We start from the raw sequence: 288358 nt of genomic DNA, 5'->3' as shown, positions 1-288358 counted from the left end.
TCTTCTGCAGCACAAAGATCTCAGCTTAATCTTCCTTATATTTTGTGAGACTTATGTGAGTCTTACCCAGGACTTCAGGCACTGAGATGCTGGGACGTGGTGGAACAGTCCATATGCAGACAGAACAGAAACTGAAGTAAAAAATTTAATTCCTTTAAAGGTCTCTGGTCAGAATTTAGGGAGTAATTCTCCTTTTGAGAAACCCAGGAGATGAACTTGCTCTTCCTCTGCAAAGCTTGATCTACCTATACCCACTGGGCTCAGGTTGTGCTGTGACTTCTCAGAGCACCACGTGCTCATGCCTGGGTTGGGCTGGCTTAGGAGAGATCCCAGCCAAGTTAAAAAGGATTTATTCTCCTGTTCTCCAGGGGGATTTGTCATCTTTGTGCAGTGTTAAGGACAATGTGTCATATTGGGCTCACCAGGGGGATTAATGCTCTAAAGCAGAGGAATATAGGCACCCAGCTCTGAGCCTGGGATTCAGAAGTCTTAATTAGGGGTCTCTTGCACAGTGATTTGGGAAAGTTCAGTGCCTGATAATGGGATTCACATGTACCAGTACCCTGAGTGCAGCATTGAGGTAGGGAGCTGGAAAAGGATGTGTTTGTGTGGGTACCTCAGGTCCTTTCTGGGATCTGACCCTGAATGCTGAAGCTTCATGTGTTTACAGTTGGACTGAGTTTTTGAAATAAATCAAACCAAATTTTTTTTTTTGTTTGACACTGCTATTAAAGTAGAAAGCTGAACACCTAACTGCTCAAGAGGCCCAGAGCTAAACTGGAGCCACAATTCCCTTGTTTCTATTCTAGTTTTGAATGCCCTTCATCAACTAATCACTGCCTGGCACAGCATTAAATTTAATCACTGAACTCCAAAACATTGTAATGTGTCTACCTACTCCATGGTTCCATTTGGATGGAAATTTTCTATCTCGTTTAAAGACTATTAAAGCCCTGCCTTTCTTGCTCAGAACAAAAGGGTATTGTTGGATTTGTTTTTCGTTAGGTTCGTATTCAACAAAAGATGATTATTCTGTCTGCTCAGTGCTGAGATCCCTGTGAACATGTAGACATCCTCTCTACTTGCTTTTCTTTCCCCTGGCTGACTACAAAATAGAAACATTTCCTTCTCACAGAAGCGCACGGTTGAAATGCACAAAAGCAGATGTTATTCATCAAAATTTTCAAGGTTTTCCTAACATAGGTATTAATTAAAAAGTTGATGTGAGGCATAATTGAATAAAGAAGCAGCGTTGCAGGGCACAGCAGGAGCAGCAATGAAATTAATACACATTTATGATTAAGAATTCATCTTTCATGAAACAAAAACTGTTGTTACAGTAAAAACCTTTTGACCTTTAAAGAGTGATGTGGCAAACTCACAAACATGGAGTTGTTTGTTTGGTCCCTATTATTGCCATCACACTGTAACCTAGGGAGAAAAGCTTTTTGGATCCTCCTGTGGGCAAGAGAGCAGGATTCTTGCTTTTGGAGAGCTCACAGCCCATTCACAGTGGGTTGACTTTTAAAAGACCCTTTTATTGAGTGACGCAAGGTGCAAATTATGACTCACTCTGCATAGGTTAGGTTTGTGGAAAATCAACCTAGATTCATCTCCTGAGCACCTACACAGCTGCTTAATCCATTTATTATCTCTGGGGTCCCATTAACCCTTTGAAAGGGGAAAAGTGATCTGCAGCACAACCCAGCCAAACTGATGTTCTTATCCAGTCAGTGGAAGCTTTTCTCTTATCAGATCTAGTGAGGGACAGATTTTCTTCTCCCTGGCCAAGATTAGATCACAGAGTGGCTCAGCAGTCAGAGTTTGAACATTTCCTCCCCTTCCAACAGCCCTCACAAAAAATCCATCACTGCTGGTGTTTGCTGATATGTGACACTGTTTTCCAGGCCTCACCCAGATGAACCAGATGCTCTTCAGTGTCTGAGTCCCCTAATGATCTCGCAGTGATACTGTAAGTAATTGTTATTCATTATAAACAGCGTTTTAAGCAGAAGTGTGCTGCTAGTCCAGCATGTTTTGTTAGCTGAAACATCTCCTTGTCTTTCCTAGTTGTATCACAACCTATTTTCCCTGTAGATTTGAGGGTTTGGGAGCAGTTTTGCTGTGTTTGCAGGGCCTTTCAAAGGACAGAACCACCTCTTCACCTTCTCCACCCATCTCCTCCCCCGTCTTCCCTCCTTTCAAAGGGAGAACACCAGGAAGTTTGGAGATTCAGATGTGGTTCCTAAACCTCTGTCAATGAGGAAGGTCTCCTAAGCTGCTGGAAATGGTGTGCAGCCACTGGTTCCTGTATTTCAACTCTCCTTCCTCTCAGGAAACCCAGAGTCCAAGGGAAGGAAAACCCCAAATGACCCTTGTACAGGTCATTGCAAATAGTGGTGGTTGCTTAAAAAGGGTGTTACCTTGTGTGTGTGGCTTCATTTCTCCACCTATCCCTCTTGTGCACATTTTACAAATAGTGGCAGCTGTTACAGGCTGGCATTATGGGATGGACACTGAGAAATGAAGTGTCTCTTTCTTTGACCCCTTGTTTTCAGTCCTAACTCGGCACAATTTTCCTTTCCTGGTAATAAGGCTAGGCTAGAGGAGGAACTGTACCTCCTCTTGTTACTGTGATTAAACACTGCAAAAAGCTTTTCTCCAATGTTGAATCAAATGCTGAAATTAATTTACTTCCTCTCTGTTCATAAATACTGTGTGTCAGCCCTCTGCAAGCCACCATTTGCTAACCTACTCCCAGAGATTCCTGCAGAGAGGAAGTGGCAAAATTGCATGTAAGATTATTTACAGAAAACTAATGTGAAAAATGAACATTGGCCAGATACCTGTCTGTGTCTTTACTCAGGGAACACTTATTACCCTCTGACTTTCATGGTCAATCACAACTAAACATAAAATGTGAGTTTCACAGCCCATGTAGAAGATTGGAATTGAGTATAAAGATACATATGCTGTTGTTTTTAAGCCCATAATAAAACTTACTGAATACTCATGAATAATAGATGCATTTAAAGGAAATTACGATCTGCTCCTGTTTAATCTTTGAAAGAAAAAAACCCAACAAATTAGCTTATAAATTCTCTAATGGTTTATTCTTTAGGCCAGAACAATGGAGGCTTGGTATGAAATTCACTGGAATCAATAAAAAGACCCTCATTTTATGCCCCAAATTTGTAACCCACACAGAAGTCTGTTATGGCAGCTGCCACCTTTACTAACACACCAGGGTTCAGCCCAGGTTCCTCCAGGGCTACAGCAGTAATGGCTCTAAATCTGGCTGGACCAGCCTGATATTCCCTGTGGATCAGGCACAGAGCTGGACCTGTAACATGTGCTCACCTGTGCCTTACATCAGTGAGTCTGCTATGTGCAGCTCTTGTAACTGGAACCCAGAAACGAGCGGTGCTTTCAGCCGTGCCACCACTGAAACGTGATCCAAGGCTCAGGCAGGTTCCAGCTGGGCTCTCACCCCTTGCTCATGAACGTACATTTATGTTCTCAGAACCTCAGAGCTCCTTCTGCACGGGCAAAAATTGTAAAAACAACATGAACAACGTTCTCTGTGTACAGCGGAGTTATTTAAAGGGCCTGAGGGTTTGAACATAAGCAGACACTGTGTTCACGTACAATATGAGCAGGACTTCTGGGTTTTGGCATTTGAAATGACAATTAAAAATACAGCAGGCATGTTTCAGCAACTTTATGGGTTGCCATAAACATCCAGAAAAGGATTCACTGTAAGGATTGTTTTCTTTTTTTTGTGTTCTACCTGAGTTTTCAGTGTGATGTGTTGTGACACAGCACAAAACTAAAGGGCAGAAGGTGTCTCCTGCATTGGAAACTGCTGTACATCAAAAAATGCTTCTTTGAGAGAGTCAAAGTTTACAGACTGTTTGGCTTTGTTCAGGTAATTGTTTTAGCTTCCTGCTCAGGAGTTTTCTATAAAACCTTGAAGAAAAAAAGCCCCAGAGAGGTCTGGGAGGTGAAAAATGCTTTTCTTCCTCAGCAAGGAAACAAACACAATGGACTCAAAATCGGTCCCTGGCACAATTCTGGGTACCATGCCACTACCTGAATTTTCTTAGAAATATTTACCACAGGAATGACATTTCTGCATAGTCAGGCAGCTCTTCCCACTGTAGGTGCCTGACAATTGCCAAGGACTGGGAATTGTACACTGTACCCCGTCCCTGTAAGGAACCCAGTGTTTATAAAAATATAAGGCACCCCTTGTTGTGTTTTAGGCATTAAGGTGAGAAGAAGAACCTGAATCTCAAGTTAAGCATTTAATTACAAGGCCTTTCTTCCTCAGTAATTTTTTGCCTGCCACTTGTAAACCTTTGGCAAAAAGAATTCCCCAGCTTCTTTGGCTTGTAAACCTGAATGTCTTATTAATCAACACCTAGATCTCCAAAATGCTTTGAGATGTTGTGACATTGAGTGGCATGTCCCCTGGGATGGTCAGCTCTTTCCAAGCCTTAAAATGGGAGATAAAGTACAGTTTGTTGTTAGATAGTTCTGAAATCCATCCTTTCTCTTTGGGACACTTTAGCAATGTTTCACTTTGTGCTTGTATTGAAACCTCACAGCCATCCCCTGACCACCTAAAGGTGCTCAGCCAAAATAAATCCCCTGCAGCTTCCCTGGGTTTTTCTCAGTCCCCTCCTCACCATGGGAGTTGCGTGGCTCCTCTTTACTGAGTGCCAGTGTTGGGATTGTTTTTCAGGACTAAGTGAGAAGTAGGTTCCTGCCCTGAGTTAAGCAACACTCCATGTTAGTGATCCAGTGTCTCAATCAAGGCAGGAAGAAGTAAGGAAACTGCTTTATCCTCCTGAGTGCTCAAGGCAATCCCCAGGGACTGGGAATGGGACATCTGTCAGAAAAGAGGGAGATAGAAGATATCTTAGGGCTACATTTGTTTCCTGTGACTGTGCCTTTGGTTTGTTTTGTCCCTTTCCTCTCTCCCTTACCACAATTCAGGGCTGTGCATGAGCTCTTTTCTCCCCTTTACCTTCATTTATTTCCTGTACTGAGGCAATAATTTTGCAATCTGAGGGATTCAGAGCCAATCCCATTCTCCCTTTCTACCTTGCTGTCTCTTTTTCCTGATCCTGCCACAGCTGCAATGCCATGCTCAAAGGTCCTTTTTGTTTGGTCGATTTTTCTTTGCATTCCTTCCCTTTCCCTTGCATTCCTGCTCAGTGTAGCCCTAGCATCTCTTTTCCCTCATGTGGAGCATCAGGCACATCCCCCAGGCCTCCTGCTGAAATCTTTCCCTCCCTGAAACATGACGTTGTGCTGGATCTCACCCCTCATGCAGGTGCTCAGCATAGAACAAACCTCAAGTCTTGTTAAGAGCTGTTTCAGGGGGTGAAGTGGGCATGAGATAAGGTACAATTTTAACACTCACCCTTTATCCAGGGCAAATTGGATGTTAATTGTAGTGACACTGCTGGGGTGGACAGTCTTTGTAGCTCTGAGTGTTATGCAACAGCAGCTGTGTGACTTCTTCATCTGTACAATCAACCTGAAACTGTCTCAATTAAATCACCCTTGTAATTGCTGCTACCATGAAAAAAGGGAAAAGCAGCTACAAGAGGGCTCCAAAATCCTGTCTCTGACTCCTGTACCTTGGTGAACATTGGCAGTAGCTTCTCTGGTGATGGAGACCAGGAGCTCACCTGAACATGGAAGAGTTGAATAATCCCTTTCACCTGTTGCCTTTGCTTGTCCTTTGCCCAAGCCAGTCACAACCAACAAAACTTCAGCTGCTTGGCCAAGTGTGTCACAAGCCACTGCACCTTAGTCTTGGCAAATTTATCTTGCTGTTCCAAAAATTCCTCACACTCCTTGGCATTTATTCCTGTGGGTATTTGTAGACTGTTATGACTGCCCTTACTTGTTGTTTAACCATTTAGCTGTGTCCTCATAAATCATTCCCCCCTCAGCTCTTTAGCTGGGCTCCCTGCCTGTGCTGCTAAGTGTGAAAACTCCAGGCTGAGCCCCCCTTTCCACATTTGCTCCCCACAGGATTCTATTGGTGGCACAAAGTCATTGCTCAAGCCATGATTTCATTCCTGGCTTGTTGTACGATCTCTTGCTGACCAAAGGATCTCTGGTTCTCTGCAGCAATTCTCTGGTTTTATTTCCCAGGTCCTCCCACATTCTCCTAAGACTTGTTCCACCTCTTCCCCTGAGTTAAAAACCCCAGTTCAGGCTCCTTGCCCCTTCTCCCCAAGAGCACAACTTCTAGGAGTAGCAGAAGCAGGGAGTTTGCCTGTATATTCCTTCATCCCTCAGTCTTTCCTGAAGGTCTTCCCTGCAGCCAGAATCCTTTCCAGGGCAGCTGGAAGATGGGCACCCACAGCAGGGCATCCAGGACATCCCAGGTGGGTGGGATGGGCACCCACAGCACATCTCCCAGGTGGGTGTCTAGTGGTGCAGCTCCCTGGAGAAGGGTAAGGAAGAGTGGCTGGATTCAAACCTCCTCTTCCCAAATGTGTGGCAGGAGCTGGCCAGGGAGCTGGGCCATGTGTTTATCATATTTACCATGGGAAATTCTGGCATTTTTGCCCCCTCCTGTGGGCACCTGTCTGCATTCTTGGAGTCTGGACTTAACACATACAAATTTTGGGAGCTTTGTGGTGAGAACAGGATATTCTGTTGATTAAGGCATCTTGGAAGCTATCTGGATCTTAAATTAACTGCCACAAACCCTCCAAAAGGTGTATTTATCCAGTTTACAAGGACAATGACTACAGCAAGGATTGCAAATAATTAAGAGTTGTGCAAGGCACAGGAATTACTTCAGAGTCCAAATGAGACTTTGACTTTTAGGGAGAAGAAAGAAACTTCTTGTGGGCAGATTTGCCCATAGCTACCTATTGCAAACTTCCTCTTACTTTTTTGTTACATTTTTGTGTGTGGTTGCAACCACAGATAGAAGAAGGACCAGAGAGATCCCTAATCTGGCACAGGGTATCATCCAATCAGTTCAGCATGTTGTACCATCACGTGCAAAGAACAGTGTTGTTCCCTTTTCAGCTGATAAAAATTTGGAAGTTACAAAATGATCACTAAAGCAAGAGACAGGATGTGAAGGAAGACATTTCTTTTCCTAAAAGCTCAAGAATTCTAGACAAGCCTCCAGTCTGTGCTGTGTTTCCTTCCTACTTGCACATTCATTTTATCTCCTCCACTCTCATCTCTCTTGTTCCTGTGTTAGCTGAGGCTGATCCCTGCAGTGAGGTCTCTTTTAGGGCTCTTCCATCTCCAGCTTGGAAGAATCATCATTTTGCCTTGTGGCAGAGGAAGTATTCAGTTCTGAATTTGGGATGATGTGTTGAAAAGCTACTTTTGTGTCACCTCTGAGCTCCAGAACCACCTTTTAAATCTCTGAACATGAGCAAGAGGGTCCAATATGACCATGAGTTAAGTTAAATTGTACCTGGGAAGTTTAGTCTTGTTTAATGGCTCTGTTCAATTATTCTACTTGTTCATTTATCTTTACATTAACGTAAAAATCATGCAGTCTTTCTCCTATGAAATAAAGGAGATTCTTATAAGAAATTCAAGTCTCTGCATGGCTTTTTTTTTTGTTACTGTGACTGTATACATGCACTTTTAATTTTTTTTTAAATAACTCCCTTAGCCACATTTTCCTCCTCTGTTTAAATCTCTTCAGACATAAGGCAAGTACAGAGGAAGAACTACAAGTGTAAAAAAGAAAAATCTTGTTCCTCCCTCAGATCTCCAAAATCATGGCTAAGTGTTGCACGTTTATTTAAGCTGTTGTTGAGAAAGCCACTGGTGTTCAGCAAATGATATTAGATTTTCAAAACCTTGGCAATGGCTTTTGAAATTTGATTTTCTGTGTCCCAGACAAGAAAGAAATGCAATAATCCACTTGGAAGTGAGGGTCTTTCAGTTCTGTCTGGTTAGTAGTTTAGTAAAAGTTTAAATATTTATTTACCAGGAAAGACTCATCCCTGCCATGCCTATGATCTTCTACAGGGTTTTATGATCTTTTCCTGGGCCTTTTTCACCAGGTCCATGAAGTCTGACCTCTCTTATTGGCTTCTCATTGTTCCATTCTATATTGATCATGCTGGAATGATAACCTCTAGAGCAGGTCCTGAAAATCTCTTATTTGAGTATTGAGTCTGTCCTGGCATGGGCTACACACTCATCAGACTAAGCCAGAAACAAAGCTGAAATCTCTTCTAAAAGTGAGGCTGAATGTTTAAAATTAAGCAGAGGAGATCTGTCTCGGAAATGTCCATGTCATCACCACCCTTTTCTTCAAAAATCATGAAGGTTGAATCAGGTTGTCTGATAGAAACAGGTTCTGCAAGGGGCTGTGATCCCTGTGACCTCCTCATGGGCTGTGAGTGCCTTACAGGAGAAAATGTGGGACCAAGCTGAGGACCTTTGTGTTGGCTGTGTGAAACAGTTCCAGCTTTCTCTGCTGGGGAAACATGGAATCCTTGGCTTAGGGTTGATCCTATGAAATGGCCTCATGCCCACTGACTCAGGGCACTGTGTATAAATTGCATAATCAAAAGCTAATTACCTCCTGTAAAGCATCTCTCCTCTTGAATCCTGTGGGCCATTTCATCCCATGACTGATTTTATGTCTTCTCACTTACATTTGATCCAGCCTCCACAGAAGGCAGTAGGAGTTAATTTTCTGATTTTCCCGGGAAAGGAACTGAGCTCTGTCCTCAGTGAGTGACTTTCTCTGAGCAGATGGATGTTGCTGAGCAGTGCAGTGAGAGCAGGAGCTCTGCAGGAGCCATGGGCTGGTTCTCCTGGTGCTGCTCAAGAGAAGGCCCTTGGTAGACCCATCCTCTCTAAGAAGCAGAAGCACAATTTCTGTGGCTTGCTCTGCAAGCACCCTCCCCTCAGAGATGGTGCATTTAGAGCACCAAGAGTGGAGGGAAGTGTAAGAGGGTTTCTCTTTCCTTCCCAGGCCATTTCTAAGCAGTAAAAAAAGAACAATTAAGAATTCAGCTGACTTATCCATTAAATATAATAGATTTTAAAAGCCATGATTTTTTTTTTAGTAAAGATGCACTTGGAAAACCTCCTTTTTTTAAAATCACAAGATTACACTGTGAGTTGTGGGCACAAAATTAGTACTACATCATACCTGCAGCTGAAAAAGGAACCATGTACCTCTGTATGTCAAATGTGGCTTTAATCTGCTTCACAGCTTGTTTTGTTTTGTTTTTCTCTGTTTCATTTCCCTTTGTGGTGTTAAACTCTGACCCTGAAAGGTGAGGAAGTGAAGGAAATAGAAGAGTGAAATTTGGGGAGTCTGAGGCAAAAAAGCCAAAGGAACCACGGTACAGCCTGTCTGTTTGAGAGATTGAAATGTAAGTGGACTCCTCTAATTAATTACTTTGGAACCCACTCACTTCTGGATGTGGACTCCCTTAAGCATAAGCCTTACATGATGTCACTGGGATGGCATTTGGGGCTGATTTATGTTGGCACAGGAGTGGCCATAAAGTGCACATGTGTGCCCAGAGTAGCCCCTTTTCAAACAGAGCATGTTTATAGAAACAGGAAACGTGGCTGGAGCAGGAGCACCCCGAGCCACTGCTGTGTCAACAGCATCACAAATACAGGTATCCAGGATCTGCACCCTGCCTGCATTTTCCATGGATTTCCACTCTGCTCTGCAGCCTGGAACACACTTACAAGAGATTAGTGGTTGGTGAATGGAGGAAAAATGACTTATTAGGTGAAATTTGCTCCACTAAAGATGAGTATCTGACCAAGAGCCACATTCCACATTTTAATCCTTTTCTTTCTTACTCTGTCTAATCCATGGCTGATATTTCACAGTGATAATCACTCTCTTTTTTTTTCCTCCTTGGAGAGTGAGGACACATTATATTAATTATATCTGATTCTATAGTCCCATAATTTATCTTAATAAAGTATGTGATTTCTGTCTGAATAAATCTGAAGCCTTCAGGTCATATTCAGGGAAGTGTAAACTCTTCACAGTTCTTTTGTAGTGCATTAGAAACAGTTACACATATACAATCACTTTTAGGAGACAGAAAAGCAGATATAAATGAAGATCAAAAATTGCAGAGCAGTTTTGGTGACTGAGAAAAATGTACTCTCTGATTCCTCAGATGCACTTATTTACATGCTCAGTCTTCAACCTGTTCTGAGTTGTGAGATGCTATAAATATACACAAATAATCAGCTCCATGATCTGTTTGGATCTGCTGTGCCTGTAGTGAACTGAGAGGGGTTTCATGCTGCCAGAGCTCACTGTTCTGTACACAAAGCAGGCTCCTCTAAGTTTCTAAAGAGAACCAATGATTCAGGGGCAATCCTTTTTCTCATGTGGCATACAACTCTCTTTTTCTCTTCCTCAATCTGAAAAATCCTTGTTTTGCTAATGAAACAATTCAGGAGATTTTTTTTAGGGCACATCTGATATTAGGAGTTGGAAGAAAGAAGATCTTCCTATTGTCTTGGACAGGAAATGCATGTGAATCCTAAAGCCCAAAATGCTGTATCTATGAAGATTAACTTAAAATAGGAATTTGTAATGAGTCTTTTTCATGGATATACTTTTACACCTTTAGAGCTGACAGGAGGTATAAGCACTGCTCACAGGAGCACATCTGTAGCACAGAGAATGACAGCACTAACCACGTAACTCAGAGAGTCTGGACTGTGCTCAGATTTTACTGAAAAGCAGCAGCAACTGCTGTTGCAGTTCTTGCTCATGGGATGTAGATAATCTGGGTCTGACTGAGTAGGCCATGGGAGTAGGACTGGTGTATGACCCAATGAAGACTTACATTCCCTTTGGAAATGACATGGGAAAGTATTTCTATCAGGGAAATACAGTTCCTTCATCAAGTGTCTTAGGACTTGTCTATTTACTGATTGCAAGTCAGATAAATTTGTCAAAACATTTGTAACCTGCAGAATGAAAAGCAGAACCAAACAACCTGCCCTTGGTGTTTTATTGCAGGAATCATTTCATGTCAGATTGCTGAGTGTAGCACTCAATGAATATCCTGGCATGCTCACTGCTATTGAGGAGCAGACAGGAGCTGTGATGCTCTGCTGGGTTTGGACTGGGATGCATTTATCTGCTTTTTATTGGAAAATTGCTTGCAGGTAAAGGCTTTATTTGAGTTCTCCTTTGCTGTTTGATTTCAGGACATGCTGGTGTGTTTGGGACAAGATTAGAACAGAATAACAGGAACACTTATCAGAAGGATTGGGAAACAGATACTGTGGTGCTGAGTGGGTGTCATGGGAGAGGGATTTTAACTTCCCTGGATTAGTGCCCAGCACAGGGGTAGATGTAGGAAAAATCACGTCGGCAGAGAATTGCGTGTCGAGAGTCTGTGGGTGTGAGCTGAGGACGCCCCACAGCAGCCTGGAATCCCATCTCTGCTGTCTGGAATTGCAGGAATAGGCAGCACAGGAGCTCTGATGGCTAAAGGGGCTGTGTTCCCTGTCAGAACAGTGTCCATCCAGGCCTCTTGCCTGGATGCAAAGAGATCTGTTTGTTAGAAATCAAAAGATTTCTTTCCCAAAGGTAAGAAACACAAGGTTTTAAAAGTTCTGCAACACACTTCAACTGTTTGGGAGAACTGTTTTCCTTCAAGCTCAGCACTTGTCTCTGTTACTGCTCACTGTTCCCATGTCACAGAGATCACTGCCTTGGAAGGACTTACAGCAATCCACTTTACTGGGATGGGGAAGAACTGCTGGCTCTAGCAGCCAGTTTGGCACATTGATAAGGATTCTGAAAATTAGGAAGTCTCTGAAGATGCATGTTAGAAGCTTGCTGGGAACCAAATTTCTTATTTTTGTGCCTTAACTTTCCTCTGAAATACAAGCTGTGGTGTCCATGTGCATATTTGTGGAGTGGGAGTGTGGTATTAACACCAAGCTGGCCTCTAACAAATTCTCAGACTTTATAATCTCTATGCAATTGTTTGTGCCCCCTGTGTGTACTTGAAATGAATGTTCATGATGCACAGAGAGCCATAGAACAGGATATGAAACAGGAACCTCTGGAGGGAGCGTGAGCCGGACGCAGATGTAAAAGCCTTCAGGAGCACACGCTGCTTGCTGACGTTTGTCAGAAAGGGGTGGCCCGGAATCCCAGCCCAAGCAGATGTGTTGCAACAGGCACAGGAAGAGATCAGTCTTAGTGTCCCCTGATGGCTTCTCCTGGTGATTTGAGGCTATGCCAGCTTTTGTCTGTGATCCAGCCTGGATCTGGAACGAAGTGTTTCTTCCCAGACATGATGTGTTCATGTTTTGGTGTCTGTGAAGCAAAGACTTGATGTGAAACTGGAAGGGGAGCAGCAGCTTCTCATAACTTGTAACTTCTCTCTATTTGCATAAGAATTAGCCAGAGGAAGAAAAATATTTATGCTCTTCTTGGATGTGAAGTGTAGAAACTGAAGGGATTCGCACTGAGATTTCCCAGCTGTGCTGTCACTGAGGTTGGCAGCCCACACTACAAGTTCACCCCAGAGCACCTTCCACAGTGATCATCTCCAGCCTCTGGTCCTGTGTGACCTCTTCCCTTTCTCCCTGCCCTCCCCCAGATCCTGGCATCTTCCTTATCTCTGATACCCCTCATCTGACCCCTCCATTGCTGGTCTGCCAGTGTCTCCTCCAGAAGCTGGACAAATCGACAGGTCTGTCAGGAGATGCAGGAAGGGACCCTGGGGTTATCTCAGTGTGCAGGTTATCCAAGGGTTGCTCTCAAGAAATGGATCTGGGAGCAGTCCAAGTCATCCCAGGCTGGAGACAAGTGGAGGCTGGGCTGGTGAGTTCCTCAGGACCAACTGTCTTGTGGCTATGGGGGAAAGATGAGCTCTGAAAATAGTGGTGGAGGTGCCCTGGAGGCAGAGAGAGGTGCCTGAGATTGAGAAATGTGGAAGGAAAGTTATTTTTTTGGTATGCATTTGGGGACTTGGAATTGGCTTCCTCTGCAAGGAAGGGCTTCCTGTAATTCTTTGACCAGTTTTATACCCAGAAGGGAATTCTTTGGCACTGGATTTAATGCACACATGGGATTTCACTTTGCAGGGAGGCTGCCCTGAGACAAACCACCTCCAAAATGTAAACAGCAAAGTTTTCCTCAGGTACAAACTTCGTGACTGCTTCCACATTGAACTCCTGCTTGCTCATTCCTCGGCTGGTTTGTCAAAACTTCACAACATTTAGGCTGCTTTTCCTTGCAGTGCTGAGTCATTCTCTGAATGGAGAGAGAATTAAAGGGTTTGTTACTGTAAATTTTGCTAGCCTCTGTCTGAAATCCAAGTGAGAAAAACTGCAATGTCAGTTCGCTCAGAAATGAGCTTTTAAAAGAACCTTTGTCCTCAATACTTTTATATGTAACACTTGCACATATTTTGTTTTCTCTGTCACTTGTGGTCTCTTTAATTTCACCACGAGAATCTGAACTGTGGCAGGATCAGACACAGCAAAAGCATGACCAAAGGAAAACAGAAGATTTATTGGTTTTAAGTAGATTTTTCAATCTAAGAGGTGACTTTCCTGGAAAGGCAACATGACATCCCTCTGTTTACAAAGGCTCATTTGCAACCCAGAGCAGCTGCCCCATCCCTGGAAGTGTCCAAGGCCAGGCTAGACAGGGTTTGGAGCAGCCTGGGATTGTGGAAGGTGTCCCTGCCCATGGCAGGGGTGGAACTGGATGAACTTTAAGTTCTTTTCCACTCCAAACCATTCTGGGATTCTGTGATTTATGTCCAGGACACACCAGTGCATACAGGGACTGGTGGGGCACGTATGTGCTGTAGCCTCTTTGCTGGGTACAACCAAAGCCATAATTTTAAGGATTATCCTCATGCACACAGAGGAAAATTCAGTTTTCAAAATTCTTTACTGTTGATGAAACATAAGCCAGAACACTGTTGGGTTTTCTGATGTCAGTGTGAGCTGATGGAGTTGGCAATAAGAAAAATTATCCTTCAATTATAGGCTGAATATGTTTAAAATAAGTCACTGAGACATAGATGGTATGGAGCCCCATATTACTATTATTATACTCAGTAAAAAAAAGAATCCATAAACTCCTCTCTCTCCTCCCTCCTCTGTTAAAAAATTAGTGTCTTTGTCACATGTAAGAGCTGCACAAGTAACAGGAACAAAACATGTAGGTGTTCTGAACAGAGTCATTAAACAACATTTGTTAAGCACACCAAGTTCTGGACTAATTCATTCTGTAGCTCTTCTGTTTCATGTGCTCAGGTGATAAAGAATTATGCAGAACTTCCATCAGTGGCAATTTTATTTCTTGCCTTGAATCAAATGGTGACTCAGAATGAAAATGTCACTGAGACATGGGCTGTGGTGAGACTGTGGCTGCTGGTTCCAACCACCCTGTAACTAGAAGGGGCTCTGTTGCTGATGCAGGAGCCCAGGCCACCTCTGCAGGGATAAGGCAAGAATTAAATTCCACTTGCAGCAGAAAAGGCTGAAAGTTGATAAGCCATGAGTTTAAAAATGTTACATTCAGTGGTTCTTCATAGAAAGGGCACTATTGATGAAAGAGAAACATTTCATGGTAAGAAGTTAAAATGGAACGGAAACATTTTCCCCATTTTTTACAGACTTTTCTTCTAGATAATATTTCTAACTTTTTTCTGAATCTTCTGTGATCCGTGGTAATGGTAGCATATAATTATATCATATAATAATGATACACAATACAAAGATAACTTATTAAATATGATATATTTATATATATAGCCTGGCACTGGTTTTGGCTGTGGTAGTTGCCATCAACACAAATGTCCAGGAGGAAGCATCCAACCCTTAGGCACTGTTTATACAGCAGGAAAGTTTGGAAACTTCTGGTCTTGGGGTTGGATGCACCCACTAGCACTGTACTTGATATGCACTCCCACTCTGGATTGAGTCTACCTACCTTCTCTGCAGAGTTTGAAATGCCACTGCTCTGAATGATTCTTCGCCCACAGAGGGAGGGAGGAATTCAAATCAGCTGGGGAGCAAAGCACTCTCCGCTGGGAATAGGAGGAAAGAGGGCTCCTGGTGGTGGGAGAAGTGGGGGAGGAAATGAAACCACTTTTGGGGAGAAGTGGATTCTGCAGTATGGGAGGATATGGATGAAGTAGGACAGGATGTGAGAGCACCAGACATTGGCAGAGGAGAAAGGAAAATGGGTGCTCATCAAGCCCTAACCATAGGAGGAAAATGAAGGATAATACAGTGATGGAAAAAACCCTAAGGCTTGGGGTTTTTTCCATGAGGATACCCAGCCTGATGATTTGAGGTGACCCTTGTCTTTCCAAAACTGTTCTCCCTGGTTGGAAGAGATGCTGCACTTCTGGCCAAATCCCTGCAGCCCCAGCAGTGGTTTCAGCAGTGCCATCCCCTCTGGGAGTTGCTGAACACCCTTTCAGTTCCCTGCAGGAGGCAGGAGCCAGTTCTGGTGCCTGGCACACGTCACCCCTCTGTGTGTCCTGTGATTGCTCTGCCTGGAAAGCTGAGAAGCCCAAGCACGAGGTGGGAGAGATCTGCAGAAGGAAAGGAAGGCTCAGGGAAGAGTGGCTCTCCTTGCATACTTGGCTGAGGGTGTTTTTGTTATAGAGCTCCCTATTTTTAGGTTTTATACTTTACCATTGTGTCCTTTACTGTGAGCTGAGCTGCTGCCTCTTATTGCTTCCCTTCACTACAGTGTGATTATAAAAGATGCAGTTTTGACCTCATCATGTTTTGGATTTGCTCCTGGCCTGCTTATCATGCTAAGTGAGGGTTCCTAGGGAAGGAACACCAATCCTGACAGGATCCAAGGCTCCAGGGATAAAATGACCTAACTTCTATCTTAGCATGTCAGCATTGCCACTCTTGTCTGTGTCAGGAACCCAGAGACCTGAGACAGGCTTTTACAAGGTGTTCCTCAGGTGCTTTTCTACAAATTCATTTGGAGATTTCCCTGTTTGCCTTCCTGTTTTTAACAGAATGCAGATGGGTTGGTTGCACTTTAAGGCTTCTTCACACAATCAAGTTGGAGAAAAAATGTTTAGACATAATTATATACCCCCAGGAACTGGATCTCATTCAACTTGCAGAATAAATCACAACAGTTAGTAGGACTGGGCTGAAAAAGTCCAGAGAAGAAATATCAAACATAAAATGCCTCAGTTGCACTAGTTTCTATTTATTTATATATTTACAGGTTCATTTACTGCACAGGTAGTGCAGAAGTATGACCTATTTTGTTTAGATAAAATCAAAACATATTCATTCCTATAAGTGAAAAAAGGAAATTAGATAGATTGTCATTGCTAAATTAGGCAGATTCACTGCTGGTTTAGGAAGGACAAGGTTGAAATGGAAAATACCTGCCCTTCATTATGCAGTGGAGCTGGAAGGCAGCCAGAGTGACAATCTAGTCCAGCACTGATTGCTGGACAGTCTAATCAAATCTAGACTGGTCTGAAGGGTGTCTCGTTTGTCCCTGGAGCAGAGGGAGCACTGCCTGAGCTGTCCACATCATTTGGATACCGAGCAACTTTCCACATCTGCCCCTCTCCTGATTTCCCTCCTTTCCCAGAAAGTTCTGAATGCTTCTTGAGTACATTCTCTGTGTTTTGAGATAACACGTGAGAAGGAAACTTCTTGATAATTATGTTTTTCTGTTAGCTGCTGGGGGAAGTCTTTTCTTTTTTCCCTTCCCAGATTCACATGACTCTCAGGAGTCGAGGAGAAGATAGGTGAGCACTAAAAACAAACGCAGAACCATCTGGTGTGTGGAGGAGGGACGACTCCCACGGCCAGCTCAGCACTAACGCGCGGCATCTGCGGGGATGGGGATGTGCAGCACCATCAGCCACGGCAAGATCTGGCACCTAAACACCTTGGGGGGTGAATGGTGGTGCCCAGGCACCTTTCCACAGCAGCCTAGGGAGCAGGAACAGCCCCAGTGCAGAGGGAAGGAGTCAGGAGACACACATGGGCAAGTGGGGCTTTGCTCTCTCACTGTGCTTTAAGTGTTGCTGTGTTTGTTCCCTGGAAAAGAGGGCAACAAAAAAATCAGGAATTGTTGTTCAGCCCAGGAGAGTTTCAGCTTCTTTCCTCAACTTTAATGATGAGCACAGCATTCCCTAAGGGGCTGAGGGAGGACAGAACTTCCTCACGGTTACTCTCATGGAAGTTTCTTCAGGCTGTGTTGATATAAGGAAAATTGGATTCCCTGTATTTGTTGTCTTGCAAGCTGGAAGTTTTGTAAACAAACCAGCCCCAGACCGGGGCTGTTGCATGGAACAGCACTGCCAAACCTGAGATGAACTTGCATCCTAACTCCTCACACATCCACTGGGCAAAACTGACTGAGCTTCCAAAAATTCCTACTACCTGTTTTGGGGTCCTGTTTAGCCCTCACTCCAGAGCTACTGCTGAGAGAGACCTGTTCTTGCTGAGGGTGAATCTGGTGCTTTCTGAGGCTGGGACAGAATGGATTGTCACAGAGCCAGCAATAAAAGTGTGATGCACATCAAGATGCTGAGCAGTGCCACCCTACTCTGTGTAAAATCTTTTACCTGCTCTTCTACCTCCCTTTCTTAGTGAGGCTAATGATACTACCTAAGGATACTCCCAAAGGCATAAGTGGTTCATATTTACAGCAAACTTCAAAGACATAAATGGCTACAGAGTGGTAAAGTATCATTATCTGCCACTTTAGAGAGATGCTCCAGATTTGTAGAAAATTGGGCTGTTTATTCTACAATTCAGTGGAAAAATAAGTCTCTATAGAAACTACCACTTCAATGGTATTTACATTTCACTACTATGAAACATCTTGAAAAAGAGCATTCCCATAAATAGCGAACTGAAGTTGTTGCATTTAGTATAATAAGGTAATATTTACAAAAGACAGGGTATGTTCTAAGTATTATTATGGGGTTGCTGTGGATCCATGGAATATATTGTTAGGAGACTCAAATTTCCCAACAGGAAAAACAGTGACGTGTAAAAGCAACGCATAAAAATTCCTTTGTGCCCTCCCCGGTGATAAAGCTGCAGTGAAACTAAAGATTGAAGCTAATATCTCTGGCAAAGCTGATCCTTTAAAAGTTCATTTCTGAGTAAGATTGCAAGAAAAACACCCACATTTTTAGCTGAAGGTGCCCTTATATGCATGTCCTTGCAGTTAGAATTTGGGTATTTGTTACTGGTACTGAGCTGGGCAGTTTCCTCCAGCTCTGCAGTTGTAAAGAACCACAGGAGTGTGCCTGTCTGTAGTTACCTAATAGTGAAAATGATGCAAAGAGAATGAAGAAAATATAAATAGCTTTTTTTTTGTATTTGCAGCGGTGGTAAGAGAAGTAGATTTGGAAAGGTTGGTGAGCAATGGATTGTGAGCTGTATCCCTATTACCATCCTGTGTCCATCTTTTTCAAGCGGTAGATCATTGCAAGAGCATTCTTTGAAGACACATCTGAAATATTCAAGTGCCTGAACAACATTGATGTCTTCTTTGGTGGTTGAATGCTCTGAAAAATGTCAGCCAACACCTTCAATCAGGCCAGTAGCAGTGGAAGTTTATGCTCCAGATGTCAATTAATCACTCCAGTGATAAATAATGGCTGAAGTTGTTCTTGGTACCAAAACATCTCACAGTGGCTGCTGCAGGTGCAGAAGTAAGAAGCACATAGGAATGAGTATTATCTTTTCAAGGTAATAGTTTAAGTCAATTAACTAACAAATGCAAGCCCCAAATAACAGCCAATAAAAAAAAGGAGGGGCCAGGATGCTACTTCCTAAATCACTGACAAATGACTGAATTACAGGTCTTATAACAACAAATTGTATCGGTCTTGACCCATTTACTCGTTCCTGGTGTCTCTCCCATGCCTTTGTTTTGTTGTTTTTCTTGCCCAGAAAACACTGTGCTGGTTCCCAGAAGATTGAATGCAAGACATAATGACACAGCTCCTGCCCTGGTAGCATACTGTGCAGTCTTTTGTTTCAAGCACACAGCATGCACCCAGACTTGCTCATAAAATATCCATAGCAAAATCAGGCGATGCCTGTCTCTCTTATACATTTTTAAGAGCTGTGCCCTAAATCCATTAAAAGACTGAGGCATGAATAGAAGAATAATCCTTCCTATCATGTGGGTAAGAAAGGAGTTGGGATCGAGTAACTGGACATATAAAATGAGCCATGTGAATTTGCTGACTACCAGACTTCTGCTATGGGAACATAGGATCTCTTGAAGTCCAGCTCTTTTTTCTAAATGGATGAAAAGTGTTTTGCATAATAGAACTGAGGAACTTTGCACAATAAAAATGAAGCTGGTATAAAGAAAGGTCAGGGAAACAACAATTCAGAGAGTCAGAAGATGGTGAGGATTATGTGTATTGAAGGTGCCTTCTGATTTCAGGACAACTAAGGTGAGGGAAATGTGTCTTTATGACAAATTACTTTTGAAATGTGAGGTGGTTGCTCTTACTCCAGAAATGAATCTTGAAAATTCAATTCTATACATTGAAAAAAAAAAGGCCTTCATTGTTTTATCCTGAGGAGAGAAGTAGGGAACCTAACACCATTCCACATGGATGTTCAAAGGAGAAAGGAATGAGCCACTAGGAATGAATTGGGTATCTACATCCCTAAGGCTCTTTATAAAATGCTGTTCTACATCTCTTGTCAGGAGCCCTCTCATCTGATCTTTTCTGTCAAACTGTATTGTCTTTAATTAGGAAAATTTACACTCCACCTAAGTCTTGGTGCCATACTTCCTTTCCCTATTCAGTGTCTTGCATCTTGGAATCATTTGCAGATGCCCTCAGAGGTACATTCCACTCTTTAGCCATGTCCATAGGATTTCAGATGTGTAGATGGGGCCTAGAAGCAGCTGCTTTTCCTTCCATGGATGAAGAGGGGAAGGACACATGGCCCTTACCAGGAACAGGGTGTTCTGTTCGTGCTCCTGAGTTACTGCCCAGCATTGCAGAGCCCCTTGGAATTCCCAGGGCCCATCCTCCTTAGGGAATGTGAACCTCTGTCCTGAGGCAAGGGCATTAAATGGCATTGGAATTTACTGTCAAAGTTTACAGCTGTATGGTTAAATGCAGATTTTCATAACCCAGTGGGGGTGTGCTGACTGAGTACAGCCCCACACAGCCACCTCCATGGCTTCATTCCTCGGTGGATCAGGAACTCCCTAGGAACCAGCACAGTGTTTTCTGGGAAAAAGTTGCAGAGAATAAGTACCTTCAGCATTTAGAGATGAATTTCTTTAGAACCCCCAAGTTCTTGGGTCTCTGGAATATGAGGTGATGCACAAGTCTCCTGGTGCTTTTGCACACTTGAACCCCAAAGCCAGGGGCTCTGTAAGAAGAAAATAAGAAAGCTTCACAATGCATTCTTGGGAGCCTTGACTGTATGAACTGGGACTGCCCAGATTTCTGTTATTAATTCATCTTAGTTCAGAAACGGATTGTGTATTGTCGTCACTTGTTGCTGATGTCACTCCTCTGAGCTTGGTGCAATTCCTTGAGTGAGCAGGATCAGTGTTTGCTGGTTAGAAACAGGCCAGAGGACAAATCAGCCTGCATAAACTCTAGAACTTCACTCTGACGAAAATCCCTCTGACAGAATCTTCAGTAACTAACTTATCACACAACTTTAAAAGCACAGTTTACTGTAACTATTAATTTGGGATTTTTCTATTTTGGTCATCTGCTTTTTAAAATGACTGGTTACTAGAACTGCCTTTGCAACTTGTTACTCTCTTTTGTACTTTCAGTTTCCCTCTGTACTGACTTGGTTGTAAGTAGGCTGTGGTTTTCTGAAAATGGAACTGTGATGTTTTCTTATAGAAGACGTGTTAAAAAAAAAAAAAAAACCCAAACAAAAAACCCAACAAGAAACCAAACCCAAAAAACCCAAAAACCAAGTGAGCACCATAAAACCCAACCTAGCCAAAATCTTAATTCTTTCCCCCAAGCATTTAAGTTACTACTATTAAGACAAATTTAACACAAGCACTATAATTGCTTCACCAAGATACTGAATTCACATCTAATTTGATATTTTTAATAATATTTGCATTGTTAAGGGATCCTGTTGTGCAAGGAGTGTGTACATAGATCAGCTTGAACATGTGATATGTGGATACTTGACCTGACCTGCAGGGGATGAAGTTCTCACACTTGTGGTTTGCCTCCTTTCTTTCTTTGTTTTACAAACAGCAACCTCAATTTTGCATTTCTGTCCCTGGATCCCAAATAATGTCAGGATACTTCTGCATCAGATGGAAGCTCACCCTCCTGGTTTGAGAGTGAGGAATTACAATTACCAAAATACCCTGATTTTCAGCACTCCTCTTAGGAAAAAAAGATGTCATCATTAATATAATAATTTATATTATAATTTATTTTCTGTATTTCTAATTTGACATCCTCTGTGATCTTGTTTTCATTTTCATATGGTAACTTTGATTCTTTTCTCATTCCATTTTAAAATACCTCAGGTTACTTCAGGCACAGATGTTTTGGTCAGTGGGTGACCTCAGCTGTTGCTATCATCAGCTGGTACTCAAATCAGCAATATCTACTTGGCTCACTTTTCATCTGGACTGTTGAACGTGGTCAGAGAAGTTGGGTTCCCAAACCAGGAGCATGGGATACTCTCCCTGCCTCTCTTCCTCTGTTCTGTGGGAAGTTCCATCCCGGTGGGTTCCTGTTTTGGGTGAGCAGTGGGGACTGAGCAGACACGAGCCACGTCCCCTGCACGTGCTGCTCTGGCATTTGGCTGCCAACACTCCTGCATGGCTTTTCTGCAAAGCTGTGCTTGCCATGTCGGGCCTGGCAGGGCCTGGAATGAGCCATTTCCTTCACATCTCCTTTGCCTGTAACAATCTTGAACTTGTTGACCCATGTGCCTATTAATTATTGATATAATGATGCATTATTTAGGCTTGTTTCAGCAGACAGATACATTATTACTAGGCAGACATTTGCCAGACAGGCTGATAGATAGCATCCTAAAAAAAGTCTCCAGTTGCCTTTGTACAATAAAGGCCTGTAACTTCATTTCCTCCCAACCCCCTCCTCTTCAGACCATGAAACCTTAATAGGAATTTAAGTGTAATAATGATCTCTGTAGACAACGGGCTTAATCTTGACTGTGTTGGAGTTGTGGTCCTGATGTTGGTCAGGCCTCAAAATTACAGAGGAATTCGCCTTCACCAATCTGCTAAAGCTGGTTTTCCTATGGTACAATGAAATTATTTTGTTTTTCAATCCCTTGCCGTAGAAAGGAGAACCGACTTCTCCCTTGGTTGCTACGAGCTGTGTTGCAGCACTCCGGAGCTGCAGGCAGAGCTTGATGTGTATCTCCCAGGGAAACCTGCCTTTGATTTTGTCTATGGATCCAAGGAAAAGGCATATCAAAATGAATTATCTGTAATTTAAAACAGGCGTTTTGGAGCCTTTGGAACTGCGGCGTCGCTGCAGCTGAAGGGAGAGGAGGGAGCTCAGTCCTTGGTGGGAGCTGTGTCGGGATGGGGAGCGCAGAGCGGCCCCAGCTGACAGCGGGGCCGGGGACGGGACAGCTGCTCACGCCTGCTGCTGCCCTCCTTCCTCCTCCTCTCCAGCTCTCCTTCCTCCCCTGTGCTGCTCTCCTTCCTCCTCCTCTCTCCTGCCCTTCCTCCTCCTCCTCCTCTGCCCGGCAGCCTTGGCTGTGTCGCAACCGCCTCCAGCTCTGATGTCAGAGCCCCGCCGCTCCCCACGCCGTCCCTTCGAAAGCAGAAGAGGCACAAAAAGAGGAAGGAAAGCAGACGAAGGACAAGAAATGCAGACTCGAGTGGCACAAGTCTGACGGCTCGTTTGATTTCCAGGGGCTTCCTCGCAAGAAACAGTTCAGTTCTGGGGAAGCAATTTCAGAAAGAATCAGCTGCAGTTTTCAGAAGTGATCTGGCACCGACTGCTTAATGCCGTGTGGGCATGTCCTGCTGCAGTCAGACCCACACTGGGGTTCTCCTGCTGACACCTTGGGTGCCTGTGCTGAATGTTTTCATTCTTTGTGAGTCACTTCTGTCTCATTTCTGATCCCCTGCTACGGCAGAGTCAGGAAAAGCTCCCTTAGTGCAACCTCAACTTGACCAAGGTGTTTGTCCCCCTTTCTCAGGGTCATCTCCCTCTCAGACTCCCCTCTCTATGTGGTCACACTGATATTTTCCCTGGCTTTCAGGACACCAGCCACACTGCCCCCCTTCCACAAAACCAGGATCTCACCCTCAGAATGTCTTAATGCCTTCATTTCCCCCTCTTCAGCCACACTCCCAAAAGTCCAGCCTTGTTCAGCACAAGGGTTGCTCTTCTAAAGGGATCCTTTGGGTCTGTCCAAAACTATTAACCACTATTAACTATTAAAACAATAATTGAGGAAACCTGCATTGATTTCCTGACTGCTGCACAGTGCATTGTGTGTCTTGGTCAGCAGCTTTGAGATGTCCAGGTTTGCTCCAGCTCATGCCTTCTCCCCTGATTTATACAGTCTGTCTTATTCCTGCTGACATTTTGTTGTTCTTTGTCCAGACAGCTCAGTGAGGGACTGTCATCATCTCATTTGTCAACTATCTCCTTCATCCAGTCTGTCCATCAGGCAACCATCATTATCAGGCAATCCCAGCCTTCCACAAGACAATTCCCAGCCCTTTTAACTTGTAAAATGGTTTTCCTGAGCCATCTTTTTTTTTTTTCCAGTTGTCCTCCATTTGAATAGATGAGCACCAGAGTTTAGCAGCCCTCCCTTGTAGTCCTGGATAGGATGGAAGAATTTATTCTGTCACCTGTTGTGGATTTTATCTCTATGTAGGGACAGGGAAGCTGCTAACTCCCACACTCAAATCAAATTTTAAGTCTGACATGAATAAATGTGTAAAATGCAAGTCCCTAACACTGAATACACAAACTCTCTGTAGACTGTCTAAATTATTTCAGGCTAGTTTACTGAAATTAAATTACATAAAAGTCATACAAAGCAGCACATTGTTATGTAAAACTCTACAAAGCAAGTGCTGTGATTTTAACTGAGTTGAACAAATAAAAAATTAAGCGTAATTTTTGTTCAGGGCCATGTGTTAGCTTTTGAAAACAGAAAGGAAATAAATGAACCAAGTCACACAAAACATATGTCTGCAGAATAATGATAAAATATATACTGGACATCTTGGAAGTGTGGTTTTAATTCTTGCTGGTGTTGTGGCTGGAGGCTTTTGTTGTGCAGAAAAAGCTACCCTGTGTTCATTTTACAATACAGAATGTTTTTTATTCCTACTACATCAGGAATAATGTAATCCTCTTGGAATAACATGGAGAGTTCTGAGTCCTTCAGTTGAGACACCTTCCTGAGAGCGCTGGGAATGTGCAAAAGTGCTGCTGACTGTGGTCATCCCAGCCAGGCTGTGCAGGAGACTGGCTTGGGGTACCAAACCATAAACTTTGAGGCCAAGAATTCCAAGGAAAGGTTTAGCTGTGACCAGCTGGATTGGAGCAGTTTCACACAGAAGTTCTGACGCTGTGCCCTCAGGGTCGCTTTGTTAAAAAAAGCTGTGTGAGAAGTTTCTGCACTTGTGTGCACAGTGCTTTTGGGAAGAGAGGAGGTGGTGGTGGCTCTGGCCATGGCAGGAAGACTCTTGCAATGTCTGGCTGGAAGGGCACTTGTCTCTCCTGGCACGTTGCCACGGCCGAGTCCCCGGGTGCTGTGTCACGTCCCTGTCCCTCCCAGGGCAGCGCAGTCGTGGGGCGTTGCTGGCAGCGTTCAGGGCATGGGCCAACACTGTAACAGCTTAATTAGCTCTTCCTTGTTAAGCAGGATTTCATAATGTAGGTACACGTGTTCAGCTGTCAGCTCCATTCTTGCAACAAAAGGAAAACCAAAGCAGCAATAAATAGGGAATATTGCACAAGCCAATCTCCAAATAATGGCATTGGGTGGAACACGAGAATTAGGAGATGTGGCTACAAAGCAGATTGGTGCTTCCCATTCCTCCTAAAAACATTGCTCTTCAGACTGATGCAGCAGCCAGGGGGGTATTGAAAACCTGGAGGTACCTTTGCTTCCCTCCTGGTGCTCCTGATCCAGGTCTGTAGAAGGGAGGAACCCCATGCCTCGTCCTTTCCCTCTGAAACTGGTTTAGTTCCAGAGCACTGAGCAGAAGCCTTGCAAATTCACCCTCCTACTCCCTGCTGTGAGAGCCCCTGACACTGCACAGGCCTTTGAGCTCCCAGGTCATGAAGAACTGAGTAACCAGGCATTGACATTTCAGTATTATTTGGAATGGCTGTAGAAAGAGATTTCTAAATGCGTAGATAAATCAAGCATTAAAAATAGAGGCAAAATTATTGCAAAAAGATGGAAAAGTTACTTTTAAAAATTACCCATATCAATTTTTAAAGGTCTTAGCTTAGATTTAGAAGATAATGATTCATATTTGTAGCCTTTCATTGTATCACATGGAATATTTTTTGGTGAAGGCAGGTTAACATGACCAGTAGATGCGTATTCATGTCTCAGTACATTCGCATTGAAATCACTGAGTAACTGAAATGATTAATACCATTCCAGATTTCTTCAAACAACATTAAGCTACAAATGTCTTATTTTTAAAACCCCAGAATTTTCCTCAGATGTTTATTTTTGAAACTGTGGTAGTATTGCATACCTAAAATATGAATGCATTTAGAGTGGTGGAATGTCCTCATAATAGAATATGTTATACACAGGCTTCTAAAATATAAAGGCTTCCCAAAGCATATTGCAAAATTTAGATTTTGAAGCACCAATGTCCTACAGTAATGTCCAGATTAGATTAAAAAAAAAAAGAAAAGAAAAATAATACTGAATTTGAGTCCTTACAGATGTCACTGAGACAACTTTTTCTGACTTCATTATTTACATGCCAGCATCACAAAATTCTGGAAAAAATTAGAAGAGGCTCTTCAGGACAGAGGTAAGAGATACCTGAAATACCAGTTCCAGAGTGATTCTCCTCACCCCCAGCTTTGCTGTGCTTTTTCCTGGGAACTTCTGTGGCTTAGGCAGGGAGTTGTCCTGATGGATCCTGATGCCCCACAGCTGACCCCAAGCTGTCCTGAGTCACACACTGTGGATGGCAGCATGTTGGGACAGGGCAGAAAGGGACAAAATCACCCAGCACTGTGGGGGTGTGAGACAAACCCAGTTTCAAAACCTTGGTACCTCCATTTAAGGGTATTTCAGCTAACAAGACCCATATGAAGCTCTTGTCCCTGACATGGATTTTTGCAGAAGTGCCTGACACTTAATGAAGGCACAGCAGTGATTCCTAGGACTTTCTTCCTTCACAGACTGAAGTTATGAACCCATTTTGCTTGTAAATTAACTTGGATTATCACCTAGGACAAATAATGCTCTTGATCAAAAAATTACTGACAAATTTGTTGTTTACTTGAATCTAGACATAAACATGACCTTTGAACACTGAGAGGAAGAAGCTCTTTTTTCACACGCATTTTTCACCAGAAAAACAAAAACTTGGAGATGATTTTATCCACAATTGTTTGCTTAATTATTAACATATTTTTTAATGCAATGGTAATGTTTTGTGGGGGAGGGAGGGATAATTTTCTGGGCAGTTCTATTCTGAACTGAACCCATCTGACATGGATATAATCAAGATATTACAACTACTCCAATGGATCAGTGCAGGAGGGAATAATTTACACTCCTCTGGAAGAGGGAATGCTGCACATGCGCCATCATCAGGGATACTCAGCTGAACCTCAAAAAGAATGCTGTTAAGCTTTTTGCATTAATTATGCTTAAACCCATCTCTCTAGTGATAATGGGGCTAATTTTTAATTGATACCCTTAAATCAATTCCTTCACGGACGGGCAGTGGTTGATGATGAACTCTTGGGGAAGGGAAGCCAATATTGTGCTGTCAGCAGTCAGGTACATTATAGCCCTTGCTGTACATCTCCTCCTGATGTGTTTTGATGGCGCTCATTTCTCCTGGCATGCTTTTAGCTCCCAGGGATTCAGATGTGTCAGCTACTATAGCTGTAGGAAAACATTGGTGATGGATTTATAACACTCAGACTTCAACTTAGTGACCTGAAAAATGGCTGTGGATTTGCTTTTGCAGCAAAATTGGTTTTGCCCATACAAACCCCTTGCTTCTTAAATTCCCTTATCTGTATTTTAATGAAACATTTTATCCTGATTATAATTCATGACTCTTGTCAGAGTAAGTTTTCTCAATGAGGCATAGTTGGGGTAGCTACTGAATTTATGGGAAGGAATCAACTTAATCTCTTTAAAAGCAAAGTTGTCTTCTGGAGTGTCAATTGAACTGTACAGAATAATAGTTCTGAAATATCTCCCTGTCTGTGGGAAGGAGGGGTTTCTCTGGCAGAGAGATGCTGGAGTTCTGTCAGGGCAATGGTTGGCCAAAGTTGTACTCCTGAGTCAGCCATTCCAGCAAAAACCCTGATGGAATATTAAATAATGAATTAAATGTATCTAATATTTATTTTCCATTTATGTTCTCCCATTGGAGGGGGAGCTCCCAGGGACAGTGTCAGCTCTGGGCTGTTCATGCTGGATTTGTTGAAAGTTTTACTGAATCTCCCGAGAGAAACAAGGATCTGCCCAACAGCAATCCATTGGATGAAATTAGGAGATGTTGGGTCACGTTCAGATTTTCAGATTATGGATTTTCCTGTGTCCTTGGATTAGCAATTCAACCCGTTCTTTCTCAATTTCCCATCTGCAAAATGGGACTGACAGTATTTCCCTCACTGACAAGGAACAGGCCTCTGCTTAGGTACTATCCCAAACTGTAGGATAGATCTGGGATATGTTCTTGGACTTGTTGTTTTGTCTCAAGTAAAGAGGGTTTCCCACATGCAAGTGAAATGGGATCTCTCTCCTACAGCCGTATTTTTGAAGGCTAACTGGATTAGGGAGGACAAGTAAGAGGAGCAGCATTTTAAAATGATTTCTGTGCTGCAAATCAGTTTAAGTGTTTTGAAGTTTCATAAGATCATCCCCGGTGGATGTCAGACAGAAGGAGCCAGATTATTTGGCTTTGAAGTACATCAGAAAGTGGCTTCTTCCCCTCCCTTCCCCAGCAACTCCTCTAATATTTCTTCCATCCCCCAGGGAGAATTCAGCTCCTAGAACAGGCTTCCCCTGGAGCACCTCGGAGTGCATCCCTAACAGAGTCACGGGGATGTTGTAGCATGTAATTCATAACCAGAAACACTTCCCTTGTGGACAGGTTCCTTGACACACCCTAGGCTGAGGGCAGACAGCTGTGGTTTTCCTTGGGTTTCGGGAAACTGGGATAACCTCCCTCCTGCAAGTCACTAATGGACATGTTTGGCTCCTGGCACTCACTGCTGCAGTGAGCGTTACTGAGCAGTGAACAGGCAGAAGAAAAGCAGGATGCCCCAGTGTGCTGCTCTCCTTGAATCTTTAGCATTTAATCTGACAATTCACTCTGTCCTTGGCCTCTGGTTTGAAGCACCACTTACCAGAGTGGGTTTAGTGAGATCAACCTCTCTGGAAGCACAATGGGAGCAAAGGCCCTGTGGCCATGGTCAGTCAGTTGATGGCTTTGGTCAGTAACACTGGAGTGTCTGGATGTCCATCCAGTTCTGGTGGGCCAGGACAGTGAATAAAGGAGCTCCTCTCTCCTGGAGGAGGCTGAAAGCATTTGCATCCTCACAAGGGATGAACGGGCCAGGGAGAGCAGAGCTGCTTCAAGGTGCTCAGCTTTGTAAGTGGTGCAGAGCCCCGTTCCTTGGCCTGAGGAGACAGCAGAGCCCAGAAAAGGCTGCTGCTGTTTGTGGGGAGAAGGAAACGGAACCCAATTTCCTCCCCATCTCCACCCTATGGACTGAGCCCCTCCAGCCTCCTCGCAGGGGCCCCAGCCACGGCTCTGCTCCGTGGGAGCTGTGCAGGGAGTTCCTACCTCTTGTTTACAGCTCCCTGCTCAGACCTGGTGTCTGCTTTCTCCTCTCAGCTAATTTGCAGACAGAGGCCTCGAGGGCTTTGGGTGGGTGCCACCAGACTCCTGCAGCTCCAGCGGTCGTGTTCTTTCCCAGACAATGACTTCAGTAGCCTCGGGGCACCCCAGAATCTCCTAACAAACATCTCTCCTAACTGCCTTATTAACTGATTGCTCTAGTAAGATAATAATTAACACCCTTACTTGTGCCTTGGCTCAGCCAAAAATATTCTCAAGTGGACTTAGAAATGCATAAAATGAATAAATGATTTATGTTTACTATTTTTAATGGAGCTACTTATTAGCAACGCTCTCATACAGAGAACCATAAAAACACTCCTGGTTTTGTTACAGATTTAGAAGGTGGTAATGAAAAGCTGTAGGGAATAAAATGGGGAAACACTCCCTGAGCCAAATTTTGCTCTCAGTTGTATTTAAAGGTCTCACTGAGTTAAATTCTAGAGAGGATTTTGGCCAGAAAACCATTAAAATAGAGACAAATCTCTGTCATCTGCTCATTGCAGCTCAGCCATTCAGAACATGCCCCAGCCAGGAGAAGGGTGCCTGCCCTGCCAGTGTAGACCCAAAAACTCAAGGTCAGGATGTGTGTCTGTGGAGCACATCAGCCAGGCTGTGTTTACACATGCATTTCATGTTCCTGACCCTACCAGGCATGAGACAGAATTTCACCATGGCAGCCTGCAGGGGTTGTGCTTTCTTACCTTGGTGGGAAAGCGGGAAAGTTCGTGCTGCAAATTTGCACTAATTTATGTTGTTCCTTACTAAAAGCACTAATTAGGATGGTGTGGTGGACTTCAGAGAGAGCCCTGACAAAGTTTTTGGGACATGAATGCTGTGCCTTGTGCTATTGCTGGGTGACAAGGAGTGCCACCCTTCATCCGTGTCCTCCATGTCCTCCACGTGGAAGTGAAGGTGCTGCCCTTTGGGTTTAAGGTCTGGGTGCATTTAGGAGCTTTGACAGGTGGGGATGGAGTAGGTGAACTCTCCACAGTGGTGAGTTTACTCTGATTTGATTCTCCAGCCACAAACAGTGTTTGCTGTTCTATTGCTGAAATGAAGCCGTGGTTTCCATCCCAAGCTGCCAGGACACACAGCAGACACTGTTCCCACATTTGCTTGACCAAACACCTCAATCACATTGTTTTATTCCAGCTCAAAGAGGACTCCCAAGCCCTGCTTCCCACTTGCTTTCCAAGCTCTGTGGATTTCTGTTCAGTGAAGACAGTGGTGCAGGCACATATCCAGCTGGTCCATACTGAGATCCATATTTAATATTTAGGATATTTCCTTTTGCATCCACTCTACCCTAAAAATGCTCATAGAGATCTTTTGCAAATACATTTAAATACCTGCAAATATTTTCCTGCTCCCTTTGCTCACATCTGCTGTGAGAATTAATAATGTTCATCAGCTGAAGTTCTCCTAAGAATTGGCAGTGCCTGATTTTTGTTTGGACAGGACAGGATTTCAGTGCTGCCTGAGAAATCAGAGCACTTTAAGGTGCTGGAAGTGCCAGATCATTAATCTCTGGAGATCCTAGAGAATTTTCCAAACTTCCATTCTTTCACTAATATGTAAATGAACATCCTGTGGATATTATCAGCATTTCTGGGGCAGTGTTATCAGTCAGTCCCACACCAGCTAAAGGCTACAGACCTGCATTTCTCATGAAGAAATACTGGATTTTAAGATAACTCCCATACTGACCCTGCTGATGTTTCTTAAAATGATGTATTGCTCTATTTTTTTTTTTAATTTTCAGAAATAAATACGAGTTTCCCTCAGGGCAGAGACAGTCTAAAAGCCTGTGCTAATAAATCTCTGCAAGTTTAGTAGTGTTTAATACATATTCTGCTTCAAGTGCTTTTTAAATGCATTATCACCTTTAAGTAAATACAGTGGAAGGCTGCCAAGTGGCTGGATGCTGCTCTCTGTAAATTTATGCATTTATATCATTAATGCAATGAAATGTTTAAACCCTCATTGAATTTTGCTAACTGATTTGCAGTTTGAATGGTAGCAATTTTATGCATTTATCAATTACCATTTAAGCAGCTGCTCTAATATTTCTGTTTAGGCAGGCAAAGCACATTCACTAAAATGCTTCTCATCTGAATTAGATTTGGGATGAAGGGAAACAGAGGATGTATCCAAGGTAAAAAGAGTTCAGAGCTGCTTGTTCTTGATAGGAAACAGCATTGACAGGGACAGGGATCAGCAGTTTGAGCTCTCCCACCTCCAACAGATGTCAATATTAAGCAGATTGTTTTCCCAATATTTTAAAATCATGCCCTGCCTGTTGAGGAGCTTATCCAGAGTCAATCATTATAGAAAAATAATTTTAAAAGAGCTGTGTACTGCCTTTAAAAATTTATACTCATTTACTAAAACTTTTAAACAAGATATTAAGATATATGTTAAAAAATAGTCTCTAATTTCTGAGCTGATCCACAATAGGGGATGATAATTCCTCTGAATTCTTGCTATAAGGAAAAAACAAATTAAAAAGAATGATTCTGTATCTTCTTCTGCCTGTTTTACTCAAGTTTCAAGTTTAGAAACAAACAAACAATGGACCAAGTGCCTAATTTGAAGATACAAGAAACATTTCTCAGCTCTCACTTGGGTTTAGTTTTCCAGAGTGACTAATAAGAAGGTGGTGATTGCTTCATTAGCATGCACTGAACTGAGTGCACAATGTAATTATATATTTCAGTTGTAATTAGGACATTTAATTGATTTGTTTTAACAAAATTAACAGACATCAGGAAAAAAACCCAAAGATTTGTGGCAGATTTTGAAATGTTTTCCACACAGCCAGCTGGGTTCAGCTGAGCAGAAAATATGTGTTTTATTTCTGGATAATGTTAGGAAGATCAAAAATCTTGTTATTGAGAAACTCTTATGAAATAATATTGCATTTCTTCAGCCTCTCCTTTATAGGCCAAAAATTTACCAGCTGAAATCCACAGCATTCTTATGGGTACCTTTGGGGAGAGAGGAAGTGACCAATGACTCCAACAGAAGATGCTTCCATACACTGCTGTGAGAAACAGGGTTAAAATGCAGATTTCCTGTCATTGCATTGGCCAGTTGGTAACTCCGCTGCCCAGCTAGACAAATACAGGCATTATTTAGAAACATCTTCTTCCTCCTTTTTGGTCACCTACTTCCCTCTAATTGTTTTCCTGGTTTTGCAGCCTGGCCCCACACTTCTTGATTGTGGGTTCTTCCAGCAAGATGCCTTTTCACTTCCAGTTTCTGGCCTGAACTGCTGAAACAGCAGGAGAGAGCCTCAACACACAGCACAGCTGATCTGCTGGAAGTAGTAGAAAGCCTCTCCCATCCTTTTGTCTTGGAGAAGAGGGGAAATATTTAAAGTAGAGTTTTAAAAGTCTGTAAGTTGCAATCCAGCTGCATCCAGCCAGATGTTTTATTCACATGGACAACTTAATCCACAGGACCCACAAGGGCACCCAAAATTACCCCCGAGCCTCAGGCTGAGGGGGTTGGACACCCCAACTTAGAAGGTGTCTGTGTGTGAAACTCATTTGTCTTTCATTTCTGTTTCCATTGCTCGTGTCCTATTTTGAATTTTCCCCATTTCAGCACAGCCATGTTGCAAAAATAAATAACAGCTTCCAAATCTATCCCATGGGACTTGTCCCAAGAAAAATGCTGCAAATGAGCGTGGAGACAAGACATGGCCTGGAGGCAGCCGTGGTTTGCTGCTCGTGCATATCTGCAGAAGTTGGCTGAGGAGCAGTTTAGAAACCTCTGGGATGAGAATGAGGTGGGGCAGCTGAAAGTGTTGTGGTTCCCACATTTATTTTGCTCTTGCATTTACAGGAATACGTGGAATCGAGTGTGTAGCTGAACACACAGGGAACAGGAGAAAGAAAAACTAAAGGAAAGGCCCAGCTCCCTTCTAGTAAAACCCGTTCTAGCTTTTAGGAACAGCTCATTACCCACTGTTTACAAACAGCAGCAACATCAATCTACAGCACAAATTACTCATAGTGAGAAAAAACAAACAAACAAAAAAAAAAAGCAAGTAAAATCCCCAGGTTGCTACTGACACTAAAAATTGGCAAATTCAGACTGAAAGTCCCATCAGGGCAAACAGCTCCCCTCTGTTCCTGAGTCGTGAGGGATCCTGCACTAAAGGGGGGAAACATAATTTGTCTCCAAAATGTTTTTCTTTGAAAATATGGTTTCATTTGAACTAAACATTTCTTCAGGAACTTGTCAGAAACAATTTAATTTCTTTGAGAGCTCTTGAGGCAAAGAGATCCTCTGATAATGTCAATCACTTCATGTCAATATTTTCAGAACGTGCCCTGCATATTTTTATTTCAAGTGATTGTTCCTATTTGCATATTTTTCAGTTCCTTCCAGAAATGTTTAGAATTAAGATTAGAAAATAAGGATAAGATTCATTCATTTGATCCAACGGAAATAATTTAGTTGACACATAATTCCTTTCTATTTTTAATGACTTTATGTGGGAATAGCAGAATTTATTGCAACCCTGATAACAGACTTAAAACCTATGGAAAAATATTTGCTTTAACAGCAATATATATTAACAGGAAGCCTTGAAATTAATGGTTTGTTCTAAAAACCATTTTATGTTAAGTATGTTTGCATTCAGAGTGTTGGCTGGATCATTATGGCTCTGCTTTAGGAATGAAAACAAGTTTTGAAATAACATTTTTAATGAAATTATAATTAAGGGTTTTTTTTTCCGAGCTGTAGCAGAAAGCAGAGCTCCCAAACACCCTTTAAAGTGTGAGATGTTCTGAACTCTGCAGCCAAAGCCATGGGGAACGTGGGGAAAACTCCTCCATGTGCTGTTGATTTGCACAAGGCTTGGTTGGGCTCTGCTGAGAGCAGCCAGCTCACCATTTAGGATTTGGCACAGCCCATGGGGAGCAGGGTGTGCCCAGCCTGGGCAGGGCTGCAGCTGCATCAGGGAGATGCTGCACATCCCCAGCAGGATCAGCCCGGGATGTGGGTCCTGCCTCTGCCACCCCTTCCCTAGCCTCAAATAAAATCCTATTTTTCAGGCTCTCTGAATGCTTGTTACTATAGCACAACAACAGAATGTACAGAAGCTCAGCATCTTCCAAAAGATGACCTTCATGCGATGTCATATTTCCATTTCCAATAGTAAAATGAGGAGATGGAAACATTTTCTTGTTCCTTGCCCTCTCCCATCAGGTTAGATTATTGTCTATCTCATGCTAGCTGTCAGGAATTCAATCTCCATCTATGTCTGCAACTCAATTATATTATTTTTAGTCTTTATCTATTATGCTTCTTTAGAAAAATATAGCAGAAGAGGGAAGAATTACATATTTGGATCATCAGCACATTGTGATGATTCATAGCAAGGAGAGAGTTGGGCCATTTCATGACCCTTTCTATCACTTAGTAGCTAAAATTCACAGTCTGTAAAATCTTTTCAATATCTTACATCTTTAAATACAAGTATTTCTTTTCAGAAAGATTTTTTAAAAGAGTGTTACATTAGTTGTTTGTTTCTTTGCACTCTAGGAAATCCAAACTTTGCATTTTGGTGCCATATTGCAAAAAGAAGGGGAAAAAAAAGTCTAAAACCAAAAAGTAAAAGCACATCAGCCCATTTTGCCTTTCATTTGGGGTAGAAATGCAAGCTTTTAAAGCACAAATAGCAATCAGAGCTCAACTTTTCACTTTTAATGAGCATAGATTCCACAGCCAAAGAGTAAAATTAGAGAATAGTCCCATGTGCCCTTTTAGAAGTTTGAAGTTTACAGTATTTTTCTCTTTTTATTGTAGGAAACCAAGAATCTGTTTATTATCTGTTTATTATAAAGCAAAAACACTTTCAAATGAAACGTCTTTGAATTAGAAAATACTGAACCTCAAGTTAAATTGGGAGAATTTGAGTGCACTGTTGAACTCCTGCCTTCTGTTAGCAGAACACAGGAATTTCTGAAATCTGAAGGGAAATTGCTATAGGAGCAACTGTGTTAGTAGTAAATTACTCATTCCTTAGGAGATACGATATTCCTGAATATTGGACTCCAGTATTCAAAGGATCACAGAATGATTTGGTTGGAAGGAACCTTAAATATCATCTCATTGCTCTTTTCCAGGAATATTTTATTTGCTTCAAGCCCTTGGGTTTGGTGTTTCAGAAGGGAAAGGTTCTTGTCCACAAGCAAATTAGTTGTGGTCACTCAGTTTTTGAGGTTTTTGGATAAAGGCTTAATTCATTTTTCAGACAATCCCTTCAGTGGTCAGTTCAGAAAGGTCCCAACACCATGCACAAGGGTTACTGGAAAATGCTTAACATCATCTTAGTTCTGCCCATTTCCAGGGAAGTGTTGAGTCTCACTGGTATTGCAGTGAAATTATGTCTGCTTTCGAGCCCTTCCTGAAAGTGTCGCATTAATCATATCAAGCTATCATATCAAATACTTCAAACTGAGAAAAAAGTGTCTTTCTGGAGAACAGTGAGTCTACAGAAAGGCACAAATCTTTGCATTTGAAAGAATGCTGTTAATAACTCATGCTCTTCCAAGAAACAAAACACTTTAGTGCCTGCTGGATTTTGTTGTTTAATCAGTGGAGTGGTCTGTATGGGTTAAGCTTCCCAGCTAAATTATGAACTGTAATTAAGCTAAGAAATGCCAGCCAAAGCCCCCAGTTTGTGTTGAGGGATACCTGGGATCTGCAGCAGAGGAAGAATACACTTTATGTGGGGCTGGCTCATAGAGTATTTTACATTTAGCATAAACAGCCTTCTGGCTACTTTGGTGTATAGATTCCTAATCTCCTTTAATTCAATTTCCTTTCCTCCTGTGGGCAGCTATAGCACCTTTTGCAGCAGCTGAAGGGCTGTAAATCCTGCACTCACACACTCAGCTCCTCCTTTCCTGGGGCTGGAGGAGGGCTCGGATCTGGGAGCAGCACAAGGGCTGCTGTGACCCGGGCTGAAGAGTTAATCTGATGAAAACTTGAGCATGGCCTCAGCTGAGCTCTGCACTCACTGTGCTGTTGAGCCAGGGCAGGACCAAACCAATGAGAGTATTCTGGCATCAGCTGCTGGAGGTTACAAGAACCTTATGTATCATTTTATGTATTTTCTTTTCATGTGTCTCTAATCAATTCCAGTGGCGAGGCCTGTGTTTTGGTTCGTACAGCCAAGCCAGGCAATGGACTTGGCTCCATTTTCAAACCTCTTGGCTTGCTAAATGTCAGAGCCTGAGCTGGGCTCCTCTTTGTACTCCCATCTCATACAACTGGCCCGAGTTATGTGTGTTCCCTGAGAGCACAAGCACGGCCCAGAATACAAATCAAACCTACTTGGGAGCCAAACACAGAGGTCAGCGAAGCAAATATTTGTGTCTCCCCAAACTACCTTTCCTGCTTCCTGGCACAGCCAGCGAGGCCCTGGCCGCACAGCCCTCCTCAGTCCCATGTGCCAAGAGCTGAAAATGAAATAGACTAATAATACAAAGAGTGTAAATGCATCAACAGTCTCTGATCAAGTTCCCCAGTGACTTACTGGATTCTTGCACCTAAGGGAAAACATAAATTCCGTGGAAGAGGGACACACACTGGAGGTTTTGGGTTTGCTGCTTTTTGGTGATGGTTTCTTTAGAGTGTTCATTATCTTAAATAAAGTGGTGGAGAATAAAGACTGCTGCATACAAAAGTTATCAGTCCACCATGAGGCATTTAAATCCCCAGTACTAGCTAGGAAACACTGAGGCAGCACACAAAACAATATTAAGTATATTATCTTTAGCATACTCTTACAGGCTTTGAGAGACTGACAGATGCAATTTTGCAAGAGTTTTATTGGACTGTGGTCAGAGATGCTGTTCCAGTTGCAGCTGAACTGAGTCAAGAAGCTATCAATCTCAAGATGAGCTAGCTCAAAAAAAAAAAAAAAAAGAAGAAAAAAAAAAGCCCAAACAAATAACCAAGTAAAAAGTACTTAAGCTAAGCTGGATCCCTCTGTCAGAGCCAGATTTGGGAGTGTCCGCAGATGTGGTTATGAGGCTCATGGAAAAGGGTGGTAACCCCTAATGGGGGGCAGTGGATACACAGCTGTGGGCAGGCTGGAGGTGAAAACGTCTTAACCTGGCTCAGCTGCTGCTGGAACAGCCCTGGCTGTGCCCTTATTTACACAACACTGGGATTTCTTAAGAGAGGAATTCTTAGATGGAAGAGCGAGCTGCTGTCCAAGTTCGCAGTGGGATGTGCTGCATCCCAAAATCTATCCATAAATATACATCCCCCAAACGTGTGTCTGAAGTGAACATTGAGTCCTTCAGAGCACCAGCACATAATACTGGCTCCAATCCCTCCCATAGCCATGGTGGTTGGAGCACGGGATGTTCCAGAGAGCACATTTTGCTGCAGGAGCCTCAGCTGTAGATCTTGAGCAGAGAGAGGCTTCTATTAAATGCATCTGTACTTGTGTGTATTTGGTCTGTATCACATTCTCCTTAGGTTGCTTAAACTGCTTCCAGATTAAGCTCTCCTATGCCCCCACTGCTCCATGACATTCTTAACCCTCTCCTGCCCTGCCACCCATCCATCAGGATGAGCCCCGAGCACAGCCTGTGCCTGGTGGGAAGGATTAATTGTTATGTGTGAAGCACCCGGGCTGCAGAGGAGGCTCCAGCAGCCTCTCCAAACACGGGAGGGACACAGGGCTGTGCTCTGCTAAAGGTCACGGTGAGCTCACACCACAGAACGGCTTTTGGGCAGGACCCTCACTGGGTGGAGGGAGCTGCCTGAGTGTTCCAGGCTGGCCTGGCGGGAGGGGAAAGCCTGACCACACCAAAGGGATGAGGGGTGTGGGGAGAAATTGGATATGAGGGCTCCAAGCGTTGGGTTGGTTTAGATTTGATGAAAAGAGATGGAAAAATGTGGTTTACCACATGTAATACCTTTGTTTCAATTTGTACCCCCAGAGCAGCTGAGAAGCTGTGACGGGATAATGACGACACCAACTGTGCTTTATCCTTTAGGGGCTTTTTGTCCCATGCACTCTCAGCCTCTGCTGCACTGCAGGATCCCAGTGTCTGTGGTTGTGTGGATCACAGAGACCCTGTAGCAATTAGCCCTGGCCCACTCCTGAGAGTCCCAAACAGGAGGGGGACTGCCTGCCAGGCCCTGGGTTTGCCACATGAAGCTTCATGCTTGGCTGAGTTCTGCTGTGTCCAGGAGAAGGTGGGGAAGGGAGAATCCAGCATCCTGCCCAGCTGTCCTTCAGGCATCTCCCTTTGGCTGCTGAGCTGCATTCAGCACCCTTCAGGAAGGAAGCTGGGCAGCACTGGGACAGTACCTTCAGGTGCAAATTGGCATCGTGTCTAGAGCTCAGCAGGTCTCTAAAATTTACAACATTTGGCGTCTGTGCAGTCTTATAAGCCTACATCCCCTCCATGGTGGAGTGGTCCTCTGGTATCGTCCTCCTGTTTAGGAAAGGGCAGCCTGTCTGTGAGACAAAAATTCGGGAGTCTCCAAGTTTATTTTTTACTGGTATGAACCTCTGTGGCATCAATTACTTTTTCAGAGGGAATGTTTAACACTGCTGGAATGTGTCTCAGGAGAAAAGTGAAAATCAGACTTCAAGTTTTATATTCACTTAAAGTTTTGAAGATGAAGGTTGTGGATTTAGGGTTGGTCTGGTACTGAAGATCGTGGATGCCCTGTGGAAGACCTCACTCTTCCCACCTGGAAATCCTGCCCTTGTAGCCCCAGCAGCCTGGGTTTTTGTGCTCATCCAGCAAAAGTGCAGGTGCAATTTTTAATAAATAATCCCAGATAGTTTTGGTGATTCTTAGAAAAACTTGTGTCGTTCAAACATGCTGCACTACAGGACTTCTCTGGCAGTGCTGGGCAGGACCAGGGGCCAGAGCCTGCAGGGCCAGAGAGTGAATCACCCGGGTCCTGCTCCGGGGCTGTGGGACCTGCTGGACCCCGTGCTTGGGAAAAGCAAACTATCAGGATAAAGCAGAGGCAGTTTCTTTTCTCTGCAGGGTGTCAAATATATGTAGTTCTTGGCAGAAGTTTTCCCAGTGACCTTAGCCTAGTGATATAAATTTTAATTGCAACTTTAAATGACGCTGGGACCAGATGGGCGAAGACTAAAGGAACACTGTTAGCTCTGCCCACCCCCTCTCTGTCCGAGCTTTGCTTGGAGAGTGTGGAGAAAGGCTTTGGGAGAGGCCTTAGGTCAGGAGCACTTGGTTTAGGGGTAGCAGCAGAGCAGGAATACATGTTACTCACATTACTTTGTTTGTACGTGGTTGAGAAAATGGCCTCAAGTTGCATCAGGGGAGGTTTAGATTGGATATTAGGAAAAGTTTCTTCACTTTTAGTGTGGTCAGGCATTGGAACAGGCTGCCCAGGGCCGTGGTGGAATCAGCATCCCTGGAAATGTTCAAAAAACATGGGGATGTGGCACTTGGGGACATGGTTTAGTGGTGCTGGGTTAATGGTTGGACTTGATGATCTTAGAGAGCTTTCCCAACCTCAGTGGCTCCGTGATCCTGTGGCCAGCTCCAATGCTGGGGCTGAGGGACGTGTTTGCTGTTGCCCCAAAGGACAAACTGGGCTGTTCTGCCATGCCACAATGCCATTTTCCAGAGACACAGGAGAAGCCCTCTCCGTGCTGGTTGGGTGCTTTCTGGGAGTAGCTGCTTCCAAGGAAAATGAAAGATTAGGAGCTTTGGGAGAAGTTGTTGACCATCTAACGGGTGGCGAGCAATTAATCCACAGCATGGCTCTCCCTTTGTTAGCATTTGTGAGGCAGGAGGCTTTCCTATCCAATGGCACGTTTTGAAGGAATGGGTAGTTTTTATTTCATACCTAAAATTTAATGGTGGTTGTAGCTAATTTCACACAGCAAATTAGACAAAATACTTGAGTTACTTCCACTGTCTGAACTCAACAACAAATGGAAACAGCTTTGGGAGGGTAACTTGAGAGGGTTAAATGTGTCTCACCAGTGCACTCAGTTTGACAGGCTGATGCACTTTGTCTAGATGATAGATATGAAAAACTAATATCTCAGTTTTCAGAGGGGGTTCTGAAACCTGAAATCAAAACCAGATGTGCAGCAAAAAAGAGCAGCGTATATTACAAAGTGTTGTGAAATAGCCCAAGGGAGGCAAGTAAGCAAAAACAGCCCTGTTCCTTAGCAACCTGCAAAACAAAACAAGTAACAGCTTGGTTGGCATCTGACGGGGCAGGTTTTGGTCTTTGCAGTGGAAAAGAAGACTGGAGAAAATGTGGAATAATTCTGGAATTTTTAGTGACCCGGAAACACCTCTGTTTTCACCAGAGTGGGTACCTGATTTCTCTCCTTCCCTGGACCTCCTGCCTGTAAATGCACAGCAGCTGAAAAATGTGGGTCAGCTCTTCTTGTCTTCCTGTCCTGCTGTGGATCATGGGTTTCCTCTTCCTCCCTGCTTTCCCTCTTTCTAAAGTCAATCACACCCATGGAAAGCGGGTGCAAAATGGAAGTAACAGCTACCAAATCATAATTTTGAAGGTTTTGCACAGCTCTAAATCATGGAATCCCTGAATGGTTTGGGTTGGAAGGGGTCTTAAAGCTCATCCAGTTCCAAACCCATGCCATGGGCAGGGATAGTGGGATAGTTGCCTTTTGGGCAGCCTTCCACTACACCAGGTTGCCCAAATGTGGAGGAATATGGAATTGGTGTGTAGGAGTGGAAAGAAGTGTTCAGTAAGTAAAACGTTAAATACATCATTAACGATTTCTAAAAGAGTATTTAAATCAGTTTCTGGAAATGGTGCTCCTGTGTTACTTTGAGTCCATTCAGTTCTTAATTAAACTAGTGCATTCTCTCAGCCCCACAAATGAAAAATTCAGAGCTCAGATCCCAAAATGTTCTTAGCTACAGAAAGTGAGAGAAGCCTTTGCTCACTTGAATGGCTGTGATGATGTTCACTGCAAAGCCCTACTGGCACAGCTGCCTCCATCCAGAGAGTGGGAAATTCAATTGTCCAAGCAGCAGCTGGGCTGCCAGATGTGTAATGGGATTGGTCTCCCACCTTGAACCTGTCCGTGTGGGGAACGAGCTTATTCTGCGCTACAATGTCCATCACAGCCACTTGCCAGGACAGATCTACTGGCATTGCAGCCTGGGCCAATTCTTTCTGAGAAAATCCTGTCTCATGTAGGAAGTCATGGGGTGTTCCTGTAACCAGCCCGGCTCCGGGACCTACGGCTGGAAGCGAAACCACAGCGTGCCCTGAGGTTTGTAATCAAACTGTGAGAGGTTGTCTTTGTGATGGAGAGGGAAGGTGGGTGGATTTGACTTGGCTCAGTTATTTTTAGAGAGGTGGAGGCTGCCAGGCAGCCAGGTTTCATGTTTTGAGGGTTTTGTTTGGTTTGGTTTGTTGGGGTTTTTAAATTTATTTTTAATTTTAACAGAATAAATTTCTTCTAGAAAATGCTGTTTTAGCACCAAAATCAGAACTTTGGGGGAAGTTGATCTTGATGAAGTTTTCAACGGAAACACTGATACTACTTGAGATTGAGAAAGCAACTTTCATTTTGACTCCATGTTTCAGAATTCAACTCTTTTCAGCTTCTAAATTTACTACGATATTAAAGATTAATTATAGATATGAATGGTTTGACATTATCAGACAGAACTTCTTAATGAACTAATTTTGATCCTTTCACTAAAAATAACTCAGAGTTTCCATCCTGCAAAATACTTGATTATTTCTCTTTTCTCTTGTTACAAGAAAAGCCTACAAGAAAGATGGAGACAGTGTATTTGCAAGAGCTTTGTAGTGGCAGGACAAGGGGGAATGGCTTCCCACTGACAGGGTTGAATGGGATATTGGGGAAAAAAATTCATCCCTGTGAGGGTGGGGAGGCCCTGGCCCAGGGTGCCCAGGGAAGCTGTGGCTGCCCCATCCCTGAAAGTGTCCAAGGCTAGGTTGGATAGGAAGTCCAACTTTCAAGTGGAAGGTGTCCCCTTATGATTTTGGAGGTTTTCTGACACCATGTTTGCCACACTACTTGTTTTGCTGATTGCATCCAAACTCGAAGGAAGGAGAGCAGTAAAAGCTGTAAGTGCGGCCCAGGTCAAACGTGGCCACTCAGGCAGTGCAGGTGCTGCTGCTGTACATTCCTTTTTCTAACTGTGCAGAGAAATGTGGGCATGTGAACCATTACCAGTGCTTGAGATCCACAGTGTTTAATAACTTAAAACCATTCTTTTCAAATGGCAAAGGCTTTTACATTGACTTGCATTGGCCAACAGAGTCCATTAGTGCCTGAGTAAGTGGTAATTAGTGGTAGGAGTTGCAGTCATTAGTGTGTCTTACCCCTCTCTGTAAATCACAATTGGCAACTGTGGGATTCTTCAGCAGCACATGGGGCAGGAAGGACAGGGTTCCATGGGAATGTTTGGGAAGTGGCTCTTCCTGGAGGTCTTTTTGCAGGGTTGGAATAGAAGAACCCATCTGTGGTGAGCAGCCCATTACAAACAATGTGCTTTGAGGAACTAGGAAACTTCAGGAGAGGAATACTTGGGGGGAGATGGCAAATCTGGAAGTTATGGGATATCCATGGCTCTTCTTTGGTGTCCAAAATGCACTGAATTCACTGCAACCCCACCGTGTAAAATCAACAATTTTCTCTCAAGGCAGTTTTGTCTAAACAAAACATAAACATGCACATTTTATACAATGGGACCCTGTAACAATTGTAACTAAGTCATCAAAAATCAGGCAAGGAGATGCTCAAGGCTGTTGTGCATTGGTTGTGCTCTTGCCACTCCTATTTGAGTGGAAGGCTTAAGCATGTGGTGATTGGTTTTCTTATCCTACATTTGAAAACAAAGTATTTCTGTCCTTAAAAATCCTGTTCAAGGGATGGCAACTCCAGGCACTCTGTGATGCCAGTAACTGCCTGCACTTCATTCTGGAGAACTTCAGCATCTTTGATGATACAGTGCTATCACTGATCCTTCCAAGAAAGATGAGCCAAGAGATAGCCAGCCCTCGTGACTCACTGCACCATTATTTATCAGATTAAACACCCCAGAGCCGGGTTTGGTGCTTCTCATACCTGTCCCATCTGTGAGAATGCACAGAGATGGACAGATGAGAAACTTGCAGTCACTTTGCAGCTGTGTTTTGTCACAGGATGAAAGTGTGCGAGATACAGATCAGATACAGCTGCTGAAAAACAAACTGAAACAAAGAGTCTCACAAAGAGGAGGGCTGCAGCCAGAGTTCATAAAAGGGCTCTATATGCTGTCCCTTGCAATAAGCCTTTATTCTCCCTGGCTGGCCCTTTTAGTAATGGTAAGAGAAAAACTGACATCTCTTTTCAATGGGAAAGAAGAACATTTATTTTATTCCTAACGGTTTTAACAAACCCCTCCATGATGAATTATATATTTATTGTAACTGCATGCTCCACAGCCACTAATTCCTGCAGTCTCTTTCCAGCTGAAAGCTCCAATGAAAGACTTCCCCAGACAAAGGCCAGAGGATTTGAGCCATGGGTTTTGTAGTTAGGTTAATTCAGTTACTCTGGATTCTCTGGAGTGGAGATTTCACAGGCCAGATGAGTTAAGAGTACTATAAATGTAGTTATAAAATATTTTAAAAATAGTAATTGTGGGGCCATGTGCCTCAGCTTCCACTAGCTTCCTTCCTTGACTTTTATTTTCTCAGTCTTCCTCCCAGATATGGCTTATCCTCTCTTTCAGTCTCCTTTCCTCACATAGCACTGGAAATTACATCTAAAAATGCAGCCATGAAAGATTCTGAGGATAAAGGTACATGTCCGTGGAGCATAGGAGGAAAACAGGCTTCCAGCTGTGAGCAAGGAACCTGACTCCAGCTGATCTAGTCCTGTTTTGTGCTGGAGAAGAAGACCTCATAAATAAAATTTCACTGGAGAAAGACCTGACACTCTTCTGCAGCTAATGGAAACATCTTACAAGACTCTGAATATAGGCCAAGTATGTGGGTCAGTAGAGAAACTACTATTTATATTTGGACCTGCCTATGAATACAGTAAAACATCCAGCTGTTGAAAACACTAAGAGAAGTTGCAGGCAAGATTTTTTTTTTTAGGTATAAAATGCCAAAGACTTTGTCAGGTGATGTTGCTGTTAGAACTGCAACTTTCCTTTCATCCCCCTGTGAATTCAGTGGGCAGCTTCTTGAAAGAAGAAGCTTTGGCAAGGTTATCTTCAATCTGGTGAGTCAAAAGGATCTGCTCCCCAGGTGAAAACCGTGCTGAGCCACAGCACAAAACCGAGATAGGAAATAACAGACACCAAAAGTGAATTTTGCTGTGGAGATTTAAATATTTCTACTGACTTTAGAATTATAAGAATTATCTCTCTGTACTTGCTGGCTTGTCAAATCCACTTCTGTTTGGGAAAGTTCCCAAATGTAGGTTAGAGGATCTCAGGAATTTTCACTGAGTTTGACCGCGAGTGCTGCAGGCGAGATGTGGCCACTGCAAACACAGGGATTTTGAAAAGCCTGAGTTCCCTACCCACACAACACTCATTGTAAATTATTCTAGCCTTGTAAAGAACATCTGTTGTGGAATTTAGGATGTGAGGCATCCCTTATAAAACGGGAGAAGGGGGAAGAGGTTGCAGGAGTCACTGATGCTGTGAAAAGGGTGTTCATTATAATTTCACAATGAGTGTTTGGGGAGATCTAAGGCTGAGCTCCATTTTGGAATAGGTTCATCAGTGGGAGTTTTCTGTTGGTGGAGTGTACTTGGATTTCCATCAGAGCTGTGGGGTCTTTCTTGTTCCTTATTATAAAAATGTATCACAATCTGTTCTCTACTACATCCACTGATGGAGGACAAAGGCTCTTCCAGCCAAGCTGGGCTGTAAGTTTATGTAGTTTTTTTTCTCTAAGTTCTTCTATGATCCAAATTTATAAGAAAACAGCCAGTGTGTAATTCTACACTTATAGAAAATGACTTCTTTTTCCCCATAAATGCAATTTAGACAGTAATTTGAGTTAGCAAAGCTTAGAAGGTGCAGCTGGAGAGGGAAGCAGAGTGCCCTGTAGAAGGGTGTAGTGGAGTAAAAAAAAGCTTCTCCAGAGAACACAGGGGCCTGAAAGGGGAGAAATTGGATGTGAAACCTTCCAGAAAAGGCCAGAGGGCATGTTTATTGCAGTCTTTAGCAGCCTGTATTGCATTGGTGGCTGGAGCTCCTGCTGATGGGCCAAATTTTGCTCTCTATGTCCTATCTCTGTTGCTGATCCTAATATGCAACTTACCTGTAGCTGTGTAGGTGTGACCTGCTGGGGTGTATAAGGGGACAACTGAAAGCAGAGTTAAATTCCTGGTATTTAGATATTAGATCCACCTGAAACTCTTGGAGATCTGCAAATAAATTCTTCCTGGGATGTTAGAAACAGAGGAAATGATGTGTAGGAGAGGTCAGGCCACCAGAGCGAGCTGACAGGGTGAGAGCAAGGTCCCAGCCAGGAAACTCCAGTCTGCTCCCAGCCTCAGTGCACCCCATTTTTCATCCTGCCCCGGGGAAGTGGAAGAAATGATTTCATAATCCCTTGTCATGGGGTTGGGCACACTGCAGGTCATGTGGACAAAGCCATTTGTTCAAGTAGCTTGAACTGAGGACTCCTCAAAAGCTGCTGAAATCTCACGGCCTCTCATTCCTCAAAGGAGTAAAGTCCTGCATCCAAACTAAACAGGGATGGCTCCTTCCCCACTGAATCTTGAGTGCTGACCAAGACCTGTCTCCCTCTTCTCAATGGGGTCTTTTGTAGCTGAGAAATTTTGCTGCTTTTTCCACAGCATCCTTTAAGCACAACAGGCCAAGATGAACTCAAAAGTCATCCTTCAGTCTGAAAATTTTCAATTATCATGGCTTGTCAAACCTTTGAAAAGCAGAAACATCAATAATATTTGGTGTTTTGGCGGTTTGGCCCAGTCCCTCACTGCTGGTGTTGTTGTTGGTGTGTCGCTGTCAGTATTTTGTACTGAACTATCTAACAGCTGTCTTGGCTTCCTTCCCCACTAAAACAACTGCTGCTTCACAAAGAACACAGATAATTTTGTCTTCCTTGATATTAACAGATCAAGAGAGGCCTTTGCCAATAAAAACTCATCTTTTATTTTTGCAGTCTGAGAGAGAGATCTTTAGTAGAATTTGTTGTTCTCTTTCATTCTGCACTTGGAGACCAGTTGGCATCTAATCTTTTCATTTCAAGTGATGCTGATGCTGAGTGGGTGGGACATCTAGGAGGGGGATGAAAACTCTCACAAAAGAATCCCAAGTTAAAAGGATTTTAACCCAAAGGCAAAACAAAAAGCCCTGCACAAGGCACCAAAATGAAAGGGCTTGTTTAAAGGCAGAACAGTGACAGCACAGTGTTGGTCTGGGCTTTAAAAGGCAGTGAAATCTGAGATGCTGCCCTGGGATCAGTGTTCACCTCCCTCCACAGCCACACATTCCCTGTGTGGAAAGGGGAATGGCATCAAACACCAAGAGGGAAATGCTGCTGCTCCCCCTCCGGAAGGCAGAGCTGGAGCAGGGGGTGCAGCACCCACAGCAGGACATCTCCTCCTGCCCTACAGAGCCCCTCTGGGTGCTGCCAGACATGCTCACCACAGAGCTGTTCGTGGAAATTTGGAAGTAATGGCAGTAGGGTGAAGGAAAATTTTATATTTGAGTTAATTTGGGGATCTAAAATAGGGCCAGTATTTGGGAGGTTTAATGCCATGAACAGCAAATTCTGGAGGATGAGCCCTCCAGAATGGCCATGGGATTTTAGATGGTGAATATGCCAGTGTTAAAGAGATGACCTGGGTCCTCTGAATAATCTGCTGAGCACCTTACAGACTGCCTTTTTCAGGGAAAAAAACTGAATTTGAGGTCAGTGAAGTGAGAATTTCACACAAACCAGTGCAGGTTTAGAATTCCAAATTCAAGGTTTAGCCTTGCATACATCCCCATGCCTTTTCATACATACATACACACATACATAAATGCCCCTGGTAAATTCAGCTGTGAATTTTACCTCTTGGCAGAGTTGCTTAGAGATTATTATTTGCCAGTTATCTTCTTGCAATCATGATGGCAAAAAGGTAGCACAGCAGTGAGGAGAGTCTGCTGGTTTCAGAGCAGCTAGGTAGGTAAACAGTAATACTTCTCATTCCCACATGCTATGAGTAATTTGTTTTTTAAGAACTGAAATTGACCTCAAATCAGAGCATCTGTACCACACTAACGCGTTGTTGAAGAAACTGAAGGTACATAATTTGAATTTTCTATAAAATGCAATAAGATGGAATTAAGTGGGGAAAGGATCTTATGTGAAAGATGTAAGAGGTTATTTTTAAGGGATTACCAGAGGGCACCTGGACAGTATTACCTGCTGCTTTCCTGGACTGTATTACCTACTTGTATGTGTATAATAAGTTGTTTCTTTACACCTGGTGTTATTTTTGCGTGCCTGGTTAAGATGCCTGCCTGTCACATTAATGTTTATTTAATCACCAGTGCTGGGTAGCAAATGAGCAACATGCAGATTGTGTGATGTAATCTGTGTGAGCAGCAGTGTGTGTTAACTGAGTGTGCTGGTCACCAGCAGGTCATCCCTGACTGCAGATACCACACAAAGGTTGCCCAGAGAAGCTGTGGCTGCCCCTGGATCTCTGGAAGTGTTCAAGGAGAGGTTGGACAGGGCCTGTGATGCCTTGTGCAGGCTGCTCTAGAGCAGAGGCTGGACAGAGTTCCAGAGAAAAGCAGGGATTTATTCAAAGGATCTCCTCCATGGATCCACCTTGGGCAGCACCCAAGATGAACCAAAATGGCCCCAAAATGCACGGCCGGGCACGGGCTCTGTCCCTGGGATCAGTTCTGCTCCATTTGCACCTTGCAGTTCATTGTCCCATCCCAGCTTTAGCCCCTGCAGTCCCACCCTGCTTGTTTTTCTCTCTCCAGCCCACGGGGTTTGTGCTCTGGGGCTGAGATTTGGATCATTTGTCCTTGGTGCCCAGCTGGAGCAAGAATTGTTTTGTCTCCCTGCTCTGTGCACAGAGCTCACCATCCCATAATATGAAGCTCAGAACTGCACACTAAAGCAGCACAGAATCTGAAAATATACAAGCTAAAACCGGAGGCATCACTTGGAGCTACCTGGGACAGTGGAAGGAGCCCATGCCCATGGAATGTGATGAGCTTTGAGGTCTCTTCCCACCCAAACCAGTCTGGGATTCTGTGTATGATTATTTATAGCCATTGATAAGCACTCAGAATAGTTATTTCTTTATTTTTCACTTTTCAGGGAGTACAAATTCATCCCTAGCCTAACGGGATCCTAAACCACTTAGGAACATTCAGAATATCTCCTCTGAGTCTTGGGTTAGAAACATTGACTCATGAGAGATTTAAGGGTTGAGTGGTTTGAAACAAGCTCAAGAAATCTAAGACAAGGAAATTAAATATACTGAAACTTCTTTGTTCCAAAACCCACTAATCCAAATGACTTGGCTGAATGATGTGCTATCACTTCTGCCACTCCTGCTGCCATGGCCTTATTTTGTCTTAAATCAAAACTTTGACTTTAAGGAAAAATAGCAACACAAAAATAAAAGCAGCACTCTGGTATGTCTGACTACTTACTAATATTATCAAACATAACCTTGAAATAGCATCACTGTTCCTAAATCTGAGCACTGCTCAGGTCCAAAAATGTTCAGATTACTGACGTCCACTGCAATTTTCTTCCCCCCATCACTGTCAATAAGTCTTAAACCAACCTTTGAATGTACTACTTGCCTCAAACTGCTGTTAGGCAAATAAATAATTCTGTGATGCAGGTGAGGGAAAGGAGCTGGCTTTCTGAGCACGTTCCCTTGGATATTTGCCAGGCAGCAGATGTGTGTATGCCCTCATTTAGCTGTTTACAGATTTTCTGCTGCAGGAGTTTGGTAATGCATCTTATACCTATAGGTGGAAATGTATGGAAAATCTGGGCTCTCTGGGCTGTTTTTCAGCTCATGAAGTCATCACAGACCTCAGAGTTCAGCTCCATCTCTAGTGTAGGGTTCATGGTTTCACAGAGATCTTGGAGGTACAAGGAAATTGAACCTTGGGAAATGAAACATTTCAAAGGAGCATGTTTTCAGCCTCTGAAAAAGAGAGCACATCCTTTAAGACGTGTTTGTATAGATTTTAAGGAAATGCTGAATTGTGTAACTTCATCTCCAGAATGCCTTCACTCAGCCTAAGAAAACAATCTCTAGCTGTTAACTTACATACAGCCACGTTTTTCATAATTAGTATTTGTGAAGTAATTCTAGACACCCATATATAGAAAGTTATTTAGGATTTAAAAATTACTGTTTTTCCTAGTGCTCTCTCTGCATCAGCTGCATAAATAGATGCAGAACATTGCTAGTAAAATTAGAAGGGACAGGCAGAGGAGACTTAGTTGTGTCTGGATCAGCTGTGGTTGATGTCCATGGTGGGTTCCTTGGGATGACAATGGAGCCCTGCTCCCACAATCTTCAGTGTTCCTTCAGAAACAGAATGTGCTCATTGCTGTCACCTTCCGCCTGCCCGGGGAGACCTCAGGCTCTCGGGAGCTGTAAGTCAGTCAAGGATTATAAACAGGATCAACATGATAAGCAATGCATGTGGTGTTCTTTACAGTTTTATTCAATGCACTCCAAACTTTGTGGTCCCATTTTTCTCTAAAACTCTGGAAACTGGCAGAGCTGATGGTTTCATTAAACTGAGCAGTTTTGGTGACACCATTGACTGGTAGGCTCTTTATCAAAAGAACACCAGGTAAAAGAACACTTAGTGAAAAGCACTTTAAATATAAATGGCCAGTTCTCACTGCAAAAAGAGACAGCAACTAGCACTTGGGCTCATCTATTGTTTCTTCCCTGCAATATATAAAAATTATGAGGTGCCTCATTTCAGCAAATGCCTCTTTCTGATTTCTGTAGCTTGCTGATTTTTTTCCTGTATTGGCTTTGGAGTCTTGCATCCCTAAACAGAGCACCATGGGCAGCCATGAGTCACTGTGCGGGAACTAAATGTCAAAGTTGAGCTGGAGTTTACTGCCACAGTTGGTGTGAGCAGTGTGACTGGTGTGTCATTCCCATAGCACGGATGGCTGGGAGCGCCGGGTGCCCCTCTCGAAGGAGAGTGTGATTCAACAGAGATGCCACCAAAAGCACGGCAGCCTCTGCCTTGGTGATCTTTAAAATGTACATTTGAGGGGTTCAACAGACCTTGAAAACAAAGCTGGTGACCCAAAATGATCTGTGGGGCGAAGTGCCCCCCAAGACAGGAGAGGGGCCGTGTCTCCAGCGTGACCCCACGGACGCGCTGCAGCCCAGGGGATCCCGTGTCTCCCACAACAGCTGAGCACGGAGAGCTCAGGGCTCAGACAGGAGGTGCCATGCAGGAGGCTCTGCTGGGCCCCCTCCTGCAGCCTTGCACTGAACAGAATGTGAAAATTGTCTGCCTCGGGTCCTCGTCTGGCCTCTTCTTAACAGAACCTCTGTAGCCTCAGTGGGGAGAGCCAAAGGATTCTGACAGAAAACGCTCCCCTGCTCCTGTGTTAGGAAGTAACTTCAGGACACTTGTTTTGGCTCATTCCCTGCCCTAATGTCACCCCTGCCATTGTGGGCTTTCCTTCTTGAGACTCACAGCATTGAAAATAGGAGCACATGGAGGAGTCACTGTGACTTTGCAGAGACTGGGCTCTTTCTGCTCCTGACCTGCCTAGGGAGCTCAAATAAATTCCTTAAGTGTGCTACCACTCTGCTTTGTCTTCTGAAATCAGGGAGAATGTTTTTGAACCATTTTGAGATGAATGGCTGAAGCCTGTGGTTCACTATGAAGTGCAGAGGAAGTTAAAGTGGATATGTTAAGTAGAGGAAGTTAAAACACGAAAATGAAAAACAAAATGCAGAAACAAAAGTTGCAAGTATTCCTTACTACTTAAGTTGAGACTTCTTGGAATCAAGGATCATCCTTTCTGAGCTCTGAGCAAGTATCAGATGATGACTGTAAAGAGTTAATAATGGGTTAGACCACAAATTTGGGATAAGTTACACCACTGTGATGGGAACTCAGCACAGTTTGATTTCTTGGGGCATTAAAGGCACACAGCATCTTGCAGTTCGAATGTTAGGTTTTTCTCTTTTCTTATCTGGCTCTAAAGCTTCATTCCCATTCAGAACAAAAATAAATAAAATCACTTTACAAATCCCAACAACTGAAAAACATGCCCTTTTGGTATTTTTAGGTCTTTTTATGGAACCTTGTTTATAGAACATTATTTATAGATTTTTTTATATGCTCCCAGCTAACCTGCCCTGCTGGGTCTTTGCAGGAGCCTCTGCACTACCACAACACATTCCTGGGAATGTCAGCATTCCTCTGCAGAGGTGTCACTTCAGCAAGGACACCCAGCTCAGGAGGTACACATTGTCCTACATAAAGTGCTGGTGCTGAGCCTGTTCCAGTTTTAGTAATTCCCCTTGTCTACATACAGCTTGAACATTATAGACAAGGATTCATTCTCCTGCTCACAGTCTGTAATACTTCCTAAGGACAGGAAGGAAAAACTGGGAGCAGGGAGCCATAGAAATCTAAGTCTGTGGAATGAATTTTGGGGCAAAAAGGGGAGCTATCTGTTGCTAGAATTCCTCAAATCAAAGTGAATTGACCAAAACTTTTAAAATAAGAATGAGGACTCATGGTGAGGAAGCATCTTGCTAGCAAAGGCTTGGAGGATGCAAACAGCAGAGATCTGGAATTCTGTAGTGTGTTCCAAATCTGGCCTTTCCAAACACCAGTGGTGGGACTCGGCTGGGGCCCAGTGTCCCTGGTCACTGAGAGGTGCCAGCTCACAGTCCCAGCGTGGCTGAGCAGCTGCTCTGTGGCTTTGGAGGCTGTCGGGATATTCCACTTGGCCGTCAGGCTCGGAATGTCACACGGGATCTTTGGGCACTCCTGGCCTAAAAGAGCCAGGCAGCCCTCCTGGGACAGAGTCCTTTCCACATACTCAGCAGGAACCAGCTGTCATGACACCAAAAAGGCTGGGAGAGCCATGGCTCATGGAAACAGGGCTTAGGTTCAGCTGAAAGGAGGCATGTCTGAAGAGCAACTTTTCCCAAAACTTGAGGAAAGGTCAAAGCACGTGGAGCTGGCACTCTGGGACAGTCCTACTGCTCGTAACTCATGTAACCCTATCTGTACAAAGCCATTCCCAGCTTTCACCTCCTTTCCAGGAGAAACTGAAACTACTTCAGCTTTGTGAAAATGCCTGAACATCACACTTACCTTACTGTACACCACTGACACTTTCACCTCTGTCTCATCAGACCCTAAAAATAACTGATTTTTGTCTCTAAAGCCTTGATATCTCTCCAATCTTTGCTCTTATTGCTTTTGGACCTCCAGCTCTTGTGAGTCATATCTGCAAATTGCATGGCTCGGGTTTCAGTGGTGACCATCTCAAAGTGGCTGGTGGAAAAACTCACCATTAGCTTTTGCCATTTCTCTTTTAGTTTTTAAAGACATTTAATTGTATGTTGGCATTCAGGTCCATTGTAAGGAAAACTTTTCTCTGCTGGCCTTGGAGACTTTATTAACTTAAGTTGTCCTTGAAGCAGAAAGAGGAGTTTTAAGTTCTGTGTGGGGTTTTCAGGTAACAAATAACTTGAGGAGTGTGGCAGGCAGAGCAGGGGTGACAGACACAGGCAGGGACAAGCTGTGGGAAGCACAGAGATGCCTGCAGCTCTGCCAGGAGCTCGCAGGGACACCCAGACAAGATGCACTTGCCATGCGGAAGGTGACACAGGAAACATTACGTTTCCCGGAGCGGTGGCAGGGAATGACAAAGAGTGTCCTCTATGAGCTCAGATGTACAAAAAGGAAAGCATTTTGTCAGCTGCAGCTTCTGACAGAATGAGGATTGTGGGCTTCTGCATTCAAAACCAAATTTCCTTAAATTGGCAAGCGGCTCCTAGCGCTGCTGTGGAGAGTCCTTCCAAAGCCGGAGCGAGGGAATTGACACCGTGCTGAAAACAGCAATGAAATCACCCGGCTTCCTTCCTCCGAGCTGGGCTTTGTGCCGGCCCAGCCAGCCCAGCCCGGGCCCGCAGAACCGGCTGTGGAACCACACACGGCACGGCCATGGACCATGGACCGGCCCGGCTGGCCCGCCGCTGGTTTATGGCACAGATTCTGATGTGTCATGCTGCAGGGGGAAAGGAGAGCAGCACCGGGGTCATGGACAAAAAAGGAATTTGCTTATCCAATTTCCATCTCTTTCTGAGTTTGATTGGAACTCGCAGTTGTCAGGCCGTGTTTAAGTCTCGGCTTTGCCGACGCCTCTTAAACTGCGGAAGGTCAAAACCAATTATTGTTCTGCCTCCAGGGACTTTCCTTCTTCAGAGGGACCTTACAGTGGATATTCTCTGAACCCTTTCCCTTCCAATTAAGGCAGCAAATTCCTCTTTTTCAGGGTTTTTCAAGGGGCGAGGGGACAGTAATCAGGAGACTGATAGATTTATCAATAGCCTTGACAAACAAAGCCTGTATGTCTCAGGAAGCTTGAAGCCTAATTCCTTTCAGTGACTTTTCTCACTCTGCACTTTAAATCTGTCGTTTCATTACACCGGGAATGGAAAGTCCCTAGTTTTCCCAGGCTGCACATTTCCTCTGTTTTTTAACCTTCAAATACCACATGGATTTATGCCTCTGAGTACCTGCTGGGTAGGTTTCTCATGTAGATAAAAATGCTGAAGTCCTGTTTTTGGAAAGAATTTACAGCTTTATGGACTGAGGGCAATTAAAACAGGCTGTACCTACATTAGCAGCTACAGTCTGGCTAGTCCTGAAGAAACCTTCCAGGTCTTCAAAGTGAAAAAGAAAATCATCCTGAGATAGTTTTAGAATTTTTTTCCCTTTCCTTTCTATTTTGGACAGCACTGTTTGCACTTTTATTGACAGTATCTCTTCTGCTCCAATCCATTGATACATCTAGAGCCTGTGTCAGCACATGGATTTTTAAAAATTCATGTATGTATCACATGCTGCTGTACTTACTCCTTTATCCATTGGAGGGGTTAAATCTACTGTTTCCCCTATATTTTTCATATACTATTTGTTGTGGGAGAGGTGAGCAGCAGAACAGACAGAAAGTAATGTCTCCTGCAAGAGAAAATCCGATGTAAGGTCAGGGGAGGGAGGCTGTGGGGGAACAGTGAGTACAGGAAGCAATACTTTGGTATTCCAATTGGTACAACACGTTTCAAAAACACTTTGTAATTGTTATTTGTGTCAGGATGAACTGTGAAACCACAGTACAGGTGTGGGATGTAATCCCTGCTCTTCTCCAGGTACTCCTGGGTACTGTAATGTTTGGGTTGTTGCTGACCTGGCTACCCTGGCTGCTCCTACAAAAATACTGGATTGTGGACAATATTGAAGGAAGTCTGTTTTCTGGAGCTGGCAGATTTAAGACCTTTGATTAAATGCATTCACAGCTTCTCTGCAGAACTGCAGAGCTATCATGATGTGATTATAGGGCAACTGTGGTCTGGTGGACTCAGAACTCAGAAATTAGGAAATATGAATTGTCTTGATGTGCCACAGTCTGTTTTGTGAGATACTGGGCTGGTCACTTAAAATATTTTGGCTACTTCTTGGCAGACCTACTTTGGATGTTTACTTTTTTTGGAGGACTCAGCTCACTGCCTTGACTGTATTGCCCGCAGATAGTGTGGACTGGCTGGCTGAGATGCTCAGGCTCCCATCCCAGATGCCTGCATTCAACCAGATAATGGGGCTGATGAGTGCCTGTTGGCCCAGGGACTATTTGCAATTGGTTTATAAAGGGTTAATCTATTTGATCAGTCATTCCATACCAAGTTAAATAAGTTTAGGGGGTACTGATAAATGACTTGCCATTTGCTGTTCCCTCTGCAATGTGTATACCAAGAGTCAGCCAGGTATTAATCCTTTCTAAAACATTTATAAATAAAACTTGAATACTGTGTGTGGCTGAAATTCCCTCAGGTATGACTGAAAGCAGAGGTGCAGAGCACTGCTCTCGGGTGACACTGCCCTCAGCCTTGGATCACATCTGGACACACATCACAGCAGAACTACCCAGAAATCATTTATTGGTTGAAAAGAATGATTCCCTTTTTACCCAGAGTAAAGAAAATCATCCAGCTCTAATAATAACTCGCTAATCTCACCCCACCGGAGCAGCGCAGGGAGCGCAACGGAAATTTCCTTCCCAGCTGCTGGGAGAGCCTGTCCCCAAAGAGGGCTTTTCTTTTGATAAGGTGCCTCCTTTGCCGGGCTGCTGAACCAGCCTGAATCAGCACGTCACCCTGGAGTGCAGGAAGATCCCGGTCTCCGCCGCTGAGTCACATGAATAACTGGAATAGTTCTGCAAAGCAGAATTAATTCCCAGAACCTCTTCAGGCATATACCAGCAGGCACATGCTTTTGCTCCGGAGTTACTTTACAGCTCCCTGATGCAGTGGAAAGGACACTACTGATATTTTTAATTGAGATAAAGCAGTTTACCTGGTGTTAAGAGTGTTAAACCTTACAAGTTTATTGATGACACTCTCCTGCTTCCAAGAAGATTTAGGAATAAGCCAGGACATAACAGAGCTATTAGGGTTAAGCTCAAATCAACTGTGCAATGACTCAGAGCTTGTAGTCCTTTCAAACAAAGTGCTGGGGGAAGAAGCTGCTTATTATTATTAACTGTTGAGTAGCTCATGGTTTCTGCAGCCTGTTTATCCAGCAAAGACATCTATGGAAACTCTCTGGGGGTTTTGATCTATTATACTGTGAATAAAAAGTCTGATTTACAAGAAAACTGAATCAACAGCACTGAGACTGTGGTTTAGCAAAGTCCTTCTACTGCGTGGTGGAAATTTGGGCAGGGCTATGAAATTATCTATAGAACCTTTCAGTAAATGCTGCCAGCATGTTAAAGAAATGAACTCGTCTGAAAGAAGGGAGTGAAGGAAAAAAGCTCTGTAGCAAAGGTGGGATCCAGGTATTGCTCCAAAAAGTGGACCAGGGTGGGGAGCTGAAATAGAGAAACAGGATGATAGAATTACAGGAAAGCAAGGAGAAGGCTGGTTAGTGGTTAACGAAAATTGTTGAGATTTTTTCCACTTAAGCTGAATTTTGTTATCTGAATAATAATGATAAGCTGACCAGGCACACAGAAGAGGCATTACTTGTACTTCCACCTGTTGCTCTGGAGTACATCATAAATGAATACAGGATAACCTGTTCTGCACTCCAGCATCAATGATAACAGGAACTGATCACATGGCTTTGATTTCTGCTCTTTCTTCATTGTTCTAGAATATTAAAATCAAAGTTTTTGCCATTTCTCCAGAAAACCTGATGTGAGGTTAGTCCTGACCTTTAACTTTCAACAACCATCACAAAAAAAAAAATACATGAAATCTAGAAATTCAATGCAATTAGGAAACAGCACTGAAGAAGAGCTCCAAGCCCAGTGTTTAGAATCTGGATGTCTGAACTTTCTTTATGTTTTGCCCACTGATGAGCTTCTGCCACTTCCTTGGGCTCCAGGTCAGTACCTTTCCCCGTGGCGTATCCGAAATGAACCCTCACCAAACCCAAATGTTATTTCCGACATCTGTTGCTTGTTTGGATGGCAAAATTTGTGATAACAGTCAGAAGAAAGTAAACAGTCCAGTAGCCATGGAAACCTCCTATCGTTTTTTCCTGTTTCTTTTTTGCTTTTTGCAGTGAATGAGTCTGTGCCGAATCCAGCTGGAAGGCAGCCCGGGAGACGGCCGTCCCCAGCTCAGCCACGGCAAGGGACAAAGCCTGCCCAAAGCCAGCAGCTTTCTCTTTGCACACTCTCTCCAAAGGACTTTTTTCAGGCAGCAGCTTGTTCAGGAAGAGTAGTTCAGTGCCTCAGGAAGGGTGGCCGTTTATTCCCTGGTCTCTCTGGCTAGGGCCAGAAAATAAAATAACCCAAACACACAGTAGTGTATCGTGACTCACATCCACATGATTCAGCTCTTTCCCCCCATTCCTGCATCCCAAACAGGTGGTCTCATCCACCTACAGGGATGTTCCCATCCACAGGGAACAGTCCTTGGACTTTGATGTATTCCAAGGCATCATCTGGCAGAGCTGGGACAGTCCAGTGCCATGTCAGGAAGGGTTCTAACAGTGACACACAGTTCTAACACAGCCTGGGAGATCATGGATCAAACTGTGTCATTCTCCTTCTGGATTTGCAGCATAGAGACAACCCCTGTGAAAACTGTGAACAGGGGCCTTATGGTTCACACAACAGATCTGGCTGAGCAGTAAAGCTCAGTTTATGTTCCAGAATGGGGCAGGACAGGTATTTATTGTAGGAAAGCCCCCAGAGTACCATAGTTAGTGGAATGTTTTTTCTATAAAATTTTACAACCAGTTTACAGAATTCCACAGAGAAGATTGTCAAGATGCAATCTTCATTATATTCCAGTCCAAATCTCTGTGTGGCTGCTAAATATGTGCAGTAAGTGTGTCTCTAAATGGACCTGTCCCTGGTCACATGGGCACTGTGTCATGCCAGCATTGATATCATCATTGGATTATCCTTGTTAGCACTTTGAATCTCTGTAATGCACTTTGAAGTCTTCAGAGGAAGAGCTTCATGGGAATATTTGGAGAGCCTGATTCAGTTCTTAATTGGACTGACTCATGTTGAGTCACCAGGATATCCATTAGCCGCATCTTTAAAATCCAACATGGAGATTTTCAGTGGTCTGTGAGGGAATCAGACACCCCCAGCAGCTGCTGAGATTCCCTAGGATTGGGAAATCTGCTTCCATTGTAGAAAGTGCTGATTCTGGTGCATCAACCAGCACAGCTCTGGCTGCCAAGTCATCCCTTTTCTGTGTTCTCCTGATGCCTGGATCACCAACTGCTTGCCAGGAAGCTCTTGGGAACACCTCTCCCTCCCTGGCTGAAGCATCACTGGCATCTCTTACACACACAGAGCCCACCACACCCACACCTCCCCCTCCTGCAGGGAGCACTACCAGAAGCAAAGTTAGAAATGCAAGGAGCATTCTCCTTTTCATTTCTAGGAAAGGCTTTTTACTCCGTAAATGCTCCTTGAACAAAACAGCAAAAGGCAGTGAGTAAGGCACCTGATGACTAAAATAATTCAAGTTGTGGGAAGCAGCAGGATTTGATGTTGAATACAAATCTGAGTGTGGTTCACTTCACCCAGCTCCAGCCATGTGAAGTTAAGCATCGAACAAGGCACCCAAGTCCTGAGCTGCTGGCAGAGGGGACCAGCACCGAGAGCTGACTCATCCCCCTTGCTTTGTTCTGCTGCACTGAAATGAGTTGTCCTTTGAAGTTGCTTCCTAATACCACTTCCTAATACTCAGCAAAACATGTAGAGAATCTGGAGAGGGCAGTTTACTGATGTTAGACAGCTGAAGTTAGGTAAGATAAAGCTAGCACTGATTCAATGCCATGTGACAAGGAGCACAGGTCCATAGGATCACAGATTCCATGATTCCATGGGTGCCAGCAATGGTTCACTTAATCTTGTTCCAGTCTGCCCATATACTCAGAGTGTCTTAGCAACTTTTTTGTGTCTTTATAGGTGGCCTTTGTAGCAGATTTTTGGCTCATTACTACTCATTTTGGAATAGAAAAAGGGGAGACAATTACTCTACAGATCACCTTGGGAATCTCTATCCTGTAAGTCTCTTTCCTAGGGGAAAAAATGTTTGCTTGATTCTGTAGTAACAACAGCACAGAATGGATGGCAGAGGAGAGAGCAAATGTCCTAGGTTGACTATAAGATGCTTTAATCGCCAATCGTCTTGTTCTGTTCAATTCCAACTTTTAGGATAATGGGGGAAAACAATTGGGCCACTCAGTCAGAAAATTAAACTTTGGCAAACTTGGCCAAACCCTTATCTGTTCTAGACCTACTTTACTTTTCTTTGAGGATGCAAACCCTGGCATCATTATGGGGCTGCTGAAATTTCCATCAGGTAGATTCAATATGGAACAAGACTTGCAAACCTTTGTTTGATGCAGTAAAAAAAATCCCTACAGGGTGTTTGCAAAATTGGGTGTAAAGTACTAATGCTACAGCTCTACCTAGGGTGTGATTTGCCTTTTTCATTATTATAGATTAAAAGTCTAAAACTAAGAAAAGGAGCTCTTAGGCTCACTAAAAACAACCCCCATGAAACAATGTAAGTGATCTGTGACAACTCTCTCTGAGCAGCAGAGGGTTTGACTTGAGAATAACTGTGAGCAATTAAATAGTGAATATAATGAGAAGAATATTTTCTTTGTGTTTCTTACGACATTTCTTGGTTAATTATATCATGCATCTGTTGAATATGTAAAGCTTGCTGCTAAAAATGTTCCACTTCTAAAATTAATAAAAGTATGTCAGAGAAGGAGATGTGTTGTGAATAATACAAGAAATGTTACAAATAATGACGACTATGGAGCCACGGGCCTACTCCCACAGGCAGAAATTATCAGGGATGAATAAGAATTGTGGGATGACAACTGTAGTACTTTGAATCTTTGAAAACACTTCACAAGCTTTCACCCTAGAGACACCTTGAGACAATAGCAGAGGAGAGATGCAGGAGCTCATCGTGTGCTGTTGCATCCAGCAGCCCTTCAGCAGGGCTGGGATCAGGCTGTGGAACTGGCCTGAGGCTGAGCTGGGTGTCAGGGGCAGGATGAACTCAGGTTTCTGCTCTCCTGCTCTGTGCACTGTCCATGGGAGCTCAGACCACTTGCAAGGTGTTATCTCTTAGCCCAGGGGTGATTGTGTAAATCACTCCTGCCTTCCAGCCTATTATAACACTGACAGGGAAGGTGCCACTGTGCTGGTAAAGACTCTGCACATGGGAAGAAGTCGAGGTTAAAGAATGAAAGAGAAAGATCCAAATGAAAGGGCACATAGATGCAGAGGTGGCAGGAGAGGGGATGAGCCAGGGATGCTGAGAAATGGTGCCTGGACCAGCTGGGTGGGCAGTAACTCCTGGGCCTGGCTGAGCTTTGGGATCCAGAGCTTCGTGCTTGTGTCAGAGCAGACAAACAGGCAAAAGGATCAAGTTAGGGAGGTCTCATGTGCAGGAAATGCAGTGAGGGGTTCATCTTAACAGTTGCATTTCTCTACATGTTCTGTGTCCTGTCACAACCACTGCACAATAGAGCTGTGGTGTAACAATTCTGAGTTTGCTGGAGGAACTGGTACAGGGTGGGACTGGGAGTACTTCCAGTTAAGAGTGGCTGGGTCTTCTCCTCTGGGTAAGATCCATGGATATTTGTTCCCTGAAATAACCCCTTTCCCTTCTTCTTATGCTTATCTAAGCCCTGTTCTTACTGGCAGCAAAGGGAGTTTCCATTATATTTCTTCAGTTTTTGCTGGGTTTTCACATTTTAGTCTGTTCAGATATCAGAAAAGTTCTTTTTAAGGCTTGTTTCTTAACAAATGTTTATCAGAACTGATTTTTAGTGCCAAAGTAATGTGCTTGCTCTGTGTGTCTCAGTGAGAAGGGGAAGGGGGGGCTGTGAACTCCCAACATTTCAGCAGGTTTGTGGTGACTGCCTGGATGCTCATTTTCCCCTTGGAAAATGGAAGTTATCTCACTTCTCCTTTCCTGAAGACAGATTATTTTATGTCTACTGAAAACAAAAGCAAAGCACTGAGGCCATTATAACAGAATTCTTCTACTCTTGGAAGTTCATTTCTGCCCTCATGCTGCAGGTTCCTGGGTCCTCTTAGTGCCAGTCCAGCTGTGTGTGGAGCTGTGCTTTCAATTAGATCATGGACATAATCCGGGCTAAGGAAAATAGACAATCCCCTGCTTTTATATTGTTTTTTTTTTTTTAATTTTTTTTTAACTTGGGTTATTTCAATGATCCAGTTCCAAGTGTAATTATAAATTTTGGCAAAAGTAGCTCAGAGGCAGAAGCAAAGGTTGGGGAATGCCTGGCTGTTGTGATAAGGTATCACTGAACCCTGACAGTATGTGCTCCCTATCCAGCAGCTGAAAAGCATCAGTTTCATCCTCTATCTTACCTTTTTAAAATTTTTTTCTGTATTCCCAGCTAAGGCTCACTGGTAGCTATTGGCTGTATCTTGGGAAATCATCTGAAATTGTTTCATGGAATAACTTCAAACATCACTAAAGCTTTTTTGACTTGAAGACCTGAGCCTGCTTCCACTGTCAGAAATGACAGAACTCTCTGATAGTGAGGCTGCCATGAAATTGAAAAGTCCCTGTAAATGCTTTAATACCAGTGGATTTAGGGATTTCCTCAAGCACTTTATGGTTATGTTCCCAGCTTCGTCTGTGTTTCACTGTCAATTGTCTACTGTTCTCCCTAATCCTCCCTGGGCGTTCTGGAGCTCTATCTTCCCTTCCCACTGACAGATAAAAATTTATTGTTGCTACCTTCAATGTTCTTGACATGCTGAGAGCTCGTTCCTTTCGTGTAAACAGAGGAATGTTTTGGTGTTTTACTCTTGAATTCTCTAAGATAATTAATTCAGTCTATTATTCTGTTCCCCTTAGCAACCTAACATCTGAGTTTCAATTACTCTGACCTTACTGTTTAATTAGTTAAAGCTTCCTCAGCCCTTTGAAAACTGAAAGTGTTAATTATTTTTGCAGCATGATTATTTTATATTTCTGAACGATTGGCATTGGGATGTTTTAACCTTCTCTTATTTTAATTGATGGAGCAGTGTCCCTTGTCACTTCCCTCCAGAAACCAGAGATGTAGACCCAAACCATCCATTGAGTAACTTCTCTAACATCATTTGACTTCTGACAGGGAGAGATTTAGTACCTTTGCCTCAGCTTTCCCCACTTTCTGCTATAGATCCTTTTCAAGTGGTTGCTTAAATGGATCCCAAAAAGACTTGGGAATGGTGCTGCTGATGCATTTGCCTGTGGCAGAACCCACTGCCCTCACCACAAATGCATTCATGATGCAGTGGTTTTCATTTATGCATGGAGGGACTAAAAGTCCGTGCACTTTGGCTGATCCTAATTACATAATTCTATCTCCTGCCCAGGAACAGAGAATGTGGAGAATTTACATCCATAGCCCATTGTGAGTTGGGCTTTGTCAGGGGAAGGAGAGCAGGCAGTTACGCACCATGAAGCTCTGGGAATATTCACCCTGAAGAACTAAACCACTCTCATAAGTCCATCTTCATTAGGACAACGATTTTTTTTATTTTTGAAAGGGATGTAGACTTATTATTCAATGGTAGTCATCAAGAGATTCTGATATTTGCTCTTCTGAATCACCAGTATTCTCCAGGATTATTACTTTTAAATGTCAGCTCTTCACATCTCTGCTTCTTATCTGCCACCTCAGCCACCACGGATTGTTTCCTAATCACCATCGGTTGACTCCCAAACCCACAAAGTCTCACCGCTTCAGGAAGGCTTTTTTTTTTCCTGAGACTGATTTATGCAAGAAGAGTTGTCTGAACACTCAGAACAAAGCCCTCCTTGAAGGTACTCCCTCCTGCAGGTCTGTTGTGAACAAAGTGAGAATTTGGTTGAGGCAAATGTAGCTCCTGTGCACCTTTGTGAACCTTTGTGTTACACGTGACACAAGAGTTGCGAGAGGTGTCAGTGAGAGAAATATTTGAGTTTCTACTCTATACTAACTTTGAGACATGGAAAAATTATGACAGTAATAGAAAGAGGAAGTTCTTCAGATTCAATTTTCAAGAAACCATCAGAGTTTTTTTTTTCTGATATAATTCCTAATCTTTTCCTACTCAGCTTTGATAATAAATATCCCTGGAGGACAGCAAATATGAATCTACTGAGAATCTTGGACGAGGGGTTTTAATGATTTCATTTAAAGTGCTGTTCATTCAGTTCTTGCAATCTGCCTGTCTCTTTCCTCAATTCCTTATGTTTTACTCAAAGGATTCTCCCTTCCAATTAAGTGAATGAAGCTTGGAATTAAGTAAGGCTGTCATAGGAACTAAAATGAATATGAGTGATTTTTATAATATAAATTGGAAGCAATTACCAGTTTTCTATCTTCATTTTTACTTGGAAAATTTACACTTAACCCAGCAATATACCTTAATTAAAGGCTTATCTATCTATCTATGTAACCTTCTCTTTCTAGCAAGAGTCCTTCTGTGGGCTATATTAAATTTACTATGGTTTCAGCTCTTCGTTAATAACCTTTTTGTATATTTTCAATTAAGTTTCTGGTCACATTATAGCACTGAGGTAAGAGCTCTGGCTGACCTTTAATAGGATATGGATAATAGAACATCTTTGGCTCATGTTCTCCTTTGGTAGCACAACCTTGCACTTCTACTGAAAACATCTCTGGAATTTGCAGACAGCTAAATGTGCTCCTTGCATGAAGAAATCCTATTCCAGACTGCAGTAAAACTGGATGGACATCCATCCACGTTCTCTGAGACCAGACAGTGCTGACACAACCTCTTGTCTTGGTTTTATGGCAAACACCAGTGGGAGATCGTGAATGGCCTTCTATGTAAGATAAAAATACTTTCTTTTGACTGATATGTTCCATATGGCAACTCATGCTCTCCCCACATGAACCCACAGGACAGTCCTGTGGGGTAAAGGGTGATAAGGACCACTTGTATCTGCATTCAGAGGTCAATGCTCTGGTAGCTGGACAGAGTAGGACTGGCAATTAATGATGAACAATGATAAGGGATGTTTGTGCTCCCTTGAAGCTCACAAGATTTCGGGGTGGGAAAGGATATATTTGATATCCAGCCAGAGTTTTGTCAATATGAATATCTGAACCAGCTGGTTTTCTTGCTGTTCTCCCATGGTTGGATTACTCTGTTTTTCTTTATGTCTTTGTCTTTTTTTTTTTTTTTTTTAATTTATAGCTCATGATGCTCTTATGAATTTTACTGCCAGAGTATCACATACTTGTCTTTTGATAGGGGATTATCATTTTACTTCCTTTAGTATGGAACCCCCAGCTCCATTTTTTGTTCTCAAATCAGCCTTTCGCCAGTTTAGTTCACCAAATCATACAACCATCCTCAGCTGAAAGTTGGCAAAGCACTGAAGGGACACTGTAAGTTAAATCTGCCAAGGTGACATCTCTCTGTTAATTCCCGCTGATATTTCCATCTCCCTGGGTGAGTGTTCAGAAAACCTCATCTGGCCTGTCCACATAAAGTGGTATCTGAAAAGCAAGGTGAATTTATCCCAGATGAGGGAGAGCTTGGTATTTCAGACGGAGAACTCAGTCTGTGGCAGAGCCTGAATGGATGAAGAGGGAATGGCTCTGGGATGGGCTTGGCTTAGGGGTGCCACTCCTGCACAGTGTGACTCAGCCTTACTCCCACATGGGTTTGTCCCATTGCCTTGAATGCTTTGTTCAATTAATTACTGGTTGAACCTGCTGCTAAATGTGCCATATCAAAGGCTTGTGGAGCAATATCTTCCCCAGGCAGGTGCTTGGCTTCAGCAGTGCTTTGGAAGTGGCTGAGATCCCAGGTATCCGAGGTGGCCCTTGCCCTGCAGCAGCAGAATCTCCCAGTCTGGGTTTCACCCTGAGTCAGCAGGACTAATGTTCCATCACTGTGCAAACTGAAAAAGGATTCTTCATCATCATCATCATCATCATCATCATCATCAATCATCGTCATCATCATTCTTTGTTCACCAGTCACAATTTCAGCTCTACCAGTATTTCCAGCCTGGCCCACCATTCATCAGCTTCTTCCACAATTATTTGCATCCTTCCTTCTGTGTCACAACCTTTGTTCCCTATGTGAACTCACTGATTTTTTCCACCAGGCTGTGAATCTTTCAATATTTAGTCTCTCTTAAATACACATTTCAGCTTGTTTTCCTACAGAACTGAATTTACTTCTACACACATCAGGTTTTGTTCCCACTCAACTCCACACTTTCTACTTCCCTATCTGTCCTGAGAGTGTGGGATGAGGAACAATCCCTTGTTTAACATGTAAAGCATGCAAACACATGCTAAATAATTATGCAAATATTTTTCAATTGCTTTCATTGTGATTTTTATTACCATTGTTTTGGTCTCACCATGGAAAATGGAAGCCAGTGAGATGAAGAGTCTGAGTTGAGCTGGACTAGAGCCTGAATTTCCCAATCCTTATTCAGGCTAGAGCATGACTGTCTCCTGTGTATGTTCTCCCCTGGAAAAGTCTTATTTACAGAAACAGAAGAACTGGAATTTGCATAACTTTGTAGCAGCAGTTCCTGCAGTATGCTCAAAATACTGGGTTTTTTTTAGAAACCTGAATTCTTATGTTGTCTGATTACATGAGGCTTCCAGCCTTCAATGAAAGGTTCCACTGGTTCTTCAGGTCATTGAGAAAACCTTCACAAAGATAATCCAGTTTGGGAGGCTGAAAGCCTGGAGTGAGCTGCATTCCCTTTGGGATGTTGTGTGGGGTTCCCAGTGCCATTCACTGTGTCCCTTCTCTAGAGCCAGTCTGAGCTGCCACACGTATTTGGGTTTTCAGGCCATGCATTCCACCCAAAACGTGGTAGGTCTGTGGGAGGAAGATGGAACAGCCCAGAAATGGCATCATTTTGACACATGGAAGACAGTGATTCAGTTATTTCACAGGTACATGGACTTCTGCAAATATGCAGCTCATAAAAACCTTGACAGTGTTTGAAGAAGCAGTTTGGTAGTGTCAGACCCTCGTCACTCTGCCAGCTGGCCAGTTTGGTTTCCATATAAACCATGGGCTGGACGAACAGGTGAGCACTTGGTTGGCCTGAGGAAATGTCCTGTCTTCTAAGGCAGCTTTGTGCATGAAGCTTTAATGCAGTTTCTTGATCTGGGCTTGTCCTGTGAATGAGGAGAGGACCTCAGTCTCTGCAGATGCTAATCCAGCACTTCTTGCTGACCTAACATTGACCTACATCATTTAAACCAAAGTGATGTGCAGGCGACACAGTTTCTGCTGAGAAAGTGCAGCACGTGCCAACATTTTAATATTACTCTTTTTTCTCAGTCTGTTTAATCCACTATCTGATGTGAATGGAGGGAAGAAATGATGTACAACATATCCCTTGCACCAAAATCTCAGAAAATGAAATGTAGATGTGTGAGTACGACACAAACTCCCTTTCTGTGAGCACACACTCGCAGAGTTGCTGGAGTTGCCAAGAGCACAGCGAGCCAACCTACGGCCTGTACGTCTGTAATTTACTGAAGGGAGGGGACAGGTCTAATTTATGCACTTGGCCCTCAGACCAGGGCTTACCTCAATGCTTTTCAATGCACAAATTCTGTAAATCTTTCTGGGAGAAGGAATGTCAGCTCCCGCCAGGCTCTGGACATGCCGAAAATGTCTCTCGCACAGATGATGACTTGTGTTTAATTTGCTGTTGTGGATGGGCCTGAACCAAACTCCTTTTCTTGTTCCAAACAACTCTAAATTTAGGAGGTTTTGGCAACCCAGTCCAGATATGAGTCAATAGTTCTTCTGTTCCAAAGAATAAGTATTAGGCTGCAAAGGTGGGAGTCGTTATGTAAATGGGATAATATAAAGGAATATCAGTATTAATACCTTTGTTATACTCAGAGCTAGAGGTTTGCCAAGGCTTAAGTGGACTCAGGATGAGCTGGACACATCCAATTAATATAAGTAATGTGGCTTTTCTTGAACAAATGTGACTTCTCAGTGCACATTACAGCTGCTGAATGTTCCAGCTCTGCTGCATCTGGTCCTCAGAGGGTTACAAATGTGTATTCTAGTGCTACAGCCTGCTCTTATTTCTGCATTTGTTTTGTACTAAATAAATGGATTCTGATTTTCAGTGCTTCTGTCAGGGAAGTAAAAAATATTGGTGTGGCTTACTGATGGATATAAAAGCCCCAGAGAAAAAAATACAGAATATGAAATTAAGAATTATGTATCCACATGCAAAGTAAGTGTGCTGGACCTCCCATCCCTTTTCCTGATGTCACTGCTCTGTTCACAAGTTCTCCATCAAGTAGGTGTCTTCTAAGGCTCTTCTCAGTGAATGCCTCATCTGAATTTCTTCCACTGATGCCACAATTAACACTGACCACGTTCTGCTGCTCCTCTCTCTTGTCCAGAGGGAAGCCATCCATGTGTTTATGGTGGCACTGGAGTGCTGGCCCAGGCAGGGCAGGTGGAAGGCAAATTCCTTGAGCTGTGCAGTTGTTTTGTCAAGTGAGCAATTCTGCTCAGTTTCAAGAAGAGAAAACATTATTTCCTTCCACAGTTTCCTACAGCACCCTTCATTTTCTTTAAATGTTTTGTGACTGCCCCATCGTCATGTACCAGTCTCACTCTGGGATGTTTCCTGAGGGACTGGGATTTACCACTGGCAGATGAAAAGAGAGAAATGCAGTGGCGCAGAGGAAGATTATTCCAAACCCTCTTCTGGCTTCCTAGGCTGGCAAGACAGGTGGATCTCCCAGCTCCTCCACTCTTTCCCTGTGGCTCGCCATGATCTGTACCTCCAGTCCCTCACAGGGCCCCTAACTAATTCTGGAATTGTCCTTTCCCCTGCAGTGCTGCCTTGCTGCTCTGCACCACGCTGGCTGTAGCACTGTGGGAGAAGCAGGTCTGTGCCTTTTTGTGTGCTGACTGAAGTGCTGAGCACTCTGGATTACCCCCCTGGAAGCAGTAGGCAGAATCATGGAGCAGGCACAATGTGCCACATGAGGATCAGCTTAGCGAGTTGGATCAGTGACACTTTGCAGCAGAATAAAAACTGCTTATTCCCTTTCCCAGCTGTTCTCCAAGCACTCTGAGCATTCACTCGCCTCAGCGCGCGGGAGATTTACGTGTCTCACTTCCATTGACACGGCAGAAGGGACCCTCCTCACTTGCAGATTTGTTCTTTTAATAGACATCCAGCACAACTGGGAATTAAGTACATGTGTGTGTCCAACAGAGAGGAGACCAGAACCAGCTGTAGGCACAAAGAACTGCTTAGGAGGCCCATTTTTTTGTGCTGATTTGGTAACTCAGGGGACAGCCAAATCTTCCTTTTTAGGAATGGGGAGAAGAGGAAAAGCAGAGGACATCATCTTCAGATTGTATCACCCATGGAAGGGAAGAGATATCAGGGAGAGAACTCTCCACATGAGGCTCTCCTCTCCCTGATGGGGCAGCTGGAGCAAATAAGGTTCATCATGGGCAAATGTGAGCTCATTGTGCCTCCACTCGGAGCTGGCAGAGCAGCCAGGGTGTTCCGGGCTCTGAGTCAGTGATAACTTCCTCACATGACTTCCTAATTGAAGTTAGAGATCCTAAAGGATACCAAGCGACTGTGGCACAGACCTGCTGCTCCCAGACTGAGCTCTCTCATATTCCAAACCTCTCCCAGTTGTAGATCTTATTGCAAGGACATCATGGATTTGGGGAGAGACAGGTAAGGCCCTGTAGCCATTTTCACTCTGAGAGATGCAGGGGTGAGTCACCCGTGCCATATAATGACAACACAAGCCCAGGGAACACGATCCTCAGCGAGGTCCTTTTAGAATTAGCCACACAAGAAGGTGAATCTTAAAGACAAAAGGAAATGGTGTTAGGAGGGAAGAAGTGGCCATGACCGGAGGCCTTAATTTGATGCCAACCGGTATCTCAGAGAAAGCAATTTCCCAGAGGATTGTCAGAGATGTGAAATGAATTGTAAGAGCTGCTTTACAGGCATTTGTGGGCACACACACCTGCTTACAGCAGGGGAAAGACAGTGCGTAAATGTCTGGAATATTACATAAAAGCTGTCTGGTAGACTGGGCAGAGCAATTAAAATCCATCTCGCTTAAACGAACCCTGAGTGCAGGTCAAACAAATCTAATTTTTATTGTTCCTTAAGGAGATGTCTGTACAGGAGACAAAGGGGGATGCAGCCGTCAGGTTAAAAAATCAAGATGCCTTTAAAAAATTAAATGTTCACAATAGTGCTACAGCAAGCTGGATAAATGATATATTACAGGGATGGTTTAAAACTAATTGATGACTAATGTTGTAATGCATTTGTAGCTACACTGATCTATTATATATCTTGGCCAAGCTGAAGGGACACTTCAAGGAGAAAAATTGCTAACTGTTTTAACCTGATGGAACTCGGGGAAAAAATAGTTACTTTACGAGATAAATGGAAAGGTTGTGACCTCCTAATGTACATCTGGGTCTTGCAATGCAAAATCAAATTATCATTAAACAGAATGTGATCTGTGATGGAATTAAAGCAACTACAAACCAGCACAGAAGTTTCCTCAGAGAAACACAATAGCCCAGTTTGAGCTGGGAGCAGTGGCTGCAAATCTGGCTGGCTAAAGAACTGGTGTAACAAGTTGGGATGGAATTGTTTTGCTCTGTAATGAAAGTTGGTTTAATTGGAGAGTGCAGGAAAAATGTAAGCATCTTTACAGCCATTTACATATGTAAGCCATTCTATAAACATTACTTAATTAGTGTATAAATCATTAACAATTTAGCCTAAGTCCTGAGTAAAGTGTGTCTCTCTGGCTCTTGCAGGGGAGACAGGAAGCCTCATTTTCCCCTCCTCATTTTTGTCATGCCTGAGGCTCATGCCCTCTGGGTTTTACCCTTACAGTTGGAATTTGGAGGAGATGTCAGTCAGGCTCTGCTTATTTTCACATCTAATTCATGCAAAAACCAGGTTTCCTCCTGAGGCAGTAAACTGGCCCAGATTTGCTTCAAACTTTGGCCCAGGCTCAGTGAATGACTCACTTTAACTGAGGTACATCTATCTTCCTGGCTGGAACACGTGGTGGGAAGTGTTGTCAAAGAGCAGAGATCCCCTAGAACCACAGCTCAGGGCTTCAGGACCTTGCAAACCAAAAGCAGTGGCTCGTTCCCTCCCCTGCTTTCCTGCCTCCCAACATGAAGGACATCGAGTGGGTGTCCCAAACATTGCTGCTCAACCCAGAGTCCCAACGTGGGGTTTTGCAGGCTAAACACACTGAAAAGGGCTGGGATGGACTGCTGGGAGCTGGGCTGGGAGGAATTTCAGCCAGAAGCCCCCCTGGTCCTGGGATCTGTGCAAAATTCTATTGAATAAATCTGGCAATAGGTAACAGATGAAGATAACATTGTGGGCCATTGCCAAAATATGGATTACCTTGAACAGGCTGTGATTAAAAGGCCACTCTCAGCCTCTGAATTGGTTCTCTCCAATAGGAGGATGTAAAATGAAAGAGAGCACACCCCCCCCCACCAGAGGTGACACTAAGTTTCTTCTGCTGGAGAAAAAGTTAATGTAGCAAGGACATGACCAGCCTGCGATATCATCTGAGAGCAACATATTCCTCCATGTATTCCTTCATGTCAGATTCACCTTCCAGTGGGTAGGGAAATGCCTGCAATACCAAACTGCAAATATGTTGTATGCTTTGAAGGGTTTGATGTACCAAAACCCCCCAAATCCTTCCTATATTTTAACTGCTGTACATCAGACTTCCTCCTCTGCATTCACTCAGTTTTGGTTTGAAGCCCAATACAGGCAGCAGCTTGGAAAATTGCTTTATAGTTCGAAATGGAGCAGTTGGAGTTTTAATTTGGGAGGTCTTTCTTTTACAGGGGGACATTACTCTTCGTTCAAAATTTTAAGATATTCAGGTTATGGTATTGGTGTCAATTTTCAACATTTGGAAACTCAGTTGCACAAGGACCACTGAGCTGACTTAGAACATTTATTTTCTCAAAGGATGGGAAACAGTCACATCCACCGCTCTATCTGGGATTTCTTTCCTTTGCTAGCATTTAAACAAAATAACTCAGACAGATAGTTTTTTATTCCAGATCAATGTGATTTCTTAAAGCTTCATGTTGACTAGATAATCCTCAGATGGGCTTTTTTAAAGCAGAAAAGCATATGAAACAGCTTTGGATGAAACTTTGAGCTGCCAGTTCATTTAAAAGCAATAAAGTAAGGAAAAAACCCCAGAGTTAACTTGAAGCAGGGCACTTGGCATTCAAGGTGACTGTGAGAGGTGGTCACGAAGAAAGGTTGCTCTCTCAGCAACCACATGTCAGGTCCTGTGCCCACTATGGCAGAGTTGTGCCCTGCACATAGATTTGCTTCCTAGCTGCTGACCCTCAGTGGCCAGGATTCCATGGTAGGAAACATGGGATAATTATCTGCAATTCTAATTTTCCAGTCCCATATGTCCCAAGATGACAACTTCCCAGAGGACGCTGTGGCCACGGGGATGAGGTGTCCACCAGAACGTCCCATGGCATTTCCATGACTGCAACAGACTGGAGGTAAGGAAACGGTTCTGGTGTTTGGATACACTCACAAACAATGATCCCAGCAAGCCTTGGAGAGGGTGGAGTTACGTACCCAGTCACATATTCCTCCTCATTTTGGAACAATCAGATATAAAATACTCTAAAATAAGAATACAGTTACCACTTATTTCCTTCCTCAATTTCTTATCTCACTTTATCACAACATTCGTAGCTGTGGCTGACAGAAATGGCAAAGACATCCAGTATTTCTGATTTTTGTCATGTCTTGCTTTTTATTTCACTTTCAGCTTTTTTGACTGGCCAATGACTCAGAAATTAATTAAAGCCATGATGGCTTTATCATAGCTTTGGGAAGACAAGCTGCAAAATCCCAGAGGTTACCAAAGCAGAATGGGATTTTTAAGAATGCTTGAAGCAGGTTCATTCTGCTTCTTGTGTGAACTTCAGCTGTGCCAAAGTTTTTTGTAACTCTTGTACACACATAAAAGCATATTCTAGACATATTTCTGTCTATATTTTAATTTACTGAGAGCATTTGCTCCATTTGATTTATACTAAGGCTTTATGATTGTCAGATTAGTGTAAGAATGCAAGTAGGAAAATTAAAATGTACCTTTGATTGTCCTATCATTTTTCCATGTTCTTTCAGATATTATGTCGATAGTTCAAAGGGACTTTTGATGTGATGCACTGAATATTCTGACTTATTCATAGGAGAGCTCAGCATTGGGCACATCATTTACCAGCTCACTGCTGTCACAAGCTATTGCATCCTTTTTCCCTCTTGACCCAAGCTCGATTAATCTTTCCATAGTTTTGGTTCTGGTATGGTTTTGAAACAGTGCTGTTTTTCCCAGGAAGCCTTAAGAACCTGAGCATCTGCTTCATGCTATCTGGGCAGCTCAAACAACTGCAGAGGGAAGGGAATAATCTCCCCTAGACCCTTGACAGCATCACATTTCCACCCCGTCACGGTGCCCGGTACGTGCGGCGCTGGCAGGAAGAGCTGGGGAAACTCCTGTTTGCTGGGCCATGACCTGTGGAGCTGCATCATTGTAGGAAATACCAGGTTAGCTCCAGGAGCAGGGAAGTGTTACAGCTCTTTGTTCTTGCACAGAAGTTTTCAATATCAGTGAGAGCATCAGTGTGTGTATTCAGATTTCCATCTGTCATGCAAGCATAAATCCAAAGCACTCTGTGAGATCAGTCATGCCCAGAATATCTGAAGTTACCTAAAATGTTGGTGAATTAACATCTCACATTTTTCTCCAGAGTCCTGAGTGGTGCAGACTTTCTGTTAATCATATATTGCAAGCTGAGGCAATACATTAAGTATGGAAAATAGGTTTATATAACAAAGATAAGGCAGAACGAACTGGATCCACAAATGTCTTTCTACTCACTCTGTCTGTAATCATTTCATTACATTTCTTTGGGGTTTATCCCGTTTTACTCTGACCACCTACTGACAATGTCTCTGAAAGGAAAGAAGAAAAAGCACGACATTCTAACATGCAAGACATACAAAATAAATCCTGTGACGTTTTCTAATATGGGAATGTTCCTAAATGCCAGACTAAAACATCCCTCCAACGGTTTCTTTTACAGACTTCCCTTGTTCCAGAAACTTGGCCTGACTTAGGAGGAAACCCCATAGCTGTCCCTTAAAAGTTGAATTGCATCAGTGTGGGCAAGATGTTGGGCCAAATTCCTTAATGGTGCAATTCCATGAAAATCAGAAATCCTACACCAGAGCTGAATCTGCCCTGTGGTATAAAATGATCTCCCTGGAGGCAAGACTTTTGGAAATAGTATCATTTTAATTCTAAACAGACAATTTGTTTTGGGTTGTATACAGAGCATGACAATCTCACTGCTATAGGAATCAGCTACATAAAAGGTGACTTTATCCCCGTTTCTTGTGCTGTTTGGTTTATCTGTGCGTGATTTGCAGGTAGCTACATGATCCTACAAACTTCTTTTTATGTAATGGAATGAGCCCCTGTTCCGTTTAAGATTTTAAAAGATTACAGAGCTGGCGTTGGAACATTTGAACATTTTGCAATGAGTTAAGGAGAAAGGCTGCGTGTTGTTTATAATCTGGGAAGTACAGATCCCAGTTAATCTTATCCTTGAAGAACAGACAGTTATATTTTTTTACAAATTAACAGATCCTGACTGATTGCCTCCCATGACTGTGTTCACCAGTTTTGGAATTCAAAGGGCAAAATAGGATCTGCCTTTTGTAGAAGGTGCCAGGAATGGCATCAGGACACACTGCCTGGAGGGTGGCTGAGCCTTTTCAATCCTCCCCACACTGACTGGATTTGGCACCACTGTGTGATATATCACCACTCTAACAAAGCACTTCATGCAAGCTGGTCATATCCTATGGAAAAAGTCTTGGAAGGATGTTGCAGAAAAAAAAATTTAACCTCTGTTCGCAGTTTTTCTGGAGATGTAAGGTATTGTGAAATTTGAGGAGATTTTCACAGCTTGGCTTGTGAAATTCATTTCCAGCTCGACAGATTGTGATTTCACGATTTTGCACATCTGGATTTTGGCACAGGGCTGTGGGGGGGATGTCTCTGGCAGTTTGCCTCCCAGGACAGTGTGTTTGCTCCTGGGCAGTGAAGAGTCCAGACCTGGCTGAGCTGTCCCCTGCCTGCCCTGCCCTGGGCACTGTCTGTTCCACAAGGGAAAGGCTGCACAGCTGGAGCTGGCCCTGACATCAGTGAGCTCAGGAATTGCTTGAATAAAAATGTTAAAGATAAAGTCATGTTTTTAAAATTCAAGGAGTGTAAAGGATAGGCAAAAAAAGTTGTAGGGGTATCTGTACTGTGTGTTTTGGGGAGCAAACAACATTTTCCCTTGCTGAAAACAGTGTGCACAGACTACTGAGCATCTCTCTGCCACACTGCACCAGTGGGCTGCTTTTTAGGCCAAGCACTTTGGGAGGGGGTCTTCTCCTTCTGGCAATCTTCCCAGAGGGGAACCAGTTGATGAAACAGGACTTTAAGCCAGGATTTTTTCAGCATTCACACCATGTAAGGAGAGTTTACAAAGGTGGCAAGAGCCATGTGCATTTTCCCTTTGTGCATCGCTGTGTGACAGCAAAGTCATCCTATTTTCCCACCAGGAGCACACGGGATCACAGAACCTCCCTTATTCTTATGGCATTGGAAGTGTGGTTTCAAAAGAAAAATCCCTGTGCTGTCTGGAATGCTCAACTGTTGGGTACCAGAGTCGGAAAACATCCTGCCTGCCACGAACGTTAGGAAAACAGAGCAGCCCTGACTCCAGTGCCAAGTGGTTTTTTGGAAGGCTGACTCCCCTGAGAATAAAGGATATTGGTGTCCAGCCAAGTGGGCAGGCAGGAACAGGCCCTGGGCAAGACACTGGAATTTTGGTGGAGCCTGAAATATTGTCTGCTTGTTTGTATCAGCTTCTGACTTTGGTATTAAAAGGTGAGCTGCCCAAAACGTGAGGAAATGGACCACAACTTGATAAAATTGGAATTATTTTTCTGGCTATATTTAGAGGAACTTAAAACAGGGATTTCCCTTTTTGGCCACTCCAGTATCCAAGAGTAACCTAATATTTCTGTTAAAACCAGAAAAAATCCCCCAAAGGAAATTTCCTTTTTTTCCTATTGTACACTCAAAAATCCCTTCTTGTTGCAGAGAATTAATTTAGTTTTTACTTCCCCATTTCCCTGTTTAGATGAATAGTCCTGGTCTAATGGCCCAGTAAGCACTTCATCCAGAGTATTCCCCAGCTTATACTTCCCATAACACTTGAAGAAGTGCTATACTTCATCAAATGAGATTAAAACCCACCCTCAGGTGCTTGTATGAACTGCCAAAGCACACACACAAGCAAGAACTTTATTAAATATTTTTTCCCTTCTATTTTATGCTAAGAAACATCTAAATGTAATTTTGGGGTGTTCAGAGGTCCCTTGCTGCCTGACATTCACCAGAAGTTGGGATGTTGGGGCAAAACTTGCACCCACTGAGCTCAAGAGACGTTTTTGTGTTGATCTCAACAGAGCAGGGCTGGGTCTTTATTTCCTCAACAAGGCTGGAAAATGTTCATTCTGCCTCTTTCCCCTGCACACACATATTTTCTTTTCTTTACAGAAGGAGTCATTTGTCTTTATCTCACCATTCACCTCTCTCTCTGATTGCAGTTAATGGAATTGTCACCTTTATGGACTCATGCTCCATTTCTCAACCTGTCTGGACTTTGGCCTCCAAAGGTTACCACAGCTAGTGAAGTAATATGATTGAGACTTTTTCGACAGATTTATGCAAGATTTTTTCTCCAGCAAGTGTCACATCTAGTCTAGTTCTGCAAAAGAGAATATTTCAAAGATGCCAACTGTCATCTAAACCCACTAAATTGTTCTGTGGGGTTGAGAGGACTGAGGGCCATCTCGGGCAATGCTGATTTACACTACCTGGAGCTGTTTCCCCGCTGCTTGAAATACAGGCTCTGGTTAATCACTAAAAAAAAGAACATCCCTGTCTCCCAGAAAGCACATTTAAAATGGAATTTTCATTAGTTACTCTGTAATGAAAAGGCAAAAGGGTGTATTTTAAGTGAATCTGTCCAGAATCTTGGAAGAAGGGGGGGTGTTATTTGATGGAAAACTACAGCAGCCACACACTAAACAGGAAAAATTGGTCTTGAGTTCATTTAAGACACACACATCCACAGAATATTTTCAAGTTTATAGAAAGATTTTGGAATTATAGAGGATTCACTGCACATGTTTCTGCTCCTCCTGCATTTGATACAAAGCACAAATTAATCATCATTATTCTGCAATAATATAACACCTCTTAACCTTCAGCTTTCAGAATATTTCAAAGGAGCAATGAATTAAGCCTCATGTGGGCTTGGGAATATGTGATAATCTAAACTTGGATTCTTTAATAAAAAGCATTTTCGGGACTTTGATTTTGGAAGTTGTAAACTTATAATTGTTCTTGAAAATATCTTCCTTTGTCACTCGCTTGGAAAGAAATCATGTGAGTACTAGAGAAGTGTGATGAAATGGAAAAATGTATTAAGTTAATCAATTTGCCTGTACTTATTTTTGTTATTTATTGGAACAAAAAGACCTGGGTAAATTGAGGTGCTAATGTGATATAGGTTTAAAAAAGACAAATTTGATGCCTGTCTGTAACTAAAAGAGTGCAGGGGGAATTATTATTGCCACTGTACAAGTCTCTTGCAAGCCATCATTTAAACATTACACAGTATGTCAGACTCTGATCACTCACGCTCAGAAAAGATGAATTCTGACTGACAGAAGTGAAGGAAAAACTATTAGATGATCCACAACTTGCTGTTATGAGAGAAAATAAATGATTAATATTTAAGTTGGCAAAACAAATAAGGGACTTCAGTGGTGTCTACAAATACATTGTGGGAGGAGAACAAGTATTATACTAAAAGAAACTGTCAGTGTATGACTATAGAGAGGGTAGAAATAAATTTGTTTTTAATGAACAGAGGAATGGGATTCTGGAACAGAATCAGGTCCATTTCTCTGGGCTTCATTTTATTGCTTTTCAGTTGAACAAAACATTTGGGTATCTCCCCAGTCACGGTGCCTTGTTTTAGGCCACTGAGCTAATGTGAAACAGCTCATTTGTGTCTCTGAACTTTACACTTTCCCTGCATGGAGCGCTTCCCTGGCCAGAGTGGTGGCCCTGCTCTGGGATTTGTCCCCACGGGCCAGGTCTGACTCAGATTGGGACGTGCACATCTCAGAAAACAGAAATTTAAATCTCACTACACCGCAGACCTCCTGGGGAGCAAAGCAGAGCATGAGGGCACACATTCACACCATGCTGTAAAATGACTTGGAATTACAGTCAGGAGGGGGTATTTTATTTTTTAACCTATCTATTCAAAGCAAAACATTTGGACTAATGAAGAAACCCCCAAACACTGCAGTTTGGGTCTAATGTCCTTTCTAAGCCAGCCCAGACACAAGCTATTCCCAAGGGAAAAATCAATTTTCACCCAGATTTCAGTTTGGTATAAGCAGTGTTTTCCATCAGAAAATCATCCCAACGGAAAATTCCTAACTGGTTCTAGTACAAAGTGACTAGCAAAGCTCTCAAAATGATTCAGTGGCAAGGCTGGAATGAGAACCCACAGCTCCTGACCACGAACCCTGTGCTCTAACCACGAGACAAACACTCATCTTTCCCTGAGCAAGGTTGTTCCTGCAGCATTTCTGCTCGGGCCGAAGTGGGAATACTCTGGAAATGTTGCAAGACAACTTTTTTTGCTGCATGATTTCCTGTTGTAGAATATTTGGGGGGTAACGGGAAAAATCCCTGGTGGCTCCCTGGGGCCAGAAGTGTTTGGACATGATGGGAATGTGAGGGCTGCCATCTGCTCCTCCCTGCGTGGGTTGAGGAGGGTCACGCAGGGGTGTGGTGGGATCTGTCCCAAACCATGGAGTGCTCAGGCACGGCTGGACTCGATGATCCGAGAGGTCTTTTCCAACCTCATTGATTCTGTGATTTCTCTGTTTTTCAGGGATGCATTTGAGGGCATCCTCTATCCGTTTTAAGTAAACCTTAACTAAACCCAGGGTTTTCTTCCTCACATCAGCAACTCTCCAGCTTTTCAGGTAAAACTCTCAGAGTGTCCCCATGCAGAAAACCAATCTCATGGCTTGCAGCCGTTTTACTTTTAAGAAGCATTTACATTACATTTAAGGAGGCTCAGAATGAGATGTCCTGAGCCCTGACATTCCCTCCTGTTTATTTATTCTTCTATATGTTTCTATATAGTTATTTGCCTGGTTTTATATATTTATTTATTCTCCTATACTGTACAGGTTCTTCTCAGTGGCTTCTCCACGTGGCTTCTTGCACCGCTTCTACGACCCCCGATATTTCGCAGCCGTGTACGCGGCAGCGGGGCTGGAAAATCAGATTTATCATCCGTTTACAAACCGCGCCAAGCCCCCGCCTTGTTCCCGTTCCAGGCCCGGGCGCAGGACGATTCCCGGCCCGAGCCGCCGCTGCCCTCAGCGCCCGGCGGCGCCGCCGCTTCCCCCGCCCGCCGCTTCCCGGCGCAGGCGCGGCCGGCCCGGCCCGGGGCAGCCCGGCGGCTTTCCCGGCAGCGGCGGGTTCAGGGGACGTCCCCGCCGGGGTGTGCAGGCCCGGGCAGTGCCGGGGGCACAAGTAAGTGATGGCTGCAGAGTAAGTGACGGCGCTGGCCGGGCCGCGGCGGCCCCGCGCCCTCAGCGCGGCCGCCCGTGAGGGGAGCGCAGCGCGCGCCGCCTCAGCGCGGCTCCCGCCCCTCTCCTTGCCCCCGTCCCTGCCCCCGATCCTGCCCCTTCTCCGCCGTGACGCCCGGAGGGTTCCGTCCCCCTCCGGTAGGGCTCGGATCCTGCTGCTCTGAAGGGAGCTCTGGCGTTCGTGTTGTTGTTTAATCACCAGCGCCGCCTCCTTCTCCAGGGAGCCCCTGGCCGCAGCGGGCCCCGGCCGTGCGTGGGCTGAGCGCTCACATCGCCCCAGATCAGCTCAGAGCCTGCTTTTCGTGCAGCCCGGGGGATTTACGGCCTGCTGGCTGTCCCGAGTTCTCTCCTCCTGACGTTTCTGTACAGCACGGCCATATGTGACTCCCACTGTAATTCAGCGGGAGCGGGGCTGCCCCTCACAGCCCCCGCTGGGGTGCCCAGTGCCAGGAGAGGAGTTTGGTGCTGTCCAGGGTGGGCACACGGATCCTCCCAGTGCCTCCTGTGCTGTTGGATCACCTTTATCCCAGCTGCCTTCCCATGTGCTTCAAATACAGCTTCCTGGTGAGGGAAAATGAGAGGCACACGCTGATTGCTTCATGATGCCGAGTGACAGGACGTGAGGGAATGGCCTGAACCTGTGTCAGGAAAGGTTGAGGTTGGATAGTAGAAAAATATTTTTCCCTGGAGGGTGGTCGGGTGCTGGAACAGGCTCCCCTGGAAGGGTCACAGAACCAAACCTTCCAGAGCTCAAGGGAACATTTGGACAATGCTCTTGGGCACATGGTGTGATTCTTGGGGTTCTGTGCATGTCCAGGACTTGGGCTCAATGATACTTGAGTGTCCTTTCCCCGCTCAGCTTTTTCTGTGGTTCTGTGAAAGGGCAGCGCTCAGGTGATCTGACCTGGGCAGGTAGGACATGCACATCACTCACACACTTGCCTAATCCTCCATATCCCTAGGAGATTTCCATAAATGCAGTCTCCAGTCTCGTCTCTCTGGCCCTGGTGTCCCGCTGCCACCACTGCCTCCCTTGTCCTCATGCAGCTCCCCTTTCTGGCACCTTCACAGCCTTGTCTCCTTGTCATGCCCCTGTGATCCCAAGCAGCTCCTGGCCTGGCACAGAGCACACCCCAGGAACCTGCTGGAATTTACTCGTGCTTGGCTCGGGGCTGCCAGCACGGCCGTGTTCCTCACTGCTGCCAGGCTCTGCCCCGGTGAGGAACTGGTAACTTGGCAGATTCCTTCCTTGCTGAGGTGCCTGGGATTTGTTAGGAAGTTTAATAAACTTAGCACCAGTGCTCTTCTCTGGAGAGCACTTACGAAACGAATTCCAGGGAAGTAGAGGAAAGGGCTCGGTCATCTCGGAGGTTTTTAAAAAGTAATAAGCAGACACATTGTTGGGAAGGTGGTCTTGTATTTCATTCTCGTATATTTCATGCCCTTGTATTGCACTCTCATGTATTTCATTCTCGTGTATTTCATTCTTGTGTATTTCCTTCTCATGCATTTCATTCTATTTTCTTATCCTGGAAGACCATTTGCTTAAATAGATGGGGTTAACTTTTTTTTAAGTGTATTTAGATATAATACAAAACCAAGGAAATTTTAAAGGCTCTGTAATGTTAGTGGTCCCTTTCCTTCAGGAATGTGTATGAGTATATGGAAAAAAAAAAAAAAAAAGAGACACTTCTTTTTCCTGGGAAGAGTGTCTGGGATAGGAGGATGAATGCAGAGAGAATTGGTTGCTTGTTGGGACAGCTGTTCCCAGCTATAAGAATCATGGCAGAAATAAATTTATAGTGTCAGTAGAGACTAAATAAACTAGTTCTATGTTAGGAAGTTTTTATGTGTATTCTTAGCCACTTCTGTTACTCCATTCTGTGTTTCTCAGTTAAATTATCATTTTAAAATGCTGGTTCTTTTGAATAAATAAATAACTGGTTTTGTGCAGAATTAGTGTTTCTTTTAACCTAAGCTAATATGCAACCCCACTTCCCCTTAAGTAGCTGTGACAGGAACTTTGGGGAGAGTGTTTTTGAAATTGCAGCCCAAATAAATGTTTAATTTTAAACTGACAGATTACTTGGGGCTGTCATTCTTCTCAGGCTTTTACTATGCAAGAGTGAACAAATCCTGTAAAATAAACCGTGGATTGGGCTTATGGACACATGTTTGCTTCTGGGCTGAGCATCTTGAAGTGGTTTGCAGCATGTCTTTAAAAATTTATTTCACTGTTGCATCTACTGCTGGCCTAAGTGCTCCAGTATCTGCCAGGAGTAATTATAGGCAGTTGGTTCAGATGTTGCTTAAATGTGTAAGCCTTGATGGGAAATGCAGTGGATTTCAGCCAGAATGCTAATTTTGATGTTTTATCATTTCATAAAACTGTGAACTCAGAACAAATTATTTTTATACTGATCTGCTGATATGTAATCACAGGGTTAGTGCCAGATTCAACCGTGATGTAGCGCCGGAATCTAAAGATGGGATTAAAGTTAGAGTATCAGCATTAGCCTAGGTTGGCTAATTTGTATCCACAGTGGCACAATGGCTGTATTTACCCACGGAACCTGCACAGAACTCCTGGTGCCAAGGCTGGTTTGCTGCAGGAATGCAGTTTAAAACTGCTGTGTGAATTGTAATTGTGCTTTTTGTATTGCATTCTCCTCCAAATTATGTTTTATGACTTAAACAGATATTTTGCAAATTCACATTATTGTGCTAGGCTGTGTTTATAGTATAGTGCTTTTTTTGTGGTGTGTGTTTTGTTGGTTTTTTATTTGTTTCTCCACTTTCATTATAGCATAGAGTGAAAAAAAAAAGTCACAGTACATGAATCAATTTTACAGGCAAAGAGCAGAGATTATTCTCTCTGTCCATCATGAGTAGGTTAAAGTGATAGAGACACAGGGATATGAAAGATCTTCCTTAGCATTAGATTGATAAGCTGTGGATCCAAACACTTGGGTCCATCAGTCATTTTGGAGCCTGTTACCTCTTTTCAACTAGTCATGAAGCTGCTACAGCCAGAATTTATGTAATAATTAGATGGCATTTTTTCCCCCCTCAGTCAATGTAAACAAGATAGTGTCTTCTTTCAGGGCTCCAGGCATTCTGCAGAGTCATTTGGGACACGTCTGTCTGCCAGGTCATTAGCACAGCCTTTGGGGATGTGTGCAGCTGCAGCGTCAGAGCAGGGAATGGCTCTCAGGAGCGTGGTGTGCATGGCTTGTATCCACTGCTGTTGCCAGGCTGGGGAAAAGAAAGGGTGCTGCTAGACACCCCCCTTATTCCTTAGCTTTTCCTGCCTGGGAATTGTGTCCTGGCATTTACTGATCAACATTTCCTCTGCTGGACAAACTGGAGGTTATGGCAAGTGTTCAAAGTCCTGCCATCGTGTGAGTTGCACCTGTGATGTTGGTGAGCGTCAGGGGTTTAGTCCTGAACTCCTGATAGTGGCTGGGAGGTTGCCACCGATGGATGTAGGATCAGAGCCTGCTTTTGAAGTGATGGCCCAGTCCCAGCAGGGCCCAGAGTGCTCTGGAGAGAATTGGAGCTGTTGTTTTTCCCCAAAGGCTGTGTCTTGTCACCTCACATTGTGTGTTCTCACAGCGCTCTTCTCAGCCTTCCTTTTTCCTGAGAGCTCCTCTCTGCAGGTGCTTCCTGCTGTTCCCGGGGTTAGGTGGGCTCTGGAGCAGGGGCGGCTGCACTTGTTTCCTTTGTGTGCCAGAGTTACAGGCCAGGGAGCAGCGGGGCAGCCGGGTGTGCTCGGCATGGGCCTCGTGCTGCTGCTGCCCTGCAGAGCCTGTCAGGGCATGCAGCAGCCTCAGCGGGGCCAGGGAAAACCAGGGGGAGCAGTAGCCCTGAGTCTTCCCCAAGCATGTAGTTGGAAGAGCTCCTGGATCCCTCTGCTGTGAGCTCAGTGTTTTGGGACCTGCCTGAAGCTGGAAATCCCTGGCCAGTTCTGTGCTCCTGAGCAGCACCTCTGAGCTCACACCAACACGTGGTTTTCCTACTGCAGCATCTCTGAGCAGTATCTCCACCTGCCCACAGTGGCCTTGGCATTATTTCTTGCTGTTTATTAGTACTGACTGCTGCAGTGTGTTATGGTACTTGTGTTACTGCCACATCCATGAGCACTCAGAGCAGGAAAATGCTTTTTGTCTTACCTGACCATATAGAGATTGTGAGTTCAGCTCAATACCCATGATGTGTGGATAGCTGCAGTGAGGCCTTTGGGGGTGATTCAGAATGCAATGGAATCATGACTGCATGGAGAAAGTAAATACACAGCAATTGCTTAATGTCTCCTCTAGCTCAGGAACTCAGACACATCAAACAAAACTAGCAGGTGGCATGCTCAGAACAAACCAAAGGGCTTTTTCCTGCATTGTTTACACAGAACTTTATAACTCGTTACCACAGTAGTTTGCAGTTAGAAAAGTTTCCCTGGATTCAGAAAGAGCACAAACAAATTTAGAGAGGAAAAAGCCTTCAAGGTCTGCTAATCCTAAAGATAAAATTTCTGGCTCAGGAAGTGCCTTTACTATAGATAGCAGGAGGAAAGGTGTCCTGGGGAAGTACTGCTGGATGAAAAGGGCAGGCATATGCTTTTCCTACAGCTTCTGCTGTTTGTGGAGGATCCTGGGCTAATTGGACCTTTCATCTGACCCAGCACAGCCATGCTCTTTAATCAGGGGCCAGAATGCCATTGCTCCTATTTGATCATCAGTACCACAGGCTGTGTCTGCTTGTGTAAGCTGAAGACAGGAACTGGAAGGAGAGCAAATAATTCTTCTGTTTAGTACAAACTCTTCTCAAGCAGAATATAGAGAAAACCAGCTCTGCTGTTGGTACTTACTGACACTGGTCATGCTGACATCCTTCTGCTGTTCCTGAGTGAGATAACTATGTAGGCAGTCGGAGCTTAAAAAAGCTTAAAAAATAATTTTTGGATCTAATTTCTTAGAATAATTTAGTAATTTTCATTTCTCCCCTTCCTGGTGACACCAGGATAAACCCGAATGTGCCCTTTTTTAAATCAGAGCAGGTGGAAGTAGTTTGGCCTGAAAGTATTTAAAATCCAAAAGATAGAATTAGAGGGCAGAGGGCAGCAATGAAGTAATGACTTTGTCTTGGACACTGAAAGCAAGGGGAAGAAAAAAGATCTGGAGAGACATTACAGCAAATTAGTACATAGTGAATTATTTATAGAGAGAAAAGGAGATACTAGAAAATAGTAGAATATTATCAGTCTTGCCTATGCTGAGATTTATTGACATTGCATTACAATGTTAGGGGGACAGTTAGGAAGGTTTTGATGGAACAATCTAAATATTATAGGACTGGAATAAGGGTTTTATCCTACTACTGAAATCTTTCATTATTTTAAGCTGTTTTTCTGTGTAAGATGTAAGAAAACTTCACAGAATGTACCAGAGAACTGATGAAAGAATCTAGAGGTGTTTGGTTTTCAATTAAGAAGTGTATTTTCCCCAGCTCCATTTTTATTTGTTCCAGTTTTGTTACTGTTAGCACAGTCCTCACATTCCTAAGACAGAGATCCTGCATGTACGTGTTTCTGTTTGGGGAAGGGAAAAGGGGAGGTGAGGTGTGCTTTTGTTCCTTGTGTTTGTTTTGTTTGCTGTGGGGTAGCTGACAAATAAATGCTTGTTGATAGTTATAGCACACTCCCTTGGGCATTTAAGGATATTTTCTATATTAGTACTGCCCTTCACCACAGTGTTAGAATTCCCCATCTGCTCCTGCTCTCCCACACAGACATGTGCCTTCTTTCCACATCCAAACAGGAATTACAGAAGCTGGAGGAGCAAAGGGAGTTCACTGTCTTCAAGCAGATCCTGCCACTCTACCACCACCACTTGTATTGGTAACTTACCTCTAGCAAGCCAACAAAGTGCTGGATTTCCAGTGTAATGTCAAAAGGGCTTGTTTTGGTTAATGTCCTTTCTACAGTTGAAAAGCAGCTTTTCTTTAGCATATTTAGATCTTTTCACACGAGGCTTATGAAGCCTAATTTGAGCCTGTTAATCTTTTTCTTGGTAACCCAAAGAAAAGCACAGCTGCACTACTAAAAACACTCTGTTTATCCACAATCACCGGGTCTGGGCAGCCCGCAGTGTTCCAGAGATCAAAGTTTAAAACAGACATGCCAGTCCTTCCTAACTCTTTGTGTTTAAGCACACAGCACCACGAAGTCTAAATTGCTGCTGCTGAAAGCTTGTGCTGAGCTTGGCCCTATGTTGATGTGAGTGCAGCCCCTCCTGCACCCTGGCTTTAACAGAAAGGTACGTCCTGGCAGCTCGATAACTGTGAGGTAAAGTGGGACAGACAAGTCTAACAGTGCTCATGAAAAACTCATCTGGTTACTTACTCATTCCTTTTAAATTAAAGTAAATAATGTTAAGGATTTTTTTTAAATTTAATATTTTTGCAACTTAGTTTCACCCCTCCTTTTTCTTTCTTCATTGCTTATGTGGGAAAACTAACACATTTGTACAAGGATAAACTGGGAAGTCTGTGGTTTCCAGCATGCACATTTTGAATAATATTTATACAGACTATTATTTAATGGGCCATATAAATATTTATAATATGCTGTAGCCTTTTGATCATAAATGCTTGTTTGAAAAGCCATTCTGTCCCTGCTGTGATTTGCAGAGAAAGAGGCCATTGCTGGTTTGGAGGGAATTTTGGCTTCTTGTCCTGACTTAGCAGTTACAGACATGGATTAACACGGTCAAGCTGGACATGTCTTCTAAGTTTACTTTTTTCCTCTGCCCCTCTCCTTCTGTTTTCAAATTCAAATAATAAGATGAAATTATGAGGCTTGACTTTTGCAGTGGACAGACAAGGCTGTATTGAAGGAGGCCTTTTTTCCTGGCTGCAAGGAGCCAGGCTTCCTGAGTTTAGATACTTCAGGGATTTAGAAGGTTCTATCTCCACTGCCTTCCATCCCTTGGGAGTCCATGAACATGCATCATCCATGCATAAAATATTTTGGTGTCATGTTAGGAATATTGTGCTTGATTGACTGACCTGTCTGACTGGACTTGAAGGACATTATATTTCAGTCATTTTTCTGGTTCAGTTTTCCTCATGATTTTATTGCCTGCAGAAGCAAAGAATCCAGCAGATAAAACAATCCAAACCAACATTTTATTTGCACAACAATTTTCTTTTCACATGGCAATGAATGTTGGTGTTCAAATTCCAAAGCAAGCTTGTGCAGGGACCTTCTGTTACCCCTGAAATCCATTAAAGAGTTCCTTCAGCTTTGATTTGGAGCTTCCTTTTGTACCAAAGAAATCTTCTGGAAACAAAACAGAATGACAACATTCCTTTTTAAAATTCTTATCACTGTACTTTGGCTAAATATTTTCCACCAACTTCTCTGCTGAGTTCTTAGGTTCTCAAGAAATACCCTTGGGCAGAGTCCATAATTGCTGACATTTATGACCTAGAGATGACAGTGCTTTTTGTGGATGGGGTTGATAAGTAGGTGGCATACCAAGTGTTTGGTATTCCAAAAAAACCCTTGGCATCAAATTATGTTTTTGCAAGCAGATCAGATCCTGTTGCAGAGACACTTTACTTTGAAAAGCTTCTGTAACTTAGTGCTTGCTGTTCTTGGAAAAGGATTCATATTTACTTTTAGCCTTTTTTTAATGAGATACTGAGTGAATCTTGCTGCTTTGTGAATCTAGATGAGCTTTATTTAGAAAGAGACAAGTTAAAGTAAGTTTGGGGTTCTTGGTTTTGTACTCACTTTTTCCTGTTCCCACTGATTGACAGCAATAAACTAGTGGATGTGCAAAGGCTGATATGAGCTGCTCAAGCACATAAACAAACTCTGCTTCCTGCCCAGTCACTCACACAGGCACATCCTGGTTGCTTAGTAAGGAAAAAAAAGGAAAGTAAACATTACATGGGCAGATTGGGTTCCAGGTTTCAAATGTTTGTGGGAAGAATCCAATGCAAAGCCATAATTTCAAGTGCTGAGTAGGAGGTACTGTGAGCTTAATTCTCTAACATCTGCTAAGCTTGTTCTCTAAGTAGCAAAAACACATTAATGAGCTAAAATCAAGGCTGCCATACAAGGAAGAGAAATTTGGAGTAATATTGTGTGTGTGAGCAGGAGGCAGGATATAAAATACTCCTTTTGCTATTTGTATTTAGTGAAGAGCAAGTAAGAAGGATTTGCCTATGTTTAAAAAAAAAATCTGTTTTGCAGCTTGTGGTTTATTCTCAACTTTTTATGAGTCAGCAGCTAAAGGCAGAGCCGAAATAGGGGAAAAATAGGGAAATTTGTGAGATAGTGTCAGGAACAGTGTTATGCAATGCCTTTGTAGTAAAATTTCTCACAAGGAACTTGCAGCACCTGCAGCCAGCCTTTAGAGCTTTGGGGAGGTGAAGTACAAAATTAAGAAGTAAATACCATGTTGAAAAGAATGTCTTAAAACTGCTTTTCCAGCTGAGGGCTAAGAGGGAGAAGCTGAGTGCTGTCACCCCCCAGGTGACAGATGCATATTAATCACCCCTAGCAGCAGAGTTGTCTTCTCTGGCAGAGGGATTGGCTTTTGTTCCTCTGACCAGGTCACAGAGCCAGGGCCAAGAAAATAAAGCAGGCCTTCTTGCCAATATTCCTAGGTGTTAGACTCATGGCACACCATTATTTTTAGCTGATTGCTCATCACTTGGACACATGACCTTGCTTAAGGAGATTAGTGTGAGTTGCACCTAATCTGCTGGGCAGAACCAGCATGCTGGGAGGCAGCAGCCAGGATTTCCAGCAGGACCACAATATGCTCTATAGCTTGGAGGTTTTTCTACTTTCTGACATTATTACAAGCTGGTGATCTGTGCAGCTACTCCGGTGACCCTGCAGGGTGTGAGCAGAATGTGGTGTGGTGACAGCTTTGGTCTGTACCAGGGACAGAACTCCCTTGTACTGGCCAAGCAAAGAACAAAACCATGGGCCCTGGACCCAGCAGTGGGGTCTGGCCATGAAGTGCCAGATTGAAAAGGGAAGAATGATTGTGTGATAGCAGATCTCCACTGACTGACCACATTTCCATGAGCTGTTGAAAGGGTGGGAGGAAGGGAAGCCTCAGTTGATTTCTTCAGCTGAGGTGTTATGCCATTTTAAGTACAAATGAAACTTTGTCCTAATTAATTATTATCCAAAGTTGGAATTTTCTGAGACTGAGGGCTCCGTGTTTTCTTCTCTATTTCACTGGCTGCCTCTAACCCTCAATGACTGTAGATTTGTGATACCTATCAGCAGCAGTGGTTACAAGACAGCCATGGATGTGAAAGACACCTACATTATGCCAGTAGATCTTGACCTGTACTCAATGTTATTATTAAAAAAAAAGAAAAAAATATTAATTTGGAATGTGATTAATCATATTCTATTAATCAGGACTTTCCAAATCTTTCCCCTTTGCTTATATTCCTCCCTCTAACCACCCCATCTGCCATATCCAGATATTATCAGGTCACTTCTTTAGGAGAAGTGGGCTGTTTTTAAGTAGAGCCATTTTGATGCTCTGTAAATACCACATGTTTTAAATGCCAATTTATTTATTTTCTGAATATCAGAAGCTGTGTGTCAGCTGAGTTTCATGTGTTTCAGAGATGTAAAAGGTTCATACAAGCACTAAACAGGGTACTTGTCTGACGTTTCAAATATTTCTATCAGCTCTTACTTAGCATTCTCACAGCTTGATTAAAATGTAAATGTTAACTATTAATTAAGAACAAACCGTGAGAAATTAAGAACAGTGAATTTGTCACTGTATTAAATGTCAAATAGTTAAACTTAATATAGTGAAATAAGCAACTCATTGTGAATAATTAAATCAATTAAGTTAACCTCACTTTGTACTTGTAGGATGTCAGAGTAGGCAGAGTTTTCACACCATGCTTTCATGGCTCAACACATTTTCAGAAAATTATTTTCTGAGTCTTAAAAGTGGTGTGAATTGATGGTGGAGAACTCTTGGAAACTTAACTTTAGTTATTCTTTTTTTTCCTCTGGGTAATATGTAACCAGTTGTCATGTAGTTACTTTATAATTATCTGCATCACACCACAGGTGGGATGTTCGGCTTGATGGGAGGCAGCAGCTCTTGGCACTTTTTCCATCAGTCATTTTATCTGCTTTTAACCCCTTTTTTTCCTTTTCCTTCAACAGGATTTATTAAAAATGCCCAGTGAGAAGCAGACTGCAGTGAAATACTATGTTGGAGTTGATGTGGGCTCAGCCAGCGTTCGTGCGGCGCTGGTGGATGGCTTTGGGATGGTGGTGGCACACGCAGAACAACCCATCCAGGTTTGGGAGCCCCAGCCAGACCACTATGAGCAATCCTCTGCAGACATCTGGGCTGCCTGCTGCTCTGTCACCAAGGTGGGCAAGGGCAAAACGAAGGATTTGTGTTGCAGGTGGCTCTGGAAATTCTGAATGTTCACAGTCCTGCAGTCCCCGTGCCTGTCACTTCCACTCATGTCTGTTCATGCTGTGTGACTTGTGTCCACCCTTTGCATTGAAAGCACCTTGAGGCTGATGCAGCCTCACAAATGTCTGTTTTACTGGTGAGGAGTTGAAGGCCAGAGTGAAAAAAGCCTCATGCTACAGCTGCAAATAGGATGAAAGACCTTTCTTTGTGCTGTTACTGCAGAGGGAGGATTTAGCCACTGCTTCCAGGTCTCACATCTGTGAGCTTTGTTTAGCTGATGTGTGCTCTACCCACGAGACAGTTCTTGGAGGAGTCAAGGTTGCTCAGAACCTGGCAGTGCATATATCTAGAGATGTGCATTGGGCTGCTCTGGAATCATAAAGGAGAATTTATTGTACAGAGATTGTAATCTGGTTTGTGGATGGTCCCTAAAGTAACACTTGTTATCCCCATTATAAGAGGATCCAGTATTATAAGACCAAAATAAATAATCAATGTCAGTGGATAGTATCGGGCATAAAACCAGATTGAAATAGACTTTACAATAGGGGAAAATTTGTACCCTCTGATCCAGGGCTCTGCCTGTACATGCTGGAGATAAAGGTAAATTAGAGACCTTGCTTGCAGTGCACACAGAGGCCATTTCATCCTCCTCACTACAGTCCCTGCCTGCTGCATGTTCTAAGGTTGGCTTTTTAAATATTCATGATAAGCTTGGTAATTTGCAGATGGACTGTTCACCCATTGTCTTGTTATTGATCAGCCTTTTCAAACATTAATGAGCTTGGCTCTGCAGAAATGCCCTGAGATGGAGAAGGGGAGGTGAGTGGATAGAAGGAAAAGAAGGGAGTGACAGGAATGATAGGGAAGAACAGCTTGACATTAAAGCAGAGCAAGTCTTCCTCTGCTTATTTGATTTTTCTCTGTCTGAGTGGCTTTGTTCTTGCTCTTGACCTCTTTAAATGCAATCTCTTATATTTAAGCAACAAAACGGTCTCAGAAACTGCAGTTTTACAGAGCCAATAAGAGACTGGCACTGTGCAAGTCTACTGGAAGTCTTTCCTTATAGTACTAATTAAAATAATGATATTTTTATTGTTGCTGAGAAGTGGCAATTTATTACCATACTACATTTTAGGTGTCTTGCAACCTCATTTGGCACTTAATCCTTGTGGGTGTTGTGTTTTTTTTTTTCCAGTGCTGCTGGAAGCCATGAAGTTCAGGCATTTTGGGGCAATGGTTTGGTTTTTTCTTTTTTTTGAAAACCTTCCAAAAAGTGTGCTATTCACACTCTTGGTAGCTGAGTAAAAGTGTGCATTGCGGAGGTATTATCATGGCTACAGGTTTTGACCAACTTTAGTTTTGGGACCCTTCAGTATTGCAAGACAAACACAATATTACCAAAGCAATTCTGGAAGATTGTTCCTTCCACAGGCAGGAAGTCAGTGAAGTAACTGATGGAAACACTTGGTCCTAATCCTGGTCTATGTTTCACACCCAGCTCAGCTCCAAGCTTTAGAAAAGAGAGAAAATTAACATTGCAGCTTTTCTGCTATGTTTATTTATTTACTGATATTATTGTGCTCCCTGCTTTTGTCCAGGACTGTGGATAAAGGCCTCTGAATTAGGATTTGAGACACAAAGAATTTCTGGTAATTTGATGTAATTTGATTGGAAGTTTTAAAGAATACTGAATTTAGGAAATTTCAGCGTTTGAGCTAACTTGTAACTCATTTTGTGTACTCCCTAGTTCACATGGCACTTGCACATGCATGGATATATTTGTGTTTCTGTGTGTTCTGTGTATTTTCAGGAAGTTGTCCGTGGAGTGGATGCCAGCCAGATCCGAGGGCTTGGGTTTGATGCTACCTGTTCCCTTGTTGTGGTGGATAAACAGTTCCAGCCTTTGGCAGTCAACTCTGAAGGTGGGGCTGCACACAAAACGTGGTGTTACTGTGTGAGTTTTACCACTGGTGGGAGGGAAGTTCCCGTGTCCTCCAAATGCCAAGTGGTGGGGCTGACTCTTGGAGATGCAGATGACACCAACTCTTTTTTATAAGAGGATTTTCCCCCCTGGTTTTTCTGTTTTAATTTTACTGCAAAATTAAATCTGAGATGAGAGTTACTTGCTGTTTGGTTAAATATTTGGCATCCTAAGATCACATTCATTCCTCTTGACTCTGAGAAATTGCTTCTTAGGGAAATCTACACTCATTTTTCTTTTCAGCATGTTTTCTTCTCCTTCAGACTGTACTGATCATGGTTTTTATAGTGTGTATAAATGCCCATCCACACTGGCTAAAGGAATGTTTAAAATGTTAGTGTAGTGTAGCTGCTTGCTCTGTCATGGAGCTGCAGGCAAGAAGTTCAGTTTGTGTATTTTATTACATTGGTGTTCTGTCTTCGTCTAGGACAGCACTAAACTTCAGAAACAGTCTGTGACCTTTTTCTAAAAATCTGGGGGGTCTTACTAGTTTTTGGGTAGATGATTCAGAAGACTCCCAAGAAGTCTGTGCTGCACTTCTTTTACCCAGTGAATCCCATGGAAGATTAGGTGTGTGCTATATCAGTAGTTACTGAGACATAATCATAATTCTGTATATGTTCCCTTTCTGTTCTCAGATGTGTTTGTCATCTCCTTCTATCCTTCTCAAAACCCAGCTTTGCCCCCAAAATGTCCTTTTCTAAATTTAGATCAGATTATTTATTTTTCAGTTTGAGAGTCTCTTACAATCTATTCAATGCCTAATGATGTCTGAGGCTATTTTGGGTCTAATGAGTCAAATTCATTCTCATTTTCTGTGCTCTGATATTCCCAAGAACTTTGAGTTTACACAGTGGTGGTGCTAAACAACAAGACAAGAATTCTCTCAATACTGTAATGCTGTGAAGAGCCTTGCAGTGGTGGTGTTTCAGGCAGTTTCACAGTTCTGAGCTGTATTTCAATCCATTTTAGAAATATTGATGTGCCTCACACTTCTGCCTTGTGGTGCACTATGTTTTGAAGATGATGCTTGAGTGGCTGTGCTGTGGAGTGTGCAGTGTACTTAGCCAGAGAGGAATCTGCATTGTCACCTGGATTACTGTTCCCTCTCTCTGGCAGGTCCTCTGGAGGTTAATTTGGATAAAATGTTCTTTGCTTCTTGTTCTCATTTGTGTGTGCTGCAGACTTGCCAAATGCTTTTTCCTTGCACATCCAAAATAAAAGCATTTCAGCAAATTATCCCCTTTGAAACAGTATTTTGGAAAGGAATTAGGGTGGTTCTTCTCATAACCATAGAAGAGGAGAGAGAATTCCTGTAGCTGATTGAGTTAATTTCAATTTACAACATAATTGTTCAGATTTTGTCACATTTTTGGTTTTTGGTCACCAGAATGTTCCTTTATATTTTTAACTAAATATGTGAACTTTGTCAGGAAGTTTGGGTTCTTTGAATGAAATACAAGAGAACATGGTGTTTCACAGTTCTTGGATGCTCACAAGCCTGATTGGTTTCAGTCAGCATTCTCAGTGCTCAACATGTGCTGAAGTTGGGTCAGAGGGCTAAAATTTTATATTTAGATATCCACTGTGAATTATTAACATAAGTAGAATTTGAGTTTTCAGTGTAGAAGTGAAAGTGTGAAGCAGTTTAGAGTCGAATCACTCACAGTGCTGAGCTGGGGTTTAAACTGAGCTAAGAGAACTCTTTTCCTGTTTCTCCCCAAGGACAGAGCCATAGGAATGTGATCATGTGGATGGACCATCGTGCAGCCAGCCAAGTCAAGCGCATCAATGCCACCCAGCACAGGGTTCTGAGCTACGTAGGGGGAGCCATGTCTGTGGAAATGCAGCCTCCTAAATTGCTCTGGATAAAGGAAGTGAGTACATTTAACACTCTGGTGCAGTTTTACTAGTGATTAGTGCCCTTGTTAATTCCCGAGAATGAGATTCTAAAACAAAAGCCTTCAGTCTTAGTGGTGAACGCCAAGGTGTGTGCAGAGTAAGGTCAGCTAAAGTTGTGATTTAAACCTTTTAAGGTTCGTTCTTCCTCTCAGTTTTGTAGAAATATGTTTGATTTTATTGAAGTGTAGTGTTCCCTGAGAGAAACATTCCATATGCCTTCCTTATCTAAGATTACATATACATACAAATATAGGTACAGATAATAAATGAAGTATCCTAGGATTTAGTTGTGGAGGTGTGTTTCCTACTCCAGCTGGAGCCTGGAGTGCCAGAGGAGTGCCTTTGAGGCATCCAGTAGTGCAGGGTATGATGGCCTTGGCTGCTGGTAGAGGAACTTTCCACTTCCAGCTTCAGTTCAGTTCTGTCCCATCAGTAGGAATAAAGCATGTGTAGAGGGAAGGTGCCCTGTGTGTAATGTGTACCTCTGCCTCTGTCTCCTGGGTTTAAATTTGGTGTGTTACAATCAAGTATGGCCTCCTAATAACAACTGTCAGATAAAAGGAGAGACACTTGCCACTTGAAATTTTTATAACCTCCTTCAGCCTGGCTTTTTACATTTTGCCTCAATGATGCTCACTGTCATTTTAACAAAGCCCAAATGTAAATTACTTGCTGCCAGTTTCAAGCAGCCAAATTCTCCTGTCCTTACAGACATGAGACATTAGATTGTAACAAGGTGCAGATTGGGGAAAGTCAAAGGAATTAACTGGTAGAAGCAGGTACTGACAGATTAATGATAATAGAGGGTAATGAATGTTGATAATGAAATATGAATATCCATCTACTAGTTCTTCCCTTCTCAAGCTATGAGTATCATACATCAGTCATTTTATAAATAATAAAATGTAAGCTGTAAAAACATTAAATGAATCCTTTGCATTTAAAGCATTTTTATATTGCAGGGTCTGGGATATCAGTACCTGACTGCTCAGGAAATCCAGAATTATGGGGTGATCAAATGTGGTCACGTGGAGGTGTGAGCCTGCTGTGACCTCAAAGCCCTGTGCATGATTGCTGTGGTGTAAAGGGGAGAGCATTGCAGGCCTTGTTCCCTCCATGAGCCGTGGGTGGGACACAGGATTCTCCTGACCCCAGGTGCCAGCCAGCAGCAGGGATTTCCTGGCAGAAGGGTGGTGCAGAGCAGGGCTTGTTCACATGTCCCTTTTCAGCTCCTGACACACCAGCTAAGGAGATTATTGTCCTTAAGAGAGGGTTTTTCACCTCAGTGTCTGCCTGCTGAGCTGCCCACTCACAATTCCTGAGTGCTCTGGCCATGACTCACCATTAAACTGCTTAAGCTTGTCCTGCTTAGCTCGGGCACCTCAGTGCCCACAGCAGCTCCTCAGCTGCTCAGCAGCAGGAACAGTTATTCTGCAGTGGGCTGTAATCTGCTGAGATTTGGCTAAACCTTTCAGCTCTAGAGGGCTGAGGGATTGAGTGCTTTTACTGCTTCTGTACTCCTTGTAAAGTAGGAGAGGGAAAGGAATTAGATGCAGAGGGAGAGTTTATTTTCAGTGCCAGGCACAGTAATGCATCCATGGCTTACCTGACATCAGGGCTGTCAGCAAAGGGTCACTTTGGCCTCTGACAGCTCAAACTCAGCCTCATGTAATGCAAGTGTCCTCACTTTTTGCCAAGAAAGACAAACCTTACAATAACTTTGAATGTCAGGTTGTTCAGATGAAACCTACAACAGCAGTTTGCACATCTGATGTTTCTTAGTGGGCTGTCTGGAACTGGGCTACAAATATAAATTATTTAAGTGTCTTCAGATTCTTTGCTATCAATATTTTATATATCAATAAACTGTGACACGGGTACTACAGATATGGTCAGGAAAAATACTTATAGAATGGTATTTAATGTGTTTTCCCTGTATCATCTTTATTTTCTGTGTTTAGTGAATTTCCCAGTGGCAGAGTGAGATTTTGGTCTAGCTCATACACCACAGGGAAAATATACTTTATATTCTGACTGTAGGATTATCTCTTAAGCTAGTGATAATGCACAAGCTGGTAAAAAGGAAGCTTAATTTTCAAATCACATGGGTGAATTGCAAGATTAGCAGGTAGAAAGACACATTTTCATTTTATTCTATCTTTTTCAACTATCTGAGGGCTTTGCAAAGTTGAAACTGAAATTCCCATTATGCTTCTACTTAATTATGCTAACTGGTGTTCAGAAAATGAGTGCACTGTACCTGGTTTGATCTGATTACTGCCTGGGAAAGTTTTACAGTGTTCCCCACACTGTGCCTGGCTGTAATCATGGCTTTGGTCTCTCCAGCTTTCTTGACTATTGAGTGCAGTGAGATGGGTTTTTCTTTTCCCTTTCCTTCCTTATTCCTTTCTCAATCTTCCTCCCTAATGTTGTCATATACCTGACAGTGTCCCAGGAAGTTAAGACAAAAACAGTGGATGGGGCACATTTTCCTGTGTCTGGCCATAATCAAAACTGGCTAAACCAAGGTGTATCCAGAAGCTACTTTGAGCCTTTGGTTGGCATCATGTTTCTGGAAAGTTCTTGATCAGAAGGCTTGACATGGCTGCAACACATTCAATACAGGGATATTTGTAAAGAAAACAAAGCAGAGCAAAACCCACAGCCAGACATGTTGCACAGTCATGCTCCAGGTCAGCTTGTACACCCTAATATATGAAGAATCAGTGTTGACTTTTGCTTTGAATTCTCTGGACCTTATTTTGAACTCCCCAGGAATTTAATGTTTCTGCTAATAAATGTTTTTGCTGTTTTCCCTCTGTACATCTTTGCCTGGGATTGAAGCTGTGCACTTTCCACAGCTGCTTGCATTCATATGGGTTTTGCAGACAGAGTGCAGTGGGGAAAAGTACTGCTTTATGTCTGAAGTGAAATAATAAAATAGAAGTTAAATAATAAAGATAAAATAAATAAAAGATAAATTTAGGAGACTACTAGGTGCACTTTTGGAAGGAAGTTATTTGAAGTGCTGATACTAAATGATGGTTGGTGTGCTGTTACACTGAGAAGTTAATTGTGTGTACCTTGTTACCAAATCCTCCCTCTCCCTTTCCATGGTGCTGACCTGGGTCTGGAAGGCCACTTTAGGAGAAACTCTTGTCCCATGTTTTGTCCTGGGTTCTCCTAACAACTGTGTTTGCAAACCTGATGTCTGTGAGGAAGGGTCTCACATGGGTCTGACAGCAGTGCTGATAAGTTGTGAGTGATTAGGGTGTCTCTCAAAGAAAGAAGTGGAATTTCTGTGGCTTGAAGAATTTTCATCTAAGCAATCAAAAGTATTTCTAAAGAATATGACTTTGCAAATTTACTGTGAATTGGTTGGAAGTAATGAAGAGGAAGGAGAAGGGGGAAAGGACGAGGGTGACTTACAAGGCAGTTGGAGAGGGACTTTGGACAAAGGTCTGGAGTGACAGGACAAGGGGGAATGGTTTCACACTCACAGAGGGCAGGGTTAGATGGGAAGGAATTCTTCCCTGTGAAGGTGGTGAGGCTGTGGCACAGGTTGCCTAGAGAAGCTGTGGCTGCCCCATCCCTGGAAATGTCCAAGGCCAGGAGGGGCTTGGAGCAGCCTGGGACAGTGGAAGGTGCCCCTGCCCATGGTAGGGAGTGGAACTGGGTGAGCTTTAAGATCCCTTCCAACCCAAACCAGTTTGGGATTCAATAATGACCTAACTGTACTTTTCCATTTCCATCACCTTGTTCCTGGAACTGAAGCTGCAGATGACCTCACTCAGTGAGAGGAATGAGCTGACACCACTGTACAAGAAGTAGATACTGGTCCTTATCTCTTGTGGCTTTCTTCTTCCTCTCCCCTTGTATTTATTTGTGGAGGATTGCTGCAGGTTTTCTTTCAAGTCACAAGTTACTCTGATCTGCTTCTTTTTGACTTTCTTCTCCATATAATGTTTTCTCTTTAACATTTCATTTCCCTACAGAGCATAGAGATGTGACTGGAGGCTTCAGGGTGTATTCTCTTCTTCCAGCTCTTCATCTCCATTCCATTTTGAGTTTGAATTAAAATCCTAAATTTTTAAGGCCATAATAGGCTTTTTGAGGTCTTCTCTTTGATTTGTATTTGCTTACATTCAGTCCAATTTGATTTGGGCTGAATCATTCTACCCTCTGGCACCTCTTAGTTATCATCCATGAAATTAATTGGTTGGTCTTGATGCTTGTGATTGCAGATAGGTGTTCCTATGGCAAAGCCATCCCTGCAAGTGGAGTTTGTGTGCTGGGCACAGCTGTTGGCAGTAAATGATCAGCTGAATGCAGCTACTGTGAGGCCTGTGGGGCACTCTGGTTAATGTGTGCACATCTGTGGCTCATGTAGGAGCAGCATTGTATTTTTTTGCCTGTGTGGGTCATGTGTGGTGATAGAGTCCAGTGTTAAATGCAAAACCAAACAAATACATGGTTTTTTATAAAGCTGGCTTCTGTGGATGCAGCCATGTTTGACTTTTGACATGTGGTCACATGAATTGAGAACATCAACTGTAAATGAAGGTGGAACAAAGAATCCTTTGGCAAATATTTAGCAACTAGCTGAAAGATGGTTCTGACAAAGTTTTCCTGAAGCCACCAAGGTAAATTTGAATATAACCTTCACTAAAAAGGAAAGCAATTCCTGGTTACTGGTTCTTTTTAAATAGCCAATTAAATGCACTTCTTTCGCTGTTATTTCCTTAGATTTTTTTTTTTTTTCAATTTTCTTACAAAACATTTTTGCAATAGTTTTTTACTTCTGTAGTTGCCAGTATGTTTTTGTGCAGTTTATTAAGTGGGTTCTGTAATTTTGGTTACTTTGCTAAAAAAATTGGATGTTCACTGCCTGAGTGTGTAGGTAGTTCTGGGAGGCAGATGCCAGCGTATGAGCTGAAAATGTGAGTACACAACTCCTTCACTTGGGAATTATTTTGCTGCAGGATTTTGTCAGTACAAGACAACTGTACATATATTGATGCTGTGGCAAACCAGTGTTAGAGCAATGAGAAAACATCTCAAACACAGTAATGCAAGAACTGCAGGGAAGGGTTGCCCAGCTACAGAATTAGCCTGTTAGTATTTTTTTTCCCTAGAGATAGCAGAAGAAAAAAATGTTGTTTACTAATTTCTGGCTGAAAATGTTATTGTAGCCTGTGCCAAAACGAAAGGATGCATGTTATGTTTTCCTCATACTAATGACATTATATACCAGCTATTTCTAAAAACTACTAGTCCTGCTAAATCAGAGATGCTGAACTTCATTGTTTATTTGAAGTGGGTGGGAGATGTTGGACTGGAGGCAGGTATTTGCTTACTAACTGCCTCCAAATGAAGTGCAGTCTTCTATATTCTGTTTTCACAACTCTGCTCTTAATTTCATGTTTAAGAGTGAAGAAGAGCCTCCCTTTAGGAAAAAAAATCCCAAACCATGGAGTGACTGTTTAGCATATCATTGCTCTGCCATTAATAGCTAAAATCAATAGTTGGTGAGTAGGTTTTTTTTCTGACAGTGATCTTCCTGTATGTTACAGTTCACATCCTCAGTTAGAGCTGCTGTTTGATCCATCACCCTTCTTCCTTCTGCACACCCATGACTTGCAGCTAGCAGTTGGGATCATTTGCAGAAACAATTAAAACCTCTCTTTCTCTGGCAGGGGGGGGAAGGATAGTGCCTGTAGTGGCATTAGCTTGGCAGCAGCTCCTTTGCTGGTGCATGTCTTCTTCACTGCTTGCTGCCCTTGCAGCTGGCTTTTTGTCTTGTTGAATGTGACTGAATATTTTTCCATTAAAATGAATAATAAATTCTGTGTTAAATGAGAATGACTGCAGGCTGTTGAGTTTGGAACTGAACTCTTGTTTAGAATTGTTTATAAATGTTTCAACACTCTGTGTTATCACAATCCATACACAGTGCAGACACACATGCATAAGTTGTACTTCAGACTCAATCTGGTTTTTAGCTGCAGTTGCTGATCAGGCAGAAGTGCCATTTAGAAACAGCACTCACAGATGGCACATTTGAAGCACCTGCACCACAGAGCATGTCCTGCTTGGGCTGTACCCTCTGTGTCTCCTCTCTTCTGCAATGGGACAAGGCTCCCAGCAGGCACACACTGTCTTCCTTCCCTTCTTCCAGCTTCTCCAGCTGTGATTCCACATGTCTGCTCTGTAGCCCTTTCTGGCCTGGGCTCTGGTCCTTGCCTGCCTGTGGTGCCATGCCCAGGATGCCTCAGGGATTTAAGGATGTCTGCACCAGTGTCTAGGTGCTGCAGGCAGTTTTCTCCCCCTTCAGCAGCAGCCTTACTCCAAGAGTTTATTTTCCAAGCCCCTCCTCTCTCCCTGCCCTAGTTCCTGACTCTGATAATTCAGCCAGTTAATCTTTTACCAGTTGGAGTGCATGTTGTGTCAGAATTGATCAGTTTGCAGCCGTGGCTCTGGCAAGGATGGAATTTGTGCTCATGGCCTATCTTGGGTGTCTGGAATAGCTCTATCACATGGCTTGGCATCCAGTGTGAAGTGTGGGAGATCCAAGTTGTAAATCCTTGCTTTGAGTTGGAGCAGGGCATGGGACATGAGTTTTTAGATCCCTGTGAGTGTGTGCATAATTCCCTTTCTTCCTTTCACACAATGTGCATTTGTTTTCTGTAATTTAGATAAAGATGTATGGATCTTCAGTCCAGTTAAGAAACCCCTCATTTTCCCTTCTTGCCTAGGAAGACTAAAATACATTGCACTACATAATTCTTAAACTCTTGAGCCCAAGTATTTGGGATTACCTATAACAATGTCAAAATGTTATTCTGTGGAGGTGTAGCTGTTAAAGCAGCCCAAAGCAATCAGAGAGAGATGAAGAAAGGGCACCCCATAAGTGCCTCTGGAAAGGAGAAAGATTGTGAGTTCCTTTGCGAGTAAGTTTGGAGGGTGAGTTGCAGGATGTGAATACAGCATTGGGAACGTTCCTGGATCTTTTCCACAATCCTTTTAATGTGGTCACAGACTCCTGACTGGGTGAAAATAAATTTGAATTAACTTCAGTGAGTGTTGAAAACATGGAGACTTTAAATTTGTTTGGAAAAAGCATCAGGGCGTGCTATGATTTTTTTTTTGTCTGTACTAATTAGTGATGACACAGCATCAAGATGGCAAAAAATGAATCATTTGGATGTTCATGAAACAAAGTATTTTGAATGTCACTAACATGTGGCTTTTGGGAATTCTTGAAGTAATAGAATAAGGATCCAAGGAGTATTTGATGAAACAGATTTATTTGAAGAGGACAGTTATTCTTAATCCAGTTTATTTTCTGATTAAAGTAACAACCAGACTACTCCTTTTGCTTCTTGTAGGTTCTCAGGTGTGTTAACAACACATAATGGCTTTTATTATCAAAATAATCAGGCTGAATGATCTTTGGGCTAAACTGTGGAGCACCTTAGCATTCATATAGGAAGTTAAATTTGATGTGAGTAGCATGCACATATGTCTGAGAGGTGAGCTAAACCTGAGTGGTCAGGAGCAGACATCCAAAGGTTGTGTGTTTTATGTTAAAAAGTTGTAATCAGAGCATTTCTTTTTTTGAACTTAATAGAAACCCAGTAAGTTTTAGAACCTTTTCGAGATCTAAACTCAAGAAGTTTTAAGACAGATTCTTGGCATGACCCAAAACTAAACAAAGTTTTGCTTTTTTTGTACTTACCCAGTTGCACCTTAGTTTCTTGAATTCATCGATTCCATTTCAGCAAATTCTGGGGTAATCTTCTTAATCTTGTAAGATTGTGGTTTGATATCACAGAATGTCAGAATTATGTTACAGAATCATAGAATCACAGGATGATTTGGGTTGGAAGGGACCTTAAAGCCCATCTCATTCCAACCCCCTGCCAGGGCAGGGACACCTTCCACTGTCCCAGGTTGCTCTAAGCCCTGTCCAACCTGGCCTTGGACACTGCCAGGGATCCAAGGGCAGCCACAGCTTTTCTGGGCAACCTGTCCCAGGGCATCACCACCCTCACAGGGAAGAATTTCAAGAGCCAAATACTATTTCTCTAAAAAATCATATCCTCCTTGTACATTCTTGACACTGCATGGAATTAATTTCTGTTCCAGAAAGGCCCCAGCAAGGACTGTGTTTCTAGTGCAAGAGCTGATCTTAAGGGAGAAAACTTTTCAATTATTTAAGAAGCTGGTGTAGGTTTTCCAAGCAATTTTATCTTCCCGTGGTAGTTTAATTTGTGACCCTTGTGGGCTTTTGTGTAGTTTTGTTATTTTCTACTTATTTTAATGTAGTGGGGTCAGAGGGGACCATTGGGATTGCTTTGCAGGACAATGATGCTCCCTGTCACACTGGAATATAACATTACTCCTGGGAAAACTTTCTTCCCACTCATCATGGTCTGATACCTGTGGATGTGTGGAGATTGTGTTTGTGGAAAAGTAGTTTTGAGACTATGCAGTACTAACATCAGCTGAAATCAGACTGAGCTTTGGAGATGGAAACAGGGAATAGAGCCTGGCCCAGGTGGTGTGACCAGCCTTTTCTGGGCCATCATCTCTCTTCAGAAAACAGCAATGGAAATTCCTTGTGAATGGTCTATCTTAGTAGAAGAGTTTTTTAGGAGTTTGGGAATGTCATGTGGCTTTTCAGATCTGCAAGCTTTGTTTGTGTGCTCATGGAGCTCTTTGTTTTCTTCCTGTGCTTAAATTAACATATAATAATCTTCCTATGCTTATAATTAACAAATACTAAATTTTAAATCTTAAATTTTAAGCATTTTAAAGTCTTAAATGGCTGATTTTAGGCATATTTCAGGCAAATGTTTTTTGATAAAGTTGTTGACTTTGAACCTGCTCTGACATTGAGCAGCTGATGAGGAACAGAGACACCCCAGGTTATGGATCTGAAACTTGTGCCTCGATGAACTCTTCATGGGGAACTTTGTCTACGATCAGTCTGTGCTGGGGGAAAGGCTCAGCTCTCCAGGCAGTAAATCAGAGAGAAGAGCTGATTGGATGATCAGAGCAACGAGTTTGAAAAAATTGTCATTTTAACCTAAATATCAGGATTTTAATTGCATTAAAATAAGGGCATGACCATGCCTGACCTCTAATATCTGCCTTTCTAAACATATTTTTATTAGAACTTGCCAGAATCGTGGGAGAAGGTTGGCTACTTCTTTGATCTTCCAGATTTCTTATCTTGGAAAGCCACAGGTGTCACTGCAAGGTATGTTAATTATAACAATATGTTTTTGTCTATTTTCTTATGTACATTTCTGATTTAATTCATTCTGACTGGACCTGCTGTTATGTACATCTGTCTGTAATTCAGCCAGCTCCAAAACATCTTGAACCTATCTCCTGCCTCCATTGTGCATTCCTGAGCACAGTTGTTCCTGGGAGCTGTGGAATTCACAGATACAGTGTGTTGCTGCAAAATGTCATTTTGGAGCATAAATATGATTGCTGGAGTTCCTGTGAAATACTCTTCCAATAATTCTTTGAAATCTATTTTGTTGACAAATTTATTGACTTTTTTGAGAATTAGAAATATACACTTCTTTGCCATGTGGGAGGGCTCTAGTAAAATCTGATTTTAAATGGTCACTTCACTGTAAAACATGGCAGCTGTGCTGCTCCACAAAAGTACCCTGGAATCGTTGCTGAGTAGTTGAACAAAACCCTCTGAGAGAACCCCTTAAAAATCTGGGTTAAAGTGACTAACACAGGTGAAGGGTGTTTGCAGCTCCTTGTGAGAAGTGAGGGCCAGTATTATTTATTTAAAATCATGCCCAGTTCAGAGCAGCTCACAGTTATTTCCATTGCAGTTTGTGGAGTGGTATCTGTGCAAAATGTAGTCTCAGATGAAAATTGGCCACAGGATAGTTTTAGTTTCTCTGGAAATAAAGATACTTTCTTATCAGATACAGTTCTTTTTATTTGAGTGCTCTATTTCTCTCTAATTAGTTTTCCTGATTGACAGCTATTGTTAGAGCATTATACATTATATATTCCTTGCATTATACAGCAGGGAAGTGCTATGATTGACTTAAAAAATGCAAAAAGAGGAGTTGTGCAAGGACTTGCCAGGTGATAATTGATAAATGGCATCTTAAATCTTCTTTCTTTGGACTTTCAGACAGATTTTGCTGTCTAACTCTGAATTATGTAACAGAAGAACAACTCCCACCCCACAGATCTTGTAATCTAAACAGTCCTGTCACCTGACCCAACTCTACCTTCAAGAGGATAAATCCCTGGTTCCCAGATGATATTCCAGGGGCCACATCTTGTGAAAGTACTCAAGACTTTTAGAATTAGCACCCTCTGCTCAGGGCATGAGGAGGGGGAGGCTCTGAAAAGGGAGGGCACAGTGATCCTGAGAGCTCCATGGTCCTGCCTGGCTTTGGCTTTGTGTCCTTGGCTGCAATTTCCTGCAGGTGAAGCAGAGAATCTCTCTGAAAAAAAAAAGAAGAGTTGCAGAGGATTATGCTCAAAAGTTGAGATGCCTGATTTAGACTGGCAAGTTAATTTCCTTAGCAAGGACAATGTGATTATTCAAAATCTTTTGATTGTATTGATGAATGTTGTAAGGGATAAAGGAATGTTGAGAAGACTCTTTGGATAAAGTCTTCCCTCACACTTTGGTTCGGAGTCTTCTATTTTAAGTAAAATAGCTCCTTGTAAATCCTTCATTGGTGTATTTAATATGCTCCCCAAAATCAAGCCCATTGTTTGGGCTCTAGTGGATTTTCTTGTAGGGTAACGAAGAAAGAAGAAAAAGACAGGAAAATAAGGACAATAAACATTTTGCTGGAATCAAACCTTATTTTTTTTTCCATTCTCTGCTTTACCCCATGTACACCTGTTTTCTGAGAATTTTCTTGTAGCCTGGTGAAGTCAAGTAATTTGTCCTGCATATGCTCATAATACAGGGGAAGTGTGAATTTATCATGTATGAGATTATTACCTCTTACCACCCTTTCTGCCTTTGAGCACAAAGGAGTCTATTCACAGGGCAAGACACAGTGTTAGTCACTGTGAATCATGCAGAACTTGGCCCTGATAAAAGAAGGATTTATTTTTTAAAAATTTGTTTTGGTGATGGGGTTTTTACCAAAATAAATGCAATTCTGAAGGGACTTTTATAGCAAAGACCTTGGTTCTTTAAATTTTTAAGGGACTCTCTAAAACATTTTCTATGTATTTGACATTTAGAAATTATGTAAAGTCTTTTTGCCTTCAGTGAGGTCACTGTGCACAAAGTTAAGTAGTGTGTGAGATCAGAGTTTGATGTATTTGAAAAGCAGTTCTTGACGTGTGTTTCTAAGTATGAAATCCTATGTCCTTCACCTTTCATTCTGCTGGCTTGAACTGCCTTGTTGCCAAGTTTTTTCCAGTGGACCTATAATAAACAATAAGTGTTTCTTACCTCTGCGGTAGAGGCTCAAACATCTAGAATTTTTTACCTTCTGGCTTTAAAATTGCTCTGTATCTTGCTGAACAGCATCCACTCATCAGTTGCAAAGGATGAGTTCCAAATTTTTGATTCCTATTGTTCTTGGAAAGCTGTTGCCTGTTATGCTCCATATTTAATGTAGTTATGCTTTATTGTTTCTGCTTTGGGCTGATGAACAACCATTGACTTGTCCTGAATGATCCAGGCAGCTGACTATTCTGCATTAAAAGAAGTGTCATTTAAAAAAAATTTTGCTTAAAAATTTTAAATTTTAAATGTTAATTTAAACAATTAAATTAACATTTAATTTAAATGTTAGTTTAAAAATTTAAACCTAGAACTTCTCAGCTTTGCCCCCCAAGGCTGCAACAATGAGAGTTGGTTTTGCCACTTGAATACTCAGTTGTCTTCTCTCAGAAGTGCTGTGGTGGAGAGGAAGAGCTGTGACAGACTCTCAGCAGTGCTTTTCAGAGGCTCAGCACTTCTGCTCGTGCTGAGTGTGACTCACTGCTCTCCCTCCCCCATGCAGGACCTCTGGTAACCTTTCCTTTATATGGTACTTTGGGTACAGCTATCTTAATAAAATCTCAACTCCTCTCTGGTTTAGTTTACAGGCTACTGTGTTATGGATGGGGAGTTCTTACCAGAGATGCACATCTGCAATCCTAGTGTGTTCCTGGAGTCTTGTGAGGGATTACATTGCAGATAAGAATAGGGCTGAGCTGTTAAACTGGGTGGAATCTACACACAAATTTCTCAAAGGTCATGTGTGTTTAGACCCAGAGTTCTACTTCAGGGCCATTTCCAATCATAGGCAACTCACTCACTGCAAAATGAGCTAGTGTGTACTGGAATTTAAGATGAATTCTAACAAAAGAGAGATTAGACCTGTGAAGGAGGATGGGGAAATGTAGGGAATAATGTCAGGCTGACATTATTGAGATAGAGGGTGTCCAGGATTGTGCTGGAGGAGCCACCTCCCAAAATGACCAAAAAATAGTTGGAACAAGTCGAATATTTATGCAGATTATTTTTTGTCATGTTATTATACTCCAGATATATTTGTGGGGAAAGTAATGTGCTATCTAGTAGAGACTTCATCTCATCTATGAATTTGACCCAAATAATTTTCTTGTGAAAATACTTGTCCAATCAGTCTTCAACTGCTTGCCATCATGACATGGGAAAGGGTGGAACAGATGTTTCATATACTTCAGTTTTCTAAAAGATCTCCTTCCAACAGATCTCAGGATCGTGAGTTTCTCAGTTTTATAAGGAAGAAATTCATACTGTTTATGGTAGTGATGGATTGCAAAGTGAAAAGCAAATGCTAGTAGTAGATAAAAAGCATTTCTGGGAAGCACATGACTAATATTTGTATCTCTGTGAGAGAGGGGGATCTCTCTTTAGCTCACAGTCTATTTTCAACAGGAGGATACTTGACAAATTGTTTTCTTTCATTTATGAGTTCCTTGGCTTGTGCATCTTTAAGTAGCTGGCTCTTTATGTTAAGCAGTGATTGAGTCCTTAAAGTTTATTTGTAACCTGCTTTAAGTAGCTGATAATTAGGGCTGGAGATGTCTCCATAGCTCTGATTGACTTCCAGAGAACTCCCTGGACTTTGTCAGAGTTGATGCAGAGTCCCCTGGGATGAGCAGGAGTAGACTCCAGTCCCTTGTTGAATTGTAGTGAGGGAAGCTTGTAATAAAGCAATAAAGCTAGGGAGGTGCTCTAGAATCCAGGAATCTGGATTCAGATCTCTGCTCTGGGATTTGGAGAAGTGAATTAAAATCTGTGTCTTTGGAGGTGTTCAGGGAGCTGAATCCATGTGATGATTTGGTGTTTGTTCATCTCTGTGTTTGTTCTTCATCTGTTAAACTGGTGCACCCACACATTCTTGGGAGGTTGCTTACTTTTTACCACTGTGAGGTCTCCTCTGGCTGTGTCAGTGGAGCCCTCACCAAATATTTTATCCAGAATAGGCTGGAAACTTTGAGGAGGGAGAGTGCTTTTAGAAGAGGAGCTTATGTTTAGAGGCGCTGTTGAAAAAACAAACCAGTGCGAGTTAAACCATTATCTGAAGGATGTCTGTGTCCTTTTCAAGGATTGGGCAATCCTTTCAGAGAGATGTGGTAACTGCAGCAGCACAGACACCACAGTTTGGGGCCAGCTGCCCTTCCCTTCCTTCCTAGCTCTGCCATGACTAATGGATGCCCTTTGGCTGGGATCTGGTGCTTAGATTCTTGTTGATATTTTGTGCCTGCTTCAAAAGATGCCCAGTCTAAAAATCAGGCCTTGTCTCTGGAAAGAAGGGGCCTAGGGAATATTGCAGAAAGCTGTTCTGATTAGTGCTGAGCCCATGGGGCAGTGACAGTGTCCTGAATTGCACTCGGGTGTTGTGTCCTGTTTATGAAATGAAACCCAAGAGTTCAGACATGCAGACTTGTTTAGAGAAGTCTCTGGAGGAGAGAGAATTATCTTGAAAGGCTGCTTGGGAGGGGAGGGATGGTGTTTTTGTGGATTGGACAAAGTACCATGAATTTCTTGTCATGGAGCCAAAAGCAAGTGTCCCTGTGATGGTATGTTTGCCAAATGAGAGAATTCTACTGCTATCAGGCTTTTAATAAATTCAAAACATGTTCTTTGGAGACTGGTGACACACAGACTGATCCAGAAAATAGGAAATGTGTAGCTGGAAAAGTTTTCAGGACTGTGAAGGGCAGGTGCAATGTGGGCCATTACTGTTAGATATTTTTTTTTTAAATTTAAAAATTAAATGTCCTTGAGTCTACTGAGTAATCTGAAAGAATTCTGTGTGCTGGAATAAAAAATTGTTGGCAGGTCTCGTTAATGTTAGCCAGGAAGCACACAGGCAAACAGGAAGCTTTAGCTATTGTTATTGTACAAGTGCCCTTTACAAAATATTAGTAAAAGAAGCTTAATGTGTTTTCCACAAGAATAGGAGCCCTTCAGAGTGTCTCACTGTATCTGCCCAGTGAAGAAAAACTTCACTGTCCCCTTCCAACAGCTTCAGACATACATTGGGAGGTTGCACTGCAGAGGCTTGCATTCAGATCTTCAAATATTTACTACTTAATTTTTTGAAGTTGTTAGGATTGTTAATTAGCTGTGACAGTATCTAGCCCTTCATTTTCTATTGTGTTCATTTGCTGCTAAAAAAAAAAAAAAAGCCAGCTAGGTCAGTATAGAAAGGATTGGGGGCAGGGGATGTATTCCTGGCCGTTTGCCACAGAGACACTGAACTGAGCCAACCATGAAGTCATCGTGAACTCAGGGAGTCTCACTAATCCAAGGCAATGTGTCTTAATTTGACAAAGCAAAGGCTGCTTGATAAGCAAGCCCAGCTAGAAATGCTGTGAAATGGGGGTGTTTGTTAAGTAGAGATTGTGGACGAGAAATGTGGTGATATGAAAGGAATCATCTTGGTTTCAAGTCCTTCCTCCCCCAAGCCCAAAGGCAGGCTTGGCTCCCTTCTCCCCTGCAGCTCGGGCTGTGCAGTGGCTTGATGTGAAATTTGAGAAACATATGTAGTTTTCTATTTCAGGAAAATGATCTCAGGGATTGAATGTGTGTTTTGTTGGCTGTTAAGCTCTGATCTTGCCTAGTGTGGTAGTTTGAGAGTGTGTGTGTATGTGAGTGTGTGTGTGATGGTTAAAATGTTCTCCAGCACTTAAAAAACAAAATAATAAAAACAAATCAGAGTTCATATATGCATTGTTGTTAAAGGTTTTATTTCTTCAGTCTCAAAATGCAACATCCAACATCTTAAGAAGACTCTTAAATAACTGTACTGTATGTATCAGAAAATGTCTTTTATTTTTCCACAATAGTCATTTACATGTACTTGTTAATGGTGAGTGGTGCACACACAGTTTCCCATCAAAGCAAGAAACTCTGTTTGCACAACCATTTCATTGTTGGTCCTGTGCAGAAGCAATGGAGATAAATGAACACTGTAATTATTAACTTCTGTGAGGTTGAGATGACAATCTCCCCTTAATAATATTCATAAAGAGTTGGCTGGGAGTCTGAGATGCCTCTTGCTGACATCCTCACTAATGCTGGGACTGGATAACTGTTCTTCTCTGGACCTGGGGGAGTATTGAAGGAGGCTGTGGTGTTACAGCCTTAAATTCTGAGGAAAAATGAGACATAAACCACAGAGGAGTTTGTTGTCTTTCAGTTCTTTTGATCTCTTTTTTTTTTTTTTTTTTTTTTTACAATAATTTCTGTTCTTTTCAGAGCCAGGCTGGGTGTTCAGGGTATTTCTTTTGCATTAGCTCCTGTGAACACCATCAGGGATCAGACCCTCATGGTACAAGGGATCTAATAAACAATCTGTCATCTCCTTTGAACTCTTCCTTATGTGAAACCCTATGGAAAGCCCACTTGTCCCCTGTGAGATTGGCTCTCTGTTCAGCTAGAGCTATGTAACAATTGCTTCCTTGCATAAATTTGAACCAGATAAGAAAATAGCCATGTTTGTGAACTCCTGGGTCATTTACAGCCCCAGCAGTGTTTTGGTGTGCACATATATAATGCATGTATTCACAGTAAATTCTTAAAAACCACCCCCCTGAAAACAATAACATTCCAGGAGAGTTCTCATCCAGAGAAGGGAAGAAAAGCTGTGTAGCATGAAGTCTGTGCACTGTATGTGTACACACACTGCTTACAAGTATTAAAACTCACAGAAATTTATTATCCCATAAGGGCCTCTTTTGTCTTTTTCTTCTTTTTTTTTTAAACCCCCAAACCTTTACTCCTGTGTAATACCTTGCATATGAAAGAACCTTAATAAATTCAGCCCTTAAATGTGCTCTTAAGCAAGAAAGTGGCATTGTTATTTTATAGCTGGGAAAAGAGCTGTATAATTTGAAGGGTAACATTCTTTAAGTGTTTAGCTGGGCATCCAGCTTTCTGTCTAACTTGCAGTGAGAATTAGGTGTCGTATTCCATAGGCATTTTCACAGATCACACTATAAATTATTTATTCTGGACCAATTCTTCCTCCAGACTTCCCAAACAAATGCCTTTCACCACTGGAGTGTTCCTCCTCTGCCTCTCGCTGTAATACATGGCTGTAACAACAGTCTTGGCCTGGAGGGCAGTTTACCTACAGGTTTGCTTTATTTTTTTTGGCTGGCTCTCTCAATCTGCTTAATGTCAGTAACTTTCACTGGAAATTCTCTGCGTGCTTTAGGATGACACTGATGGTGTCAGGGTTGATTTACATTATCTCTTTAAAGTAGCATTAGCTTGCCTAGGACTTTTTCTCTTATTTGTTTTAGAATTCATGTTCTCCAGAGAGGAGCCTTTTAACTGTGAAATGTAAATAACCTGACAAGGAAGACTTCAAAAGAAAATGAGTCTTTGTCCATGGCAGTGATACCAAGCTTGCCAACTCCGTAACCTTTAAAACAGAGCACTTTTATGCTTGACCTGTCATCTGCCTATGAAAATAATCTTAGATCAACGATACAGTGCTTTCAAGAACGTGTCTGAAGAAAGCAGGCACTTCTATGGATGTGTTCTGTCATTTCTTCATTGTGATGGACCATCTGCTGCTTTAACTCTCAGTAGGATCTGGTTATTGATTCGGTGTAAGTGCCTGGCTCAGCCTTTTGCTTGCACGGAGGTGATGAACACTTTTGCTGCAGCTTGCAAATTGATGCTGCCAGATAGCCAGCCTGATATTATATAAATATATAATGTGTTATATGAAATCACCAAGGGTTTGTTTTTGCCTTCCCCCATTCTTTATTCCAGTGCCATTCCATTAAGCTGTTCTTTAGATGAAAGGTTGTAATTCAGCCTTCAGTGGATGAAATGTATATGTACTTATGGAATCAAAGACATTCCAAGAAAGGTTGTTTATTTTCTTACTACCTTCTTTAATTAAATGTCAATGGTAGGATTCTGACTGACTTCAGAGAAACAGATGAAGCAATAATGCTTGCAGTATGATCCAGCAGGGATGACTGGAGTTGTGCTTCTTGGTTGTTGGACACTGCATGCATAGGAAACTCAATTCTTCTGTGGATAGGAGAGTTGGAATGTCAGATTTCACCATGGCTGTTGGTTTAATTTTAAAGTGAAGGGGAGGTTCTGAAAGTTCTATGTTTTATATTTTACTATGATGTAACTTCAGATAATATTTGAGTTAAATATCTGGTTCAGCTTGCTGACACTCAGCTTTAAACTGGAGCTGGGAATCTCAGTTAAAACTTGTGTTTGTCCACTTTATTTTATTTCAAGTGCTCTGTCTCAGACTTGTCAGCCTGAGTTCCGAGCTTGCTGCTGTTCTGCAATGTTGATGTCTTCTGGGACTCTCTGCAGAGGGGATTGGGGAGCACAGCTGTGCTCTTCAGAGAGCTGTCCCTGTGTTCCCTGGCAGGCTGGGGCTGTCCCAGAGTCACTCCCAGCATCCATGGGCCAGTGTTGGAGTAGAAGAGAATTTATGGAAGGTGACCCAGCTATTGCCTCTAGAACCCATGCACAAGGATTTTTTTTCTCAAAGTGGGAAAGAAAGTAGGAAATCCCTTCATGCTGTAGGTGATTGGGAAAAATATGAAGATGTGCAGAGAGATATGCCTCTTAAATCCAAAACTCTCCCCACCCCTAAAGCCCACTTGCATTTATCCCTACATAGTGCATGGAGTTAGGATGATGGAAATAACTTCATCTTCACTCACTGTTGTTTGAAACAGTTTTGAAACTATTTAGATACTCTCCTCTCCTTCCAATCTCATTTTCCAAGGTGAGCTCATTCTTCAGAGCAATGAAGCTGGATCTGCACAATAAGGTGTTTTCATATTTAATTAAAACTGATAGGAGGGGGAGAGCATGCCACAAAATACAAAGAAAGCTATTTTTCTGTGGTTTCCATCTTCTGAGCTTCCGTCCATGAAACTGTTTGGGGGTTTCTGATGCTGGTTTGTCATTTTATATAAAATACCTCAAACAGACTCCTTGGAGAAAAGGAAATACCATGCTATAATTTTACTTTCAGGAAAGAAATTAAGTGTTCTTCCCGTCTTTATGGAAAAAGTTGGTGTGGTGTTATCCCTAATTCCTTGTGCGCAGCATCTGTACAGGAGGTTAAGGCCCAGAGAGCTTTCATCTCCCTACAAAGAAAGGAAAACAGGGAATGTGTAAGAGCGTGACACACTGCTGGCACCTGTTCTTCATGTCCATCCCATCCCGTGCCATTCTTGCCCTCAATCCCACTCTGAAGCTCTGTGGGCACATGTGCAGTCTGGATTTAGTCTCCTTCACAGATGGCATCTTTCATGTGCCATCTTGGGCCGTGCTGGCCATGAGATAGATATAAATATATATTTATATATATATATATATATTTATATAATTTGAATGTGTGTCACAAATACAAGGTAAAGCTCTTCAGTGCTCACCACTCCTCATGCTGTTGCTCCAGTAGCACCAGGTGCAAATCTAGCAGGGGGGCTCTCCAGAGGGGTTGCAGTTTGTTTAAGACTTTCTGGGTTTGTATATTTTGTCCTGTAGCAGCTCTTCATTTGTATATAAGGACAGTTCATAAACAGATGTTGAATCTCAACATGGTGCCTGCTATTTCCTGCTATTTCTGACCTGCCTGGAGCACAGACAATCCTTATTCACACCAGTTAGCTCCACTGGTAATCTACCCAAGAACATTTCCTGATACCTCTGTCTTTTTCAGGCTGTCTCTTTAAATGTGGATCAAAGGAAACTCATACCTACTAAAATGTTAAGAGATTTCTGATTGCCCAACCCATCAGGAGATATATTAATTAATTAAAGTGAGTGCTCATTTGCTTTGCCACAAACATAGAAAGGAGGAGGTAGAATATAAAGAATGATGTCCAAAATATCAGAAATTAACCTTGTGACTGTGATATCTGCTGTGCTGATGGAAATCACTTCAGGCTGATGATGGTTTCATCCACTATCTCATTTGCTTGTTGGTTTATCTGAAAGGGCCTCTATTTGTGTGTATGTGCATAAAGTAGGGACTACAGGTTTACCTCATTAAATGTGAAGCTCTGCTTGGAGGAATATTGCTCAAGAAAACCACATCAGGCCAAGGTTTTGAAAATGCAGACTTGTTTAGAGAATGTATTTTAATATATTGAAGCCTCAAGCCATCTACCTCTGCTCCTGAGAGCTCTACCTGAAAACTTTCAGGGCTGAATAATTTAAGGTTTGGGTTTTTTTTTGTTTTTTTTTTTTTTTAATTCTTTCTGCAAGAAATACTAGTCTGATGTTTTATTTTCTTAAAGTCTGAACTCCACATAACTTTTTTTCAGAACTGTTTATCCTCACTCCAGACATGAACCTTGGAAAGGTGGCAGAAAAAACAAACAGCTGCTGTGTTTTTGGGCAGTCTGCATTCCTTTAAACTCTCTGAGATCAGACTTGTGCTGAGATTTTCAAATTATTTGTCCTAGGGCTTAGCCACTTTCACTCCTGCTTAAAAGTCAGTGAATTTGCCATACTGGTGCTTGTGAGAGCTGTCATGCAGAGCCTTAATGATTCAAGAACTATGAATATATGATGTGTTCTTAGGGCTTTTTATTATTGTTTCATTCAAACTTCACCTACCTCCCTAATCATCTTTCCATTTTTGGACTCCAGTTCCTTTTTTAACTTAAGCACATTGCTTAAGATATTCTAGGGAACTTTGTTTTGATTTTGGTTTTGGAGGTAAATTTGATACATATAAAAATGTTATTAATGGACCAAGGTGGAGGTAGTAAAAAAAGACTGCCACATTGCCAAGGCCCAGAGTCAGAAATTGTCTGCTCAAGTTTGGGTTTCCTTCACAAGTTGGAGACAGGACAAAGAGCCACCAATCCTGCACAAATGTTTTGTGCCCTCTTTATAAGGTCTCCAAAATACATTCTGTGAAGCTGGTGGAAGAGTCAGAGCAAGGCAAGCTTTTGTGGTAAAAGCTTATTTAATGGTTTGGGCCCTCAAGTGGAGTTTCCTGCCAGAAAGATGTGGAGATGCTATGTCTACTTGTGCCTTTTAAGTAGCCTAAATCCCAAATGTGTCTTGCAGTGCCTTTCCAGTTCCTGGAGCCTCCCTGAGTGGAGAGATTGGCTGTACCAGGTCTCTGTTCGTGTGAGATGGGTTAAACCCAAACGTGTGTTTACTAGCAACTGGAATGGACAAACAAAGCAGTCAGGCCAGTTCTGAAGGGCTTTTCAGTTAACAGTGCTCATTCTTTTCTTTGGGCCCTTTTCCAGCAAAGCACTTAGGCACGTGCTTAAAGTTAAAGCCTGTGCTTAAGTGCTCTGCTGGTCTGGGTCCTTTATTTGCTGTCCAAGCATGTTGGTATGAACAGGCTTTGGCTCAAGCAATGTTTGGGGAACTGTTCTTAACACTGCTCATTTTCCTTCTCTGAACCTTATGGCCACCTATGGCCCAGAAGATTCATTTGTCCTTTCAGTGTGACACATAGAATGATTTGAAAATGGTATTTGAAAACCTGTAGCAGGTTATTGATTAATTGGCATTGATTGTGAAGAAACAGTGCATTTGGAAAAATCAAGGTCAGTCCAGCCAGAGGAGTTTTCATCTGATGTCTTGCTGGCAGCATTTGTCATATGCCAAAAGTATCTTCAGACTGTTCAAGTACAATGGATTTAGTATCCAGAAAATTCTCCTTAAGTAACTGCTGTCTTTTAGGCACTTATTTTTTGATCTGTATGCAGATTTGCTTATTTATTTATTTCTGGTTTTCAGTGCTGCAGTCCAGAGTTGCCAATCTCTGATTCCTGCAGGCCAGCGAATCTTGTGCTGTTTCTCCTCATCATTCCCATACCATCCACGGCAAGTCAGGGCAGGAAAACTCAATTAAATTCAGACCTTGGGATTTCTCTCTGGATCTGGCAGCAGTGAAAGTTGGCCTTTCACCTCTAGAACCATTTTAGGACACCAGGGAGTTGATTTTCTTTGTGCCTTTTTGTAAGGGTGCAAACCACTTTGCAGCAATGAAAATGGCAGAATGTGCAGCCTGATATTGCTGACCTAACTGTGGAGGTAGCAAGGAAAATCCATATGGGATAAGTCAAGCACAATCCTGCAGTTGCTTTTGCAGACACGTGACTTACAGAAATGCCCCAGCTGACGTCAGAGACACTTTTTGTTCAGGTCAAGTTACTCACACCCACGTCTCTTTAGGACCAAGCTCATAAATAAATAGTGGACAAAATTGCCTTTAGAAATTTCATTTTTAATTTCTCTCAAATAAAAATGTACAGTCTCTCTATGAACAGTGATCTTTTTAATTCCATCATTTAATTTGGTAAAACACACAAATGTGGAAATTATTTTGGGGTTTTTTTTTTTCATTAGAAACATATAAACCATTAAAGAGGGAATAAAACAGTCCTTTTTTAAGGCATCTAACACAGGGATTTTGAATTGACTTTTAGTTCATTCTTCCCTGTGCTTGCAGCATTTGTGAGTGTATTTTCTGCAGGTATTGCAGTGTAATTCAAGTTCCAAGAAAGGGACAGACAAATATTTTAGTGTTGTTCGGGCTGCTTGAAAGGGTTCATTAGAGCAGTGGTGAACTCCACCCTGCTGGTTCAGCCTCAGCTTTCCTGGTGCTGGGTGTGAGACAAGCTCAGGCAGTACCTGGGAGGCTGAGCTCTGGCTCTGAGAGAGCTGGGGATGTGTATTCCCAGCTGAAGTTGTTTTCAGGATTTAAATGAATGGAAAAACCAATCATGTCCACCTTCCTTGTGTAACAGGCTAAAGCATCTGAAATAAGAAGAGCAACTTCTTTCTTTCAGCCACTCTGCCAAGAGCCCATGGGTTGATCTGGTTGGTTGTTAGAAAAAGTCAGAGTGGAGTTTATTTAGTGCAGTCCCTTTTCTTTAGCAGTGGCAGCAGACATGCTTTCAGAGGAAAGGAAAGGAGAGAGGAATCCTAGACCTGACAACACGTTAGCATCTTTCTGGGACCGGTGCTTTGAAATCATGCTCAGTTAATGAGCATTTGTATTCCCTTATGTTATTTCTCTCTATTATTGTGACTGGAAGCAGTCTAGGTATCCATGTAATGTAGCCTCCTTTATGTTTTTCTTTTATTTTCTCGTGGTCCCAGCAATATCCTCTTTCAACTGCAGAATGATTGCTTGTTTTCCTTGAATGTCTTTATTTCTGCCTTCTGAGGAATAATGACACCTGATTTATCTACTCTGTAGCCTTCCTTATTTTCTGCATTGATCTCCATTTATCTCCCTGCTGATGTAAATAAGCTGAAATGTTTTTTCATTCTTACTTTATGGAAATTTATGTGTTCTTTTACTCACTTTTATTAACTGTTTCAGAACTCCTTGGTGGGTTTTTCTTTGTCTGGTTTATGAAATCCCACAGCTGTCCAAATAATAGTGTTGGTGTCTTTGCTTTTTGAGATTTGCTCAGAAATGTGCCCTCTTTTTTATATGAATACAATTACAAAGAGCTGTACATGCATACCATTATTATTAATTAAAGATACTCTAGAAATAGATGCAGTGCTGCTGTCATTTAAAATATTAAAATACAAGCATACAGTACATGTATATAAAATGAACCATCTTGCTTTTCCTTTGATTTAAATCATTTACCTTAAAATCTAACAAAACCTGTTTTCAAAAATTGATACTAATGACTAAATTTTGACCACATATATCTACTATTTAGGAACCACTTTATGATTTTAAGAGTTTACACTAACTGAACTGATTTTTGTGGTGGGAGGTAACAACACAGCTCACTCCCTGAGCAGGAATATCTAATGTGTATCTTTGATTCAGGTGCCCCTGGCAGCTCTATCCTGTCATCCAGACCTGAATAAGACTTGAAGGTGGTTTCCCTGAGTAAAGGAGGGCTCAATATTCAGGTTTAGCATGTGAAATGGTAACAGCCTCCATCAGAATGCAGTTATTAAGACTTTCTTTTATTGCAGTACTCTTGGCAATTTCCCTGCTTCTGTTCTGGTTTCACTTAGGCTTTGTCTAGCCACAAGTGCATGACAGCCGAGGCTCCAGTTCAGCACAGTCTGACTAAGCTGGTAAAAACTCCCATTAACCCCACTGACAGCACTCAGGACTTTATACTCACACATGTGTGCAAGTACTGTGCTAAATTAGACTATCAGCAGTTTGATGTTGGAAGTATATACATTATTTACTCATGAATTGGTAAAATGTGTCTTTGTGTGAAGAGATTTCCGGACTAACAGTTCTCTCTCTCAAAACACCACTGGTAAGGCTGTAAGGGTGGGGTTTTTTCACACCACTCTAATTCTGCTCAATTGTATGAAGACAGCAGAAACCACATAATGAAGTGTAGCCCTGATCCTGTGGAGATTTGTGTTCCTGGTTGGTGTCTGGGGTGTCAGGGTGCACATGGTGCTGGCCAGGCAGCACCCTCAGCATCTGCCACACTTCCCAAACTGCTGGAAGGTCAAGGACAGCCTAAATCCTTCTGCTCCCTAAGCATGGCTGCTGTGTCCTGTTGTGCATGTCCTGTTGTGTGCATGTCCTGTTGTGTCCTTTGCACCCAGAGGAGCGACACAGGGGCATGGAACAGTAACTGTGGTCTTCCTGCAGCCTGCCCACGTTATGCCCTGTGGGACAGGGACATCTGGAACGATGCAGTGGCCGTGTGTCCGTGGCTGGGGCAGTGCCTGGTGCTGGCAGATGTGCTGGGTGATGCACATCTGGATGTGCTGCTGCTCTTGTACTGGGAGAAGCTGATGTTGCTGACAGGAATAATCTCACTCTGTCCAAAGCCACACGGTGGGGAGGGAGCTCAGACCCAACTTCCTCTTTCTCAGTGACTTGTAGCATTTGCTTAATCTCTTTACCAGCTTCCTTGAGTGTTTGGTGAAGCCTTGAGCTGTGGTAAATTTGCTCCAGCTCAGACTTCCAGAGGAAGCTGTTCACTGGCTCTGTGTACCAATACTTCCAGTTTTAATTGTGTCATATTTTCAACTGCCAGAAGGTAACAGGAGAAAATGTGTTTTTTAAATACAAGCTCTTAATTGAAATAAATATTTGACTTCCTATTGCAGAGTGGTTTGGTTGAAATACTGAGCTTGAAAGAATATATTTTTGTGATTAAATGGAACTGAAACATTGCTGATGTTGCAGAAGGTAGGAGAAATGTCCCAAGGTTGCTGGACTGCAGTGGCTGGAGATGTGGGCTCTACTTCTAGTTTTGCTTTTCATTTCCCTTGCTGTTTTTGGATGATGTTTTCTTTATAACCTCTCCTCCACTTATTAAGCTTATACACTTTAAACCAGTGGTTACTTAAAACAATGATTCAGTTTTATATATGTGGAGGCTTTTTTTGTTTCTCTCATATTTAAAGATTTAAACTACAGTTGTCCATAGAAAGATTAATTTTTTTTTAACATGTTCAGCAACAATGTCTGAATGGTGTCTTTCTGCCTGGGTGTCAATCTCTAGACTGAGCCTCTGGAGTTCAGGATTCAGTTCAGGGGTCTGATTAAAGTTTACTCTTTGACCCTTGGCCAAATTTTCTTTGCCTCTGTTTGCCATCTTTTGAGGGAATGGACTAAGGTTTCCAGCCCCACATGCTATGTCTGATTTGTCTAGACAATACATTTTTTTGTCTAGGACTGTGTCTCATTATGAGTTCTCCAACAATGCTGAAGACAATGGGCTTGAATCTTGGTTGGGTGTCTGTAACATAATACAGAATGAAATTAATAAAACAATTCAGCAATCTGCTGACTGTTGGCTTGCCCTTGCCTCATGACATGGTGAGGCGTATGTGGGTGGATAAAATGGTCTTATTTTGTACTTTCTGATCCAACTCAATGTGTTTAGCTAAGTGTATCCTCTGAAATTATTAGATGCACACAAGGGATTAATCTGATTTGATAAGCTGAACTGCAGATGGGTGGTTTCCTACAGGTTTGGTGGCATAACTTCTAGGAAAACTGAAAAGACTCTTCAGTCTTCCCATCTTTTGATAACTTGTTTCTAAACAGAAACACACTTCTAGAAAGAATTGGACTCTGTTACACATCATAGAAGAAACATCATCTCATTGTGGTCAGTGTGATTCACCTTCTGTTGGAGAGCTTTTTTGACATTTGCAGTGTTTGATGCATTTATTTATATTTTTAAAGGACAGGTTTAAATAGATTACAGCAAACACAAACAGGCACATTCTCCCAATCCAAAGTAAATATCTGCATGTGTACACATTACAAACACGTGTGTGTGTGTATTTATGGAAAAATAAAACAAGCCAGTTTCCCACAGTAGTTACATATCAAATGCACATTTCCACATTTCTAACAAGATGTACAAATTTTAAATTTTAAGGTACCTCATCCAACACAGAATTTTCTTTAAGTGGATTAATCCTTAGAGTCTGAGTGTCACAAAAGGGGCTTTCTCAACAACCTCTCAGTAAATTTGAGATTTATCTATGTAATATAACATCAATCTTATGCCTCCTTTGGAACACAGGAAACATCTTCACTCTGCATTTCTCAAGAGAGTTCTGTGCTTATTGTGGCGGTAACTGGAGGTCAATCTTCGCTCTGGTTGGGTGGCCAGAAGGTTGATGCCAGAGTTTAAAGCACTTCATTGCTTTGAAACCTTGTGCTGCTATGTAGGCTTTGAAAATGATCCTATTGTTCTTCTTTTTTTCCTTTCAAAGTGGCACCCAGAGTTTAAATATAACATGGAATCTCGTCAGGGAGTGGCTGTATTCAGAGGAGATTAATTATAGATGTGGGTGTAGAAAATTGCAAATGTGAATTGTGTTTTTCATACAATAAAAACTGTCCCTTTAAGTAAGCAACAGACTTGCTTAGAAAATCCTGTGATTTAAAAAGCCAGCCAAAAACCTCTTAAGTGTTACAACATGAACACAAAATATTAAAGCGAGGTTTGAGTTAATTAATACTTCTTCCCCTTTACAAAAATAGCTTTAACTTTTTGATTTGCTGATTGAAAGACTTTGTTTCCTGCTCGGTGCTTGTTGCTGAGAGCTGAGTGCCTTCCACACACACACACAGCGTGGTGTGAGCTCTGGAGAATCATGACTCCTCCACCCTGTATCCCAGCAAAAGCCCTAAAATCCCAGTCTGGATGAGTTTGGCAGTGCTGGTGAAATGCCTACGCCTGTTGGTGAGAGTGTTGACGGATCCCAGTCCCCCAAGGGCTCTGATGTAGCTGCCATTCCCTAAGGGCCTCTCTCTCACCTAAAAGAGAGTGTTGCTCTTTCATGGGCTCTGCTTTGGCAGTGAGATTTATGGTAGGGAAAGGGAGACCTGGTTTATATTTTTAAATAAAAGCTGTGCCACCAGTCCAGTGAGAATTCTGACTTTCCAGATGTGAGGCCAACAGAGCTGCTGAATACAAGTTCAGAGATTTTTAACCCCAAATTTAGTCTTGTTGGCTGGGAAGGAGTCTGGTAGGACCCTGCTAGTTCCCTGAGTCAGCAGTGTTCAGGAAAAACTGGGGGGAATAGTATATCATTAAACCAATATTTTAACCACAGCTTTGAAGGAAAAGCTGTGAAATCTTCACATCTTATGTAGTACTTCAACATAATTTTTTTGCAGCGACAAAAAACCCAAAAAAGCTGTAAGGCTTTGGAAAGGTATTATATAGGCAAATATCAGTATCTGCATTACCTTCAAGTATGCAGCTTGTAGGTCCTGAGCTGTTCACTGTCTTTTTGGTTGGTGGCTTTGGGGATTGGTGTCTTCCACCAAACTTGCACGCTTGCTGGAAAGAGAAATCTTTGCTACTAAATCCTTTTTGTTGGAAACTATTTGGAAGAGCTATTTTCTGACACTGAATTTTTCTTGAGGAAAAAGAAAACATCCAAGTAATTTTTTGAACAGTAACTTTTAAAGTTTGAGGTCTGGAGTTTAATCCTATTTCACCTATGAAATATGACAAAATTGCTACTAGCCCTAGTGTGAACAAATATTGGCCTTTCATCATGATATTGGATCATTCTTATTTGTACTCATATTTTTTTCTCCTCAGCTTTAGTGAAGATTTCAAAGTAGGGAGAAAGCTTTGCTTTGTATTTAACTGTGGTATTTAACTTCCTTCAAAAAATCGAAATGGCAGCCAGACTACTTTTAATTATTTATGATAAATAGAAGTGTTACCCAGAGCATAGGAAGGCTGAAGCTGGTAGTATTGCTAACTCTGATTACAGTAATTTCCTTGTTACCTTTATTGAATAGGTTTAAATCCTCAGACATGCAAAGACTGAAAGTCAAGGCCGTTCCCAACTGGGAATGTGTCTGCTACTTGTCCCAAACAGGCTTCCCCACCTGTCTTCTTTGTTTGGCCTGTTTAATGTTTTGTTGGAAGATGAAAACCCTTTTCAGGCAAGAGTCAAATTGCACAGCTTGCTAAGACAATGGGTTTGGGCAGGCAGGAATTTCATAGGCTTTGGGTCAAAGGCAATAATCATAAAAAGTAATGTGTTGTAAATGTTAGGGACTTGGGGTTTGCATGGCTGGGTGGCTGGAGCAGCCCCTGACAGGTTTTGCTGTGTGTACCTGCAATTAAAGAGCTGTTGAAGAGGTGAAAGGAGGGGAGTGCAGTCAGGACACCCCCAGACTCTCTCACCCTGAGCTTTGCAGCCCACCTGGCCCAGAGATGGACTGAGGGGGACAGCAGGGGCAGCTCCTCCATACCAGCCTGAGCTCAGACCCCTGCCCTGACTCCTTTTAGCAAACGCTCAGCAGGGGCAGCATCTTGTACACTTCATACATTTCAAGACTCAATGATCAGATGTCACTTTTCTTCTTCTCTTTCTTGAGAAGCATTCCTTTAGGACAAATTGTCCCTGTTTCCCCCAAGCAGCCAAATACAGCAAGCAGGCAGAGACATGTTTCCTAAATGCCAGTGGTAGATGTGGATCCAACATTCTGGTTCTGTTTCCAAGGCTGTGGATTAATGGATATGGCATTACCATAATAGAGCAGAGAATAATTATAGGTTTCCTATTGCTCTGTGATAACCTCCACTGTATTTTAGGCTCTTGCAGCACCAGTGCCCAGTTCTGTTCTTGGATGCTGGGAGTATGTGTGCTGGGTATTAAATTTTTTTGCCTGGAACATTTTTGCACAAACCACAGTCAGATCTGTGACTGTGTCAGAGCTGTAAATTGCTTGCTTTTGTGAAAAGCCTTGAGACTGTGGGGTGCATAATTTGGGAGGACATTGGCAGCCTGGCCCAAATGTCAATATGTGGAGACGTTCATTTGAGCAGAATGTACGCCCTGGTTTACGATTTGAATTCAAAATCTGTTTTAAATTTAAACTTTGTAGAACAAAAGAAAAATCATTTGATGTTGTGACAGTCACACTCCATTGTTTCAGGTCTCCTGCTTGCGTTCACAACGTCATAAAGCTTTCTTAGCTTTTGATTCTTTGTAGCTTTAAATAAATCTGCCCCACAGACCACAGAGAGTTACTTTATCCTAGTGCATGCTATTCCTTTTGGGATCTAGCTGTACCCTATCCTTGCTTCTGGAGGATTTAGCTTTGGCACAGCCCTCAGCAGGTGCAGCTGGCTTTAGTTCAGTGATCCAGTGATTGAACTGCTGCACTGTTAATGATGCCTACAAAATTAATTAAGTTCATGAGTTTAGGTTCATTTCTGAGCAGTTGGGATGAATGGAGCAGATCCTTTTGCTTTGGAATTGAGAACAAAGCTGCCATTCACCTCAGGATGCCCCAGCCAGGGGTTCTCTGCCTTTCAAGCTGGTGGCTGACTCATTTTCCAGCCTAACTAATCTTGTACCAGCCCTCTGGAATGGAAGGTCATGTAGAAATGCCTTATGGGGCATTTCTTTTCCGGCAAAAAGACTGTTTCTTTTAGTTACTTTTAGTTGATAGGACTTGCCTATCAACCTATACTTAAAATAGGGATGACTTCTGCAAGACAACTGCAGTTAAGGAGTAGCACCCAGGATTATTTTCATAGCAGGTGCTGTCCCAGGCAGGGCAGGCTCTCTGCAGGTTTGGGAATCAAATCTGTGCTGGCTTTATCCCTTTTGGAGTGTGGGAGATGTGGCAACAAAGAAAGGACCAAAGTGTAAAGCTCTGGTGACTCCTAAGTAGTTGTGGAGAAGTTTTTTGTGACTTTTATCTTTTGGATACATTTTTATGCTGATAACTTAGAGCATGCAGTAATTCCCATTTTCAATGAATGTATCTGATTTCCTTCTCTCCGTGAAGTACAACAGAGTGAGAGAAAATACTTAGAATGGGCAGATAATGTGGGAAGAGTCATAAAGAAACAAATTTTGATCACAAGTCCAGTTGGCCTGGACCCTTTTGTAGGTTAGTTGCTTCTAGACAGCATTTTGGGAATTACAAGTGTGTGTTCACAGACTCTGTGTGTTTTTAAGACTGCTGAGATTCTGGTTATGCAGGACGTCAGCACATCCAGTTAGTCCTCAGCAAGAAACTCAGATGAAACTCTAAACACAATCATTTTCCTGTTAAAAATCTGGTTTAAATAAAATAAAAAGTTTCCATGCACAACAGTTGAGTTTTTTTTTTTTTTCAGTAGGAATATTCTAAGCAAAACTTTTTGTTCTGAACAGAGAAAGGAAATCCTTCATTTCATTGTGCTGGGAATATGCTTGAGGAAAAGTGTCTCCAAACTCATGGTATTTCAGACTGGCTACATATGGCTTGTGCTACTGAGGGGTTCCATGTATGGCTCCTCAAATCCTGTAGTGGATCCACAGTCAGGAGAGGGCTCTTCCCTCTGGGATTGCCTCTTTTCTGCCCCTTTGAACCCAGCTGATCCTGGGAGTAAAGTAAGAGGAGCTTTTGCTTCAACCCATCTGGTTCATCCAGCTTCAGCCAGCACAAGTCTGGTGTTTATGACCAAATAATTGAGGCAATGCTTCCAAATAGGAAAAATTGAATATACCACAGCAGATATCAGTACTGTTTCTGTTTCATGTCTGCCCTTCATCTCATCAAAGTTAGGAGTTCTATGAAATACAAAATTTTCTCATAGTGGAGACTTTCTTTGTAGGTGTACTGATTTGATTCCTCAGGTGGTTCTTTCCCACAGTGTCTTTCTGGTTAGAGCTTTCCCAAGTTAGGAGTTGTGCTATCCCCTTTACAGGGTGATTCTCTGGGGGAGAATTTCTGAGTGATTTCCTATGAAGTCAATATATATAAATATATAAATAAATATGTATAATTTGCATGTAAACCATTGGCTTCAGCAGTGATAAGCCATGAATGAGCTGTTCTCTCTGCATGTGCACAGAGCTCTCTAGGACATACAGACTGAGCACCTCATCAGGTGAGGGGCAAGGCTTTGAGTTCAACCCATCCAGGTGCTTTCGAGGCGCGTGGTGGTGTTAATCCATCATGGCCATCACAAAGAAAACCTTTCCTTTGGACTGTTATCTCAGAGAGCAGAATGCCTTTCTGCAGTATGACGCTTTCTCTGTGATATTAGGAATTTGTATGAAGCCATATCGTTCCATTAAACACCTACTTTTTGAGAGGCAGCAAGAGCAGAAGAAAGAGATTGAATCCCAGAGAAGTGTAAATGCTCAGACTGTATTTAAAACAAGCATTTTGAGTTTCTTGCTGTGGCCATGAAAATAAAAACCTGCCAACATAATGTGTTAGTGTTTTAGCTCAGATCTGAGATCGGTTTTCATAACGGAACCTTCCACTTAAGGATCTGCCAGCCAATTCATTTGGGAAGAGTTGTCTTTCCCACTTCATTTTCCATACTGTGTTAAAAATTCAACCAGAACTCCTCTGTTTATCCTTGTTCTGTGAGCACTTGGCATTTTTGCATCTCCAGGATGTGTTCAGTGCAGCCATATCCTGCCAGAGAGCTGGGATCTGCTGGAATTCTGTGGATTGGCAGGGGGGGATCTCTCCCCATCCCCAGTAATTCCATGGGCCTGTGTGTGTGCTGTGCTCCCTCCACAGAGGGAGCTGTGTGGGACAGCAGGCCCCTGGTTAAAGCATGTTCCTTGGAGCCTTTCTCAGGGTGTGGCATTAGTTCAGAGCTTCAATCTAATTAGAAAAAGACATATTCAGTTTTGATGATAATTTGTTATGATTTGGTATTTCCCATATTTGGGAAAACTTGATGCATTGTTTTTCGCTCTTTATGTCTAAATTTTTCCTAAACCGATGAAGTGCTTTTTATTTCAAATACCCTGTCTTTATTTTTCCTTTTAATGAGAGGTTTGAACCAATTTGGGGAAAATGTTTATTTTTTCCCAGTATTTTCTTCAGCCTAGAATTTATTTATTCACCCAATTTTTGTCAAAGGTCCTAATTAGATTTCTGTGTCTGGCTTTTAAGTCCTTGGAAATTGGAATTCCTTATATCAACATTGTCATTGCTGTAGTTACAGGTCATGTGCTTTTTCTGTTTTCAAACCAGACACTGAGTTGAAATTGTGTGGTCTATTCTTAAACTTTTAGGAAGGAAAAAAAAGGGGGTGGGGGTGTCAGAGATGTTTTAAGAGTAGTCCTGAAATAATCTTTGCATTTATTGACTGCAGAGATTATTTATTTATTTATTTCCCTATTTATTTATAGGGATATAAATAGTTAACAAATGTCTTTTTTTACCCCCCAAAATATGTCATGTTAATTATTCTCTTGCAGCAAAGAGCAACCAGCACACCTTTACAACCAATGGGATGTGAATGACCATCACTTGTCCTCTGGTTGCAAAAACTCCAGTACAACAGGATGGAAAGAAACATAAGGCATTTAAAATACACATTTCTGTCCCAGATAAGAAAGTGGGAGTTTAGAGAGTCTATGAAACCATCCCATCTTCTGCTCAGTGTCACATAAGAGGATGTTGCTTCTTGTTGTAATCCCTCCAAAACATAAAATAGATATCCCAGATAGTTTTCCAGCTGTGTGGAAAGACTCTTCCTGTTGTTCTTTGGCTTTTCTCTGTCTACAGTATCAGTAGCTATAAGTTCTTAACTTTGGTTTGCAGATAGGAAATAAAAATAGCTTCTCTTTTTCTGCTCAAGGCAAGGTTGGATGGGGCTTGGAGCAACCTAGGCTAGTGGAAGGTGTCCCTGCCCATGGCAGGGGTTTGGAACAAGATGAGTTTTAAGGTCCCTGCCAGGCCAACCCATTCTGTGATTTATAATTCAGTCCCTGGATAGTATTCTTGGATGAAAGGGAAGATTTCCTTCTACTCCAGAAAATAATTTTGAAGAGAGGAATTTTATTTGTTTTTTACTTAGGCAAAACTGCAAGAAAAACTCAAGTGCTTCAGTAAAAGTGAGTTTGCTTTGAAGATACATGTTCAAATTGTACCACCCTAATGAAGAGAATATGTCTGTGTAAGCTCACCTTGGCTAAACATGAGTCACAAATAAGCTGTCTTGTAAAACATCAAAGAAAATCCACCTCTGAGTAGGATTTCTCCTTGAGAACAGTTATGATGATGTTCTTCCCTGAGATGCATTTGAGCTGTGTTGCACTTGCTAGTACTGTGGTATTCCCAGGACTGCACAGAGCTGCAGTTTTCAGTGATATTTAGCATTTTTAATACCTTTTAGTTGACTGACTTTTCAAGCACAGTTTAGTACTGATCTTTGGAGATGATTCTTAGTGTTCAGATAGAAAACAGCCCATGTAATACTAAATCATCAGGAGCATTGTTCATGCTTTGGGGAGGAATATATTTGGGGATATTGATAAAAACCCTTCTGTGTGTTAGGACAGACTTTGCTGTGAGAGTTCTTGTCCTCTGTGTCCTTCTGCTCCTGCCTGTGCCCCTTGCTGCTGTCCTGGCACAGCAGAGTTTAACATCAGCTTCTCAGAAATCAGACTTGTGCATCTGTCCCCATCATCCAGATTTCCTGGGAACTGCAATTCAGTTGTTAGGGAAGTAACACAAAGTTTTCCTAAGGACAGACTGTGCAAAGCAGCCATGTAGGCTGGAAGAGCAGCATTCTGAGCTGCCTGCTCCAGAGCTGCTGTGCTCCTGCCCTGCTCTCCCCCAGGCACATGCACAGCCTGTTATTTGACTGATTTATGCACTGAAGTGGCCAGACCAGGAGTTGTTTCAGCAGAGAAGAATCTTAAACACAAGGTCCTTTTAAGGTCCTCAAGACGTGCACTCCAAACAGTAACCAGTTTTTTTTTTTTAATGTGAGCATTCTGCTGGAGTTTCTGACCAGTGGAGAAGAGATCTTTTTGCAGGGACTTGTTTCTAGTCACAAGTTTAAACCCAAACACGTTCATTTGCCTGACTCTGTGCTTATATTGTCTTTTTTAGGTCTCTCTGTACAGTAGTGTGCAAGTGGACATACACGTCAGATAGAGGTTGGGATGACAGTTTCTGGAAAATGATTGGTTTGGAAGATCTGGTGAAGGATAAGTATGAAAAAATAGGTATATCAGGGCTGGGGTTTAATATACACCTATATTCATATTAATAAATATACATATATATCCATATTAATAAATATATATCAGTATTAATTAATATTCACATATATTAATATTAATAAATATAAGTATTTATTAATATTTATTAAAATAGATATATAAAAGACAGAAATATATGAGATAGGGCTTTGAACAACCTGGTCTAGTGGAAGGTGTCCCTGCCCATGGCAAGGGGGTGGAATGAGATGAACTTTAAGGTCCCTCCCAACCCAACCCATTCTCTGATTCTATGAATAAAAGATATATACATATGAAAAGATATTTTGCTGTATTATTGTGAATATCAGCAGCTTCAAATAGGTTGCTGAGATGCCCATAGAGAACAGATTTCCTAAGTGCATTTTTTACTTTGCTTTGTTGTGAGAAACTGTTTAAATTTTTTATCTCCTACCCTGGAAGGCCTTTTTGTACTGCTCAGTCTCAACAATAGAGGAGTAAAAAGGAGCCCCAGCAACTGATGACATGAAGGGCACACTCTATATGGGTATATTGGATAGCAGGCAACAAAAAAAGCTACAATATAGTAATTTTTTAGCTCTTACTGGTAGTCTGATTTGTGACCTGTACCCATCTCCCTTATAGTCATTTTCAAAAAAAAGTGCTACTTCTGCTTGTTGTTATCTTTATACATTTTTTTTCACTCTCAGAGCCCATGTTTAATTAGAATAGTAGCCTTGCTAATAGCAGTTCCTACAGCAGATATTCATTAAAAGTCCATAACGTTAATATACCAGAAAATTTCCAGGATAACTTTATTAGACTTTCCCTGTTAACTTAATGGACTTTTAATGGATGTCCTAAGCAGACATGTCATTAACAAGAATATTACCAGACATGAATTAAAATATGCTCATTCATCAAAGTTAATTATCTGAAATTTCCTTTGATTTTTTTTTTTAATGTCGAGCACTTTGAACAAGTTTGTACAGCAGTTTAAATGCAGCAACATGAAATGGAAATGGTGGAGGAAGGATTGTAGTGAAAAGAAATGTAATGAAATCTATAAACTTTTCTGATCATCACATAATCTACTATCAGTCATTTCTGGGTTATCAGAAAATGGTACTTGAAAGCTTCCTTGAATAGATTTCAGCTTTTCTCCTGCAAAGGAAACTGCTTATGCAGAGGTACAAAACCTACCAGGAGAATGAGGCTTTCAACTTCCTGAGGTTTTGGGTTGAATACAGTTCTTACAACATCTGTCACTTGTGGCTTTTAGCAAATCTTCAACAAGTTAAAATAAGACTTGCAATAAATACATGTTTTTACCAGAAAATTGAACATCTTGCCAGCTGGTGGTATCATGGAAGGGTATTTTAAAAATAAATTATTTATGAAGTGCAAGCTAAGGCTTGAATACAATATTTATGCAATGCACTTCAAGGACAGTGCAAAGCAATTTGCCATTTTAAGTAACAACATGCATGTTTTAAATGATAAAGTAGCCATTAATAAAAGGGGCCTTTTGTTGTGATGGGAGCCTCATAACACTGGCCTATATATGGCTCAACATTCATTAAGAGAGAAACCATCAATTCCCAATATCAGGCTTCCATGTTAGTTAAAACACAACGTTTACAAAATAAATCACTAAGTTATCTTCTGGTGACATGCTTCTTGCAAGACAGAAGTGTTTCTTGTGAGTTACTGGTGGAAGAGTCTAGTTCCATGAAAGACTGTGGGAGTTTTTAAAGAAAGGAACCATAGAATCCCTGAGAGGCTCTTGGCTGGAGTTGGAGAAGCACAGCCTGACCTCCAAAACTGCACCAAACCTTAGGGCAGAACTTGTAGCTTTTGCTCACCTTGAGAAATCCTTTTGGTTTTCAGATTCTGGGGCCGATTCCCTCAGGTGAATCCACAGCATAAGACAATTTCTATTTGCATAATAATGCTGAAACCTAGCCCTAGGGAGAATATGAGCTTATTTCCCTGACCATTTGTCTAACCCTGCCTTTTTCAAAAGGCAAGGTGTTGCTTTTGTTATCATTAGCAGTGTGATAACGTCACAGAAAGCAGCAGAGTGTCCTTCATCCCTGTGTCTGTGCAGAGGGAATGAGGAGCTCACTGCCCCAGCGTGGAACCCAGACAGGCACCACTCCATTCCTTTGGGTTTCTCTCCTGCCCTGTCCTTCTTGGAGTCTCTAGGAAGGGTGTAGCAGGAGTCAAAGCAAAGCACTTCACCCTGCCCAGGAGCTGCTCCATGGTGGTGTGTCCCAGGGAAGTGTTTTGCTTTCTGCCACCCTGAGATCTTACCAGTGTCCCTGGGTGTGGGGAATGGGAATGGTGTTCCAATGAGAGCTGGGAGCTTTGCTTGTTTTAATGTCTTCAGTGGTGTTGGACTTGAGAAGAGCACTCTGAATCAGCTCAGCTTTCCTCAAATTAATCAGGATAGATTAATCCAGGTAGATGCACCTACCAGGAAGGTGATACTCAGCCCCTGAGCAAATTGTAGCTGGAATGGTCCTGGGGAGTGGGAGATTCCTTCCCACACATCCCACAGTGTCAGGACTGGTGGTGAGACACCATCCTTGCAGCCACAGCATCCCACCTTTCACCAACTCAGCTCAAACACAACAAGCTGTGTTTGCAGCAGTGCTGCTCACAGGGGAACAGTCTCAGCTGCTGGAAGTTCATCCCCTTATCCCAAGGGAAGACCTCTCTGGACCGTGTGTGCCTCCAGGAGGAGCATCAGAGCCTGCCACGACTGACAGGGAAGGATGGGAAGCAGGGCACTGAGCTGCCCTGCAGATAAAGGAGCTCAAACTTGTCAGATAACCCAGGCAGGAGGAGGGTGAAGGGGGGTTGTACATGCTCAAAACCTCCTCCTAAAATGAAAACAAAACCAAAAACCTGACAGGGCTGAACTAATTCTGGTGGAATTTCCTCTTCTGTTCTCAAGCTGCTCTAAGCCCGTGTCTGTCTGCTCAAGGCTTGTTTAGCTCAAAGGCAAGGATGTATTTTAGCGCTTGCACGTTCCCCTTGTAAAGAGAGATAATGGCCTTTTTCTCATGTATCTCTTCTAAAAGACAGCATGGCTCTGAATTATCATTTCTTTTAAGCAAAGCAAAATGTCACAAGATAAAATTAGAAAAATTTTCTGACTGTAACAAAAGCAAGTACAAAGTTTACCAGTTTCAAATATGTAGAAAAGCTATGTTTGTCTTGTTGGGGTTTTTTTCCCCAATCTCTACTGAAATCATTATTATTTCCAATCAGAGGGAACCAAAGATGAATAACTACAAATAGATTTTTTTTTCATTTGTAAGTATCTTTAACTTTCATGCCACTGGAAATTCTTATAGAAATTACCCAAGAACAACTTCTTTAGGGTACATATTTCTTTATTCTGGTAAATACGCTTTTAAGCATCACTTTTAAAGCTCCTTGCCCTTTAAAAATACATTTACTGTAATCAGAGTGCTGTGGTTCCAGGGAGTACACTCCTCTTGGTTTCAGTTTAACTTAACATATGACCTTGTTGATAAGGGTGACCCTCACATCTGACCTTTAGGATCTTCCACAAACCTTTCCCATATCAGGGCGTGGGTTCACATCTGAAAACTCCCAGGCCTTTGACATTTTCTGTTTCTCAGAGCAGACTAACCTTTCAGGGAATCCACATAACAAGTTGTTTGTGATCCCTTCTGTACATCAGGAATTTACTGATCAGGCTTGTGAAGGTAAAGAGTCTTTATCTGGAGATACTGAAAAATTTATTGATGCCATTAATTTGCTCACCAAGAGAGTGGAAGATGACTTGTATTCAAACCACTGTGAAAGTGTTGTGTACTAGAGGCATTAGCATTTATCTGCTGTGGTAAAAGCACATGATGAGTATCTCTTTGTGGTATTATAAAACCTAGAAAGACATTAACAATTCTGTTAAAATTTCATGTACTATAGAGCTCCTAGGATACTGGAGCACACATTCCATTTGGAGAAAAATGCCTGATAAATTTTCACCACAGCCTTCTACTTCAGGGCCTACTTAAGGGACCAAATAATGATTTTTTTATTGAATGGTAATATTTCATACCAGGTCTTTTTTGGGTTGAAGATGGTGGATTTGTGTGAGAGAGCATTGTGGGTACCGCAGGATAGGTTCTACTGATCTTATAGGTTTTGTAGCTTTTCTAAAGGGCAGTTTGTCACCTTCTTTCATCTGTGCAGAAGCAGCAAACTGATGCCAATTAAGTAGCTGAAGTTTTGCTTAATTTGCTTTAGCATACAACTGGAAGAATTTTTCATTTTTTATTTTGGTGGTGATGGTGGCATAAGGAAGAACGGCCTGTGCTCCTTATACATCTCTTTACTTAAATCCCATTCTGGGTCTTTTTCCCACTCATTTCCCACCTTCAAAAAGAATGTTTTCCATTTTCCACAAATTGTCCCTTTCTTCCTACAGTAGGATTTCTGCTTTTTGTTTGTTTGTTTCGATTTATTTTTGTTTTATTTGGTTTTTGTTTTGTTTTTGTTGTTGTTGTTTTTGTTTTAATTTTGGCACTATGTTTTCAATTAAGAAGGGTTTGACTTGTCTCTAAGGTGCGTTTCTGGTTAGTGGCCTTTACTCCCCTCCATCAGTTTACCAGTTCAGCACCCTTCTTATTCCAACACTCTGCCTGTGCTTTAATGTACAGCCCCAACACTTTAGAACCCCATTTTTAGCTCTCTCCTTAATTCCTGGACTTTGGGGACTGCAGGCTTGATGTTTTTATGGGCCTCTGCACTTGCATGTGCCATTTTTAACATCCTGAAAAGATGGATCTGTATAATTGGAAGAATGGATGTTCTTTTCTAATGCTGTTTCATTTGAAGTACTTATTAATAACTTGATAGTACAGAAAATTTGTTTTTATATCAATAGTTACATTCCTGCATGTGCCACTGAATCCTTCCATATACAAGGCTAATAATGGCATTGAATATCTCATTTTTTACACTTGAAATAGGGTGTGCTTAGGTTCTCTGTTTTGTCAGTAGTTAGCTCTAATACTTGGGTGTTCTCTTAATTTATTTACATTTAGGTTGAAAATGGGAGATTCAGTGCAGGGTGGGAGAATTTGGTCAATCTGAACTCAGTGCCACAGCAGCTGTGGAGGGAATGGTCAATCCATTTGTTCTGCCAGTTTTCCCTTTCTCTTCCAAGGCCTTTGATGCCAGATGCTCTGGAGCATATGAGGGATTTCCTTGAAAGCTGAGAGAAAGGGATGATGATTTTTATTTTTTTTTTCAGGTCAGATTGTAGCTGCCAGTTCCTCATAAAGCTGGATTGCAGCAACAAGCTTTAAACACTGTACTTTGCAAATGGTAGAGAATAATAAGTAAAGGGATTCTCTGGTATGGGATGCCTGTATCTTTCTTTCTGTGGTCTTTTGCTATCCCCAATAAATTACAACACGCTGCAATTTCAAACAAAATTAAAATGATGAATCAGAGAATATTTACACTTACATGCTGTCAAAATCCATGGAATTTACAAGTGAATAGTGTTCCAAATATGCTAACATTTTTTCTGGCTTCCTGTCATTTCAGTCTGTCCAAGAGCTGTAGCAACTCCAAAGGAGCTGAAACTGGCACAGTGCAAAGAGGTTTTTGGGTGTCTCCTTCCTGTGAGCTCGAGGCATTATTTCATAATACATGATTCAGCAGGAAGAAGTTGGGCTTTTCCTTAGAAAAGCTCCACACTCCTGTGATTTCTGTTTTATTTTATACTTTTTCCATCCTGAGATCACTGAATCACACAAATCATTGGGATTAGAAGGGTCATCTTGAAATGATCCGAGCAGGGTCACCTGCAGAAGGTTGTTCAGGGCTGTTGAGTTTTAAGTATTTCCAAAGGTGGAGATTCCGAAATCTGTAACCTGTTCCATTGTCCTGATCACTTCTCCCCAGTAAAAACTTTTTTTTGTTTGGTTTAAATGTAATTTGCTGTATTTCAGTTTGTGCTTGTCATACCTCTAGTGTCACTGGGGGCCGCAGAGAAGGGTCTTTCTCCCTGGTCTCTGCTCCTTCCCTCCCATCAGATATTGATAAACTCATGGATAAAATCTGCCCCCTCCACCCTCAAGCCTTCTCCTTGCTTTCCAGTCTGGGATACTCTTCCTCTTTCCAATAACTGTTCTTGAACAGGCTGAGCTGAGCTCAGGTGGCTCAAGTTTCTCCAGGATGTTTCCTGGGTGACATTTTCCATTCCTTTTCCACCAGGAGAGGGCCCATCATTCATCCTGCTTATCATCAGCTTGAGTCCTGCTGGCAGGTGGTTCCTTTCCACTCCTTCTCTCTGCTCTAAGAAGTGAGGAGTGCTGTGTGCTGTCCCTCCATCCCTCATAGCTAAAACTTCGTAAAAGTTTAGGTCTTTTAAAAAATAGTAACTAAGCAATATTCCACTGTCTACTCATAGAGTTCTGGTCCCAGACTCTGCCTGCCTGGGGACTCATATTTGCTTCTACTCTGGCAACACTGGGGACTTGGGAACTTTGGAGTATGAAAACTAGGAGCTTTTTCATTGAATTTCTGGTTTTAAATTTCATGGAAGCTTTGAGTAGACTTGGGCCTATTGTAATTGTTCAATATTAAAATTTCTGAGATATTATCCTCCTTCCTTATTTTTCATACTGTTCTAAAAAAAGAAAAGGAAAAGTAGATCTCAGAATAGTTCTGGGTTATTCCTTCTTTTTACCTGACTCTTCCTCTCCCTGGTCTCGATTTGTTATTCATCTTTTTTTTTTTTAGGCTTCAGCCTCCTGCTGAGATAACTTTTAAAACAGTGCTGTCTGCTTTATGAGTCAGGATTCACAAAATCAGAAGGACTATTTCAAACAATTTGCTAACTTCCTCCAAGTCAGAGGCTGTTGGACTCCTTAAAATTAATGTTTAAGTAGTTTAAAGTGTATCTTAGAACCAATCTTGATTTTATAATTTCCTGTGATGGAGAGCCCACTTCAGACTGAAAGGTTGTTGATTGTTAGTTGCTGTCATGTCTCAAAATTAATGAATTAATTAAAGAACACTTGATTTTTTATCTGATTTAACTTCCTACTCCTGCCTGGCAGACCGTAGGGCCACGCTTGACCTGCACAGACTCAAATTTCCTATGATCAAGGAAAACACTGAGATTTCCCCCCAAAACTCTTGGGTGAGCTGTCATACTTCTCAATCCTAGCAACTGTTCTCCTGGCTCATTTCTGAACTCCTTTAGTTTGCAGTGCATCAGTATCTTCTCAGTATGGATATTAAAACTGGATACTGTGTGAATGTTGTGGGGAATAAGCTTGGCTGAAAGATTTAAAAGTCTCTTTTCAGTAACTGATGAGATTATTTTTGCTCTGGCATTTATTTCAGAAAAAGGGATAATTATTTATTCTAAGAGGAGTTGCTATCATGTGAGTTGTCAAAAAACAGCCAGTAAAACAAAAAAAATCTGTTAAGTAATAATCTGTGATTAGTACAAGCTAAATTGCCTTTACAGTCAGCAATGTACTATACCAGAGCAGAGCAACTCTGAAAGTAGAGCAATAGTCCTGTCATCTGCATGGATTTTTGTATCTAGAGAGACTCTGAGGAATATTGTGCTTGAAGACAAACAGAAATGTCAATTACCAGCCTACTGAAGTTATTGTTTGCAAGCGAAAACTTGAGCTTAGGTAGCTGAATTTGGATGTAAATGCATTCCCTCTTATTACTTAGTAAGACATCAAGTTACTGCATTCTATACCTTTATTAAGACATCAAATCTCTGTGTTTAATAGCCAGATGCAGTTCAGGAGTGAGCAGTGAACCACACATGGCAGGACACATTGATTCTGCACTGTCTCACTGCAGTCTAGCAGAGAAAACTCAGTCCCAGCCATCATAACGTGCTTGTTGATCCAATGGTTCAGAATTTCTTTTTCCTTTTGACCTTCCACCAGGAAAGCTTCTAATTTATGCATGGAGTAGCTCTCATTCCTTGGGCCAAAAAAGCCAAGCAGTCTCTGTTGAAGTAGGCACCTCTGGTTTGCTGACCAATTTGCTGCTTAGCTTAATGAACCAGGATGTGCCTGATTTGATTTTGCCAGAGTTTAGCAGCCTAATACATCTGCCTGAAGTATTTACACATTAGGCAGTGGAGATGTAGTTCAGCCAAAGGCTCTCTGGGAGAGTGGGATGAAAAGGCCCCAAATTAGATTTGCCTCAAGCTACTGTGGCAGCTCGTGTAGACAGAGATGAATTTTGAACCAAAGGAAGCCAAAGTGATTTTGTTTAACCGTTTTCCTCACTTTTAAATAAGCTGGCGTATAATATCCCAATTTGTTTTGGTTTTCCTGAATGAAAATTCTGAAGTCTTTAACAGCTGACAAGGAAGTTTTATGGAGGTTATTTGGAGGTTAAAAAAGCCCCAAATCTCACTGTTCTTAATATCTTTTAACCACCATGCATTCAGTCCTAAGAAAAAAATAGTACTATAACTTCACAGTCAGCATCATTATTCTGCTTCCTTCTGATCTTAGTCCTATTTTTGCTACTCAGCTGGGGTAAAAATTGTAAAAAAAATCAGCCATACACATCTCCATTAAATGTGAGTATTGTCTGTAATTGAGAGGGATATTTGATGACGTATTGTGTGTTAGATAGGGTTGGGACAATGTATATTATTTATTGGGATTCCTTGTATATCCCAGATTTTGGCATTGTGAGAATTATTATGAAACACAAAAAGTGAAGATTATCTGCATGCTCTGTAATGAACATGAAGGGGGAAAATCCCTTATGTTTCTTATTACGTTTGGATGGGCAGTGCTTTTTTTTTACTAAGGTCCTGTTTCCTTTGATGCCTATTCAGCCCTGTTTTGTTTAACGAGATAACTTCTTCAGTGCATGTTCTCTATCACTTATTTAACAGGATATCTGTTTTCTGTGTTGTCCTTTAAATCAGAAAGCAGTTTAATTGTTCAGTATGGGTGGGGCTGTGAAATGGGGACGGGATGTACCCTTGGGTTGTGTTTCTTTCTCAGGCTGCTGGGATTTCAGCAAGGGATTGTTATGTCCAAATTCAGGTTTGTTTGGGTCTCAGTGAAGGGACATCTCCTTTGAATTTTCTTCCTTTCATATTTTTATGCATTTATGCAGTTAAATATACGAAGTGCAGCCCTGTTCTGCAAGATAGATGAAAAGCTGTGCTGGAGTCGTCTGCACCCCGGCTGCTCTCAGCTTTTGTTTGAAAAGGGGCTACATCCTGAAGTACCTCATTCTGTTAAATATTAGTGAGCCAATACAGTTAATTTGGATCAAGTTGACTGAAGATGCATTATCTGCCTCGTGTGTTGTGGTTGGTAAATAGCTGGTTCCTGTGGGAAGCACCTAAAAAGGTTGAGGGTCTTTGGTAGCACATAAATTCTTTAAACAAAGCTTGATCACAGCAAACTCTAACATCAGTCTTCGAAGAAGGATAAAAGAGAAGGAAGAGATTCAGACAGTTTTTTCCTTTTGTAAACTGGCTGCTTTATAGGGGAAAAAATAGCTGGAAATAGCCTGTCTCGTCCCAAATGAAAGGTTGTGGATTAAGGCACTGCATTAGTGAAACAGCTGCACCAATGTGAAACAGAAAGTCCTCCAGCTTCAGCCATTATGGGTTTGTTTGGTTAGCTCTAATTTTGGAAGTCATTATAGCAAAGGTAAATGACTTGCACAGGAGACTGCTGTCAACAAAAGACTCAATACATTTACTTTGGCAGGAGCCTTGAGGAGTCTCAGGCCTTTCAGTGCCTCCTTTATGCAGCTCCTGTCCTGCTCTCACTGTGTGCCTGTGTGCAGGCAGCTCTCCCTGCCTCCCTCCCTGCCTCCCCTTCCACAAGTTCTTTGCCCCTGACAGGTCGGATTGAAGGGTGGCAGCACCTGCTGCTGAATTGCTGGGTGTAGCTGTAAAATACCTTTATGTTCAGAGTAGCTGCCCCTGGGCTTCTAAAGCTGCTGTGTTTTGCTCAAGTGAGTATCTGCTCCCTCCCAGTCTAGTACTGGAATACAGTCTGTATCAAAAACTTCACTTTTAATTGTGTCTCCTTATTGGTTGGTATTTGTGTTTCCTTATTTTATCATTTAATAGCTTTACACTTATAGATGCTAAGCATGCCAATGCCTAGCTGAATTTTCTAGCTTTTTGGTGAAGATTGAACTGTGAGAATGAGAATTCCCTTCCCAGGTCTGTGCCCGTGTGGTTGAGTGAAGGCTCAGAGCATCCATTCCACACTGACTTACACGTGTATAGGTGGGAAGGCAAATTCCTGATTACAGGAGTGCCTCAGCAGAGCCTGCTCCTTCCACAGAGTTCCTTGGAAATGTTTCCTATGGGCCTGGCAGAGCTTTCCTTGCTCTGTAGAGCTGGGAGGGTGAAGGAGAGGGACAGAGTGAGAATCTTCTCCTTGTGCACTCAGTTTCTCTGTCCTGCACTCCCTGGCTGCTGGGTGACCCAGAACTCCCCTTTGCAATACCCGCCATGGGTGACTTCTGACTGCTCTCCCTTCCCAGCTGTGGGGAAGTGCTTTCAGCCACTGAATATTTGTTCAGGCAGACTTTGACTTCTGAAACGTATGGGGCAGACTACTGTTAATTATTTTATTTCAAATACAAGATGATTATGCTGCCTCTCCAAATGACAAGAGCTCCATCCCTGCACGTCCTCACACACGTTTTATGCCCATTGCTGCTGGTCATTCTGATAAATAACCAGTACCAAAGGAATTAAAAGGTCATTTTCTTGTGCTGCTGTAGAGGAGAGGATTATCTTTATCTCTAAAATTGTTCCCTTAGTGCTTATTAACTAGAAATACAGTAATTGAGAACCTGGTAGGAAAAGATTTTGTCTGATAATAGCCCTGATCTCTAAAATGGAGTATAACTACATAATAATTACACACTCAAGTGTTTGACTGGTATGACTGATATAAACTAGCCAACCATGGAATGGCATGCCTGGAAAGAGGCTTTATTTCAGATTAATTTAATCTCATGATGTATATACACCATGGTTGTGCTTTCAGGTCAGGCAATCGATTCTGAAGAAGAAGATGTGGGTTTAGCTGCATGAACTCTTTTGAACTTCCTTCCACCTGCAGGGTCTTTGAATGTCAGGAGAAGCAGACAGCTTTGGTATTTTGCTCCAATGTCTTTAAAAAGCCTGAAATGTTACTAGAAAAATCTCTTAAAGAGGAACATCCTGCACTCCAGTTTACTGGGGGAAAATGCAAAAGATACATCTCTTGGAAAGGCCAGGACAGTGTTTTGACTTTACAGTAAGTAATTAGTAAAATGCAGAAGTAATAAAACACAGATTTTTTTTTTTCCTGTGAGGAGGTGACTTAATGTCCTCATGTCCTTCTGTATGAAGCTTAATGATGAGGTTTGCTTACTGCCCCCAATATTGAATATAAACCCGGTGTCAAGTGCAACAGTTTTGGCTGCACAGACTTGTTTTAAACTTCCAGTGTGAGGTTCAGGCTGGAATTTCAGGGGCAGCAATGTGTGGCTGTCAATAGAGCAGAAACTCTTGGAGAAATGAGCAACTGTGAAGTTGTGTGTGCTGGTCCCAAAATGCTCCATACACTGCATCCATCAGGAAGTGGGCAGAAGGAGAATATAGCTTCTAAAAATGAAGAACCAACGTAATTTACAGCAAAGATCTAATTGATATCTAAAACTGAAGACCTGTGAATTTAATATCATAACCTTTTCATCAAAAATTAAGGTTGTATCACTGCATTTCTAGAAGCTTATGCTCGTGGGAGTTAGCGTGTTCCTGATATTTTATGATATGCTATTCCTCTTAATTAATGTCTATTGTGGAGAATGTTTTATGTCCTTTCTACATATCAGAACATGCTTCAGGTGTAACATGCTCAATAAAATTGACTGTGAAGATAGTCTTGTTTTATTTTAAAGAGGAATTTTGCCAACTCTGCCCGGATTTTTTGAATTTAGTAAACACTCCAAGTAGGTACTAAAAGCCCTGGCATTGGCAAGGAGGTCTGTGGGAACTCCCACTGAGCTTTCTGCCTCTCACCCCCAAACCTTTGGATAAATATGGAAGTGTGTGCAGTCCCAGGAGCTCGGTCTCACTGCTCCAGCTGTGGGAGGCTGAGAGGAGGCACTTGGGGGTGTCCCTACATTCTGGTACTTGAAATAATCTAGATTTGTTCTTCTAAGCTCAGACAACATCGGGTGTGTGTTATGGCAAGACCTGCCCCTGGGCTCCCTGTGACAGGGCGGGGAGGCCAGAGCTGTGTTCTTCTTTTCTTCATACTGCTCAGGCCAGAGAAGGCTCAGAAAGGGATTATTTAAGTCTGTGAGGAATACAGCTGCAACTGGAGGAATTTGCTGTTTAAGCCAGTTTCTTTTTCAGAGTTTCTGTTGCTATGGCCATCTTATTCCTAGCAGAACTGCTGGAAAGGGTGGAAATGGAAAGAAAAAATTGGCCAGTTCCTTGTGCATTCCTTGTGCAACAGGTGCAGTGTTCATTTGTGAGCACAGACTGAGCTGAATCTCCTTCCATGCCCAGAGAATGCCTGCAGGCAGCACCTTCCACAAGAACCCGGGATTTCTGCATTTCATATCTCCTGGAGAGATGCCAAGCAGAATTTAATTGCTTGTGGTGCAATCTTTCTCTGTGGCTAGATAGGATATTGAATGCTTTTGAACTCCTAAATTGCCATGGGATGGCCTGATCTGGCACAGTTGTGTTTAATCTGCAGCCAGATAATGAAAGATACTCCATCACACAGAGCTCTGTGATGCACTTCTTTGTTTTATAGATATGAGGCTTCACTGGAGCGGGGCGAAGGGAGCCCCTGCAATAACACACACGTTTGTTTTTCTGTTTAATAAATTGACAGGTGTTTGGTTTGTCTTGTGTCTGCCCAGGAAACCACGTCCTGTCTCCTGGAGAGGCTGTTGGGAAAGGTCTGACAGCGAGCGCTGCGGATGATCTCGGGCTCCCCGAAGGGATTGCAGTGGCAGCTTCTCTCATTGATGCACATGCTGGAGGACTAGGTACTCACTCATGGATTCACTGCTCTTGGAGACAGGAATTGTTGAATTCATTTCAGAAAGACATTTTTGTCACAGACTGTTTTTATCCAGCCATTTGCTCTGATGGTATTCTTAAAAACAACCCCAAATCGTCACAATAACTACCAGCGCTGCAAATCTGTTTCTAGAAAGAGGATATATCACTGCTATATGTCTTTTCAGCTGGATTTGCAAATTATTTGTTAATTTCTGCTAGTTTCACTTTTGACTGAAACACCTGGTGTTGGAATGCCAACATGCTGAGAGTTTGCATCTTCTGTTACTCAAAACTTTGGGGATAGGCAAGAATAAAACACAAACAACCATTCTGAGGGAGAAGCCTCATGTTTGAGGCTTGTTCATAGTTAGGATTCTTATTAGCTTTAGAAGTGATTCATGATTCAAATCTTTAAGGTCTGGTGCTTTGACTTTTTTCTTTTCCAGCACAATATTCTTATGTTCAGCCCTGGTTCATCTTTTCTGAAATACATTTGATGAGGCCAAACAAGTTCATTTTCTACTATGCTGTTTGGTCTTGTCCAAATACTGTCAATAAGAGATTCAGTGTAACTTTCTCAGCAGGAAATTGAGGGGTTTTTAGTCTGCTGGTTTAGAAAACAGTCTTACCTCAGGAAGTTTCAGTGTTATTGAAACAGTATTCTTTAATGGAAATCTATTGCTCATCAGAGGATTTTTTTACTAGATCTAACTGAAATATGATTAGGTGCTAAACTACCAGTTTTGTTTCAAATGTTTTGTGCTGTTTAAAAATCTCATTTGTCCTTCTAGAAACTGTGGCCTGGAACTTTTTTAGTGTTTAAATCCCTTTACTTTGCTTTTGGTGAGGTAAAGCAGTCATGGAGATTGCTTTTCTTGCTACCTGGAAAGGATTAGATGTAGATCTGTCTGCAAAAAGGATGTCTGAGCTTCAGTGTCATATTTGTAGGTATGTTGTGACTGGCTTAAAAATATCTGTCACTATCCTAATTGCAAAAAAACGTGTTTAGAACTGTGTGCCTTGGCAATTCTGTGTTCTTGGAAAAGAACAGCGTAATAATCTGACCTGAAAGAATGAACTTGCTGCAAAACTGGGCAAAAGCATGTGCACTTTCACAGGAAGTGGCAGTGGAAGGTCCTTATTTAATTGCCATCATTATGGATCCAGAGCACAAAAAGTTTGCCCATTTTTTCATGTGCTGAATTCAATCAATTGAATTTTAAAAAGAATAGAGAGCAACTGTCTGTTCCTTGATACAGACTTGTGAAAAGAAACTCTGACACTAGAAACACTCAGCTACTGGCATCCCTCAGGAAAGGGCTGCAGTGGATAAAGACAGTCTGCTAATCTGAATATGTTTTCCCAGATGGCACCACAAACATCAGCAGACTCCTGGAAGGATTTCCAGGAGGAGAAAACCAGCACACAGGTTGTTGTTCGGGAGAGGGGGGCATTACAGAGGGAAGATAGTGGGAGATCCTGCACGATAATCACACCATAGCTCAGTGTAGTCTGGGACAAGAGGAGCATTTACAGTGGAACTCACAATTCTTGGATGTGGGAAGGGTAATAAATGTATTGGAAATGGTGTGGAAACTTAGGAGAAAGGACAGCAAAAATTAAAAGATTTGATAGCAAAAATGACAGCAGGAACAAAAGGAGAGTCGAAGAGTGCAGATATCTGTAAAGAAAATATCCTGCAGGCTAAGCCAGGATGATGTGATGGACATCTTGTTTGCAGTGTTAATAACTTTTGATGCAGTTCAGATCTGCTCTTGGCTGGACGTGAAGTGTGGTTTGGCTGAGCAGGTTCCTGAAGTTTATGAAGGCTTCAAAGCTTTGAGTACAATAAAGTAAAGAATATTTTAGTGTGTATGTTTGAGGAGGTCATGTGTGTCTGCTGGGTCAGTCCATCTGATACCTCTTATGGAAAAGTGAGGATCTAAGAGCCAAGCAGTTATATCTTGCATTTTGACCTACTGTACTAATTTCAGAGAATGTACAGATAAAACTGTGAGGATGGCAGGCCAGGCTTGTGGGGCTGGCCTCATAAAAATGCTGTTTACATTGCGCCTTTTCAAAAGGCATCAGCATTGTTTCAACAAAAGTAGATGATTTATGGTGCAGTGTCTAAAATACCATGTCACTGTGGAAGAGATCCAGAAGTACACATTGCTAAGCACTGCTTGCCTTCCTAAAAAGCTCTCCTCTGTTTTGTGTGGTGCACAGACTTCTTGTTCTCAGCCTCTGCTTCTGAATCTGCCTCAGACTATGAAAAGTTCCACCTAAGCTAAAGGTGAACGTGACTTATAACTGCAATTATATAACTTTTAGCCTATATTCAGACTTATTTGCTGTCTGACTTTAATTACTCACAAATAGGAGGATTCTAACAATTCTAAACACTGGTGAAGCCACTGACTAAAATTCCAAAAAGAGCCATAATTCCAGTTTTGCAGAAGGCATATTTTCTTAGCAATTAAAGAGATCTTTTCAGTTTTATATTGTTTATGAAAATACATTTGCAGCATATGCTGACTATTTAGTTTAATAGATTTCTTCCCTCTCAAGTGTGAACAGTATTTTTAACTCAAGAAATTCTAATAGGGGACAGGAATTCTAATTCTAGTACAGGAATTTGCCTTGTAGACAACCCTATCCAAAATTCCTAATATGCATTCATTATGTTGAAGCAGTGAAAAAATAAAACATGAAGTAGAAGCCTTACTTTAAGCCTTTTGTTGTTCCTAAGTCTCTTTAGGAATTCATAGTTACAAGTCAGTTTAGTTAAAGGGACATGAGGATGGATTTTTTAAGACTTTAAAATTGTAGCCCTTAATTTTCTGATGATTTAGATGACTTCCAACCATGGTAATACCAGGATAGCCATGGTGATCCCAGTAAGAGAAACCCCACCAGACTGATTTTATAACAGAGCATTGCAGTGGTGATCTAAACAAGAGGGTGTTAATGAAATGTAGGATATGAACCAGCCCTAGCACTTGGCATCTTTCACAACGTCCAGCAAATGTTTTCCTGATCCTTGTACAGGGAGATGAAGGAGATTTTTTTATCAGTATTGACATACTGGTCTCCAAATTGAGTTTTGCAGATGAAAATGCACAGTCTGGTGACCAGCTTGGCAGCTGAAAAGCAATGTTTAATAAAAGAAAAGTGCAATGTAAAAATGTTACTTGCTGGCTGCTGCATTTTGCTGAGTGCAGCACGTTGTGGTGCCAGGATGCAGCCTGGGAGAGGAGGAGGAGGAAGAGAGGGCAGATTGCCTCTGTAGCCTCCCCTGAAGTGACTCAAGCAGGATGGGATGTGTTTGAGTCTCAGCTCTAGGTCTGCCTGGCATCTCCTGGGTGTATTTTCTGCTGCAGGCTGAGTGGTGCTGACTTGGTGCTCCTCAGAGCCAAGCTCAGTTCCTTGAAGGGGAGGAAAAATCTGCTTTTAGATGGTTCTGACATGGACAGAGCAGCAGCAGGAGCGAAGACAACAAAGCTGGCAGCCTTCCAGTCTCCTGCCAAGTTACCCCTTTCTCCAACTCATCCCCTGACAAAACACATCATCCAGGATGTTCGTGATAAACTGTGAACAAATAAACACATCTGCAGCCTGCCAGTACAGCAGGGCACTTTTATTCTGCATGTGAGTGAGCTACCTAAGAGAATAAATGCCAGGTAAAATAACACTTTCTAGGTAAAATAACATTTAAAAATCATGATGATAGACATGCATTTAGAAGAAATCATCTTGAGTCCTTATATCTGGAATGAATACTTTAATCTGATGCATCAAATTATTTCCTTGGTTGGCGAAGCAGACTTTCTTAATTTGTGGCAGTGGTGTGAGACACTCAGCAATTATTTGAGTGCAGAAAAGGTCTGTTTGGTGCAGGGTGGCTTGTTCTTCTTTAACAGAGAATTTTAATTTTACTTTAATAGGAGTAATTGGAGCAGATGTGAAAGGACACAACCTTCCATGTGAGAACCAACCCATTACATCCCGAGTCGCTATGATCTGTGGAACATCTTCGTGCCACATGGGGGTAGGTTGTATGTGTCATCCTCATTGGTGCAGAATTTACTAACTTATGTTTTTGAAGGGAAAATTGACCTTTGTCCTTCTCACCCCATTCTTTTTTCCTTGAATTTTTTTCTGGTAATTCTATCTTTACCTTTGGATATTAATTATAAATTACTGTGCATTTGCTATTAAGCAAGAACTTTAATAGTAGTAGAAATCAATACTGAAAAATGACATGGAAAGTAAAAACCACGATGCCAGAGTGGCTTAAAGAGCAGCCTGAAATCTGAGCCAAAGCCTGAGCCTGAGTTATCTGTGACAAGCCTATCACTAATGTGTTACAGAAGAGTGTCTTTGGAGAAGGAGTGCCCATCTTCAGTCACAGCCCTGCTCCCCCACCTCCTCCCTTAATCAATATAAATCCTTCTCCCTCTGAAAATTACCATGGTGTATAGAATTATGAGATGTATCATGACTAAAAAGAAAGAAAACCCCCCAATAAGCAGTTTTCACTTTGCTAATTTTTCTCAGTGAATTAATACAAAAGCTTTCTCTGAGATTGCAATTAAAATTTAGTGTCTGCTTTTGAAATTTATACTGTTTTAAAATGTATGAGTCTGAGAGCATTCCATTTAGATAAGTACCCTTTTCTGCCACATTTTTTATTTAAAACTCATTTTGGTCTTAAATTTAGAATGATTAGAACTTGGATTTTTCCAAAAAGGAGCAAATGGCACTGGGAGTGCTAGAGGTGTTGAGAGGAATGACATGCTTCATGGAGAAAGCTCCAGGAGAGAATAAGAAGGAGGCTGATAATAAAACATCAGGCTTAACAATAAGTTGTCTCTGTAGTAACAGCATGAATCCATGGTGATCTTGAGCATGAATAAATGGTGATCATATCACGTGGATTGTCTTCAGCAAAGCATTTTAGCACGTGATTGAATTTAAAGACATGAATAATCCTACTATTGTGAAGCAGAGCATTGAGCTAAATCCCATAGACCAATTGGAATATATTTTGGTTCCTTCCTAAACAAAAGTTTCAAGCTTCAAACTCCATTATTCTTGGCTTGCTCTGTCTTTGAAAAATTCCACTGGTACCTGTCTGTCTGTCATAGGGTAGGTGGGGCACCCTGGGGGAAGGAGTCACCCTTTAAGCCCTGCCACTGTTTCCATTATTTCCTGGTTTTTTGATGGAAGTTTCTGTCCCTTAAGTAGAAGCTGTTTGGGTGAACTCTTGCTAACCTGTTTCATTTAGCTGAGTTAGTTTGAATTGTTAAAATGAGTTAATGGAGACATAGTACTGGACTACAGTGAGCTGAGGAGCTCGCAGGCAGCTTCCCCCAGAGGTCCAAGGGCAGTGTTGGGTAGCTGGCCATGGGCCAGCTGGCTCTGGCTCATTCCTTTAGCACAACCAGCCCCGGAGGAGGACATGTGTGTGGTTTTTTATTAATGGTTGATATTTGTACATTGGTAAGTTCTAACATACACCCAGTTCACAACAGTAGATTGTTTGACTTCCCAAACTCGAGCATGGCACATCAATATTAACATGCTTTGTCTGCACTCTCCACAACCATGAGAGTTGTGGCTTCACTAAATATGCTAATGTAGCAAAAGGGATGTGTTAAAATCTATGTTGATGCTCTGTCATCAAAGCAAACCCAAAGTTCTGCATGAGGCAGAACCTTTTAAGGCCTTTAATCACTTCAGTTCAAACTCAGGAATAGATGCTTGTGCAGTTTTTGCTAGATTTTTACTTAAATCTACCTACTCAGCATTTTATAATCATTTCCTTAACTGCCTGCCTTCGCCCATCTGCACAGGGAGGGGTATAACAATCTCTAGCCAGCAGACAATAAGTAAATTCTAAACTTCTCTGGATCTAATCTGTGAAAGGATTTTAGTTTTCTGTTCTTTTATCTATTACCTGAACAGGCTGCATGAAGTGAGTTTGGAGCACACAGAGCAGTTGTATTTGTGTTTTAATGAGACCTATATGCAGCTGCATTTGGCCAAAATTAGCTGTTCCTTTTTTTAATTAGGGCTATAAAATGAAAGTATATTATACTTGTGTTTTGATAGAAATATATATTTTCTCTCTCCGTGTGCACCAAGGGACCCTGAGGGCTGCAGAGATTAATCATCGAGTTTAATTTAGTGCAGTGGGAGAGAGACCTGTGTGGTCAGGCGGGCATTAAAAAGTGCCTTTGATGTGCCTCAGGTGCACTGAGCCCCAGTGAGCCAGCAACAATAATACCTTTGTGAGATGATCAGAGACGAGAGAGGGAGAAAATGGCCTGTGTGGAAACTCAAGGCCGTCCTTTGTTGTGGTTCTGGCAAACGAAGGAGCCAACTGTCAGGAGAAATTCAGCAAACAGAAAGCAGGGGGAAAGTACGGCTGGGTTTCTTTCAAGGGGCCGTAACAGGAAACTGTTCAAAATCATCTGCAATGCCTTTCTTTTCCAACCCTTCCTCCTCCTCTGCTCAGGGCAGGGCGACTGCTCTTGGTATCTGTGTGCTGGTACAGTAGTTCCATTCTCTAGACCAAGCACTCCATGAGTCATGGGACTTGAACACAGCATTTACTTTAAACTTTCAGAGAAACTGCTCCTCGACCCAGTTTTCATTACCTCCAGGACTCTAGAGATCTTAAACAAAAGACTTTGCTAATCATGCCTTTGATATTTTAGAAAGTACAAATGTGGAACCTAATTTTACTCATGGCTATAATAACTTAATTTGTGGTGGAACTACCATTTTTAAGTGAGGATATGCTTTTGGAATTAACCACTGACAGTTTGGGGTAAACAGAGGTACACAAAGAATTTCATGTTGCTGTTGAATAGCTCATGAAAGCAGCAGAATGCTTGTTGTAATTAGGTTATTGACCCCCAGCCCAGGTCTGAGCTGTTGGTTGCTGAAAGTTACTGCCACCTCAGGGCTCATTCATTATCCACGAGGAAAAAGAAAAGAAAAGATGGTTTTCTGAATATTTTTGGACAGTTATGCATTTTACATGATTCTCTGCTGCCTCCTTTGCCCTAGCAAAAGACATGGGTAGAATTTGCATTTGGAATGACAAATAAGCTGCTCTTTCGATTGTGAAGGATTGTCCCTTGTTTTGGGGCTGGGATTCATCCCTGCAGGTTTGGTCTCTGTGCCCAGGGATATTCCTGGGTGGGCTGCCACTGCCATGGTGCTTTGCAGGCAGGGGCACTGAGCTCCAGCACCCACACTTGGCTTTGGAACTTTTAGGAGCCTTTCCCTGTGTAGCCATGGTGACTACACCAAATGTGTGAGTAGTTTTTCCCAGCAAAATCACAGCAGGTTTGAGGCACTGAAACAGGAGCTTCCCTGTTATTCCTAACTTGAAGTTTGTGTGGGTCTAACAGACATGCCCTAACTTCTGGGAATAAGGTAGTTGGTTTCCCTAAAAGCCTGTCTTCCTGCCAGTGTCTTAGGGTATTATGGGGTATTTTAATGGTTTTAAAAATTCTTTTTTTTTTTCCTTTTTTTTTTTCTGAAACCTTTATGTGATCGGGAGTTTTTCAGGCACAGATTTTTTGTATTCCCATGTTCCAGTCCTGGACAGAAGTGTGCTTTTGCAGGGCAAAGTTGTACCATCATGAAAATATTTGTTGTTCTTACTCAAACACCTTTTGTGATACCCAGCTGAAGAAAGTAGGCAGAGTAGCTTTCAATGGGAACATGATCTGCCCTAATTTTAGCTTTTTAATGGGGGGAGTGTGAATTTGCTGGTATTTTGAGTCCCAAATGTACAAGGTTTGTGTTCTGTTATCTCCAGGGTCTCTGATATATTTTTTCTGTCTTCATTTCATGATATGGTCTGTGTTCTTCTTCAGTCATCCCTTCTTTATCAGTTCTCTGTACTCAACACCTCTTTTTGAGGATTGTCAGGGAATCTCTTCAAGTTTAGATGTGACCTCTTCTTTTCCATCTGTTTTTGTTACTTATGTGACTCTTGGCATTGGGAACGGACTCACCAGGCTTGGTGCACAATTCTTTTTTCCCTGGGTGATAATGTTCATGTGGTTTGAACTGTATAATTTAGTAATTTTTTTCAATTGGAGAGGCACAAGTAATTTATCTTCTACCTTTTCAGATTCAATACATGATCTAAAACACAGAGCAACTACATGAGCATAAAATGAGCAGATCATTTTGCTGTCCCAATGTTTACTATGGATTATTTCACGAAGAATATCCCATATTCTCTCTCTCACTAAGCTTGACTAGCCTTTGAGTGCTTTCTGCTAAAGGAACTCCAGCCCAATTTGCTTATTCTAAATTTGTTCATTTGATTCTCGTGATGACTGGCAAACACAATAGAGCTTCTTTGCTCCACAATATCCGCCCGAGCTGCCAGCTTTGTTCACGCAAATAGAGTGTTAAGCACGTTTCCACCCCCAGAGCATGCACAGTACGTGTCCTTTGCAGTACATCCTGGAGAGGAGACAGCAGAGACATGCTGGCTCAAAGTGTTCTCAGAGCCTGATCTCTAATCTCAGTGGGAGCCAGACCAGCAAGTGGATTCAGTGTATTTTGGCTCTGATACCGGAGTCTCCTCTTCAGAACATGCCACGTTGTTAAAGCAGCAGCCCTCGGGGTAATCGCTGCCCAGGGGCTCCGAGCAGTGCGATGCGGGCAGGGCTGATCAGGCTGGCGCTGCTTTGGCAGCTCGGTGTCATCCCGGGGGCTGTGCCCGCAGAGCAGCGCTGGAGCCCCGATCCCTCCCTCCCTCCGGCATCCCCGCCTCGGAACGTGCGCTCTCCGGGGGGACCGGGCACAGCCCGGGGCAGCACAGCCCTGCTGCCAGCTGGCTGCCACCCAGCCGGCAGCAGGGACAGCGATCTGTCCCTCTCCTGACCAGGGGAAAGGCGCTGCCTCCGGGAGGGTCAGGCTAGCGGGAGAAGGGGCAGGAATGCAGGAGGGAAAAAATAAAACCAAAAGCAAACCTAGTGAGGCTGGGGCAGCCTGGGCAAGTTTGGGAGATGATCTGTGTGGGCTTTATGGAATTGATAAGCACCTGCTGTCTTGCTTTTTTAAATATTCCTCTCCCCTGTAAAGCCTGTTGTGCCTGTGAGCCACAAAGTCTTAGGGGTGGGAGAAAGAGCTGAGTGTCACAGGAGCTTCTCCCTCGCTCTGTCCTCATTCGGCACAGTTCTTCTATATTGCATTTGGCAGCAGTCACAGTGCTGACTTCCCAGCTAATGAAGATGTTTTACATTTAGGGAAGGCTGCATGAAATGAAAACCACATTTACTTCACAACTGTTGTTGCACCGTCCTTGGTGTACACAGATTTAGGCTCATGTAGAAAAGGTCACAGAGCCTCTTTAGGTGCCTTTTCAGCCAATGGTCTTAAAAGGGTTATAAATCCATAAAATTGCCACCTTCTTTTACTTGTCCCTCAAAGAACTCCTCCACACCCTTTTTAATGAAACTCTCTTGTTCCATGTTCCAGCATCCTCAGTTTCAAAAAGAAACAAACACAACTGTAATATCCCCTTTGCTGGCATTAATTTGCCGTTGTATGCTTTGCTTGCTTTGTTTTGTTTTTAAAAAGCAAGAAGTAAAATATTTCTGCTAGAAGGGCATATAAAAGATTGTTGCTTTTCTGACCTCCCTATTATATTAATAAAAGCTAGGAAGACTTCAGTAGTGGTGGGAGATCATGTGCAGGCAGCCTCCAAAACCCAAAGCACTTACTTGCAGAACTAGTAAACCACAAAGCTTAAGATCTTGAAATGTAAATAGGAAGTTGGAGAGTTTACTTTAGAGCCAGCAGTGGTGAGTCTGTACAATGTTTATTTCTGCTTGCCTTCCAGCCTTTCCTAAAGCTTGGCAGAGATGAAAGGGAGGCTTTCTCAGCGAGTTATTAAAAGTTTTTGTTATGAGCAAGATGCCTTTGTTCCTGGCCTGGCATAATTCAAAGCTCAGGTATGCCTTGGTGATGGGGAGAATGGGACGTTCCTATTTAGTCTATGCCAGTCCAGAGACATCAAAGTTTTGCACCCCAGTGCCTTGCTGGTAATCAACCTGTGCAGGGGAACGTATCTGAAAGCAATTTAATCTCTATTGTACATAAAGTAGATAATGCTCAGTAATATTCCCACAAAACTGTACATTCAACTCTCCTTGCCTTTTGTGAAACAGATCAGTTGAGTTCAAAGACTCAAATAATAGATGTGGACAGAGAGAAGGCTTTGAAAAATGCTCTGCTTGGAGAACCATGAAGGCTGATACTCAAGAGGCAACTCGCTGGCATCAGTAGAATCTTTGAAAATTCCAACTCACGCAGTGCTTTCCATGCTGTGCTTCACTGCAAGCTGCCCTGTCTGACAGAGGATCAGGGTGCTGGATTTGGGGTACTGAGCCTTCAGAGTACTTGCCCAGAGTAGCTGTGGCTGCCCCATCCCTGAAGTGCCCAAAGCCAGGTCAGACAGGGCTTGGAGCAGCCTGGGATAGTGCAGGGTGTCCTTGCCCATGGCAGGGGGTGGAACTGGGTGGGCTTTAAAATCCTTTCCAACCCAAACCATTCTATGATTCTGTGATTCTTTCTGCAGTGTCTGGGTGCTGGGCTTTCCAGGTCTGACTGCTGATAGGGCTCCTCTCTGTTCTTCACTCCTTTCCCCATGTTTTGCCTTAGGAAGAATGAGCAAGAGAGACTGAGCTTCTTCCATTATTATATTGGCCCTACAAAGATTTAGCTGGTCTAGTGCTGGAAATATTGGGTTGCCTAGTTTGGGTCTCTCTACTTAAAGCAGTGTGGGATTGAAAATTACCTGTTATTAGATCAAGCCCTCAATTCACCTTGGACCTTCATTTCTTAACTGTAACAGCTGTGTATTTTAATAGGATGTGGGGGATTTTGCTGCTTCTGTTGTAGGAAGGAGATTGTATTCTGTACTGTGTGATTCTGGGAGAGTTAAATGTTTGTCTTCCTTCACTGATGTTCACATGACAGCATCACTCCATTGTGGGGGACAGGATAAAGCAATTTACTTTTGATTTGTTGTTTAAGTAGCAATATTCTAATTTGTGTCCAGCAGCAGCAGCCTTTCATTGTAACAGAAGATTTTTGTTTTTTTCTTTCCTGTGTTCTTCGAAGTGATGCAATCAGATCTGACAGGTGCAACACTCCCATCAAGGCTGCAGGGTAACCAAATCTGATCACTCCTCTCTAGACCCAGAAGGATGGATTGGCCTGAAGCCCAAAGTCTTGAGCAACCCCAAGTGTCTTCCTGGAGTGCTCTGCTCCAAGGAGAGCTGCATAGGGGAGTTTTCTCAGATCACAAGCATACAAATGTATAATGAATGACCTTTCCAGATCCCTTGTCTCTCTTGTTTTTGTGAGTAGGCATGAACTTACTGAACAGCCTGCTTGGTCTGTGTGTCTAGATCTCAGGCAGAACAATTTTCTGCTCTTTTTCTTCCAATAACTGTAAAAGAATAACTAAAATATAAATTAAATGAGATATGATAAGGCATAATCTTGGTAATCTCCTAGTTTTTTTCTGGATGGTGGAACAAAGAAATAGAATTTTTGAGGGAATACAATATTTGTATGAAAAATTAAGAGTTTTCTGTTAGTTTTAAAGTTTTGGAATTAGCCTTATTTGCAGTGAGGGTTGTGAAAGTTTGGGGTCAAATCCCCTATTTTGTTCAGTGAGTTGGTTTGCTCTGTGATTCTGTCAGATTGTTGCCTTTCCTTGGTTCCCTCACTTGCATGATGAGCACAAAGTGAAGCTGTGCACACAAAGATCTCTCCAATGCAAGGTGTGATATGGGAGTGCTGAGTATCAAGGGCTCCACGAACAAGGGGCTATAGATGGAGTGCTGTTTATTCTTCTTAACAGCAACAGTTCCCCCAGTCAGGAAAATTCCATCAGTCTTTGGGCATTAGGTCTCTTATTCTGGCTTTTCCCCTCCATTTCCAATTCTGTTCATCATCTCATGAATCAGTAAGTTCTTCATCTAAGTTCCTTGTTGCTGTTCCAGCTGTGAATGGGGCAACATCTTGGATGGGGCAAGCTCTTTTAAGGAGAAAGTAAATCTCTTGTCATGTAATCCCTCTGGGAGCAAAGTGTGGAGAAGCATTAGCTGCTGCTTTTCTCCCAGTGTCAGCTGGGAATCACAGTTTATGCTGAGTTCATTGTTTATAGCTGTGGGTGAGGGCCTGAGGTCCTCTCTCACTGTTTACTCTGTCCTTGGGAGTTTGTCTCAGTATGTAAGGGCTGAATAAACACTGGGCAAGATCCTCAGGATTTACCCATTTAGTTATTCAAATGTTTAAAAATATGTTTTAAATAGTGTGTGAATGCATATCTCATATAATGTGAATCTGCTTCCAGCTCCAGGGGTACTGCAGAGGATTTATTGAACTGCAGCCATGATACTGTTGTTGGTAGTGGCCTTCACTGATGTAGAAGGAACACTTAGACAATGGGGAAAAAGGAAAATCTCTAAAATGAACTATATTATGCAAAAAATAAATAAGAAAATCCTTAAGGTGTGTGGGAAGGGCATCCAACCACAGTGACAAGGACTGGGTCTGCCTGGGAATCCTCAGAGCTTGGCTGGGGGTCCTGGAGGGCTTTTTTCAAGTGCCATGTAGGGGTAGAGTTTGTTTTGCTATTTGTGGCATGGCTGTTCCATGTGCACAATTCCCAACCTTTCAGTTTGGGATGAGGTCTCAGTAGTCTCCTAAAATAAGATTCTGCTGCAAATAATACCTGAGACATGTTTGTTTAGGAACCAGAACTGAAGATTGAAGGGCTATGAGCTAAAGGAATAATTCTGAGATTTAAAAACTCCAATGTTCTTGTAAGAGACTTGCACTGGTCTGTAACTTGTCATTATAGTAAATTTATTTTCTAATGCACATTAGAATTATTTTCTAATTTATTTTCTAATGGAGGTTTTCTTCATGAAAACTGGGGGTTGTTTGCAGTATCAAACACTTCTGAAGACTTGGTTTCTTGTGTTGGTTGAAGGTAAGAACAGAAATTTGCTTGAACTTCATCTCACTGGAGGCTGGGAGGACATTTTTGTGTAAATTATTGCATATTTCCTGTATTTCTATGATCTTCCCTAAGACACCTGTTACTGTCCACTGTTAACAACAGGTTAGAAGGTACTGTATGGCTTTTGGGGTTTGATTTTATTGTTTTAAACACAAGAAGAGTCAGTTCATACTGTGATGAGCTTTAAGGGATTTAACTTTCCATAGCAGCAAACTGTAGTATTATCAAGTGGAAAGTTAAAATGGCTGTGCTGGAAGATTTATAATCTTCACACAAACTGGCATTTTGTGACAGTGAATATCTATCACTGCAGGAGAAGTAAAAATAAATGGGTGGAATAAATGGTTGTAGCTCATTTGAGGCCCTGGATCCCCAGTGAACTATTGTTTTGAGAGGCACAGAAGTAACTGCAGTGAGTCATGGAGCAGCACTGCTGCAGAAGGGTCCAGAACAGCATTTCAGCAAGGACACAAGCAGAAGCCATGGGGTAACCAGACAACCTTTCAGCCCATTTATCACAGCACTTGCAGTTCCCATTTCAAGGAAGGCGACACAGTAAATATGAGCAAAAAAAAAAAAAAAAAAGGTTAATGTGTATATCTGTATCCAGACATTTCACTAAATAAAACAACAAAATAAATCAATGCAGAACTGTTAGTGCTTAAGTGCTTAGCAAAAAGCATCTGAATCCATCACAAATGGGGGTGCTTTTTTTTTCTGTTTTGGATTTTGAAAACAATTTAGCAGATTAAAGGTCTTTTTTTACCAATTTCTGAAGGAAACTTTGACCTTTGGGAATACAAAGAAAAGGATCATAGGCTACTGTGTGTCCATCGTGTACTTTCCCAAGCTGAAACATAAATAAGCTTAGTGTTAATGGATACTGATAAAAAGCAGAAGTAAGTGGATGTGAACATTTAAGCTTGGAACAGTCAAAATTCATCTAATTTAAAGGGTTTGCTGCAAAGCTGAGCATTCAGTCAGGGTCCCTGACAGTTCTTCTGAAGTTCTTGCATCTCTGATTTAGGCAGAAGGAAATGGTGGATGTTGACGGAGTCTGGAATGATTACCCATGCATTCAATCCCATTTAACTTCTTCCAGAGCTGAAACTTTCAAGTTGTCCCAGGCTTAATTCCAGGTCTGCTTCCTGGAATAAACAGGAGTTTAACCTCACATACAAGGAGCACAAACTTCACTGGGGTGCAGACTTTCTGTGCAGGACACCAGCATTGGTTTTTTTTGTGTCCAGGGACAGTTCCAGAGGCAGATGCTGTGCTTAGACTTGTCTGTTCTTCTGAAGACCCCTCTCATCAGTAACTCTGAGTGACCTGATAATCTGGCACTGCTCCCTAAGCCCTCCTGGGCTCTTCCTGTGCTGATGCAGAACTTGTTTGATCCCCCTGCTCCAGCTGCTCTCTGGGAGTGGTTCCCTATTCTTGAATCCAGTCTCTCAACCTTCTGACAGTGCCTGGTGAAACCCTTCATTCTCTACAGCAGATAGCACCATTACTCTAAAAGAAAACATGCACACCAATGCCTCTGAGCCCTTTTAGAGTATGACAGTTTTACACAATCATTTGTTGGATCCCAGACTGATCTAGGGCTTGCCTCTTTCTGACAGCAGTCTCAGGATCCAAATTCCCAGGGTGGCAGAGCTCCCTAAGCCCAAGCTGCTGCTCCCTTCCATCACCTGTGGGGATCCTGACCCTGATTCACAGAGAGGGCTCAGAGGTTTTTGATGCTTCTTGGGTGAAAGCTGAGTCTGCTGCTCTCAATGCCTGGGGAAAGTCATGGTCAGGAGATGGCTGGGAGAAGGTCTCATAGAAGGTTGAGAAGATCTCGTAGAAGGTTGAGAACTTTGTGTCTGTTCTACAGTATTGATTTTTATATTTCCATTCTCTAATTGTTTCTCTCAAAACAGGTGGTCTGGTGGGCTGGTTAATTAGTGCTCCTGATAGAGCTGTAATTAAGCCATGCTCCTCTTCTAGCTTGTGCTTCAGTGGCCAACTTCCAAATGCTCATGTCCCATTACAGCTCCCATCTTCTGCAAACAGCAGGTAAAATTCAGCAAAGAACTGGAACAGGACTTGAGGAACACATTCAGACAAGGCCTCCTCAGCTTCTCTTTTATACCATCTCTCCATTTTTACTAAGATAATAGTAAGGCAAACAAAATGAAGAGCATTTTTTACTTCCAGTATAATTTTCTCATTTTTTCCTGTTTTTTTTTTTTTTATTCTGCTCTTGAATTTAAAGGTTTGAGTGTAAAAAGTGAAAGTCAAAAGTTTACAGTAGGAGAGGTAGGTACCAGTCTTACTCTCTATTTTCCCCTGGGGAAAATGCAGGATTTTATAATGTGAAAAGTATTGTTCTACTTAAAACAAATACCGGTTGTCCAGCTTGGCTGGTTAATGTTTAGAGCTAATATCATTGCCAGCTTCTTTCATAAGACTGGTATTAAAAAAAAGCAAAAATAAGATTTAAAAAATCCTTTTGTGCGATCGTGAAATAAGAGTAGGGGCAGATGAAGAAATGAACTGAGTAATCTATAGTGTGTATTTGTACCATGTCAGCAACTCCCAGCAGCACTCCTGGCCCTGGTTTCCTGTGCAATGTGCCAGGTCCCTGGGATCTGTCATACCATACACCACAGAGAGATGATGAGTAGAGGTGGTTTTGCTGGGCAACTGACCTCCAAGTTTTGCCCATAATAATTTATTCATGTGGCTGTACCCTAAGACATTCTAATACCAAACATACCTTGGGCTGAAAATTGATGCAGCCTATTGGAAAAAATACCCACAGCCAGCTCAGACAAAAAGCTGGACCTGGCTGCTGCCTGAAAATGGGGCCTCAGGAGGTGCAGGGGGTCACAGCAGTGAGTTAGTTCAGCCCCAGAGCATCCCCTGTCAGAAGCTTTTCTCAGAAATGCAGCTTCAAACTGGTTTCAATGGCAGATATCCAGAAAAGCTGCTCATACAAGTGCAGTCTCTGACCTCTTTATTCCCTGCCTGATCTGTTGCACATTTCTAACATACAGCAGAGTAAAACAGGGGTGGTTTTTTGGTAAATACGATTTTCTTGTTGTTGTCAGTTTTAAACAACATTTTAATGGATGTGTTCTCTTTTAAGAGCCAGTATGTTCCTTGTCTTTTCCTTCTCTAGATGAATTTCTCTTTATACCAGTAAATATAAACTACTGGTTTATATTTAAAATATATTTACAGTATATAATATTAATATATTTACAGTAAATATAAACTTCTGCTGGTCTAGATTAATTCCTCTTTATACCACTAAGTAGAAGCTCAGTAAAAACTGAGTAACTAAAATGATCATAAGTCAATCTATTCTTTTATTAAAAATCAGAAGTTTTACTTTTTTTAAAATACCATTCCTTATTTAGCCTTTAAAAAAATCTAACTGTGCAAATGTTTAATAAACTCTGTGAAGTTTTACTCAGATTGATTCTTGTTAGATATAGAGCTGGGTTGTGCAGTATATAGTCCCAGTGTATAACTCACCTGAAATATTTTCAGAGATGAAGCAATCAAGTTGCCCTTGGAGTGTGGTTTCTTTATTGCACATTAATCACATACCTGGTTTGGCCTCTAGTTTGTAGACCAGTTAATGTTTTATGGAGAATTTAGAAAATTAGAAATAGTTCTGCATGTGTGTCATTCACATTTTGCTGCCCTTCTCACACAGGTTACTACTTGGAGTAAGAAGTAACAGTAGTCCCCAAGAATTCATTTGTGTCTCCTAGTTTTAGATTGCACTGAGAGTTTTGTCTGGGAGTTAATTAATACAGGGATTGAATTTTCCAGGTCTCTGTGGCATAGCCTTGGCAATAAGTGATGAGGTGCATGTTCAGTGAGGCATTCATGGAAGTGTTTTGTATCCCCTAAGCCAGAATTCTTCAGCTGCCTGTAAACAGGTTACCAGAACCATCCGTGGGTGGGTGAGCTCAGGCAGAGCCCCAAAGTCCTCGTCCTCTCTCTGTTGTTGTCACTTGTGTGACTTCCATCCTTCCAGTGGGATAAAGTGAGCTCTGTGCAAGAATTTTTGTGGTCTGGTCTTAATATCATGGCAGAGTAAATCTGTCACTGAGGATGGCTCAGGGGATGCCAGCCTGTCACGTGGCGCAGAGCTGGTGACCTGCCCACCACAAGCTATGCAGCTGCATAGCAAACCCATGATGGCCAGAGGACCTGAGCTTAAAATATAAGCAAATAAATTGATGGCAGTGTATGACCTGTAGGAATCGGAATATTAATAAATTTTAATTTCCTTTGTGTCCTGAAGTGCATTTCTTGTGTCCCAAAACCTTATTTTCTTGAATAAATCTTGCATCAGGCTGAAGCTAGTATACTGTTTTGTGTTTAGTATGTAATTACTACTACTAATAGACATATTTTAAGAAGTTGACTTGGTGCACCATACATTTAACTTAGAAAAGCCTCTAGAGCTATGGGAAAGTTTAGTTTTAAACCCATTTAAAGCTTGAGAAATAATGCCAGGATGGCAATTTTAGAGTAGGATCAGTTCACTGAAAATACAATTTCATGCCCCAGCTCTGCCCAGTTTATATATGTGTATGTATATATATCTATATGCCACCAGCAAATGCTGTTATTAAATCACACATTCAGTAGCTATTACTGTGACCTAAGTTTGAACCAGAAACCTAGAAATGAAACATTCTTGAGTTTCCCTTTGAGTTTTTTCCTTTTTTTTTATGAATCTCTTTCATTCTTTGTCAGAGAGTTGGGGTCGAGTAGCTCTATAAGACCCATCTGTCAGCAGAAGCAAAATGATACAGTTTTCTTAATGCAGGATTTTATGCATCCATGTAAAGCCTCTGAACTGAATGGCTGTCAGTATTCTCAATCCACAGTCAGTCAGAAACTTTGAAAGTTAAAAGTCAGCAAAAAAGTTAATGAAAGTATTTGACTTGTCAGTGATCAAAGTCCAGAACTGTAAAGAGCATTTATTAGTTAGTGACTGATACGGTGCTTTTCCTTTTTTCTTTCTCTGCTCTCTCCATTAATATCTTAGATCTTTTCTTCATACCTGTCTTAGCCAAACAAAAGCAGCTGTTATTCTGAATTTCTGGCTATAGAAGCTGGTAAGTGAGGTGATTTTCAAACAAATTTTCTGACCTAGCTACTCCTTAGCAAATAATTACCTTAAAAAATTTTGACTCTAATGTGACTGTACTCTAAAAGTATAAAGGATTAAACTTGCTTTCAAGGAAGTGAGTGTAAGTCAAGAATAGTCCCACAGAAATTATTTCCTCTCTCTATGGATATTGGAAGTAAATAGAGAAGCTGATAGCAATAGTAGAATGCTGCCCCATATCAGAGGCTCAATATTAAAAAGCAGAAATTAAAATGGCAGAAGATGGATATAACAATATGCCTTGTTAATATAAAGATTGGGTTTTCAGGTAATAGCCAAATTCTCCAAATTCTCTGTCAGTTTTATTGAAGGAGTTTGTGTAAGCTAACACCAACAGATGGTGTCAACTAGGGAAGAAAATTGCTGAAATTCATACTTCACAAAACTGCTCTCTCCAGCGTGGTGTGTTTTATTTTATCATCTCTGATTGCCCTAACATTTACATAAAGCTGAGGAAACACAAGCATGTGCCTGATCATCATGGCTGGTCCAGGAAAACAGAGCTAAGTGAAACAAATCTCACAGTGCCACTTGCTCATTTGATGGCATGGCTGGGTGCCCAGGTGAGGCTTGTCTGTGAAGGTCTCTGTTCTGTCCTGTCCTTGAAGCCAGGGACAGTTCTGAGAGCTGAACTTGGGTTAAAGGCACTGACTCCTCTGATTCACTCACATGAGCTGTGAATTAGCCTCTCCTGCTTTTTTTTCCAGGTAGACTTTTATAACTGAAATGGATTTTTTTTTGCCTGCCTTTGTTTTAAAGGGAGAGGCAAGTGGGAAGGACTAATCTAAATTAAATACATTACAGATCTCATATTAATGCCATTTAAGCAGGTCCTTTCTTAATTTACCTTAGTTCTATATAGCCTTTTATATTTTAAAAACATTTTTCATTTCTGTGGGCTGCCAGATGTGCTGCTGATACCTTCTGATCTTAGGTAGTTTGACACTGATTTTCCCAGCGTACGCCAGGGTTCAAGTCTGGCCTGTAACTCATCCAAATGATCTATTCATAACAAAAAGTGCCTTCTGGCAGTTGCACCACAGCTGAATATTGTTAAACTGAATTCATCCTTTCATTTGTTTCTGATTGCTCTATAATGTTTACATATCTTACATATTAGTATGATCTTTTATAAAGCACACGCTGAGGTTAAACCCACCCAGAGAGAACTTTATTTCCCTTCTTCTCCCTTTCAGAAGGTGTGGAACTCTTTTTCTCTTTTTTTTTTTTTTTTTTTTTCCCTGTCAAATGAGCAGGAATCTTGGGACTGCTCAGTGCTCGTTTCATCCAAAGCCATAGGGCTGAGCAGGCAGGAATGTGTGTGGTGGGGAGGCAGGGAAAGGTGACATTTCCTTGCACAGAAGGATTGTCCCCCATCCCCAGACAGAGTAAGTGTGAGGTGGAATTGCCTGTCTGGGTGTAATCCTTGTCTGAGCTGGCATCATCACCCATGAGGGCAGCAGTCCCTGTGTGAACACGTTCAGCTGAAATATTTATAGATGCAGCTTATGACTCAAAGTCTGAACAGGTTCAGATTCCTCTCGTCTTCTGTCTTCAAATTCCTGCTGCATTAATTGTGCAGAGATCACTCTCACCTCTAGCAGAGGATATCCTGTGTTTCAGTTTCACTCTATATAAAAGATAATAACTGTTACTATGTCTCACAGTGGGAGTGTATCACAGGAGGAATTTCAGTTCAATGGAAGGCAGAAAATCTTAGGCTCCCTTTGAATTCGTATTTTAACTTCCAGAGAAGGATGACATCTCTTATTTGCTTTAAAAATAAAAATCAATTGCCCATAAATCTGAAACACATGTTGTTTTTCTACTAAAAAGATTAAGGATTTTCTTAAGCTCATTAAAGGAAAAAAAAATAATGACATTGATCCTCCTATATCACCATAAGAATGTCTGAAGTCAATTGAGAGCTGTAAAAGAGACATGGTGTTATTGTAACCAAAATAGCCCTGAATCTGGAAAATTGTGCTTTTCTTTTCTTCTGGGTTCTGCAGCAAACTTATCACTGTTTCTCCAACCTTATGCCTGTGTCTAGTCATGTGTTTTAGTGGGATTGAGTGGGATGTATACTCAAACAGAATTAGGACCTTTTATTATGAAAATACAAATGCCAGCTGCTGCGTGGCTTGAAAGATTTAATCACCGTCCAAATATTTCAAGGAGGGGAAATGGAAACCATTTGCTGTTTCTGATGCATATAGCTACAGGAGGATGCTCACCCTGTTGCTTCTCAAAGATTGTGTTGGGGAATTTGTTATTCCCAATTTTCTTTTTTCTGCATCAAAGCCTAGAGTCTGCAAAATGTGAATTAAAGTCCTTAAATGAAAGGGGGAAATGGGAAATCTGATTATGCCCTATCATCAGTAAAGCTCAGCATGACAAGCCAGTGTTCTTTATTCCAGTTAAAAGTTCCCACAGCAACAAAACTGATAACCAAGTGCCCTGCTGGCTTTATTCATCAGTGTGGCAATTCCCAACGCCCTCGTTTGCTCTGTTCATGTGTTGAAAGTTTGCTGGAATGTGTACAAATGGTACTTTGGTAGTAAGAGGATAGGAAGGTCTTAGTGTAATGTGAGAAGAGCCAGCATGGAAATATCCTGTCCTAAATTCCTGTGAGTGTCCAAAACACAAAGCCAGAAGTACTGGCTGCAGGGAGAATTTGGTCTTTTAATGAATCTAAACATTTTTACAGGAGAATTCGGTAAATGGTAGACTAATTACAGGAAAAAGGTGTGGGGTTTGTATTTTATTTTATAAACTCTATTGTCCTTCTGGCTGTTGAGACTTTCCCCTGATTTCATAAAGCATCTTGATGCCTTTAATGTCCTTTGGCTACTTGTTTTTTTCAGGTGATACAGCAGTTGGATTTGAAGCTTGATCCCTTTGCCATAACCAGATTTTTCCTTCAGCAGACTGCAGAACCCTGCAAAGATCTCTGCATCACAAATATTTTGAGATAAGCCTTCAAAACCCCAGGCCCCTTCTGCCCTAAATGTACCTTGTCACCTCCTGGGACACTGCTGTGTCCGTAGCTGTAGGGTGGGAGTGAGTTGGGATGTTTGGGTTCTCCCCATGCTTCCATCACCAGCTCGGAGCAGATACTGACTGGGAACTTTCACCACATGCTGTGTTCTCAGTAAGGTCAGTGAAGTGGAATTGGTCTAAAAATCAGCTTGTTTTAGGATTTGCTTTTTGTTGTGCTTCATTTTGTTATTGAAATCATAAAAGAAGGCTTGCCCCATTGAGGTGATGAAAACTCAAAGCTGTATTAATTTGTAGTTTTAAGAGAAAACAAAACAAAACCAAATGTCTTTGCAATGTTTTTGACGTAGCTTTGTCCACTTGGAGTCATAAATGCCTTTGTAAATTCAGTGCAGCTATTCTTGCTCTTTAATGTGTTTAGTCAGCCAAAATCTTGCACAGACACACAGACACATGTGTACACATACATCTGTAGGGAAAGTAAGTCAGGGCATCAGAGCTGATAAGGGAGAACCAAGCGGAATTCCCAAATTTGTTAGATGCTTTCCTGAGAGAAATCAACATTTCTTGACACTGGGGTGATGTATTTTGAAAAACAATTTTTTGTTGTTTTGTTTTCCTACTTAACTTCCTGACAAGAATCAGCTGTACTGTAAGTTTATGGCTTGAGCAGACTATTGTTTGTGCAGAAACCTCCCTGCTGCTGTATTTACTAAACATGTGTGATGCACAAATGCCAGTAAACTGCATCTTGGAGCATATTCCCTACTGGCTAGTAAAAACTGCCTTTAAAGTTCAGCCTGTTTAAATATAGAGAGAATGTGCATCAAGTTTAACAGGAACAGGCCTGAATTTTTAATTATTCTCAAAACTGTTTTGATGTGAAGTCCAGGCTTTCTTGAATTCAACAGCAAACCTTGAGCATCCTTCAATGGGTCTAGAATTTTGCTATTGAAGAGCAAGGTCTAAATACAAAACACCCCACTGTCCCATTGACTAAGACCTCTCTTTTTGCTCTTCAGCGTTGGAAACACACAGACTGATTTTGTTAGGGAACTAATTCTCTTATATCCTTCTCTGCTAGTAGTTCCCACCTTCTAGATAACAACAGTTGCAGATTTAGCCATCATCAGTGGGAAGTGCAGCATAAATCATGGGATGGTGTAGGACTGCAGTGCTGTTCTCTTTTCCCAGTGAAGTCACAGCTGTGTCTCACTTGAGTGTGGAAGAGAAAACATGGATCCTGCTTCCAAGAGAAGCCTGGCAAGGCATGGATGGCCTGTGTCCTCCAGCCCCTGCTGCAAGAATTCCATGTTCAACCAGTGGGGAATTCACAATTAGTCTTTGGAGCAAGTCCTGGGACCCAAATCCCACCATCCCAGTTCCTGGTGTGTGCTGGCTTTGCTTGCTAGACTGGACAGTGATCTGCTGAACCAGGAGGGAAGTCTAGAAAGTCTGTCTGGTCTACTGAAAGTGAAACCACTTTGCAAGAGGAAGATAAATGCCCTCCACCCTTATAAACTGGTAATTTGCATCTTCTGAAGGAGAGAAAGGAAATGAACCAGTGTCTCCCACATCCTGAGTGGTCTAACCACAAAAGCAGGGAGTGCAGGGGCCAGGCTGTCACTGTGCTGGGGATATTGGTGTGTGAGTGGTGGAGCACTGCTCAGATACCTGCCTGATCTGCCCTCACAGCTAGGAGTGGTTTGTGTAAAGCTAAGCCTAAGTGAGGGGCAGAATCTGGTCTTTACTCAGACATGTTTGCTGCTGAAGCCAAGCAGATCCCAGCCCAGGTGTGCAGCCTGCACCTGAGGCACCCAACTCTCCTGGCACTGTTGTGAGAGCCCAAGTGGAGCTTGGGCTTCCACTGCCAGCATGGAGCTGATGGCGGCTCTCAAGGGACATCACTGTCCTCTGCCAGCAGGATTCCCTCCTCATTCTGGGCTCTCCAAATGTACAGGATGGATGCTCTGGAAACTCCTGTGGCTGATTACAGTGCCTGTGTTTGCTCATGCCAATCGAGCAGAGTATTGTATCCCACTTGTCACTCTGAATAAGGCCTTTTTTTCTGGAGAAATGAGGCAGTTTCCCTCTCTCTGTAAAATACAGCTCCTATTCCTGAAATTTCTTACTTGCTGTTTGGCCAGGCCCTACTGTTCTCTCAGTGGAGATGAGTGGGTTGTGGGCTGTGTCTTGTCATCTAAAAATTATGTAAACAGGGGGAAACATTTTTCCATGCGTTTTTGGAGTAAATTTCTACCTGTACACCTCCACTTCTATTGGTAATTCCAGTAGAGAAGCAGGAATTGTCTCAGTATTGGACTCTGATATCTGCCAAGCTTTAATTGTGAAGTTCCTACTTTGACAAGCACTTGGATTCACTAAAGCTTTCTATTGCTTTCCCAGGTCAGTGAAACCCCCATTTTTGTGCCTGGTGTTTGGGGACCATATTTCTCTGCCATGGTACCTGGACTGTGGTTGAATGAGGGAGGCCAGAGTGCAACAGGAAAACTGGTGAGTGTTTGGAGACTGGCAATTCAGACCTGAAACACCTCCATAAGATCATGGGATGTACCAGGCTGCTGAAAGCAGTTAACAATTAGATGAGTGTTATGTCTGTTATGTAATACTAATTTGCATAGAGATAGGGGATTATGTACAGGGTATGTTTTCCTTTTATGGTGGTGGTGATGATTACTGTAACTACCTTACAGGCAAATTGGCTTCATTATTTGCTTTAGCAGGAGGCTGACACAGACTTTGAGGTGAAGCAAATGATACATATTGTATTATATAGATCAGTTGTGTTCATTGATGAGCATAAATGAAAGATATAGGGACAGAACAGTAACATGGTAACATATTATTCCATCACCTCAGTTGTTTCCCTGAATACAAAGAATCTAACAGCACAAGGTTAATTTAATTTACCAATAAAAATTAAAGCTAAGCAGAGTTCACTAAAAAATGAATTTTTGTATTTACAGGAAGACGGTCAGAAGTAAAACATATCAAATTTAAAGAAAGGCTGCTTGTACACATCAGTATTTAGGCTTGAGTCCAAAAGTGTCAGCAAGTCCTTGGTGACTGCTTAACCCTGGGGTTTCTGGATCTCCTTGTGTTGATGCTTTGTGAAAGCTGCCCTAGAACAGAGACTAGAGAGAATTAAAGACTAAAGCAGGGATTTATTAAAAGGCCTCAATGGATCCACCTTGGGCAGCACAAGAGCCCAGCCAGGGCTGCACCCAAGATGAACCAAAATGGTCACAAAATGGATGGCCTGTCATGGGGTACATTTTTATAAGTTCTGCTCCATTTGCATCTTGCAGTTCATTGTCCAATTCCAGCTTTAGCCCATGCAGTCCCACCCTGCTTGTTTTTCTCTCTCCAGCCCACGGTGTTTGTGCTCTTGGGGCTGAGATTTGGATCATTTGTCCTTGGTCCCCAGCTAGAGCAGGAATTGTTTTCTCTCCCTGCTCTGTGCAGAGAGTTCACCATCCCTTAACATGAAGCTCAGAACTGCACACTAAAGTAGTACAGAATCTGAAAAATATAAAAGCTAAAACCTGAGGCATCAGTGTCACCTTGCCCAACCTTAGGACACTCTGGCTGCCCTCAGGGCTGAGCTGCAGGGGCCTCTGGAGAGGCTGCAGGAGAGAGCTCCAGGCCTGTGGGTGTCCCTGCAAAGCCCCAAGTGCAGGTGGGTTTGGTCTGTCACAAACTGCAGCTGTGATCACTCCTGACTCAGCACCACCCATCTCTTTACAAGCCTGGAGATGGGAGTACACGGCCAGGAAATGCACTGGGGCATTGCTGCATTTAAACATTCCATATGGAACAGTCACTGAATGAGAAGCAGAAATCCTCCTGGATCAGGAAGCCCAGACACACCCCAGGCTGAGCTGTGACTGGGATCCCTCCTGTGCTCTCTCCTGACGTTCCTCTGTGTCACAGCTGCAGTCATTCCTCCTCCTGCAGCCTGGCTTCCCACCCCACCTCCAGCCCATCCTTAGCCTTGTGGCTAAAAACTTTTAAATTAATAATTAATAATAATTTTTAATAATTGCTTTTGCAGCAAGTGGGATATGTGTGCTTTAAATTTTTCAGGCAAAGATCGGGCTAGGACCAAAAAGTGTCCCATTTTACAAATAACTGCTACAACCAGACATAAAATTAAATAATGTCCATATAAAATAATAAATGAATGCTCATAACACTACCACTTTTCAAGGAAAATAGCAAATCTTGTGTGCTGCTTTGCAAGAACACTTTTGAGAAGGAAGTTTCTGTGTGCTTAATTCTGAACAGGTAAATACACTTATCTAAGTTCCAGACAGGATACAGGCAGTCAGTAGTTGTTCTTGGCTGGCTCACAGTGGTTCCACACTTAAAATGTACAATGAGAGTTAAGGCATTTGAAAAAGATGATTTTAAAATTCCTTTCCTTTCTTGTACCAGAGAACAAGGTGTTCCTGAATCATTAAAGAAATTGCTGGGGAAAATGAACAGTCTTGTTAGGACCCACAGCAAAAGTGAGCTTGAAGTACTGTTAGGAATATTAGGGAAAATGTCTCATTAAAACACTCTTGGAATATCCCCTGTGGTTTTCTTGAGGTGGTGTGAACAGAAGACACACAGGGAGCCATGGGAGGAGACACAGCCATGTGCACTGTGCAGGGTACATTGCATTTATTATCTCTGTCATTTCAAAGCTCCTGCTTTCTCACACCTAAAGTTTTCTGAAAACAAACAAACAAAAAAAGGACCTGTTTAGGATTCTTTACATTGCTTGATCAACACCCCAAAGTGAATTATTTCCATAAAATTTGAACAGTCTGATCAAACTTCTTAAAAGTAAAGTTGATCCCTTTAAAAAGCTCAATTTTTTGGGGATACAGCTGCAAAAGGAATCAGTTGGATTTTGAAACCTGTTTTAGATAGAGTCCAAATGAAGAATTAAGAAGTCCCTTATTCTGCAAGTTCTTTATTTGTATATTCAGTGGGGTTTTACACTACATTTTCAAAATTTATTAGAAGAAATATATTGCAAAATGGAGACAAAGGATGGCATGACATCATTGCAAAATGTGAAATAAAAATAACAGAAAAGGGTTTCTAGATGCATCCCTCATGTGGCCATGGCTTGAATTAAGGGCAAACTTTGTAACTCCTGTAGCAGTTCTGTGTAACAGTGTTTTCAGAGCAGACACCTATATATGATGTTTATTTATAGATTTATTTCTGAATTTATGAGCTGCCCCTGTGTTCTGAAGAGATTCTGCAGGATTGCAGAATTCAGGCCTGAGCTGTGTTTCTGGTGCATGCACACATTTGGCCTCTGTCTTTGATGCTGATCTCAGGGAGAACAGACATGCATTATTTTCTTTGCTGTGTTCACATGTCTATGCTTCATTATGTGGTTCAGGACTAGACTCATGCTGTCAAGATAAAATACCAATGTGATTTGCTGTCAATAAGTACTGCCAAATATACTCAGTGCTCTTGAGTAGCTGTAGTTTTGCCTCCTTAGCTTTTACTGTCACCTCTGATGGGATATTACCAAGAGGCCACAAAACCTGCTGAAATATTGCCTTAAAAGCCCATATTATTCTACCTGATACTTTGTTTTGTGAGTAATGGTAACCACTCTGGAGGGAAAGGACAATCTGATTTATAAATTCAGCATAAGACGGAGCTTATATTGATCTTCTTTTATAGCAATAATTGCTTCTCAGGGCATACATTTTGTTTCCTGCAATGAATGCATGAGGCATCTATCAGGATGACAACACACCTTGTGTTTTATCATAACAGTGTGATAGAGAAAGATGATGCAGGGATTTGGGCCAAGAAGATGCTTCTGGTAGAATTCCAATGAGGATATCCATGCAGAATGGGACAGACTAGAGGACATGCAGGGGGTGTTGGACAGGAAAAAAGCCATTCTTTCACCTTAATCTCCTGACTGAGGAGCTGCATGCTTAGCATTTGGCCTGGGTTTGGTGCAAAGTTGGTTGTTTTTCTTACTGTTTATATGCCAAATCCTGAATTTCAGTGGGAGTTTTGCCATTGGCTTTGCTAGGACTAGGATTTAACACTTCATGAGTAATTGAGAAGCTCTCTTGTCTTATTTAAAGCTTTCCTTTTCCAGGATTGAATTTTCAAGATGTAATCATCCTCAAAATGTTGCTTTTGTCTTTTTCAGATCGATCATGTGGTGCGAGGCCACGTCGCCTTCCCAGAATTGGAGGCCAAGGCTGAAGCCAGGTCAGTGTTTTATTCCTTTATCACATACCTGCCTCACAGACTGATGCACACTGTATTCCCAGCAGTGTCCTCACTCTCACTCAGGGGAATAACAGTCTGATAGCAGGCTGGAACTATTTACAAAGACTTTCCAGGTGATTGCTCACAAATGTAAGGTTTAAACTCCCCTCAGATACCTGTGGCACATCTAAGTAATCTTGTTAACTTTTTGCTTTTCTATCGAGCCCAAGGTATTTCTTGATTCTATAGCACCAACCCAGAGTCTGTTCAGCAGATCTCCATGCCTTGGGCTAGCAATAGATCTAAATTTGTAGGAGAAATAATTAAGCTCCAAGAATGGGACATAGCTTAATTAGGAATATATTATTCAGTATTTTTGAAACAGTCATCTAAAGGAAGGTGTAGCCACTGTATGAGAAACTCCTGCTTGGCAGCACAAATAGAACAGAGAAACACAGGATGAATTTTCAGACAAAGCTTTAAATGGAGGGGGGACTTGGAGGTAGCTCCAGGATTCCTTGAACAAGAGGCTGTGTGTGATGTGGAATTTGAGCTTGTTCTGCTTTAGAAGTGGATGAAGACAGTTCAGACACTTCTGTCAGGCCTGGACTTCCTCAAGCTTTTTTGGCTTGGATTCATTCTGAGATGGTTCACATCACTCCCAGAGAGGTCTTAGCTGAACAGCTGGGCACGTTGGATGAACATGTGATTCTCTTAAATGTCTTTTTCCTCCTTAGATTAAAGAAAAAACCCAGCAAACTTGGCATTTTCCCTTCAGTTTCTCCCTCTGGTCTGAGAGGCAGGGCCAGTCCTGATGGATGGATTAAGCACATGCTGATACAGAGATATTTTCAGTCCTCCCTGGGGAGATAAAGCTCTACCTGGTTTCTCTGGATGACCCTTCCTTGCCTTGCAGGGCCCACTGCCTTACTTGTTTGTTAAGAACTTGACCAGGATTCCCAGAAATGCATTGGACTTCATTCAATATGAAACAGATTCATGCTTCCTAGAATTCTCTTTGTTGCTCTTTGGAAAAGGAAATCAGGAAATAAATGCATCTGTGTATGTTTGGAATAAAGATTGAACTGGGTCTTTTTCAAAATTCTGGCTTCCAGGCCATTTTTCCAGTGCCCCCATTTGAAGCATGAGCATAAGACAAACAGTTTAGTCTGTAATGCCAGGATAAACCATTTTTTTTTTTGTGTGCTGGAAGAATGCCTATGGAGTAGCCTACTTGTGTCTGCTGGGTCTGATACCAAACTGACTGACCACAAACAATGCCACAGTGCAAAAACTGAGAATGTGATGTGAACAGGACACTAAACTCAGAATACTGGCAGTAGAATCCCATATTATCCAAGGGTATGGTGCCATAACTTTGTATTTGAGTCTCCTGCAGTTAGTAACATGGTGGAGAATAGCACTCATAGTAAGAGTTGTAATACTTTATAAAAAGAGTGATAATATTTTACTAAGTTAATTTGCTCAATGGTATTTTTGTAATGCTTTCCAGGTATCACTCTCCTAATGAAACATTGGTATTGCTACAAATTTACTAAGCAAGTCTTGTATTAATTCTCTCATCTTCTGTCTCCCTGTCCTTCTCAAATATTTCTTAAATTTAAAGAATTTCATTTGAATGAACAAAAATCAGGAACTTTGAAATTTGAACTCGTTTTTTTCTTATTTGTTTTTTTCTTATTTTTCCATGATTCCCCAAAATTCAGCCTTATCCTGGGTACAAGTAGCAGCTGCTGTTGGCTAAAACTCTGGATTATGTGTTTACCTACATTAAGTCATATACACAGAATAAAAATAATCCCAGAATCACAGAAGGGTGTGAGTTGGGAGGGACCTTAGAGCCCACCCAGTCCCACCCCTGCCATGGGCAGGGACATCTCCCACTAGCCCAGGCTGCTCCAAGCCCTGTCCATCCTGGCCCTGGACACTTCCAGGGATCCAGGGACAGGCCCAGCTTCTCTGGGCAGCCTGTCCAGGGCCTCCCCACCCTTACAGGGAACAATTCCTTCCCAATATCCCACCCATCCCTGCCCTCTGGCACTGTGAAACCATTCCCCCTTGTGCTGTCACTCCTGCCCTTTGTAATTGTCTCTCTTCATCTTTCTTGTAGGCTCCCTTCAAACATGGTACCTTTTTTTGGAGGATTATTTGTGATGATAAATTATTTCACTGGGATTCTCAGCAGAACAGATCAGAGAATTTTGGTTTATTATGTTTGAGGGTACTCTCTGTGTGGCTGTAGGAATTTGATTCAGCCACTGCAGATAGCCATGGAGGGGAAACCAAATGAGGATTCCATACTTTGGTGTGCAGTTCCATATTGTCTTTCCTTCCCATGCTGGGTGTGATGAAGAGTTAAGCACATGCATGTCTGGATCATTAAATAAGGAACATCAGAGGTCACAAATCCATGCCTCTTGCTTGCTCTCACCTCCTTCTGCCTCCCCAAACCTGTCCTCCCTTTCTCCTGAGGCTGCTGAGAGGCAGCTATGGAATGGCAGGTCCCTGCTGAGCAGCAGATCTGGGGAGTTTCCCTGTGCAAACTCTCCTTTGCCCCACAGATTTCCCACAGAGCAGATTTCCAGCTGTTGTAGCACCACTGCAGAGATTTGTGGTGACTCGGGAGGGTGTGAGAGGCTCAGACAAGCAGCTCTGACCACTGCTGCTGAAGGCCAGGCTTGTGCAACCCTCCCAGTTCCTATTCCTGGGTTCTTTTTTACCCTTCTTTTACTGGAAGTGGAGAGAGTTGAATTACACAAGGATTTTCTGGACTATTTAAATGTAGGATTTGGTCTATCTGATGGGCGCAGTGTGTGAGCACCAAAACTTGGGGTTTTTCAGGCAGTTCAGTGAGTTGCAGAAATTGCTGTGATCTTATCACTTTTGCTCCTCATTCTACATATTGTGTAGGTCTGACATTTAGTCATCACTGCTCTTTTAAATCCTGTTCAGGTAGATTAGAGTAGGAAATTAAAAGAGATAATATGATCCATTTTGCTCTAAAGTTTAAATAATTCTGTTTTCTACAATGAGCATTTCTAATCTGATAGAGAAGGAAAGTGTCTAACTGGCAACAAAGTTTGTGTCCTTTGGCACTTGGTGAGGTGCTGTTTTAGGGCAGAATTCCCTTTCCTATAGATCTCAATGCCATTTCCCCATCTAAAGAGATGTCTCCTGAAAATAAAGCATTGAAGTGACACACACAACATCCACCAGCAATTCTGGCATCTTTCTAGCAGAATATAAGAATCATATTTGGCAGTTCTCTGCGCCTCTAGGTGGTTTAGAGCCTTTTTTTTAAATTTAGAAATCAAAAAATTTAGGATTTTTTTTTTCCCTGAAAGATACCTGCTGGCATCTTTCAGCTTAAATACCAACCTCTGGTTGCTTTCTGAAATTGTGTCCCACGTATGATCACAGCTCTGGGCAGCCTTGCATTGATTTCTTATCCTCCACTTTCAGCACAGTTCCTTTTTCATGGCAACAGCTCATGCTCAGCTCTGCAGGTCAGAGGCAGCTGCCACTGATACTTTCACAGAGAACTGAGTAGAAAAAGCTCCAGGAGGTGATGGTGTTACACTGTGTTAAACACAAAGGTGGTAAAACAAGCTCTGGCAGGTGTTGGAGGGATTTTGCTGGTCACTGAGTCCAAACGTAGTGCCTTGAAGCCTTATCTATATTTAGGAAAAAATAAAATGTGAAAAGGTGTGGGAAAATGTGTAATTCCAAGGTTACGTGGATCTTAAGCATATTTGTCTCAACTTCAGCCTCCTTTTGTTCAAGTCCTTGTGTTCTGACAGAGCTGCACAAATGACTAATCCTTGTGAGAGCAATCAACCAGGATGGAGAGGAGAGGAGAGAGAGGCTGGGATGTCTGGTGGTTGAGTGAAGCTTTCCTTTTTTATCCTTCCCAACAGTCAAGCCATGATTGAGACTGGAATTAAAACTACTTTATCCTTAGCATGTACTGCTTTAGGGATGGAGAAAACAGGGCCACTTTTACAAGAACAGGAAAGAAAAGATGGTGACCTCCAAATTATCATAATTCGGGTCCAGGAAGACACATAAAGCACATTTAAAGGACGTGAATAATGATGTAAATTAGTTATTTTAATGTCTTCCAAGTGTACTTCATTTTGAATGATATCCTCTGATAATGTACACATGGTAAGGTATAATTGAAAAAACATGCAGCTGAATGGTTGAATGCAAAGTATAAATATACAGCTGCTAGTGGGTCAGAAGTCAAACTAGTAAAGCATATGCCAAATTCCCTTAGGGATCTCATTAGTGCATGATTGAATATACATGTAGAGGCTAAATGAATATCACTGTTTGGGTCTGCAGTGGATGAGACAATGACTAATCAATTGTAATTAGGGTTAGATGCTATTATTGACCCACATGTCTAGAATTAAATGCCCTGCTTGGAGGTTTCCAAGGAGTTGGAAAATATCTATGGGTTTGTTTGTGATAGGATGAGTGTTTGAAAAAAATATTCTGAGTGTAATTGCAACATTTTTTAAATGGAATGTCACTAGAGTCATTGCAAGCCAAGGCACTGAAGAATTCACCATTAGTCTTAAGTCCAGGAAAAATGTCTGTTGGATATTGTGGAGTTGGGTGTAGCATCTGAACTTAGATACAATCATATTTAGGCCCATGTTGGGCTCCTCCCTAAAATAGCAGCCACTCACTTTCTCTCCTCCACCCTTAGTGCTGCATTTTAATCATAACACACACTGAAATAATTATGGTTTAAAAAAGGAAAGCTGTACATCCAGCTATTGATTAATCAGAGAAATTTTTAAACATTTGCAAAGGAATTTGGTTTTCATTTCTGTCTGGAATCCTCCTTACTCCTCCCTCAGCTGTGGGAGAGGAGCAGCAGCAGCCCCCAAATCTCAAACAGCTCTGGGGACTCTTAGGAGTCAGTGGACAAGCTCAAGGTCACATTATCTCCCCTCATCCCAGGAAATTAAGGAATTCTGATGGCCTGTTGAGCCCACGTGCACAGAGATATCCTTGCAGTGCCATGGCCTTGGCAGGCAGTGGGGTTTTACTGTTCTTTAGTGGGGATTCTGCATTTGGTAGTGGTACAAATGTTTTATGTTTGAGGAATAACCTCCCCCCTCTTTTTCCAACTTGTTTTTCTTGCAGTGCTCACAGTATATATACATACTTGAACAGTCACCTGGATCTGATTAAGAAATCTTTGCCTGTGGGTTTCCTCACTGTTGATTTACATGTTTGGCCAGATTTCCATGGTAACAGATCTCCCTTAACAGATCTGACACTAAAGGGCATGGTAAGAAACAGCCTGTCTTTGCAAAAAGGTCAATACAGGGTAAAAAGAAAAAAAAAAGCATTTTGGAAGGAGCTTTTCTTCAATTTTGAGAGTACTCCTCCTTAGCTATTTACACTGTCCCAAACGATTTGGGTTTCTTGCTGCATTGCTGATGTTTCAGTAGAAAACCAGAGATTATTATACTTGAGGTATCACTACAGCCACATTAATTTTCTAAAAACTTGAGGAATGTTCTGTGTGTGCAGGTACCTTTCCTAGGAATCACATTTCACAGCTCTTGCTGCTCTTATCTCATCTGTGAGATAACAAATCTTACAATTTGTTGCAATGAATTTCAAGAGAAATTTGGGTAAACCTGTCTGGGAAAGGAATTAAATATTCTCACCATAGGTGGTTGATTTAGACAGCTTTTCAGCCCAACTTCCAGAGTTTGGGTGTTCCTCTTCCTTGAATTTACAGTGGTAGATCAGCTCACTCACAAGCCAGGGCTGTGCAGAACTGTAACAGAAGGGTGTCATAAGAGTATAAGCTGGTGATATCAAAATACCTGGTGATTAATGCAAATATCTCCTTCAAAATGGCAAATTGTCCTTGAAGTGAGCCTCTCAAGCTGCTCACCAGCACCAAAATCTGCTGTATTTAAGGCTGAGATAGGAAAGGCAAAAGCTGTGCTGCATGTTTTAAGCCACAAATGAGGGAAACATTTTAAAAAAAAAGGCCTATATATTTTTGGGTCCTAATAATACCTCCATTATTTTATGAAAGAATTACATGCTGCAGCAAAATCAGAATTTCCTTGCTATGATGGCTGTATGCAAATACTGGTAATAGCAACCCATTTTTTCTTTCACAATTCTGTCTGTGTTCAGGTCTTGCCTGATATTAATCCAGAGTAACTACAGTGCAGTATTGATTTATGCCAGAGTAAAGGAGGTTAAGATATAGTATTTAATTATTAATTGTGTTTTAGTGTTAGGGTGCTTGGGAGGGAGGGGGAGAAATGCTTTTAAAAAGTTATTTTTATGTAATAGCATTTTCATATTATTACATTAAATACATTCACGAGCAATATCTGAGTCATAACATAAAACTGTCAGAGTTAATCTATCTCTAATCCCATACAATATGCTGTTTGTTCTTTATTTCTTCACAAGGGCAAGGATAATTTATGTGGCTCTTCCCCAGATCAGGAATAACATGTTTAACATAACATTATGTGTACAGCTCACAGGAGTATGGCTTGGAATTAGCACTTAAAACTTGTTACAACAAGAAGCCATAGAGAATAATAGAGTTTTACTTTGGCTGGATTTTTACATCTTCCTTTTGATCTTTGCACAGGTTGTTGGACTAACATTGTCTCGGGGTCTGGATGAACTTGCCCTTATCTACCTGGCCACGATCCAAGCCATTGCTGTAAGACATTTTTAGTGCATAAAGGAAGAAATGAATTGTTCTGTGCAGACTGATCATTCCCTTCTGCTAATCAGATTTCTAATAATACATGAATTCACTTAATGGGCTTCTTAAAGGAGCAAGATACTGTTCACCCATGTTGGTGACCACTCCCAACTGGAGGATAATCAGCAGACTGTGGGGGAAGATGTTCCCCTAAAAAATCCTGTCAATTTGTGGCAATTCTGTACGTGGAGCTTTTGCCTCTGGTGCAGATGTGAGGGAGGAGGCTGACAGCACAAGGAGCAGTGTTCACATCCCAGCTGTCCTGAGGGAGGCTGAGAGAGGGGGAGAAAAGCTCTGGCAGTTGTACAAAGGGCTCTGTGCTGCCCTGAAAAGCCTCAGCTTCAGATTGTTCCCAAATCCGTGGCTGTGCCCTCCCTGCCCGCTGGGTGAGGCAGAGCTCTGTGCCAGGGCTGTGCTTCAGTGCCAGCAGGGCACATCTGTGTCCCTGCCCCAAGGGGAGCAGTCCCAGCCTGTGGCCCTGGCTGGGCAGGACAGGGAGGCTGGGAAATGTCCCTGCTGTTTGCCAGCGCCAGGGATGGGGAATTTCTCGGAATTCTTTTTGTTCTGCCCTGATTTTCTGTTGAACCCAGGATTTCCAGTTCACGAGAATTTCTGTTTTGAGGTGAAACCCTGGCTCACAGAAGTGGTTTGGAAAGCCTGGCCCAGGGTGTTTCCAGTGGGACGTGCTGTCCCCAGCCCTCTGGTGACTGAAATCCACATTCCTTTAACATCCTTTCTGTCCATTTTTTATTTTTATTTTTTTTAAAGTTTGTTGAACTTGAGGTGTTTTTGCAAAACATGAACAGTCTGATGAATTGGGGAGTTTTCCTGACAAAACTCTGTTCAGCTGGAAAACTTCCAAACTCCTCTCCTGGTTAAACAACAACTTTTCTAGGCTGGGTCAGCCATCTGGGATGGAGAGGGTGGGCGGCTGTTGTAAATTTATTGGGAATTGTTCATCTCATGTGTTAACCCTCCCTCTTCAGCAAATAAGGAGAACTTAACCCCAGCCTGGGATTCATTGTTGTGAGTTTGGAGCCTTTTGCAGATGAATGTGACTGGGTTATACCTGATGCTTCAGTATAATCCCACCATTGAAAGAATAAAGTGGAGGAGAGGTTCAACAATGCCAGGGACTGATCCTGCCCCTGAAAGGAACTTCCCAGTCTGGAACAGGTGCCCTGTGATTATCTCGTGCTAACGAAGTGGAAACCTTCTCTGCTGGAAATCCTGGGAAAGTCACCTATTATCTCATTATATGATACAGCTCAAACTTGATTGTAAAACACAAATACCGTCTTGAGCAGTAAACTCAGCAGCTGCATATCTTTTGGAGAGCTGATTGAGCTGATTTATTATAAAAAGGACATATTGTAGTTTTCTTATCACTATAAGTTAAGGGAAATTATTTTTTCCCCAAAGCATTATTAAAACAGTAACTAAAAAGTAGACAGAAAGCATTGGTTTTGACTCTATATATTTACTAATTGCTAATAGGATACCTAGGAAATCAAATTTTCACTCCCAATTTTAGCTTCACTTTTATTGAAGGAAACAGTTGTAGTAATCTTGTACCATTAGCTGTCTTCAATGGGTGGAAGATAAACTTTAAACCTATGTAAAAATCTTGTACAAAGTGTAGGCCTGCCCACAGAATGTTAATCTCTGGTTTTCTTTTCAGCAGGAGATGCTTTTTCCTTTTTATATAAAATTTGCATTTGAAGCCCCTCAATTTGCATTTTCTCCAACCCAGGATTAAATTAGTTCCCCCCCCACCCACAGTGAAATAAGTCTGGCTTTAATTTAAATTGCTGTGTGAATACAATTTTCCAGGCAGGTAAACACAAAATAATTTTCACAGCATGTTCTTTCTCAGGGTCTTTGACGTGTGTATGTTGTGAGAGAAGTTGTTAATAAATTTGAATTTCAGAAGCAGTGAAAGAGAATCTCCTTTTAACTATTCACTGCAAAATGCAATGCAACAGTTGGCCAGATGAGAACATGATCAGAGATGTAATTGTGGCTGTCCAGCCTGTTCTGAGCAGGCAGGCTCCTTTTGGAGCAGTTGATTTTTCCATAATCAAAATCATGGCTGTGCAATTTGGAGACCAGTCCTCTGTGTCAATAGGGAAGCAATGGATTTAGTCAGCTGGGGCTAGGGCTGCTCAGGTTCCTCTGAACTGCTTGTCTAAAAATCAAAATACATTTGAAGGCCTGTCCAGAATAGTGCTGGGCATTCACTGTGGACATCTCCAGCCTGGTGGAGCTCTGCAAGTTCAATTTTCAGTAGCTTTTATTTGAAGAGGGGTTTGTTACAGCTGCTGTCCTCTTAATGAACTGCAGCATGGTCTAAAGAAAACTTAAATAACAGTTTATGAAAACTCTGACCAGATTGTGGGGAATCTGCCTACCCAGAGTCAGCCTGGGCAGCATTTTGCCTTGAATTTGACATTTTGTCAAATATGAGCTCCAAACTTAACCTCCGAGGTATTATATAGAGCTGGGAATTGATTTTGGTCAAATAGTTTGTTAAAGAAATGTAAAATATTCTTGCAAGAGGGAAACAGGGAGAAGGTTGACTTCAGTGGGGAGGGAAGCAGAGCGAACAAAAAGAAAAAAATTTTTTTTTTTTTAAATGGCAAAGCATTTGCTTGTGCCATTCTGATTTGAGTTTCTCAGAATGGAGACTGTAAATGAAAAGTTTAAAATATGCCTGCATTTGAGATGTTTCAATTAATCCAGCCATGAAGTGGAACATTTTATTTTGCATAGGGCAAAGGCCAAGAGAAATAGTTAAGCCAATTCAAAATTCTTCAGGTTTTCCTTTTTTGCTGAAAAGACAGAAAACAGTTTTTTATTTGCTGTTCTCTTTTTGTTCTGTTTTGCTATTTGGCTTCAGAATTGAAACCTCTTTACTGAGCTGGATTTTCAGATGCTGTTGCACAAAGTAAAGAGAAGGGTCGGGGGGGATGCCTTTGCCATGCAGGTGTGTTACTGTTCTGGCTGCTCTCCTGTGTTCACCTGGTTCTGTTTTTTGCCCCCTTTTGAAGTTAGGAACAAGACACATCTTGGAGGCGATGCAGGCTGCAGGACATGAGATCTCCACGCTGTTCCTGTGTGGTGGGCTGAGCAAGAACCCTCTCTTTGTGCAGATGCATGCTGACATTACTGGTGAGCTTGGGGAAGTGCATGGAAAGGAATGGAAATACTTTTTTTTTTAGGTGTATAAGTACTTCATCTTTGGAAAAATAAAGACTTCATATAGAGCTGTATTTTGTTGCATGACCAAAAAAGTGTGCAATGAAATGTTCCTTCTTTGGCTTCACCCTATTGACTTGTGACACTTCCTGCTCATGCTGGGCATTGCATCCATCCTACAGAACAATTCTTTCCTGAATTGCTTCCATGCCTGTGTTACTGACGTGGTTTAGGGGACAACATCTGGATCCTTGCTCCTGCAAGGTGTTGCCCTTGGTTTTGTAGAATTCCTGGTGGGTGGAAGGCCCTGGTTGTGTGTTTCACTACAAGAGGAACTCCATGGTGTTTCACTCCATGGTGTTTTTGGTCTCCCTTCAGCCTGTGTGTGTTGGCCATCTCTGTACACCTGCGAGTCAGTTGAATATACTTCAAAAATGTGGAAAAAATAACAAAATTTAGTGTAAAGGACTTCAGAGAAACATTGAGTGATGTGTGTTTTGTGTTTATTTCAAATTAAGATCCGTTAAGGTGTCATAAATGAAGTTTAAGGCCCAAATTTGGGGAGTTTGGTCTGGAGATCTGACATCAATCAAAACACGCTTTATAACCTTGATGGACAAGCAAAAAACATAATGCCTCTTGACCTTAAAATTCACTAAAGATATTGTACTCAAAGTGATGCTTTGTGAAAAATGTTGTAAAGTCTGTGCCTTTCCTTCCAAAACACATACTTTAGGTGAATTTCAGCTACATGTAGAGTTGGGCTGCTGGGTGGTGATGTGTAAAAGAAAAGATCTGTGAAAAGGTATTCTGATTAAAATGTAATCACAAGTTCTTTGACTGTAACTAATGGCCAAGTACAATTCAGTACAAAAAGGCCTTTTTGCAGTCTGGAGTTCTCCCCCATTTGTAAAATCAGTGACTGACAAGGGATGTCAGAGTTCATCTGACTGAAATGCTCTTGGTTATGTTGAACTCATTAGAGCCTATCAGATAAAATAACTAACATTCCAGGATCAATCCCCCATTCTTTCCTGAAAAGAAAAAAATCTGAATATATTATTGTTAGCAACAAATGCCCATGACTCAGCCATGCAGACATCCAATAGATAATTCCACAGGCCACTTAAAAAGTATCTTGATCTTTTTGTTTGCCTGGTAAGAATTCCGTATTCATTCTGACCGTGCGGGAAATGGGCAGTAAATTTTAGAGCATGCTGAAAATTGCTCACTGACGCCTGGCAATGAGCCACAGAGCTCTGAGCTTGAGATTTGCTGTTCCAAGCTGACCCAAGTCCTGAGCTGTGCTTCAGCTGAGCTGCAGGAATGCTCAGGTGACAGGGCAAGCTTTGCATCAACTAACTGAAAGCCTGGTGGGAGGTGAATTTGCTTTTTTACATCAATAATTTTATTTTGCAAAGTGGGGTGTTTTTCCTTTCTCCTCTATGGAGGTTGTTCGTGGCTGATTTTAGGACTTCACACAAATTTCAGCTCCTTCTAATCTTACTGCTGGCTCTCAGGAGCAGCATTTTTTGGGTATAATATGGTGGAGACGGTTCTGAGCAGGAATCCCTGCTCCCACCCCTGTGTTTGCATCATCATTCACTGAATGACGTTATCTCAGTACTGGAAATGCAGACACATGCCAAATACTGCAGGAATATTAAAGTTTTCAGTTTAGTGAGGATAAGCATCTGAAGTGTAGCTAGAAAAGTATTTAGATTTCTGCTCTTGGTTTAGATTTTTCAGGGGAATTAAGAAAGGCTAGTTTTTGTTTGTTTTTTTAGCTTTTTCCTGCTTTTCTTTACACTAGTGAAACAGGTCTCAGAAAATTCTGCATAAACCAAGGGAAAGTATGTTCTCAGTAGTACCCATGGGTGATGAAACACTAATATTTAATTCTACTTTAGAATTATTCTACTTAGAATTTTGTTTGCTTGTTTTTCCAGTGTTTTAATTTTGTTTTCCAGTATCTTGCACAAATTGGAAGACAAGATTTCTCTTATTATTTCATATATAGCTTGAGAAAGTTTACTACTCATATTTTCATGTCTTCCAGCAAAACCAGGCTGGCTTTGTTGGCTGTATGTTCAAAACCAAACACAAACAGTCTTTTTTTGTTTGTTGCAAAAGAAACAAAAAGGAGACCGCCTTGTTTTCCCCTCCAGGTCAACTTTTAATAGGCACGTGGGTTTGGAGGGTGTGGGTAACAGGTTTATACCAAGCCCTTTGAATGAGATAAATAGCCAGTGTCAAAGATCTGGGGGGTTGGTTTTTGTGTGCTTTAGGTTCTGCATTAATATTTTGCTAAAATGGTTTTATTTAAATGCTGCACTTTCCTTGGAGCCTGGAACCACAGATCAGAGAAATTTACATTAACCTACAGCAGAATGTAGCTCTGAATGGGGTTTTGAATAATGGTTTTTGATTCCTTTTTTGTCTATTTTTTTTAAATTATTTGTGGAGCTGCTGGTGCTGCTGTGTTCTCTAACAGAGACCTGGCTCTTCCCTCTGCAGGCAAACCTGTTGTGCTGTCCAAAGAAGTGGAGTCTGTTTTGGTGGGTGCTGCTATTCTTGGAGCTTGTGCTTCTGGGGATTTTGCATCTATCCAGGTATGCAGTACCTGATTTTATGTCATTTTCTGTTCAGTTTTAATGTGTCTTACACCTTGACTTCTGGCACCACGCACACACCTAAATCCAAGTGGAAAAGTTTGTCCATTCTGCACAGGCAGACAAGATCCAGCATTGCTTTCTCTCCACCCTCTGTTTAACTCCAGATATTATTTACGTGTGTTGAGGATTCATTTGCCTTTGGACATGTGTGGGGACATGCATAGAAGCTGCTGTGTATGAAGTTAGCCCATGTAATTTTACAGACAAAACAGGGAATTTGGTAAGGCCCTGATCCTGCAGGAAGGTCACACTTTCATCTCAGGTACATTTGTCCTACTTTCCTTCCTTCATATTGAGGGATGTTAAACATAAGAAGCAACATAGCATTATTTATGCCATTAAAAATAACACATCTTAGCTCTTGTCCTGCCCCAGCGAATGCAGAATTAATAATGAGGATGGAACTGCATGTTCATTCATGTTATTTCAGTCCATTAACAGCTGAAAAAGTAGCAGTGAGGCTTTTACTTTTGGTGGATCAGTCAAAGCATAGCTTAGCTGCATATATACAAACAACAGTGCCATCAGAAACCCAAAGAAGGGTCTGACTGTCCCAAATCATGCCTGTTTTCCCACCTGGCAATCCCATAAGCCATGTCCTCTCCTCATGCTGCACAAGGACACTGTAGAGCAAAATGCATTTGGACAAAATGATTTATCAGGATGGTCCCTAATACATTTGTTGCATTTTGCTTTATAACATCAGGGACAGATATTTGTAGATGAAATTTTGCACAAAAGCTTATCTGGAGATATTTTGTGAATAGGGAGGTCAGCTCCTTGACCTGGTTAAATTGGTGCAGTTCCACTGGAATCAATAAACAGCTCAGCCTAAGCTGAAGAGCTGGGCTGTGCTTGGCACTTCTCCAAATGGGAATATTCTACAGAGCTGGGTAGGTTAGCACAAAGAGAAGTTTCCTTTCATAAGAATGTTTCCATTAAAATGAATCCCACTGCAGGAAATACACAGTGCAACATACATATCTGTGTGTAATAATTCTAGTGCTTGTAAGGAGGCCTTATTTTGATAAATGTAATTTCAGTAGCAACTTTTGGTGACAGGACTTCATATTCAATTCTTACTCTTCTGTTAATCTTCTGCCTTCAAATACATATTTCATTCCAAGTCTAGGATGTTTTTCACTACTGTACAATAACTGAACATCTCAAAACTGATTTTATTAAGTCTGTTTTTATCAGCATTGGAAGAATCCAATGCTGTGAAGTTTTCTGTATTGTGTTTTATACAATTTTTGTGTATCCACTTACCTTTAGTTTTTAACCCTGCCCTTATATATAAAAATATTTCAGAAGAACATCAGTAATGTCAGAACAGATATGAATATTTTTAAAATCGTTTAGCTACATGGGATCACAAAGGTGAAATTGAATAAATTTATTTTAGGGTTGGGGAAGTGCAAATGTGTATCTACCACTGCAGTTCAATAACCTCTCTGACATTTATTTTTGTAACACATCTTCCAAAACAACTCTTTCTTGGAGGTGCTGCAAACATTCAGCATCTTTGTAGATTTTGCAAATACAGGTTATTACCTCTCCTCTAATAGATGGTTTGTGCTTAATTACTGTGTTTTGCAAAGCTCTTTGTTTGCTCAGTGTAATAGTAAAGGAGAGAGCTGTGGGTTTTTTACAATAACCTCTCTCCTTATGTCTATGGTTTTTTGAAAGGGATTTTTTACTGTATTTTTCCCAGTCACTGGTCACATTTCTCAGAACAATTTTTGGACATTTCCACTCAATGTCAGAATCAAAACGTTTAAAAGCTCCCTGGTTTTTATGGGTTGGCTGTTCTCCACTTTCTAAAACTCAAGCAGTTTTAGGACAGCTTGGAAGTAGCACCCAAATCTGGATCCCTCCAAATCACTTCTGTTAATCTTAGCCCATCTTTACCATGCTCTGCTGACAAGAGCTCTGGCTGCTGCCCACCAGGGATGCCAAATTTGGTGGAATGTGCATCCTGTAGGTATTTCGAGCATGGGGCAGCCAGGTTGGAGCAGCTGCCTCACTCAGAATCTGGACACAAAGGCAAGGTCCTCAAAATCCCCCAGGACATCCTTTTCAGCAGAGAGAAGACAAGGTGGGTCACCGAGGGAAGAGCCAACTCTGTGGTGACTTTCTGGAGTAGTCAGAGTTAGGCTTTATTTACCTGCACAGGTCAGAAAGGTGTTGGAATTGGGTGGTATTTCCTGGGGTAGCTCTGTGGCTGTGCTGGTTGCTGTATTCTCATCCTTCTGCACAGTCCTGGTGCTTGGTCCTGTGGTGCCCCATCACTGGGGTTTGCAGATGGGGAAGCAGCTGCTTCAGAGGATGGTTTTTCCAAGGACAAGCAGGCAGTCACCACACATGGCTGTTGATGCACCCACCCCACATGGGACAGCAGGAACCTCTCCCTGACCTGTTTTGAGCAGTGGGTCATGGTGGCTTGTACACTAAAGAGCTTTTCCTTTATCCTTTGGTATCCCTAAATAAGTTTATTCTCACAAAGGAACATGCAGCAACATGCCTCCTGTCTCTTCTCCTTTCCCATATTGCAGCTCTTTGAACAATTCAGCATTTTGTTCTAATTCTTAATTTTCACATATTTTTCTTCATATTTCAAGTGATTTGTGCAAAGTTTTTTGTGCTTTCTACTGACAACACCAGTTTTGGCACCAAAATTCTCAGTATACTGAGCCTTTACAGAGAAGCCTTGGAAATGAAGGTTAATGCAAAAGCTGTGACCAAACAGGTTAATTTGCAAGCTCCTAGTGTGGACTGAAAAGTTCAAGCCCCTTGAAGCTGCAATTTCATCTTTAGGTAATTCTATCAAGGGAAGATTTATAACCTCCATCTCTCAGGCCTGGTCACCATATGTTGTTGCTTCAAAGAATGTTGACTTCCCTATTTTCCTCTTCATTTACTCTCCCTGCATTTTTCTCCTCTGTGGTAAAACAATTGGTCTATCCAAAAAGAAAAAAAACACACAGTGTGGTGAGTTCTTCCCCATTTCATCTCTTGGTTATTTAGTCTCTAGAAACTCCAGAAAGGAGAGAAAATCCTCTGAATTTCTTCTTGGTTTATCTTTTCATTTGCCCCTACAGATGCTGCACACTTTTTCTCTGAGTGGTTTTGTGGGAGCTCTAACCCAGCCTGGCTGGGCCCCAGCAGAGAGTGCTGTGTAAAACAGCGTGGCATAAAGATTTGTGAAATAGACTGTATTTTTGGGGTTTGGATTTTTGAAATATGTGCTCTATTGAATGAAATAACCTTAACATTGCTGGCTTAGGTGGGTCAATTTATTGGTTCTAGCCATTCCTTTCATGCTGAGCAGCAGGATCCTGCTTTTCTGTGGGATTGTTTCTATAGTAAAAATATAGTTTCCGGTTTAGCCAGCCAGCAATTCCTTCTCAGTAAAATGTTCAATAAATAAATGTCAAAGTTTCCAGTATATCCTCGTTACTCTGCCTCACTCGTACGTAATTGAAAATGGGAAGAAGGTGCTGTTTGATTTGGCAGTCATCCAGCTAATTTTTTTTTTTTTTTTTGATAGCCCACTCTTTGGGACAGAGCTGTACACCAGGGAACAGGATTATTGCCTTATAAAACCCTGCAGCCCACTGACTATTCCTTAATTGCATATTAAAGCAATTAATAAAATTACCTGTATGGAACCAGGTTACCAGATTTACTTTGGATATGCTGCATTCACATGGGGCATTGTTATGGCCAGCGTGGGAGAGAAGAAACTCTGATTTTCTAGAGTGCATTTTGTTGGTAACTCTGTAATCAGCTTTCTGTGAATATTTTTGGTGTGAAACACTGAACTAGAATTTAGAATCTACATGACTACAAGATTTTTCAGGTCTCAAATTAACTTTTAAGGGAGGTTTAGTCTTTCCTTTGTTGGTTTAGGTTGTTAAGCAAGTTGATGGTATAGCCTGCAAAAAGATAGGCAAAAGCTTTTTCATCGTTTCTATAAAGCAGGTCATAGGTGCATGAAAATGAGCTGGATTCTATAGGAAGAGGTGTTAGGTAATTATCTCATGTGGATTAGCTAAATTGTTTAGCAGCTGAGCAGGTGAAGAATGCCCTGGGTCCAGTCTGCAGCCCTGGAAGGAGCCCCAGGAGCCTTGGGGCTCGTGGTCCCCTAGCTCAGAGTCTGTGGACTCTATGGTGGGAGCTGAAGTTAAGGTGGTGCAGGGAAATAATTTACTCACAAGTAAATTATTTCCTCTGTACCAACAGAGCCTGGAAGAATTTTGTTTGCACTGCTGAGTTTTGCTTCATTTGATGGACATCTCTTCTCAGTTAGGTCAGGATGAGTGGTAGAACATAGAGGGAAAAATCAAATAACAAACCCCACAGATAGCACAAGTTTTATAAAGATCAGCCAGGAAGAACATAGGACACAAGGAGTGTTTGCCTTGTAACAATTAAATTGTTACAGACAGTCATGATTGTAAAGAAGTTCCTGAGTACAATTAGTCTACAACCTTGGTAATGGACCAACTGGCAATGGGGAAGAGACAACATTTTCATAAGAACACCCATAAATAGTACTGGGACATATTCAACTTTTGTGCTGACAGAACTGGAGGGGGTTAGGCCATTTCCATTTCTGGATCAGGCTGTTTCTGGTGTAGTTTTGTTCCATTTATTTCAGTGGACCTGCTGCAGTTGATGATCTGATCCTCTATTCCTCTTCCAAAGCATCACCTGTCAGGCCATGGATTGAAATTCATGCAAGCGTCCTGTGATTTCCATATTTTCAAAAGCAAGGACTGAGTGGAAGATCAGGGAAGGGATAAGTTTTTCCTTAGAAATGGTAATAACTTGGGAAATCAAAAGAGGAAATAAAATTACTTCTCCCTGTTGAGTTCAGGAATGCTGCCTTCCCTCATCTCATTAAAAATTTAAAGCACTCTTGTTTTTGAGCAGGGTGAATTAGTAATTAAGTGCTATAATCAACTTGTGTAAACATAATATTGAAGGAGAACAGCAAATTAATCATTTCTTTGGCTTGCCTTACCTAATTAATGCACCTTTTAGCAAAGGCCTTCCTGCCATGTTGGTTTTTTTCTCCCGTTCCCTTAATCAGAGGATTTTGGAAAGGCAGAGGAAGGAGATGGTTTTTCTTAGGCACCATGATGTACACAAGGAGTGTGTTAAGGTGCTGTGACTTTGCCTTCCTTTTCTTCAAGAACTCCAAATCTGCTCATGTAGAGTTTGAGCCCAAGGTTTAGTGGAGACCATCCTTGGGCACAAAGTAAAAAGCTCCTGCTCTCCTAGGTGGGCATTGGTTGGTTCTCTTAGAGACTTTGAGAACCAAACTATTTTATGTAAAATGGAGAACATTTACATCTAACCAAGCCTGGCCTCAGGGCAGTGACTTGGCAGTAGAACTCCATCCCTTTACCTCTTTCCTTGGCGTTTTGACACTGAAATATGGCTTTCCCTAGTTGAGAGTGGGTTTTTATTCCTTGTGTTATAAAGTTAGATTCAATATGGCATGCATGAAACCACCAAGATACTGGCAATGCCTCTGGCTTTTGTATAGAGTCAGCTGCCTCCTTACCAGAAATCTTGAGAGAAATATAGATGAGAGAGAGAAATGAAAAGGCAGTGATTTAATGGCCACTGTCCAGTTCCTTGTGGCCTGGTGTTTATGGTACAAAGAGTGCCTTTTTAGTTAGCATATTTTGGCCTTACTGTCAGAAGTCTTTGCAGTGAGGGTAAAAAGCAGATGAATCACTACTACTCTTTTGCCCTAAGGATGATCCTTCTGTATTAAAGCTGAGGAATATAAATGCTGGTTTGTCTCTGCCAAGCACGGAATGAGCTTTCAATCAGTTTGAGAGTGTGACTTTTTTCACTTTCCAAGCCACAACAAGTATGTAGAAACCTTTCTACTTTCTTTCAGCTGACTCCAGTGGACAGCATTTCCATGTGGCTGGAGTTCCTCTCTTGGTGGGAGTTAAATCACACACACAAACACCACCATGTAGAGATCACACAGCTGAGATGTGGCTGTAGCTGCTCGCACGATGCTTTCACAAAAGTGCTTAGAAAAGTACCCTCTGCCTTGTTGCTGTTTACTGACATGTGATACTGGTTGACATCTGTTGCCCTTCTCATTTGAGGTCAGTTTGCTTTACTAACTTTAACATTTCCACATTGCTGTGCTGCTGAAGTGCAGATACACAAATCTCCTTGCAGTCCCCAAGATCCTTTTATGAGAAGCAGAGCTGCCATCATTTGATATCATCCTGCTGGCTGCCTTTTATACTGGAGTGGAGAGAAATTATTCTGCTGCTGTGAAATGTTCTTGGGGGAGTGCAATGTCTAGTGCTATATGTTGTCATACATTTGATGTATTAGCAGATCACTGCATGCTGTGCAGTAGTGTTTAGTTCATTGTCACAGCAGATGATTTGTGGTTGGTTTATATCACTTGAAATTATTACAGGTAAAAACTTGTCTAAGTAAATGTCAAAGTTTGTCATAGCAGGTCACATAGCTGCTGCAGTGACAGATGATCTTAGTCCACAATCCTCATGCAGCATTCCCAGTTAATGCAAATCAGTGTTGCTCCAGGATTGCAGAGGAGTGACACCAGTTTACTCCAGTACCCCAGTCCAGTCAAGCACTGGGGGGCATCATCTGACTTTCGAGTAGGCAAGAAGCTCAGCTGGAGACAGGCAGGACTGCCCATGTGCTGAAGTGCTTTACTGGATCAGAGCCCAAAGAGGAATCTGACACAGTGCACTGGGAGATGACACATCTTGAGATGATAAAGGTGATTAGAGCTCTTGCAGTTGGTTTGTGTTATTGCTCCTTCAGGAACAAGCTGTGGATGCTACAGGTAATGGGACACAAAGACCGTGTCTTTTGTTAAGTGCTGTCCTTTTTGTGGAAGCTCAGCATGCTGCATTTGAAATGTCAGGCAATACACAAATGTTCAGATTTGGAATTTCTCAGTAACTCTTTAATGACAGGGAAAGGCAGCTGCAGTGAGTCCGTGTGATATATCTGCTATAACAGAACTGTCCATTTACAGGAGCTGAGTGTTTGGCACAGCTCTTCTAACACTGGAGGCAGCAACCTCAGCAGTCCAGTACTTAGGGATATGGCCTTGCTGCTGCTCTGAAAGCAGAAACAAGCATGAAATACCACACTAATGAAATAAACCCTGGCCTTTCATTTGGGCACTGGTGGAAGGAGATGGGGCACCATGTGTCAGGATATCAATGTGACTTCCCTGTTTATTAATTCTGGCTGAGACTGGTGATAAAGATTTTATTACCTATTTTTCACATTTACGAGGATGGACAGAAAACGTAATGAAGACCTCTTGGAGGGAAGCACGACAAAAGAAATCTATTTAATCTGTCTTTATGCTGAAAGTGTAGCTGGCTTTGCACAGTGGCACAGCTCCACTGACTTCTCCCAGGTTCTAGTTCTTTCACACCCTGAATTACTGTGTTAGGAGCAGCCACATGTATGTGAATATAACCTTCTCTGTCTGTAGGATTAACACTTACATTGTCATGTCTTTCAGCTTTTTAAAAGCTCACATCAGCTGATGCTGGCAAAGAATAAGATGTAGTGTTTTGTTAATCTGCACAAGTTGAGACTCTTTTTAAACCAATGGTGTTTTTCTCATCTGTCAGTAAGCCCAGGACCTGGCAAGCAGGAGAAAAAATGCTGCCTGGAATAGTGCAGCTTCTGCTGCTGCATATTTTTGTAACAAACCATGAAATGACCACAGTGGAGTTTGTGAAAGGAGATGTACAATTAGTTGATTTTTTTTTTTTTTCAAGAAGAATAAGATTAAGATCAGCTTGTAGAAGTTTAATAATATCACAACCTTACAGTTTTTTCAGCTTGCTGACCCTGTCTTTTCTTGAGGAAAACCATAAATATGAGGAAACCATAAATGTGTCTTTGTAGTAGATAGATACTTTCTTAAAAGTGTACTGTGATCCTTCCCCTTTCTATTTTAGGGACCGATTTTATCCATGTGCTCAGAGACACAGCTGAAGTCATTTGGACCTTGGTCTCCCCTTCTGTCCAGGCCATTTAAGCAGGGAAAAGTGTGATAGCAATATTTTATAGGAAGGATGAGGACAAAGGAGGGTACCATGGATCTTTTGTAACTGTCAGTAGCCAAGAAGGTCCTTTTCAGAGCGTGTCTTGCTTAAATGATGTTTGGGATGTCAGACAAGTTAAAGTCTCTCTGCCCTCGCCTCTTCAGTAGCTGAGCAGAACAACCTTCAAGTTAGGCACTGGAGAATTGGAAACTCAATCTGGCTACATTGTGAGATTAATTTTCCATCTGGGATTTGCACTCTTGCTATGTCAGCACAGGGATCAGACTGTTCCATGGCCAAGCACAAGCATGTGGAGTCACAGCACTGTCTGAAATGCTTGAATGTCTTTCACACTGAAGTTTGTGAAGGACATTATGATCACTTAGCTGTGGGATTTGGTGCCACTAGTTCAGACCACTAGGACATACTTTTGCTGCCCTATCTTTGAAAAAGTTTTATGTTTTACATATGCTGTTATCCTTGCTCCTAAGGTTTCTAGAGGGGTTTGTTTCTTAACATTTTCTCTCTCTGTATAGTTTAACAAGACTGTTTACTATCACAGAGTGTCCAGTACATTTTATTGTGGTTAACAGTAAAGACATTTTTCTTTATTCCCTTTCATATAATCACGGATCTTAAATGGTGAAGGAGAGATCCCCTAACATCTATTAGAAGGCAGCTGCTTTTTTAAGGTGTTGTCTTTCCTCAGAATTGGAATCCAATTCTCATTCTCTTTTCTTTATTCAATCATATGGTTTTGTTTCCTTGGTTTCTTAGATTAAGACATATAACAACCATTCCCAGCCCTTTCCTTCTTGTTTTGATACAACTTTTTACATGTCCTGTGCTTAAAATTTCTGTGGCACAGTTTGAAGTTGGGCAGTGGGATATAGAGAATCCATATAAAATTCCTTTGTGGCTCTGTTTTGTTTTTACTGGGACACGTGTCCACGTAATGAATAGCAAGACCATAATTGTCACTCTTGAGGGAAATAAAGGCAGAAAGGCTGACCACCAAGTGGGCATGGAAAAGCCTGACTTGCAGATTTTTGCACAAAGATATTTCTCCAGATGAGGCTTGAAAAACATTGGAAGAGCACAAACAGGGAGAGCTGCTGTGCCCATTTCTTGCTGTGCCTTATAAGTGCACAGCAAAAGCAAGTTGGGTTGTTGTCTTAGGAATGATTTATGGGGCATGTTCTCAATGTGTAGCATTCCTGGGAGCTGCATTCCTCTGAGCATCACTAACCCTCAGTACAGAAATACCCTCCTGACCCGTGCAGGGTCTGTTTGTGTGAGCACCTGCTGTCAGCTGCTGTTTGCCATGCAGCTTCCAGAGAGTCCTTTGCCAGGTAGAGGTTTTAGGGAGGAGTGTGGGTGTGGGAGCTCTGGGGGGAGAACAGTTTTTGGGCAAGGAACAGAGAAAAGTGATGTGGCAATGGGCTCCTCACTAAGGAGGGATGGTTAGATCTGACCATGTCACTTCTTTGGGAGCTTGGGAAGCACAGGGGACCCCTTGAGGGAGAACTCTCTGGAAAATAAACCAACTTCTAATCAATGGTTTTTCCTTTGAAGAGTCTCTTGGCATGACAGGCCTATGTGGGAGGGGCATACCATTGTCCATCCCAACCTCTCCTTCCCAAAACCATGGGGTGGATGGTGATAACACATCACCTTTGAAAGGTGCCTTCATTGCCCAGCCCTGTAGCACAAACACCTTGGATATATTCAGCAAAATACTGCTGAGCCTTGTAGCCTGCAGACTCCTTTTGCTTTCAAAATGTCTGGTAAGACTTAATTTTTGCCTAATTTTCCCAGACTGGTGATTTTCTATATGTTGTTATGAAATCACCCATTTCTGTTAACTTTTAATAGTTTAGGTATTGGATGCTGTATCTTCAGACCAGACTGAGGGAAGCAGTGTCTTCCAGCAGATAAATGAGATGTGTGTTAGGCTCTAGGTTGGGAGCTGGCACTTAGCTTAGGTGTGGGAGGTGAGTAATGGCCCTAAAGATGCTAAGCTGTGTGAAGCCCTTCTGATAAATGGGGCCTTTTTGTGATGAGCTCTCCTCACGTTCCTGGACTAGTTGGCATAAAAGCTTTGAGCATACAAGCACATTACTCATTATTTACTGGTTGTGGTTGCAAGGTCATTTAATTTTGCAATAGTCCCATCTAAGGGATGATTCTTGCATTGCATGAAAGGGAGACTAAGCAAGATTCACTTTTTTAAATTTGCTTTGTATAACTTTGCCCCTGTAGATATTCAACACATTTGCTATAAGACACAAAATGCCAAATGTGTGGCTTTCTGGACATGGACATTCCACTCATCCCAGAGGAGAATCAGGCATGGAAAGAGAATAAAGATAGGAATGGGGCTTTTCTCTTTCAGCACTAAATCCCCAATGGCCACCATGTCCTTCTCTCTGCTCCCACTCTGATGTTGTTTATTCTTTCATCTTGTACTTTTGCCTCTAGTTTGTGCCTCTCTTTTGTTTAGTAACTTTCACTTTTCCTTTTCCCACCTCTTCTCCTCTCTTCTCCTTTCCTCTTTCCTCCCAACTCTTTCCACATCTCATTCCCTTACCCCTGTCCTCACATGATGAAAAGCAAAGAGTCAGGGATGGTTTGTGGCTCAGTCACTGATGATCTCTCACCCCAGGACCCCTCTCAAGGCTTGCAGGACTTCAGCAAAGCCTTGTGGCAATGCCCTCTGTTTTATGGGCACAGCATATGAACACTGACTGGGCTGTGCCAGTGTTCTTGGACTGGAAGAGGGGAGATTTATGATGGCACTGATCACAGTGCTAAAATAAACTGTCCTCCCTCAGCCAGAGGAATAGGAGTTTGTAAATGCCAGCATTTTATACACAAACTGAAGGACAGGGCTGAGGGAGCCAGCTGCCCAGGTTAGCTGCTCAGGATCTGAACATGGCAAGGCTTTAAAAGCAGAGAGCCAGAAGAAGTCATTTATATTAAAACAAACTCTGTCATGAGTCATTTGACTTCTTTTTCTCTTACACACATAGTTTATGTCCCAGGCCTTCTAAGGCCCGGGTAACATCTGATACTCTTTAGGCCAAGGCAGCTTTAGTAGGAGTGGGATCCTGCTTCCACTTACACTGTACCACTTAGAACTCTATTTAATTTGAGTCTTGTGTTTACAGGCTGTAACTGTTACTTATTTGTCATTTTTATGGTAATAAAAAGATTGTTTGTCTGTGATTCAGTCCTTGCTGTGCTGTTGAATAGGTCTGTGTCTTTCAGCAGAGGAAAAGAGGGACTTTTGCTTTTCACCTCATTCATTTTTCTCATGCAGCTCCAGTCAGGTCAGCAGGCAAGAGGGGGTGCAGGTCCTTCCCTTCCCTCCCAACCACACTCTCAGGCTATTGATGTCAGCAGAGCATCACTCCACATTTTTCACACCATTTGCAATGACGTGAATGTGATTTTTCTTCCCTTCTCCTGCAAAAGAGCCAACACCAAAGTGTACCCTGCCCTGTCTGCAAAATACAGCTTTGTCTCTTTTACAATTTTTCTTATTTTTTCATTTTCTCCTTTGTCTCATCTCTTCTGATCCCAGGTTTTTGTTTAAACATTTTTACCAGGTGCAAAAACTAGTTAATTGCAGATAGGAGATGTGAAAGGTATATAAACTCTTCCAAGTCCTGCTCCCTGCTTATGCCAAGGCCTATAGAGATCTGAAAGGGGAGAATGAAACACAGACAAAGGGCAGGAAAGCTTTGTCCTACTCCAAAGTTTACAGGGAAAGGCTTCAACCCCTCCCCATCCAGCTTCCCGGGGCACAGATAACCCTCAGGCCCCCCTGCTAAAAGAGGCTGCACCTTAATTAAGAGCATGACTCTTGTTCCCTCTAGTGGCTAATTATACAGCATCTCTCACACCAGTGTCATTCCACTGCCTTCCTCCCGTGCACCCTTTTTAAATATGTTTTGTAACTGTCTAATTTTCTCCAAATGATGGTGTTTGCCATTCTTTGGATTGTGCCTTCAGAAAGCTGGAAATTCTCCCATGGATAGATGCAACACAGGAATAGGGTTTAGGGCTGGAGAGGTTTTTGCTCCTGTTCAAACCATGGTGGAGTTTTCTGCAGCGTTACCGGGAAGGGTTAAGGAAAAAGGGCTTTTCTTGGTTTATCAGCATCCCTGCTCCTATTGTAATTCCTTAAGTATGAACAGATATGGATGTCCAGAACTGTTGGATACCTCAAATCCCAGGCTTGTTTCATGTCCTGGAGATAAGGAGTGAGTTGCCTGGCTTTCCAGATCAAACAAATACCCTGTTAAAATGTAGTGTAGTGTTTCCTAAGGACACAGGAAAAATTCAGTGTTTGCCAAAGTAGTTGTTATTAACAGCCTGGTAATGGGAGGCACTCTGTGCTAGTTCAAATTGACACAAACTGCTGCAGCACCAAGTTCTTCTGAGTATAAATATGAGCAGAATTTTGCAAAGAGAAAACAATCTGTGTAACCTAACTGGAGAGGCAGAGTACACAGACTTTATTCCCACCTTAGCCACTGACTTTGTCTGTGACTTTGGTCAAGTTGTGTAACTTTGTTCTTCTCCCTCCTGACTTGTGAAGCAGATTTAGTGATGTTTACATACCTCAGAGTTTGGGTTGTTGTATTAAAGTGGTAGAACAAAAAGTGCAAAGAAAATCTATGGTGATGCTAAAGGTCTTGCTCTGGTGCGTTAAAATAAGTGAGAATGGAAAGGCTGTAGATTGACAACACAGTTACACATAATTGGATCATCTTTTGACTTCAAAATCTTACTTTAGAACTGCAGTTTGCTATTGTGTTAATTTACATTGCTATGTATATAATAGGGAAGATGGTTTATATACTGTGGCATGGTTACAACTCTGATGTTTGTATCAAGTTTTAGTATTTACAGCATTCAGAACATTTAAAGATTGTGCTGTACATCTGCACAAGAATGTACTTCATTTGCAGAATTCTTGTTTTTAGAGAATATTTGGGAAGGCATGGGAGACCACATCCTTTAAAGCACAAATTCACTCAGGGTTTGGATTGGCAATTTCTTAGGAACAGCAAAGGCTAATTCCAGATCAGCATTTTCATTCCCAGCCTGAAGCTTTTGGTGTCTAACGCTGTGCCCAACACATAACTGAGGTGCTTTTCTTGCTCAGGTATGGACCCTTCTAAACTGCAGTTGTAGACATTTCTGGAGACTTCTGAAAATCAGATGTTCCCCTTTTTTGACTGCAGTGGGACCAGGATTAGCAGAAACAACAGATGCATCTTGCATTGCTGAGCATTTTCTGAGGTGCATCTGAAACTGATTTGTGACAGGCCAGTAACCCAATGAGAGTAATATAAAACATCCAGCAGGGTAAGACCTCCTCCTTAGAACTGTATCCTTTTTCTTGCATGCCTGGGTTGCATTTTTTTAAATTAAGTTACTGAGTTGTAGAATGACCCACATTCCTTTATTCCTGTAAAACCAGAATGACTGACAGCTTTTAATTGCACATGCTCCTACTGTTTGTTGGGAGAGGAGGAGGCAGGATGGGATCCTACCAAAGGTTTGAAATATTATGAATAAAGAAAAGATTGTTGAGCATGAAAAAATGGTTTCTTATCAAGGATTTAGATGGATATGTTGCTGATCCTGTCTGATGTTATATAGATCTTCACTAATTATTCCAATGTCAATAACCAAGCCAGAGCAGAACAATGGACAAGTGTGTTTAGAAAGGTGTGCAGTAAAATTCAGACTTGCATCAGATAAAAGTAATTTAATATCTGTCCCTCCCTTCTAGACTTGTGACAGCCAAAGAAATACCTTTGAACAAAAACTAGTTGGTTTTTTTTTTCAGATTTGCTGCATGAAGCAATTTCCAAAGTACAGAATTGCTGCTAATGGAAAAGCGAAACAAATCTGGGGTTTTGAGCTGGTGGAGTGTTCGTGCAAGTGATTAGGCTGTACAAAAGGAGCATTCATCTTGAAATGACAGATAAGTGCTAAGGACAGGACTGAAAACTGTAAATATGTTAGCACTTTAAGCGAGAGCACAGCTTCAGCACTTGTGAGACTCATCAGCTGCTGTAAACAATATGGATCTTTGAGCTGATCTCTGCCGAGATCTCAGCACATCAGATAATGATAGAGTTGTTCATTTTTGCTTCTTCTGTTTTGTTTTTTTTTCCCTTTCAGAAAGTACTTTCTGCAGAGAACAGGCCTGTGGTGCTGCCAGCACACACTCACCTCCCTCCTGGAGCAGCCACCACGGGCAGCAAAGGACAGGGCTGGGCTCTGCCTCTCCCCAGTTCTGCTCCAGTCAGGAGCAAAATGTGCAGCTGCACTGCTACTCTCCTTGCAGGGCTGTGCCCCCACCCATGGCTGGGGAAGGCTCTTTGAGCTCCTCCAGCCTCAGTTCACAGTCAGGACACTTCTCCAAGTGTGATTTTAAAAGGAACCATTCAGGTGGTGGCAGCAGTTTCTCCTGTAGGGCTTTGCAAAGGGTTATCAGTGACTGAGCTGTGACAATGGAGCATTTCATGTTGGGAAAACTGCATACAATAGAAATTAATTTGAAACCAGTAAGTCCCCTTTGCAGAGGACACGATAAAAAGCTGGCAGCCCACCACAGCTCCCAACACTCACTGAGGTTCTGCTCAGTGACCTACAAGGGAAAAGCTCCATGAACCATTTGGGCCTCTGCTATTCATCTCTTTTCCCAGCTTGCTGTCTTTAAATAAAAGGACAGATCTTCAACAGCAGGAATTGGCTCAGTTCTTAGGATCAGCTGAATGGTGAAGCACAAAGTGGTTTTTCTTCAGTTGTGTCCCCCATTGGTCAGATTTTCCTCCTGAGTGTTTGGTATTAATCTCGTGATGTTAGTGATTCTTATGGAATATGTGAGGAGCTGAGGTGCTTCACAGGATCACAGAATATTCTGAGTTGGATGGACCCACAGGGATGATCAAGTGAAGGGCCCCCAAATGGGGATCAAACTCACACCTTTGGCATTATCAGCACAGTGTTCTGACCAGCTGAGCTGATCTCAGGGCCTGTGTGGCTTAAAATTCAGGAGCCAATGAATCCAGTGACTGCAGTCAGGGAAGGTGTGCTGGGAAGAGCTTTCCCCCACAAGCACTTGAGGAGCAGTGGGTTAGGAATTTCTCACTGAAGTGGCTGAAGGGGCAAGGCTTGCTTGGAAGCAGGAGCCACAGCGTGCAGCTCACTGGGGGCTTCTTAAAAAGCTGGGAAAATAGGATGAGAAGTAAAAGTTGGAATGGTGGCTGGGTGTTAGGAGAACATCCCTCTGGAAGGATTTGGTGTTGTTTGCCTTTCTTGGAGATAAAATGGAGAGCTCATAAACCAGCTCCCCAGGCTTCCCACCTGGCCAAAACTTGGAGGTGGGAAGGTGGAGACTGTCCTGGGTGCTCTTCTCTGTGGAATCTCAGCTTTCAGGATGGTGCTGTGTTGGATCTCAGGCTGTGCCCAGCCCAGCTCTGATGCCACTGGTGCCTCACTCCCACAGCAAATGCACTTCTAATTCCAACTGTGGTGCTTGCAGACAGAACCAGCCTTTGTTTTGGGCATGGGCAATTATAAAATGTGCTCTTTTCTATTTGCCAAGTGAATACAAATGCTTTATTAGGACATCTGCTAAGGGAAAAGATGCCTGAGATACCTTTAAAACTCCTGCTGGCAGTGCTGGGTGACAGGTTTGGATTTGCTCAGTAACAGAGGTTATTGAATATTACTGTAATCAAAGGCTCTTTCTGGCTCTGGGGCAGGTGTGAATAAATAGTTCTTGGGTATGGGTTTGTATAGAAAAACATCAGCCAGAGTGGTGATGAGGGTAACCTGACATTTGCTAATAAGAATAGTTTATTCCAAATTAATTTGTTCAGTTTGGTGCCTACAGGTTTTCTATGCAATAAATGTGATTGCAGTACACAGACATTGTGCACATAAAGAGATTCCTGCTGACATAAGTTTTAGTGCTAAAGGGAACTGAATTTACCATTTCCCAGCGGTCTCCAAAAGAGATACAAGCCAAAGCTTTTAGGAGCAAGGGGAGCAGAACACCTATTCTGGTGTGACTTTTGCAGTTTCCTCCTATGAAACTCTCTCAGTTCTGTGTCCATGGGAATTCCACAACTCAGTTTGAGCCTCTCCCTTCCTGCTATTAGAGCACATTTGGCCACTGACTGGCCATCCCATCCTCAGACCAGGCTTCCCAGGTTCTTAAGGAATCCTTCCCAAAATAAAGTTGTTTAGCAATATGTATCCAGCATTTAAAGTGCTTTTTTTTTAGAAAGACACTCTTGGAGGACAGTTCTAGTGGCAGAAGACAAATGAGTGCAGTAGCTTCTCACCCCTGGCTGATTTTCAGATCTGGAGAAGAAAGGATGCTCAGTTTTAAACAAAACAGGACAGTATCATCAGCTGATCACAGAATCATAGAATAGTTTGGGTTGGAAGAGACCTTTAAAGGTCATCTAGTCCACCCCCCTGCAATGATGAGTGTGCTTTGCTTCAGCTTCACTCAGTTCAGTCACTGCTAGCCTTTAATTTGGGAAAGAAAAATACTTTCTGGAGCAGTGTTCTGGAAAAGGTGGCTGACCCCTTGTCTGTAGCAATCGTGGCAAGGAAAGCAAATGCCTTGTGCCATGGACAGCTGCCTTCTCTGTGCTGTGCTAAACTCCCAAAAGATTTCTATTTTCTCTTCTAGGATTCATTCTCTGTTCACCGTTCGTTGGATATCTCTGTATCTCTTAAATGATATTTTATTTTTTGTTGGACATGGGATATCTGTAAGGTTACTAAAAGGCTCTCTCTATATTTTAATGCAGTTTTACTCTCTGTTTTAATATCTCAACCTTCTACTGGCTTACAGTAGTGAAAGACTTTTTCTAAAGGTCTCTTGTTTTTTATGAGCCCCTGTCCACAGTAATTTCCCAAATGCAGTCCAGATTGGGTAAAATGTAAGCATATTTCTGAGGTACAGGGTTTTTTCTTTTAATAGTAAACCACACATCAGATGAACTAGTTAAAAAGTATCCCAAATCAAAACTCACAGCAGGGATTTTCCTCATTAACTTCAGGTAGACACTGGAGCATGGCAAAGAATACATTTGAAAGATGAGGGGGTAAGGGGAAAGGAAAGGAAAGGAAAGGAAAGGAAAGGAAAGGAAAGGAAAGGAAAGGAAAGGAAAGGAAAGGAAAGGGAAAAGGAAATCAAGTCTTCTCAGCCAGTGTTAGAAAGAGGGAAAGAATAAATAGATGAAGAAGAGTGAAATATTGCAAATACTTTTGCTTTCTTGATGGAATAACCCTAAAGCAAAGTATAGGCATAAGTTGGTTTTATGACAATCCCAGCTGGGTACCCCAAAAATGCTGAAACTGCCCAAAGTGGGGAAATGAACACAGAGACGTGTGCGGATTAATTAGATCGAAAAAATGTTTTGACAGCATAAGTGAACATATGGAATGAATTGTGAGAACCTGATCCAGTTCCCCATGTGTAAATGATGCCTTAGCCATAGCTCATAAAGCAAATACAGATGCAAAAAAAAAAAAAAAGGAAAAAAAGCCCTTTTCCTATCCCCTCCCCCCAATAAAGCCCAGTCTGTTGCCAGATGGCAAATAAAAGTCTGAACTTGGTGACTAAATGTGAGGAAAGCTGAATGTTCATTATGGATGTTGAAAGAAATCAGCCAAATAAATCTGAATTTTGCACCTTGGAGGAAATGGTGCAGCTCAGCTAAATATTGAGTGGATGCCCAGTTGAGTGTCAGGATCCCTTGGGCTGGGTCTTCAGTGTCTCTGTTTTACCCCCCTGGTCTAAATCAGAATTGTGGAATGGTTTGGGCAGGGACATCTCCCACTCTCCCAGGGTGCTCCAAGCCCTGTTCCAGCTGGCCTTGGGCACTTCCAGGGATCCAGGGGCAGCCACAGCTTCTCTGGACACCCCCTGCCAGGGCCTCACCCCCCTCACAGGGAGGGATTGCTTTGTCCGGCTCAGTTCTTGGTGTCTGTGTCCATGTGGAATCACACACCTGCCCTGAGTGCCCCAAAGGCTTTACCTCCTGAAATTGAGGGTAGCAGCACTGGGACAGATGCTGCAAGCAGAGGGTGAGGAGGGGGCCAGAGGAGAAAAGCAATGTGTTGCAGGTTATGCAGAGTTGTTCCCTGGATTCGTTTGCTCCATCCCCAGGAAGGATGAGTAGGGAGAGGGTGGATTGGGCAGTGCCCAGCAGCAGGAGCTGGTGGAGGAATTTGCTCTCCTGACTCCCAGTTGAGCTTGTGTTCTGTTAAACACAGCTATGTCAGCATCATATTTCCAAGCCTAAAACCTGTGTTAAATCAATATATTTTCATGTGGTTTCAACAGACAGACCTTCTTAGTCTGTTTTAACAGTGATGCTGTGCATGGTTAAATTTATTCCACCTCAGAAGGGGGTGAGGGAGATGTGCTGCCAGTGCCAGTTGGTGCTGGAGTCAGGAGCCCATTCCTGCTGTGGCATCAGCACCATGGTGTGGGCTGGGACCTTCACATGCAGCCACTGAAGGGAACTGTCCCTTCATGGAGAAGCTGCACAGGCTCCTGTCAGGGGAAGAGCAGCTAAACCCTGCCCCAGACTGCTTGGGTGGTGCCCACAGACTTGATTCATGGCACCCAGTGCCAGCAGTGTGTGAAGCTGAAACAGGAGCTGAGCACTTGGGCTCCTTCCATTGCCCAGGGAAGCTGAAACCCCTGCTAAGCTGTCAGGTTTGTGTCCAAACAGCTTTGGGCATGAAGAGGCGCCAGCAGCAGAGCCCTCACAAAGCAAACTGCTTAATTATTTGCTAGTGAGAGGCAACTTGGGGGAGTGCAGACTCAAATCAACAACTAACCAACCTATATTTAGTAGCAGAGTGGCTGGAGCTTAGACCCAAACATAGTTTCCAGCTGATAGATGATGTGGCAATCAGAGCTGACCCTCGTCCCATTCTAAATTTGGGCTGTGGAATAAGTCATTAATATCATGGCTGGCATGGCAAGGCACCCCTCCAGCAGCTGCCCTGCCACTGCTGCCCCTCTTAGGGCTGTGCCTGAGGCTGGCCAGTCTGTCTGGGCTCTGGGACACCAACCTGGGTGACCACAGCCTGGCTGGCACTGTGGAGACACTGAGGGAGAGGCAAAGTCAGTGCTCTGGAGGCAGAAGTGGTCCTGTGGCCTTACCTGTGCTTGTCTCTGCTGCTCTGAGAGCTCTTTTCCATTTGTTCTGGTACTAAGGAGTGAAAATCTTCTCTGGTGGTGCAGGACAGGTGGGGTGATTCATGCTTCAGTGGGATGTGGAAGGTGCAGGAGGGCTGGGAGCTCCGTGTGGCACCCACAGTGCAGAACTGGGGACACACCCTGAGTGTGCAAACTCTGTGCCCCAGCCAAACCAAACTGGGGAAATGGCACAGCCCACTGCAGACAGAGGTAACTGAAAATTAAAATAATAAATTATGTGTCCCAGATAACTCCAGAAATCTCTTGAAACTTTCTGGAATCTGATTCAGTGCTGGAACCAGAAATGCACCTTGTCTCAGTGCTCAGGATCCATCCAGTTGGCCTCTGTCAACTCAAGTTGAGTGGTTGAAGGGTAGAGTAATGTTGGGATTCTTCTGAGCTGCCTCAGTGTAACAAACAAATGGATAAAATATTCCTCTAAGAGGGGCCAGTGCTGTTCCTGAACATATGGACAGAGAGATTCCAAAGGCCAGTGACTTTTCCTGGAAGACAGACTCAGGTCCTGAGCTGGTGTCCTGCTTGCCATCCCTCCATCCTTCCATCCTCTTCTCCCTCCTCCTCTGTATCTCATGTGCACAGACAGACAGAAACTCTTCCCCTCTCTCTCTCTCTCTCTCTCTCTCTCTGAGGTTTGCTACAGAGACAGAAATTGATGTTGGATCAGAGCAAAAGGAAAACACAAACTTGTGTGAAATTTTTCACCTTTTCACTAAATGAATCAAAGCCAAATTTTCACACTTTGGTCTTAGGTGTGAATTTTTTGCTCAGCTCTAATATTTATCCATAATGTGTTTTAAAACTTGGCTCGTTCCAGCTAGAAACCCACAGAGAATTGAGTTACAGATTCTGGGCTTTGTGCACGCTGCCAAGATCTGCCCCTATAACTCAAACAAATTTAAGGGGGGGGGGAGGGAAACCACTAGAAAAATATTGTGCATCGTCCATCACATGCTTTCTTCATGCAGTCATATACCACTAAAAAGTAATGTTCTGCAGAAATACAGTCATGTAACTCCTGTAAACACAGATAAGATGAATTTTGCATCTCCAAAGCAATCTCTAAATAAAAGCCTAGGAGGAAATAGCAGCCTTGCTTAAAATTCTTATAGAAGTTTAAAAGTATTTCTTCAACATCAGCATTTCAAGAAATCTATTTATGCCCCTCAAATCCAAATATATCTGTCACTGAACTTCTTAAAATGATGCTAAAGACATCTGTTAGCTGAGTTTGTGTGTGGAATAGAAATGAGTGAGAGAGAGGTTCTTCACTGCTGCAGAACAATTGAAATTATTACATAGAATATTATTTGTTTTATTTGTTGTGAGGACTAGGAGTGTAAGGAAAGTCACTCTGATAGTTTGAAGGCTAACACCTGCTGAATCCTGAAATCTAGACAGATCTGGTGGGAAAAAAAGTTCCTACAATTCAGTCTGTTGTGAATGGGACAACTTTTACATTATTTCACTCCTGCTGCTGGATCTGTGACAGGAAAACTGAACAGAAACACTGGAGAGGTGAGACTGGCCTGAGTGTGAGCATCAGATTCCCCAGTTTGGTGCTTTGTCCTGCCACGTGCTTTCAGCCACTGAAATGGTACAGGAGAACTTGAAATGATCTGTGGTTGTTTTGTTGTTAATAATTACCTTAGGTTAAAGTCCAAGCATTTCTTGGGATTACCAAAATGACTGAGTGGTGAGAACACAGCTGGGAAGTTGCGTTTGTGCTCAGATGCCTTACTATTTAACTTTGGATACAATTTTAAAAGTCTCAAAATAAAGAAAAAGCCCAATTGAGATTTTGTTACTTGACTTTCTAAACTAAGGCTGGTGTCCCTAAATCTGATTTCTCATCTGCTGTGTACTTTAATCTTCAGTAATACTCAACCCATCAGTCCTTGAGTCACAGCTGAAAATCAGACTTGGGGACTACTCTAGGTTGGGCTTGATGATCTCCAAGGTCCCTTCCAGCCTAGCTGATTCTGTGATTCTGTGATTCAATCCACAAGTGGGCTTCACTGGTCTCCCTGTACAGTCCCAAGGGACATGGGCTCCTCTTGTGGATGTGCTGGGTTTTGTGAGCAGCTCTTGGAGGATCCCAAGGGCAGGGAATCAGAGAAGATGAGTCTCTCAGCCTGAAGCTGTTCCCTGTGTGCACCTCCTGTGGCTCCTGTGCCAGGCTGATGGGCTTCTCCTACTGCCTCCTCCCACACAGGGTTAAAAACCTTTTCCTTCCCATTATTGAAGGGACAACAGTTGAAATTTCCAGCTTTAAGATGCTGTGTCAAAGTTGGGAGGCAGGATTTTCCCTGGGTTTCCTGTAGGGTTTCCCTTGGAGATCCACTGCCTGTTGGGGCTGCCCTGGATTCCTCAGCGGGGCAAGTGATGGATCCCCAGCCCCAGATGATGCTGGAGAGTGGAATTCAGCCACCAGGACCGAGTGGATTTGAGTGGCTGCTGACCTTCCCTTCAGCAAAATAGCACCTTGTCCTGAGATCTTGGTGGGCCTTGGGGAGTTTGGTTCCCTGTCCCTTCCCAGGCAGGGATAACCCCGCTGGGCTGGGTCTCTCCATGGAGAGCAGAGTGTTTACTGGCTTGTATCTGTCTCAGCGTTGACACTCCAACAAAAGGTTAGAAATCATGAATGCATCCCTTTATTTCTGCTCCACAGTGCCTCTCTTTTTTTCTGTGTAAACCCTTCACTTGCCTCTTGCCCAGCCTTTAGAAATGATGATCAAATGCGAACTTTCAGGGTTTATTTATAGCATAGCCTTTATGGAAAGAGAGAAAAGAAATGATTAAAAAGCAATTTTACAAAATATTTTGTTTTAAGAGAGAATTCATTGTGTTTTAAATCACTGTATTCATTGTACTGTCTAGACTGGCAAACAAAGAAGATAGAGCGTCATTCAAATTAAGATTGTGAAATCCTTGGTGACTGGAATTATGGATTTGGATGTCAACCCTCAAACAAACTATTTCTGAACGGCAGTATTATCACTTTGCTATATTTAAGGCTTTGTTGGAGACAGAGCAGTGCACAAGGTTGATCCGATTCAGTAATGCAATTCTAATGTCCCTTTGTTTCCTGTTTCATTATAAATTCATATTTTCAATGTTCTGTTCCTCTTTGTCCCCAGAAAACTGTTGAAAAGACTCTCCTCTGGGAGTAAAGTTTTTTGTTCAAGCTAACAATGACCAAACTGACTTTAAAACACAGAAAAACATACAACTAAAATGTGAATTGAGAGAGGGAATTAATTTAGGATATTTTGAGCAACACAGAATGGGTGACTTGTTGAAAATTGCTGGCTGTGTATTTTTTTGCAATGCTATTCCACAGAACCATGGTAGTTGCTGTGAGACTTTAATGCTGTGGATTCTCAAAGGTCTGTGTATTTTCAGTAGATTTAAAAATGCCAAAGTATTTTAGAGGATAAACTGGAAAACTGATAAACTTGGAAGTTGTTCTCCTTAGCTCAGGGTGGATGATGAGAAGAGAAGCAGCATTTTGTAGAAGCTGTAAGAGTAAAGCAGAACACGAGGGTGTGGAGCACCCATGTCACAGCCAGAACATAGCCTGGGAATGGTGTTGTGTCCTGGTCCTGAGTGTGCACAGACAGGGGAATGCAAAGTCTGGCCCTCCCTTTCATTTTTGTCGCACCTGTGATAAAAAATGGATTTGCCTGTTTAGACACTTCAGATGTTACAGGTTTATTTTTGTGCAGTGTCTCCAGGGCAGCTCAAAAGGAGGTGTAAAGCAGGGAGCAGAAAGGAAGGTGACTCTTCCATTAGTGAGAGAGTGTTTCAGGGGGCTTTGTTTTCCCTAAGGCACAATGGAAAAGCAGTAGCCATTGTACCAGAGGGAATTGGCTTCTACTTTGAGTTGCCTTTTTTTTTTTTTCTGTGTGTTCATTCATTTTTTGGATAGACTGTAAATCCAGCTGGCCGTGTAAGGGACTGACTATTGTAAACAGGGACAATGCTTGAGCATTGTCAGTGTCACCTGTTAAAGGCCAGGGAATAAAATGCCCATTTCTCTTACTGGGAAGGATATCAGCCTTTCCATGGCAGTATTTTAATCTGGCTGCTGTGCAGAGTCTCAGTGCCAGCAGGCTCACATGTCCCAGGCAAAAGAACACACTATCTCTCTGCAAGTGTTATTTCAAGGGTGTTTCTTGGGGAATCCAAGTACAATCAACCTCTGCACCTATGAAGGAGAATGGGCATATGAGAGCACAGAAATGTTCCCTGCTACTGTATCAGCACCCTTAGCAGAGTGGAGTCCTGACTGCACACCTGGCAATGCTTCTGCCTTTGGTAGAGCCTGCCCTGGGCTGGTGACACTGCACTGACATTGCTCATCCACCTTGCGAAGTTCTGTGAGATCCTTTGCTGAAAAGTGCTGGATTAATGGAAAGCACAAATTTCACTAGGGCAGGTATTCCAGCCTGTAAAATCATCCAAACCTTTTACAAATGTTCCAGCCTTTTAAAAAGGTTCCAGCAGTAGCACAGGCTGCCTGTTCTCCAGGGTCATCCTCATTCTTAGGCACTGCATTAAAACAGTTCGGGTCCTGCTTAGAAACTCTGAACCCTGATTTAGTCACACACTGACTCTTGAGTCCTGACCTTTAATGTTTTTAACAGTCTCCCATCTAAAAGCTGTTGCTTTGATTCTCCTTGTGAAATCACTGAGTGTCTGCTGCCTCCACAGTATCTGAGAGCTCAGGCCTCTTAACTTTGGTGATTCTCATTCCAGTGGGATTGCTTGGGAGAATCCACGGAAAATCAGAATCTCACAGAGATCAGAAAAGGAACCAAATTACTCATCCCTCTCCCTTCCACACATGGCTGTCCCAGAGACTCCTCCTGCAGGGGATTCTGTGAGCTCTGACTTTATTTTGGCCAAAAACAGAGCAGGATCAGAGTTTGCCTCTTACACCTTTGTGCTGGAATGTGAGGGCGGCTGTGAGCTGCAGAACAGACCTTCCCAGGTTACCTTCAGCTTGTGGAGCACCCCTGAGTCCTCCCTTGCTGCAGGGAACCAATACTTTCAGAATATGATTACAGGATCTCAAGTACAATATCATTTTATATGAGAACCCTCCCCTCCAGGGATGCAGTGTTTAACATTTCCTTTGGTTAGAGTAAATAATAAAAGATAACTCTGTTCTGCCTGGGACTCCCAGTGAGAGAGAGGAACAGACTTTGGTTACTGAGGGTCTGCAGAGCTTTGTTCTCTTGACTACTTTATAATGGGATTGAACATATTTGCTGCCATCTGGCCTGTTCAGCCGAAACAAAATACATCACTAATGTTCCGATTGGTTTTGAAACATCTTGTTCTTGTCAAAAAGTATTTTAAATCAAAACAGGCTTTTCCAGTTGGTGTTTGTCTTTTCCTAGGAGGCCATGGCAAAAATGGGGAAAATTGGAAAAGTTGTGCAGCCCAACCACGAGCATAAAAGGTAACACTGGCCCTGGTGTGTTCCACTGGGAGAGTTCAAGGGAGATAAAGTTGGGGTCTGGAGATGAGGTTGGGGGGTGTCTCTTTACAGCCCTGCTCGACTGCAATAGTGCTTAGCATACAGATGCTTTAAGAATCATGGTATATTGTATTTTTAATCATTGTTCATACTGTATTTCTAAGGATTATTTTTATTAATTTTTAAGGCCTGATTATTTATATTATATTTTAAGTATTAGTAATACTATATTTTAAAGGATCATTTCTATTAATTTTTAAGGATTATCTTCTATTACATTGTATTTTAAGGGTAATTTGCGTTACATTTTTAAGGGCTCCGGATCGCACTGGCGGCGGCGCGCGGGCTCCCCCTGGCGGCGGGTCCGGGCTGAGGGGACACGGGGGGGACATGGCGGGGGCACTCGGGGCCTGGGCCCAGTTCTGGGCCCCGCAGCACGGGACTCGCTCTGAGGGGCCGGAAGGTGTCCAGGGCAAGGGGCTGGAGCACCAGGAGAGGCTGAGAGAGCTGGGAAGGGGCTCAGCCTGGAGAAAAGGAGGCTCCGGGAGGCCCTTGTGGCTGTGCACAACTCCTGACAGGAAGGGACAGCCGGGGGATCGGGCTCTGCTCCCAAATAACAAGAGACAGGACAAGAGGAAACGGCCTCAAGCTGTGCCAAGGAAAGTTTAGATTGGATATTTGGGAAAATTTCTTCATGGAAAGGGTTGTCCAGCTCTGGCACAGCTGCCCAGGGTAGTCCCCATCCCTGGAGGGATTGAAAAGCCTTGTGGATGTGGCACTTGGGGACACGGGGCAGTGGCGGCCTTGGCAGTGCTGGGGGAGCAGCTGGACTCGGTGATTTTGGAGGATTTTTGTCACCTGAATGAATTCTGTGAAGCTCCGGTGTCTCCTCGCTCTCAGGACAGAGAACTCTGGGGAAAAACTGTCTGAGAAGCCAAGCTGGCTGTAGGGAAATGAAAGGTGGAATTGCAGCTGGAAATCATAGCTTGGGTGGAAACTGCACCAGCAGTGCACAGGGAGGGCTCTGACCCCGGCAGCAGCTGTACCCAGGAAAGAGTCAAAGTGTCTTTGATGCTAAGAGAAGCAAGTAAACATACATATTGCAGGGGATTTAAATCTTCAAATCTCAGGCTTTGCTGACATTAGCTTTCTTACACAGATTTTATGACAAGAAATACAAAGTATTTTTGAAGCTTGTGGAACACCAGAAAGAGTATCGCTCCATCATGAACAGCTTGTGACCCAGAGGCTTGGGAGCTGGGAACAGCCGGCAAATTTCCAGGCATGTGTGATGCGGGTAATTTCTTCTTACTGTACTGTCCATGTTAAAAATACCCTCTTATCATTTAAAGTATACATTTTAATTTTTAATGAGAAATAAAATGTAGTCACTTTACTGTGAAGCACTGGGTATTTTCTGTCAATAATCCCTGCGCACAGGGACAAGGAATATTCATTTGTTCCAGTCAGAGAACACAAGACAACCAGTTGCAGGTACCCCAGTGCCAGTATTTGGACTGGCAGGAACAGCACAAGGAATAACATGATTCACTCAGATGGACTTGAATCCATGGAGTCAATATTCACATAGATGGACTTTACACATTTAGCTTGAGAGAAATTCCTTTTTTAGTATTGGCCTAGGCTGCAATTCCCAGTTAAATGCAAACAGGAGTCACACAATAACAAAATTATGCTGGGGATATTTGGAAAATAATAGTTTCTGCCTTTTTTTTAATGTTAGTAGTCAGCCCTGGAAAACATCTGGTAATTTTTTTAATGAAACAATGCACTTCCTGCCTTGTAGTTCATGGAAAAGCAGTTGTTACCCTTTCCAAAGTACCCATTGTCAGGAGAAGCAGCTTTACAAGTTCAGGGACATAATTAAAGACAATGAAAGTTGATGGGAATAAAATGAAGAAACTTCTTAACAAAAAGAGTAAAACAAGCAAGAAAATGACTCTGACATAGTGGGGTGTCAGAGCTCCCAACTCAGGGGCACGATAAAATCTGTCAACTGAAAAGACAGAGTGGGAAAAAGCAATTGGAGACCAGTGTGTTGTAACCAGTAAGTATTCATAAATCTAAATATCTCTATTTTAATATACAATTAATGTGTAAAAATGAAGTCCACAGGCTCCAAATGGATAACAAAGGTACAGGTTATACAGGGGCAGATGTGCAGGGTTGGCTGGCACTGCACCAGCACTTTTACCTCTTTGCAGCTCAACACAAACAATTTCAGCAAAGTTTCCATAAACTTCCTGCTATTTATATCATTATCCTCAAACTGGCCTCGATTTCTCTCTCTGAACTGGTAGCAAGACTTAGCACGAGGGCTGTAGGGAGTCTGGAAAGGGAACAAGCAGTCACACTGCCTTGGTGTAAAATGTAGATGCACAGGCTTCAAGGACTCTCTGTGCCTTGTGTGGGCTTGCACGACACAGTTACAGAGATCTGTTCACACTTCCTGCATGGCCTTTAATGCCTTCCTCCCCTTGTGATACTTGTACTTTATAGCTGCATTTTTGTTCCAAGCCAGTGTGCCTACCAGTTTCATATGATCCATTTTAAAACCAGAGCTCTGAGTGGCTGAGAAATCAGCTGTGATAACACAAACACTGCTGCAGGATTTTGCAGTGAGACTGCTTGACCATCCTTGTGTTATACAAGACTTAGCAAATTGTTCAGTTTGCCAGGTTCTCAAATTAAAATTTAATTCAAATTGAGCCAAGAAGTAAAATGTTAAACCTCAGGAGTTCTAACACTCTTCAGCTGCAGGTCCTTGGGCACTGTAATGTTAAACTCTGATTGTGGCTTGAGGCATTCTTGTAAATCTGCCCTCTGAGGGCTCCACATTGCGTGCCTTGGCCATGCCAAGCACTGCTGAGTCCTTCAGCCTGTGGCAGGAGCACAGTGGCAAACCCCTCCCACTGCCCCAGTCCAAGAGAAGCCTCAGTCATGGCTTGATGAAGTTTGGCCAAGGGCCCCAGCTGGCGTCGGTCAGGCCCCTGAGCTGCAGACCCTGCCATCCTCACCCCTTCAGGTGCAACTTGCTGACAGATTATCATGCAAATTAAAAGAAGGGAAGCAACCACCATGTCATCAGCTGCTTCAAGAGTCCTGCAGAGAGGCCCAAGCTTTGCTCACATGGAGAAGGCAATATGCTGGTTCTAAAGAAGCAAAGAGCAACTCGTAGGAAAAAACTCCATGAGACCCACCTGGGTGAAGAGTCCTCACAAGGCAAGAGTCAGGAATAACAGCCTGTCATACAGGTAACCTGCAAGCTGAATGTTCACATGAGATTGGTTATTTTGTATTCTGATGCATTTCAGTTCCATGTGTCTCTTAAGCACTTTGAAAGTTAAAATCTCTTGAATGTAGAACCTTTCTGTGCTGTCCAAATGCCCCTACACTGTTCAATCATGGTACAGTATCCAGAGGAACCCTTCTAAAAGGGATCCCTGCTGCCCCAACCCTTGGATTCTGTATCAAGCAGAAAAGGATTCTGCTTGATACAGAATCGTGGGAACTGGGATTCCAGCATTAAAAGGCAGAGCCAGTGTGAACTGTTTGGATTTGGATACCTGGGGGAAAATCCAACTGCTTTCTACTGGAATCTGATTTGAAATTTTAGAGGCAAGTTAAAATCCTGCAGTTCAAATCTGAGTGATATTTGAAAGGTCCAGCCTGACCCTCTCTAGGTCTGTTTTTTAATTAACCAGGCTTTTCATGGAAAAAAAACTGTGTTCACTGTGTTCTCCTCCCTGCTAGGGCAACTGCAGGATTTCTCCAGGTAAGAATTCCAGAAGCACCTTCAGTAGAAAGCTCTGGATGCATCAGGATGGTAACATTCCACCACAGTATTGCCAGTACCTGCATCAGAAGGTAAACACAACAATGGTACAGACTGGTTTTCCTTGCTGGGTCTGTTTCAATCCATTTGTTATGTGCTGCTCACTCAGTAAATGCTGATTTATAAACACTTAGGGGTCAAGGTTGTTTCCTTGGCTTATTGTGTTGCTTCTCACAAGAGGTGTGAAAAGCAACACAGTTCCACAATAAAGAACATTTTCCTTTTTTCCCTTGTATCCAGCCTCCCAGTACAACAAGCAACCTCTGACTGGGGCCTGGTGAGATTAGGAACTTCCATGCTGCTTTTTGTGGAATGTTACCCCAGAGATTCAATAAACTACACAAAAGCAAAATGCTGGAGGCCTGTTTGATATTTCACAGAGTTGTTTGATCTGACATGTGTCAAATGATAAATGTAAATGGCTGCAGGATCATTCAAGCCCAAGTGGGTTTTGAAATGCTGTGGGAAAATTAGAGGATAAATAAATCTGATCCCAAGAGCTCAAGCTCGTTGTTTGGCATGTGTCAGAATGCAGACAGAGGTAAATGTTACCTTTGTCTGCAGGGAGGGCAGGTTACTGCTGCTAACCAGGGACTGTGCCTCCAGTAGGGGGTCAGGCAGCAACCTACCAAATTTAAAAAATGAAGATATGCTAAACATATTGGAGGTTATTTAATGTTTGCAGGGAAATTGGCAGGATTAATGAACCCTCTTTCTACAATGGACTGTGAAAATGAATGTGATTCTTTATTTTTAATACATGGTTTTCCTCTGCAAAGTGGCTGTGCAAAAATTGAGCCTTTGCTCTTCTACACTGGTATTTACAGATTAACAGAGAGATTTATTTACATATTTTTTTTACATTTATATTATTTACAGATTTACAGCAGAGATTTACAGATCAGCTAGGGGAGGGTTTCCTCTCCACAGCTTTTTTCCTGTGGATCTTACTCTGGAAGCTCCCTGGGTCATGGCTGAAGCCCTCAGGATTAGGGGTGCCCGTGGACACAGAAGCATTGCAGCTGCATCAAGGTGGAGTTGTCCAGAGTGACTTCCAGGGCCAGTTATCCCAGATAAACCAGCAGGTACAGCCAAGGAGCAGCTTGTACCTCTGGAAAAGCCAATTCCACATCCTTTCTTACCCAGACTGCTGCTGATTTCCGTGTACAACACAGAGAGGTCTTGGGAGAGAAAGGGGGCAGAGTGTGAGGACGGTAAGATTAGGCTGCACACGCAGTGACAGCAGTGAGTTAGTGCTGGTCAGAAAACAGGAAAATTGAATTTCAGGGCTGGCACCACCAACAAACCCAGCAAAGCACAAACAACATCTCAGCAGAAGCAGCACAGCTTTGCTGGGAGCTCCGGGGCACAGCGAGCAGTGTGACAGGTCAGGGAAATAAAACCTCTCAGCATTTCAACTGATGCAACTTGACAGGGACCCCAGTGAAAACAGCAGCACAACATTCTGCTGCCATTTTGATGGGATTGTTCTGTTGAGCTGAACAATGATCTTTGTTCTTAAAAACAGCCAGTGAGGAGTTTGTGAGCTGTGCTGTAACAAGAAGTCTCCAGGAGCCCTCAGTGCAGGGGTTCTGCACCCAGCATCACCTCATCTGCTGCCACTCAGAAAGGAAATTTGAGACAAACCATGTTTGAAATCCAGAAAAAAATTGTTCCTGATGCCATCAGTTTCATCATGTGTACAAGGACTGGGAATGTGAAATTTGGCCCAAAGGTATTTTTATGAACCTCACTCTGACTTGTACTTTTTACTCATTTTCATTTGAGTGCAGGGTTTTTCTTTGTGCCTCTTGTGTTTTGTTTGCACACACAGAGTGTTTGGCTGAGCCCACAGCTGTGTTTATTCCTAAATCCCCATCCAGCCTACATGAACCCAGTCTGGCACTCAGCTTCCAGCTTCTCCTTGAGCTTTGTGTTTGACACCCATCACCTCTGACTGGCTTTGACCCCCTGGATTGTTGGATCAAAGTCTGGGGATCCCCACGGCTCCACTGCTCTGCCTGTGCTCAGTCCCAGCAAGGCCAACGGGGCACTGATGGATCCCAGAGTCCTTCAAGGCCTTTCACAAAAGAATCCCATGGAAAGTAAGATTTGCTGCACTCAGAATCCTTTGTTTGGTAGAACAGGAAAGGAAGGACTCCTCTGAAGTTGACCCATTTGTGCTTCAGTGAATTTTTCATAAAATTGACAAAATCCTGTTTTAATCTATCCCACTCCACAACCTTCTGAGGGACTCTGTAGGTTTCTCTAAAATACCTCTGTGGTTATTGTTAATTAGAAAAAAATAATATTGCTGAAGGATCGCTTTTCAGTTGAACTTCCTGAACATATGGTTCAAACTGAAGCTGAAAAGGAAAACTTCAGGACAAACTGTATGAATTACTACTAATAATAAAATCAGACATTTTTTATAAGTCCACATTAATCTTCTTTAAGAGCTTTGGGTTAACCACATTTTTTAAATAAAACTTTTACCGGAGCGGAATTTATTAAGAGAGCTCAGTGTTGCCTTAGCTCTGTTCCATGGGGCATCAAGAGAAGTTTTATTACTGATTTCAGTCACAACAGACTTAGATCTACACAGAATGGTTTTGATAAGTCCAATGTAAAAGTTTTATTGGTTTAAGACATGAAAAACAGACATGTTACAGAGACCACTTCTACTCTATAAACAGCCATAACATGGATAATGCATCGCACTGGAGTCAGTGCTCCAGAGTGTAAATAATGGTGTGGAGGGAAGGAAAGCCTGGCCAAGTATGTACAGCTAAGAAAAACAACATAGACCCAGCTTGTATGTGGTACTTCTCCTCTACAGATCTCCAAATTAAATACAAATAAAGTCTGTATCATTAGGTCATACTCACAGATGGAAAAGGGGAAAATTAACCAGGCCAGGGAAAGAGGGAAGTTGATGCTCTTTGTTGTTATGTCTATCTTTGTACTTGAAACTATAACTACTGAGGCATTATTTGAAACAGGTTTTGAGGCCATGTGGTTGCTGTTTGTCCTGGATGGGTTCTGTTCAAAGTCTCCTTTTCCTGTATGTTATAAAACAGTGTTAGAAAAACATGAAACAGCCGGAAGTATTACATGGTGTCTCCCAGAGGTGTCCCTCCCTGGCTGTTGGGGATCCACTGATTTGTTGCTCTCCCAGAGGATGGGCATAGTGGCAGTGGTGATGTGGGGCTGTGCTCTGTTATCTTTATCCTAAAGACAAAAATGTGCTTTTATTGCACCAGCATTAACAACATGGCCCCTTGTTCTCCTTTGTACATAGATCTTTTTATAGTGTGGTGAAAAAAGTGTGAATGGCTTGTAAATATAACTTGCACTTGCTCCAAGGTGCCAAGCTCACACTGGCTCCAGTGGTGCAGAACATGGGCCTTAAAAATCCTGAAATCCCTTTATAAATGCAATTATGGACATATTTCCATCCATATTCTGTGCTTCATCCTTGTATTCACTTGGAAAAACTATTTAAATGCTGTAATCCCAACCATATGGCTCACAGCCTCAAAGAAGGCTTTTAGCAGACACGTTTGTCTGGAGAATTAGGGTTTTACACAGATTATCCAGTGACTGGAGATGGGATACCTCCTCTGGGGGAGGACAGGAGCCCACACCAGGGGCTGCCTTGACAGAAGGACCCTCTAAATCTGTTCTGTCCCTTTCCTGTTAAACAGATCCTGGGCTGGAATAAACAGTTAGTGAGCTTACGTTGGGATGAGATGTCTTTGAAAAATTTTCCTCTGCAAGACCACACAGATTTCCTTAAAAACAGTAAACAGATTTAAAAAACCTTTATGCATGACTAGAAACCAACTTACTGAATTGTTTAAAATGGAACTTCCACTACTTTTGTTTGTGTAAAAAGCTTTTACAGGACTGCAAACCAATGTAATTATGCCTAGATCGCTGTTTTATTTTAGGCAAATGTTTCTTATGGGAAGCAGGAATGTGGGACCGAACGAGACCTAAGCCTGGTGTGTCCTACTCCTGATTTTTACCCATAGAAATTAATTTTATGGGACAGCTGGATTTTTATGCTGCTGATTAAAAAGACAAGTTGTCTTCTCAGAAGTGAGTTCATGCTTGAAGATCAGACTTCATGTTTGTTACATCTCGAGCTTTCACACAAATGTGATTATTGGACTGTTGGCTTTTGTAATAGGCTGGGGTTTTTTTGCATAGTGGAATACAAATAGTGTGATTTTCTAGTGCATTTTACCCATTCCACAAGTTTGTATTGTAATTTAACAGTATCCTCTGAGATCATCTGTTACTTTTTGGCTGCCTAAGACTTGATGAGCATTTCAAAAGCGGCACCTTGTAGATGTGAAAGCAATGAGCAAATAAAAATACAGTTACTGATTTTTCAGGGAATATAAAAATGGGATTTCTCCTGCTTCTAGTGAGGGAACCTACATTAATTCAGGGAGAAGGGCTTGGTCCTGGTTCTTTCACAGGCCTTGAGATTGCTGCCAGAAGAATGCCTTGTTTAGTAGCCTGTGTAAGCACTGCCTGCACTGTCAGTCCAGAACACTTCCCACAGAATAAATGCCCACAGCTGGTTTCTGCTGGGAGAGGGGCTCACTGGAGGCAGGTGGGGCAGCTGGAGTTGCTGTGGTTCCTGGGAGAGATGTAGTGCAGAGTCTTCACAAAATTAGTAATTTGATTGACATATTCAGTTCATTAATAATAATTTACTGTGATTAGCAGAGAGTCACAGAAACTCAGTGTAGATATCACACAGAACTAATTGTCACTGTTTCCCTCCTCCTCTGCAGTTGTGTCTGTCACTTAAATGTACTGAAATAAAGTCTGGTGTGTTCTCTGCCTTCCTGGGATGCCAGAATGGGATTCTCTCTGTACCATAAACTGAATGGCAAAAAGAATCCAGGTGAGTGTTCAGGAAACCAGGTCTCTTGCCAGAGCCAGGTCTAAAACTATGAGTTCACCAAATTAGTAATTTTAAATCAGCACCATTCATACCATTCTTTCCTCCTGTAATGAGAATCTGTAAATAAGAGCAACTGGAAGTTTTAAAATAATGTGCCATGACTTTGATTCAATGATTTTCAAGGGCTTTTCCAGCCTTAACAATAGTGTTTCTATAACTACTGGAAAAAAATCTTTCTTTACTATGAAGTTATAAATGTATTTGTTTCCATCCTCAACAGAAAAATGTCAGATGCCAAAGGCCTTTAAATTGTTTTCAGATTTTCCTTTTCCTGCACTGATAAGATTCTCTCCTGCAGAGATAGCAACCACAGAATAGCCCAGCAAAGGATGGCTGGGTAGGACTAAGACACCATGGCCAGATCCAAGTCCAGGACATCAAACTCCAGGCAAGCAGATTTTATTTCACACAGTGGCACCTGAAATTCATCTGGCATGTCCCATTCCATTCTGACTTCCTGTGCAGGGCTGGGGGGCATTTGCAGATCCTGAACATCCTCTCAGCTGGACAAGCAGTGATGGCTTCTGTCAGCTGCAGCCCAGAGCAGTGGTGTTTACAAACACTGCACACACAGAGGCTCATTAGGCATCTACTCTATTTGTGCACAGGGATAACACCCACATTTCTTTAGCTTTGTCTCCTACAACAAAGAGAACAAAATGTGTTTCTGGTTATGTGATAGATACGGAGTCAAGGGAAGCCCAGCATTCCCAGACTGTAACCAATGGAAATTCTGAAAGGCTCCCTTGCCCTTTGCAACCTCAACAAGTTGGAATCTCTTGTGTATTTTGTATTAGCTTGTCTTGTACAGTAATTAACTTATATATGACTCCTAGGGGACAAGTGATTATGGTTTATTTCCAGATGACTCATGAGCAAGTCTGCAGAAAGAGAGTTTGTGCTGCTCAGAAAACAGGAAAATGGAATATTTACTGTTGCTGATGATACCAGTTCTGGCTGCTGAGCTCAGGCACCAGGCAGAGGGGCTGGAAGCTTGTCAGCTTGAGTGCAAGGGCCTGTTGAGACCCTGCAAATGCTCCAGCTCTGCTCCCAGAGCGTTTGATTAGGACTAGGAATTACAGCAAAGATCCAGGCAATGATCCTGCACTGTGTGAATAATACATGTTTGTGTAGGAAGAATAAAAATCATTCAGTCATCATTCAAATCCAGCATTGTGACACATTTTTAATTTCCTTGTGATCTCTCAGTGATTGAGTGAAGCAAGGTGGTAAACTCAATGAGCTCTTGCAGGATGACCAGGGGTGGCAGATCCAGAGGGAGCAAAAGCAGGCAGTTCCTTACATACACAGTAAAGCTATGGACTTGGTTATGGATGCCATGGAATTCCTGAGTCCAGCAGGTCCCAAGGCAAGGTGGGTCTGGTTTCACCTGGTATGGACATTCTTTCCTCCAATTGCATTAATGGAGCATTTGGGTGGAAAAAGGAACTCAGGGTCACCTTCAGCTAAGACATCAATGGTTTAGTCTTGTCCTGAGTCAATCAGCTGGGAAAAACATGCCAGGTCTGTCATTTATTTTTAATAGATTATCTGCACATAATCAAATTTCTGATTTATTGAGTCCAAGCACTCCCAATGATGCTGGAGTTGGCTCTAACCAGCATCAATGGTTATGAGGGGCCTGCCCAGCTGGATCTGATAGAAGGAGAAGACAGATGATATCTGAGATTGCTGTAGGGCTGCCAGAACTAATTTACCCCTTCCAAAATCCTGAGCTGGCCTTTGAACATTTGAACTGTGATTGACTTAGAGATTGATTATGGCAGTCAGTGTTTGTGTCATGAGGCTTTGAGGTTTTGATGGCACTAAACAGTCCTAACAAAATAAAATATTTAATGTGACTTTGCCTAAAATGACAAATTTTTAGGGACCTTCCTCTCATGCAGTAAATCTATGTGTTATTTCAAACAGCACTATTAAAATTTTCATCGCTCCTAACATTTTAGGCTGGAAACTTTGCAAGTGCCCTTAGGAATGACTATTTCACAGTCTTATATTTGGATCTGAATGTCTTTGGTGGTTCTAACCCATATGTTGTTGGGAATCCTCAGCCAGAATTGAATGATAAAATGTTTAGTCCAGTAGAAGTCAATTTAATTCATTTTGAGGAAATGAAAGGAAAATAGCCCAACCAAAACTAAACTTCAAATTCAGAAACAAATTATTCTGAAAAAAAGACTTAGAATTCAAAGATCTTCTTCCAGAGAAAGCCTTAAAGTTTTTCAGGAATCAGATCCTTATGTTTCTGTTCCTTTCTCACTGCACAGCACAGGTGTTCACTGAGGTCACATTTCCACAGGTCAGATTTGCAAAGGAATTCTTCATGTAGGTACCTCACCAGGGGCCAGGCTTTCAAACTGTGACAGTCAGATTTTTGAGAAAAAGGAGCTTTTCAGATCTGGACACATCTTTTGGCTAAAAATGAGAGCTGTGCATTTCAGAAAACAATTCTAGTAGAACTCTGCAAATCCAAGCCCATTGTGCTAAACTCCAGCCACCAGATTTGATACATTTTTAATTCTTGCCCACAAAAGGAAGGCGTGAAGCACTGATCTGTTTGTTGGCTATGAAGCCAGAAGCTCCTGGCTCCTGGGTATAAACCTTTATCTCTGTGACACAGCTCAGCTCAGAACATCTTCCAGTTTTACCACAAGGAAATTTAGCTCTAAAGCATCAGTGGTGAGTCTGTTCTCATCAGCATCTTTGAGGAGAGGTATTAAAGTTTAAAAGCCCTCTGCAGGTCGAGTGCTCACAAATATTTATTGGTTTTTCCATGAGCACGTGGCATTGTTCAGTAAAGCAGCCCCTGCTTTGAAGTTTGAAGTTGTAGGGGTGACAGTGGCACTTTGCTCTGGCAGGGAGCAGCTGCTCCCCGTCTCAGTTACAAGGCCAGTTCAGATGACAAGGGAGGCTACTCTGGACAGCTCATGGTTTGGCAATCCAGATCTAAACTAACTATAAGCAAATTAAAACCAGGACATTTTAGAAGGAAGAATTGATTCATGTGGATTTTCCAAAAGTAATCTAATGATAAAACATCTAAATAAATACTTCAATTATTTATTCCTAATCAGTCTAATGACCACTTCTTACAGTGGTCCAGGAAACCGACATGAGGTTGAGTTTGCCATTCCTCTGTGCAAAAATGTTTGAGAGGAGCAGAGTCAGTGACATTGTTGGTGTGGAATCATTCTGCATGGCAAATTATGCCTTATTTGCTAATTAATAATTTAATTGTCCAATTTAGTTTCCTTTATTTGCCTATTATTAATTTAGTTGGCAAGGGACTCTCAGGTTTTATAAATTATGAAATGAATTGTAGTTTTTTTCCATCTGAAATTATTGCCCTCCCTTTCTAAATCTTCTCCCCTAAAAGACATTTAACATCATTGAAAAGGTACCTGATCCCAATAAAAACCTTGCATTCCTATTTTTAAACATTAACTTGAATCAAGGGCACACTGTAGGTATTTTGATCACCTGACAGAGTAGCAGCTTATCAATGCTGTTGTGAAACGTCTGTAAAACTTGCCAGACACTTGTGATACTTTAGAATTGCATAACAGCAGCCTTTGGTTGTGTAATACAAACTTGTCCACATCCTAAGTGAAGTGCAGAATTTAAGCAGAAGGTCTAACATGTTGAGGTAATTTTTAATGATGGGCATTTATATGCCATAGGGTATCTATTCTTTGTCCTGTTCTGTGGTCCTTGAGAAAGGTTTGATTTATGTAAAGGTGTTCTTCAATTTAATGCTGCAAAATTGATAAGGAAATGTGTTCAGAGCTTGGTTTTGTGCAGTGTTCACCATCCTGATCCTGATTCAACAAGGCACTGAAGCACAAGCCAAATATTCAGCCCTCAGGTAACACATAACCTCTTATATGTCAGTAATATTGGAATAGAAATACACTTAGAACAGAAATACTGCCCCTGGCATTCCTGCTGAAGCACTGATAAGCTAAACAAAGCACTTTTCAAAGCCTAATAACCGGATGGGATTTGTAGCATAAACAATGCTCCTTGTTAGTCACCAGTCCCCAGGGTATCTTCCTCACTTTGTTACAGATAAATTAGCAACAAATGAAATGCTGTGTGTGATTTCCTGCCCTGGGTATGCCTGTGTGCTCGCGTGCCAGTGTGAGAGCTGTCATCTATTATTTATCCAAGAGCGTATTCACGTCCACAGTGTGATTTAATTACTTATTAAAGTTGCCAGACTGGCAGATGCAGAAGCTGGAGCAGTTTGGTTGTCCAGAGAATGTGGCATAGGCAGTGACATCCTCTCCAGGATGTTCAGTGCTTCACCCCAATGGACTCCCCAGATCTCCAAGCACAGCTCCTTCCCTCCAGCCTTTTCCCAGGTTCTCTGCACAAGGTGTTAAGTTCATAAAGGCTGCTAGCAGAGATGTCAGTCCTGTGGTTTTTAGACAGGATTGTTGACACTCTGGAAAATGGTTTGAACACATTAGGTCAGTCTGTTTTAGCTAGGCTACTCAAGCATTGGGTTAGTACTAACAGCAGTGAAGCCCCTTCTAACTAAATATTAGCAAAAGATATTATTTTTAAAGGTAGAAAGAGCCCAGATTTCCTTCTGCTTGCCAGGGACTATGTGCTGTGGCTCTACTGCAGTCACCACAGACACACTTGTCTTGGAATCTGCAGACTTAATTCTGCACTGTTTGAAGAAACAGGATTTGGGGTTCATTTTTTATGTCACTCTAAGCTATTACTGCTCAGTTGTGTTATTGAAAGCACTTCCCCCACCCCCAGGTACAGCTGGGTGCAGGACAGCAGGGAATCTTCTCTCACTTCGCCATTGAAGTACACAGGCTTCAATGGGGAAACCAAGATTTTATTTGGCCTAACTCATTGAATTTGACCAAAGAAAGGCTGTTAAATAACAGCAAGATTCCTTTCACATAGCTGCAGAATATTTTGAGGAAGATAATGAACACAGGAAAATCCAGACTTCTGTGACTTTTTACATTAAATCAGTCAATCCATGATTGCCCCAGGCCAGCCATTGCTGTTGCCTTGCTGACATTTTTGTCCCACTACCTGCCTGAAAGTTGGAATCCTGTATCCATTTTGTCTAAATTGTAGGTTGGGCTTTTTTGGTGCTTGATCTTTGGTTGGGTCTGTAAAGCACAACTGCAGTGCCAGGACCAGTGTTTGCTCTTAATGAGCTCCTTGTTTTGGCTCTGAAGTTTGAGCTGGCAAACACTGCCGTGCCTATTTTAGTTTGCACAGTTGAATAGTCCCATCAAAGCCAACAGGTCTGGACATGCCAACCACTGGCATTGCTGCATTATTAATTCCCATTTTACACATCCAGTCTCTTGATGAACTCCACAAAAGCCTACCTAACCAAAAAGGGAGCCTGTGAGGTACAAAGATGGGCTGAGAGGTGTGGAGGTGTGAAACACTTCTGGCACTGTTCTGGAGCAGGGCCTGCGTGATGGCCTTTGACACAAACTGAGGGGGTTTTGACTGAGATGGGCTTTTGCATGACACACCCCCAGTGAGTCCCATCTGTGACTGAATTCCATCCTGGAATGTGAGAGTGGGAGTTGCTGAATATGTAGGAGGCTTCACCGAGCTCAGCTCAGAACCAGTGTGCCCCTGGTTCCTGTGCCTGAGCAAAACAGAGCAGCTGTTGGAGAGCAGCACGAAAGCAAGGGAGAAACCTCTACATGCAAACAGAAGGTACAGACAAGATTAGCCTTTATCTTAAAAAATTATTCAAGTGCAAAATGCAGTAACCAAAATTATAATTGCAACCTTGCTGGCAGTCTGTCCAAGAGAGGCTTGACCCCTGCTGTGGGAGTGGGCTTTCCCTCTTTGGAATATGCCATAGCAAGAGAACCTTCAAACATGAAAGAAAATGTGTTCAAAATTCTGAGGCAAACTGAAGTCTATTTTCAAATAAAACCAAGAAAAATGACATTGATATAGAGATGGTGGGAAATCTGAACTCGGTTTTGGGAGGTAGGTACAAAATAACTTGTTTATTTAATACATAAATGTTGCAGTATCAGGACAACTCACACTTCACACACCTGTAGCTCTCCTACTCTGTCACCTGTGGTTGGGTTTGAGACACTGTTCTGTTACACAACAGCAACTGGTGGCTGTGACATTTTCACCCAGTGCTTCTATTTCTGAACACCGACTCTTCCACTAAAGAAAACTTTTTCAATACTCCATTTAAAAGTATGTCTTTTAGTGCTTTTCACACTAACTTTCAGATGTTGAAAAAGGAATATTCTTTAATAACTTAGCTATTAATTTTCCATCTAAAAATAATGATCAAGTTACTAACATTTTATTTGGTGAATCTTCTGTGCTGGTAGTAATGTTTCTGAATAATAAGATAATGGTATATAATTGGTATAATGGAACATAGGGTTCTGAAAATTATTTTCTCTAGAGAGATTAGAGATATTACCAGAATTCATTTCCCTAGCAATACATATCAGTACCCTGGCACAGAATCAAAGGGGTTGCTTCTTAGAAATTGAGTTTCTGATTTCCCTGATCTTGAAAAAAACATGTTCCTGATCTTACCTGTGGATTAATCCCTGACTCTGGTGAGTACTGGAAGTATTTGGTGCACAATATTAAGTGTGAGGATACTCTCAGGATCAGAATCTGTATGGCACAAAACTGGGACACAAACCCACGTTCCAAACTGGTGCCTTAGGAGTCACCTTTTCAGCACACCTGTGGGAACAGGATCTCAAAGAGTCACTGTGTTCGTGACCAGCAGGTCTCTGCCACAGTTCATATGCCAGAGCTGCATTTTTTGTCCTGGGCACAAACTGAAATTGTATCTGAGACATTTAATACATGTGCATTTGCAGAGGGGCTGCTGCCATGACACTGCCAACAGTTCCATGATGTCAATTAACGTCAGCCGGGTAATGTTGGAATTGCCAAAGCCCACTCTCACTTGTGACCTTGTTCACTAAAAAGAGATAAGGGTACTAAAATAGAAATGCAGAAATCAGTGAGAAAGTAAATGAAAAGGCAGAAATAAAAAAGCATAGATGGGAGATGAACAAATGTTAGGGAAACAACTGAGGCAGTGAGAACGGGGGAGGGAAGGGTGCAGTGCCAAACTGGGGCTTTGCTGAGCAGAAATGATGCTGTAGAGGTGTAAATATTTTATTCTGTTCAAGTCACTGTTCTTAAATGTTGCCAATTCTGAGATTTTCCCCTGAAATAGTTGAGGCAGATCATTCCTTATGGATGTTACCGTTTCTGTCTTGCTGGATGAAGCCTAAAGGTGCAATTACAAGATCTGGTCACACTCTCTTTCATAAATGTAGGTCAGTAGTTTGCTACCTCACACCTGCTTTGTCTCCAGTATAGTTTTTTATGGAATTTGATGTGATATCACAGATTTTGGTTTCATATTTTCTATTTCAGTTTATCAATACCTTCCTCACTGGCATATGATAAACCTTAACTGCTATTTGGAAAAGCAGTTGTTATTTTTTTCTGAAGCTCCTGTAGTAAGCAATATTATTATTCTGTGTGAAAGGTGTGCATGCATTTGTACTCTGTATATAGACACCCTACCACATGGGCTAAGATAACTCTGTCTGGGAGTCTGCAAGCAAGGAGCCCAGAAATTAATCCAGTCAAAACAAAATTAATTATAAAAGACTAGAAATGCCACCCCAAGCCTTGAGAGTTTTAATGAGATGACTGTTTCTTACCAGCATTAAATCTGTGGGGATAAGGAAATGTTCACTGAGTTAAGATGTGCTAAGAAAAGTGTAAAGAAGAGCATAAATGGCTCAGGAATTTCAGGAATCCCACTGGCTTAAACACTTTTTTATTTAAAGCAAATGTTCTCATAGTTGAATGACTTCCAAGAACGGCCTCAAGTGATGAAAGTATTTCCATCTAATGTGAAAATACTTGAAAGATGCTTATTCCATGTGAAAATATTGCCACCTTTCAGAAAAGCCTGAATATGAGACTCCTTTAATGAAGATACTCTCAGACAAGTTATTGATTTTCAGAACATGCAAAATATCCAGAATTCCTACTATTTTGATAATAAATAGATTTGAATGACTTTCATCTCCTATAGCAGCCAGGGAAAATATTTCAGAGTATTTCATAAAACAGATACTTCAGTAACAGAGTGAAAAATTTTACATTCATCATCCTGACATTGCTCCGTTTTCCCTCAGGGCATGACTGACCTGGAAAGTACCGCTGAGCATCTGCAGGGAAAAGCAATGGGGAAACAAAACCTGTAGAGACAAGAAAGGCACAAACAACTCCAGTCCAGAGCAGTGGCTTTTTCATTCCTATTTTATGATTTTTAGATGTTCACTTGTGCTGAATAACCTCCATTTAGTAACTTGTAAATTGGCCACATTTGGAGAATAAACAGATAGTCACTGCTTTCTTCATGAAAGCAGAATAACTTCCAACACACAGCTTGACTCAAAAGGGGCAGGGAGGTGCCAGGGATTGTGACAGGGTGTGAAGGGATGTGTGGCCCAGCAGGTATCAGAGGAGTTTGTATTGTGCAATAATTCATTGCACATATATTGGGAATTGATTCTGGTTTCTGCATCTACAACTTCAGATGTGCCTCAGTGCTACAGAACACCATGGGGATTACTGGATGCTCCTAAAGCTTTTGCAAGATGCTCAGGAAGTGCAGACTTCCAGAAATCAAATCAACTGAGATAGTAAATTTTATTGGAAAGTGGAGGTAGATTTTTTATCTTGTTTTCTAAAGGCAAGAAATGTGCAAGTACATGACTAACCACCAAGGGTCAGTGTTCAGTGTTTTTACATTCTGACATCTTTGTTCCCAGGAGCTTGGAAAATCCGTTTTAGATGCAGTACTGTAATTAGGATTTTCCAACAGTATTTTTAAACTACCAGTGAGATGCATATGTGCCATACAAAGTATGGGAAAATTCAAGTGTCTGGATATGGGGCTTTTGTCAGCCAGCTACCAAGTTATGTCTGAACTGAGTATTGTTCATATTCCTGGATATGATACAAGTCCCATTGAAAATAATAAAAAAACACCCTAGGAACAGGATTTTATTTTTATGAATAGCAATTATTTTATTGTAGCAAATGCCATTCTTCTGTTCTGTTAAGAAAGTTAAGACAGCCCTCACTGAGAGATTGTCAGGTGCTTTGTCAAGATGGCAAGGGATGTCAAGAGTGAACACATTTTAAATAAATTACTGTGGAGAGAAGTAATTTAACCTGACTTTAAAATGTAGTAAGGATGGTGGATATCAGACATCAGGAGACTGAGCTGCAGCCTGTCTGGCCTCTCCTGTTTCTGGGATGTTAATATAGGTCATAATCCTTGATTGGCACAAACCCAGAATGTACTGACAGACATTCATATAAACTGCAGCTCATGAAGAAATCTCCAACCAGGCTTACAAAATAAACCCAGCCCACCTTACTCCACATAAGGCACAGAGATCCCTTTGTTCCCCTTCTGCCCCACGGCTGAGCTCCAGGCACAGCTGCCCAGGGCTGGGGAGCTTCCGATGTGCCCCCGCTTAGCTGTGACTCACCAGGTGTAAAAACTGGGCAGATTTCTGTGCGGAGCCGATTTGATTTGTCTGTAGGCACAGCCAAGCCCCGGCAGTGCTGACACTGCTGTGTCTGGGTGAGCTCTCAGCCACCTGGAGCCTGTCTGACCTGGATGCAGCAGCCGGGAGCACAGGGGTGACATAATCCCAGATTACCCGACCTGCACAGCCCGCCTTGTCTGTTCTCGCATCTCAGCCGCACTCCTTGCCCTGCCCAGTCTGGAGCACCCTTCCAGCACTGCCATCCCTCAGGAATTATCATTTCTGGATGCTGCTGAATGAGAATAAACCCTCGGGAAAGGACATAAAATTATGGAAACTACAAAGTAAAGAGGGATAAAATAAAAAAAAAAAACCAAAACAGTAGAAATTTAAAAAGAGCAAAAATACTAAAAAAACTAAAATGAGCATGCTAAACAGTACAAATCCTAGCACAGAACTCTGGGGGATTTTACTGTAAAAACCTTTTATTTCTTATTCTATTTTTAATAAGGATTTATGTTAATCTTCCATGGCAACCAAATCTCTTTAAGAACCTTTGGTGAAGGAAACAGTAATAGGGATTCCAGAAATCCAAGTCCACTCTTGAGTCTTTATCAGTTCTGGAGAACACTAGGAGGGGAAATAGTTATGTAAATACCATCATGTCATCACCACAATTTTAACCTCTGTGAGAAAAAGTAGAATCAGTAATAGAAAATTAAAGTATGTATCTTGAAGAACAGGCAAAAAACAGCAGATGCTGCCCGTAGCAGTTATTATTCAAGTCGTTTAGTCCACTCTTAGGCTGACCTGAACACTGATGTGTTTAATGCCATCCTGTATGCTTCTGTAACAACAGGCAATATGGAAATGGTCATAAAATTGAATCAGCTAAGAAAAAAATAATGGTTCAAGTTAGTAAAAAATGGCTGGTGGAAGGAAAATTTAAGTAAGTTCTTCTGGTGAAACAGGAAAGAGACAGAATAAATACATGTTCTTAGTGTAAGGTGCTGAGACTTTCCTCTGGAATGCCTGAGGCAGAGTGCTATAGCAGACAGGAAGGATCCTGGCTCAGGCATCCATAAGTTCTGATCAAATAACAAAACAAAGATCAAACAGAAAAAGTACTCGTACATTTTAGCTATCGTGTAGTGAACTAAGCAAGATGAAAAGCAGGCGTGTGGTGGGGTTTGATGTGCTGTGAGGACTGGGGCAGAGCCTTGGCTGCGAGCCCTGGGCTCTGCCGGGGCAGGAAGGAGCTGCTCTGGAGGAACAGCTCACACCTCGCTGGAGGTCAAGGCACGGGAGGCTGCTGGGCTTTGGGCAGGAGCAACTCTGAGCCTGAAAAGAAGAAATGACAATATGAATGAAGAATAGGTAAAACTGCCCCTACCCTTCTCAATCCATCCTTTTGGAAGGGGGCACATTTCCCACCTCTAGAAGAGTTAAAGCAGCTGTTCCTCACGCCCGTGCTTAGAGTGCTCTTAATCCTTCACCTCCCCAGATAATTGACTTGGGATTTTCACATCATTTAACCTTTTTTTTGTTTTAATTTAACTATTTTTTAAGCAATTCTTTACCCTGCTCTGAAAGCAGTGTCTGTGGCAGGTACAGGTACACTGACCTACCTACACCTTAAGCACAGGTAATTCTGCACCACGCCAACAGCTCCTCATCCGTGACCTCCCCGGCCCGTCCGTGCCCGCGGCTGCGCTGACAGCCGGGGCGGGCTATGAAGCGGCGGCACCGCCATGTTGGGACGGAGCGGCGCCTCTCGGGCCGTGCGGGGGGAACGCGGGGCCACTCTCAGCCCAGAAGGTCACTCCGGGCGGGTGACACGATCGCATTTGGCCCACGCGTCAGCCCGGGGCGGGTGACACGATCCCGACTCGCCCCCTCACGGAGGCGGCGCGGCCGTGAGGGCAACCCCCGCCTCCAACGGGTCTCACCGTGATTGGCGCGAGCGCACCCCTTCTCCGTTCTGATTGGTCAGAGGTGCTGTCACTTCCGGCCTCTCCGGTCAGGGGCGGGCGCTGAGTGGTCGGCGCTGGCGGCGGCCCCGCCCCCTCGGGGACGCGCGGGCGGAGCGGAGCCGCGGCCGGAGCCGCCGGAGCGGGGGCGGCCTGAGGGCGGGGGGGACGCGGCAGCCACCGCCGCCATGGAGGCGAAACCGGCGGACCCGCTGCTCTGCGACAGCCTCATCCTCTGGGTGAGTGGCGCGGGGGTTCTGCCGCCTCTGGGGACCCACGAGGGCAGAGAGGAGGCGCCAGCGGCGGGGGTTTTTCCCTCCATCCATCCCCCCGTCCCTCCGGCCACCCCTCCCTCGGTCCCCGCCCGCGGAGCAGGAGCTGCGGGTGGGTCGGGCACGGCCGCGGCAGCGGGGCTGCCTGGGACGCGCTGCTCACAGCCAGCAAATGTTCCCGCGGCACCCTCGAGGTGTGGATGTGGCGGTCGGAATATCCCGTGGGCCCAAGTGCGGCTCTCCAGCGGTGGCTTCAGTGTGGAAACTGCTCGGCAATTAACACTATTAATAAATAAATGGAATTAATTTGAATTGACAGGCGTAGAAACCTCAGAGTATTTTCATACCGGCTGGTTAAAGCGTTTATTAGTCAGGCACGCCACACCTGGGTGTGTGATGTTACCTGTGCCAGAGGCACCTGTTTGGAACTGCGGAATTATTTAGGTCGGAAAAGACTTTTAGGTCACCGAGTACAAACATATTTGTTAAATTCCCCAGTTACTCTTACTTCCTCTTTATCTTTCTCTCCATGCTTCTGTGACCTTCTCTGTAACTCTGGTTTTGCAGGTGCAGTACTTTCGGTGACAGGGAGCTCTATAAAATAGAACTTCTGCATGAAATCTTGGCAGGGAAGGTCACAGTTACCTGTGTGAAGGGTTTCTCTAGAAATAGCAGGAGTTTTGCCTCTGAAGTGTAAATCATGGACAGAAGGGAGTGTTTTAGAGGCATTGTAGAAATCCAGGAATGAAACTGGTAAAAGTAACAGGAGCAGCAGCCTGAGTAAGTGTTCTTGATTTCTGCATGGCAGTACAGAAGTGTTGATGAGTTCAAGTCTGTTATAAATCACTGATGAACAATTTCTTCCTTTCTTTTTCCTCCTTCCATTTTCCTTTTAGTGACACTGTATTCTCCCAAGGTTTTGTTGCTCTCTAGAATTTTGGTGGCCTTATGTTGGATATCTTTTGTTATTTAATCTTTCTCTTTTTTGGGGCTCTTTAACTTTTCCCCTCAGTAGTCAGGTGAGAATAACTCCATCGTGATTCAATGGCAAAAAAAAATATGACTGCAATCCTGAGCTCTTTCACAAAAATCCTGTTAGCAGTGCTGAATTCTTTTATTTTTCACAATTCCTGCTTTAAATATTGCTATCCTAATTGTCATTTTTGGTATGCTCACAGCTGTAATCACGTCATGAATCTTAATGGAACCTTAACTGGCCTTAAAGTGAACAATTGTGCCAGTGTAAAGGAAGACCCAACCCTGTGTTCCGGTTTTCTGTACAGCACTCAGAAGCTGCATTTTTTTAGATTTAGCACCCTATTTCTCAGGCCTAGTTTGCAACTTAGAAACTGATTCCTAACACTTGGATGTGTTTGAAACATCCTTTCACAATTTGAACTTCAGTGTGAATAATAGGGAGAAAAGTGATGTGAGGAGAGGGGGATGGAGTGCTCTGTGTTTGGAGAGAAAAGGGTTCTGTAACTCTCTGCTTCTAATGGTTTCTCAGTTTATTTACTCATTAATATAGCAAACAGATGCTTATGATTCTCTGTATTTTGCTGCCAGATGTGGCATTTTCCTAATTTTATTTTACCAAATGTGATATTAGAAAACATGCTGCATCCAGAGAAGAAAGAAGATTCAAATAAAAATGTTTCCTGTTGTTTCTATAGCCCAGGTGTCACTGAATTTAAAGTTCTGAGGATTTTACAGGAAAAACATAAAGCAGCTAAACTGAATTATAGGGGTAATGTTTATGACTATCCATGAAAAATTGACTTAGGTAATATCTGCTATGGTGGAACTCACAAGCTGCAGCAGAAACAATTTTCTAAGTTAGTTATTTTTTCTCTGTGTAGAGGAAAAGTTAATTGGATGTTGTTCAGTGCTGTACTGCCTTAGCCTCCAAAGCAGGGTCTGGAGGTATGGCTGCATCTTAAATTGGAAGCATTTTCCACTATGAATGCACTGCTTGGCCCTGGCACCACTGGTAATGTTCATTCTGTCCAGTGACTGACTTATTCTATTAATATACTTGGTTTCAGCATGGGAATGTTTATTTTTATTTTAAAATCTCTTTGATTACTCTGTAAAACCTCTGTGCCTTGTGTGAATAATCTGGGTGTGAAATGGAGTAACTCATTGTTGGGGAAGCTGAGGGCACACCTTCCCAGGTGGATGGGCTGATTTCTGCTGGGCACTCTTTATTTACACTCATGTTTCATCTGCAAATGTTTGGTGGTAGAGCTACAAAATTACCTTTTCAGATGTATATTGGGAGCATTACAGCTCTGTGTCTGAGAGAAGAACTTACAGCAGCAAGTGGCAGAGTGCATTTGAGGTGGGATTCACAAAAAGGTTTTCAGTGTGAGTAGCAGCCTATCCTTGGAGTTATATTTAGTAAAACTGAAAAAAAATGAGGGAAGAAAGAGCATTGCTGCAGTCCTGAAGTCTGTGACTTCTTATTCCAGCCTCCTCCCCACGCCTGCCACTTATATTAGTTTTGCAAGAGCAGTGAAAATCCATTTTGATTGAAATGATTGGGCTGGCATGAGGTTTGGAGAACCCATAATTAATATTTCTACTCTCTTATTATTTCTAGGTCCTCATGCAACTTTTAAATACATAGAGAAACCTAGACTGTCACTTCTGCTTTTTACTTAATTTTAATTAGCTGTTTCTATTCTGGGAGATCATGCATAAAGCAGTGTTGCATCTCAGGGTTTTCTAAGGCCTTGTTTGTCTGCCCTAACAGGCTCAGGTGAAAGGGTTGCACCTGTGCAGGGCAATTTCCTTGCTTTATGAGGGGCATGTCCAGGTGGCAGCACCACAACATTGTGCCATAAAACTCTGGATTTGGGAAGCCCAGCCTGGAATGTAAGCTTGCATGCCTGTGCTTGTGCTGAGGCTGCTGGAGTAGTAGAAGCCAGTGCTGTCAGGCATAGCAGCTTTGGGCTGTGCTGTTCCACTTAATCTTTTATGTAACCTACGAGGGATTACTGACTTCTCACTTCCTGTAAGACAGGATTTAAACCCACTTTTTAAATTAAAAAAAATCCCCTTGCTCTGCCTATTTTTCTCTTGGCTTGATTGGATTCTTCTTTTAGGAAGAAAACAAGTATTCAGAATTATGGTCACTCTTTATAAACACAGAGTGGACAAAAACTGTCTCAGATTCTCCCAGCTGAAAGCTGCTTTTTCATCACTCTGGTCCCAGCAGCTCCATTTCCCAAACACAAGGTCATTCTGAAGAAGCTTGTGCTGCACAGGATGTTTGGGAAAGCCCTCTTGCAGAGGGACAGGTAATTTAGGACATTGTAAGTGCAAAGAGTTTAAGAAGTCAGTTTCTGCAGTGGACAGGGTTTATAAGGATTCATACTTGCTCCCATTTATTCTGTCTTTTAGTACTAATTAGTACTAATTTAGTACTAATAATAACCTTTCTGTTTTGTTTATTGTGGTAAAGAAGGCTCTTATTTTCCTGAGTAACTGTGATGAACTCACCTGTTTATGGAAATGGCTCTCTCATCTAGAATAATTAGTTCTGAGTTGATTGTCTTTGGAAGAATAAAATATTACAGTTCTAAATATGCAGCTAATTCTGTCAAAATGTTGTCTATAAGCTTGGGGATACTTTGAAAAACATCCCACAGTATTTAAAACAGAGAAACATTTTAACATTGAGGTAATCCCTTCCTATTTCTAAGTTCTTGTAGTAAAAGACTGGAATTTTTTTCCCCTATTAACTTCCTGATAACCTTATTGTGATGCTGTTTGTTTGTTTAGGTAGTTATGTCCAGAACTGAGCACTACAACATAATTCAAAGGCTGGATAAATATGACTTTAGTCTCCCAAGCTATCTTTACATAATCTGCTTTGCAAGAGAAGGCCTAGGATGAAAAAACAGAGTGTGGGTGTTCCTACCAACTTTTTAAGCCACCAGTCATAACAGTCACAACTTGAGAAAATTGGGTTGGCTTCAAGTCTGTGTGGTTCAAAAAGGATTTCAAGCAAGACATCTTGCTACATGGTTGTGCTTGAAAGGGGAGAAGGAAGATAGCAGCTAATTTATTGTTTGCTGAACTAAACCCCAGTGTTTTTCCCTGTTTTAGCTCCAGACATTCAATACAGCTGCACCCTGCAGGGATGTCCAGGACTTGACTAACGGGGTTGCCATGGCTCAGGTGCTTCACCAAATGTAAGTTGATTCTTCAGCTGGAGGAAGAGGGATTCAATTGCCTGAGGTTTTTGTGTTTGACAGACATAGTTGCTTTTAAAGTAGGCAGAAATTCAGAGTGGACAGTTTATAACAGAAGATAGGTTATGCCTTTGTATTGCTGTTTTGGGGATGATATAATGGCTGATTCATGACATGGTGGAAAAGGTGGTGAGAAGATGTACAAATACTGCAGTGTTAAATTCATACTTGGGGGTAATTGGGCAAGGATGACATTATCTTCTTCACTTTTCCCATCAGCACTATTTCCATGCTTCAGGCAATGTGTTCCCTTTTGGAATGAGAAACTAAAGATTCAAAGGCATAGCTTTGTGTTCTTTTCTTCCTGAGGTTGCTCAATTTATTTAGATTGAAGTTCTAGGTTTTAAATGACAACTTACTATTCGTGTGGAAGACAAGAACTGTAAAACTTCAATTGCAATTACTAGGAATTATTTTGCTTTTGAATAGCTGTTTTATTGATGTGATGAAGATTGGTAGTCTGAGTGATACACTAGTTTTGAAATTTGCATAGAGGGTTGTAATGCAAGTCTTGTTTTGAAATAGTATCATATGACAAGTCATCACTGCAATTTTATTGTTATTGTTGGCCCAGGTAATTGAAGAGAAGTCTGCATTACCACTTCAGGTTCAAAGTATCATTTTGTAATTACTAAGAAATTACTTCAACACCATCACAATCCACCCCACCCCTCACCCCAAAAAAATGAGCTCAGAAACCCTTCTGTCTGTCTGTAAAGATTTTAAATGTACTTTTTAAAGACAGGTCACCCTTTTTCTGGACATGGCAAAAATTGATTTAGGGTTTGCTGAGGGGTTGCTTCCTATGTGTTTGGGGTATTAGGCAGCCACATGCTTTGGGCAAACTTGCTATTACCAGGCTGGTTCTTGTGCAAGTGGGGATAATGATTGTCCTTTATTAGGTGCTTTGAGACCAGTGAATAAACAGTGCACTGTCAAAGTTAAATATTGTTAAATATGCTGTGATTGTGCTGCTTGGCAGCTGAGCGTGTGTAACCCCTCCCTCAGCAATTTATCCTTGTTTATGCTGGCAAACTGAATCCCCTTCTGCCCAGGGGAACCAGAGGCATACAAAATATACAAAATGCCAGTAGTTTAAAGGGTTTCCTTAACACGTGCCTTTGACAAATTGGAGTGAACATTAGTTAATCCAGCCTACAGAAATAGGTACCAAACATAATGTCAGCACTAATCAAAAAAAAGCTCATTATGGTTACTTTATCAGGTATAAAAATTCAGCATGACAAAGGCCTCCACATCCCTGTGCTCCATCCATAGCTGGCTCAGACACACAGAGAAATCCTCCCAGTCCTGGAATGTGCCTTAATGCAGCCAGCAGCATGGAAATCTCCTGTGATATAAGTTTACATTGCAATTTCCAGGAATTCATGCCTTGTTAGACACTGGAGTTCAGCATCAGATGATTTAAATGCTGGGAATTTGCTGTCTTATTTATTTTATTTAAGTCTGTGCTCATTGATTAATCATTTCAATTTATTTCAGAGATGTTGCCTGGTTTGATGCATCTTGGCTCAGTCGCATCAAAGAAGATGTTGGTGACAACTGGAGAATAAAGGTATTTAAAACTGAAGATAATGCCGTTTGTGGGGTTGGATGTTGTGCCTGTCCTGAGATCTGGCAGTCCAAAACCTAGAGAATTAAGCTCAAGCTTTTCAAGGATATTTTAAATGAGCTTGAATTGTCTGTTTAAGAGCCTTCCAGCATTGCTGGATGGGGATTTTCCGCTGTGATATTTCTCTTCCTATGTCCTTTCATAGCACTGCCTTGTAACCAATTTTATTAGAAATTATTATTTGATTTAATGAGAAGCAACATTGTTAATAAAATTATAACCTTGTCTTTCATGTACAACAACTAGTCCAGTAATTTGAAGAAGATACTGCAAGGAATTATGGACTACTATAATGAGGTATGGAAAAAACAAATTACTGTTGTTGTTCTCATCATTAAACACAATGATTATTGCTCCCCTTGACTTAGCCAAGTAGAAAAAAAGCTGTAATTTGTTCTGAGGACCTTTTAGGCAGCAGATGTATGATAATTATCTATTAAGTGGGAGGTCTGAGTGAATATGAAATTAGTTTGAGCAGGTGTGTTTTAGATGAGGCTCTTGGAGTATGAACTGGGAGCCATGTCTCTGCCCAGGTGAATGCTGAAAGGACTGAGCTGCAGAATCCTGTTGACTTTTGTGTGTGTGTTCATGTTTGCTCTTGTCTAGAGAAGTTTTAATCCTTTTGTACACAACAGAACAGACTCAGCAACCCCAGTGTAGGTTTTATGATATTCAGTGGGAAGCTGGGAGCCAAGGTAGGAATCCTCCTGGACAGTATTAGTTTGTTCTGTCTTATGCAGGGATGAGTACAGTAGCCATAAAAGGCTGCTGTATTTTGAGTTTAAAAAAATTGCTGAATTTTGTATTGATGTGATTACAGTTATGTAATGGGTATGGTTTAGAAAAACTTGCCGGATGTTGTTGTGGCTTCCTGGTCCTGCTGGGCTGAGCTGTGACACCAAGAGCCAGGCCCTGATGTGCTGCCAGTTCTGAGGATCTCTGGCAGGCCCAGAAGCAGAACTTCTTTAAGGTTATGAGAAGCTTTTTGAAGGATTTGGAAGCAACTCCATCTGGAAGTGTTATTAATTCCTTTTTCTATTATGTTGGTGAAATATATGAATTCTCTCATATATGAGAACTGTCCCCATAACTTTTACTATTGTCACTTTTTCTTGTAGAAGTGCTCAGAACTAAACCTGATAACAAACTTCTAGGGCATTTTCTCTGGCTAGCTCATTGAGCCCAGATTTCCTGCATGATACCAGATTTTCATGTTGTACAAAAGTGAGAGTCTACTTTTTCTTATAATATTACATTTTTTTTCAGTTCCTGGGTCAGCAGATTGCAGAAGAGCTTATTCCAGACTTGACCCGGATATCTGAGAATTCAGATCCCACTGAACTGGGCAGGCTCCTGCAGCTTATTTTGGGTTGTGCAGTCAACTGTGAGAAGAAACAAGGTAGGCACTACCTTAACCTGCTCAGCAAACAGCAGATTGCTTCAGGTGATAGTTAAGGTGGAAAAGATGTAGAAACTTCTCTTTCTTATCCATCAACATTGTTAATTTGCTGAATGGCTGCTCTGAAGCTGGAGTTCACTTAAAAGCAGAAATTCCCTGGGAAATGTCTGTGAATAAAACTCAAAACTTTGTTCAGAGTAGGTTTAAAAATAGAGTCTGAAATGTGTATGGTTTATTCATATTGTTAAAATATGTACCAAGACCTATTCAAATGCAAATATAGCAAAATTAAATTAAGTCCTTAAATTAGAAACTGTTTCTCTGCCTGCAGAGGCTCAAGACTGAGTTGGTTGTTTTCTCTCTCGTTACCAGAACTAATCCTCCATGCTCTATTGGCATCTCTCCTTAGGCAGAGTTTAGATTTGTCCAGTTAAGAGTTTATAATCTTTTGTGCTTATCTGCCATATTACTGGAAAATAATGATGGTGGTTAATGGTACTTCTCTGTATAAAGAGACCACTACTTGTTTTGAGGGAGCTTTATGGATAATAGATTTTTCTGGATCTTTCAGCAAACACAGTTTATCATTTTACTCAAACCATTGAGGTGACCATTGTCATGAGTCACTGCAAATCCTTTTTCACAGAGCACATACAGAATATCATGACCCTTGAGGAGTCTGTTCAGCACGTTGTCATGACAGCCATTCAAGAGGTAGGTAACAGTTCATATCCTGATGCTGTCAGTTGAATAGTCCAAAAACCTTTTTGTTGACCTTTGAGAATTTTTTCATCCAAGCAAAGGTCAGGGAGGAGTATAAGTACTTTCTGAAATTATTTGGGAGGTTTGGGACCAAGAGACCTTAATCCCAGCCAAAAGGTTTTGGTTTTAGACTCGTGGTGCCCAAACATACAACAAATGCTTTAAGTTTTTTTGTTCCACACAAGAAATGTATACAGTTGCCAACCACTGATTATACTGGAGTTGGATTCTGAAATTGTCTCCAGTGCTGTAGTCTTGGTCCCAGAGTTAAGCTGATTGTGTTTGTGAGGTTGCATTGTTCTGACAGACCATTCCAGACTGTGACTTAGAAGCTTGCAGCTGCATCTCTTCTATTTCTGTCACGGTGTGCTCCTCCTCCTGTCTTAATTTGTTCTTGGTTGGATCATCTTAGTGATCCAGCTCACAGCTTAGCTCTGCAGTCACTGGCTTTTGAGAGCTTCAGGACTGTGAAGCAGAGTGTGGAGAGAGGCAAAAACTAAACACTGATTGTGAAGAGAAGGTGGTGTGTAATTGCACCCTCATCAAGGTAACAGTGGAGTTGGTAATAAGCTTTATAACTTAGATTTAAATTGTCTGTATAGTCTTTAAAGTTGTACTTGTCCTGTTGGTAGAAATAAATCCGTAAAGCTTGTGTTTGTTGTCTTCTGACTAAGTAAACTTTCTAGAAGAAGGTCTAGAAATAATTCAGTAATTTCTGAGAGGATTAAAGTCCTTTAATTGTTGGTAAATACACACTGTACATCTTTGTATCTGAGAAGTAATGTTCCCTTTGTTTGTTTAGTGGCAATTAATGGGACACAAAGAAATGTGAAAACTGTTAAATCAGTGGAGTGAAATCCTGTCTTTTGGTTCATTCCAGTTTGACTGACTGGCAATACCTTCAACACATCACACATTCATCCAATACAATGTTACTGCAAACTTGATTAATTTTGAGAGGAAGGAGGTAAAAAAATCATCTTAGTGTAGATCTGTTAAAATCTTTTATCAGCCATGAGATGAGGAGGAGCATTATTAATCTGTTTTGGTATATTGAAGGGATGCAATAACACAATGGAAAATACAGTTGGTACTCAGTAGACAGTGAACTCACAGATCTGTAACCTCTAATTTAACCTTTTTTCCTGTGGCCTCTCTCTGTAGCTCATGAGCAAGGAGGTAACAAGTGCTTCTCCATGTGATGCATCAAGTGAAGTGGAACAGCAGGTAATTGCCTGATCTGTGTTGCTATTGTAGATCAAGCCTGAACTGTAAGTTGGTATCTGGCCATCCCTTAAATGAAGAAATGCTGGTTTTCAGTGCTAATTAACTGAAAATTTCAGTGTTATTCTATAGCTTCTTTAAAAACCCACAGTGACTACATGGGGTGAAACTGGTCAGTGCAAACCTACATTGAAGGGAGGGGTAGGGGTGCACCATCAGCATTGTCAGGCTGAGTACTTCAGGTTATTTTAAAGGGGTTGTGTAAATTCCTGATAATCTGAACACTACAAGGTGTTGCACATAAAATGAACTTTTCTTTAAAGGCATATGAAAATGGTGGCAGCACGTTCCTGTGTTTTGTTATGCCTTTAGTCTAAGTTGTTGTGTTTCAGTAATTTAATTTCTAAGTGTGATAATCAGGCAGGTGAAATGAGCAGGGATTCTGATCTAGCAATGTGTGCACCCAACAGCCAACTTAAACAATGGGTGTAAGCAATTGAGGCGTTTTAGAAGCTGTAACTGAGTACTTTGAATATGGGCCATAGTGATTGACTGCCTTGTTTTTGAAAGCTTAAAAAAGCCTTGGAAGACCTTCAGGAAGCACGAGCAGAAAAAGAGGAATTGGCACAAAGATGTCAAGAGCTGGATTTGCAGGTAAGAAACAGTCAGTTGTTTGTTTCTTTAATATGTAGTGGTGCTGCTATTAAGATGCAGAAATTTTTAAGGGCAAAGTGCATTTTGCATTTAAATTTTTGTGAGAATTTGTAGCTGCTTGTGGGGGAAAAGAAATTATTCTGGGATCCAAAATGCAATTACTGGAAAGAGTTTTCTGATGGAAGTGTAAGCTGAGGCCCTGTGCCAGCTTATCTCAAAGGTTCTTTGTCTCAGGTTAATGTTTACCATTAGTAGCAGGTAGTATTAAACCAACCTTATCATGGTTTTAAAAATTGCCCTTTTCATTCTTATTCCTCTGGTCTTTTGTACTGTGTCCAAAAAATCCATTTCATGTCCTAAACAGTAATTAGATTTAATCATAGGAAAATCATGCTGTTTCAATAGGAGTTGATGAAGGACAAAAATTTGTAATTCATCTAAAACTTGCTAACTTTTTCTCATACACAATTGCAACATGGAGGAGATTTCAGGATAAAAATAATGAAAACTAATAGATCCTTGCTGACATTTTCAAACAACACTAATAATAGGCCTATTTTTGTTTTTAATGGATATAGCAGTTAATCAAGTCACTCTTGAGAGAAAGGAAAGAGGACTTCATGACAATAAAGAGAAATTTGCATTTCAATCAACACTTTAAAGAAAAAATCACTTATTAGCCCATCTCTTATGGCACTATAATCTGAAAATAGAAAGAGTTTTATCTGGGAAGGCAATTCATGTCAGATTTGGCTCTGCACAAAGAGAACATTGGGGTGGCATCTTCTTGTAGGAGCCAGAGGGCTGTACTGGCTGTGAGAGCCTCTGGAAATGAGCGCCCACAAAAGCAGAGGCCACTTTTACATTTCTTGCTGACAAAGACAACTGTAAAAGCAGAATACTTGTGTCTAAAGCAGCTCAGAGCTCCTTGCCATGCCCAGGAAGCTACTGCTATAACTGAGTTGATATTTAATTTTCTTTTTTTCTTGAGGCAGTTGTAAGGCTTCCTAGTGAAAGCAGGGGTGTAAAAATGCTTGTGAGAAGAATCTGCAGGAGAAGTCCCAGGTGTTCTCCTGTTCTCCCTGGCTTTTCTTCCAGAATTCTCTATTAATTAATCATAGATGATGCAGAGCCAGTTGCTCATAACATGGCATGGGACAGGTGAAAGGTGTTCAAGGGAAAGATACTGAATATAAACTGATGAGTTAATGACAACACAGCTCTGTAATACCGTGATGTGTCTTTAAAACCTCTCTTCATAATTTCTGTTGACTTTGACACCATTTCTGCTACACTGAAATAATTAAAAAAGAAGAGAAAGCTACCAGAAAGCAACTGAGAAAAGACGTAAAACTTGCTCTGAGTTGTGTATCATAGTATGATCTTTAGGGTTTTTTTAAGTCTGAGATGAGTGATGTTTCAGGGTTATTCTGAAAGTCCAAATGTTGTGCATGCTTAAGATGTGGCTGATCCTTGAACAGGAGGTTGAGCAAGGCTCAGATGTGCTCCCTACTCACAGGTGTTTGTGTGCATGTAAATAGTAAATGACATCTGGTACATAAAAAGGAGTGAACCTAGAAAGCCAGCACCTCAGGAAGTGGCAGATTAGTTACTCTGACTTTTACATCTGTTTGCCTGATAGTTTTTCAAATTGTGATCACAAACAAATTGTTTCTTAATATCGCGTACTGTAGATTATATCTGTTTAATAATGTCATCATGATATGTTTTATTTTATTTTCTTTATTTGAAGCCGTAATATTGACTTGACGCTTCTCATTTAAACTAATTCTTAATAAATTCACTTGTAAGGTCTCAGTCTTCCTTGATATTTTCCAAGAGTATAAGAAAGGTAGGTTTACTTTATAATTCAGGAAAACATAACCCAAAAAACCATATTGTCCCTGTTTCAATGCAGTCGACTAACACATGCTGCGTGCTCCTATGTTCGACAGGACGTTAAAATTAACACAGCAGCTTTCACTAGACAAACTTGAAAGGTTCTATCCTCTTAATCCTTGTGGCTGTGAGGCTGGCTGCTGTCAGTGCAGTGCTGTAGCCCCTGTGCTTAGCTGTGACACCGGGTAGCCGTGTGTGTGCTGCCAGGGCTGCATGCTCCCCCAGGCTGGCCAGGCTGTCCGTGCGTGTGCGCTTCGGCCCACCCCGCTTCCCTCAGCCATCCCCGCTCAGCACGGCAGCCTGGGCTGCTGGCCATGCCCTGCTGCTTCTGGTTGTCAACTACAGGCAAGGTGGACACTTGTTGCAGCAGCACTCGGAGTTTTTTGTACGGCGTCCATGGTGTTTTTAATGGAAGTAGCAGTTTCTCTCCATATCACTTTGTCTGCCTTTTTACCGTGGTTTCAGTTACAGAAATTCGTCTTTTTATTTAGAGGGACTTTTCCTTTAGTGCTTCATAACTGTCATACACTAAAGCATCTGTATGCTCCAGTGTGCTCTGTAAACTACATTCTAAAACTTCTAAACGCTCAGCCTTTTTCATAAACTAATTTGGTGATGTATTGCTGTCTTGCTTCAGTTCTTTGGACAGGTCTCTCAGTGGTCATGCTGTTTTATCTGTGCTAGGTGGCTGCCCTCCAGGATGAGAAAAACAGCTTGATGTCAGAAAATGAGATTATGAATGACAGACTAGAGCAATTAGACGACTCTCTTGATGATCCAAATACCATGGTTGCAAAAAAGTATTTTAGTGCACAGTTGCAGCTGGAACAATTGCAAGAAGAAAACTTCAGGTATGAAATTATTTTCCCCCAAAATCTCTCACTTGTCTAATGCACTCTGCAAATTTCTGGTACTCTTTGAGGCTTTTCCATCTCAATTTCTTTTGCATTAAAAGCTGTCTAGTGCTGTCTAAGCATATTTTAAAGGCAATCCTTACATTTAAAAAGAAAAAGAATCTGTTACTTGTTGTATAAAGTACCAGTTTATAGTTGGAATAGCCCTCTAATACTTAAAAAAAGGAAAGAATGTGATGGAAGGCAAAAAAATGAGTGCTGATTTGTGTGTCAACAAATCAAAAGCTAAACTTCCCAATGCTACCATGTCTCTCTACTGAACTGATTTATTTCTTTCTTTGGTCTCTCTCTGTGATCCATATTGGGAAACAAAATCACTTTTCATGTGATTCCTTGATACTGATGTGATAAATTTGCAGTGTACAATGCATTATGATTTAACAGGTAGACAACAAAATGTTCCATGTTTATTGTAACATTTTCCCTGCTACTTAAATCTGTAGTTTTCCTTGTATCTTGTTTCTTTTTAGTAATTCTAATACTAAAGAAACTGTGCAATAGTGATGAGTTCCTAACAAAAGTACTGGTTTTGATCTGGTAGGCTTGAAGCAGCAAAAGATGATTATCGTGTCCATTGTGAAGATCTAGAAAAGCAATTGATTGAGCTGCAACATAGAAACAATGAACTGACCTCTCTGGCAGAAGAATCAAGAGCCTTGAAAGATGAAAATGACATTCTTAGGTATGTAGCAGAGAGAGCTTCACACACACACACATTAGGATTTAATGGCTAAATCCAAGGATTTGTATTTAAGGATAGGATTTATTTGAGGTGTTATTCCTGCAGATCTTACCTGAATGAGCTCTTTGGCTAAGCAGAGGTGAAGTGCAGCCTTTCAGGGAGAGGCTCCATTGTTTGACAAGGATGACACATGGAATTTGTCTGTGGGAGCAGAATTAATGACTATGGAACTTCAGCTTCTTTGTATGGGACAGAAAGTGGAAGTTCTCATGTACAAAAGCATATGTACAGCTAGAATTTTAACCTAACTTCTGGTGTCAGCATTCTAGGCCAGATTTAGGTTAGTGAGATCATTAGCAAAATGAAGATGAAACACACAGTAACTTCCATGAGAATATAATGTAACATTCCAGCTTGTGTAAACTATATTAAATACCAGACCACCCAAGAAATATCCAAAATAAATTGTATTGTGAAAGCGGATCTGCTATTCATAAAATAATATGAATAAAACATGGAAAGAAAAGTGGTTTCAGGTGTTTAACTTAGTGGTTCTTAAATAACATCTGAAACAAATCCTAGCTGTAGATTTTTTCCATTATTTTCTTGTACCAGCTTCTGGCGAGAGATGAATGCAGATAATAAACACAAATATTAAAATTAATTTTAAAAGTATGGTCCCAGTGTTTTCTTAACAATGTAGATTTTTTTAGTGATCAGCTGACAGTTCTTGGGTGTATCTGCCAGTGATCATTCTCACAGAGCAGTTATGTTCTAATTCTGAATAATCCCCCAGGGAGATCATACCAGGTACCAGTATTTTGAGGTGACTGTGTAGCACAGGATGCTGTGGTGCCACAGAATTCCTCAGGGATATTTGACCCACTAACCCTTGCTCATATTTCTGGCATGTGTCTGTCAGTCTCACTTGAAGGCTGGCTGATTTCAGTTTTTCCAAGCAAGTTTGTGTCAATTATACTTTTAAAAATAAAGCGGTGAAACGTAACTGCTGCTAAGCGTGTCACATCTCTCTTTGAAAACAGTGTGTCAGCAGGGTTTGAGTTTTGTACCATTTCCTTGTGGTTGCTGTTGATACCTCCAGGGCCACTGCAGACAAGGCAAGCAAGCTGGAGTCGACAGTGGAAGTGTATCGGAAGAAGCTGCAGGACCTGAACGATTTCCGCAGGCAGGTCAAGTCCCTGCAGGAGACCAACATGATGTACATGCACAACACCGTCAGTCTGGAGGACGAGCTCAGGAAAGCCAACGCAGCACGGGCCCAGCTGGAAACCTACAAGAAACAGGTAGTGCTGCACTTGTGTTTGAAAGACTCCTTTTTCCCCAGCTAGCTGGGAACACCTTAACAACCCTGCATTGTCCTTCTGGAATTTCTGAGTTGTGAAAACTCCTTCGTACCCTGTGGTTCCCTTCTGGGCTTTTCCCTGTTTGTTAAACTTGCAAGCTTAACTGTAGTTGCCCTCTCAACTGATGTGAGAGTCCATAGTCTGCAGGCTTTTCTTCTTCACTCTGACTGAGGTAATTTGTGTGCCTGGGAGAGGTTGTCAGCTGTTACTGAGATCATTTGTATGGAATCATAGAATGGTTTGGCTTGGAAGGTGACCTTGAAGATGATCTCATTCCACTGCCATGGGCAGAGACACCTTCCACTGTCCCAGATTGCTCCAAGCCCATCCAGCCTGAGCTTGAACACTTCCAGGGATGGGACACCCACAACTTCCCTTTGAAATCTGTGCCAGGGTCCCACCACCCTCACAGTAAAGAATTTTTTCTTAATACCTGATCTAAACCTGTTCTCTTTCAATTTGAACCCATTCCCCCTGTCCTGTCACTATATTCTTATACTCTCATATTCTTACCATTCTTCATGAAAATTACAAGTTTTATTTTAATTTCAGTAGGAATTAAGAAAGAGTTAAATAAAAAAAGAAAAAAATCAATATAACCTCCCAAAACACAGAGGCCCCCATCCCATCTCTGCTGCCTTAAGCTTGAGGAGCCAACTGTTTTATTTTGGCTGAATTGGGCAGGAAGGATCAGGAAGGATTGTTTTAATGTAGCTTTTTAAAGTAGCCTCTTGCAACATTCCTGTGCTAAATAATGCTTTTATGAAAAGGTCCAGGAGCTTCATAACAAGCTGTCTGAAGAATCCAAAAGAGCTGATAAGCTGGCATTTGAAATTAAGCGACTCGAAGAAAAATATGAAGCTTTAATGAAAGAAAAAGAGGTAAGTCCCTTTAAGAGTTTATTTGAGCACCTAGATCTCTCTCAGATCCTCTGCTTGAGGAGAACCTTCCTGGAAGTAAGGTTCCATAAAAATGAAGTTTAGTGCCCTGTGTGTGTGCATTCACATATAAAACAAAATATAGAATTATCGAATCATGAAGGTTGGGAAAGATCTCCAAGATCATCAAGACCAGCCTAAAATGTGCACGTGTCATTATTACTTCTGATTAATGTTATTTGGTGTTAGAAGTGGTGCAGCCTGACCTAATTCCATCTCAAATGTGTCTTTTTAGAGACTGATAGTGCAGTGTGATGCATTAAGAGAGACAAATGAGGAGCTCCGGTGTGCACAGATGCAGCAGGATCACCTGAGTCAAACAGGTACTGCTTTATCTTCAGAGACTCTTTTATTTGGTTTACAGGTTTCTTTAAGTGTGCTGAATTAAACCCCTCATGTGATTTCAGGTGAAAAAAGCCATGAGAATCTTGCTGCTGAAATTCTGCCAGTGGAATATAGGTGAGACCCAAAGGCTGAAGTTGTTTGGGATGTTCATAGGTGGGGCATGAAAATGTCTCTGTGAAAGTTCAGTGTTTACATCAATGTGATTCTTTATCCCACACCTTGCTTTGCCACCACATAGTGTTAATAATTATTTCCCCATGCTAAAATTACTTTGATTTTTTTCTTAAAACCATATCAGATTGCTGTGTATAAATCTGGGTTTGGAGTGACAATTTAAAATTCTGCTCATATATCTTAAAGTTTTCCAACATTTTAAGTTACCTTTTAATAACAAATTGCTTTGTTACCCCAATTACATTATCAAGTACGACTTGCCTGGCTCACTTTAATGTTGGGGGAGTGAACAGGACTGTTTCTCTAGTCACCTTCTTAATTAACAGTGACTTCTTTTTTGTTTTTGCTTTAGGGAAATGTTCATTCGGCTGCAGCATGAAAATAAGATGCTCCTGCTGAAACAGGAGGGATCAGAAAATGAACGGATTGCTGAGCTCCAGGAAGAGCTGGAGCAGAAGCACCGGACAGTGAACGAGCTGGAAACTGAGAAAAGGTGATGGGGCAAACTGCACCTTCAAATACAGCAAAAATGATCTCTGGAGTTTTTAGGGTGACTTGTACATTACATCTGTAGTGCAGGAACCTTTTCTTTCACCAGAAATGAAGGATTATGAAGCAAGGAAGAAGGAAAGTGGTTTAAATGTGGTCGTTCTGTGTGTACCATACCCTGAAGGAAGTGCTGCTTACAGGACACTCTCCTTCAATCTGAATTATTCTTGGTAGACCAAGAATGGATGTGTCCTCTATTTCTAGAACTTCAGACTGTTAGACCGTGGATTTTCTATCAATGAATGATAAAAAATTTTACTAGAATAGGAAAACTTTTGATAGTTACGTTTTCTCAAAACTTAATGTGACAATAGGAATTTCATTATAAAATGTTCAGTAAAGCTCTGTGTGTTTGTTTCAGCAGAAGTTCCAGTCACCCTAAAAGCATTTGAAATCAGTTTATTTGTGGCTTAAGTCATGCTGGGTAGACCCTATGAAAAACTAATGAAACAGAAAAATCTGTCTGTGAACTATTTCTTTAGATGGGCAATAACTGAGTTTTCTTCCTAAAAGGCTCAATGAGGAGCGTATTGGAGGATTACAGCAGCAGATTGAAGATCTGCAAAAGACTTTACAGGAGCAGGGATCCAAGACTGAAGGAGTAAGTGAAACATTTTGCCAGTTTTGTTTAAAGTCCTCCAGCGTGTTATTTTTCAGTGTATCTGAGGAATACCTCCATATCAACTGCAGTTCAGTTGAAAAGCTCCTTGTGATTCCTTCTATGGAACTGTAACCCTTCTACTTTACTTCCAAAGTCTCTGGTTTTATCATTCAATGGATTTATTTGCTTTGGCTTATTTAGTTGTGCTAAGTATTCTTGGCTGATTTGTAAGATCCGTGAATGTTGCATGGTATGAAATACTGAAATACAACTGAATTTTAACTCTCTCCTTTCACAGTCCAGCAACCTGAAGCAGAAATTGGCAGCACACATGTAAGTAAGGCACATGCATTCACAATAGCTTATTTATACTAAATAGAGCACAGGAACTGCTTAAATCTTGGTAGAGATGTCTTGTTTTTCTAAGCCACTGATTTGAGAGTTTGCATAGAGTTAAATATTGGTGTCATAGCTTTGTTTTGTTTACTCTGACCATGATGATCTTGTAGTACCAGTACCACTTCACTGTCTCTTCATCACCACCAACATTTTAACTGTTCTGATTCTATAACACACTGCTAAAACCATAACTCAAAGTGTATTCTACTCCTCTGAAATATTTCCAGTCCTTTCAGCAGATGTAATTCTTCCTAAGATGATGCTGGAGGGGCTTAATTGTTAATTTTCCTAGTTTTAACTAAAGGAGGATCAACTCAGAAGTGACAACTTTTATGATATTAATATTTCTATTCAAACCCTGAAGAAGTGCTAGAGCTTAAAATACTTATTTAAATACTTCTGTTGTGAAGTTTAAGCTTCCAGCTGTTAAACCTGAAATTATTTGTGAGCTTAATCCTTAGCCCAACTTTTCGTTCACAGGGAAAAGTTGAACGAGGTTCATGATGAGTTACAGAAGAAGGAGGCTGATCTTGCAGAGCTCCAGCCTGATGACAGTCAGAACCGTGAGTTGTTTGGTGGTTTGGGTTTTTTTTTTTTTTGTATTTGTTTAATAAGACTGTGTTAAGTTTCTCCTGAAATGATTCCCATAGCCACTGGATTATGGGATAGTTGTCTGGATGAGGCTTTCTGCTGCAGCTTAGCTTTTAATCTGAACTGGGGGGTCTGGAGGGGTTTTGTGTGTGGTGGTGGGCAGGGAGAGGATCCTGGGGGGGATGAGGTTTGTTGAACAGTGCTCTGCAAAATGGGATTTCAGGGTCAGGTGGGACAGCTGAAACAAAAATAAGAACTTAAACCTTCTAAACTTAAACTTCTAGCTTCTACATTGTTCTCTGTTTGAGGGATGGTGAAATTAAAAGAACACAGAAGCCCTGAAAGTACCATGTCTGTTTTTATTTTGTGTGTCTTTGTTGATAATTTCTGTAAACAGCCCAGAAGATTGGAGAGCTGGAAGCCGCTTTACGAAAAAAAGATGAGGATATGAAAGCAATGGAAGAAAGATATAAAATGTACCTTGAAAAAGCAAGGAATGTGAGTGGCATGTTTCTGAGCATATGCATTCCTCCCTCATAAATTGTTAAACAGATTGAGTGTGTGTGTCCCCACCTCCCAATTAAAAGCAGTAGCTGAAAATTGCATTTTTAGTCAGATTGTTCAACTGCAGTCCATTAAGTCTGAGAGAATAAACAGGGTTTAGGCTGAGCATGAGGTGCAGTAAGGATTCCTTTGTACCTGTGGTCTCTTGTACACAGTAACAGCCTGACCAGTGCCCAGCCTGTTCTCACATTCCTCCTTTGAGCAGGTGAAATGCAGACCTGTTGAGAATCAAACTGACTTGCAATGCTCTTGTTTTGCCTTGTCCAGGTGATAAAAACCTTAGACCCCAAGCTAAATCCAGCATCAGCAGAAATTATGTTGCTCAGAAAACAGATACTGGAAAAAGACAAAAGAATTGAAGCACTAGAGGTAAAAATCTTACATATTTTTAAAAATAACTTTTAATATAATCTGTTTCTGATATTACTCATTCAAGATGTTGTTTCCTAGTAATTCAGTAAAATCTGCCTGGCTGAAATTCTGAAAGGATTGTTGACAATAGTCCAAACATCAGAAAAGATTGGGGAAGTGCATTGAGTTTCACAGCAATATTGACAGGACTATTTGGAATAGTTTCCTGAGCAAATAGGAACTCCTCAGCATGATGCAGTAGGCTGATAGGTCTGACTGTACAGGCTGTGGCCTCACATTTCTTTTATGTATGAGTACAAGGGAAGTATATTATATAATAGCAATTAGCCAGTCACTGGAGGTACATTCTTTTCAGGTGAAAAATTACTAAATTATTTATAGGTTTTCTGATACACAGCAGACCTCTTGTGCACTTCCCCACACAAACCCTCAGAGTACATTTCCAAATTCTGTTTGTGTTTCTCACTGTAGCTTGTGTAGTTTAGCCTCTTCTTAAAGCAGGCTGATATTTATCTCTGTTTTTTATGGAAGTATCTTTGTTTATACTTCTCGGCTTTGTAGTTATTTGGTGTATTGAAGCATTTCTGCTGCCTGTGTTTATTTCACTCAGTGAACTGCAGCAAGTTTATGCAGATAAAATTTGTGGTTTAACTAAGATTTGTCCTTGCAGAATGAATACAAAATAGCCAAGCTACGTGACTATGAGGAAAAGCTGATTGTAACTGCATGGTACAACAAGGTGGGTCAAAAATCCACTTTTTGAAACATCTTTTGCTACACGTACCAGTTAAATCTTAGCTAACCTAAGAAATACAGCAGAAGAAATTCTGTGTGCATACTAAGAAAGCATGAGCAGGATGGGTAACTGTTTTCCCTCTGTTTTTGCTGTTGTTGAAGTTGTTGTTTAACTCTTGCAGAGCCTGAGCCTGCAGAAGCTGGGCATGGAAGCCAGGCTGGTGGGCAGCAGCGGCGGCTGCGGGGCCGGGCCCGGCCGCTCCTTCCTGGCGCAGCAGCGTCACGTCACCAACACCAGGAGGAACCTCACTGTTAAAGTACCAGGTGCAACATCTGATTAAACACGAGGACATGAGGAAGACTCACATGCTAAAGTGTCCTTAAATGTTTTATACCTTTCCACTTTACCTACTTGATGAAAGAGGAGGTTAGAATGCTGGGCAGCTGCAAATGACAACATCAGAGCCTGTCAGGAAGGGATTAAGGTGATCAGCCAGAGGGTAGCATGTAGTTTTCCAAGTAGATTTAATAACTGCAGCATGAACAAGCACAACTTGAAAGATTTCTATTTGCCTTCAGATTATATTGTAAATATGAAATTTGGCACTATCTATTTAAAACTTTATTTAAGTGGGTTTGGGCTAGAAAGTTGACTTTTATAATGGGAAGATGTTATGCAAAGGTGTACTTCAGGAAACTGGCAATATTGGGCATTTTTGCTGGGCTCTTCTGAAAACAGATCTAAAGGATTGGTAGCATCTTTTAAAAAAAGATTTTTTTAGAGTAGAAAGTACAATTTTAAAAGCAAAAAAGTACTTGCATTTATAGAAGAAAATAAAGGTGTGGTACCAGTTGTTATGTAACAGAAGACAGGATTTGTTTTATGACAAGCAGAATTTCTCAGTTTATTTAAAAAACAAAGCAAAGGTTAAGTTGGTGCATATATGCACTGAGGAAAACCTGTCTTTAAGATGTTGAATTCACTGAAGCCAAAAAAGCTTGTCTTTTCCTGGGTAAGAAAAAAGCTATTACAGTAACTCAAAAGTCTGGGCTATATTTTGAAAGTCTGGCATATTGGTATACTGCATTTATCTGCAGAAAGGGGATTAGGTGGGAAGGAGCCCCATTTATTTCAACCTATTTATACAAGCCTGTGCATGGAAATTGCATTTCCTCTTTTTTAAATGTAATTTCACTTGGCTATTCTGAACTAACTGTGCTAGGTGGAGGAGTGAGAGATGGCTGTGGCAGCTACTGGCAGCAGAGGTTGTTTGTTGGCAGGGAGCAAAGTGCATAAGCTGTAATAGTTTGATTGAAGATTAAATGGGGGTTGTTACCTGACATCTGTGTGCAGGAAGTTGCTGTCTTCCACAAAACTTGTGACTTTATTTCCCAAATGTCTAACTCTTGTTTTGAATTGTAATGTTAGGAAACCTGTTAATGTTTGTTCTTTGCAAATGGTCTAGAAAAAGTTTGTTATACCAATAGTTAAATAAAATAAAATTGCAGCAGCCCTTAAAATGAAATTAATACACTTAAATTAAGTATTTGAGGGTGCTGTACCAGACCACCATCTCATATGAAATTCAGCTGCCTGTGAGAATGAAAACACACCTGTCTTACCATTAAGGCCATTTTTTATTTGAGAACAGGGTTCAGCTATACAGAATTTTAAAGTCTTGAATTGTGACATTTGGTTAGTGTGTCATTTTGCCTGCCCTTCACTAGAGCTTGTCCTTTGATTTCTTCCTTCCCCAACATCTTAAATCTTTAATTGGGCATTGCATGTCATGCCAGAGAAAAGGCAAGCATTCATTTTTGATACAACTTACTTAGGGATGCTTCTTAGTTGTGGTGGTTGTTTTACAGTGCTGTATGTATGAATTGGCATTCAACAGATTTCCTCCTTCACAAGGCATTGTTTAAAAGCCAGGCTCGTGCTCAGTGTGGCATGAGCCAGATATGTGGCTGTTGGAGAGTGTCTGTGGTGGTGTTCTTCAGGACTCTATGCTTCTTTGGACTACCTCGTGGGTTTTGAGGTCTTTTATTGCTGCAGTGGTGTTAGTGGAGTTGGTGTTGTTAAGGTACAGTTGCATATTTAATTTGCCAGTGCTGTGGGTGGGAGGGAGGTGGTGGTGAGCAGTGGAGCAGGAGATTAAGGCTTAGCAAGATGCTTCCATTCCTAAAGTCTGGTATTTGGTGTGTCCTAGTGAAACGTGGAGCTGTTGCTGGTGGTGTTGAGTGGGTCTCTTAACCCTCGTTCTTTGCAGCATGGAAACTTTCATGGATGTCCTTCAAATACTCATGTAGTTGGTAGGCTTGATTTGTTGTACTTCTCCCAGTAGTGGAGCTGTGTCAGTCGTCTGTCAGGTGCTGAATAGTGACAAACTTGGAGCAAAATGTCTTTGACTTAACACTTCTCAAAACTGCGGACCCTGGGACCAAAAATAACTAAGAACCTCCCTATCATTTAATTGGAAGTTTGTCTTCTGACTAGTGATGGAAGAATTTAAGTCCTGATCTACAGGCAGGGATCAGCCTTTTTCAGGGCACAGTTGTCCCCAGTAATCATGTTGGGGTTGCCAAAATGAATCTGGTTTTCAGGTATTGGATGAAATGTTGCTTATTTGGGGCTTTTCCAAACTGTTAGGAGTGAAGCCTGTGAATATCACTCAAGGGTTTCTTTGGGACTGAGAACCTGTTTAAAACAGCTTTTTTACAACTAGTTAAACCTGGGTTCTGTCCTGTGAACGAGGAACTGATGTGTGGAAATAAATACTGGAGTATAAGCCATGGTGTTGTATTCACTTCAGCTCATCTGCTTGTGCAGGAAGGACCATTAGGTCAGGATCATTTTAGTGTTTGCTTCCCCCATGTCAAAGCAAAAAGCTGCTGAAAACACTGCTGTGTTACAGCTGAGCTGTGTCCAGCATGCAGCAGCAGAGCCCTGTCACTCCATGTCCTTTGATGCACCACAGCTGAGGCAGGAGGAACAGAGAGGCCCCTTGGCTCTCTTGAAAGGTGAATTTGTACCAGCACAGTTCATATGAGGTGAATATATGAGGTGAAAATAAATGAGGTGAAAAAATATGAGGTGTAACCACTGAACCCTGCTGAAGTTAAATGGCATTATTAGGAATTTAGCCAGTTTCCAGTAAAACGGGTAATGTAGATCCAAAGAAACAAAAACATATGTTCTGATTGACATATCATTTGTTAATTATTTTTTATATAAGATTAATTACTATGGAGGAGAAGTGTTTTATAGCAATAATACAAAATATGGACTAGTAGGTTCTTTTACTCAAGATGGGTCAGGCAGCAGTTTTGAGAAGATTCTTTTGCAACAACCTTATTATATAGTGGTTTAAGAAATGTTCACTGAAAATAAATTTTCACCTGATTTTTTGTTCATTAAAATATATATATATATGGGTATTCTATTTTCTATGATATACACTTACTTGGAAATAAGTAATATAAGCAATACTGATGTTCTATTTAGGTAGCCATAAATAGTTTAGAAATTAGAAAATGAAAACAATTGTTTAGGAGTTGGTAGTGTCTAGTACAATAATTTTCTTACTTGTTTCTTTTTCCCCTTCCCCTAAGTTAAGGTTTTCAGTGTATCGGTGTCTACATCTTCTGTTTAAAACAAATGTAAACACTGTGTTGCATAGAACTGGAAAAATTGCACTAATTTTTAAACTTTTGGTTTTATTTTTTTCTTTGGAAAAAATCCTTTTATATTCACATAAAGATTTTTAAAATGAATTCTTTGGTGTCTTTATTCCAAGCCATGTATTTAATGGTCCCTAGCTGGTGTTTCTGGGCAATGCACAAGCTGGTTCTGTATGTTGGTACATTTACACCACCTCAAATACCCTGTTCAGGACAGACAGGTATTGTAATGAGGGTATGGATGAGTTGTGCTGTTCTCCTCTGCTGTTTCCAGTTCATTCATCCCACCCAAAGCTGGCTCCCTCTGCTCAGCCCAGACTGAGAGCTGGGCTAAGGGCCTTGTGAAGTGAAAGATTAAACCCCTCTGCAGATGGGCTGTAGAGTGACCTCAGTAATTATTGCTGCTGAGGAGGGTGAGGGTCTGTGCCTGTTCTCAGCCCCACCTGAGAGGACACAGAGCACAGGTACAGCTCTAAATCACTGTTCTTGCTTTTGTTGGGAAAACTGCCCTGTCCAGCCTGCTCTGCAGGTGACTTATGTGCTCCATCCTTAGTCCCATTGCCAGCTCTCATTCCCTGAGCACTACCCCCTGCCCAGAAGTGCTGTTGGTGAAGACTGGCAGCCTTCAGCCCTGTGGAGTGAAGATCTGAGGATGAGGAGCTGCATTGATTGCCCAGCGTGGAAGGGCCTGTCTCAGAGGGGGTGAAGCCATTATGGAAGAACTGGTTTTCCTGCTTGCTGAGGCTGGACATAAAAGCAGTTTCAGACACTGAAACCAAAGTGGGCAGGTGTGTGAGGGAGAAGGGAAGAGCTGCTCAGCTGTGCAGGAAGCCTGAGCTGAGCTGCAGGATGTGTTCAGTCCTGGCCCTGTTTGCATCCTCTGGCAGCTCCTGAAGAGCCAAGCACTGCAGCAGGAGCTCTGTGTGTTCAGGTGAGGGGTGTCCCTGGAAGAGGAACACAGGATTACAGCCCTGAGAGCAAAGGAAAGGAGGAGCTGTGGTCAGTCACGTGTGGGAGATAGTTTAGGTGGAGGGGGCAAAATATTCAAGAAACCTGTGAAATGCATTCTTCTTTTGCAGTTTAACTGAGCAGAGGTCTATGGAGGAAACTTTTGGATAGAGCAGCAGTTTGGGAAAGGAAATGGGAATCTGAGCAAAGCACTGGGGGGAAAAAGTACCACAAAACAGTCAGATGACACCTGTGCACCGGAATTGTTTTGGGAGTTGCTCACGCAGCAGAAACTTACCACTGTTCCCCAGTCAATTCCAGGCATGCAGCCCACTTGCAGCCTTCCCTTTCTCTCAGAGAATGAAAAGAAAGGAGATCAGGTCTAGAAAGTCAATTTACTTTCTTGTTTCTGCTGGAAACAGGAGGTGTAGGAGCCCATGCCAGCAGCAGGTTGGAGGGCAGCTAGCATGAGGAGAGCGGGAGTGTAGAGCTGGGGCGGACCAGGTTCTCCCTAGGAGAGAGATGAGAACCTGTTCTCATCCTAGGAGTGGGATGAGACAAATCAGCATTTAATAAATGGACTGGTTTGTGTCCCACCATGTGTCCTCATTTCTCCACCTTACCGGGTCTGTGAAACAGCCTCAATACCAGGAACAGTATCTCAGCCCAAACTCTTGTTTCCACTGGCACAGAAAATCAGAGGAGGTGGCAGAACCCCCACCCAGCCAGTGCTGAAGGAGCTGTGCCAGAAGCTGCGTTCACCTGGGAGGAATTTGCTTCCTCTAGGAAGAGGTGAGTCGTACTCCAGGGAAAATTGAAAAAAGGAGAAGATTGCTTTCTGCTCATTTCCTCAGCAGGAGAGCAGGAGCTGGAGGTGTGTGTTCCTGGTGCTGTGCTGATTTCCTGATTTCCCATCCTGCTCCTGGGAGCTGCAGCTTCTGCCTGGAGGTCTCAACAGGCTCCTTGGGGTGCAGCTGTTTCCCAGTTCAGTGCCTACTGGTGTTAACCATTGGCTGCCAATCTTGGGACTGTTTCATTGTGTAGATGATGGTTCAAAATAGTAACTTGCTGCTGTTATTTCCCAAGGCACCCTTTTCCTCCTCAGACTGTTGAGTGCAGCTGAACTGGAGCTCACCCCTCTGCCCTTGGACACAGCAGCCACTCCATGATGCTGGGCAGGTAAACAGAGGATTTTGCATATTGTAATTCTAGCTGTGCTGCCAGGATCATTTTTTCCATACTTCTGTAGGAGTTGCCTTTGCTTTTACAGTGCCAACCTCCTTCAGTGCAGGGACAGAGACACAGGGCATGGCCAAAGCCTACAGCCCCTGCTGGACACGGCCTGTGCTGGTCTTCACTTGGCAGAACACTTCATGACAAAAATGCTTTGATACAGATTTATTATGTATGAGACAAGTTTTAGAGAGTGACTGTTTTTTAGATAAGTACATATTAAGGAAATGTCAAATTAATTAATGTGTTAATGTTATAAAACAAAGGCTGGTATTGCTCTCCCACTGTACCCAGCCATAGTGGGAGGCTCCACAGTGCAGTCTCTAGTGGCTCTCATTTTGCCAAGGTGAACCATGGCCATCCATCACCAAATTAGGGAATCCCCAAGCCCCTCATTAATTTACAGTGCCATAGGGCAAGCCTAATAATGCCCTGGAAGCTCCTAGGCTGATCCCATGATCACACCATCATGGGATACAGAGTGCAAGGTCTAATTGTGAAAAGATTTTACAATTGCTTTGAAAGAAATAAACCACCTAGCCTCCCACTAGAGCTGTCAAGGGCTTGTTTTCAGCAGCCCTGACAAAGGATTCTCCATGTGAGGATGGTGGCCCAGGCTCCCCTAGCGAGGCACAGCACAGATCTTGTAGGGCTGTGGGGCCATTGCGATGCCCATCATGGGCTGGGGGCTGAGTGTGGTGCCTGGGGGTGCCTGGAAGGTGAATTTCTGGAGCAGGGAGGTGAAGAAGAGGAAGAGCTCGGAGCGGGCCAGCAGCTCTCCCAGGCAGGCACGCTTCCCTGTGGAGACAGAACCCACAGCATCCTCAGAGTGTGCTTTTGCTGCTGAAAATGCTTCTGCCTGCCCTTAGGACTGTGGTCCAGCTGTGCTACCCCATTCCTGGGTGAGTTTTTCAATCCAAACCAAGCTTCCCAATAATACTTTGGCATTACAGCATGGTCTTCCCCCCAGACTGCATGACTTTACACACACACATGACCTGGATGTGCCCATGCTGGGACAGCTCACCTAAGAGAGCTACCAGAGATGTGTGGTGCTGGTGTAAAAGCAGGTGCTGAAAGCAATTTCCCCATGGAAGCTGCTGGTGAGGGTTCCCCAGGGTTCCTGGGGCTGAGCTCACCAGGCCCCTGGCGAGCTCAGCCATGTGGAAGCAGAGCAATGGCCTCAGTGAAGTTGTTCCTAAGTTCTCTGGAATTTACATGTTTTTTTATTCCTCCTCATTTCTCTTCTGTGCATGTGAAAGACAAAGGGCTCCAAGTGTGGTTGTGGTGCTTTGGGGAGGCAATGGGAGCATTTTGATCAGCACCTCCAGGGTGCATCTGCCCTTTCCATTGCTGTTTTCCTCCCTGTCTCCACCCTGCAGTTGGAAACTCAAGCCCACGTGGACCATAATTCAGCAAATCTTACCCGTAGAAAATGGTAGAAAATACTCATTTTTCCAGAACTTCCCATCCTTCAGAAAGTGCTCAGGGTTAAAACTATCAGGGGTTTTCCACTCATTCTTGTCAAACAGCAGAGAGGTTAAATTTGTCGTTATAATAGTGCCCTAAGAGGAAAAAAGAAAAATAAATCACACTTCTCTGGCACTGCCAGCAAGAGGGGCAGTTTTATCTTCCAGTCTCCTCTCCATGAAGAACATCCTTAGTCAAATTCTACTGAAATTATTTGTGCAACATCCCACTGCAAGCCCAGATTTTCTACTTCTTGTCTGTTTGGAAGTGCAGTTATGTAACTGCATTTTCCCTCATCAGCATCATTTTTATCTGTTGTAATCTTGGGCTAAAGTCCCTGTAAGAGCTGGGAGCTGGGACCTGTGCCTCGAAGGCATGTGTGGGGTGGGGCACTACTCAGGGAGCTGGAGAACGTTGGATGGAAAAATCCATGTTCAGCAGGAGTGAACTCTGGACAGGGCAGGGACAGTGTCTGCACAGGAGGGAGCTGGCCTGGCACCGTGCCTGGGGAGCTGGGAGTGTCCCTGGAGAGCCAGCACTCTGGAGTTTACCTTTGGGATGTAGTAGCCATCCACGTAGGTGTCCTCTGATGCCATTCTTGGCACGTTGAAAGGGATAACGTTGCCTTTCCTCTGCACTTCATGGATGACAGCGTTGGTGTAGTGCAGCTTGTTCCTGTCCTCCAGGGCTGGTGACCGTGCCTGGCCAATGACCGCATCGATCTCGGCTTGCACCCGGGCTGGGAAAGAGCAGGAATGAGCCCAGGGAAAAACCCTTGGAACAACACAAGGGTATTGCTGTAAGGGTCTACCAAGGGACCTCTTATGTGAGTGTGGGGACGCTCCCAACTGGTCTCTCACAAAGCTTTGAGGGATAAGAGCAAGGCAAAATATGTTTTTGTAAATTGTACCTTGAATTTCTGGATGTATGGCCATAAACAGCAAAGCCCATCGGAGCGTTGAGGACGTGGTCTCAGTCCCAGCAAACATGAGGTCAAGTGAGCAGGCCATGAGGTGCTCCTCCTGGAAGGTGCCACTGTTGTGGTCCTTCAGGAGAAGGAGTGTTAGTGCCACAGGAACAGTGAGGGTGTCCTGGCACCCGGCTTGGTCCAGACCACCCCAAGGATTTCAGCAGATGCTGCTGACCCCTCGCATCCCCATCCTGCTGATGAGTGGCTTGAACCTGATGTCTGTCCTGAGCTCATAAAAGGCTACACAGGCAGCTCAGAGAATCTGGGCTCGTTTCCCATCCCTTCTGGTTTCTCAGCCCCACTCCAGGAGGGTTTTCTCCCCATTGCTGACCTTGGAGATCTCCAGCAGGTAGCTGTCGATGTAGTCCCGGCTCTCTGAGGGGTTCCAGTCCTCCTTGTGTTTGTTGATCTGCTCTTGCATAAAATTTTCCAAAACCTTCCAGTATTTAAAAATTGTTTGGTGGGCTCCAGGTAAATACTTCATTATAGATGGGAAATTGTTGTACAGCTTTGAATACAAAAGGAGAAAGGCAAGTTGAATAAAGGACTTTAAAAACTTTTCTGACATCAAGACTTCAGCCTGCGATTGCTCTTGCTGAATTTCTGGACCTGGTGGAAACAGCTCAGCTCCAGGAGAGCAGAATTCTCATTATGGGGTAACTTGTGTGTTACCCACTATTTCAGCAGGCAGGTTGGCAATCAGTGGGCAGGAAAAGTGATTTTGGATGAGAGAGAGCAGTGTGAGAATGGCACAACTTAAACAGAAGGTAGAAAGAAATGACAGGCAGATCTACCCTGTGTAAAGGAACAGGGAATGACAGGTGATGACAACACTGTGACTTTAAGATTGACTCCAGAGAAGAAACTATGCCCTGAGTTGGTGGCAGGAGGGCTGTACCTGGGTTGAGACAGCCCCATGGAGAGCAGTCATTTCATTCATCAGCTTCAGCAGTCTTTGGAAATCATCATCGTGGTAGTCAAACCGATTGCCAAAGATGAGGGAGCAGATGACATTTGCAACAGCATTAGTGATTTTCAACTGAGGGTTGAAAGGATTCCCTGGAGAAGAGAAAGATCAGTTCTCTTCCATTCTTCTCAGAAAAGAAGAAAACACGTCAGAGGTAAAGTAGTCAAGAAATATGAATGAAATGAGTGGCCCCTAATGGGCACTGTCCTATGTCAGTGCTTTCCTGGGGTGCCCGGCTGACCCCATGAGCTGGCCAAGCTTGGCAGAGCAAGCCCAGTGGTCCCAGTTCAATCAGCTTATGGAGATGTTTGTTTACTTCTGAAAACAAGGTCTGCAGGATGTCATTTGAATTCATTGGAAACATCAGCATTTATGCACACACAGTATTTCCCAGAGAGGAATAGATTGAAGGTGGGCTGTGAATAATGCTGTGGGTGTTGCCTGGCTGCATTCCCCAGCCAGTTGGAAGGCAAAGCACCTGTAGGAAGGAGCAGGGATGCTGGCAGTGTTGAAGCATTGCTTGCAAGGTGTGGTATTTTTCAGCATGCAGTGACATTATTACAGGCCCCACCAATTCCTGCCCTCACAGCTGCTGAGGGCCATGGCACTCACCCTGCTCATCCCTAAACACATCCATGAGGTATCGGCACTCCTCCTGGATGCACTCACCCTGCTCATCCCTAAACACATCCATGAGGTATCGGCACTCCTCCTGGATGCACTCACCCTGCTCATCCCTAAACACATCCGTGAGGTATCGGCACTCCTCCTGGATGCGCTCCTCCAGGCTCCTCTTCCCCAGGCCGAAGTTCCGGAGTGTGGTCAGGGTGAACCTCCTCTGTGCCTTCCACAGGTGCCCATTGGAGGAGATCAGTCCTGGCAGGAACACAGGAACACCCCTGTGAGCCAAGGCCAATCTCCCACTGAGGGAGAAAAGCTCCAGGGCTCTGCCTTGTCTCCAGCTGACTCAGACCTCTGCAGGGTCGAGGCTTGGACCTTACAGCTGGGGCATGTCTTGAGGGGTAACTCACCAATCTTCTTGAAGATCCCCTCATCGACAGGAAGGTCAGGGCGGTCCAGGAACTTGTCCCCTTGGTTTACGAGCACTTCCTTCACCAAGCGCATCCCAGTTACCATCACAAACTTGATGCCGCCCATGTGCATGCCAAAGATGTCACCATATCTTTTAACTAGCTGGGAGGGGACATAAACAAAAGGGGTTTTCATTTGCAATGGATGTTCCCGGTGAGACCAGGACACCCCTGTCAGGGGACATGGGTAAAAATAAAGGAAGAGTGGGAGGGGAGACAGAATGTGTGCACTCTGCCTGAGGGCAGGTTTTTTTTTCCTCTTTTCCTAAATCAGTGATTGGGATTATGTTAATTGGCCATAAATCAAGCAAACCTCACCAGGTTTGATTTTTGGGTCCTATGTTTTTCCAGTTTTTGTTCCACCCCATTCCAGCCCCCACTCAGACCTGTTGGGTTTGTATATCCGTGACTGCACCTGTGGGATCATGCTGTGACCTTTGCCCATGGAATCACTCGGCACTTGTCACCCTGCTTGTACTCAGGTAAATGTCACCGATGAGGGCAAACCTCCTGCCTGCCTCCACTACCTGTGGGGTTTGGGTTATCCCTTTCCCTGCATGCCTGGGGATGTGTATCTGCAATCCCTCCATCCCTTCCCCATGCTGCTCACCACCTACGTACCCTCTGCACTGCGCCCACAGGATCTTTGAAATCTACGAGGTAGAGGTGCCCCAAAAAGGGCAGGCGGAGGGGGCTGGGAGGGAAATTCTTTGGATTTCTGTTTTTCATGTAGTCTGCGATGAGCAGGAAGATGAAGAGAAAGATGAGGAATGTCTGGAGGGAGAGGCTGTCCCAGAGGAACTGCAGCATGGCTGGATGCTGGGGGTCGGCAGGGACGTGTCCCACAGCAGGTCAGGCAGGTTGAGCTCACAGGGCACCACTGAGGCCCCCAGGGCCGGGGGAGATGGGTGATGTGCTGGCACAGCTGTGGGTGCAAACACAGGACAGCAAGGAGTGGCTTTTGCAGCCTGCTCTTGGGGCTACATTCAGACTCATGCTTTCCCAGCTTTCACACAGGATTAAACCCCTTCTTGATTAAACTGAAATATTGCCTCTCATCTGATTTAAAACAAACCCACCATGAACCAGAACACCCCCAGCTTCCTCCTTCCCCTCCAGACTCCCCTCAGTACTTTACTAAACCCCAGTGCTCCATGCCCTTGTCTAAAGGACAGAAATGAGCTTAGTGGGATTGAGATTAAAACCTGGCAGTTCAGGCATGCAGCTCCCACAAACCCATCTCCCAGGATGACCCTGCTCCCTCCTTCCCAGGTGTCCTCACCGCGCTACGTCCCAGTTTCAGCTTCTCAGGGAGTCTCCAGCTGCTCGGAGAGCCTCGCGCTTTCCTTGTTTACAGCAGCTCGCTTCCTGCTATGAAGAGTCCCGGGCCAAGCCCCAGGTCTCAGAGGACGCCCGAGATAAGGTTGCACAACCTTTCCCAACCCATCTGACTGAGTTTTGTGTTTCCGTGTGTCTGGGTGACGTGGGCTGGGAGTGAACAGCTGTCCCGGAACTCGGCGCTTCCTGAGCATCAACATTTTCTGATCTCCACCAGAGCAGCGCAGGCAGAGCAGCTGGCTCTGGCCATGCCCTGAGCTCTCCAGACACCCCTTCCCACCTGCCTTGTCCTTTGGGTCACAGCCCACGGGGAAGCTGCTCCCAAAGCCCCACAGAGCTGATGAAGGTGGTGAGAAGCCAATGCAGATGCCCAGCTCTGCAGGCTGGTGCCCTTTGGTGGGAGCTGACAGCAGAATGTGCTGCATTTTCCCACCCAGGAGCAGCTCTGGGTTAGGGTGGTGTTCATGCACATGGACATTGTGGAACTTTGATGTGTTTGTTGTGTTTTACTGTGAAAGAAGCAGGGAGCAGCAGCACTTTGCCCCTGCACCATGTGGCTCTGTCACAGCCTCTTGCAGTCATCAGCTGCCTCCTCTTGCTCTGGGGGATGTTTTGGGTGCCTTTTCTCTCTTTTGGGGCCATCAGTTGTGGCTGTTGGGATTGTCCAGTGCTGATGACAAAGCAGCAGAGCCACTGTTGTGATGCCATACCCATGTTCTCCATAACCTTACACTTGGGAAGCTGGAAAAGTCAAATGTCTGTTTTACTGTGGAATTTTAAGGGGAGAGGCCTGTTTTTGAGAATATCTCTTTTAATCTCTGGTTTTTAAGCACACTTAGGCATGAGCCTCTGGAGATGCATGTGTTCACCAGCAGTGACATGAGAGGATCCACTTGAAAATTAAACAAGTTCATGCCTCCTGCCTTTAAGGTATGGCATCATTACATTTAATTAAAGGAAAAGAAAAGATCACTTCAATCATTTATTCTCTCCAGGAGTAGGGGAGGAAACTCCAAAGAAGAAACACAAGTTGGAACTGAAAGAGAGAAGAGATCAATATTTATTTGCTAAACCAGTGCAAATAATACAAGCTGCAGCCATAAGCCAGAGGTCAGACCTACAGCAGAAGGAAAACAAAAATGGAGAGAAACCAGTGCCTAGTCCTGAGTGGCGTTGAAGACTTCATAGGTGAAAAGAGTCCTTGTATCTTTTATGTTTTCTCTTTTACAAAGACAAAAACACAACATGGGAGCCCGTGACTGAAACAATAATTAAAAACGCAATAGGATTAAAGTGATCAGTCGGAAGGACAGCTATGTGACAGAATCCCCGTGTGCCCGGCATGGCAGGGATGTGATGTGCAGAGGACTCTCCCCTGTGGCATAAATCTGCCACTGCACAGGGATTGCTTTGTACCGCAGCAAAGCTGCTACTGCCGGGGACAGAGGAGAAAACCAGTGCAAATGAAACTCAATGTAATCCTCTTTTCCTGTTAACTATTCCATATCCTACGTGGGTACCCACAGAAAAGTCACTTATGAAAGGTAAGAAGCAAAAAACCAACAAAACCAAGAAGAAGAATCTTTGCTGTGACTATAGTCCAAACTGAAGCACACAGGAGACAGCATTTTTAAGCACAAATGGTCACATAAATGGAAAAATTCTCTACAAGTTGCATATTTAATTAACTCTTAACTCCAAAGAGGCCTGGCAGAAGCTGTGTCCATAGTGCAGGGTGCCCTGTCCCAGCTGCTACCTCGTCCCCCCGCTACGTCCTTGCTGGTCACAGAGACACAAATCTTTGCCAGAAGCAGAGGGGAAGTGCTGAACTTGTGACTTCCCACCACAAAACCACTGTTCCAACACTTCCTTCCTGAGGGCCACCACTGAGCCGCCACGGGCATGACCCTTCCAACTCTGCTGTTCCCTTTCTGCTGTGCTTCAGGTGAACTGCTCCCCAACAACCCCAGGGGATTATTTTGTTGCAGCTTTTCTGATTTGTATTTTACTAGCACAAACCTTTTGCTTTTCTAATATAAAATTGCTATATCACATTTTTATAGCGCTTCCAGACCTGCTGGAAGCAGGTGAGAAGTGGGAAGCAAGCTCTTTGTGGGATGGCACAAAGAGCAGGAACAGCTCCTTGTGCCATCCCACTTGGGTTGGGCTTTGGTAGAAGCAGATTCTACTCCCCTGTAGCCTCGTAATTAAAATTCCCATGTACTCTTTGAGATCCAAAACAATGCTTGCTGCTGCTGCTGCAGAGATCTATTTTATATTTTAGATATTTTTTATCCCTGGAAGTATCCAAGGCCAGGTTGGACAGGGCTTGGAGCAACCTGATTTTGTGGAAGGTGTCCCTGACCATGGCAGAGGGGTTGGTCTTTAAGGTCCCTTTCAAGCCAAACTATTCCTTGATTCTGTGATTTCCATCACACAGCAGCAATGTGGTGCTGTAGGGAATGTCCACCACTCTGAGGCCAAGCTCCCCTGAGGCTCAGGATTGGCTGTGGCCACCTGAAAACCCAAATTGATGCTGAGTCTTGAGTCCAGAGCTTGTGTCCAAGGCCAGCAGCTTGCTCTGAGCAGGGACACCTCAGGAGCCCTTGGCTATTTGGGTGCTGCAGCATTAGGGGCTGCTAAGTGGTCTCTGGGTGATGGACATGCTCCCCATGGAAAAGTCAACATCAAACCATGCTTTTGCAGCTGGCAGAAACCTTTCTGGGAATTCCTGACAGTGGGAATTAGTGAATAAGGCTTTTAAATCCATGCATTTTGTCAGACTGGTAGCAGGGAGCAGAAATGAGGTGAAGGGAAGAGCCACAAGGGTTGTGTTTGCTGCAGCGGGCAGGATGGGGCCCTTGTGCCTTTCCCCTGCCACCCGGAAACCAGCGGGTGCTGGACCTCCAGGGCCCATCATTTCAGCCCAAAATCTCTGGGGTGGGTGGTCAGGAGAAGGGGATTTCCCAGTTTGTGAGGCTGAGGGGGCTGTGGGGCAGCCCCAGGCCCGGCTCAGTGCCGGGGCACGGCGCGGAGCTGGAAGGGTTTGGGGCAGCGCGTGAGGCTGAGCGTGAAGGCGAAGGACAGCGCGGCCTCTGCTGGGGCCTGGAAGCTGAACTTCTGCAGCAGGGCCACGAAGAAGATGAAGAGCTCGGTCCTGGCGAGCTGCTCCCCGGGACAAGCCCTCTTGCCTGGAAAAGGAGCACAAAGAACCCGACAGAGTGCCGAGCGAGCCCCAGCCAGCTCCGACGCTCCTCCGGGCCGCGCCGCCTCGCACCGGCTGCAGCGGCTTTTCTTTCTGGAAAGGTTAGGTGGCAATGTTCACCCACACAATCTGCTCAAAGCTTCCCCAGAAGTTTACTGCCGAGCAAACTGCGCCTGTTCTGAGAGGCGAGGAGCGGAAACTGTCTGAACAACCCAGTTATGTAACTTCTGCAAGAAGAAAAAGCCTTTTTTTTTTTTTTTTTTTTTTTTTTTTTTTCTCACAGTAACAAATTTATTTCCTCCCCGCCCCGAGCAGCCTCTATTAACTGTGACTGGGATTTTCAGTGTGGGGATGGGCTGGAAGCTGAACAGGAGCAGTACCCCCTACTCTAAAAGCAGTGTCTTGGGGAAGAAATAAAAGCCTTGCAAAAAGAAAAGCCAGCTCTGCATCCATCACCCTACCTGCAGAGAAGGGCAGAAAAGCCTCCCGCCTCCTGTACTGGCCGTTTTCCAGGAAATGTTCAGGATTAAAGGAGTCGGGGGTCTCCCACACGTTTTTGTCGAACATTATCGAAGTCAGGCTGGTCATCAGGGTGGTGCCCTGCGAGAGGTGGAGAGGAGTCGAAATGTTGTCAGACTGGGTTATTATTAGCTCTGTAAACTACACTGTTTTAAGGGCAAAACGGGCCTTTTTCCCCCCCTAAGCTACATAATTAGGGTGAAAGCCTGCAGGATTGTTCACTTGTGTTGATCGGGATCCTGAGCTGCAGTAACAGGTGATGGTAATGCAAACCAACTTTAAATTGGTAGCATTGCATTTCCATAGGACCTTGAAGCAATTTAATCAAGTAATTTTCAATTGATTTTTTAAAATGTGTTTTTTTAGGAAAAAAATAAAACCAATCTGGTTTATCTCCACATTCTCCATCAGCAAGAGAAATATTCTAATCAATGTGGAGGCACATGCCTGAATTTTTAAAATTTGCCTCAGTGCAACCAGTCATATAGAGGGAAGAGACCAGTTATATATAAATCCCATATTTGCTTTTGTAATTGCAGAACAGTGTGTGTGAAACAGTACTCATTACCTGTCTTTCATCAAGTGCTACTTTGAATAGATGATTATTAATATTGTGTAGAATTAACAAACCCAAACTGTTTGCTTTCCTATGTTTCCTCTATTCCCATAACATGTTGAGGGTGTCTTTTACAAAATTTAAAGCATAAACCTTTTAAAATGATCAATGACAGCCAACACCATGAGGATCTCACAATTCTCCTCTGTAAGGAGATGAGATCCATAACAGCCCCACAGAATCCATCAAGAGGGCTTGTATTTTCTAAATAATTGTGATATTTCTGTAAGATCCTGCTGACTGGTTCCCCTCCAGGTGAGATTTGGGGCTTGGGCTGTGAAGACCCTGCTCTGGTGGGACAAAGGCTGTTGGGATGAAGGCTGGCAGGATGAAGACTGGTGGAGTGAAAGCTGGTGGGACGAAGACTGGTGGGATGAAGGCCGGAGGGATGAAAACTGATGGGATGAAGGCCAGAGGGATGAAGGCCGGTGGTCCCCACGCACTTTGGGCAGGTGGAAGCCGGCCAGGGTGGTGTCACTGGTGGCCATGCGCGGCACCCCCAGGGGCACCACGTTGCCCATGCGCAGGACCTCGCTCAGCACGGCGCTGGTGTAGGGCATCTTCTCCTTGTCAGCCATCGAGGGCTGCTGGCACTGCCCAACCACGGCGTCGATCTCCTGCTGCACTTTCTCTACAGGGAGCAAAAAAAAAATTAAAAATATCCCTCTTCATAGAATTTTTAGGGTTGGAGAAGCCCTCTTAAATGATCAAGTCCAACCATTAAGCCAGCACTGCCAGGCCACCACAGTGCCACATCCTCACTCCTTTTGAGCACTTCCAGGGTGATTGCACCACTCCCCATGGCAGACTGTTCCAGGGCTGGACAACTTTTTCAGTGAAGAAATTTTCCTTAATATCCAACCTAAACCTCTCCTGGCTCAACCTGAGGCCACTTCCCCTTGTCCTGTCACTTGTTCCTTGGGAGAAGAGACTGACCCCCACCTGATTGTACCCTCCTTTCAGGGAGTTGTACAGCATGAGAAGGTCCCCCCAAGCCTCCTTTTTTCTGGGCTAAACACTCCCAGTTCCCTCAATAGCTTCTCCTAAGACTTGTCTTCAAAAGGTTCCCAAGAGGATACGTGGGGCACAGGCATATCCAAGATGTGGCAGAGCTGGGATAACTCTGTTCCCTGAGTTTTGGGCTAAGCAAAGGACCCCTGAGTGGCCCTACCCTGAATGTGGGGGTACGCGGCCATGTAGAGCAGAGCCCAGCGGATGGCGGTCGCCGTTGTCTCTGTCCCAGTTAAGAACAGGTCCAAGGTGGAGCACAGCAGGTTTTCCTCATGGAAATAGGAGCTGGTATCACCCTTAAACTTGGAGGAAAAACATGGCAATGAAAGCTCTTACTCTGGAGGGGATGCTTTTAAAACCCAATCCAAAATCACCTGTGTGTAACTGAAGTCCTACTGCTCCTTTATTATCTACACCTGAGCTTGGAAATTTCCAGCCTTTCACTGGATTTCAAGCCCTATGGACTGTTTTGACAGACACCCTGGTTGCTGTAGAGTGGCTCTTGAAAGCAGGTAGCATTTTTAAATGTCAAGTTTCACAATAGCAAACACAGGCGTGCGAGTGCTCACAGAAACATGAACATGTTCCCTGAGAGTCCTCCTACGCCATGTGACAGAACGAAAAAGGGAGAAAGACAAAGTGTAAATCCTTTCAAATGAAAAAAAAAAAAAAATCTGTGGGTTTCTAAGTGATCAGGCTTCTGCTGCTGCTGAAGTTTGATGTGGCAGAGGTAGGGAGGGGAAGGCAAGAACTGTGAGGCAAGAACTCCCCTGACAAAATAGCCCTGAATCTTCTCTGCTCATTCTATGGGTTAATCTTTAGGTGGTTTTGGTTGTTTACTTCCTACCTTTTCTATTTCCTTCAGGTAGCAGTCAATATAATCTCCTGCCTCGGACTGGTCCAAATCCTCCTTGTGCTTCGCAATCACACCTTTCACAAAATATTGAAGTTTCTCCCAGTGCCTGAAGATTTTCCTGAAGGGTCCTGGCAACCATCTCATGATCAAAGGAAAAGCATTATAAAGCTGGTAAGAAATCAAACAGAGCAAAAGAGCATTTTTTGAGTTAGAATAGAGCAGATATCAGAGTTGAGAGGATGGGACTCTCAATTAATTGATTAACTCTGCTTGCTACCATGAAAAAAATCAGCCTTGCTGTAACTGTCCAGTTTGTACAAATTTACTTACATAGGCGTAAACAAGTGCAAACAAGATAAGAATTGGACAGATATTTTCTCCTGATAAAGTTCTCAAATACTGAATGGCCAAAGCTGCCCCCTAATGTGAGGTGGCCACAGGTGAGGTGGAGGCAGATGAGCCCCTTAGTGTGTCCCTACGGAGGGGACAGAAATCAGACTATGGTGTGTGGCCATGCAGAAAATGCATCACCAAATCCACCTATTTTGTTTCTAAACCTGGAATCTCAATTTTTTTTCATAAATAGTAGTTATTTAAGAAACTGGTTGGGATATGGGTGTGGGAAAATATAGGAATTTTCAGTGTTAGTACTTCTTCCTTTTAGATTTTCTTTTAAGATCTTTCTTTTAAGATCTTCTTTTAAGGTTTTCCTGTTGTTTTTTGGCTATGTCAGGCATAAGATTGGTTTCACAATCCTGTAGTATTTTTTTTTCCTCCATGTGTCCCAATAATTTTGACTTATTTCCTTGCTTTCCTGATCTGCTTTGTGTATAAATCCAATCTAATGTAAAACAATTGTCCTGGTAATTTTCCTTTAAACGTGGCTCTTTTTCTACAGGAAAAGGTAGATTATACCAATGCCTTAGAATTCCCAGTTTCTGAGCTGTTCCATGCAGCTGGAGCTGGAAAAACATCCAAGTGGCTTTACCTGGCCCCAGAAACTTCCGATGAGCAGCAACGTTTCAGCCAGGGAGTGCAGCAGTTCCTGGAAACGGTTGTCATGGTAGTCAAAGCGGTTCCCAAAAGTTATGGAACAGATGATGTTTGAAACAGCACTGTTAATTTTGTAATGAGGGTCAAAGGGCTGTCCTGGAGGAAAGAAAAGGAAAGAAAACTGCCTGTAGGGAGGTTGTGGCCAGGTGGGAGTTGGTCTTTTCTCCCAAGGAACAAGGGACAGGACAAGAGGAAGCAGCCACAAGTTGTGCCAGAGGAGATTTTGACTGGATATGAGGGAAAGTGTCTTCATTTGAAAGGATGGCAGGCTTTGGAAGGGGCTGCCCAGGGCAGTGGTGGAGTGACCATTCCTGGAGTGTTTGAAAGGTGGATGTGGCACCTGGGGCTGTGGTTTAGTGGTGAACACGGTAGTGCTGGGTTAATGTTTGGACTCAATGAGCTTAAGGATCTTTTCCAACATAAATCTCTCCATGATTCTATGATTCTAAAGAGAGCTTTCATTTGTTTTTCCTGTTCAGTCTCAGTCAAAACCATATTATCTATCAGATCCACAGCTGTGAATCAGAGTGAGACCTTCTTCTCACCCATGGTGGTGTGAGGTTTCACCCCATCTCCTGGGGTACCCCCCATCCCACTGGAGCCTGGGCACTATGGGCCAGGACATCCCGTCCTGTGTGCAGCCCAGGCTGCTGGCAGGCAGTGACATTAGCACTGAGCTGCCCAAGCAGGGTCTGAAGCATTTTCCAGGGAAAACAAGCAGCATGCCATGCTACGGCTGTCAACTTTGCCCAATCCAACCTGTGTTTGGTGCCAGTTTCAGGAGAGGATCCCTCAAAGCTTTTCCCAGGGCAGGGAGCCCAGGACAGCCACACTGCAAAAATACCATTGCCCTGGGCTTTAGTTGTCCCCCATGGAGAAATCAAGGGAGCTGGAGGAGAGAGGGGAGACGGCTGCAGATCTCTGTGCCCACCTGTAAACCCCAGCAACAGCTCATGTGGCCCACAGAGCCCATTTATAAAGTGAAGTGTGATGTGATGCTTGTCACATCTGTGTTCCCTGAGAGAGCTACTGAGCAGAGACCTCCATCTCCTTGGGCAGCCTGGAGAGCCACTTGCTGTGATAAGAGACTGATCTCAGTGACAAGCCCAGTCCAGCCCTGAGCTGCTGTTGAGCATCACTTTGAAATGCAAGGCACTCCTCTCAGCACTGCTGCTCTCTCCACTCTTCAAGAAAGTAATTAAACCGGGCTGGTGCTCAGATATTAGAGTGATGGACATGATCACTATTTGTCATTACTAATGGGAAGAAAGGCCCAAACCAGCAGCTTAATTAGTTTATTGATTAGGACTATAGAAGACTATAATCAATTGGCAACATGGAGTATTTGGCCTGTTCAGTGCAACAGCAATTAAAATGGAGCAAGTTTAGTATATAATTTCAGAATTCCTTTTTAGATCTTTCTTGTTTACTATATATAGCTCCATAGAATTAGCTCAACCCCATCTGCTTCTATTTAAAGCTGAAGTGCAACATCACCCATGTACCAACATACAAATTATTCTTACTAATATCCCTCTGGCAGTTTTTAAAAGCTGGACCATAAAAGAGCAAGGCACACGCTTCATTTGTGTGTGATACAAAGGGAAAGCCTGACTAAACAAGTTTTAAAATACTTTGCAAAACCAAGGACAAGCAGAGGTTAACTAAACCTCTGAGTGGAAGTGCCTTATAGCAGGAGAGCTGTGTTGATTCCTTCGCAGAATGCATGACACTTCCTTAGCTATGTAAACACTCATGTTTTAATAACCACCTCGTATATATTTGCTTAATATTAATAAGGAACAGCTAAAATAGGAGGCCTGAGGTCTAAAATAAGTGCTAAAAGGCACAGTCTGGAAGTGTAAGATAGAGATTTGAGCTATTGAAGAAATGTTTTGCACGTTTGGAGCTGTGCTGGGGTAAGAGTTTTACGTCTCATCATTCATTTAGCTGGAAGCTCTGAGCACAGTGCTGTGCATTAACCCCCACCTTTCTCCTCCTCAATTGTCTCCACGAGGTACCGACTCTCCTCTTGCACTTTTTCCTCAAAATTTACAGCAAGGCTTTTCAGTGTTGCTAAAGCAAACTTTCTCTGCTGTCTCCATATGTGCCCGTTGGATGATATGAGCCCTGTAGGTGGAAAAAACAGGTGAACAATCCTCTCTCTAGGTCATTTGTGAGTGTTAGGATTCTGAAACCATGTCCATTCACCATGGACAAAAACCCCAAACCAAGGCAAACAAAGCTCGTGGATGTGGAAAAGGCTATGGCTTTTCCTGGGAATTAAAATTCAAGAGTAATTGGCTTATGCTAAAGATCTAGCTTTATGGATTTGCTTTAATCTGCTACTTTGTCACTTTGCGTGGGAAAAAAAGGTGTAAGCCAAAATACTCTGAGTACTATCACGCTGTTGGCAGAGCTGCAGGCAGGAGCACCCCGTCTCTGGAGCTGTGCGCAACCCAGGCAGGAAAAGTAAAGGAGAAATGAAAACCAAAGGGAAAAGCTGCAAGTGTATCGATCTTTGGGCAGCTTGCATTTATTTCTCCTCTTTCATTAAAATCTGGTTTTGAGCCCATCCTTATCCCTAAATCTCACAGAGATTAAAACATACCCCTGTGAGATTATTGGTATTTTTGCCTTCCCCTGTGCAAAATTTCACAGGTGCAGCTCACAAGGGTTGAATTCAACCAGTTTCTTTCCCTCTAACAGTTATCATTCCAAAGAGATGAAAATTTTGTCCCGAAATCCTGGTAGCTGTGCTTACCAAAGCCTCTAAATATTTCTTGGAGGAGTGGAATATTTGGCCGGTCAGCAAATATTTCAGCCTGGTGGACAAGAGCTTCTCTCACCATTTGGTACCCGTTGACCACCACGAATGTCAAACTTCCAAACTGCACGCTGAAGATGTTCCCGTACCGACCCGTAAGCTGAAAGAGAGTCCACTGTCCTCTGAGAACAAGAAGATGGGGATTTTCAGAACTCTCCAGGCCAAGACCTTGAACAGGGAAATCTGACTTTGAATTTAACCCTGCTTGAAGCAAAGGTACTTCAGAGAAACCCAAACCCAAGCATGCAGGTCCTATCCAATCTCAGCTACTCCATGAAGGCTGGAGAAGGCATAAAAACGGGCTGGAGAGCTGTAGTGTGGGAGAGATGAATTGCTTATATTTGTTATCTGGTGTGACCTGGGCTTGAGCAGGTGTTTGCATCAGTTTGGCTTGTAACAAGGATGTGAGTTGCTTCATAACTGATGGGCATCTCCTCTGTCCCTTTCTGTCCCACCACCTGGGTCACCACACTCAGGCTCTTCCTGCTGAGAGCAAACCATGACAAATTATTCCTTTCATCAGTTTTGTGTCTAGAGCAGTGTGGTTTCTCCTCCAGCTCTCCCATTTAGACAGGAGCTCTAACTGCTTATTGCTGGACACGTACTTCTAATTTTAAGCCTGACTGCATTTATGGCCAAATTGCGGCCATTTTCCTTGCATGGACTTTGCTGGCATTAGTGTCTCCTCTGAGATGTATAAGGGTAAAACGGGGATCATATCTTCTCTCTGTCAGGGAGCTCATCCTCTTCTTAGAATGAATCTACATGAAAGGACACACAGGGTCACCCCAAACTGCTGTGGTGACTCGTGAAACCAGCCTGGGACCAAACGGGTGTCTCAGTCATTGTGTACTTGTAAATAAATGGGATTATTTTTCTTAATAGCTGTGTGTATCGACAAAATATCCTAAACTCACTGCCTCAGCCTTCCCCAAGGATTCCCTCAGGAGCCACCCATGCTGGTGGCCTGAGAGCACTCAGGGTAGACAGGTTGGTGTCATCCTGCTAAGCAAAAGCAAGAGACAAATAGTCACCAGAAAGGATTTTTGCAGACAGCATGTCAGAACTTCTTCCACCTTTTCAGAGAGGAATACTCAGCATGTATAAAATCTCTCTCTTTTTGTCTCTCGTGGTAGTCAAAGCTGTGGAAACCTTTCCAGAGAGATCATTGACTCTTTCTGCAACACAGAAGAAGCCACAGGACATAACTTAGGATTTTAAATGTTTCTTTCAAATGTGGTGGGGTGAATTGTTGGCCTCTGAGCAAAGACAGTGACAGGACAATTTCCAGAGGTGATCTCCAAACAGTTCAGTTGTCACACAGCACTTTTCACCTGTCCCTCAGCCTGGCCCAGCCCTTCAGAGCCCTTTCTGGGGTCCAGAAGGAAATGGTCATAGTCAGATGGGAAGAAAGAGGAGGAACATATAGGTCTTCCTCCATTATGGATTTCTTTCCCTTTGGACCATCCCACTCCCCTGGAAGAGGAGATGCTAGTGAGAGATAAAACCAAGAAGGGTCATCTATCTCATGTGATTATTATATATTCAGCTCTGCAGAGACTGCCCTTGCTGCTTCTCAGTGTGGTGATAAGAGTCATGGAAGGGTAAGATATTGTTAGTAGGGAAAATGTCCATGGAGCTCTTACCTTCTGCAGTGCAAGATGGAGGGGCTGCTTAAAGTCCACAAAGGTTCCCACGAGAGGAAAGAGCTGCGGCCCTGGAGGGAAGTTCCTGGGTCGTCTCTTTTTCACTAGGTCAATAATCAAAAGAGACATGACCAGAACCACCAAGAGCATCCGACCATTCAGCTTTTTCAAGAATGACACAAAATCAGGCCAAAACTGAAGCTCCATCTTGGCTGATGAACTCGCAGGTTTTCATCCCAGGAAGGGACCTGATTCTGGTGTTACATTTGCTAAAACAGGAGTAAGCAACAACTGGAGAAGAAACAAAAAAAGCTAAAATGCTAAAAAAGCTAAAATGCTAACAAAAAAAGCTAAAATGCTTAAAAGCTGACTGGAAGCTGCTTTTCCATATAAGGCTGCTGCCAGACCACCTGCTGAATAACTAACTTTAAACACCAGGATCTCCAAAAACAACCCTGAAACCTCACAACATTTGGCCAAGCAAAAGCAATCTTGCAAACCTTTAGCTTTACATCTCTCTCAACTCCCTGATTTCCTTATGGAAGAGCATTCCTTCCTTTTTGCCCTGAACAAGGGGCTCCTTTATATGACACCCCGGGATTATCAGCACAGCAAACATTCGAGGTGAGGTGAAAGCAGCTTATGGGGCTGATCACATGTGGTGGGAGTCACACACTTTCAGGGATGCTGAGGCATCTGAGGTGATGGACACCACACCAGGGGCTGAGGGGCTGATCCTGTTAAGTGCTAAGCACCATCTGCAAAGGGCCGGGTGCCTTTAGTGCCCACCAAAGCCTTCCTGGCTTTGCCAGAGCCATCAGGGGAGGTTCAGACAAGGGAAGAACTGCAGGGGCCCAGGGCTCTCCCAGCCACACAAATGAGAGTTAAAGGAGCTTAATTTCAAGAGTGAGAACATAGGCTCATGTGCTTGCCATGGGATTGGAACTTATGTATTTAAATCTCCTGGGTTTTCTGAAAATCTCCTTTGAATAAAGCTTCACACTGTCCTGGGGGAAGGCTGCAGTGGACTGACAGTGACCTCTGTGACTTGGAATCAGTCTTGTGTCACCTGCTGATTTTTAGCTAACTTGGTTCCAGCTCTCTCTTTCCTTTTTTTTTCCCCTTTACAAAATTTACTTTTACAAAGAATCTTAATGTATACTAAAGTAAAACTATAAATAATGAGTTTTCAAATTATTTGCCAAGAACTTAATATTATAAATTCTGAAGGATGGTCAATTTTGACTGCTATAGAATCCTATGATGGTTTGGGTTGAATGGGAATTTAATATGAAAAATTCTGAAGGACGGTCAATTTTTACTGCCATAGAATCCTATGATGGTTTGGGTTGAATGGGAACTTAAAGATCCTCTGGTTCCAACCTCCTGCCATGGGCAGGGATACTGTATCTTCAGCTTTAAAGAAAGCTTTAATTTTTAAGGAAGAAAAATGCAGCTTTTCATAAGAAACAATAATTGGGAAAAAAAATCTGGTATTCTCTAGTCTTTGACCATTTTAAAAAGCTTTGCTGTCCCTGTCTTTCATTATCTTAGAAGCACAAGCAGGCTATCTGACAGACCTGCACCTTGGCTATGGCAGGAGTCTTTTTTAGGGGCAAAAGTTATCTGCAACCCAACCCTTCTTGCTTTGAAATGTTATTTACAGGTTCCTAGATGGGATTAGGCAGCAAACAGGGAACAGCAATGGGAGCAACATCTCACATCCCTTGTGTATAAAGCACATTTTACATGTCCCCATAGCACAGCTGTGAGCAGCAGTGGCTGGATGTGCTTTGCTTCTCCTCATGCCGGCGCACCCACGGTGCTCCTGCACCACTTGCGTCCACGCGCCTCTTCCAGCCTTCCTGGTGTGGCAAGCCAAGCCTGGCTTACCAGAGGCTAAATCAGGATAGCAGGCTCGTGCTCCTCATCCTGGCACCGGGGAGATGACTCGGTTGGTGGAGGTGTCAGCCTACAGCATGCTCAGAGGGACTGTGATGATAAGGCGTCAACTTCTGCTAGCCCAGTTTCACTCCTCTGTTCCTCGCTGTGCCATATGATTTGTCAGCATGCACAGAGTGCAGATCCCTCTACCACTTGTGGCTGCTGTGAATCGGGCTACGTGCAAAGCCAAGGTGTTAATGTGTTCTTCTGGGTGGTGTTGTGGGGGTGGGTGCATCGTGGTTGACAGGAGAAATGTTATTTTTAGCAGGAGGAGCACATTCTGCATGTATTCACATGTGTCTTGTCAGTCAGAAACCTCAAGCCTATTCCTTTGCCTTGAAGCTTCACATGTCCAAATGCATCCCTTCACAAAGTTCTTAACACTCCAGATTTACAAAGAATTAAGGAAGAGCCTTCCAATATTACCAGGGCTCTCCTAACCTTGGCAGACAGTAACACCAGCATGTTATCAAACTGTGGTGATTCTATTTTGGGTCCTAGGCTTTAATCAACCCAGTTCTCAGCACGTGGTGATGTGCAAATCCCCTAAGCACTGAGGAAGTCACGTCGCCATGGCACATGGGCAGTGCAAAGGTTGGACAACATCAATCTCAGCAGTGTTGACCAGATCCTTGTCTGTAAGATCTTGGTCACCTGCAGGATGAACCTGTTCCTCTGGCCAGCACCATGAATGCTGGAACTTTGGTGTTCTGCAGATCAAATAACACAAATTTGAGTTCATAAGAGGATGTGCACCCACACAACTAGTAGGGAACAGGATGTAGACCCACCTTCCCCCAATTTCTCCTCAAATACCTCCCCTGATGCCAGTACACAGCTTTTGACCACCTCACCTGAGCTCAAGGATACCACGTGGATAAATTGTGCCATATTGCATGGACAGGCATGCATCACTGCCTAAATATTAAGGCATCTTGAACAGCCAAGAGACAGAAATTGGCCCATATGCTTTGTACCTTCTTCCCTGGCTAGATGTCTAACTGTGTGCAGAAGGTTTTGAAACACAAAGAGAAACATTCTGTTAAAAATGCAATTACCATTTGTTTTTCAAGATATAGTATCCCATTATTTTTTCCAGAGAAGTGAAATTCAATAAGGTTACAACAGAATGTAGTCCAACAGTTACCGTACTTTCAGAGCATTATTTAAGCTACAGAATTTCTTAATGATTAGAAACATATGTAGGAAAAATCACATGCAAAATGAGAATGACTGGAGACAATTTTCCCCCAAAACACTTTTTTTCAGGCAAGTAACAGCTCATCCACCACTGTTGTTCCATCCATCACGTTGGAGGTGTGAGACTCCCACCCACCCGGGGAGCCGTGTGCTCAGGTCACATCAACAAACAGGCTCAGCAAAGTCCAAGGACCCATCCTGATTTCCAGCAAGGAATATTTTGCTGTTTCTCTCCTCTTTATGTCAGACCCAAGGAACTGAGGCCATTTTCACCACAGACAAGCTCTTGAACAGCAGCGACCACCCCAATCCACATTCCAGAAGGTTTTCACGCAGGTGCAGCTGCTGTTTCATGGTCCAGCACAGGTGAGTCTTCATGAACCTGGAGTCAGTGACAGATTAGGACACTCATTTCCTTTCAGGATTTACTTTACTGGATCAAATGAAATCTGCAGGGGATTTGTAATTTCACAAAGCCAGGAATGGGAAGTGCTGGAGCACCCAAACATCCTGGGGTGAGCTCAGCAAAGACATGGTTGAACTCACTTCTTAGGCTAAAGTTCCCCACTTGGGGTGATTTCACTGGGACATAAGGGCTCCCATATATCCCAGACTTTGGCTTCAATGCCCAAAATCAGGAAGCCAAGTCTGTATTTACTGCTCCGTGTGTGTGGTGAATACTAAAGTGCCTCCAATTTTACATCTTTCTCTGCCTCACCCAGACTAGGTGCAGGTAATCTGTAGGATTTCTGGGACCATAGACCTCTGAGCTGTAACCTCCTGGCCACAACATTTCCAGTGCTCATTAGAGCTCTAAGTCAGGGAGCTGTCACCAGGAATGGGCAAACTGAGGCATTATGAGCCTAAACCAAGTGGTGTGAGCAGACCTACAGTGTCTGCCTGTGCCATCTGGGAAGGATCCCAGAAGATGGGATGCTCAGTCCCCTTCTGTTAGAGTCCAAAACGTCCCTTTTCTGCTGTTCTGTCCCTTTTCTGAAGCCAGTTGTGAGGGGATCACATTCAGACTTCAGCCAGCTAATTAAATGCAGTTAGCAGAAAGTGCTGCAGGGAACCCTCCCTGTGCCCCCCGACCCTGCATCACCCCTGGCTTTTTGGTCCAAGATTTTATTCCCTTCTCCCCGGGAGCTGCGCCGCCGTTGCCAGCGCCGCCCCGCAGGCACATCCCGTCCGGATGCAGGATGCAGCGAGTGGGATTTGGGGGTGCCGGGTGCTTCCCCCCGGGGCCGCGCCCGCGGCAGCGCCAGAGGCAGCGCCCACCCTCCCCTGGCACGGCTCTCCCACCGTCTGCCGCAACCCGGGCTGCTCCGCATCCTCCGGCTCCCCGTAAACCTCGGGAAAACTCTCCCGTCTAAGGCGCACCTTTTCAGTATTCACAGAGAAGAGTACAGTCACATATTCCTCTCAAAGCCACAAGGACTTGACTAGAGCTAAAATGTCATTTATGTACATATCACAAGCGTTTTTCTAGGCACAGATGTCTTTCTGGTGCCAATATGCTGTTTATGTACTTATCTGTCACAAGCACATGTCTACATACATATGCCCTGCTGGCAGAGGCACAGAGCATTTTGAAACTCTTATTAGACTGCTAATGAATAATACGCATACAAAGGAGAAAACAGAAGGTGGGTCTATCAGGAACAGCCTCTTTCTTAACTACCTTTTAATTGTAGGAGAGGAAGAAAAGAGATGAATTTTGATATGTTGGCATCTGTGAAGGCCTGCTTAGCAGCATCCAACGCCATCATTTTAAAAGTGGATTTTTCACAGGTTTGGGTATTTTGGGGGGAGGGGAGGATTTTTTTTTTCCTCTTAAAAAAAAACCCACAAAATTTTGACACTGAGAGTATTGCAAATCCTGGTGCCAATGATGTATGATAGTGTGATTGTCACCATGGAATGCTGAAAAGCTCGAGCAGCTGTTTGGCATATTGACAGTGCGAATTTAGAGCGTTTTAAATGCAAATGACAGTATTCAATTGATCGCAGGAAAACAATGGGTCATAGCCTTACCTTTCCTTGGCTATGCTCTGAATAATCAGGCTGCAAATCCATGCACAATAGGGATATTGTACACGTTCTGGGGATTTTATTCCCCACGTTCATGGGGGTCGATATGATGCTTCTTTTGGGCAGAGCTGAAATAGAGGTGCCGCTGAACCATCCCAGGCACCTTGCAGGGGTGAGGTGGGGAAAAGGGCATAATTTGCTCCAAATCCACCACGTCCTAAGTGTCAGCCTGTTTTTCTTCACTTCTATCCTTTCCCGCTTGCTCTTTAATCATTCCCAAGGGTGGCTGGCTTTCTGCCTGACTTGTCTCCATTATACCCTGCTGCAATCAATATGGCAAGCAGAAATCAGCAGGAGAAGGCATGTTCTGCTCCCAGTGAGAGCCGGTGGGAGGGAAGGAGATCAGGCCAGCCAGCTGCAACCCCAGCCCGGCAGGCGAGCCGAAATCCAGCCGAAAAAAGCTGCCGCCAGACGGCTGCGTCCTGTTTCCTTCGTGGTGCCCCCTGCCCGGCAGCGAGCAGCAGGTAAAGGTCTTCCTCCTTCCCCCAGCTCTGGGAGGGCAGGCAGGAAAACCTGGCCCTGGTAAAATTTACCCAGAAACAGAAAGCCCTTCTTTTTTTTTCTTTTTCTTTTCTTTTTTTTTTTTTTTTTTTCCCTTTTGTTTTTTGGGGGGTTTTTTTGAGTTTTTTTTGGCAGTGGTGGAAAGAAAAAGAAGGGTCTTTCCAAAGCAGAAAAGTCCTGGAATGGGGGAGCCACACTTTCACCTGAGCAGGTCTGTTACATATGGACACTGGTGAGTGCTTGTTGGGTTCACCCTGGCTCAGGTCTCCAAGGTTGGCCATGATAGATTGAAGGCAGCCACTGCCACTCTTGAGTACTCTAGCAATAGATTTTTGGTTTGAAGACCCACATTTCTTTGAAAACAAGTTCAAAAGCACATGCAGGAGTGGTGTGGATGAGGACATCACCAAGACAGTGCTCTCTGCCCATGGCTTTACCTTACCATGTACATATGTGACATCTCCCTCCAAGCATTTTAGCTTGGTGAATTTCTTCCCTTTCCCTAATTTGTATTGCTGAAATGGATATTCAGAATTGATTCCCTTATTGCAATCCCCTGATTGTATCTAAACTATACCAGTGAGCAGAGCTTTTCTGTCTCCAGTGCTTCCATCTACTCTTCTGGTGTTTCAATCTTAAGTACTTTGGGTCAAGCACTGATTTTTGGGTCTCCTTGATCCATGGGTTGTGTGCTCTGGGACATTTCTGAGTGTTTCTGCAATACAACCACTGTACAAGCAGCATCACAGTTTCCAGAGCAGTTGCTGAGATATCTGCAAGATACCCATGATCAGATTTGCACCTGGGATCAGGAGGGTGAGTGGAACATCACAAATGGCTGATGCTTTTGGGCTGTCTGCATGGGAGATCCATGCTGTGGGCTCCTTGCACTAGAAACTGGCTTCTCCAGGGACTCTGACAATTACAAAAAGTTCTGTTTTATAAAGGGGAGATTGATGAGGAGCTGGGGTTGGAAACTACATGTTAATGGTTAACGTCATCCATTTATGAAGTCTTGTTAGAAGACTCCACAAGTTTTTCAGGCTTTCCCAATCTTGCCCAGCAATTCCAGATTCCCATTCTGCCTAGATACAAAAATCAAGGGACTGTACAGCTAAATGACACCCATTTTATGATCCATCCCTTCAGTCTCTGATGGAAGGCAATGAATAAAAAAACCCCAGCATCGTTATTACCTATGCCTTCCTAAGATAAATCTGTTTACCTGTAAAACAGATGCATTAAAAACCAATCAGCCAATAGAAGTAATTAGTTATAGGGTAGGCATGTGATTTGCTCAGCCTCTGGAACGGGGTAATGTCTTGCTTATCTTGAACTCCTTGCTGATGGATGCTTGGTGAAAGGTCTTGGAGACGATGTACTCAGCTAAACGCTGGGGAGACAGAAAATGATTACTACAGAGAGACATTGCTCAAGTCAGCTCTGCGAGAAATTCATCACCAGCAGCACTGGCACCACACATCAGCAGCAGCGTATGGAAACTGAACTGTAAAAAGTAACAAAATCAGTGAACTAAGGGAACACTGCATACCGTGAACGTGAGGGAATGCATCGTTTCCCAGAGGGAGAAACGTTCTTATTTAGCAGGCTTTTGTTTTGTTACAGGAAACACTTGGATGGGGGATTTAGCTGTGAACACAGAGCCTTTGTTTTCTGGGAACAAAGGGAACCCAATCGACACAGGTTGGAAATGGGTAAACTTTCTATGCTGAGCTGGTAGGTGAAGCCTTGGGCTTGCTATAAAACACGCAGGACTGGCTTCTTGTGCCTAAAATCCCCAAAGCAGCCCAAACAGCAGCCATTGGAGGTAAATTTATACCTCATGTCTGCTTAGTGGCCACAAGGCCACCCTAAAATAAAGCCAAGGCCAATAGGAGGGGCTGCTGCAGAAGGCTGCTGCCCTCTCCCCAGCCTTAGCAAGATGCTCTTGATAAACCTTCAAAAGACATCAATGTTGTCTTTAGTCTGCTGTGAGTCCTCCTGGGAAAATACCCCTGCATGGAAAGTGGAATTGGGGTCTCCTCTGCCCCAAAGGCTTCCTGTGAGCCCTTTTACCTGAAGGGTGGAGCACAGCAATCTTCAGAGGCTCAGGAACACCCCACAATTTAACAGCAGCCCTCGTTGTTTACAAGCAGCTTGGCACATCTGGAACGAGAGAAAAGATGCCTTGACTTCAGCTAAATGAAGGGACTGATCTCATCCTACCAGAAGGAGAAGGGTAACAATAAAACAATTCCACAAGCGTCCCTTGTGATGACAGGACCAGTAGAATTTTTCCAGTCCTGCTGGCAAACGGTAGAAGGCAAAAGTCTTGTGGAGACAGAAGGAATAAAAACAAAATGTCTTGCAGGAGGCTAGAAAACTTTCCCAAAGCATTTTTCTTTAAACTTAACCACATGATTTACAAGCTTATTATTAGTTTCCCCCCTTCCTTACATAAAAAAGAGAAATTAAAAAAGTGTAGATTAACACATTTTTGGATAACTTCCAAGCTCTCAATTCCTCTACTTAAAGGATTATTTTGACAAATCAAAAATCACTTTTTGGGTGGCCTGGAGAGACTCAGATTTGCTCTCTCTCTGTAGCAGAAATGATCCCTTCTCAGAGGGTGCTTACTTGTGCCTCTCAGACAAATAACAGAGAGAAATCCAGTCCAGCTTCTGATCTAACTGTAATACAATACTGGCTGCTGATTCCAGGGAATTTTTTCCAGATTGGTCAGGCTGGGGACTGCGTTGGGTACCTTAATCTCTACCTAGTCACTACTCAGGAGATACTAGAGGTTCTTCAGTTAGAGCAGAGCCTTGGGAGCTGCTACAAGGCCATCTTCACCTGGGTCATGAGAGCAGAAAATGCTCCTGAGCAGGTACTGACTGACATTGTTGGGGATGGCATGGGAGCTGGGCTGTCTGCTAGAGCTCCCTGGTGTCACCCACCTTTGTGGCACCCAGCTGGACACCAGAATGCCACATCCATGGGATGTGCTGGCTTTCTCACTGGGATGTGGCTGCAGCTCATGGTGTGGCCCTGCCACAGTGATCACCCCGCATCTGACAAGAATTCCTGGTGGCCTCAAAGCATAATGAGCACACTGAAGGATCACAATGCATATTGGAAAGGTAAATGGATTAGCAAAAGAAGTGCCCAGAGAAGTTCAGAGAGGCATTTTAAGAACAAACCAAACCACTGTGAAAGAAACAATTATCCTGGAATAGAAAAAAGAGTTATATATAAGTTATATATAAGTTATATATATATATATTCACTTAAAGACAATCTTTGTAAACAGGTTGAAAAAGACTATGAGGCTGGAGGAACAGATGGGAAAATGGAACAAACAGATGGAAAAACTCTATTTCTGAAGAAAAAAAAATTATCTATTTGTAAAGCTATAGCTACTTTGAATGTTTCAAGGTTAGGAAGCTGAGGCATCAGGAAATTTATAACAAGGCTATAAATTCATCCATCTGAGATCAGTAGGATGGCAAGTCTTTTAGACAGGTGAGTAAGGTGCATTCCAAACAGCCATGTATATTATTTATCCATACTTATTGCCACCATCCTCAGGGATACTTTGCTCCCCTTTAAGGCTATATCTTATTCACTGTACAGTTAAAAATTACCTTTCAACTTTTCATTAACCATAGCTGGCTAATATATTAAAAGGAGCAAGTTCACCTTGCTTTCTGCCATCTAATCACAGGGGGAAAGGGGCCTGAGCTCACCAGCACTGTTAGAAAGTGCTGCAGACAAGAAGGGGAGGAGTGAGCACCATGGCTCAGCTTTCCGTGTTGATGTGTAAGTAAAGGCATCTTCATTAAATGCCTCTTACCCACCCAGCTGTTCTTGAGCAGCTCTGAGTAGTTTTAGAGGGGATGATCAAGAGAAAAAGTAGGAGGACAGGTTTGATGAAACTTCTCTTGCAGCAACCAAGCTGCTGTGCTTGGGGTGAGACAGCCTTGCAGGAAAATGTGTGTCTTGTGTTTTAGTCAGAGAACCACCACCTGCAGAGACAAATCCAGCCCAAGCTTCACATGGTGTTCCTTGGTGAAGAAGGGTGAGATACAGAAAAAAAATTTCCAGCCACAGACCAGATGTGCAGAAACTCTCCCTGGAGTAAATGAATTCAGCAACCTCCAAGCAGTGCTGGGATAAGCAACAAAAACTGCATTACAAAAAGGATAAGTTGCTCCAAGGACTAGAGAGATGGTGGTTTGGGCTGGACAGTGTTAATAGGTGCTGGTTTATGGTGTTGGCTCCAATCCCTCTGAATCACAGCTTCACAGCTGTGAGAAGGGACAGTAGAAGTGCTCCAGCTCACTGGGGAGATGCAAAGATTGAATTTTTAACTGTGTGCAGTCAGCAGCGTGGAGGTAAAAAAAGGATGTTTGCTTTCAGCACGGGGTCTGGGATGGGGATACAGGGGTGGGGAGCCAGCTGCCAAGGGTGTTTTGTTGTCTCCCTTATTTCAGGTAATTTCTTTTAAGTCGGTGCAGGGCTTTTAAGGACTGTGTCCCATATCTGGGTCTTAGCAGATTTGCCCACATGTTTTCCTGTGTGTGTCTCTGGGACTCATAAAAGCGTCTTTAGCGCTCAAGTAACTTCCCCTTTGAGAAGGGACTGTCAAAGACAGGCACTAATGTCATTAGGAGGTTACAAGGGGGAAACAAGAGAGAATTTGCTACAGATCCTCATTTCCATAATCTTGCCTTGGCTTCCTCGTTTGTCAGTTCTTAACCTCAATTCCTTAACCTCCAAATCTGTGGAGTCGTTGACCTTGGGGATTTGTCTTCAAACTGATTTCAAGTTTTAGGCAATCTAAATTAGGCTTCCCGTGACAGAAGACAAAACTTGGTCTTTCACCCAAATGTGAAAGACAGGCCCAGAGTGCAAGTGAAATCTTGCAATCGTTTTTTCAAACCATCTGCCCATCTGCAGTCCCAGAACAATATCAGTTCGGTGCTGCCTTCCCTCTCTCTCTCTCAGGAATAAAGAAATTACCATAAACAAAGCAGATCAAGGGTCTTTTAAAGCCAAATGCAGCCAAGACACATTGCTTCAGAAAGAAGCAGGAGAGGAAAAAAGAGCTGCAGGGGAAGTTTCTTCCTAATTCTCATTAACTCTAGTTTGGCCAGTGATGCTGGACACTGCAGTGTAATTTGGAGGAAATGGTGCTGTGTCCCTCTCCATGGACACTCAATTTCCAAGGTATTTCTGTGGCAAACAAAAGTGATCACCACAGGAAAAAAAAAAAGGAAAAAAGACTGAAGAACTGCTCCTTAAAAGTGCTCCCTAACTGTGCAGAGGAGGGAGAATACAAGAAAACAGGGAAATTAGTCTGGACACAAAGAGCCTTTTGGTCTCAGACCATTTCTGCGTTGCACATGGCAGTCAAACCCCTGCCTGAATCATGCTCTTTATTTCAGAGAGCGAAGCCGTTGTGAGAAGATGCATTTATTTCCAAGAGTGTGCTCTGAGTTAGAGAGGCTGCAGCAAGCTGGCAGGGCAGCTTGGCACGAGGATTTTCTGGAGCAGCAGGTAGAGATGAACAACGGGAGCTGGACCAGTCCCTGCATGACGGGGAAACAGGGGAGGCAGAGAGATTAAATAATTCAGTGTGTGTTGATGTGATGCATGGAAAAATACCGCCAGAAGTCACAAAGCTAAATGCCTGGGTACCTCTCCAATGGATCAGAGAGCAGGTTTGGGGGGTAAAGAGAGGGAAACAGGCACATCCGTGCTGGGGAGCAGCTTGTGCAGTGGTGGCTGCAGAGAGGCTGCCCCCGAGGTGCCGAGAGGGGGAAGGAGATCTGCGGGAGCCTCAGCCTCATTATTTTTATGTTCAGCTGCCTAATTACTACATGTCAGCTGTCTGTTGGAAGGAACGATGTACTGCAGCCTCTCGTTTGGGAATTTATAGTGATTAATGGGCCTGGAGGGAATGACTAACGAGGAAATGTTAGAATTAGTAAATATGCATCATCGTGCAATGAGTAAAGCGAGGGACATGACAAATGAGCCCAAGTATGTGAAAGATGTAAATGTTGCAGAGGGACAACCTTTGGGATGTCCTGGGGACCCACAGAAACTGAGAGGAACAGGAGGGCGGGAGCAGCACAGGTGTGATCCCGTGGGGACAACAAACCAAGCAAGAAGGGCTCTCCAAAGCTTTCCAAGCAGTCCTAGGCAGACTTGGAGGAACAAACTCGCTCTGGCAGGCCTGCAGCAGGATGGAAAGCTGTTTCCCTGTCTGTTGTGTCCTGTGGAGCACAGCAAGGAGCACCGGTGTCATGGCCACGTGCTGGGCAATCACCACAATCTGTCCTGCACCAGGACCCGCGTCTTTGAAGATATTTAGGTACTGCAAGACCCAAACCACTTAGTTTATCCATTTCATGTGTAGAAATTGCTTTCAGCTCGACTGTTTCAGAAGAACTTGTTTACCAAATAACAGCTTTGCTGCGTGCCAGGGACCTGTAGCTGGTCCAACATCCATGCAAAGTAACACCTGCAGGCTCAGCCTTACAGGCAAGGACAGCACAGAGCAGCACCATGGAGGGTCCTGGGGTTTGGGGCTACTTTCCTTCTATTTCTATGTAAGAGAGATATGTAAACCCCCAGAATTACAGCTTGCAGGTGTTCTTGAATGGCTGACATTTTAAAAACTGTAACTTTAGGAAAAAATCCACTATTTTCAGTAAATTTATTAAAAGCTGTAAAGTGAACAGGATTAAGGAAGAAAAGCGGCTGTCTTAATTTCTTGATCTAACATCTCACTGAGATCATCTGGCAATCACTAGTTTGTACACCTGTCCACCAGCAGCATTCCTTGAGCAGTGCAAGGTAAACCTTTGTACCAGTGTTGCAGTCTTTATGTGAAACTTCTTTATATAGAACCCAGTTTAAAATGTTTGTGAGTTTTGGGTCACAGAAAATCTAGAATTAGATCTGCTACAGAAAACTAAAATTTGGTCTTATTTGCACCTACCAGATCAAACCCCTCATTCCATGTGGCTTTTCTATTTTATTTCCAGCAGAGCAACATTATTCAAATTTCACTCAATTGAAAGATGCAGCTGTTTCTATTTTTGGTGCATCCCTGTTAGAGAATAGGAATCAAACAACAATTCTGCACTGTTTGGTGATCAGCAATATTCTGTCTGTAAGATAATTTTTACTCATTGGAAACAGAAGTCAGGGGAGCAATAGCTTAGGTGCTTCTGCCCTTTAAATACTGCAAAACAGCTGTAATGTTATGTTTTCTCCAAAACAGACATTTCTGAAAGCTGAGGCAATTTTCAGAGGACATAACTAGATCATAGACAAGCCTGTAGCTATGGAATAGATAATTTTCCTATTTCAGCATGCCTAGATGAAAAAAAAAAAAATTATAGGGGGAAAACAAATCAAACAAATCAACAAAACAAACGCCCCTGCCCCCAAACCAATCAGCTAATCTCCTTCGTGAAAATTAAATAATCTAAATAACTCCTGCTCTGGAGGATGACTGTGAACTCCTACAGGTAGAAGCAGGATCACTGTGTTTCAAAGTGCTTTAGGGCTCTGAAGGCAAAGCAAAATCACCAGTGCTGACCTCCAGTTTCTGATTGGACAGTGATAATTTCTATAATCACATTTTAAAAGGGCAAGCACTTCCCTTGCTTTTTTGTAGAGATCAATATAAACTGAGACTAGACACGTATCAAACAACTTCTTCATCCACAGCTTGACTCTGACAGTAGAAGTCATCCAAAATTATTTCTTTAGTCCCTCCTAAAGCAGAAAATGACAATTCCCCCTGCAACACATCCCCTCTAAAGAAACACTCACAAAGGCAATTTTGGCAAACCAAAGACCACCTCCATTGTTCCCATGGGCAATGGGAAGTATCTCATGGACCCAAAACCCTCAGGAGCAGCCCAGCACTGCCTCTTTCTCTGGCAGCAATGATGTGAAACACCAAATCCCAGTCTCAAAATCAGGATTTTTTTTTTCCCATAGGTCTGTGGCCTCAGCCAAATGCCACTTCCATCACTCCTAATGGTGCAATGACCACTGCAATCCACGTGAAGGGAGAGTTCATCTCTCTTGAGGAAGTTCAGGACTGAACCAGAGCTCTCACTTTTCCTGGATTCACCACTGGCAAGAGCAGTTCAACATTTGGTTGAAATGATGAAAAAGAAAACTTTTAGTCGAAACATTATATATACTCTAATTACAATCAATCCATCCCCAAATGAAATATTTAATTTCAATTTTCCCAAAGATGGCTTTATTTGGGGGCTGTACATGCAGGGGGAAAGGATTTCTATTTTTTCAACAGCAAAACATGATGTTTTCGAATGTACTTTTTCAGTTGGAAAATGACAGGATGGAAAATCCACAGCTATCTCTACTTATAACACATCATGGTTAGGTGTGTGTGCATAGCACTTAGCACAGCATAAAACATAACATAGCACATAACACATCCAGGTGGGTGTGCATATGGCATGGGCACAAAAAGTAAGTTTTAGAGACAAAGTTTGAGAACACAGAAACTATTGGAAAAGGAGGGTTAAATAGCAGTCAGATCAGATGGTACAAAGCAAGCTGTGCTTTCTTCATCTCAAGAAAAGTTAAAATACAAAAAACCTGTTTGCAGGTGATGCTGAAAACACTTTGGAGGTCCCTCCATTTATTGTTGGGTACAGGGAGACCTGGTGCAAGAAACATTTGAAATAACAAGTCATTTGCACTGGGGGAACAATATGCAGCTCTCAGCAGAGAAAAAGTCAAAACTCAGCTGATGTTTCTGAGTCAGAGGCAAGTGCAACTGGTCAGATGTGCCACACGCTTCTCCCCCTCCAGCTGAAAATAACACTGCTTCCAAATTTTCTGGGAGCACGAAGATTTCAACAGCAGCCTCAGCAGAGCTGCCCTATGCTGTGTTGTTTACTTTTGAGGGAAATTGTTGACTGCTTTCCATTTTGCCACATGTGAGACAAAACAATCCGCTATCCTTTTACTCAATAAAATTGTTTAATATTCCAAGTTTCTCGTGTGATTCAGAAGGGAGCTGTTTCCTAGAGCCAACCTCTCCTGCTGGGGGGTGGAAAATGCCTGCTCCTGGCTTGGTTTAGCAGCAGGATGGCAGCAGATTGGCCTTTCCAAAGCAGGGGGCTTGGGCAGCGACAGGCAGACGTGCCCAACCATCAGCCAAAAATATCACCCAAATCCAGGGCAGGAAACATTTCTAACACTCACCTAAAAAGGCAAAAAATGTTTGCCAGAGGTTCCGGCAGTATCACAGTTAACACAGCCATTTCTCCTGGTAAACAGGGGGAATTGCCTGGATTGCCTGAAAAGGGTCAGTTATCACCCTGGGAGCTGCTGGCCAAGTCTGACCTCTCCACCTCACACCTGGGTGCAATTTCCAGCAGCCCAGCCACTGCTTCCAGTGAAATCAAAGCCGGTGCAGCCGTTGACTTCTAAGATCTCCAAGAGGGAGATCTCAGCTGTGGTTACCAGCTGGGCTGCGCAAGTGTCATTTTCCAAAAAACCCATCTGCCACACTGAGGCTTCAGTAGCCAAGAATCTGCTACTTACTACCACAAAACTGCTCCAGATTTTCACAGGGGTAACTACTAGCATTTACATTTTGGGAGGGACAGAGAAGGTGGATTTTAGAAACTGTTACTTTCAGTGTTGAAAGGAAATTTTTCTCCTCCTGCGCTGGTCCAAGTCTGCCTTTTTCTCTGCTGCTTTCTTGCAGAGAAAATGTTTTGCTGCTTCATTTTCAGATGGGTGCCCTTGGCTTCCCAGGACCATGGGCCACCTAATGTCTTTTATCTTTCTTGACATTTTACATCTGTTTTATGTCTCTAACTGCCTTTGATTTCAGCCTGGCTTCTCTTTTCTCATATTCAAGCTTAGAGGCAGAGGCAGCCCAGCTGAGATTCACATCTCCAGGGATATTAGATGTCTCCAGGTTGATGTCTACATTGGAGCTGGTGCTCTAGATTCCCTTTAGCATCAATGGAGAGAAATGAGTGACTAAAGCATTATTTATTTGAGCTACTTGAGGCATCTGAACTTAGTGGGGGGGTAATTCCTGCATCACCAGCATCTCTTTTGCTCAGTTAGCAATCAATGGAGAAGTCAATGTTGGGAGGCACGACTCCTATCCTGTATCACAAAAAAATAAAATTTGAAGTGCTCTGAATGTGCCTTTCCTTGGGGAGAGTCCTGTCCCTTCACAGGTGCCTTTCTACACCCCTTGGCTCAAACAATTCACAGGCACCTGCCTTCCCAGGTGATGCCACCAAGGTTCATGGACCTGGTCACGGATTTCTGCAAGGTCTGGCTGATCCATCCCCCCTTATTGCCAGGGTATCTGGTGTGATTTTTCCCCAAGAGGACTCATGAAACCTAAAATACCATCAACAATCCTGTTTGAAGAGTATGGCCACTTATAAACAGGGAGGCAGGCTACAGAATGAAGGTTATTTAGTAGAAAAGGGGATTTATCATGATGGATGAAGGGCATTTTTAGCTCGAGAGGCAGCTGGTTTCCCTGCAACCAGATGGCCACAGGGTCCAGGCCAAACTTTGCATCTTGACCATGCTCCAGTGTGATGATTACGACTGACTGAACTCAGAGTTTGGCCACCGTGTGAATATTAAATACCCCAGAATGATTTCTAAATATTATTAGATTAGTGCAGCACCCACGTCAACATCTCACCACTGAGCTTGTGGAAAAATGAGAGGCTGAAATAAACAGTTTTAAATCACAGGCATCAGTAAAAAGCACTCTCCAAGAATAAGACACTAAACTATTAAAACTGGCCCAGGATGGAGATGCTGGAGCCCACCTAACATAGAAGGAAATTGAAATATGCACCAAATCTGAGCTCAGAACTCAATCCTGATTTTACAAACGTGCATTTTGTCAATAAAAACATTGGCTACAAATATCTCAACACCTCCTGGCTGTCAAAATTTGGCCTGGGGTGGAAATTCAGATGTGTGAGGCACCTCTACTACTTCTTCATAGAGATGGCATAGGCTTATCCAGAATTACATACTGAACCACAGCCATAAATCCAGCTTGAGTTGTCCTTATGCTAAATGACTCCAACACAGATGTGTGAAAACCTGCTAATAGTAATCTTTAGGCTACTTTAGTAAAACAGCTGAGTGTGGTGGCATCTTGGGAACTTGCTGTCAAGTAAATTCCTGCTTTGGGGAGCAGCAGGAGCAAGAGGAAAAGGCTCTGGTACCCTATCTGGTCCGGTCATCTGGAATCAATCTGGAGCCAGGCATCTGTCAAAGTTCCCAATTCTTTGGGTATCCAGAGACAGATGAGGGAGATAGTGCATGCAAAGGAAGTTCACTCTGGAAATCACTTCTGTGCACACGAGACAGCCTGAGCACCCAAAACCTGCACCAACAGAAACCACTCATGTTCCTGCAAAAAGACAGATTTTACGCCTAGGTATAATATACATTTTAAGATTTATACACAGGGACCTGATGAGCCATTTAGCAAAGAAAAAAAGGAGTCAATAGGAAGATTAAAAAAAGTCAAACTACTCTCTCTACAATGCCTGCAAGTAGCTTCTGTGAATTGCTCGCCAGGGCTCCTCAGCGCATCCCGATCCAGGGTTCATCCGTGGAGGGAGGATCCTCCCCAGTGCATCTGCACTTCATTAGGAGTTTGTAGACTGCTAAATGAGCAACAGACCCCAGCATGAATGCACATTGTCTGAGCTGGGCTGATCACACTGTGTGATACAAGGGAGTGTTAAAAAAAACTGCTGTTCTTCAGTAAACATTGGAAGAGAAGACTGAAGATTAATTCAAACAGCTTGGAAAACTGAAACAAGAGAAATGAGCAGAATATTTCCAAATATGGGCTACCTTACTTCAGTATCAAGCCAGGAGAACCTTGGGGCATGTGAGCCAACCAAGCTGCAACTCCCTGGATAACAAGGCCTTAATTAAAAGCTAAATTGCACATACATAAAAAACCCCACAGGGCTCACTTCAGCCACAGAGGTCATGAAATCACAGGCAATCATATGACAAACATTAATCCAAAAGTCCAGGGAACAACTGCTCTGCACACACTCACTCAACACAAGCCACAGAAACACTTGCAAAAATGCCATAACGAGCTTAAGGCTTTTAGTACAAATAAATAAAGCCACAAATAGTAACACCAAAGGAAGAGAGAAAAGGAACCACCAAGGGCTCTGGTCTTCTGTAGCGGGGAGTTGTTCAGTGAAAATGCCAAATTAACTCCAAGAGAGAGATTCTATCCAGTGTTCCCCCAAATCCCTGCTTCACCTCCCCATCAACTCCTGCTAATCTGATCTGGAGGAAAGTCATCCTGCTCCAAGTCTGGCACTCATTTTACCCTCACATACAATCAAAACATGCCAACCAGTGCTTGAGATGTTTTTCTTTAATACCATTAGGAGCAATAACACACCATGTTCAACATCCCATCTCCAGCTGCTTTGGAGAAAAGCAAAAAACCCCAGCTCAGACACCAAACTATGCACAGGGGGCTCAGGGAGAGGAATAATTAGCTGATTTATGTAATTCCCACATCCATCCCTAGGTTTTATTCAGCACCCTGTGTTGGATGGTCCTGAACCCCATCACCTCAAGCAGCAGATATCCCCACACACACCATGGCACCAGGGATGAGCACAGATGGTCCCACATTGAGGCTGCATCCAGGAGGTCAGTGCAGGGTGATTTATCCCTTGGAGCACAGCAGACCCTGGGACTCAGCTGCTGTAATTTGGGGGCAAATCAGCTACTGCCATGGATATCTGCTGAGGATCTGCTCCTCTGTTTCAGCACCTTTTTTGCCATTAAAGACCAGCAGCTTGCAAGAAAAGCAGTAAGGAAAACTGTAAAAGAGGGAATTTATGCAGGGCAAACCAGGTGCATTGTCCCTGCTAGCAGTGCTGACCCACCACCAGCATATCGTGGTGCACAACCTACCCTTGCTGACTCTGTATTACTAATTTTGACTCAAGTCACCATTTAATGCACTTTCTTTTCATTTTCATTTCAATCAGAGGCTTCCAAGACCATTTCCTTTGGAAGACACACCTATCCAAAGCTCAGCATGGTGTTTGGGGATGGTGGGGTTGCCCACAGCAGACTCCTTTTAAAAGA

General features: G+C 42.6%; 4 protein-coding genes and 1 long non-coding RNA gene across 9 annotated transcripts; 3 read left to right on the top strand and 2 right to left on the bottom strand.

Annotated features, from left to right (window-relative positions):
• Positions 1 to 78623: 78623 nt before the first annotated feature.
• FGGY (FGGY carbohydrate kinase domain containing) lies at positions 78624 to 206655 on the top strand. Of its 5 annotated transcripts, none has more exons than XM_066555440.1 (17): positions 78639 to 78723; positions 84984 to 85090; positions 89002 to 89214; positions 91077 to 91188; positions 92978 to 93124; positions 102329 to 102414; positions 126992 to 127107; positions 140056 to 140184; positions 144148 to 144251; positions 163870 to 163977; positions 167669 to 167730; positions 172912 to 173059; positions 174401 to 174475; positions 177571 to 177691; positions 180236 to 180330; positions 205173 to 205234; positions 206412 to 206655. In XM_066555440.1, exons 3-17 carry the CDS (start codon positions 89048 to 89050, stop codon positions 206491 to 206493), a joined length of 1614 nt encoding a protein of 537 aa, XP_066411537.1. In that variant the 5' UTR covers positions 78639 to 78723; positions 84984 to 85090; positions 89002 to 89047; the 3' UTR covers positions 206494 to 206655. The 5 variants fall into 5 exon arrangements, with proteins under 5 accessions (XP_066411538.1, XP_066411535.1, XP_066411537.1 ...); XM_066555437.1 differs by having other exon boundaries at positions 92973 to 93124; XM_066555439.1 differs by having other exon boundaries at positions 78654 to 78723; positions 84991 to 85090; positions 92973 to 93124.
• Positions 206656 to 213166: 6511 nt separating this feature from the next.
• On the top strand, positions 213167 to 214695 carry LOC136560238 (uncharacterized). The gene is made up of 3 exons (XR_010784098.1): positions 213167 to 213212; positions 213920 to 214032; positions 214391 to 214695. It is a non-coding gene; the product is annotated as an uncharacterized lncRNA (long non-coding RNA).
• Positions 214696 to 225836: 11141 nt separating this feature from the next.
• On the top strand, positions 225837 to 249411 carry HOOK1 (hook microtubule tethering protein 1). Its single transcript, XM_066555954.1, has 22 exons — positions 225837 to 225900; positions 230047 to 230132; positions 231696 to 231768; positions 232072 to 232122; positions 233092 to 233224; positions 233871 to 233938; positions 235151 to 235213; positions 235781 to 235864; positions 238448 to 238614; positions 239219 to 239359; positions 240462 to 240663; positions 241494 to 241604; positions 241897 to 241984; positions 242069 to 242120; positions 242533 to 242673; positions 243243 to 243330; positions 243629 to 243663; positions 244210 to 244292; positions 244718 to 244818; positions 245152 to 245253; positions 245927 to 245995; positions 246174 to 249411. Exons 1-22 carry the CDS (start codon positions 225850 to 225852, stop codon positions 246330 to 246332), a joined length of 2148 nt encoding a protein of 715 aa, XP_066412051.1. The 5' UTR covers positions 225837 to 225849; the 3' UTR covers positions 246333 to 249411.
• A 2601-nt stretch (positions 249412 to 252012) lies between these two features.
• Positions 252013 to 257773, bottom strand: LOC136560388 (cytochrome P450 2J2-like). The gene is made up of 10 exons (XM_066556180.1): positions 257634 to 257773; positions 256973 to 257276; positions 256292 to 256454; positions 255987 to 256136; positions 255192 to 255352; positions 254625 to 254801; positions 254234 to 254369; positions 253875 to 254062; positions 253280 to 253418; positions 252013 to 252651 (listed from the first exon to the last, which is right to left on the bottom strand). The coding sequence occupies exons 2-10, from the start codon at positions 257159 to 257161 to the stop codon at positions 252476 to 252478; spliced, it is 1479 nt and encodes a 492-aa protein (XP_066412277.1). The 5' UTR covers positions 257162 to 257276; positions 257634 to 257773; the 3' UTR covers positions 252013 to 252475.
• Positions 257774 to 260701: 2928 nt separating this feature from the next.
• LOC136559953 (cytochrome P450 2J2-like) lies at positions 260702 to 269629 on the bottom strand. The gene is made up of 9 exons (XM_066555515.1): positions 269423 to 269629; positions 267714 to 267876; positions 266939 to 267079; positions 264885 to 265045; positions 263888 to 264064; positions 263201 to 263342; positions 262473 to 262660; positions 261356 to 261494; positions 260702 to 260880 (listed from the first exon to the last, which is right to left on the bottom strand). Exons 1-9 carry the CDS (start codon positions 269627 to 269629, stop codon positions 260702 to 260704), a joined length of 1497 nt encoding a protein of 498 aa, XP_066411612.1.
• Between the last annotated feature and the right edge of the window lie 18729 nt (positions 269630 to 288358).

This window comes from Molothrus aeneus, chromosome 9 (assembly GCF_037042795.1).
Source record: "Molothrus aeneus isolate 106 chromosome 9, BPBGC_Maene_1.0, whole genome shotgun sequence".
Taxonomy (NCBI): Eukaryota; Metazoa; Chordata; class Aves; order Passeriformes; family Icteridae; genus Molothrus; species Molothrus aeneus.
The sequence above is the reverse complement of the archived record's forward strand: the minus strand, read 5'-3'. Positions and strand labels throughout refer to the sequence as shown.

What these genes read in the sequence shown, in the direction of transcription:
- LOC136560388 (XM_066556180.1), bottom strand. Translation starts at nt 257,161, where the DNA reads ATGCTGCAGTTCCTCTGGGACAGCCTCTCCCTCCAGACATTCCTCATC. An exon ending in CTGTGGGCGCAGTGCAGAGG is followed by an intron (nt 256,455 to 256,972) that starts GTACGTAGGTGG and finishes GTCCCCTCCCAG; the next exon opens with CTAGTTAAAAGATATGGTGA. An exon ending in GGGGATCTTCAAGAAGATTG is followed by an intron (nt 256,137 to 256,291) that starts GTGAGTTACCCC and finishes TGTTCCTGCCAG; the next exon opens with GACTGATCTCCTCCAATGGG.
- HOOK1 (XM_066555954.1), top strand. Translation starts at nt 225,850, where the DNA reads ATGGAGGCGAAACCGGCGGACCCGCTGCTCTGCGACAGCCTCATCCTC. An exon ending in GTGACAACTGGAGAATAAAG is followed by an intron (nt 231,769 to 232,071) that starts GTATTTAAAACT and finishes TACAACAACTAG; the next exon opens with TCCAGTAATTTGAAGAAGAT. An exon ending in TTGCAAGAAGAAAACTTCAG is followed by an intron (nt 238,615 to 239,218) that starts GTATGAAATTAT and finishes TTGATCTGGTAG; the next exon opens with GCTTGAAGCAGCAAAAGATG.
- FGGY (XM_066555438.1), top strand. Translation starts at nt 89,014, where the DNA reads ATGCCCAGTGAGAAGCAGACTGCAGTGAAATACTATGTTGGAGTTGAT. An exon ending in CCTGCTGCTCTGTCACCAAG is followed by an intron (nt 89,215 to 91,076) that starts GTGGGCAAGGGC and finishes GTGTATTTTCAG; the next exon opens with GAAGTTGTCCGTGGAGTGGA. An exon ending in GGATAAGTATGAAAAAATAG is followed by an intron (nt 127,108 to 140,055) that starts GTATATCAGGGC and finishes GTGTCTGCCCAG; the next exon opens with GAAACCACGTCCTGTCTCCT.
- LOC136559953 (XM_066555515.1), bottom strand. Translation starts at nt 269,629, where the DNA reads ATGGAGCTTCAGTTTTGGCCTGATTTTGTGTCATTCTTGAAAAAGCTG. An exon ending in TCGGAAGTTTCTGGGGCCAG is followed by an intron (nt 264,065 to 264,884) that starts GTAAAGCCACTT and finishes ATTTCTTACCAG; the next exon opens with CTTTATAATGCTTTTCCTTT. An exon ending in ACCTGAAGGAAATAGAAAAG is followed by an intron (nt 263,343 to 263,887) that starts GTAGGAAGTAAA and finishes TTTTCCTCCAAG; the next exon opens with TTTAAGGGTGATACCAGCTC.